The sequence below is a fragment of the Chanodichthys erythropterus genome, chromosome 11 (genome assembly GCF_024489055.1).
Source record: "Chanodichthys erythropterus isolate Z2021 chromosome 11, ASM2448905v1, whole genome shotgun sequence".
NCBI classification, from domain to species: Eukaryota; Metazoa; Chordata; class Actinopteri; order Cypriniformes; family Xenocyprididae; genus Chanodichthys; species Chanodichthys erythropterus.
The window spans coordinates 53,699,271-53,950,096 of NC_090231.1; the positions used below are offsets into that span (position 1 = coordinate 53,699,271).

At 38.7% G+C, this 250,826-nt stretch overlaps 1 protein-coding gene across 1 annotated transcript; it reads left to right on the top strand.

Annotated features, from left to right (window-relative positions):
* Nucleotides 1–21,531: 21,531 nt before the first annotated feature.
* On the top strand, nt 21,532–238,389 carry LOC137030786 (polyamine-modulated factor 1-binding protein 1). The gene is made up of 26 exons (XM_067401220.1): nt 21,532–21,708; nt 56,817–56,963; nt 61,044–61,127; nt 118,771–118,842; nt 145,339–145,467; nt 146,814–146,903; nt 156,847–156,903; nt 160,427–160,657; nt 167,315–167,482; nt 177,058–177,225; nt 184,796–185,026; nt 189,656–189,886; nt 194,987–195,109; nt 196,335–196,431; nt 196,502–196,647; nt 196,731–196,977; nt 203,681–203,870; nt 211,518–211,671; nt 213,945–214,112; nt 216,018–216,185; nt 216,272–216,439; nt 222,773–222,940; nt 223,015–223,187; nt 223,787–223,861; nt 224,032–224,113; nt 237,922–238,389. The coding sequence occupies exons 1-26, from the start codon at nt 21,532–21,534 to the stop codon at nt 237,922–237,924; spliced, it is 3,747 nt and encodes a 1,248-aa protein (XP_067257321.1). The 3' UTR covers nt 237,925–238,389.
* Nucleotides 238,390–250,826: the final 12,437 nt, after the last annotated feature.

Genomic DNA, 250,826 nt, shown 5'->3' on the forward strand with positions numbered 1-250,826 from the left:
TGGGTTTGTACTGGCAGGATCCACTAACATTTTTTTGTTTTGTTTATACTAATATCAGTTTTTAACATTTTAAATTTGCTAATAATCCATGCTAACATTTTTTTTTTTTTTCCTCTTCTATTTGGGTGAACGATTTTCCTGGTTGCAGTTTGGTTTTTCAATTCAATTTATATTCAAGTGTTTTAAATGTGGAATGTTGTCTTTCTTTGTCTGACTGCGTCGTTCTTTCTTAAAGCACCTGAAGCCGAGCATCCACCAAACAAAGCGCCCATTTTTATTTGTCTTTATTCAGAGACAACATTTCAGCCACCGTCACGGTTACCTACTCGTAACAGACCCACATTATGATTAAGCACAATTTTATTCCCTACCGAGCTCAGAATAAAGTGCTCGCTCATGTTAAATGGCCAGTCTGGAATAACAAGCGCTTCCTAATATGCAGCGGAATCAACATGTTCAGGAAAACAACCATACACAGGAAGCAGATCATAGCGAGGGCGGTCAAGGAGAAGGATGGTGGGGTACTAGAGGAAACCACATTGTGTTCTAATTATTTTCAGAAATGTCATCATCACTATTCTTTTATTTCTCTCCATGTTGGCGGCGAATGGCATAGGGAGATGGTTATCTCAGGGAGCCATTTTAGTGAAGGAATACTCCTTCAGCCCCTTCCCCTCCCTCAGTGGTCCATTTTTAAATGTGAGTGGCTGGCTGGCTATGTGGTAGGCTTGGTAATTTTGCTGGCTTTTCATGTGTTGGAGGGTGATGAGTCCTCCTCCATTAGGTAGCGTCGGCCTGTGATGTATGATGTATGCGCGGCAAGGCATTCTGATGTTTATTCATGATTTTCAAGGCAATGTCTCAGTGAAACCCTCTGATTTCCTTTTAAGGAACAAACTTTGTGAGATTGAGATTTCAGTTTAAAGGCGCAGAGCTCTATATCCTGCAGCGATTCAGCCCTGCTTTTTTTCCTCCCTCTCTCTTTTTAATCTTCGTCTCTCCTCTGATATTACCTCTGTCAGCTTTCATTTACTTGACCACCCCAAGTAAAAAGATCACATAGAGTTATAATTCTGCAAGCTAGTTTTCCTTCCATGCCCTCTCCTCTCTGAAGGACTTTGTTAAACATTTTAAATGTAACATGTTCATATCTAAAATTTTCACACAAGCTACTGCACTTTTTATATTTATGAGCTTTAATGTTATTTTGTATTTATTGTAAAAGACAGCAGAGATTAGACCAGAAAGTGGAAGGAGGTGTAACATGGTGTGACTGGGTTCAAACCATTCTTATCACGAGCGTACAGCTTTTATGTCATGAACATGTTTACTATTACTCTATGCTTACAGCTGAACAGCTGTTTCTGTTTTGAAAGTCTTATATTATAAGATAATTTTAATAATACCATTAAGAATTAATAGCCTTTTTGTTAGTGTGTCAAAGGAATGCTTGGCATTTAGTACAAGTTTTTTTTTTTTTTCTCAACAGCATCTGCCATGTTGTTATTTACCACAAAAACAACACATATAGTCATTAAGCACCTTGGGAATGCAACATTTCTCGATTCTTGATGTATATCACTGAAAGACTTACAGTTTATTAAGTTAGTCAGATGTTGATTCTGTAATCATTCTGATGGATTCAGTTCGTTCAATAAGGGCTGACTCAAAGCGATTAGCTTGTGAGTTCATTAATCCTTTCAAAACATTTATTAACCATGTAAAGCTAATAAACCTGGTAACCTCGACTTGATACAAGGTTGCCAGAATTTAATTTTTTGCAAATTGAGGAGGGAGTTTAAATTATTAACAATTGCAATTGACAGCATGTCACTCAATAGACCATAATTTGTATTAAACATGGAGCATTCTTGTAACCTGGTGCCAATCATAAGTCAAGAGCCAACATAAACTTGCTTGTTTACAGAGAGGCAAACCAGAATCCACTTTAGCAACTGTAATGTGCAAAGCTAGTCCCTATTTGTCTTGTAAATGACTTTTTAATGATAATTAAGCCACATCCATCCATCACGTAGTACATGACTCCTCCTATATGAAAAAAGGGACATATTTTCCAATAACCGACCAGCAACGCAACAAATGTGTCATAATGTAGCAACACAGGGCAAGAGAAACATTAAAGATCTACACAGAGCTAGACAAAGCCAGACATTGTTGCATTGTTCAATGTGAATAAAAGTGGCGAGGCTACAGCGCCACCTGTCTCCAGAAAAAGCCTGTAATAAGGTTCCACACAGAGTGGGAGAGCCTCATTGTCCACATATACACGCTCTCACTCACACACACGTGCATGACAAATGGCCTCGTGCCGCCAAGCCACTTCATGCTAATGCCTGTTTGGTGTGTGTGTGTTTGGCCGAGTGCCTCTATTTGCATACGCCGAGCAGCGAGTGTCCCGGCACCTCGCTGCGTCCTCCTCTCTACCCTCCCTGCTATGTTTGGTGTCAGAGCCTCTGGGATATTAATAAGAGCCCTGTTTTATTTTCAGGGACTGAAAGCGGTGCAGTGGAGCGTTAGTAAAGGGAATCCGTCTCCTTGTGCTTAACATATGTAATGCCACACTAATCAGCGTCAGCTCTGCCGCACAGTGGCCCCATATTCACACTGATATGATAAATAATGCAAATGTGGCCAACCACCGCAAATGCCAGAGTGAGCCAGGGAGCAGAGAAAGCGTGCCGAAGACCGAGAGCCGGCGGAACAGAATGATTGTTGTGCTGTCAAATTGATTTGCATGATAAAGGGCAGCCTAATTGCAACACTTAGCTGTGGCGTCCTGATAATACGCTACAGGATTATTAAAGGACGTGTGGCGGCTCTCCTTTGACTTGACTGATATACCCTGGACTTTTTGGGAGGCGCCGACTTGAAGCTGTTTGCTGCCACCACTCCCAGTGTAAAGCCTAGTAGTTGCCATACACCATACACTTGCATTCCCACTTAAATGCACACGTTTCTCGTTCATTTCCTGTCACATGGGTGGGATCGCATAGAGTGGACTTTATTTTTATCTTTCCTACACTCAAAAAAGTGCAAAAAGTTTACCTTTACAATAGCTTATCACTAGGGCAGTACCCTCAAAGGGACATCTTTGTGCCTTATTTATCCCTAAAGGCCAATTCACACCGCACAGATGTAACAGAGGCCTCACTCCGATGTAACCTCACTCCTCTGATCTCAAGAGAAGCTCTAGCGACGGACGCTAGGGGTTGCAGCCTTTAGCCTCCTTGTTAGAGCATCTGACTCCCACGCCGGAGACCCAGGTTCGAGGCCCTACTCGGGGTGAGTAGGACCTGGGTAGAGGGGTTACATTGGTGCCGTGAGGTTTAGGGGGCTGAGTGTAATGGAGGCCAGCTAGTAGTCGCTGTGCAAGTAAAGCCGCGCACACACTTAACGATTGTAAGGCCGATTATGAATGTAAATTGATACTTATGTCTGATCGCGCTCAAACGCGTCCAGTCAGAGCCAGTTGCGTTCAGTCTGCGATTACAGTCGGTGTTCAAATTCCATGTGTAAGTATTTAAATCTGCTTCAGTCGCAGGAAACAATCGCTGTGTGTTGAGCACAGTCTTAGAATGTTTTAGCTAGTCGTTAAACGTGTGCTTGGCTTAAACCTCACTCTTCTGATCTGAAGAGATGCTCTAGCGACTCATGCTAGGGGTTGCAGCCTTTAGCCTCCTTGTTAGAGCATCCGACTCCCACGCCGGAGACCCAGGTTCGAGGCCCTACTCAGGGCGAGTAGGACCTGGGTAGAGGGGTTACATTGGTGCCGTGAGGTTTAGGGGGCTGAGTGTAATGAGGCCAGCTAGTAGTCGCTGTGTGAGTAAACCTCACTCCTGGGTAGAGGGGTCAAACAGACAAACGCCAACAAACAAGTTGGCCGTTGAATTTAGAATTTTATGAAAAATAACTGACTGAACATATTCACTCGGGTGAAAACAAACCCTGACCAATGCCAACAGATGCCGACAAGGGTTACACACTGATCCATCAAAACCCAACAAACATGTTTGTTGGCATTTGTCTGTGCGGTGTGAATTGGCCTTACAAGGTTCATAGTAGTAACTTAAGCGTACATACTGTAAGTTACTAATATGCACCTTTAAGGGGTAGATAAGGTACAAAGTTATCTTTTAAGGGTACTGCCCCACTGACAAGCTGTTGTACATAAAGAAATAAATGAAGGATATTTCCTTCTTTCCTTCCTTTTTACTTTTCTTCCTTTCTTTAATAATAAATGATGGATGTTTCAAATTAGAAAACACTGTAGAAAATCCAATTTGGTCTCAAGTATTGGAGGAAAGAAAAAAAGAAGTGGAGTTCTGTATCACTGAGCCAATCTTTAGCTTTAATGCTCACAAAGGGGCCAGCACTCTATGATTTAATGTGGCTTGTGAAAATGGCCGCCATTATGTACACTATTAACAAATCAAGTGCTGTGCTATCCCAGAGTGAATCTGTGGCACTTATGCCTCCCGCTTATGATTTATGGACCCTTTATAATCAAAGCGATTGTAGAACACTGGAAGTTAGAGATTAGTATTCCAGTTTCAGCTATTTTTAATCAAAGAAAGAACCAAACATTTGGTCCAAGGTGGTCTGCTAGTCAGTCTCAGCTCCACCATCTGGTAGAGTCTAGCTGATCAACCATCTAGACCAGCAAATGACATTAATGACCAACTTGGATCAGCAAGTGTCTATGCAGCACTAGCAGGGACTCTTTGAAGACATAGTCTTCCCACTTATCCCTTATGTGCACTGTCTTCTTCCTTGTTCTGATATTCCAGCTCTAATTCCTGCTCTCTCACTCTGCTGGAATCCTAATGAAGCCAGCATGACCAGCAAGCTTCAGCCAGGAGGAAGTCTGGCTTTTCACTCTTGCTACAGATTGGTTAATATCCCTGTGCACCACATTAAAAAAATAAAAGGAAAAAATGGGCATTCCTATTTAATGAACCATTTCCTCAGAACAGGGACACAAAAGCCAAACCATAAAATTGTAGAGAGAGCAAGGAATAAAAGCAGTGTACGCTATAAAAGACACATTTCCTCTTTTTGTTCTCGCTGTGATAGCAGTAATGCTCGGCGATCACATTGAAAACACTGTTAATTCTTTTGGCCTAAGTGCAGAAGGAAAAGTTTGCTCAACTCCCAAATGTGCTCAGCAATGTCCATATGTCCATAATCTTGAAAGCCTTAAAATACTTATTTTTTTCAACCCTACTTTTATGCCTCCCGAAGGAACTTCAACAGAGTCTGGATTTAAGGCAGAATTATCTGCTTCTATTACATATCCACTACAAAATTTTGAGCCAAGGTAAGAAACACAGATCTAACAAAGCACTAGTACATATCAATACTCATAAAAAAAGCATGTACTGACATAGTCCTCAGCATCAGGTGACATATTAACACTCTGACAAACGTCTCCTCCTGAGAAGCAAAGCGTAAAGCCCTCTGTAGGTCTGACACCCACAGTCAACAAACACTCACACTCTCAGCTCACACATAAACAGGTACAGCTGCTCTAAAACAACAACCAGCCTTTCATACACTTCATCATAGCATGCAGATGTTTTTCTAAGTCTTTTCACACGTTAGAAATGGCTTCTACATCCAAGGCCACAGCTGTGTGGATCTAATGTCTTTTTCCCTCCCTCCTCTGCTTTAGTGAATGACTCTCAATTGTGAACTATGTCAGCTCTATAAAGATTTGGCTTGGAAAGGGGACAGCTCTGCAGAGTACATGTTAGTTTTATTTACATTGAGGTTTTACTCGCGATTTGAGCTGGGCTTAAGTGGGTCTCCTGCGTATTGTATTTAAGCAGCTACAGATGCTGTCCCGTACGTCTCGGGGTTCCCATGTTGAAATTGGCTACCACATTTGAGAGGTACCTCTGACAGGAATCCCCAAAGTTGCCAAAAAAGCTGCAAGATGCATTTTCTCTGATCCAATTAAGTCTGTCATTGCCCTTTAAGTGAACATGTGGACATAGCAGAAACATTTTTGCAGCAGTCAGAGGTCATATACCAGAGCCTCCACTCATCTGTTTGGAAAGAGTCATCTTGGCCTTTCTCTTGTCAGGCGTGCAGCCCGATCTAATTTGGTGGGGTCCGAGACTTGGATGCCGATCTCCTGACAGAACACGTAATTTGGAGGCGTGACAGGCGCTGGGCTAGGACTGAGTGATTCAGCAGGACACTTCGGCTTTATTAGATCAGTCCGGCGATTACCCATCACCCCATGTGCACTGGCTGTGTTCATGGGAGCCTGGACGCAGGTGTAAAGGTAAAAACGCATAAGTCAAATGCGATAGAGGAGGCAAAGCGTATTCCAGGCTGAGAGTTTTTTGGCAGTTGTAGCTGTATGAAAGATTAGCCTGCTTATTTTCATGTTGTGTCTGTAAAATGGAACTGAGATGACACAAGCTATGTTCCAAACCTAATTGGGCAGTTGCTTCTAAGCGAGCAACCTATTTGAAATTCTCTGTATAAATGTACACACCACACAAATAGCACTGTGCACAGGAGACTGAACTCACAATTGAACTCACAAAAACTTTAACAGAGTTTTACTACGACAGCACACTCAAATTTCTATGAATGGGAGATTCTCAATATGGCGGAATATGTTCCGCCTTCTAAATAAAGAAAGTCATTGATTCACTGAAGCTAGTGTTAGAAGCTCCGGTTGCCATAAAATATGTCAGTGTCCAGAGACGTGCGCCTAGGACTGTGGATGTGCATTGGCTATTTCAGCCTGAAACAACATTTATGGGACAGTTCATGCCAGATTTTGTTGTTAATTTTAAATATTTATATTTAAATGTGCGTATGTCAAGCAGATCTGCTAAAAAATCCAGCATTGCTGGTCACCGGCATAAGTTATGTTTGTGACCTGCTCAGTTTTACTTGAGAACAGCATGACTTTAGACCAGCACTTTACTAGCTCTAACCAACATAAACCAGCCTGGTGCAACATAGAATTCTAGAGTTTATGCTGGTTTTTATGGTTTATTCTGGATTTTTCAACAAGGGGTTTTTAGATTTCAGGATTTAAATAGACTCGGTTTGGATGCCCGAAATAGCTTCCCGGAGGTGTTGCAAATATGGTCTCTGAGTAAACAGACTTTCCATGAAAGGGACTTTGGTTTGATGTAAGCATATTGCTAAGCTAAAAGTCAAACAAATATTAGGTAAGATAGATTTTTTATTTTTATTTTGATATAGTTTAATACTATCCAATATGTGTATAAGTTTCATGTTAGCTTAGCAACATGCTAACATCAAACTGTAAATGTTTTATATTTTTATATATATATTTTTTCAATATTCATTGAAAAAGGTGCAATTTGACTTGCCCCCCCTCCACCAACCCCTTTTTTAAAGTCATATGCGTTGCTGCTTTATATAGTGAAAATAAGGCATCTTTATGTTACCTATCTTAAGAAACAGGCAGCTCACTAGGTTTTGGAACAGAGCTACAGGTAAATACAACACTGTGTAGTGTAGAGCTCAGAGGTAGCAGGAGTTTGCGTGTTCAAGATTGCACCCTGGACCAGATTATATTCTGATAAGTGCTGTTCTTTGCCTTCTCTGCAGCAAAGTGAAGACACTATGTTCAGCAGGTTGAGTCCTTTGATTTACTCACAGGTTATGGTGACTAGAGTCTACTGTGAACCAAGCCAGGCTACCCAATCATACCACATGTCCCATGGAAAAGAAAGGATTTGAGCTTTGTTTGGGGAAAAGGAAGATGTCTGCCAGCATGAGGAGTAGGGCCCCGGTGGAGAGAGATAGAGAGAGAGTGTGGACTACAGGCATCCTCCTGCTGTAATGAGAGCATGAGCTGTCAGAGGTGCGTATGTAATGACTCCCCTGCCAGCTGCTCAGTTCAGGCCCTGCGGGACGACATGCAAACCTGCAGATGCGAAGACATACACTCTGACATACACGCTACACCCACACATGCACATTACAGACAAACTTCTGCCCTCCCCTCTTCTTGATGAGAGTCACAGCTTGATGTTTCTGCACACACACTTACACAGTTCTACTCAGACTTTTTACATAGTTTACATATGTTTAACTTTTGTTTGAAATAAGATCATAAATTGCATTGTTTTTTATAGTGACTTACAGTGAACAAGACTCAGTGATCACAAAAGGCTGCAAGTATTCAGCCAACATACAATAGTACAAACCAAACGGTTTATAAAATGTTAAACAGATTATTTTGTGTTTAAGTTAAGTTAATATCAGGACAGTAGGCTACTGAATATATATATAATATATATATATATATATATATGAAGAGTTTGGTTCCAAAACGCGATAAACGCCATTTTCAAAAAATTTGAGTTTCCGCCAAAATCAGTATTGTATCTGGTCGGTATTGAAAAGTCATTTATTAATTTTGCGCAAAATGCGATATCCGTTGTGTTATTCTGTCATGTTTTCTCCCTTTCTTTCCAAAACGCGACAAACGCCAGTCTCCCTTCTCTGCAGAACGCGATATATCCGCTCAACCAATCACAGCGCACCATTCCATGCACTGTAAACAGTAATGGCGGCGCTCTGAATACACCCCGCATCCTTTATCTACTTTGTACTTTGTGATCAACAAAAACAGAAAAATGAATAATTTCGATGAACATTGCTGAACCTGTGGTGCTTTCTGCGGTGGGGAAGAAACGCAAGCCATCGAAATCATTTACGTGAGGAGATTAAGAAGGCGAGGCACTCGAGTCGGGAGGAGGAAAAATGCCGGCTGTTGCTTGTTTCACGACAGCATCAAACTTCTATCACGCTCCCTAAACTGAACTGTTTATTTTAACCATGCGGTGACGCCAGATACGCCTTGATCGGTAATGACAAACAGAGACATAATTCATTTATAAGATTAACAAGATGACTCGTTGAATTCATTTTGGGAGCGACGAATGAATGTATTTTTAGTCAAATGCATGTACATACGATTAGTATTGACAAAGTTCAGAGGCTGTCATATATGTGAATTAACTTACTTTCAATATGAAAACTTTTAACTTTTATATTGATGGATTAAGTGCATTTTGAAAAAAAAAAAATCAAAACAAAAAAACGTGTCATGCATTTATTGCATTTTGGGGAAAAAATAATAAATTTTTATAATAAACCTTTGAAAATCAAAATCTAGATTTGAATTTTTAATGTTTTTATAACCAAAAGATGCTATGTGAAAGTTTGAAACAGAAAAGAGTGGTTTTCATTTTGCCAATTTCTTGGTAAAGAAAACACCTTTTTACTCAAATTAATCAAAATGGATTTATAGCGTTTTGGAACCAAACTCTTCATATATATATATATATATATATATATATATATATATATATATATATATATATATATATGAGCTGGTTAATCTACTTGAAGACACTGGCACACCATCATCCAAAATACAACATATAGGGGTCTTTTATTGGATTTTGGATCTAGTCTGAGTGGAGCTGGCCATTGCATGAGGCTATGGTGGCGTGTTTTCAATCTTAATGCACCTGTGACAGCTCTGCCAAGCCTCAGCCAAAAAACTCCTAACAGCACCTGCTTAGTAATGTCAATTTGACTAATTCATCAAGACACTTCTCACATACCAAAATGAATGTCAAAGGCACTGAATATTCAGGCTTTAGAATGAACAGCCTGCTCATGTGGGAGCTGCAATTTTATAGATAATGCTGCACAGATGACTTATTTTCCTGACTTACGTTTTAGCATTCTTACAGTCTTCATATTTAAATTCCACAGCTGGGTTCCTAAACCTAATAAGCAGCCTTTCTAGATAGCATTTTAAGGTATGCTGTAACATTATGCTGCCTTCTATGATGCCTCATTTTGGCTAAACTGTAAGACTGCATATGACAGACTAGGCTATATCTGAATCCATTACAGTGGGCTCAGTGAAAAGAATAAGTACAAAATGGCAGAGAGAAGCAAAAGGTAAACTATACAGTATACAGTAATTACCGATTATACAGTAATTTATACCCATTTTTGGTAACACTTTACAATAACTTTCATTACTAAATCATTAACTAACGTTATATATTAATAATTAACAGATGATTAGTTAATATTCACATAGCTAGAAATATGAGTTAATAAATAATGCGTTAACATGAATAGTATGTAAAGTGCTTAAAATGACTAATTAAACTAATTTGTCATTTGTAAATGTAAAAAAGTGCATTAGGTAATATATGAACTGAAGTTGAATGACATTTTTTAGCATTCAGATGTACATTAACAAATAAGCTTTAAATCATTGTATAATATAACATTGTTAAAATCATTTATAGATTAAGAAGCGCATGATCACATTATTTCATGTTCCTATCTATTTGAATGTATATTAATTAATGATCAGTTAAGCATTATATATGTATATATGTTTGTTAATGATTTATTAATGAAAGTTATAGTGTTACCCTTATTTTTCATTTAAAACCAAAAGTATCACTAAGAATAGTTCTTTCATACTGAAATGAAAGCAGTATTTGTGTGTGCTATGCATTTGTTGAGTTTTGCATTGTCATTTTTGCAACATTCTAACATTAGTGATTAGAGCCAGTGTTCTACAGGGTGTTTCAAAAAGATGGACCCAAATGCAAACATATATAATATATTAAACTCTACGTCCCGCCCTTTCAGCTGGTGAGAGTTTCATTCATGGGTGGTTCGAGATGTAGCGATTTCAAATCATGTCTGTCTTTTTGAAACATGCTGTATTTAAGCTACTGCATATTTAAAGTGCTCCAAATCAGTCACTTACAAGGATGTATTTTTGTTAACATGTTGCCTTAGAAAGTAACTACCTATGTAGGCATAGTTCTCATCAATCCTCTAAACCAGTTCTACGACTGCCAATAACATCCCTTGGTCTTATTATCATATAAGGCCTATTATCATATTGTGTGGAATGATTGACAGTTAACATTCACACGAGTTCATGCTGTACAGTTAGTGCAGGTGACCTCTGCGGCTTTAGCAATGGTGTATTAATACTAATCTGATAGAATTACAAGGAACCAATTAATGCGCAGGCTGGTGCCTGGGCGGCAGTTAAAGAGATAAATGTTACTGCACTGCTGGTGCTGCAGAAGGTCTGCGGATTTCAGCGGCAGGAAGTGCCATCCCTGCAGCCTCCGTCTGGAAATGTGAGAGGCCAGGAGGTGAAAGCATCAGCATCCAGGAAGCTTGTAGTTTGGCTTACAGTGTCCCTGCTTGGTCTGACTCAGACCTCCCCACTCAGCTCCCTCATTAACTGTGTTGAGCAGAAGGGGGAGAGGACGTTGAAAAGGGCAGTGTTTTAAGGTCACTTAAGAAAAATACATCCACAGTTATGTGGCGAGAGGAAAGCATTGATCAAACTGCACATGCTTTACACTAGTTCTTTTTTCTTCAGATCATTTTAGGAGAAAAGCCACTCCTCTTTAATGCAACTGGCTGCCAGTATTTTTAGGCTGCTCGATGATGCTGTTCATTATGGCATTTTAACATTAACACAGGCTGTGTGTGCTCTCTTAATAGTGTCAGCGCGCAGAGGTTGGCGACACAAAACTATTGATTGGCTGTATTTTTGGACAGCAGCATTTAAGTGGATTTGGGTCCTGGATTTAGCAGAAGTGCCTCTGAATGTAACAATATATCTAGCCAAAGTCATGGATGTGTGTGCCTGCCTACTTATATCACGTGACCAGACAACCTCCACCACTTTTGATATCTTCATTAATCCTTAAAAGAATGTTCTGGGTCAACAACAACGCAAGCTTTGTGGTCAAGAACATGTTGGCAGTCGCATGCTTAAAATGGAAGTGTATAGAGCAAATTAAGTTGAATAAAGTCGTTATTTTGTTTTTTTGGCACACAAAAATTATTCTCTTCGCTTCATAAAATTAAGGTTGAACCACTGTAGTCACGTGGATTTTAAATATGTCTTTGCTAACTTTCTGGGCCTTCAAAGTGTTAATTAAATCGCTGTCAATTGAGGCCTCACTGAGCCATCGGATTTTATCAGAAATATCTTATTTTGGGTTCCGAAGATGAACAAAGGTCTTACGGGTGTGGAACGACATGGGAGAGTAATTCATTTTTGGGTGAACTAACCCTTTAACAATCATGTCACCCGCATTCCTTCAGTTCTCAGCCTCACCCCACTCATCGTAATGTTAAATACATACAGTTCATTTATATAAACGTCACATTCAGGTCTTGGACAAATGTTAGATAGCAAAACCAAATGCTATTATAACTATCAAAGAGACTGTCATTATATACTTGCATGTATATAATCAAACAACATGCAGGATATGTGGTCCATTTTCCATTCCCATTCTCAACCTAACCACATGCTCTACTTTTCACCACAATGGTAACCCTACAAAACTAACATAACAGAACCACCTGTAAATCCCAACGTAACACAACATTAAACACTAACTTGTCCCTATATTAATCTTCTTCAAAAACACACAAAATAACCCTTAATTTTAACATTTATTTTCTCTGTACAGTCTGACGCAAAACATGCTTGGAATTAGAAATCTGCTACAACTCAATCATATTAAGTTCAGCTTACTACAAACAAATTGACTTTTTTCTATTAAGTACAATGAACTTTCATTATTATTTGAGATAAACGAACTAATTTAATTCAATTAATTTCACTGTTTGGTTAGAATAGACACTGGAACCAATGTCCCTTCTCTTATTATGATAACAATCCCAGGCAGATACAAGTTCAGCTCCTACTTGATTGGTGAAAGAGAGAAATCTCCAACACTATCTGTCAAAATTAAGTTAAGTTCAGCAATGAAATTTGACTAACTCAAACCACACTGAAAATTATTTTCTTCCAGGCTGGTTAATGGATGTGTGAAATGATGAAGAAATCATAATGAATCGCATTCTAGGGTAAGCGAACAGCAATCCCTCAATGAAAAAGGAAAGTGGCTCTTTTAACTGAAAGAACTTCCAGTACTGCCATATTGAGCGTTAAGATCTCTCCCATTCATATTTCTACAGGTTGTCCGTCTCTTCAACTTTCCTGTTTGTGAGAGCAATGTCCGTATGTAGAAAAAAAAAAATCAATCTTAAAAATCCATCCATTAAAAGTACAATGTAATACCCTAACAGCAAGCAAACACCATGACAGAGATGATTTCAGAGGACTTTTGAGTTCACGCTTGACTGATGCAACATGTTGCTTACGATGGTGTTTCTAACACAACAAGTAGTTGATTCCAAACCCCTTTGAAATCAGAAATGTCTAGAATTTTATATATTAATCTGTTTTAACCTCACAGGGAATGATAAATGGTCTCTTGCTGAGAGATCTGCCAGCTCTGTAGATAAGGAGAACATAGAATTACTGTCCCTGACAAGGTCAGAGCTTCCGAAAGGGTAGAGTGAGCCAGAGGCAGGATTGCTGGGAGCACGTAACTGAGTTTTGCCATTGGTTGGTGGAAAAACCCAGTTACCTGCTCCCAGCAATCCTGTCTCTGGCTCACTCTGCCATTTCAGAAGCTCTTGAGTTAGTTAGTTAGTATGGCCCTTTAGTGTCGGTTCAGACTCAAAAGGATGGGAATCTGACCATGGCCTGTGTTACTGATGGGCACGACCCAAATATATGATCATAGTGAGCACTGGACTTTGCAAAATGGCATTTTTTCCCCAGGCAGTTTTATTGCCAGATTTTTTGCCAAATGGCAGTTTTATTGCCAGATTTTTGCCAAATGGCAGTTTTATTGCCACTGTCCCAAGAATCTTCTACAAAGATTTTCCTCTAATGTGATGTTATTTTTCAGGATCTACATCTAAAACTGATATGACACTGCTTGAGATTGTTGGTGTGCCTCTTTTGCTAACTGTCATAATATAGTGCCACTTTGAATCGGAGACGTCTGGTGCATAAACAGTCAATCATCTGTCTGCTTGTACTTGAATTTCTTGTGTTTTCTTTTTTTATCAGAGCAGCATATAATTAAATATTTTGAAAGTGGTTAGTGAGGGAAAAAAAATGGGAGTCTGTTTGCTCTGAGAAAGATAACGTTCAGCTACTGTAACAAGAGCATAGCTGCAGCTCCAAACAATATTGCTTTAGTGCAGGTCTGCATAATAAAGAGGCTGCTTATGCATATTAATGAGGGCACTTTGCATAATGTCTGCTCCATGTGACATGCACAGCAGAATACAGACACTCTGTCAGTTGTACTTTACTTAGGCGGTACATGAATAATGATATTTTCATCCACATTGCTCCATACAAAGATCTCTAGTTTAACTTCCCCCTCACCCCATCTTAACTTCACTTGCCCCCACGGCAATGCCTATACCCCAATTCCGACACACAAGCGCGTCTCTAAAAACATATGGTACAGGGGTGTGTGTGATTCCAAACGAGGTCCTCGTTACACCACCCCCCCACCCCCCTTCGTTCGTGCGAGCTTTTGGAAGAACTACAGCGACATCTGCATGTATCATGGCTCAAAAGCGCCAGGCAAATACCCGCTGCGAGCGGGCTCTTTCTGCCAGGCTGCCGCCCCTTTGCCCTACAGCTCTCATTACAGCCTTCATAAACATGGCTAATTGCGCCATTCTGCGTCCTCTTCGCATTTGCATATGCTAAGAACCACCCAAGGGCACTTAGCAGGTGAGACGTGGGCAGGACGGACGCTTTTTTGCCGTTTGCGATTACATAAGCTAGTTTAGCGAAGAACTGAATGTAATGTAATATAAATATGGATGTAAATATTTTTTAATATATATTTTTTTTGTATCCTGCACCATTTGTGCCACATGAAAATATATTTTGTATATTTTAGTTAAAAACATTTTTTATAGTTATGGCTTCTGCTTGGCTCTGTATTTCTCAAAATTTAAAAATGTATTTACTCTTTATATTTTTTTTCTTTTGGATAAAGTGCATACAAAGGTTTAGAAACCATGCCGAATCAGGCATTTGTTTTCTTGCATTGTCAGGCTCTTCCTCTTAATCAAGTGTGTATACGTTTGTTTACATTCACGTGTTTGTGTAAATGTGCATATGTGTAAAGCAGCTCTTTTATCTCTTCCGTGCCAGACATAATGACAGCGAGCACATTTAACCAGAAACAAAGGATCAATTTTGCCAAGTGATTTAATACAGGCAATCATGGTCTCGGCAAGCATACTAATTATGCGCATAGTTTGTTTGATGGGTGGTTGGCAGAGGGGGCAGATGTGAGCAAGTGTTGGATTTGTTTCATACAAGGCAAAAGCTTGTGACAGAATGCCCCCAGCAATTCCCACGCTTTCCTTCCAACCCCGAGTTGCCAGTCCTCCGCCTCCTGATCTCGTTGGCACCCGGTGCCAACTTCTCACATCCCCACTTCTGTATCAAGCATATTTAATGTTTCACAATAGCAACAAAATGCCCCAGGGCTCCTTAATAAACATGATATTTAAAAGTGTGCCTTTAAAAAGCAATGTACAAGATAACAATACACATGAGAAGTGTACAAATATACATTTCCTTTCTGTGTAAAAGTGGTCAATGTTTTGGCCTTCTTTCGTAAAAAGAAATATAATTCCGGTGATTACGAACAGACGTATCCGCATTCACCCAGCACATAAACAGTACTCTTGTTCCTTGGAAGACGCTCAATTAATCCGCATATGACAGGCTGAGCGAGCCCCTCCTTCTTTTTTTTTTTTAATTAACGTTGAATTAAAATGAATTGGCAGGATGCCGGAAAGCAGGCACACAGCTTTGAAGATTGCCATCGCATAATGAGTCGCTTTCTTTTTTTTTTTTTAACACTTTGTGCTCCTCATTTCCCCACTCCCTGTTCTCCGCTGCCAGTTGCCAGTGTGCCTTAGCGATTTAATGATATGCAAATGAAATATGCATAAAACCATTCTGCTGTACGATGATTAAGCGCTGAGGACATTAGCAGGTGCCCTGCCATAGGCTCTCTTGTTGTCTCCTCTCCATTTCGCTTCGCCCGCAAACGCCACCTCTATAACAAAGCTCAACACTAATAACAGCAGAAAACTAACCATTTTAATAATGACGGTAATATCCAATCGGCAGAAATTTAATCCCGTGTAGCGTTTGTCTCGCCCATGTTTTGTAATATCCACATCCAGGGAAAGCAGAGGTCCTTGGCATTTGAAGGATTTGGCTGCAGTGAGCAGGGAGAGAGGAGAGACATGCTGGGTTTTCCTGGGGAGGACTTGGGAGAGACTAGCATAGCCAAGCATTGCAGTTGCTTTTCTCTGCTTGTTTGCATGTGGTATTATGTGTATGTTGGCTCACAAAGAAGGAAAATATTCTCCCTTTCTTTTCCTTCTGCCTCTCCCTCTCCCCCCTCTCCCTCCTTGTTTCTGCCAGCCAGTTTTTTCCTCCTTTTTTTGTAATCCATTTGTATAATGAGGACGAGACGCAATTAACTTCCCCTGTGGAATTAAAATAAAAGACAGATCATCCAAACCTCATTAGCTCCAAACGATTATATCCACACGTGTTCCGCGGCGACAATTAAAAAAAAAACACACACACACACACAACAAGAATTATGAATTAAAACACTAATCGCATGTGCGACAAATACTTAATCGATCGCGCTGACGATGCCCCAAAAGATGCCACCATTGCCCAGCCTATCCTTCCTGGTGGCAGCCTTGATTCTGTCATCTTGGTGGTTATGCCAAGGCAGTGTAGGAAGCACAAAGATCTTATAATCCCTCCCTTTGGATGACTTCTTCAATTATTCATATTCCACAACCGTGCCCCTTTGTCCAACAAAAATCGAGAGCCATGAGAACTGGAAGTAAAAGTTTGGAGTATCCACTCGTAATTAGCGCGCGCTGATGAGCCTCCTTCCCCCGCACTAATTGCCGATTTAATTTTCGCCGTGCATTTTAATCAGTGAAAACGAACTTAGGCAAATCATCCGTTCTCGCTGGTTGCACCGCCGCCCGTAGTTGGCTGTGTGCCCGATGCCCATCGTCTTTGCGGAACCAGGGCGACGTTTCTCCTCTGAACCCTGCAGGTACCAGCTCTCAGAAAGGGCTACTACTTCTGTGGTCTATTATATATCTAAAACATAAACAAAACGAACGGGAGGAGTTTGCCCATTTCTTGATTGGGTGGCAAATAGGGGGCATGCAAAAAAAAGTGGGGGCTGCTGAAAACGTTCCCACAGCCCCCCTGCCCCATTTGGCAGAGTTACAGGCGGGCTGGTCTGGAGGTTACCGCCTCCCCAAAGAGTCTGATAGTGTGATTCTGTGCCCCCTCCATCAGGTTCCTGCTTGGCTGTTGTGGGTGGCACCCCCCTTGTCTCTTGTCTCCCATACGGGTTGATGGCGTAAAGAATCTACAGTCTTAGCCATTCATCTCCCTGGTGATTGCTGTGAATGTAGATAAATCGCAAATGCCTGCCTCCTCCTTCCCTCTCTGGCATAGCCTTGCTTGCTGCTGAAGTGGAGTTTCATACTTCTTGTATTTCCTCTTCTTATTTTGCTTTTTAAAAAGTCGATCTCGAGCCACTCCTGAAAAAGTCCACAAAGCGGGAAAAAAAATGTGTTTCTTCATTGAACGAATTAAAACGATTAGTGCGTCATTAAGAGAAAATGCATTAATTAAACCCCATCTGGTTAGTTGATTATAATTTTATGTGCTGGCTCATTAGTATGCATCCTCATGTTTGCTGATTCTCTTTCTTGCCCCTTTTTTTGTGTTTAGCTTTTCTAAACAGCTGCTGTTCTGCCATTGGCACTGTCCCCCAGGTCCTCTCGTGTTGAAAGGCGATTGGCAGATTGGCAGCATCTGACGCCGTAATGCCCGTCCTAGAAATTCTTCACTGCATTAGTTGGCAGGCGGTTGACAAGAAGTGGTGGTTTATATAGAGCAAAATTAAATAGTAAAGGGGGGAACGGGGCTGGCTCAAAAACAAAAACACCTCCCCTTTTCGTATAACAGCTTGCTGCTTTAGTTTTGTTTTGTCTTGTTTTTCTTGCGCCAATTTGTTTTCATTTACAGCGTCCTCGTTGCCTTATTGAATCCGTCACGCTAATTAGCTGAGCAAACTTTTCTGTTTAATTAGTCAACAAAAGCACCACCGTTGTCTTTGTTTGTTCTTGATTCCAGTTATCTTTGCCAACCGAGCCGCGTCGGGTACGTACATGTTCACCTTGTCCATCTTTCCACAACAGATGCCACTGCAACGATCCTGGCATCGTGTTCAACAAAAACGCCTTGGCATCCCCAGGAAACACATCGCCGCGGTTCTGTAATTGTTGAAAGGTGCCACATGTATCCACCCGGTGTCTGCAGTATGGTTGCCAGCAAGGAAGTTGGCATGGCATATGCTGCCTGGCTGGCAGACTGCCTGCTTGGCACAGGGAGATGCGCAGTAGGAGAGAAGAAAGCGAGGAAGAGAGAGGGAGGCGCTTCCTCTTGCCCCGCCTCCAATGCCTTTCGGGTGGACAGCGCCACCATTGCCATTTTGTCCTTAAAAGTGTGGATACACTTTGTACCTTTCCCGTGGGGTAGTGCGGTTTTACTCGACTGCCATTGGTGTCCATTGTGATGGCATGCAAGGACTTTACGCTGCTTGGGTTTTCTGTCCCGTTCCGATGCCAGGCAGGCATTGTCGACTTCTTTCCATTTTTAAATTCCACTCTGAACGACACCAATGTTCCGTAATCACGAGCAGCAGATGGTATTCCCCTCCTTTTCCTGTTCGCATTGAGTTGAGGTTTAGCCTCGTACTCAAGAACCCCCACCAGCAATTCTACTTTTAATATCAGTTGTATACACGCCGCTTAAAAATGACCGTTCTCTCTTGCCAAAATGAACCAAATGGCATGGGTCTTCATGTATTTTTCTTGTGTCTACCCGCCTCCCCCCCACAGCAAGCGCCAGTCCGCCTTGGTGCTGCCACTGAGTGGATGGCACCGTGCCAGCTTTTCACTGCCACAATCCGCATTCGCAGCTTGTTTCTCGCACTCGCCCATCCCCTATCCTCTTCTTGTCTTTTCGCACCCTCCCCTCCATCGCTTTCAGCTCTGCCAGCACATCCCCCCCCCCCCCAACTTTTTTCCATAAGCCTGACATTAATTAACATACGGGTTAATTGATTCTAAGAGCTGATGAATTGCTCGTAACATCTGTCGTAGGCTGGCTACCCCGCTGCCCGCCCCACTGCACCATTACCCTGGCATCGCCCGCTTGTCTACTTTGCCCTTCCCTCCATGGAGGTGCTCAAAGCCCTGCAGCCCAGCATCTGAGGTGAGCAGTTCCCCTGCTCCTCTGTACGCTGGAAAAGATGCTCCTTATTGGACTATAGCTGATCGCAGTTGACGTTTGCCATCTGATCCCTGCGCAGAATGTTGCATGGCATTTTGTTATAAATAATCAAAGTCCTCCTCGTAACCACCTCCCACCTTTTTTTTCCCCCTCTCAATCATGCTTCTATACTCTCTTTTCCTGATCCACTCAAGTTTCCAGGGAGACAGGAAAGATTTTAGTTTTTTTCTGGGTCTTAATTTTGTTCTAACTCAAGCTATTTTCCTAACCATCTGATCAATAACAACACAAGACGAGTGTGCCATTTATTTTAATTGCCGTTCTGAACTTTTCATCTGCACTTAATTATCTTCTATCTTATGTAAGCGCCACTGGAAACGTTTCTGCAATTTACCACTGAATTAACAGTGTTGTCATATTTGATTAATCAATTATCAGAAGCGTAATTATCAAATATTATCGCACGACTTACATCTCCTTTTGCTTTTTGGTGTAGCTCTATTTGGAGCTGACGATGCTAAAAACACAAGGCTGTTTTGAATTATTTAATCATGTGATTTCCCCGTCAGCTCAGTCTCCCCTCTGTAATTAATTAGTCTATGGCATTATACTTGCATGCTTGATATCACTTACTCATTAAGATGGATGCATGCATGTTAGCGCATTATCTTGTCTTATTTTTGCAAATAATACTTGTTAGTTTTCTCAACCACACTATTTAATCAGAAAATGTAACTGTAGAAGATCTAGTTTTGAATTGCCTTTATCTGTCGGTATTCCATGGCAAGTATTGCCCTGAATTTTCCTGGGAATCAGTATGTGTTTTGGGGCACTGGCACACACGACTTGATGCAACATACTTCCCACTTTCTCGTCTTTTAGCTTTTTTTCATTATTAAATAAAAAGGAGCACAAGGCTTCTGAGGCAACAAGAGGAATCCATTATGCAAATTGACTGTTATTTGCATAATGTCTTATGCCAGGAATATGCAAATGAAGCATATAATTTATGAGTGCCTGCATCTGTCTCGGAGTGTTCCCATAAGTTACAAAGAGAAGATTTATTTTTATTTTTTATTTTTCTTTCTCTCTGTTCTTTTTCCCAAACTGGCAAAGATGACAAGCATGGAAAACAAGAACAAGGTACATTCTCACAGGATGTGTGCCGTCAAAGAGTGAGAAAACTTGGCAGCTGGTGGCTAGGAGACAGGGGAGGGGACGTGGGGATGGCAGATATGGGGAAACTGGCACATTAAATCGCTTTTCAAAAGGGCGGTAGCAGAAGGCACTTTTCTAAAACAATTGATCGCGTTAGCGCGACAGAAAAAGAAAGGGAAATGCAAATGTCAACAAGCCTCATTTAGGGGGAAGTTGGAAGTTCCCTGCTGTCCCCCCACACTATTGGGTGCCGTCCTGCCCACTTGGCTGGGCGTGTGCCCCTCTGAGGAGCTGCCAGCTTTGCTTCTTTCCCCACAGGAGTGTCTGCGGAGTCATTCGTGATGTTGGCTGCGTAGTGCAGCTTAGCTAGAGAGAGGGAGAGAGAGAGGGACGTAGAGAGAAGCTTCACGAGGAAATGTAAATGCATGAGTACGTAAGTACGTGAGAGCACGGGCTCCTACAGCACCCAGGAATGCCAATGCTGCCTTGGCCAGCACTGCGATGCCGAGAGCGGGACCATCACCGGTTGTTGTCGTCGGGCATTCCCTGCTGTCTGCAATCTCGCTAATTCCATTCATTCTTACCTTTTGTGTTTGGCTCCTCGTAATCACTGGCCTGTTTTGCATACTTGATCGTGACACACTGTTGTAGAAAGCAGAGGGCAGGTGTGTGGTAGGAGAAAAATTTTTCTATTTTTTTGTTTTTGGTACAGTTGACTGGAAAAGTGATAATTGTTTTCTATATTGTTCATCGCAAGGCCTCCTTTCAAAGTGAACAAACTTCGGACGTTATTTCTCACCTACTGTCAAGTCGGAATTCTTCAGGACAACTTCAGGATTTTGCCCGTTTGTTGTTTCTGGAACTATTTCCTTTGGATTGGGATGAAGTTGGCATGATGCTGTGCTCACTTACCTGGATTACTCTTTCCCCCTTTTGTAATATTCAACCCCTTTTGTAATATTCCCACAGAATTATACAGCCAAGTGTGTACTTAACTGCTTTCAGAGCCCATTGTACCCTACATGACTGCTAAGACTGATGATCCAGAGGTCGTGTGGCAACTGTCTGGCAACTGCTCGGAGCAGTGTGTGGGCATCTGGATGGGTATGAGAGGATTCTCGGAGCCTGAGTGTTCGGGGCTGGAACTCTTGTCCTTGGTTTCAGAGCGATCTGATGGCTGTGGCGCTCTGTCTCGGCAGGTCTCCTACTCTGAGATTCTGAGAGCCATTGTTAATTAAAGCGACGAGATCATTATCCGCATTAATTTCATTCGCCTGGAAATTTTTGCTTTAAGATATGAGTTCGTTTGGGTCATGAATATTAGCGTGATGTAATTGTGAGAGTTTTTTTTTTTTGGTAATAGCAATTCCTTTTCTTTACATTGCCGTTAAGCTTTCATCTTAATTATGCAGAGCAGACGTTTCATTATTCGCTTGCATACTGATGAGATTCGTGGAGAAAATTATTTTTTTTTCACAGCCGTTTCTTGAATTAATGGTTTAAGAGATGATGTGTATTTCTTTTACTTTTTCCATTTTTCCATTTTTTTTTCTTCAAACACTATTTGTTAAAAAACAAAACAAAAAAAACATGAATGGCATTTTAATGAATACGGGACATTTCTAAACTGTAAAGTGGAATTTATATGGAACAAAAATAGTGTGACTATTACTTCCACACAATTATCAAGCTTTCTTTGTTTTTAAATGTTTTATTTATTGTCACATGATGCTTCTGTAAGCATAAACTGTATGTATCTTCATTTACTATTCCTTCATTTGTTAAACCAAAGAAAGACAAGTTTTAATGTAGTTTGGCTAAGAAAGGAGATTAAAGAATTGAAATACCTCAAATGATATTTGTTCTTTTTCCTTAAAAATACAGTGACAAGTCAAGAGAAAGACACACAATTTGTATGAATAAAAATGCTTGCTCATTTAACTCTGACATGAGTCAGCAGTTCACCAGGATACTAAAATCTAAACTTAAGATGGCAACCAACAGGAGAGACATTGGAATAAGAATTTGAAGTGAAATGTAACATTGTCTGTCAATAGTTAAATGATTTGTTCTCTTTATGTGCTTGAGAAATACTGTAAGAGCTGTAATGCTGAATTTGTGGAATTAGCTAATATATTTTACAAAAAATATGTATTGTTTAACAAATATTTTGTAAAGTAAAATAATTTAGTTTTAATTTTTAAAACTATTTTATCGCATAAAATAATTTTTAAATAGAAAAAATAATTAGAAAATAAATACTAATTTTGCTAGTGTAAACATTCATAATTTATACAATAAAATGTAAACATTATAGATCATGATAGTGTACCATTTGAAGTAATTCGTATGCACTGGTGTGCAACATAATCCTTAAACTGGACTATATGAGAACAATACACTCGCATACACAACAAAAAAATGTTCCTATGTGCAAGTGAAAATTAGCACTATTGCTGGGAAGGCTCTATAATTGTTCAGTAATTAAAATTCTTCTTCTTTTTTTTTTTACATTGCCGTTAAGCCATTGTCTTAATTTTGCAAAGCAGACAGTTCATTAATTGCTTGCATACTAATGAAACCATTCAATCAAACCTCTTCTAGCAGAAAGATTAACATGCTTTCTAAAATGGCCGCACAGTAATAATTTTTATCAAATATTTTTAGATTAGAGTTTCATAGAAATTGTTGTCCTCTAAATAAATAAACTAGTACATAAATAACTAAACAATTGTGTGCTTTTTTTTATTTAATTTTTTATTTTAAGTGACTCATTATGTTAAGATGAACTCACTTTTGGTGAGCCAATTTTAATGTGCACTGTACTCTCTAACACACTTTCAGATTCATTCGTCTTTTAACGGAGCAGTCGAGTGTGTAGCCTTGATTGTCTTTATGTGCAAAAAGCATCTCTAATCCTTGCTTCTTTGTAGCTTGTGTACTTGACTGCTTATGAAGGACACTAATGAAGATGTATACACAGTGTTTGGTAAGAAAAGAGGAGCCATGCCAGTGCCGCTCTGTTTAATTGTGTGTTGTGCAGTTTATTATCAGTATTTTATTTTCATTTCATGTAAAGCACTGTATGACTTTGGCCATGATTTGACCGTCTTGAGACAAAATTTTGAGAATCCTAAAAGATTCCGCTGATCTTGGGCCAAAATCTGAAGTCTTTGATCACTAGTTTGAGATGTTCGCCCACAGCTGACCATTGCGATCAAATTTTACCTTAGACGAAATTCTGGCAGTGTCAGAAATTTTGAGGCACAGTCTTGCATTGTGACTTCTCCTATGACAACGGTCAATTCAAAAACCAATAGGAGCGCAGAACCTGATAACGCAATTAGTGAAACAACAAACCATGCTAGAGAGGGTAACAATTAATCAGCGATTGATTAATTGTCGATAATAATTTAATTGATAAAACTTAATGATGATCGATTAAGCAAAGTCATCATTAGAGTATGTTGTTTAGTTACGCTTTATTTTACAGTGCCGTAGTTACATTGTAATTAATCAAATAAGTACTGAGTAATATTAATTAACTACTTGTACTTACTATAGAGTTACAGTTATGGTTAGGGTTTGGTTTAGGGTTAGTTACTTGTAATTATGTATAGTTTACTGTTATTACTAGAGTAAGTACATGTAGTAATGTGTAACTACAGCACTGTAAAATAAAGTGTTACTCGTTGTTTTGAGGTCCGCAAAACACCTGCAGTAGACACACGATGAAAAATGAAGCTAGCGCGCTGTAGTTACATATTTTAAGTGTATCGATGTCTTCAAGCCATGCAATGGATTAGGTAGGCTAGCTGTTTATTTTGAAACATAATTAACCAAGGGTCCGAAAAGCCCTCCAAACAAGTGATTTTACTTAACATAAGAACTACTTACTTGTGTAAATACCACAATAAAAGTATATGAATAAACAACAAGATCCTGGTTGATGAGTGATTATCTTCCAGCTGTGCGCTCCTATGGTGCATGATAAATCAAGACCTGTCAATCTTAGCGATCAATCCAATCCAAGCATGGCCCAGCTGTTAAACAGTGCCTGATTGGTCTCTACACATCGTCCCTACCCACTAGAACATGGGTGTTCTGACGCAATATGGCTGTCGTCGCATCATCCAGGTGGATGCTGCACGTTGGAAGTGGTTGAGGAGATTCCCCCTTCCATATGTAAAAGCGCTTTGAGTACCCAGAAAAGTGTTATATATACATGTAACGAATTATTATTATTATTATGTTATATTTTATTCTTTTTATATTTTTGTTAAGTGTTGGCCATATGGTCATATCTAAGCCTTTATGCTTTAAAATTTGTCCTCTGCATTTAACCTATAAGTTAGCTCACAACCATTAGGGGCAGTGAGTAGTGAACACACACACATACACTGGAAACTGTGAACACACACACCCGGAGCAGTGGGCAGCCATTTGCTGCAGAGCGATTGGGGTTAGGTGCCTTGCTCAAGGGCACCTCAGTCGTGGGTATTGAGGGTGGAAGAGAGTGCTGTTCATTCACTCCCCCACCTACATTTTCTTTCCACTATTGAGAATTGAACCCATGACCTTCGTCCGACTCTCTAATATCCCAAGTGTAAGTGCAGCTCACAGTCACCAAATGTGTCACAGATTAATGATTTAAAACTCTGGATGAGTCTTCTAGCCTGCGTTTTTAACATGTCTTGACTGCCGTGCAGTCTGCCATTAATGACACCTCGTGTTGTTTCAAACCCATAAGACCTTTGTACATCTTCGGGACACAAATTAAGATTTTTTTTTTTGATGAAATCCGAGAGCTTCCTGTCCTCTTCGACTGTCTTTGTCTATAACTCCAAAAAATTCTAATTGAAAATATCTAAAAAAAAACTGCAACATATCAGTGCCTCAGCATAACACTGTTGGCATTAAGCAAAAGTTTTAATGACTAGTTTGCTACTCTGGTTTGTGAAAATCAAATTTTATTCTTCTTTTGCTGTCTTCCATCAAGTTTTTCTCAGGTGTGTTTTTTATTTATTTATTTTTTATATAAATTAATGCTTCATACAATGTCTTTTCCTTTATTTCAGTTTTAGTAATTTTAGTACTTCAACTTATTTTATTTCAGTTAGTTTCTAATTAAAGTTCTTTTAAGTTTAAGTTTTTCATCTATTTCTTTTTTTATTTCAGCTTTATTTCAGTTAACAAAAACAATTTTTAAAAATTGTTTTATTTAACAGTAACAACGGCAAAAGCTTTCTTTTTTTTAAAATAAAGAATAAAGAATGATTAAAGTGAAATGTTGCTGAACCTTAGGTATAAGCCTGTTTAGGATTTGATTGTTTTTTTTTTTTTTATTCTAGCCATAAAGGGATATTATATATATATATATATATAGATAGATATATATATATATATATATATATATATATATATATATATATATTATATATATATATATATATAGATAGATATTTAATTTCTGTAACACTTTACAATAAAGTTTAATTTGTTAACATCAGTTAAAGGGGACCTATTTTGCAAAATTCACTTTGGACAATAAATGTGTGCTGGCAGTGTGTGTACACAACCACCCTATAGAGATAAAAATCCACCCTTTCCTTTTTTTTAATCCCCATAAATCATAAGCAGTGTCTCAGAACAAGCCGTTTGCAGGTTCCTGGCAGTGTGGCGTCACATTAACCACAGGCCCCACGCACGAATGTTGAGAGACACTGCCATTTTATGAAAAATATGACTGCACACTCACTTGCAAACAGTTTATTCACCAGTTTATTAGACACTGCCGTTTTAACATAGAACCGCCCTGAGCGAGTTCACAGCGAGTTGTACACAGTCCACCATTGCTGCATTGACGAGAATGTCTCCAAAACGTTTTAGGTGTTCTGTAGCTGGATGGATTAATCCACATAGCTCTATCCATTTACTCCCTGAATCTGAGCTGCTGAAGACGAGGTGGATTAATTTTGTTTCGAAATTCTTTTATGTCTGCGCGAATCATTTCACACCAGACTTTGTGAACGAATGTCAATACAAAGGGACAATACAAAACAGATGTTGGGCTAAAAAGTTGTTACTCAAGAGTGGATCAGTACAAACTGTTTGTGATCCATCTTACAGTCTCCAGAGTGATACTGGATATGGCAGTAATAAAGGTGAGAGCACTTTATTACAGTTCATCGGAGTTGATTTACGGATATAAACTTTACCAGTTTATTAAGCACCACCCTAAAAGGCATTGAATCTGTTGCGAAAGTTTTGTGTTGATTGCTATAGTTCTGCAGCAGTTCAGAGATTAAATGCCTGATGTGGCTCTGGTGAGTCTTTGATATCTTTTAGCGTGACTCGCGTTTCACAGGACTCGTACCCAAGCGCAAAGGTTTACTGTTAGCTGTAATGAGTGTTTCTCTGTACTTCGCTATGTATGTTGATGAAAATGCAAGGGAGAAAGAGATAATATGGATAATATTTTAATGCACTCTTGCACTGTGTTTTATTAAGCTCTTACAGAGATTTTCTAGGGTGAAAATGGATGCTTCATATTTTGTGTGAAGTACAAAAAACATCATAAAACTCATCGGTAAAGTTTTGTCCATCATTCAGACGGGGTCCGGTAGAACAGGCTTGTACTAATATAGTGGGTAAAAACAAGAAGACAATATAAGTTGTAACCATAATTTGTTTATTGAGATGTAACAAATGATGCCAATATATTACAGCAATATTATACAATAAAACCGTTAGATCTCTTTTAACATAATAACAGTAAACTAAACGACAATAAAGGGGAAAAAATAAAATACAAAATACAAAAAGAGGAAAAAAAAGGCAGTTCAGATACAGACAAAGAAGAGTTGAAAATAGTCATACAAGAAGCAGGTCATTATATAAAAAGGGGTAATTTAGGAAAAACAGTAAATGGTTAAATGACTAATGGTTTGGTAGTAATAAAATGTGGATGGAAATACGTTTGAGAATCAAGATATTTTACCTCTTTCAACCTCACTCATTATATTACTAAAATCTGAGTTTGAGATAAAGGATATAAAGGGTTTCCAAATATTCTCAAATAGGGACAATTTACCTTTTAAAATATATGTAATCTTTTCCTTTGACAAACAAAAAGACATTATTAATCCACTGTACAACAGATGGCCTTTCCACTTTTTTCCAATACATAGCTATTAGACGCTTTGCTTGAAATATAAAAATATGTCAACAAGTTTACGAATGCTACTACAGTGTACAATATTTTCTGGAAAAAAAAAAAAAAAAAATCTGGATTCATTGGAAGATTAACAGATACCATCTGAAAAATAAGTAAGACTACCTCTTTCCAAAACTCGTGCACCATGGGACAACCCCACATGCAATGCAAAAGTGTGCCTTTATCAGATGTGCATTTAATGCATGTGTCTGGATTGTTCTGACAAATTTTGTTTAACCTAACTGGAGTAAAATACGTTCTCATAATCCAGTTGTACTGTATTAATTTAAGATTACTGTTAATAGTTGGTGCTTGAGCTTTTATACATATATTTTTTTCTCAAATATCTAAGGAAATGTTCATTGTTAAATCTTCTCTCCAAGAGATCAATTTGGATTCTGAAGATTCTTTAGAGTATGACTCTAATAATTTATAAAACATTGATATTAAACCTTTAGATTGGGGTGACTTCGATAGTAAAATTTCAAGAGGAGTCTTACTGGGTTTTGTAAGCTTTGTACCTTGGTGAGAAGAAACATAGCCCCTAAATTGAAGGAATTTAAATAAATGTTTTTTTTTTTGGGAATATCAAACTGTGCCACAATCTCTGCAAAGGTAATTTCCTACATAGTCTGATCTAGCTGGTTTAAACTCTCATTTCCCCATATTGGGGTAAAACATGAGAAAGTATTGGTCCGACCTAAATAATTATGCACATCACACCAGACTTTAATTGTATTAATGAGAATAGGATTAAGAGATACAATATCTTTGCCTTTACGAAGAGTTTTGAAATCTGTTGAATAAAGATAAAGATTAAAGGGTAATTTTGACTTTATAAAGAAAGATTCAATGTCCAACCAAGATGGGCGGGGTTCAGAAGAAAAAGAGTATAAAATAAATCTCAATGGCACTTAGGGCTGCACGATTAATCGTAATTAAATCGAAATCGCGATTTGGCTTAGTGCGATTATGACATTGCAAAGGTTGCGATTTTTAATGATATAAATATGTACACAGCGTGTTAGTGAAGAGCTGCTCTGTGATCAGTTGTAAATGACGCTCCATCTGAGAGCACAGCATTAGAAAAAGCAACACGCGTCAAATATACAAACTTTTCAAACATGAGAAGCCTTTATGAACTTCTTTTCTAACAAAAGACAACATTTAATGTGTTTTTACTCCAAACTCACTTCATAACGTCAGTTGAGTGTTTGAAATAGCATTTTTATTAGCATTGGATTATAAATATACTTTATTATTACAGAAATACCTGAGAAGGCTTGAAGAAAACATGTATTGTTGCAGTCGTCTGTTTATTTTATTCATGTTTAATCAATCAAAGCATTTCTACCTTCTTTTTATTCAGTCACAGCGATAGCATGATGCCCACTGGGGAACAGCGTTTGTTATATCGCGTATATTTGGATTATTTGGAGTATCTGCTCAAGGGCGCCCTCCGGCGTCCAGTATGAAACAGACATGTTTATCGCCAAGTAATTTCACTCAATCCTATTCAGGGTAAAAATAGGAAAAATAATTCCTCTCTCTAAAGAACTTTGAGGGAAACACATAATTAATATGTTTTCTCCAGCGTACATAAGTGTACAGGGTTTTTTTCCCCCCACAGTGGATGCATTAGAGGCACGTAGTTCATATTAAATAAATTTTTATCCTGATAATATTTGATAAATCCTTAGACCTTTCTAATGATTTATAGACATACTGCTTGCATATTAACAGGTAACCCCACATTTTGTCATACAAGGTTTAAACATTATTTTCTAATTATTATAGTTATATTTATAATTAAATACTAATGCTGAATACTTTGATAATAAAAGTTATTACAACAGTAATATTTCTAATTTGGTTTAATATTTTTATTTAGCAATAATGATAATAATAATGATAATAATAAAAATAATTAGTCAAAATAATATATTAGCACAACATTTCGGGCCAAATTATGCAGCCCTACAAACAAGCAAAACAAGCCTGGTATATATATATATATATATATATATTTTATATATATATATATATTTTTTTATTTTTATTTTTTTTCATTTGTTATATAAAATCGCATTTTAAATTGCAAATCGCAATTTTAACCAGAAAAATCGCAATTAGATTTTTTTCTCCAAATTGTGCAGCCCTAATTGCGCTGCCCAATAATACCACTGTAAATTAGGAAATTGGAGACCACCCCTATTGTGTGGTAAGTATAATAATGGCAAGCGAATGCAAGCTCTTTTATTATTCCATATAAAATCATTGAATAGTTTCTGAAGTGACATAAAAAAGGAGGGTGGAGGACACAGAGGAATATTTTGAAAGAACTACAGTATTTTAGGTAATATGCTCATTTTTATTGCATTTATACGTCCAATTAGCGATATGGGTAGACTTTTCCATCTGTCAAAGAATTTCTGAGGACATATAATCTACACTGGCTGTGATTCTAATTCCTAAATAAGTAAAGGAGTCTACTATATCAAATTGAGTAACAACTGGTAGTTGACTATCCTCCTTATTCAATAAAAGAATACATGATTTAGACTGATTAACTTTATAACCAGAGAAGTTACCAAAATTTGAAAGAAGTTGTATTAGGGAAGGAATGGAGTGGGCCAAACTTGTTAGGTATCAAATGACATCATCTGCATACAAAGAAATACATATATCTGTTGTGTTTAATCTGATGCCTAGTATATTACAGTGAGACCTTATTGCTATAGCAAGAGGCTCAATTACTAAAACAAAAAGAAGTGGTGATAGGGGGCATCCTTGACGAGTGCCCCTTTGGATATTAAAAGCCCTAGAGGTTATACTGTTAGTAAGTATTTCAGCCATGGGATGCGTGTAAGGTATCTTAATCCATTTACGGAGAATTTCTCCGAACCCAAATCTTTTCAAGACCTCAAATAAATAGGGCCATTCCACCCTGTTGAAAGCCTTCTCAGCATCCAGGGACAGAATGGCCATATCAGAAGCTCCCTTTTTAAGATATAAAATGTTAAGCAGAGTTCTAACATTATGGAGACCTTGCCTGCCTTTAATAAATCCATTTTGATCTCGATGTATTATATTGGGTAAAAGTACCTCCAGCCTCCTTGCCAGAATTTTACTCAGTATCTTAACATCTGTGTTAAGTAATGAAATTGGCCGAAATGATTCACATTTAGTATTTATTTTATTAGGCTTAGGAAGTAATGTAATTAGAGCATTTCTGAAAGAGTCTGGGAGAACACCATTTTCAAAAGATTCTTTAAACATTTCTAAAATTGGTGGGACAAGTTTTCTTTTAAATTTCTTGTAAAAGTCTATGTTAAGACCGTCTGGTCCCGGTGTTCGACCCGCTGTTAAACTATCAATAGCCTCTTCTTCTGTTAAATCTATGTCCAGGGAAAATTTTGCCTCTTCAGAAAGACTAGGTATGGAAAGACTATCTAAAAAGGTTGTTTGTGCACCATTGTTTGAATATTCAGAGGTGTATAAAGTCTCGAAAAAAGCATTTAAAAATATTGTTTATTTTAGCCAGGTCACTTGTGATATTCCTCTTATTATCTTCAATAGAATTTATTGTTCTTTCAGATCGTTTTTGTTTAATTCTCCAAGCAGTTTCCCCGCTTTTTCACCTTGATAATAATAATTTTGCCTTAACATCATAAGACTGGCAGCTGCTTTTTTGGCAGATACTTCATTGTATTTAGTTCTAAGAGTTAACCATTCTTGATGAATGGTTAAATCATCTTTATCTAAGTTTTTTTCAATAAGTTTAATTTTTGTATCGAGTGTAGTGAAAACTTTAAAAGCTTCCCATCTGATACAGGCTGAGGTTTATGTTGTGTTAATATCAAAATACATTTCTATCTGTTGTGTGATATTTTCACAAAATGTTTAGTCTAGGAGCCATTTAGGGTGAAATCTCCATATTGGAGGATTACCTAATAACGTAGGGTCTTTATAAGTAAATAATATAGGGGCATGATCTGAAATTACTATTGTATCATAAAGGCAATCAGTTATACATGACATAATTGTTGCTGAAATAAGACAATAATCAATTCTGGAATAAGACGGGTGTGTTCTAGAAAAGCAAGAGTACTGAATATCTTTAGGATGTAATTGTCTCCATATTTCTAATAGGATTAAGTCCTTTATAAAATAATGAAATGATCTTTCTGGTCTGTCTATGTGACTGATCAATGCCAGAAGAACGATCTCTAATTGGGTCCAGTGTACAATTGAAATCCCCACCAATTACATTAAACCCAGAAAGGCTGGATAAAGTTAGAAAGAGGTTACTATAGAATTTTGGGATGTCCTCCATGGGGCCATAAATATTGACAAGAATCAATGATTTAGATAATAAAGTCCCTTGAACAATTAAATATCTTCCTGATGGATCCTGTATTATCTTAGCTACTTGAAATGGAATTGATTTATTGACCATTGTAATAACCCCTCATGCTTGAGAACTAAATTAAGCTGAAAAAACTTGACTATTACATATTCTGCAAATGTCTTTAGACATTAAATGTGTTTCCTGGAGAAAACAATTTTAGACTGTAGCTGCCTTATCCTTGTCATTACTTGTTTAATTTTAGTAAAAGTATGCAGCCCCCTACAGTTCCAAGAAATAAACTTAACCCCAATAATCCATGCCATATCTTATTGCACTAGATTGCAATATTCTCCTTTGTTTTAAAACAGAAAATCACCTTTACCTTGTGACAGTAAAAAGTAAAACTAAAAAACATAATTAAAAACACTAACCAATAGAAACATTTAAACACTACAACTGTGAGTGGCTGAGAAACACCAGCAAATCCACACACTACTTTACTTCTAACTTCCCCCATCTAAATAGTTTGATAAATAACATCCCACCTGAGCTCCGCTGAAATTGCCTTATCCCCTTATAAAGAATATGTCTTATTGATAATCGTCCGTTATTCACATATTCCTGAGCATGAACAAATGGTTAAAATAATGTCTCAAAATTACATATTCGTTAGAAAGACGTCAACTTTGGACTTCGCGATCATCACTCTTGGCGTTGTATTCCTGTCCGTATCAGATCTTCGCATACTGCCAATCCTGTGTGCCCTCTCTATGGCCAGGGGTTTTCGTAGTGCCTCAGGTAACCAGCTTTCTAAGAAAGCACATGCGTCACTGCCCTCGGATTTTTCTGGTAAACCTACGAGTCTCAGGTTGGAGCGTTGACTACGATTCTCAAGGTCATCTATTTTCCAAGTGAGTGCTGCAACTTTCTTTTCAAGTGCGCTGGTTGTCGACTGAAGTGTCCTCCATCTGCGCCAATCTTCCAAAACACTCCGCAAATTGATTTTTAACATCTTGTACAGCTGAAAGGACGGATTCAAATTGAGAAGCCATGTCAATTCTCACTGAATCTATTACTCCATAACTCGGTGATGAGTTTTCTATGCCATATGCAAGCTGCGACCCTTCTTCCAGGCCCTCGGAGTCCGACACAATATCGGTTGCTTTTTTCGCTTTCTGTTATGCTGGTTTGGGCTACATCGCAGACAACATTCACTTTGAAAACAAACCGTGGACGAATTTTAAAGGAAACGGGTAAAATTCAAGAAAACTTGACAGCGGAACCTGCATCTCGTCAACAGGTCGCCATAACCGGAAGTCCAAAACTATACTTGTTCTATCTCCATTCAGCATATATTCGCAGTTTCTTACATTATAGTGCGTCCTGACTGAATCCTGACACCCTGTTAGGTCGAGCGCAGCAGCTCATTTGCATTTTGAGCTAAATCTTGAGGTCCCCTTTAATTACATTAGTAACTAATCTTAAGCATTTATAATTCTTTGTTAATGTTGATCACATTTAAGATCAAAAGTTAACTAACATGAACATGTTTTTTAAATAACATTAACAAAGGTTAATAAATGCTGTAAAAATATAACGCTCATTGATAGTTCATGTCAGTTGATTGATTAACTAACCATATTTGATACAAACCATATTTTCTATCCCCCTACACTACCCCTACCCCTTAACTTACCCATCACAGGAAACTGCACATTTTTACTTTCTCACATAAACTCATTCTGTATGGAAGCCCGTTTCCGCCACTAAAAAAAAAAAAAAAAAAAAAACCACTTAAAAAAAAAAAAAAAAAAGCCACTAAAAAAAAAAAAAAAAAAGATTAATTGCGACTTTTTATCTCAGAATTGCGAGTTATAAAGTCAGAATTCTGAGATATAAAGTCGCAATTGCGTGATATAAAGTCAGAATTCTGAGATATAAAGTCGCAATTGCGTGATAAAAAGTCAGAATTCTGAGATATAAAGTCGCAATTGCGTGATATAAAGTCAGAATTCTGAGATATAAAGTCGCAATTGCGTGATAAAAAGTCAGAATTCTGAGATATAAAGTCGCAATTGCGTGATATAAAGTCAGAATTCTGAGATATAAAGTCGCAATTGCGTGATATAAAGTCAGAATTCTGAGATATAAAGTCGCAATTGCGTGATATAAAGTCAGAATTCTGAGATATAAAGTCGCAATTGCGTGATATAAAGTCAGAATTCTGAGATATAAAGTCGCAATTGCGTGATAAAGTCAGAATTCTGAGATATAAAGTCGCAATTGCGAGTTATAAAGTCAGAATTCTGAGATATAAAGTCGCAATTGCGAGTTATAAAGTCAGAATTCTGAGATATAAAGTCGCAATTGCGAGTTATAAAGTCAGAATTCTGAGATAAAAAGTCGCAATTGCGTGATAAAGTCAGAATTCTGAGATATAAAGTCGCAATTGCGTGATATAAAGTCAGAATTCTGAGATATAAAGTCGCAATTGCATGATAAAGTCAGAATTCTGAGATATAAAGTCGCAATTGCGAGTTATAAAGTCAGAATTCTGAGATATAAAGTCGCAATTGCGTGATATAAAGTCAGAATTCTGACTTTATTTCTCGCAATTGCGACTTTATATCTCAGAATTCTGACTTTTTCTCACTACTGTGAAACGTTATTTCTCACAGTTCTTACTTTGCTTGCGTTTCCTTTCATTGCGACTGACCATCAGGATTACTGCTTTGTTATTATTATACATTAAATAGAGGACATCATAAAGGATTATTTCTAGCGCCGATTTACCAATAAAGAAATATTGAATTTACTGGAGGAGACACATATAGATTAGTCTCCGGACATATGCATTACGCAGGAATATGCATATAGAATGTTTCTACGGTAACCTTGTACACAGCGTTTCAAGGAGAAAAAACAGCTTTTACTTCCATCTAGTGGGCTTAATACTAAAACAACCAATACCTATCATGTTTCATTAACTTTGCAACTCAAGGGTAGAAATAGAATCATGCAATTCTGCAAATTACAGTCGAGGTATTTGGACAATAAAAGTTGTTTTTAACAGAATGGATACACTAATGAATTTTACACGATAATAACAATATCATAATAATCATAAGAAGAAGAAGAATCAGCTGTGGCGGAGGCGCAATAAATCAGACAAAGCTGAAGTGGCACATTTTAATACATCCAACAGCTTCAGACTTCACGGCAGCACGTCTATCGTTGGATGCGCTGTTACAGACAGAGATACTGACCATCAGTTAATTGCAAGAAAAAAAGTCAGAATTCTGACTTTTTATCACGCAATTGCGACTTTATATCTCAGAATTCTGACTTTTTATCACGCAATTGCGACTTTATATCTCAGAATTCTGACTTTTTATCACGCAATTGCGACTTTATATCTCAGAATTCTGACTTTATAACTCGCAATTGCGACTTTATATCTCAGAATTCTGACTTTATAACTCGCAATTGCGACTTTATATCTCAGAATTCTGACTTTTTATCACGCAATTGCGACTTTATATCTCAGAATTCTGACTTTTTATCACGCAATTGAGACTTTATATCTCAGAATTCTGACTTTTTATCACGCAATTGCGACTTTATATCTCAGAATTCTGACTTTTTATCACGCAATTGCGACTTTATATCTCAGAATTCTGACTTTATAACTCGCAATTGCGACTTTATATCTCAGAATTCTGACTTTATAACTCGCAATTGCGACTTTATATCTCAGAATTCTGACTTTATAACTCGCAATTGCGACTTTATATCTCAGAATTCTGACTTTTTATCACGCAATTGCGACTTTATATCTCAGAATTCTGACTTTATAACTCGCAATTCTGAGATAAAAAGTCGCAATTAATCTTTTTTTTTTTTTTTTTTAGTGGCTTTTTTTTTTTTTTAGTGGCGGAAACGGGCTTCCATAATTCTGTATTATTTATAAGCCTTTTGAAAAATGGGGACATGGGGTAATGTCCTCATAAGTCACCCTCTCCTTGTAATACCTATGTCATACCCATGTCATTATACAAATTTGTGTCTTGATATGTCGCACACACACACACACACACACACACACACACACACACACACACACACACAAAAGTAAAAAAAAAAAAAAAAAACTCTTTTCTTTTAATGAAAGTAATGAATGGTGTCCCTGGTCTTTATCCACTTTTATTTTATGTGGAAAAAAGAAAAACCTTAATGTTAATGCATCAAACTACAAAATTAAATAAATCTTTGAACCACCATGACACATAATGGCGTGTCCTTTTTGTTTCTGTTTTTTTTCTGTTCTCATTTTTATTTGAATTCAATCAGGAATGAGTTTTATGAAAACCATTCAGGGTCATTTTTACACAATTTCTTTAAAGTCATATTTGACCAGGTCTGAACTTTTATAATGTGTTCTATTCATTACAGTTTGGCTGGGCACTTGAGATGTGCTCTATTATACCACTCAAGAGTGAATAAGACATGGTACTTGATTACAGCCCAATCCATGCGCGCTCCTTCACATTTGCTGTGCACCTTGACCCCGCGCTGTATGTCACTTGGCTAGCATTTATTTCACAAGATGTGCTCTCCCATAAAACTGGCAATCTAGCTTCAGCTCTGTGAAGGTTTTAGCATGCTGAGTAACAGCTTCACAGAGCACAAAGACACAAATAAGCCCAGGCTATGAATAATTGAGGTGGCCCTTGGAAAAGATGTAGATTGGCTCTCTCTGAAAGGACGTAGACTGCTCTCTGTTATGGTAATCACATAAGTGACTCAAAACACTTGAAGTAAACAATCATCCATTCACTGGTAGATAAAGAGGTGCAGCTTGCTTTGTTTGATGTTTGACGTTCAGTGTGCTCTTCATGTGTAGGGATGGACACAACTACATATTTTCAAAATCAACTTTGTGGGTTGCGCACTAGTTTCCATCTGCATGTGTATGACTGTTGCGGCAGTGCTTTAAAGAAGATAAACTTAAGGATGCTACTTAACAGAGATACTAAACACGCTACTAAAATATAATCGACAAACTAATCGATGATTCAGCTTTTGCATGACTAGAGTTATCGGATGAGCACTGAGACCTTGACTGTCTCTTGCAAAGCCTTTATACTAATTGCATGTGATTGATTTGTTTCAACCTAGGCTCGTTGGAAACACGTGCCTCTACCTACATTTCTGTAAATGTCCAAAAATTAATTCACTGCAGATTCCAGCTGAAATGAACACTATGGACCCTATCATACACCTGGCACAATGCGAAGCCAGGCTCCATGCAAGTGTTATTTGCTAGTTTCAGTCCGATACAGTTATCATTTTCATGTCCAGTGCCCCACGTTGTTTAAATGGCAACTGCACTCACACCCATCTGTTTGCCCATGGGCGTGCTGGTCTGAAATCGAGGTGTGTTCAGGCGCATTGGTGGCGTGTTGCTATTATGAGGCAACTGAAAACTACTTTTTTTTTTGTTCTGGTTATTTAAAGGATTTAAACTTAAGGATGCTACTATTAGTAATAAAGATTAGTAATATGCGCCTATAGGTGGGTACATGCATGTACACTCTGCTTGTTACACACACAGGGACGTGAAGCAGAACACAAACATGCCAAATATTAAAAATAAAAGGATTACAATTTTGAGGGTGTACAGGTTGAGGGTGTCTATATTCCGCCATGTAAATAGCAATCAGCCATGGTGCAAGTGCACCTGGCTTTTAAAGGGAATGGAAGATGACACTGGTTTATTGCACGTTACGTCTAAAACACACCCATGACTCATTAAGAGACTAGGTACAACCCTTTTTCACCATGCGCCTTGCATGCCGACCATTTTTCCCATTGTTAAACTAGCAAAAGTGGATACTCCCTAAGTGCACCTGCGCCATGCACTTCAGACCATTCGCTTAGATCGTTAAAATAGGGCCCTAAAGATAGTAAAACTCCAACAACTGTTATTCCTTTTCACAAATTATGAGCACATGATCAGATCATGTATTAAAAATGCTTATTTTCACGCCTTATGAAATCAAAACCCTTTTATCATAGCAAATGATTTGTAAACTAATATATATATTAGCGTTTACCAGAGATGGAAACTTGAAACTGCGACTTGGACTTGAGTCGCACTTAAGTCGCAAGATTCGTGAACAGCTGACTCGAGACTTGACTCGACACTTGACTTTGACTTGAAGACAGAAACTTGTGAAAAATACAAGTCTTTGGCGTGGTTCCCAGTTGCATTTTCTATTTACTACCTCACATGATGACACGAAACACCACATTTTACCATTCATCCATTCCCAAATATGTGCTGCAGGAGCGAATCACAAATTATCTCTAAATACACCAAGCCAGCGAGCATGTGATGCATCTGAAGGCACACACTTTTATCATCCATTAGAAAACTTCTGTTAAATAAATTACCAACAAATAATAAAAATATAGCCAAGCATTACCTTGCGATAAACTCATTTAATTTCATAAAGTCATTTAATTTGAAAAGCAATCAATTAATCTGAAGAGAAGCTGCGGTGATGCACAGCTGCAGAGGCTTGCAGTCCATTTTCAAGAAGTATGTCCTTTTTTCATGTTTTTCCCCCCAAGTATTTGCTAATATGCATATAATATCCAGATTTACCAAGTTAATTTGCATCTAGATTGGACAAACACTTCCATACGCATTTTATGACCCTGTTCGACTCATTTCCACAGATCGGTTTGTTGAGTCAGAATGCATTATTATATCGCCTTATCACAAATGAGACACGCAGATGGAAATGTTGTTTGTTGTGATGTTTACTGTAATGCTTGTCTAAACATAAGTTTTGTTACTGGCACTCACTGGAAGACTACATTATCCAGCATTGCTTGAGAGCTACAGCAAACTACGGCAACTCAAATAGCTCAAAATACACAGCACTTTTGTTCCTTGCGGTTGTTCTAAATGGTATAATTTTGTATAAACTTGCAAAGTAATAGTAATGATTTAAAGCTGCAGTCCGTAACTTTTTTTGGTTAAAAATGATCCAAAATCAATTTTTGAGCAAGTACATAACCAGCCAGTGTTCAAAACTATCTCATTATCTTGTCTCGATTCACAACGGTAAGCTTGTAATAATGTTTTATAATAAGAGCGACATGGTGGATTTCCACGGGAAATTCAAGCATGCTGCAGTTCGTCTGTGCGTCATTACGTCACATCCGTAAACCGAAAGGAAGGAGTCCAGGCTAGTCGGTTTTATCACATGAGGATGCTGCTGGTTGAGGATCATTTATAGCCTTTTCTCACAGCAGCTGAAATAATTAAACTTATCATTTTGATGGCGGGTTGTAATTCAGAAAGGTCCAGATGACAATCACCAGCGACAACTGGAGATTCATCCGTAGTAAAAAAGCAAAAGACTTTGGACTGTGGAGTGGCTTCAGAAATTGAAATCTACAGGTAACGCTAATATACACTAAATACACAAGTCACGCAATGCTGATGTTGTTAACATTAACAATTTGAGAACAATATAACAGTAATAATAATTTGCACGGTTTGGCATGATCCGAGCTAAGCAATCGTTAGATTTAATCATCATTGGCAGCGCAATTTATTGTAGGCCTAATGCTTTTTTCCTCAGTTGGTCAGAACAAAAGTGGCAGACATGTTACTTACTTGTTCAGATGATAATTTCCAGTGAAAATTCTTATATTGGTCATACTTTCAAGTCATAGAATCAGTATCCACACCAGTGTAGTGATTGACAGCAAGCATTAGATTCATCCGCGCTGACGAGCTGTGCCGAGTCACAACCCACGTACAGATAACTGTTCTGCATATGACTGCAATTGCAGGTTTCAAACAGAGATGGCGACAAAAAGGAAAGCTTTAAGTAGTATTTTGTGTGCTTTATTAGGCAATTTTAAAGTAAAAGTAATCTGTTTTGATATTTCAATACACTGTTAATTACAATAACAAATAGCTGAAAAAATATTGCTAAAAATAGAACAAAGACTTCACTTGAGACTTGACTTGACCTCAAAGACTTGAGACTTGACATGGACTTGGACCAGAAGGACTTGTGATCATGTCTGGCATTTACATCACATAACCAGGTCCATATGTATGACTTTTCTAACATAGTAAACATGCTTGGTAGTTCACCTGGTACAGCACTGCACTTACAATGCAGAGCGCTTGGGTATGAGTCCTGTGAAACACGAGTCACGCTAAAAGATATTAAAGACTTACCACGATAAGTATAGCAATCAACACAAAACTTTGACAGTCATGTTCATTAGTTTCAGTGACGTTGTTTGCACGAATGAAGCCATAGGCACATTTTTCCACTTAGACTGGGTTGAGTTTTTGCTGACATGTGTTATTGCTGACATGTATTCATTTTCATTTAGCTAAACCTGAACATTGATGTGGCATCTTTCTGTTTCCCTCTCCCCACTACTAGTTGTCTGAGTTATGATGGAAGCCAGTCAGGATGTTGCACAGGAGCAGCCTGAGGAGTCTCTGTCAGATCAAAGCACAAACGCTAAAGTAAGTATCAAATATTGAATTTCCATGAAGAGTGAATCAGCTTTCTCTGTTGTGACAATCACTGTGTTTCAAACCTCACTGAGCTGCCTCACTGTGTACTGTTTTACAACTTGGCATGTTTTTAAATAGTTGAATCCAGAATAGCATGTAGCTTAGTTGCTAAGGTGCTTGCCGTTTTTTGCTATATAATTATGGTAGAAATAAGAATATAAGAAATGCACACACTTGGTGAAAATTTGCCTCTATCTACATTTTTGGCAACATTTTACTCTCTGAATGTAATTCACTGCAGTTTCCAGTGGAAATTAACAATGACATTAAAACAGGCACTACTTTTATTTTTAATTAATTATTTCACTGTTGCCGGGGTAGATTTTTGATTAATACTAGACTTATTTGTGTACAGTTCCTTGCACAATACTATGTTATGACCTTAAAACATTTTTACCAGCTTTTAAACATTTTGATGTTTGCATTACTTAACCTTCTCCATATGTATGGCTTTTCTGATTCATCAGTTTTCAAGCATTTTTGCATATTTGAACTCTTTCCAGCAGTGACTGTAGGATTTTGAGATCTTTGTTTTTATACTGAGGATAACTGAGGGACTCAAACTCAACTATTAAAAAAGGTTCAAACTTTCACTGATGCTCCAGAAGGAAACACGATGCATTAAGAGCCAAGGGGTGAACACTTTTTAATTCAAATATCAAGGTAAATTGTACTTAATTTTTTTTTTTTCTGGGAAACATGCAAGTATCTTCTGTTGGTTCCGAAGGGCAGTACTAAGTAAAAAACAATGATCTTTAAACAAAATAAAAAAATTGTGACATCTTTATCCTGTTCAAAAGTTTTCACACCCCGACTCTTAATGCATTGTGTTTCCTCCTGGAGCATCAGTGAATGTTTGAACCTTTTTTAATAGTTGTGTTTGAGTCCATCAGTTATCCTCAGTGTGAAAACACAGATCTCAAAATCATACAGTCACTGCTGGAAAGAGTTCAAATATGCAAAAATGCTTGAAAACTGATGAATCTGCAGGAGCTGGAGGATTTTTCTGAAGAACAGAGCTCAGTTTAACTGTCAGGACAAACAAGAGACTCATGAACAACCATCACAAAACAAAAAACATTCGTAGATCATCAGGTAACCACACACATTATTGAGAATCAATGGTTCACATACTTATGAATGGGGTTATTTTAATAAATTCAGCTATTGTTTTGTCTTGTGAACTAAATGCAAATATCTTTTATGTAAATATCTTACTCAGGACAGTACTAAATAAAAAATAACATGCATTTTTTATTATCCCTCTTATTTTATTAAAATAATTCTAATTTTCACAGATTCTGCAAGGGGTTCACATACTTTTTCATGCCACTGTACATTTAGAATGGATATTTTTTCTTGATTCTGTCTACTGTCTTGGGATGAAAATGTTTAAAGGGATAGTTCACCCGAAAATGAAAATTTACTCACCCTCTGGTTGTTCCAAACCTGTATACATTTCTTTGTTCTGTTTAACACAAAGGAGGATATTTTGAAGAATGTGGGAACTGAACAGTTCTGGGGCACTATTGACATCCATAGTATTTTTTTCCTACTGTGGAAGTCAATGTTGCCCCAAAGTGGCCTGGTTACAAACTGGTTACAAAATATCTTCCTTTGTGTTCAGCAGAACAAAAAAATATTTATACAGGTTTGAAACAACCAGAGGCTGAATAAATGATGACAACATTTTCATTTTTAGGTAAACTATCCCTTTAAAGAGTTTGTCACAATGACTTCCTGGATTGCATTTTCCATGAGTGATACAAAACTAAAACAAGGTATCTTATAAGGCAACATAACGTTCCTAACTTCTTTTCAGTGTAGTTACAGGATTGTCAGTACAGGCAAATAGCTCACTAAGTATTACAACAGACCCAATATTTACATGACAACAGCCACTGACTGGATGCTACCGTGTGTTGTTGCATATGCAGCGCATGACCTCATTCCCTTTCCTCTGCTCTCCATCTGCTAAATGGAAAAACTCATGTGCTCCCATGTGTCTTTATTCAGCATATTGCACCTGCCTGAGCCTAAGGAGGACCTGAAACACATAGATACCCCTGAGGGTATCTGATGCTTGGTTAGGCAGTTATGTTAACTATAGCATGCCATAAACACCTACATAAGCAAAGGACTGAATAATTTACATTGCTTGGCAGATCTGTAATTAAGAGTATTTGGTGGGCTCCTCCATAATTCATTTATGCTGCCCATGTGTGGTTAACAGAGCTGGCACAAAATGAGGTGACATGATGCTTAGACCCAACATGTCCATGTTCCTTCATTTAGCCTGAAGGGACGTGAGGTCCTCATAAATACCATACATACATGTATATATGTATACATATATACATATTTATACATTTTTATTTTTTTTTTTGTGCGAAATTGAGTCATTTTAATAGGAATCCACACAATCTGGAAATTCACTTGAGCATGGACGATTTCCCTACGCATAAAACCAAGTCCCTATCCTACATTTTTTTCTTTTTTGATAATCTGTTACACTTAGATGTACAGTACATTACAATACTGAAGGAATGATCTGGTGTTACTTCAGTTTCATCTCAACTTTAAAAGCTGTTAGCTCATTGGACTTTTTAAAGTTTTAATCTGACCCGGATTATTTTATGATCCTATTCCCCTCCTTTCCCTCTATTTACTGACGTATCTGCTTTATCAAAATATAAGCTTCACATTGCTTCTTTACATTTTTTGTTGATTATATATTCAAAGAACAACAATGACATTTTCACATAAAATGTTAATTGATTTTTGAGATGTATAGCTTCATATCGGATGACGATCACAGTCTAAATTGATTATTCAATATGAAAAGTTGATGTTAATTTGAGTGAAAGTCTTAATTTCTTTGATAGATGGACCCTAAAATGTGGCTGGACTCCACGTTCGCAGACGATGGTGGGGATTTAGAGCTGCTATTGATTTGGCATATTTAAACAGCTCCAAACTAAGAGAAAGGCTTAAAAAGGGCACAACTAATTAGTCAGTTGTCAATAATTGACACTTAGATGTATGCAGTACGACTAGAACTGGCTTTGATTGAAAGGCCCGATTATCTTTTACAGATCTGAACGGGGATTTTTTTTCTTCTTCATTTTCTTTTCTCAAGCGTTCAGTGTAGAGGGAAGTGAATTAAAAGCAAACTCTGAGTATAAATCATTAACTTAAAGCAGACCATGTCTGTTTCATCAGACATTGAATACTTACTAATAGACTGTCAAATTGTTGCCTCTGGGTTATGCTGTGATAACCTTGGCCTCAGTCCATACATACACACATATGAGATGTGCTCTGGCAGGGAATAGAGTCATGTCAGCTGTCAGCCTTGGGGACTGTGATTCAGTTCAGTGTCTAGCTTCTCCCCTTGAAGTCTGCTAAACACAAAGTGATTCCCAGAGCTGTTTTCTGAACTCTGATTAGTAACGGTGAAAATTCTGTCCTGCACCGTTTATGTTATAGATGGTTATTATGTTATGTTATGTTATGTTATGTTATGTTATATATGAATGTTGCCTCAAATTGTGTAACTTGCTACTATTCCTTTTCTGAGCAATCAGATTTAAGCTTTCTACCTAGTGGGTGATGAAACAAGCAAAAAAATCTCAAATATTTACATTGAAATAGAGACCCAAGCAATATCTATGGACTACAATAGACCTTGGTCATATTTGACTTGGGTCAGAGAGCAACCAGGTAGGTCAAGTAAAAATAAGAGGTTCTTGGAAATTTGTAGTACTTTTTATATTCATGTTGGTTTCATATGGTTTGAAAAGACGTTTATACCACAAAAAAAAAAAAAAGGTATGGTCTAACCAACAAGTAAAAACATATTCTAAAAAACATATTTTACATGTATATGTACATATCTTAATCATAATTTTAAAAATGCTTTAAAAAAAAAAAAAAAAAAAAAAATATATATATATATATATATATATATATATATATATATATATATATATATATATGTATGTATATATGTATGTATGTATATATATATATATATATATATATATATATATATATATATATATATATATATATATATATATATATATATATATATATATATATATATATATATTCTAATTTTTACCTAATTTTTACCTTTTAATTTCTTGTTTCATGTTTTCCTTTTTTTCCTCTGCATGTTGTTCGCACCACATGACCTTGATTTAGCATTTTCAAATATTAATAAATAGTGAAAAAGTTTTGTTAAAATATTATTTTTCTAAGAAATAATATTCAAATCTTTTTTTTTTTTTTTTTTTTTTACTTTTCTCCCCAAGAATTGTATTCTTCTAATAATGTTTTTCTGCATTATATCAGGACAACTCGGATATTTCTGACTTTATGCCCCTGGAAGTATATATATATATATATATATATATATATATATATATATATATATATATATATATATATATATATATATATATATATATATATATAATAGAAATGTTTTCCTTAAATTAAAGAGAAGAGGTGTATTCATGCCATTGTATTTATCCATGTATGTTTTAAGCAAATTAACAGATCTGTCATTGACCCTCAGAGCACCCTAGCAACCACCCACGTTTTCTTTATAAAATGCAAAACTCTAGTTACAATACTGACAATATGAGTTTTTGCAATACTGATGTTTATTAAACTCATCAGTATGACAATGTTTGTCCTTGTGCCATGTCACACTAAGGGGCTGTACATGGGGTCATCGCTGACCTCTCCCTCTCTCTCTTTACCTCTAAATCTCATTTTCAGCGCCACGGCATTGTGTGCAGCGTGCTCTGGTGGCTAAAGGTGCTTGTTAAAAGCTATAACTTATCTCACGTTTGAAGCTAATGGGAAGAACACTGGCCACAGTGAAAAATAAATTACATTCCCCCCCTCTCCTTCACTGCCCTTCTAACCCATCGCGTAATATAGCAGTGGTGAGAGTATGCATTACATATCCGAGGCATTAGAATTTATCTGTACTGCACAACGCTGACTGATGCATTTGAAAATAATGTACTGCAGTCCCAACATTACAGGACCCTGTAACTAATGGACAGCTCTCGCCTGAGCTCGCCTCTGTATATCATTCAACTGCTGCACCTCATCAAGCCCAGAGTCCTTTACAGAGCAGCACCGAACATCCTTTACTTTCTCTCTTGCTCTTATGGTACGTGTCCACTGGATTGGAATAAATCTGCTCACTGCTGCTTTGGGTTTTGTCTCTAAAACATTCAGCAGTGTAGTTGTCATTCTGTGATTGCTTGAAATGGTCATCATATATGGGATTTTCTAGATTCTGGGCACTTTATTAAATCTAAGAAATGTCAACATTTAGTTTTGCCATACTTTTCAAATGGCTTTTATGTAAACATTTTGTTTTACCCTTTGTCCCAGAACCAGATTTTCAATCTTAACGTGATCTTTCAATCATCAAAATAGTAATTATTAAATTTTAAAACAAAAATAGTCTAAACAAAGATTAAAATAATCATAGAACATTTCAATGTTTATTGCGTGAAAAAAGTATTTCTTGAGTTGTGGTGGAAATGGCACTGTCATGTAAATGTTGTGAATTATTGAATTTGTTTAATTTCTACATCACCGTCAGCACCAAATATAATTCCAAACATTGTAAAATGCTCATTTATGGTCATTTATGGTCATTAAGATATGAGTAAGACATCATTCAAAACAGTAAAGGGTCTATTTTTTATTTGTGTACACTCAGAATAAAAACAAAACATTGTGTTTTTGTACAAAAAAAGAAAACAACCAGGATGCTGCTTTCTGCTATCCCAGTTTCTTTTCCGTGAAATTTGTGTAGCGCGTGTGTAGCATTCTGGGTGGTTGTAAATGTTCATACACTTCTAACTTTGCTTTTCTTGTACTGTATTTTAGTATGATCATTATTATTTTTCTCCATGATTAAAGGCCTTTTCACACCAAGAAATATACTATAAAGATTTTTTTTTTTTTATTGTAAGAGTTTGCTACAGTAGACCTTAGTAGATTTGAAAATAAATTACATTCATACATCTTCAGACTTACTATTGTCATGATAATAATATGAACCTGATAAACTTCTCGATTATTAATAAATTAAGTCTCAATTGGTTCTTTATGATTATATATCTTGTAAATGATGTTGAATCTCTCAACACTCTACCAAGGACATCTAGCATTTGCCCTCAGTGTATAACAGTAAAAAGGGCTGTTCTAACTTTTTTTTCCCCTAACCTTTTTTATTATTATTATTTAATAAAATATGTATTATGTGGACTTATTTAATAATTATTGTCAAGGTTAAGCCTTTTGGAAAGGAAACAAAAACATTCAAAACCTGCATACATATAAAGTAAACATGACCAAATCAGTCGCACATCCGCATTCAGAAGGTAATAAGCAGCTGATGAGTCTTCTTTGAAGCGCAGCTATATCCCAACTCTTTTATCCTCCATCCTCTTTCCACTGTCCATATTTCTTTAATAGTGTTTATCTGAAATAACCATGGCCAGCTGCCTGCTTAAGCCAAATCAGCCCAAAGAAGGAGAAGACGGAAAGGCCAAATGAATTCCATCCACACAGAGGTCAAAGAGACAGAAATGCAAAGCAATGCAGTTTGGTCAGCAGGCAGGAGAGAAGATGGGATGCTAATAAGATCACAGAGAGATGGGGAGCTCGGGCCCCTGGGAAAGGAATAAAAGTGTGGTCTGCGCATTACAAAAAAGGACTAGCTGAAAAATATAATGATGCCTGCCTTAAGGTTTATTAATAATCAGAGGCAGACTTATTTGTCCAGAGGATTGTTATGGTGTGGAACCAGCGCAAACCAAATCAGAGTAGATTTTAAGAAAGAAAGAAAGAAAGAAAAGAAGAGTTGCTTTGATATGATGCCTCTTCCTTCCAGTACTGTCTAGGTGTTTGCCTCAGCCGATGTGGACTCTCATTATCTGCACTCTCCTTTTACTCTTAATGGAATACTCAGAGGGTGCAGCAGCTCACGTTTGGCATGCTTTTCCTCCCAGACAATGCCCTTCCTCTAAGAAAGGTACACGGGAGCAGTTCTTTGTAAGAGTACCTGAACAGGGCCTGCTCATCCCCTGTGATAAAAGACCTGAAAGCTCTGTCTTGTTGCCCTCAGCCTAATTGGAAATTCATAGAATAGCTAATGAAATGAGAGACCTGGATGAAGCATGCAGTATTTTGTATCGCTCATCAGGAAAGGCTAGTGCTGTGCTGGCTTTATTATGCTGTGGATAACTTAAGTGGATCAGATCTCAGTTATGAAAGAGTAATGGGATTATAATGCAACAATGTGGAGTGCCGAATGCTGCGAGGAGAAGACAAATATGTTCTTAAGCCCTGTGGGTGTGTGAAAGCCATAAGTCAGCAGTACCTCTGTCTAACCAGATGCACATGCTTCACTTTGAAGCTCACTTTAAGGTGTGATGTCTACGGGTGCTTCTCATTTCTTATTTGTGCACCCTCGCTTCCTTTCCTCGCGTCATAGTTCTACCTCCTTAGGATGCGAGGGAAGGATGCATCTGTGTATCCTCGCACATGACTCCTCAGGAAGCTTCTTCACTCCTCGTTGCTTGAGGATTTAGAGAATTGAGGTGTCCTTCAAGATGGCAGAGTACGATCGGTTTATAGGACACCGGCTGGAGGACGTAGGAGCGAGGTATTGAGTATTGAGAAACACCCTACATGTTAACTTTCTTGGTTTGTCTGTTCACCTAGATATGTTGTTCCCAACCCTGTTCTTGAGCTGATGAGTTGAATGAATTGTGATTAGGGAATCCTCCAAAACGTGCCTCCATGAATAGGGCTGGAAACCACTGACTTAGATGATCATTTTGCCAAGTACGACTTGTTTCTGGATCTCCTGTTGGTACTAGAACAATGGGTCAAAGCAAACAAGAGTCCTAACATTCTTCCTAACCCCACCACTAAAGCCAGAAGAATGCTTCATAGTTTAGTTGTTACATCTCATTGACTGTCTGAATGATGACAATTTCTTTACCACCAGGGTCCGCACAGACTGTCCGTGTAAATCTTTTTAAACACTATTAAATAAATATGAACAGTGGAAAGAGGATCGTCTTTGCATTAGGGATACCATGGTAAAGAAATTTTTTCCACCAAACATGGAAAAATTCAATTCAAGAATGAGCAAAGTGGAGTCGATGAGTTTTAAATTTTGTGTTTGAAAAAAAAAGAGCAAATGGAAAGAGAAAGGGCGAACTATAGCTCTCTATATGAAGCATATAGATTTCATTCAAGCTACTAAAACAAACATTTTACTGAAAAATACACAATCTATCAGCCAAAGGTGAAATCAACAATTCTGGGACACATGTAATGGAAAACTGTGGGTGGCATTCTGTGGTGTGGCAGGATTTTGAACTGCCTAAAGCTGGGCACTGTGGACAGATGCCGAGTGGCGCTACCTGTGGTTGTGGTGGGCAAGTAATGTAACCGGTGTATGGCTGAACACCTAACACCTACTACTGCGGCAAGCCTACTTCGCATGTGCTTTTGTCTGCACCACTTGGAAACTCACAGTTGAACTTTTCTGAACTTTTCTTCTTCTTCCAGAAACATTAGGTAAAATGGCATGTCTTTCTTTTTTGTTCTTCTTTGTAATTCAATGCAGAGGACCTGTAGAGGATACAACTGGAGATACAAGGATACAAACGGGCACACCATCAATTAATTGTACTTAGAAAAGTTAGAATGTCAGATTTTGCACAATTATGTCTAAAAACTATGCTCTAGGCAAGGGGTGTCCAGTCCTGCACCTGGAGGGCCACTTTCCCGCAGAGTTTAACTCCAATCTGCTCCAACACAACTGTTTGAAATTTACTAGTAATCCTGAAGACTAGAGCTGGTTCAGGTGTGTTTAATTAGGGTCTGAACTCTACAGGAAAATGTCCCTGCAGAACCAGGATTGGGCACCCCTGCTCTTGGCTTATACATCAATTACACCTAATGATAGATTGATGAGAACGTTTCACAAGTCTCAACCTCAAGCCTTTGCCCAACAGTAACCTCAATTCTAAACCTAAACCTAAAATCTGATTTTCTGTTTATAGCAGAGGTAGCCAGCCCTGCTCCTGGAGGCCTACCATCCTGCAAAGTTCAGCTCCATTCCTAATCAAACACACTTTATCCAGCTGATCAAGGTGTTCAGGGTTGCTTGAAAAATACCAGACAGGTATGTTGGAGCAGGGTTGGAAATGAAGTCTACAGGAGGGTAGCTCTCCAGGAGCAGGGTTAGCTACCACAGGTTTACAGGAATATTTTTTGAAAAACCAACAAGTCTTACCCAGTGAGTTCTCATATCTTATCGGTCTCAGTGGTTGAGCTTTATAAGGTCTATTATTGTAAATATTTTGTTTGGCTTTATCCAGGTTCATAAAATTCGACTGGTATCCACTGTCCTCTTAAATGAGCTTGCTTCAGATGAATGACATGGCGAATCAGACGCAAGATATTTGGTAATTGGCCTATGTGGAAAACTTTGCTGGAAATGCTTTTAAAGCACTGAAATGCATTCTGGGTGGTTATCGGTTAGTGATGCAGCATTAAAAGGTTGACCGCACCTGATGCAAAATGGAGCCAGGAAACGACTGTCCCAATTTTCGCAAATCCCTGCTGCTTCATTGTCTCCTGAAGTGGCCTTGCACTGCTCATATTTATTAATGGTCCACTAGAGGATTTATTTGATTATTGGCTTTATTTCTTTTTCTGCATGTTTTCTGTCTGGCTATCATTTATAATTTCCCAAACTGCGTCCATTGCATCAGCTTGATTTAGATGGATCTGATGGAGTCAGAGTGTTTTTTTCATGGTAAATAGCTCATGTTTCAATGTCAAGGCATTAACGGTAAAATTGTGCCTGGCATATTTTCATTTGCTGACTATAACAGCCCCAGAACATAGTCATTGTGTCCTACCCCACCCCCACCCCATATGTCCCTCTCTCTATAGCTTTGATGTGTGCTATCAGTAAGCCACATTGCTAACAACCCTCTGCACCCCAAACCACTCCATGTCAGCACCTTTTGATGTAGCCTATGTGCACATCCAAATAGAATTTTTAACAAGCCGCCATTATCATTTTGATTTCTGCCTGAATGAAAAGAGTGACCTCTGGCATTTGTGCGGAGAGTGAGGTGGAGGAGGCAGTGCAGCAAATATGGCTCATTGACATAAAGCCCAATGTTGTGTGTGCCGTTTCTGAGATTGTTGCATAGGAGTGAAAAGGGATGACAGACTCACAGATAATACCTCTATAGTTCTGTGTTTACTCAGAGGGGCTAAGCTGACATGTGAGGAGTTTCTGTATGGTTTAGCTGAGGAGGAGATTTTATGTAGATGAATTTATTTAGAAATTGTTGGTCTTAGAACAACACTCCTATCAATCAGTCAGAGGGATTGGTCAGGGTTGAGTTTAGCGCTGGGGATGATGCATCAAAATTTTATATCTATATTTCACTCCTGATTTTAGAGGTAGTTTATGGTTAAGATTTAAAGTTTTGGGTTCAACAAAATATTTTGATCCTGAAAAAATCTTAAGTAAAATAACAGTCACCCTAGAAGGTGTGTGTGTGTTAGCTGGACTAATGTGAAAAATGCATTTGGCTTGACTCTAGCTAAAGAGCCAGCTATATGCCAATGATTTTCATTGGTTATTTGACACGTTATTGAAACAAATACAGTTTTGGAGATTTTAGTCTTTCCACATTCAAATAAGTAGCATTCTAAAAAATGGATGACGTTATCAAGAGTGCCACCAAGTGAACCTGCTGTACTTACAAAAGGACTTTTCAATTGTTTCTGTTGATATATTAACACAGTGTTTTGGTAACCACAGATGGCCTGCTGGTAGGCCACACTGTAAAAAACAATAAGTAATTAATTCTTCGTTTGTACGTTTTTGCACACATTTTTTTAAGTAAATTTCAGATATGCAATTAAGTATCTCTACTTAACTAAGTTAAGTAAAATGAACAAAGAAAATAAGTAATTTTAACTTGGCCAGTAAAAGGTTGAGTAATTTCTACTTAGTTGAAGTTTCATTTGCAATACATTTTACTCAAACAATATAACACTGAATTAAACCATGCTTTTTAAGTGCATGCTTTACTTAGAAACATCCAAGTAAATAATACAATCGATATTGTGTAGACACCATATCTACATATTAGAAGTAACATGACACCTGAACACAGAACCTCAATATTTGGTACACAATACACAATGACGGTAACATTCGATGGATCGTTTTTTGTGTGAATGTGGCATTTTGAGTAGAAAATTAACTCCAAATGTCACAAAATGGCAGGTTACTAAACATAACCACAAAAGCAATGATAAAACAATGTAAAAACAGCTGGAAAACAGTGAACAATCGACTTTCGAAGAGTTTTACTTAATTTTATAATTTTACTCTTTCATTTCTACAAGCTTAAATTGAGTACTAATATAGAATTTACTTATTTTTTTTTAATTCTTGCCTGAACTTTTTCATGTAAAAATTAAATTTGTTGTTTCTGTAGTATTTACTTCACCATAAAATCTTTTTTCTTTTTTTTTTTTTTTTAAGTGTACAGTATATTAGTGTATTACTCTATTAATATAATATTTTACTTTATTACAAAATCAGCAAAACAAATACAATAACTTTAACACAAGGCTTACCATAATCTCTAAACATAAATTTCATGATATAGATCACTTTACATTAGTCAGTGGTTGGAGTATCTTGCTGTGTCTTTTATTTATTGTGATTTGTCCAGACTCTCTCTACCTTGTTGGAGGTGAGATACTTAGGACACAAAGCAATTCTGATCAAAAAGGCTATTTGTAACAGCTGATTAAAAAGAAATCCCATGGCCATAGCTGGACAAAGTGCTTCCCTTCTTTTCTTTTCTCTCCCACTCTTTTTTCTTTTTTTTTTTTTTTTTTTTCTTTTCAGCTCTGCAGACAAAGTTGCAATTAGCATGCTAATGCCGAGATCTGAACCTCAAAAGCTATAGAGTCAGTAGGAGGCTTTTCTGGGTGTCTGGAGATAACAAAGGACCTTTTCCCAAAAAAAAAAATTGCTAGATGAAACACTGCCATTTATTCTGAAAGGCCTGATTTCCTCAAGATGCGGATGTTTGGCTCCTTTTAATCCCTTTTGCTCAATATGCTATTGAAGTTGTGTGTTTATGGCTTGTTGTGGTTAATTAAGTTGGATACATGTTACCGTTCTCCTTTGGGCAGAATACAGTGGATCATCCAGGGTTTTTTAATGCTGTTGGCTGTATTTTAGAGTCTGGAGTGGTTCATTTAGGAGTCCTACCTGGTTTGTCTTTTCAAAGAGTTGAAGGATCAAAGGATCTCCTAATGTAGAGGTGCTGGGCACCAGCTAAGACCTGTGGTTCAAAGATGGTCTTAGCGTTAGGTTAAAATAATGAAGAGTGCATAATAACCCTATTAATGGGACCTTGGAGTCCTGACCCCAGTGCCCATAGTACAAGAAACAAAGAAAAGTGTACAGTGCCTGTATTTGAGAAAAAAATAGACGTTCTCTTTGATTATGCAGTCAAAGGGAAACAAATGGTGTAAAAAATGGCCCCACTAGTATAAAATACAGTGGGCTCCTGTGATCAAAGCACTTAAGGCTTGGTCTTTCTTTGCTGAGCCCATTATTTTTTTTAATAATTCAACAGCCCGTCATCACTTATTACTCACGTATGTCATTCCAAACTTGTATGACTTACTTTCATCTGTGGAACACAAAAGAAGACATTTTGAAAAATGTCTTAATGTTTTTGGTCCATCCAGTGGTGTCAGTGTATGAGCAAAAACAGCTGAAATGGTCTTTAAAATATTGTGTTCCACAGAACAAAAAAAAGTCATATTCACTCACTGTAAAAGAAATATAAGTACAATGATATATCATCATTTTGAAGTAGTAGCAATAGCATTGTGCCATAAGCTACAGTGCAATTCTTTAAAATGTATGGTTAATTTTCAGTTTTCACTCATGTTTCAGTTAATATCTGTAACCTTTGCTTCATAAGCCATGGATCACAATCTTCTGTAGATTTCATACAGCAGTCTAAACACAATTAAATCTTGATTGGATCATTCAACAGTTTACATAACAGGCCTTCAGTTTATTGCTCTCAAATAAGTTCACTCGCTTAGCAACATCAGATGTTCAATCTGATGGAAGACAGTGCCTGGAGAAATTGATTTCCTAACCCTTCTGTATCACAATCTGATTTATCGGTGCACATTTTGAATGTTCATTAAAACATCTTTATGTGTTTGTCCAAGATTTTCCTCACTGATGTGCCCACTTATGCTCTCTAAGATATGAGATCGACCTCTTCAGTGCATAGACTCATTTAGACTTTGACCTTTTGATTTTTCTTTTTTTTTTAACAGGGTACTTAAAGTAGTTCACAGTGAGATGCTGTGCTTCCAAAGCAAATCCTATTGCGTCTTCTCACTCCTGCTGCATCTCTCATTGTATATCATATTGTGACCCGCAATTGCATAGGGCAATTTAGCAGTAGAAAACGGATTCATACAATCACATGGGTTCACTTATAAGAACCGCTATGACACTCTCTTCATGCCAAGCAATTCCACACGATTGATATGTACTGTAACATGTCACAGAATGGTGCTATATCTCTCAAACTGATATACTCACTTCATAAGTGGAGCTTTGTGAAGGTGTTGATGTTTTTAAAGTCGGAAAGATGAACTAGGTTTTTATATCTATTCTTCCATTGGTCCGTCTCTCTGTCATGTACACTATCAGTCAAAAGCTGGGAATAATTAAGATTTTTTTATGTTTTTGAAAGAAGTTCCTTAAGCTTACCAAAGGCTGCATTTATTTGATCAAAAATACAGTAAAAACAATAATATGGAGTGGTGCAGGAATTATGTCACTGGTTCCTTCGAGATTTTCCTGATGGGTTTTATATTGGAGTTTTCAATTTATAAGTAAAATATAGCATGTGATAAACATAACTTGATGATACTTTGACATTTTGTTCTTCAACATAAACTTCACAAACTCACACCCCAAACTGTCTTATCTCATTACTTATTAGAAACAAAAGTTTTTACAAATAAACTGCTTCAAAATTAGCGTTTTTGGTGTAGGTGTGTGTAATTTATATTGTAGAACAAAACATCAAAGTGTCATCAATTTATGCTTACCATAAGCTTTATTTTATTCATAAATTGAAAAAGGAACCAGCGGCAAATTAGTCTTAAAGGTTTTGACTTCATCCTGCACCATCATATTGTGAAATATTATTACAATTTAAAATAACTGCTTTTTGTTGTAGGATATTTTAAATGTAATTTATTCCTGATGTAAAGATGAATTTTCAGCATCATTATTACAGTCTTCAGTGTCACATGTTCCTTCAGAAATCATTCTAATATGCTGATTTGCTGCATGAAACATTTCTTATTATTATCAATGTTAAAAAAATTGTTTTTGTTGAATAGTATTTTTGTAGAAACCATGATACACTGGCATTCAAATGAAAATTAATGTTTATTCAGCAAGGATGCATTAAATTGATCAAAAGTGACACTAAAGACATTTATAATGATACAAAAGGTTTCCATTTCAAATAAATGCTGTTTTTTAATCCAAAACCTGTAAATTTAATGGTATTTTACTGTAAAATTACATTAAATGTACCGTTAGATCTATTAGTTATTCACCGTATATAGTACAGAAACTTTCTGTAAACCAGTTAACATTGTTTTTCACCGTAGCATTTTTACAGTCTTTTACCGTTAAAATCACTATCATTTTTTACAGTGACAGTATGCGAAAAACAGTATGCCAAAAGATTAGTAAGTACGAATACACAGTATTCAAAAAACAATGGGCAAAAAGTCCCCAGATGACCGAAATTCTGAAGTGCACATGATGGACACTTTACTATCCCATAAGGCCACGGGAGAGGATTTGTGAATGGCACTGATGCGGCGCAACTGACGCTGGTAGATCATGTAACAGTAACAATATGGGAAATATAGTATGTCCGAATTACGTTCATACTACCCATATTCATACTATTGACAGTAGAACGTATTTTGTAATGGACACAATCTAAATTCAAATGTAGTACCTACTCAAATTTTGGATGCAGTGCATGTGACACTGAATACTGGAGTATGCTGAAAATTCAGCTTTTCCATCACAGGAATAAATTACATTTTTAAAAATATTAAAACAGGAAACAGTTTTTTTAAAGTGTAATCATATTTCACAATATTACCCCCACCCCCAATTGCTGATCAAATAAATGCATTAAAAATATGAGACTTCTTTCAAATACAAAAATTTTTTTTTTAAAAATCAATCCTAATTATTTCAAACTTTTGACCGGCAGTGTCAGAGAACCCTTAATTACAAATTTTAATTATATGAGAAAAGCCCTCAAATTACCCATTCTTACGTTATTGTAGCAGATGTGTAAAATATTGAATTGCATTTTTTTAGCACATTATTTTGTGTATTTGTTTCTTCGGCTTGTATGTAGTGCATGTTAACAAAACATAAAGCTAATGGAGATGCAGGTTCAAATCTGGTCTGTGTCCATGATTCTCCTCTTCCATTTGCCTGTTTTTTACAGCCTTAAACTGTAAAATAAATAAATAAATAAATACTAAAAAAAAAAAAAAAAAAACTTTGGTCTTTAACATAGTTGATGTTGTGATGGGTAGTTTGGGTTAGGGTTATGACATCTGTCATTGTGAACACACAAAATCTGATTTAGCTGCACTAGCAAGATGGCATGACATGGATATTGTTTGGACATTTGTTGGTGATTTCTTCCCAACTCTCACACTTATCATGTATACATGCTTGTTAGGCTGAACGTGTCCCTGCAGCAGTCACTATATTGAAACCCAAACATCTGTGTGTGATCTTACAGTGGCCGAGTGTTTGTTTTGACATTCTTAATATTTAATGCCATCACAAATAGCCATCCAACTCCACACATAACTTTCATGGATAACAGTCTTTTGACATGGCAGCGGTCATGTGTTGTAGGTGGAGGAGCGAGAGGCTCTGATCCTGGAACTACAGGATGTCATCACTGAGCTACACCAGGAGATGTCTCTGAAAGAGCAGCATGAGCTCCTGCAGCTTCAGCAGCTGCTTCAGCTGGAGGCCAGAGTCAAAGAGCTTCAAGAGCAGGTATCAGACACACCACAGACTTTTACAGGCCTAGCTGGATGTGAATTTCTCATATTTTAATCCCATATACTTCATGTGAAATGTGCTTTCACTACTATTCAGAAGTTTGGGATTGCTAAGATTCTTGAAAGAAGTCTCGTATGCTCACCATTTATTTAAAACAGTAAAAATTAAAATAGTATTAGTTTAAAATAGCTGTTTTTTATTTTAAGATGTATAGGTTCTATATTCCTGTGATGACAAAGCTGAATTTTCAGCAGCCATTGTACAGTCTTCAGTATGATCCTTAGAAATAGTTTGAATATTAAGAATTATTGCTGCTCAAGAATCATGTCTTATTATCAATGTTGAAAACAGAACTACTTAATATTTTTGTGAAAATCGTGATACTTTTTTCCATGATCCTTTGATGAATAGAAAGTTCAAATGAAAAGCATTTATTTGAAATGGAAATCTTTTTTTTAACATTATCTTCTGTCTTTACTGTCATGTTTGGTCAAATGAATGTGTCCTTGCTGAACTGAAAAAAAAATAAATAAAAATTGACCCCTAACTTTTGAATAATAGTGTATGTATGAACTTACTGATGAATAATGAATTCTATGCAAGTATGTTCACGCACAGGTTTTGCACAAATACTGAATGAGACAGTTGGTGTGATGCGATATATTCCATTGTGAGGTAAATGAAAGGTAGAAGAGGTAAAAATAGAGAGGGAAAATGTGATGGAAAAGAGAAATGAGGTCATACAGTATGTACATTGCAGGCAGTTCAAACTCTACAACATCATTAAGTTGAAAATGGTTTTGATACATTTTTCTCAGAATTCTTTAATGAATAGAAAGTTCAAAATAACAGCATTTATTCAAAATGTATATTAAAAATGTGAAAGTCTTTAGTGTCTCTTTTTGACAATCAAATGCATCCTTGCTGAATAAAACTATTCATTTATTTTAGAATATAGAATGTATAGAATATAAATTTGTAATTGTCCATCATCCTTGCACATATTTTCACATCAACTTTTCTTAGCTTCATAAATGTTCTTCATATAGTCCTCTCCCCTTCCATGTGAGTGAGGGAGCAACGAATTTAGTGTGCTGAGCATCTCATTGACTTCTTAGAAAGTTCAGTGAGAGAACAGAAACACTGCAGGAATGAAGCTGTAGAGCAAACCATTCAATCAGCTCAATGTTCCCCTTCAGCCCAGATGACTGGATGAAAGATTGACATGTCAGGTTTTGATTGAAGAAGTCTTTCACAGGCATAATGCTACAGCAGGCATTCTCTAGTGTTCACAGCGATGTCCAAATAAACCTGTGAAGATGGGCAATCTAAAGCCTCTTTATGCAACCGTTCAGAAAGACACATGTATCAGTTTATAATGTTTATTTTGATGTGTTCAGTGTAGACAGCCTCAAACTGCTGTGGTGCCTCATGTCATAAAATGGCACCCAGTCCAGATAGGTTGAATGTGTTTATTATAGTGGTGGGCATAGATTAATTTTTATCTAGATTAATCTCACTGTAATCTTGGAATTAATCTAGATTAATCTAGATTAAAATGGCTCATTTGAATTCTGCCGAAGACATTCAGAATATGTGTGCTACCTAAATAATGACTAAAAGTAATCCGCCATTTTGTCTGATAAAGCAGGAGTATGGAGTTAAACATGAAAAACTGTGTATGTTTACATCTTTCCGCGTTTGAAACAACATTGATTCTCATGTTCATTCATGTTTATTTAATGCTATAAATGGACATAAAGAGATGATCGGTTTACGAGCCTCTTGAGCTGAGGCGCTACAGCAATCTGTCACGACCATGGTAATGACACATTAAAGAGCAACAAAATGTTTTTTATTGTTTGAATTTCTTAAAAACTACACAGTTTGAAAGCTGGGACTTTGTTTAATATCATAAGTAACCTGCTCTGTCTTGTCTGTCGACGTGTTGTCAGTGTCCTCTTTGCTCCGTGATGCATATATCACTGTGTGTGGCTTAACAGCGCCACGGCTTGTCGGACAAAGCAACAGTAACTAAGGGGGGCGGGTCTTTGCGAAGGGTCAATTAGACTAGGTATACATCCACGCTAAACTATCAAGGTGAAAGTCATCATAGCGTAGTATAGACCCAGCTCCCAACCCAACTTTGAGAATAGATTAACGGCAATATTTTTTTTATCGCCCGATAAGAGTCTCACGTTAATGCGGCACGTTAACGCTGATAATGGCCCACCACTAGTTTATTATAAATGATCCACTCGACTCAATTGCTTAGTCATGACATATAGCAGCCAGGGCTTGATATTAACTTTTTTGCTCACCAGCCATTGTGGCTAGTGGTTTTCCAAAGTAACTAGCCACTCAGCATTTTCACTGGCCACAATTTTGCTGTTGGGAAATTGCATTTTAAATGATTAAAGTTGACTTTGGCATGCTAAAATTACTTGATTTTGAGTCATTTTACTTGATTATCTAGATTTAAAACCCTTTCAAATGCAGATTGACCACCTAAATTAAGACTAGGCCTACATGGTCTGTCAGCTGGTATGTACTGGTGGGCAAGCGGTGGATAATATGAACATAGTATGAAAATGTTATAATTGTATAAGTTATTTTTGTTAGGCTATATATAAAAAGAACAAAGAAGCAAATAAGCAAATTACAAATACAATAGTAAATTAAATAGAGTTACACTTTATTTTACAGTGCCGTAGTTACATTGTAATTACTCAAATAAGTACTGAGTACTATTAATTAACTACATGTAATTACTATAGAGTTAGGGTTTGGTTTAGGGTTAGTTACTTGTAATTATGCATATTTTACTGTTATTACTATAATAATTACATGACGTAACATGTAACTACAGCACTGTAAAATAAAGTGTTACCTTAAATAGCCTAAAGTTTTTTTTTTTAGATACAGTAGGTTTATTTAACCAACCTGGTCTCATGACGAAAACGTACCTGTGGGCACGTTTTTGCGAGTCGCGAAATACGTACCAATAAGTACATATCGCTGCAGTTTTGCTTTGAAATGTCCACTGAGTGGCGCTAAAAGCGTTTTATGACGTTGCTTTTTAGACGAATCGCCGCGGTTCTTAATTAGACATTTGCGCTCCGTTGCGTTTTAAAATAACATCCCACCATCGCTACGCCTAAACCTACCTGATAGCGTTAACAAAAGCAAACATGACGTAAGAAGCGTCCGCGATCATATCGTTTTACAGCTCGTTTTACTGGCCTCTAGCATTCGTTTCTGTCGTAAACTGCAGCGAGACGTACACATCGGTACATCATTTTGTGTATTTAACATTTATTTAACATCTTCTGTTGTTTGATTAACATTAATAAGATATTTAATTGGGCTGCTGAATGCATGTATGTAATATACTGACACATATCCAGTTTTAACCAACCTGTTTACGTACACTTAAGCCATAACCGACTGTATTCACGCAAGATACTCCACACCATGGACATTTTGACATCTGTGTGTGCGAGTATTTGACTATTCAGGCGCAAGGAGAACAGATCGCGCGCGAGAGCACTTCTGTTGTGTGTCATTCAGCGCGATTCCGCCTTCACTACCTGCAAGTTAATCGATAACAAATTGTGATTGGATTGTAATTTTGGGCTATGACAAGCTTAGCTACCTTTCATTTGACTGCAGGCTGAAATTATATTTAACCCGCCAAAGTGGCTAGTGGGAGTGGCTGTCTTACCCGCCACAGCTGAAATCTACCGCATTTGGCAGGTTGGCGGGTGTTATGTCAAGCCCTGATAGCAACGCATCTAAAAAAAGTATTCCTAAGATGTTGGACCATTCATTTAAAATAGCCTACTTTTATCTGTTGAGACATGCCTTTACAAGCACCCATAAGAGCTGTATTTGTGATGTTTGAGTTGGGGCAGGCGCGTTGCAAGGTTGTTCGAAAATATGCTTTATCTTTGTAATTCCACTACATGCCACTAGTGTTGCAGAAACGACATACTTCATCTTTAAATTGCTCTAGGTTTGTCCTTTGTCCTTCAGAGGGACAAACTAAACAAAGTTTGTTTCTCTTCTGTTCAGGTACAGGGTTCAGAAGAGACTATAGCTCAGCTGAGACTAGAACTGGCTGAGAGAGCGCAGAGCAACAGCGGCATGCTCAGTGTTGTAAGTACCCTCAAAAGCAAGCGTTTGTTTACGAATGTGTGTTCACACCTCCTTCACTCTTAACCTTATGTGAGCATGGTTCTTATAACAAATCAAACGTGTTGAAAAAGGTGTTGGAGTTAAATTAATATTCTTATGGTTTTAATTATTTTAAATGCTAAACAAGATGATCTGTGTTCATACAGTATTAGTAATTTGCATTTTCAGCGAAGTCTTGATGGAGAGTTTATGTGAACCCAAGCTCCTGTGTGCTCTCATGTCAAATGATTGTGCAGTCATAAATAATACAAAACAAAACACAAATTTTACGCCAAGTAATGTAGTTCATTATCCTGTATGTTGTTTAGGGAGCATTGTAACAACCTTGTGCATTAAAATAGAAGTTAATGGTACATAGGATGTATGAACAGCTTCAAATGTGGTTCATCCAATCAGATTGAATCAAAACAGAGATCTGTTTTGTATAGTAAATTAATTAAAGTAAATTTACCATTGGATTATTAAGCTTTTGGTAAGAATAGCTATTATACAGTATGTTACGTGATGATCAGTGTTCATCTGAATTAGCTATTTCACTGCATTTTCATGATGAGGTGATGCTCTTATTGTCAACTGACTGTGCAATCATATATATTACAAGACAACATTGGATTGATCCATATGGGAGCTCTCAGATTCAATTAAATTCAATTCACATTTATTCATACATTATCAAAGAAGGCTATTTCAGAGTTTAGGAGCCAAATGTGAAAACGAAAAGACAAGTTGCTGTCTAATATAACACCCAGGTCTTTAACTGTAGAGGATAAAGTAACAGTACATCCTTCTAAATGCACATTGTATTCTAAGAGATTCTGTGTACAGGCTTTTGGTCCAATAAGTAATACCCCAGTCTGAAATTAACAGAAGAAAATTCATCCAATATTTTATATTTTTAACAAACTCTGCCAACTTGGATAATTTGGAAATTTTATATGGGCGTGTTAAAATATATAACAGAGTATCATTGGCATAACAGTGGAAACTAATTCCATGTTTTCTTATAATATTACCAAGTGGCAGCATATACATCCAAAACAACAAATTTACTGACATTATCTTAGATTTTTCCCCGTTTAAATAGACACAATGGTGATAGGTACAATCTAAACCAATACAGAGACCAGAGCAGCTCATCTGTCCTGGTTTCAAACACACATATATGAAAAACCCCGAACCCCATTGAGTGATTGGAGGAGCGGCGAGAGTCTGTGTTAAACAGTTCTGATGAGGCTCAAGCGCGAGCTGAATGGAACCACTGTCCCTCCTCCGTCTACTGACATCTTCATGCATCTGGCTGAAATCCCAGAGACACTTGGAGTCAGATAACTCTAATGAATTGTAATATTGTGCAATTTTAATCAGGCACTAATTTGGTATAATTATCTTATAAGTTCTGGATAGGATTAGATGGCAATTAAATCCATGACAGAGAAATGGGAAAGAGGTCAGATGTGGAGCGAATAGATAGACAGTGACGAAGTTCATTTTATTTTTGTCTAACATGAAAATTGTTCTAAGAGAAAAAAAAGGTGCTTTTTCCTCAGTCGGTTATTGGATTTGGTATGGTTGGATGCAGTGATTCAGGATGTAATTATGCATGTTGTTTCATGTTATTAGGTGACGTCTGGAGACGAGAGATTTTTTTTTTTTTTTGACCCTCAAGTAAAATCAAATATCAAGGGTCTTAAGGTGGTTTGAGACAGTGTAGGTGATTGATTTGGCTGTTTTTAAAAGCTTGAGAATGTCTCTTCCTGTCCATCATGGAATAGAGTGGTTTCAGGATTTGTTTGGCAGAGGTGAAATGTCAGGTGGCACACGTGTTAGAGTCGATGACAAACAAAAGTGTCCCTGATCAAGAAAAAAATTAAAACATGTGCCAATATCTTAGAAATGTACTTTTTGGATTCAGTTTGATTCCATGTGGTTTTGAAAAACTTATGTGATTTTCAAAAAAGTTTAAATGTAATGTCTCTAAAATGTCATGTGGTGTAACCATCAAATAAAAAGTAGTAACATATTTCCCTTACACCTTGAATATACATGTTTTTAAAATATATTTTTCTATGAAAAAAAAGTTATGTGATATTTTAAGAAACCAACACAGTCATGAGAGTTTGCATTGGTCCTGTCTGTGATATCATTTCCTGTTATATGTTTTTGTGATTTGGTGGACAAAAGTTTTTCAAATATTAATAAGTAATTTTACTAAAATATTATTTTATTTTTCTTAGAAATATTAATAAAAGATTAAGCCAAATTATTTAAGGATTTGTTTTCCCCCATTTTTGTCCTGACATTGTCCTTACTGCTCCCAAATATCTTTTAAGGGTTTATGAATGAATTTTATTTTAAATGAATTGCAGGCAAATTAATAGTTCTGGACAAAAGAAAAGAGAGCTTAAATATGGGTAGTTTTAACACACAAATCCATCATATGTCAAATCAAAACTTGGAATACACTGTAGCTCTCAAGTTGAATATGTTACTTCTGTGGTGCTTTAATTCATTACAAATACAGGATTTATAGAAAGTGTGTGAACTATTGCTATATTTAAAGAAACTGTGGCAGTTTGTAAAGGTTGCAGTTTTATTCCTGTGGTGCCCGATGGGCAGAGTAAGTAAAAGGGGAAGGTTATCTGTGTCAAACCACTTGCTCTTACTGCCCACTCTTTGGGTATTTCCCATCTGCCCCAGGGGCTGTCAGGATCCTTACCCTTGCCTTCTATCTCCCTACTTTGCTCTTCTCCTCTCTCCTCCCCATCATTCTTGCCCTCACTGTAGTGGAAACGCATTGCAAAGGAGAGCCAAAGTCACACAACATTAGTTTGGTAGTAGCAGCAGCAACAGAAAGCCATTACTCTTCCCTGACAGTATCAAAGAGAACACTGGAGCAGGGGTGCGGCCGGTCCCCCTCCCTCTCGCTTCCTCAGCTACACGCTGCTCGCAGGAAATTGCCTCATACTTCAGTGCGCAGGAGGTGACACACTGGTGACAACCACGCATGTGTCACTTTCAGGGCCTGGGTGGGAGCAGCCTCCCAATTCTGAGACAAGTGCTGCCCTGGGAGTCGCATGAGGCCAGCGCCTTGGAGGGCTGCATCCAGCAGACCCGCGGCTTATGCGGCAGTCTTGGGTTTGAAGCTTTTTAATGCTAGCAGGGCTCTGTTGCTGGATTCTATACGAAGGTCAACACAGAAACGAAGAGTCAAGATTGAAGTGAAGTGCTCCTGGACTTGTTGTGCGACACTCTCTGAAGCACTCTTCTAAAGGTGAAGCTAAAGAGATGCTAACAGGCATGCTTGCCCTGAGATGCGTGAGCTGAGCCACACACTCACCAGTGAAGAGCTGTTGTGCTTTTGACCCTGTCTTTTAAAGCGCAGGGGCACATTACATCCCGAGATAATGGTGTAGTAGACCCCTGAACGACCCTCAAATGCTTTCTGAAATATTCACGTCTACTTTGTCTGTTTACACCAGAGGCCACATTTCACATATTGCAATATATATTAGTACTATCAATCAATAATAATAAAAAAAAAAAAAAAAATTTCACACATTTTTCAGTAATTAATCTAGATTTTTTCCTCCATTTCTGGGTATGAAATAAGTAATTGCAGCCATTCAACATAGCCATCATTTTTAACATTTAATAATTTATTTGAACTTAAAACAATCTTCACATAAACCCATTATAATAAATGTCACATTTATTTGTACCTTTAATATAACAAAGCTCAACACCCATACTGGCCCACCATGTTGTTTACTTTAATAAATAAGGAAGAGGCTGTTCACTGCAGAGCCAGTGGGTGGCACTTAGCATCCAGCCCCCCTTTTCTGGACATAATGGGTGGAGCTTGAAGGTCTAGCCACACCCTAACCTTACTCCTAAACTTAATTAGGTCAAGCTCCACCCATTTGGTCCACTGGATGTAATGGGAGGAGCTTGGCCTAGTCTAGCCCCACCCATTGCATCCAGGGATGGAGAGGTGGATGTCATTTGGCTCTGCATTGAAGCACCACTTGAAATAAGGTTATGATATTTTACATACCAGTGAAATTTCACAATTCTCGATTACGCTTTTTATACCACAACAAAAACTATTAACCTAAAATAACACTGCATAGTCTTCACGGTATAAATTAAATGTAGATTAATCCCTATCAAAGCTACAAAAATTATTCAGTCAAGCAGTGATTTTCTCTTTTTCTTTTGTTCTTTGATTAACATTAATGACAAACTGCAGGAATATTAGGCCGCTGTCTCTTTAAGACCTGTCACACGTTACGCAAATCTGACACGCATCCAATTTTCTTTACATTCATTTAAGACTTTTTAACTCATTTAAAATGGGCATTTTGACATAATATTGTGTTTTGTCCGTTCAAGCGAGACAAGGCAAAAGAGAACTCAGTCTGGTACTGGAACTGTCTAATGGCGGGTTCAGACTACACTATATAGTTCCGTCGGTTACGATAGTCTCTGTGTCAGATTATACGATTTTGACTCCTAAAATCTTGTCGTGACATGGACAAGAAACATGTCAGACCACACATTGCTATCCGACCATTCATCGTTTGCCATTGTGAGGGACCCAGCAGTCAAAATAATACGGCATAGAAAAAAACGAGTTTCCCAAAAAATGTTCTTTAATGAATCAAAAAGCATTTACCAAAATAAAGAAAAATCAAAAAATAAATCAAACAACTAATTTAGGCCTAATAAAGAGGTCAACAGAACAAAACTGAAATCAAATAACTGAAGCCATGACAAACTGAACTGACCCAACTAATGAAACAATGAAGACACATTTATACAATTGGACTAGTCCACATTACACACAAGAGGGGAGACAAAAAACAAAACAAAACAAAAATCAAAGTACAACAACAAAATAAACAAACAAATTAAATGATTGAAAATAAAGATTAAATCTAAATCTTGTCAAGGAATCCAAACCAAAATAACATTAAGGAATGAAAAATGGAAAAGAAATGCAAACACCACAACCACCCCTATACACAAATCCGGCGAAACACGGAAGTAAAGCAGCGCCGCCATTACTGCGTGCCTTGCTGCTAAGATGGTATGCAGTATCCGGCCAATCCATCCGGAGCTCATGTAATTCTGACCTTCAATCAATGCCCTGTAGTTTAGGTTCTGAAGCTCATCGCATGCCAGATGATTAATAAAATAATCTTGAATACCTGTAAGAACATGTATTTTATTGCTACAACTGGTCGTGGCTAAGGCCATCCTTAAAAATATTTTGGTTTGCCGTAACAGCCAAAAAAAAAATAAAAAATGGTCGGTAGGTTGTAAAAAATTTAATTTTTTATATTTTTTTATTGCATCACAATAAGTGTATTGTGATTGTCAAAAAATTTTAGTAACTAAGCTGAATTTTATTAGGTTTAGTGACATGTTACAATGTTTACATGGTAGGCTACAATTTCTGGTAAGCTACACTTTTTTATTATTTTAATTCAATTATTCAATTATTATTATTTAATTATTATTGTGATTTGATTTAATATTGACTCATTTGGATAAATATTAGGTAGGCTACACAAGGTAGGCATTAATTTTTCTCAAGAAAAAAACAACTCACCTAACTTAATGCAGTAAACATACAGAGAGCCCTATCAGCTGGCAGTATTATTTAAAAATAACTATTTAAATATAATGCATTTTTTTATTATAATAACAACTTTATTTAATGATATAAGTAAAAATATAATAAAGATGTAATACAGTACACATATCAGCCATGTGTGAGGGGCTGCTAGCTGACAGCGTTCGGTCATTTCTGAGAGATTTACCTCAGACGAAGGTAAGTGTGAATACATAAATCCATTTTGAAAAACATGTATACAAGAACATAACATTATACGTTGTTTGATGTTGTAATATTTTTTTTAATCTGTATTTCTAGCATGTCACATTTACAAGCACCAAAACGGTATTTATTGTTTGAATTTCGTAATAAAATTGACAGGATCTGAGAGCTGAGATTTTTTTCTATCATAAGTAACCTGCTCTGTTTAGTCTATCGGTCTCTGTGTCCTCTTTACTTCGCGATTTTTCTGTGCTTGAGAAAATGGATGTGTGGCGTGAGAGCGTGTGAAAAGCGTCAATTGCGTGTGTCTCACATTTTATTGCATTTGTATTAGCGGTTTGAAGAGTAAAAAAAATCTGTGGGTCTTAACGCAATTACAATCGGCAAGTCGGTTGGACTAAAAGGGGAAAAAATAATTAATTGGGTCGGTACTAAATTAACAGAATCGGTCGGGTTATGGCAAACAAGAATATTTTTAAGGATAAATTACCTTTATCGGTAAGTTTTGGCCACTGCCTGACATCATCTACCCATTGTTCCCTTTCACCAGACATTTTCTTTAATGAGCAGGATGTGCTTTCATTGAAATGTCATTAGAGGGCACCGGCAAGTGTCACACCGTCACACTTCGCAGGCACGCAGTAATGGCGGCAGGCAAGATGGCGGTGCCCATAGAGTTCGCGGCGGATTTGTGTATAAGTCATCAGTCCATTGGTACCGGCCAGCAGAACCAAAAAGTGGCAGATGCAGCACGTTGGTCCTTTAGAAAGACGGACCCCACGACCGGAGTTCGGAAATCTCCGCTATTCACACCGTCACACTTCACAGGCACGCAGTAATGGCGGCAGGCAAGATGGCGGCGGCCATAGAGTTCGCGGTGGATTTGTGTATAAGTCATCAGTCCATTGGTACCGGCCAGCGGAACCAAAAAGCGGCAGAAGCAGCACGTCAGTCCTTTAGAAAGACGGACCCCACGACCGGAGTTCGGAAATCTCCGCTATTCTCCACGCAGCCCACAATTTTGTAAAATTCCACCTATAAGGAATGATACCATTGTCTCTCTTTCGCTTCAGCATGTTTGAAAGCATGCAGGAACGCGCTTCTGTGCTCCTATTGGCCACTGTCACACATGTGACGGATCTAGTCATGGACGACCAAAATAAAATTAAACATGCTAGTCTTTCTGTCGTGATGTTGTGAAGCATCGCAGATGTGGCATCGGTTGTCGTCCACACGAGCTGAAACGATGGAATCTTGTGTTTCGATGTCCATTGTCGTTTATGAATCCCCACGACACCCTACGTCATGCAGATTGTGGCAAAGTCGGGCTAAAATCTTGTAGTCTGATCTGGGCATAAGAAGCATTTTGTGTGTGTGCCGTCAAGTTATACTGTGCATCTTAGGAGAACCCTGTTAGAAATATGTTAGCATTTCCATTCATCTCAATGGAAGTTGTGACATCACTCTGGAGAAAATGAAAAGTCATGACAATGCTAATTGGTTATTGACATCATAAGAAAGTGCACAGTCCCAAACCCTTCACTATAGCGACTGTCATGAGCTGTGATGTCAAAGGCAGCAGACGGGGAAAACATAAGTTATCCTTTTAAAGGTATAGTCCACCTACAGTAGAAATTAAAATTCTGTGATAATTTACTAAATTTTATTTCATTCCAAAACTGTAAGAACTTTCTTTCTTCTGCAGAATGCAAAAAAAGAAGATATTTTGAAGAATGTTTGGAACCAAACAGCATTTAAGCCAATTGACTGCCATTGTACATGGACCAAAAAAACAACTAACACTGAGACATTTCTCAAAATATCTTCTTTTGTGTCTCACAGAAGAAAGAAAGTCATTCAGTTTCGGAGCGACATAAGGGTGAATAAATGATGACAGAATTGTCATTTTTGGGTGAACCTTCATTGAGTCAACTTCAGGGGGGTTTCTGTCAAATGTTTGTGGGCAAAAACGACTCGTGTTGTTTCTGCCCCCCAACTGGGCCCCACATATCCCTCCATTCTACCACTCAAAATTAAGCTTCAGACTTCTGGAGGAACAAGATGTTTATTACTATTCTGCAGCAAGCCTTTGTTACTATTGTCTGCGTTGTCCGTCCTCTTCTCCTTCCACCCCCCCAGTCCTTTAATTTGGCGCAGGGTTGGGGGGATTGCGGCAGGGGCCGGCGTGGTGGCCGCGGCTGTGTGATCAGAGCAAGAGTGCTTCTCAGCAGGACTCTCTATTTTATATTCATCAAAAGCGCTCGCTTTGATTTGCTCCTCCTTGACGTGTGGCGGCGCAGGCTGTCGCACCGCTGCTGAGGAAATCATGCGCTTACAATGTCCCAAACCCCTCCTCCTCGTCCCCCAATTCCCTTTCTTAGCCAACCCCCTCAAATCCCCCTCCCACCTAAAAGACTCCTCTGTCCAGCCCTCAGGCTGCCCTGCCATCTTATTAATTTCTCTATTATTACTAATATCGCCTTTTTCCCTCAGATGGGCCGACTTTCTCCAAGGTCACTCTGGAAGATTTGCTGAGCTGAAACTTAAAATACTCCCCTGCTACTCTCAAGCCCACATATATTGGCTTGAATTTAGATCTTTGGCGTAGTTCATTTCATGGTAAAGGTGATGTTTTTTTGACTTTCTTTGTCTGTGTCACAGACACATTTTAAGAGAATGCATTCACATTTAAGAGAATGTATTCATCTTGCTGTTTCTGTTACATTCAGAAATTATTTCTATTAGTCTTGTCATTTTTAAAACATGTTTTGTAATCATATTTTTCAGCTTTTGAGAGATATTCAATAAGTAGGAAAGGACATGGTAAAAGAGGGAGAATGGGATCAAGAATTGTCACAAGCAAGGTTCAATGTATGTATTAGGCTCAGAGCATGTATGTTCACCACTTTGCCCTAGCTCCAACTAAATTTAGCAATTTATTCAAACCCTAGAGTTTTGTGACATTTTGTTTACAGTGCAGTTTTTGGCATTTGCACTTTTTTATTGCCAGGGGACTGTTTAAGGGTAGACAGGTAACACTTGGGAGAAAAGGGCAAAGTGGGACTGGAAAATGACCTCATATTCAAAATTCAAACGCATGTCGGAGCAAGTGCATTACCCACCAGGTCTCATCCTGAGAGCAGTCATTCATAGGGCTGTTAATAAATTAAAGTTTGATTGAGTTAATTATATAATAGGCTGATTAATTAATTGGATTAATTGCAATTAAATATTGTTGATTAAAAAAAGAAAATATATAAAGATATTGTATTGTGGAAGACAAGTAAGTCACTGAAGACATTAAAGGTGCCCTAGAATCAAAAATTGAATTTACCTTGAATTTACAGTAGTTGAATAACAAGAGTTCAGTACACGGAAATGACATACAGTGAGTTTCAAACTCCATTGTTTCCTCCTTCTTATATAAATCTTATTTGTTTAAAAGACCTCCGGAAAACAGGCGAATCTCAACATAACACCGACTGTTACGTAACAGTCGGGATCATTAATATGTACGCCCCAAATATTTGCAAATGCCAGCCCATGTTCAAGGCCAGTATTAACATCTGGAGCTGTACAGCTGAATCATCAGACTAGGTAAGTTAAGCAAGCAAAGACAATAGCGAAAAATGGCAGATGGAGCAATAATAACTGACATGATCCATGATTACAAGATTTAAAGGGGCTGCAGCATGAATCAGTGCATAGTTAATGATGCCCCAAAATAGGCAGTTAAAAAAATTATTTTAAAAAATCTATGCAGTATTTTGAGCTGAAACTTCACAGACACAATCAAGGGACACATTAGACTTATATTTTGAAAAGATGTTGTACGGCACCTTTAAAGGGATAGTTCACCCAAAAATAACTAGCTTCCGGCAGACGACCTGATGCACAATTTAATGACGAACGCAGAGGTGCAGAGTATAGAGCAAAACAAATCACCGGTCATGTATTTTAAGTCTAAAACAATAATTGTTAAAGAGAAATTTCTGAGGATTTCGATTCCGCATTCTGCATATGGTTGTCTTCCGGAAGCTAGTTATTTGAATTTATAAAGTTTTAAACATGGTTATTTTTCTTACAAAAACAAATCGCTTCACTTCAGAAGGTCTTTATTAACCCCCTGGAGTCATATGGATTACTTTTTCTTTTTTTTTTATGGATGGATGCATTATTTTTGACTTCAAAATGATTTATATTAATATAATAATAAGAACCTCAAAGTATTTTTATTCTTTTCAGATCTTTCAAATAATACACAAATCTTTAGAAGTTCAAGCTATAGGTTAAACTATATGCCATTTCTCATTCCCAAATGGACATGTGTATTATCAGGAAGAATAAATTAATGCTGCTAACTCAACATTTAATTTACTTTCAGTTCAGGTCATTGTAGTGTTGCTAGTAACTCAAGACATTAAACAGGAGCATAAATGTACCTATACAATACAATTCTCCAGCTGATATTTACACTAGTGGCAGTAAAACACCAACAACTTTTATTCCTTTTCATACAAATTATGATTTTACAGGGGCAGATAATTGATTTTGCACTGTTCCTTAGACCTCATGACCTCAAAATACTTTTACTCAGCACGTAATTAATACATTTTGGTATTTGCATCACATCATTTGTATGGCTATAAAATGTATGGCTTTTCTGGCATGGTAAATTTGCTTGATAGCCCAGCACTTGTGATGCGGAGCACTCAGGGACGAGTTCCATGAAACAAGTCACGATAAAAGCTGTAGCAAGCTATCCCCCCACCCCCCCAATAACCAAAACAAGTAAATACAACCCCCTAATATTTAAACCATGGTTAATGGAAATCTATTAATTAATTATATACTTCACGTGTTGGGAGCTTTTATAAGCACTACGTTCCTGTACGAACTGAGTGCCTGTGAAAGGACCATCAGCACAATATGACTGCATGAGAGGTGTGCGAATTACTGGCGTTCACCAGCTCGCTCTCAAAGTGTGATAAGATTTGCGTGAGCCGTTCCTATCATGACGCTGAAGATAAAATGTGCAACCCATTTGAATTCAATTGAGACTGTACCACTTTAAAAGCTTATGGAGAAAGTTAAACATGATCTAAAACAGTCACATAAACTAAAAACACAGATGAAAAGAGGGGAAAAGATCATCCTGTACCAACATATATTAGAAAGGTTTTTAAGCTATTCATGACCACCTTTACTAGAGTTTATCACATTCTATTGAATTTATTGTGGTACATTTTGACTAACTTGTAGAATTTATAATAGATAAACTGTTAAAGGGTTAGTTCACCCAAAAATGAAAATGCTGTCATTAATTGCTCACCCTCATATCGTTCCACACCTGTAAGACCTTCGTTCATCTTCGGAACACAAAATAAGATATTTTTGATAAAATCCGATGGCTCAATGAGCCCTGCATTGCCAGCAAGATAATTAACACTTTCAGATGCCCAGAAAGCTACTGAAGAGATATTTAAAACAGTTCATGTGACTACAGTGGTTCAACCTTAATGTTATGAAGTGACACAGATATTTTTTTGTGCACCAAAAAAACTAAATAATGACTTTATTCAACAATATCTAGTAATGAGCGATTTCAAAACACTGCTTCATGAAGTTTCGAAGCTTTACGAATCTTTTGTTTCGAATCAGTGGTTCAGAGTGTGAAAGTCACGTGATATTAGTAAACAAGGCTTTGTTACATCAAAAGTGTTTCAAAATTTCAATGGTTCACTGGGGGGCGTGACTTTGGCAGTTTGATACACACTCCCAACCACTGAATCGAAACAAAAGATTCGTAAAGCTGCTAAAATGGTTCACACTTCAACCCCCCCCCATCAAAGCATTAAAGCATTAACCTTTTTGCGCCACTCCCCAGACATTTAATTTTCGAAGTGCCATGATACATACAACAACCAACATAATAAAGTATTGCCAAATTCACACTCATCGGTTTCAAATTAAACTGAACACACTTTAAAAGTGTTGCAAATCGTGGTTGCAACATAATTTCAATTAGCAGAAATTTTTTCCAATGAGCCTGGGTTTGCTAAAATGATAGCCCTGTTCTTTTCTCATAACATTTTTAGCATTATCTTCAAAAATAGGGCTTACCAGAATACTGAAAATACTGGCTCTCCTGCAGTTAAGCACTTTGAGGCTATACAAGTCGCCAATGAGGATCAGTGGTTAATGCTGAACCTGTAGGCATTCCTCACTCGAGTGTTATGTTGTGACATGCAATTTGTAGCGTTATTTTACCTCTTACATGATAGTTACTGATATCGGATGGAATAGGTTGGTTTTATCCCACACTTAATGAGCTTCCAGTCTCATCCCATCCGCAAGCGTTTACATTGGAATCTCATTACCTAGAGCAGCCATACAGTCAATACAGCAGAGTCTGTGAAGCCTCCAGCTAAACTCACACACACTCATTTCTCTCTCCATACAGCTCATTCACCACACAGCTCGGGGGATTTCTTGTCACACGTGTTCGTGTTTGAACTGCGCTGGTCTGAGAATGTCCAGGAAATTAACTTTGTAAATTATTTAAGCCATTTCCAACTCAGCAAACATTGTCAGAGAAAACACAGCAACCATAAGAATGCACGAGTGTGCATGGATGTAAGTGTGCAGACACGTGTGTGTGTGTGTTCAAGCTCCATGGGGAGGGATGGACCAACAGAGGCCGTTTGCTTGGTCCAGAAGTGGACGACTAACAAGGTCACACCAACCTCAAGGTCAGGAGGGAACAAACGCCTTGCAATATTTCACAAGTGTCTCAGTAGACACTCAAACAAATGTACGCACACAACACACATCCCTTCAGTAAGTGAAAATTGTCATGAAGTGTGCTATTTGCATTCAAGGAGAGCAGCAGCAAAATGAAGTGCAGGATTGTGTGTTCAGGCCGTGCATTTCATTTCTCACTTTCAGCAGCCTGTGCCGCATCTAATTCAGCCTCCAGTGCCCCCCACATCATGTAATGTACTATATGCAGGTGAGGATGTGAAGGCTTCTTTGTCAAATTCAAATAAATGTGCGCTACAGTCGTGGCTGAGTCCCCTACCGGCCACTTTGTGAACTAGTTCTAGCGCGGATAGGAATGGAAACTCATCTACATTATTTTGGATTTTCTCCCTTGAGCTCGCAAAGTCTCTTTTAGAATAAACACCTGGTCCTACTGTTTGAGCTCTCTACCAAAAAGGAATATCCACCAAAAGGTACCATCACTATTAACCCGGATAAGTTGGCAAAACTCAAAAAAAAAAAAAAATCCAATTTTTAAATTTTAGAAATTAAATGTTTATATAAGCAGAACTAGCTGATTTTGTACTCATACACTTTAATTGCTTAACTTGAAATATAGAACATTTAACATACCTGTTCTCAAACCAATCTCATGCTCCACTTGTCACCATGAAAAAGCCCACATAACTGAATCTCTTCTAAATTAGTATAGCTAAACATTAAACACTACTAAATCTCCCACTTAACATTAATGTTGCACAAAAAAAAAAAAACAATATATAACACTTAATTTTAGCATTTACTCTCCCTTTCGAGTGTCATGGCAAAGTATGCTGGGAAATAGAAATCCCAGCCCAGTTTCAGTTAAATTTAAGTTTGTCTAAATTAAAAGAATTTAGGGCTGCCATTTTGCTGTGGTGCCCGGAGAGCGATTGGGGGTTAGGTGCCTTGCTCAAGGGCACCTCAGTCATTTCCTGCCAATATTGAGAATCGAACCCACAACCTTTGGTTTACCAGTCTGACTCTGTCTAACCATTAGGCCATGACTGCCCCTAAAAAAGCTAGTTTTATCAAAACAATGTATATGAATAGTCTGTGCACATGTTCCTGTTGTGCTACATACAGTTTGAGGTTGAAATAATCACATGCTCTAAATGTGGTGCTTATCTGGGAATTGCAGATAAGCACCACATTGCAATCAATCAATCAATCAATCAATCAATCAATCAATCAATCAATCAATCAATCAATCAATCAATCAATCAATCAATCAATATTTTATTTATATAGCACAATAAGTACAACAGTTGTTGGCCATTGTGTTGTACAAGAGGATAAATAAACAAATAAATATAATAATGCAATAATAAAGGGAGTTTACATCGGAAAATATGAAATCTTTAAAAATCAATGTTAAAAATCAAACACAGTTGTAGGCCTGAGAGAAAAAGTAGGTTTTTAACTTAGATTGAAATTCAGACTCTGTAGATACTCTGTGGATGAAAAAAGAAATTAGTTAAGAATTAATTAACTGTAATTTATGCTGCAGATTATTTATTTAAGCCATAATTGTAAGTATTTTCAAACAGGACAGGTTCTTAATTTTAAGTTTTTTTTTTGTTTGTTTTTTTTTTTTTTTAGAAGACTATTAATTAAATAATAATAATAAAAAAAAGATCATGTAACCAAATTTTAAATCTTAATTCATTTAAATTTAAAACAATTTGTCTGGCCTGTAATATTTATTGCATTCTTTTTTATTGCATTATTTTCTAATAAGTAATTACACTAACATTTTAAATTGGCACCCAATGCTTAATACATTGTTTAATATAAAGAGTTTATTGTCTCACTTTTCTATTCATTCATATTTCTAAACTCATTCCTCAGGTGCCTTCAGCTTATGTCTCTTATTCTTCACTCTCTCTGTTTGACTTGTGCAGGTTCTTAGAGCTTCAGCATCTCTGACAGCCTTCTCAGGATCAGTGCAAACATCGCAATTCAAATTACACCAGGAATCACTGACGAGCTTTGTGCTGTTTGTTTCTGCTTATTTTGACACGTGTAATGTTTTTATTTGTAGGCTGTGTGTATGATTAAGAAAAGGGTTTGTGAATCACACCAGCATCATTTGGTTTATCTGCATGAGCTCCTCAGTATCATCCTCTCATCCGTCTCTCCTTTCACCCTGTGAAGTCAGAGAGTTTGATTGTGCTGTTGACGAAGTCAGCTCTTGGCAGCCGATCCTTTTGTTCTCCATCGGCTTAAAGTGCCTGAGGTGTTTCAAAAGCAATAAAGAGTCAAGCCATTTCAAAAGATAGAAGTTCTCTCATCAGATGAAGGAAAGTACTTAAAGGCAAAGCTAGACAATCTGATGGTTGTAGAAATGTAACTTTAGGGTTGGCGTTGCAACCAATATCAGCTTGGACACTTCATCTTACACTGATCTTTCGATAACAGGTTTCTCATAGAGGGTTCATATCATACATATCTTTTTTTCGTTTCCCTGAAGTCAACTTATAGTGTTTGTAAAGGTCTTCATTTAATTTTGTTCACAACCATTTTCCACTCTCTCTCTCTCTCTGACCCTTTGAATTAAGTGAGCCATTTTTAGCTGCCTTGCTTTTAATGAGGCAGTCACACTAGACACATGCGAATAAGCAGGCAAAATTTCTTTGGACACTGCAATGATTGTGATATGTCATCACACTGAAGTCTTTAAAAAAAAAAAACAGAAAACATGAATTCAGCATTTAACAAGTAATAATAAATCCAAAATATCAAATTACTGCAATGCTGCAAACCTGCAACTTTAAAGTTTGCATTCTTTTGATTCAGCGAAGAGGTCACGCCATTCTACTTGTCACACGTCTTCACAAATTCACAGGTCCTCTAACTTGATCTCTGGGATGCAGCGAAATTGGCACAAGCATTCATTTCCACTTCAATCAATGTAACGAAAAGTGTAGTGTGACTGCCCCTTTATGTCATGATAGCAACAGATCATTTCTTCTGTACTGTGATGTACATCCAAATCTAACCAATAATTAAAAAAAAAAAAAAAATGTGGGTTCTACTTTGGTTGTTGATTGGATTTTGAGATGTAGGCGTTGTACTCAAAAGTGGAGGCAGATGAACCTGAGCCTGAGCCTCCAGTGCCGGGGTTTAACCAAATTAAATGATTGAAGTCCTGCATACTTCATCGGAAGGTCTGTTTGACATTTTGAAGGTAAAAAAAATGCATTTTTAAAAATGAAACATATTCAGAGATGAATGATTTACAATGAGATCTATAACATGCATTTAGAATATAGATAGGGTGAATTTCCATTTCATGCTGCCTTTAAGACTTCTATATAATTCACCACATTCACTTTTCTGTACTGACTCATGACTGCTGGACCACGTTTAAAATCAGCTTCAGCCACTCTTTCCTATATCAGGATTTTTCAGAAGGATATGCACAATGATTTTTAGACTGTTAACAAATAATAGTATTTTTGTGTGCCTTTCTGAATTGAGAGTGGATTAGAGTTAAAAACAACTGGGATTCATGAGAATGTAAGGAACAGATTTAAAATGAATTCAAATTCTGTCAGATGGATTGATGGATGGATGGGATGGGATGAGACAGACAGACAGACAGACAGACAGACAGACAGACAGACAGACAGACAGACAGACAGACAGACAGATAGATAGATAGATAGATAGATAGATAGATAGATAGATAGATAGATAGATAGATAGATAGATAGATAGATAGATAGATAGATGGATGGATGGATGGATGGATGGATGGATGGATAGATACATACATACACCTGTGCGTGCGTTCACACACATCCCATAAAGATCCTGTAAAGACACGTGACATTGATGTGATGTATAATGTCTCCACAGCGTCTTTAAGTTTGCTTATGATGTGTGATTTCTCTCTCTCATTTTTTTCTTCTGATTCGATTGTAAACTAATGCATCATGTACCGTTCCATAATCGGGCAAACAATCTCAGCTTCAGCAGCTTTTGTTCACGCAGTGCATGTTCCGGGACTGACCCCGGCAATGTTTCTAGGTCCCCTTCCTGAAATCCATCCCGGGATTTGTTTACGTTCACACAAAAGGCACTCTGGCAATTGTATGGCAATTTTCTGGAATTAACGAGCTCAGACAAACAGACAGACAGACAGACAGACAGACAGACAGACAGACAGACAGACAGACTGATTGATTGATTGATTGATTGATTGATTGATTGATTGATTGATTGATTGATTGATTGATTGATTGATTGATTGATTGATTGATTGATTGATTGATTGATTGATAGATTGATTGATAGATAGATAGATAGATAGATAGATAGATAGATAGATAGATAGATAGATAGATAGATAGATAGATAGATAGATAGATAGATAGATAGATAGATAGATAGATAGATAGATTGATTGATTGATTGATTGATTGATTGATTGATTGATTGATTGATTGATTGATTGATTGATTGATTGATTGATTGATTGATTGATTGATTGATTGATTGATTGATTGATTGATTGATTGATTGATAGATTGATAGATAGATAGATAGATAGATAGATAGATAGATAGATAACATTGCATTTATTTGAATTGCTGACATTACAATTCAAATTCCAATTCAAATTCACACTCATGAATTTAAATTTTGAATTTTGTCCAGCCCTGATCTAAGTCCAAGTTAATGACAAAAAAATAAAATAAAAAAATAATTCACCCAGACTCCCAGACTGAAACACCTGGCTTTGAGTGAGCCGAGCGGAGGCCATTGCAGGCTCCCAGCCGGTGGATCAGATATGGGCTGGATTTATGCCGTGGAAGTGCTGACCATGACTGTTGCCAGCACACTTGGTCAGCTGAGGCCCTTTCTGGACCTGTAGGGCTTCATTAGAGCAACTCTACAGCTGTAGTTTTGTTGGTTCCTTGCAGACTTTGTAATGTTAGATATAGGTAATCATTACATCTGTCAGCAAGTGGTATGGGTCATTACAGCATTGAATCTGATATTATTTCTCAGAATTGGTTCGTTTAGTGAGGTAGGTTAAATGAGGCTTAGATTTTTATTTGGTGCGTTGTGTGTATATAAAGGTGAGCGACCAAATTGTGAGTCTGTGTTCTGGCTGAGGACGTGATTGTGTTTTGATGAGGTCTCTGTGCCGCGTCCTGCTCTTCCCTTGTTGAGATGCTCGGCACCATGCGTCCCCTTCACTTTCCCAATTTGTCCGCTGATGGGATCTTATATGGAATGTTGGAGAGCTTGAATTGCCCGCAATATACATAATGACCTCATTTCTCTTTTCTATCCATTTCTCCTCACCTCACTTTCCCTCTGTTTTTACCTCTTCTGCCTTTCATTGGAATACAAAATCTCACTCCCAAACAATTGATGTGTGTGTTTTTAATAGAAAAATTAGGGTCTCGTTCAATATTTGTGCATTCAGTCTGTGTGTGAACATGTTTGCAAAGAATTCCTGATTCATTAGTTCATACATACATTACCATTTAAAAGTTAGAGGTTAGAAATTAGGCTAGTGTTTCAATTCAGCAAGAACACATTAATTTAATCAAATATGACAGTAAAGACAAAAGATAAAGTTACAAAAGATTTCTGTTTTAAATAAATGATGTTCTTTTAAACTGTCTATTCTTCAAAGAATCCTGGAAAAAAATGTATGATGATTTCCACAAAAATATTAAACATAACTGTTTTCAACATTAGTAATAATACAAAATGTTTTTGAGCACTAAATCGCCCAATGATTTTTGAATGATCATGTGACACTGAAGACTGGAGTAATGATGCTGAAAATTCAGCTTTGTATCACAGGAATAAATTACATTTTAAACATATTGGAATAGAAAACAGTTCTTTTAAATTTTAATAATATTTCACAATATTACTGAATATTACTAACTTTAGCTAGGAACCCAACAAGCAAATGTTTGCAAAGCAAAGCTGTCTCGAGCCTAAGACAAATGATGTTCTACTTGCAGATAATATAATACTGATGAAATAAAAGGCCACGTAAGTGTCCTAAAGTAAGTACAATTTCATGACTGTTTCTGGTTTCTCATACTCGTTGATCCCGTTCACTGCCATTATAATGTAAATATTTATTAATATATATATATATATATATATATATATATATATATATATATATATATATATATATATATATATATATATATATATATATATATATATATATATATACTTTAAAGCATGACAAAGTATTATTAAAACACAATGATTAAAAATGTACTTTTAAGTACACTTATTTTGATGTGTTGACTAATACTCTAAAGCACATGTTAAGTACTTAATTATAATTTGAACTGTAGTGTGTCATTCAAAATGATAAAGTTCATATATTTTAAATGTACTAAATAGCAACTTCATTGCAAATGTGTTTTATAAAGACATTCAAGTTTCAATAGAAATGCCATTAAAGTATATTTTAGTTTACCATAAATGCTTGTCAGCACATTCAGCAGTATACTTCAACCAAATTTGACAATAGAAATAATTATGAAACTACATGTAATTACTTATGTGGGTTGAAAAAAAAGACTTTCAAAGTTCAGCTAATTGCAGTTGCATAAATGTAAGCTTTATACATTTGACATTTATACATGTCAGTTAACAAGAAATGTATGACTGAAAACATTACTTTTGAAGTATATTATTTCCATAATAAGGACTCTTTTTAAGAGAATACTTCTTTTTCCACAGAGGTAGGCTTGACAACTACATTAAAAATGTTGGTTCTATGTTATGCATTCCTTCAGATCATCTTCCTTCTATCTAGTGGAGAATTATTTGAAAATATAACATTAAAATCAATATGCTAAAGTCTATGATATAATGGTAGTGGAGCAGAAGGTACACATTTCATATGTTTTTTGGTTCTTGCTGTGGGATGAATCTGACACATGGGCCTGCGGGCACCGGCCATACTTTCTGCTCCATAGCTCATCACATCCAGAGCCAGAGTAGGGAATATTCATACACATCTACATCTATACATCATCTTCAGCAGCTCTCTTTAAATTTGTATTTACCCCACTCTATTTTTTATGAGATTTGTCCACGGACACTGACTATTTATGGCATTACCACAGTCTATTGTTCCCTTAACACAAACGTATTCAGCATTTGCCTCTGTGTATTTGGATAAACTGCTTTTTTTTGCCCCCTCTCCCTCTGAGCAAACCAATCCTGTTTTATTATTCATCAAGCAGACACTGTTCCAAATCTCCCTGCAGCAAAATGGAGGTGCGGTCGTGGCAGAGGAGGAAGGCATGAGACGGATAGTCACATGGACACAGCCACTCCTCCAATTCCCATGTGAGTTGATGCTGGGTGACAATGGAATTCATTTCCTAAGAGCTGCCACGTTTGTGTGTGTATGCGCATCAGACAAAGCTGTTGTAATGAGCTCTGGCAGCAGCCTGCTTTAGTATTAAAGGCACACATGCACTTTTTTTTCACTGTCTTCTCCACCTTTAGTAGGCTTCAGTGAACTGTTTACAGCTAGCAAAGGAGAGGCTGCAGTCTTGCCGAATTTAGCCATGCAGATTACTGCTTCCTTCCTCTTCATAGACCTTAGTCAGGATAAACCACTGAGTTCTGTGATACCTGAGACAGCTATCCATTACCATTCCCATTCATCTTGCTTGGCTGGCCATTGCCATTTTCTAATATTGTATTTTCTTTATGTTAATACATGTTACATTAATACATTTATATTTTTTTGTTAGGGCTGCACAGCCTGCACAATTGGGGAGGGTGAAATTGAAAACTGTCCTTATTATTATTATTATTATTATCAGGGACTATTATTATTATCGCCAATAGAACTACTTGTGGGAAAGTTTTGAAATTTGGCACACTGATAGAGGACAGTGTGAACTGACACCATAGCAAATTTGAACTCAATCCCTCTAGAAACACCAACTTATATTTATGCTAATAACTTTTGAACTGTAAGGGCAGGAGACAAAATTCATGGCTCAAGACAATTATATTCCCTATGACATCATTTTCCATCACAACAATTTTGAATTTTCCGAAATAGTGTGTTTCGGTGCAGCACCACTTACTGGTCTGGAGATAATGGCTATTTTTGCTTATAACTTCTGAAAGGTTTGTCCAAAAATCATGGTATCATTAGATTCGGGGCATCATGCCAAGTCGAATGATATCCAATTTTCCCATATCAGCCATTTTGGATGTTGGCCATTTTGAATTTTGTTGTAAAATGCTGTATTTTATGAACGCATAAACGTATCATTACGAAACTCGGTATGGGTCATCAGCAGGATGCCCTGAAGGTTATAAGCATGTAAAAATTATTACATGCTTATAACTTTGGATGTGGTTGAATTTTACGGGAGTCATCTCCTTGGATTCCTGAATCCTTGCTGAGTCCAACAATACCAAACATGCTAGGTTTTGCCTTATGGTTAGCATACATAAATATCTTAGAAACCGTTAGTCTGATCAAGATCACCGTAGGAAAATCGGAACATAGGTCATTGACTATAGGCTAATGTTGATAGTAAGTGGCAAAAAATGCAATCAAAGTCAGGTGTGGGTAATTTTTTTATGTGTTCATACATATAAATGTATATAACTCTTAAACTAAATGAAATATTTTCACCAAATTTGATGCGCTTATGTATTGGGGCACTCTGAGGACACACTATAAAAGCAGTGGAACTAAGCCACTTGGTGGTATGCAGTGCATTCCTGTATTTATTTCATTGAATTCTAGCCTTTGCGATTTGTTAAATGCACTGAACCATATCACAATTTTGGTTTTATTTCATACATTTTAGTTAGTATATTTAGTATATTTTGAAAATTTTGTGTCAGCTACTAAACATTCAACACCAATGTACCTCATAGTCTTGTTTTCATTTGTCCAAAACTAAGTATGGAGTCAAAGCCTATAACAGCTCACTTCTGACCATCAGTCCCCTACTTTAGGGTCACATCCCCAAGGACTCTCTCTGTGCTAATAATCATGAAATGATGTTAAACATGGTCCATTATTCATAATGATGTGCCAGGACCCATAAATGGGGCGGCCAAGGATTTGGTCCACTTGTCCAGTCCAGAAGAGGGCTGTAAATGGGGCTCGCCATGGGCAGGAGGTGTGACCGCATGTCAGAGTGAAACTGTAAGGGCTGATGGAAGCTTCCTGAAAGTCATTGGTGGGACGGGGAGGTCAGTAGGAGCAAGGAGGTGTGAAAGTGGAATAATGAAGTCGTGCTGTGCTGAGTTAGAGGGTCACAGTTCAGCATAAATCACCTCGGTGGCTAAATTGGATTTATTTGCCATTCAAAGGGCCACATAATCTTTCACACAAATGATCCACTTTTTGGATAGATGGAAGTTTGTGCCATCAGAGTGTGAAAGGAGTTTTCGACAGGCTGTTTTCTCTTCCTCATGCCAGGGGTAATCAGCGTGTGAGAATGGTCTTGTGGTGGAGATTCCCTGTGTCATTATGGGGTAGTAGTGGCTGCCTGTTTATCCTAAGCCACCACAGCTGCTCTGCGCTGATTTCACATGCATTCTGTGGGGAACTGCTATTGCACACAATCATCACATTGGATTAAAAGTTGTAAGTACTCAACTCCTTTGCCAAAATCAATAGAGTAAGTCAATAGCTAACCGTACTCTTGCCACTATGCGGTTTTGCTTAGCGTGGCCAACTCACTTTACTACAGCACCTGAGCTACAGTTGTGTGTCAGACTAATCCTGGAAAACTCAAACATCGCTGTTTAGTCTCAAATCTGTCTTTATCCATTCAAGGTCTTTCCATTTTGATTATCCATAGGCAGACCTACCACGCAAAAGCCTGAAACATGCAGGTATATGCTAACTCTTCTACAGCACATGCTAATGTTCCATTCTTGAATGTGCCTGCAATTGCTGTAAGAACAGCTATAATGGACAAACTGTATTTTATGGTTTTCCCTTTTTACTCAACAGTTGAAGAGAATCTGGCAAAGCAAGTTAAAGTAGCTGTGGACATGCTGGCAGCTTTGAGGTAGAAGTACTTAAGAAAGTGCTTTCATCTGGATCACTGAGCAATGTGTTGACCGAGCCTTCACGTCAAATTATTGTCAAATATAGTTTACTTATTATTATTGTATTATATATATACATATATACAGCTTCTGCCCCGTCCTAGACTTACGTAGGTCATCTGACATTTCATACAGTTGATGGTGACACACATGAAGCAGGGCAACAACTCACTGCGTGATGGAGCCTATAGAATGCAGTTAGAAATGCCCCTAAAATTCAAGATATTGCCCCTGTATGGGTTTTTCTCTCATATTTAGGCTATATCATATGATATAGTTAAGCAATATCACACAAGTGGTGTTTTGGTCCAAATAGCATGAGTACAAATGTGATACTGATTTTATACAACAATCCAATAATTAAGAAGTTAAAGGGTTAGTTCACCCAAAAATGATAATTCTGTCATTAATTACTGACCATCATGTCGTTCCACACCCGTAAGACCTTTGTTCATTATCGGAACACAAATTAAGATATTTTTGATAAAATCCAATGGCTCAGTTGAGGCCTGCATTGCCAGCAATAACACTCCCTTTTTCAATGCCCATAAAGCTACTAAAAACATATTTAAATCATGTGACTTCAGTGGTTTAACCTTAATATTATAAAGCGACGAGAATACTTTTTGTGCTCCAAAAATAAGAAAATAGCGACTTTATTCCACAATATCTAGTGATGGACGATTTCAAAACACTGCTTCATGAAGCTTCGAAGCTTTACGAATCATTTGTTTCGAATTAGTGGTTCAGAGTGCCAAAATCCCATGATTTCAGTAAACGAGGCTTCGTTACCTCATTAGTGTTTGAAACTTCAATAGTACACTTGACTATGGCAGTTTGATATGCACTCTAAACCACTGATTCATGGTGGTCACACCAGATACTGACTCAGAGATTGTATATTATAGGGAGATAAGAGGGTCTGTATCTCTTACCATTGGAGAAAGTGTAACGGCTAACTTAAAGGATTAGTTCACTTTCAAATGAAAATTTCCTGATATTTTACTCACCCCCATGTCATCCAAGATGTTCATGTCTTTCTTTCTTCAGTCGAAAAGAAATTAAGGTTTTTGATGAAAACATTCCAAGATTTTTCTCCATATAGTGGACTTCAGTGGCCTCCAAACAGTTGAAGGTCAACATTACAGTTTCATTGCACACTCAAACCGTTCTACGTGATCCCAGACGAGAAATAAGGGTCTTATCTAGAGAAACCGTCACTCATTTTCTAAAAAATAAATAAATAAATAAATCCTTTTTTTTTTTTACATTTTAACCATAAATGCTCATCTTAAACTAGCTCTCTTCTTCTCTATTAGAATTCCAGCAGTGTAGACACTGCTAAGTGTATTACTGCCCTCTTCAGGTCAAAGTTTGAACTAAATTGTTATATACAATATGCTGGTGCAGGTATATAACAATTAGTTCAAACTTTGACCTGTGGAGGGCAGTAATACACTTAGCAGTGTCTACACTGCCGGAATTCTAATAGAGAAGACGAAGAAGAGAGCTAGTTCAAGATGAGCATTTATGGTTAAAACGTACAAAATTTTATTTATTTTTTTATTTTTTTAGAAAATGAGTGACGGTTTCTCTAGATAAGACCCTTATTTCTTGTCTGGGATCATGTAGAACGCTTTTGAAGCTGCACTGAAACTGTAATTTTGACCTTCAACCATTTGGAGGCCTTTGAAGTCCACTATATGGAGAAAAATCTTGGAATGTTTTCATCAAAAACCTTAATTTCTTTTCAACTGGAGAGAGAAGGACATGGACATCTTGGATGACATGGGGGTGAGTAAATTATCAAAAAATTTTAATTTGAAAGTGAACTAATTCTTTAATCACGTGCAGCACCTCTCAGCCTATCGTGCAATCACAGTGACATCAGTAGCAACATTCCCTAGTCTGCCTTCTCTTGAAAAAATACTAGTTATTATCAAGCTAAAATCTACATATAGTTCCCAACGAAAGTATTATTTAGTGTAAAACATGCTGAAGATTAGCAAACAGGCTGTCAATTAATTAAATGATTAGCTATTTCCCCACAAAAGCTGTTCAGCATAGTGAAGCCTCTCATCCATTGACATCCATTCAAAAAACAGCCTCTGGTCTCCTTCCTTGCGTACCGCCAGAGGCGGAGCGTTAGCATTAGCCGCTACGTTTTGGTATTTTTTGGCTAAAGGTTGCAGGCTTGCCTTCCAGTGGCTTTGACTGACTGGTTTTCGGACCCCCCCAATACAGTAAAACTGCACATTTTAGAGTGTCCTTTTATTGTGGCCAGCCTAAGGCACACCTGTGCAATAATCATGCTGTCTAATCAGCATCTTGATATGCCACACCTGTGAGGTGGATGGATTATCTCGGCAAAGGAGAAGTGCTCACTAACACAGGTTTAGACAGATTTGTGAACAATATTTGAGAGAAATAAGTCTTTTGTGTACATAGAAAAAAGTCTTAGATCTTTGAGTTCAGCTTATGAAAAATGGGGGCAAAAACAAAAGTGTTGCATTTATAATTTTGCTCAGTGTATATTATAGACATCTTTACACAGACTTCCGATTCTAGATGCAAGCAGACTTAATTTTTTCTTTGTGAAACAGAAATGGGCTGAGTGCTGATGTTAATTGAGCAGCGCTAATAGCGAAGTGTCAAGGATGCACAAACATTCTCAGCTGAAGCCAGTCTACCAATGGGCTCTTGAGAATTATTTTTAGCTCATTCGATAGACAGATGCAACTTTTTCTCTCGTTTGTGTAGGTGGCGGCGATAAAATGAATGTTTGGCCCAATGTCAGGAGTGAGAATAACCATGCAATGTGATACTCAGCAAACAGAGTTAATGGTGAGTGCTCAGTGGAGCGAGCAGAGCGAGTGGGTGGCAGGTTTACAGAGGACAGAATGGAAAACTGATTAGATGACTTTCGCTTGCATTTGTGAAGGTGAATGCCTGAAGAAATGGGCAAAGTCTCCAACTTCTGTCAAATTCTGGTGCCAGAGTAGAGGAAAGGTGGACCTATTTAAGGTTGCGGCTTTGAAAATGCTGGTCGTGTTCTGTCTGTCTTATTCTCTCTCTCTTTTTCTCTGTTACTGTCTCAGCTGTTCACACACACACATAGATACGCCCATGTCGAGGGATGAAATAAGCTGCTGTGTGCTGTAAGACAGGTGTCAGCGTGTCCTCTTCGGCAGCCATAAAAGTTAATTAAAGAAGAGGAAGGTTTATTGTGCTCCAGCACAGACGCAGGACCGCTGCTTAATAACAGCCTGTCCTGGATCTGCTGTCAAGACGACCAGCCCAGCTGAATAATACACCTTTCTCTGTTATTTGCTGCTCTTCAAAAAAAGAAAAAAAAAAAAAAAAAGAAACGTATAACGTGAGATCTTATTATTTATTAAATAACCTGTGTCGGATATTTGTGAATAAAGTGAATTTATGTATGTATTTACTTCTTTATCTTAATTTTTTAATACTTTTTTTTATTTACTGGGACATTGAGAGGAGTCAGATGTCATTTGAAATCAAGTCGCTATGACTCAACAGCTGTATTCCAAAAACTAGTGAGCTGACTTGCTTTTTTCAGCCTACATAGGCAGCTGTCTTCTAAGGCACCCTAACTAAAATAGACATTATGTGGTTATTGATAAACTTTTTATAGACAGCAACTCTGCATGGTGCACAAAATGCACAGGATACATGAGTCAAAATTGATTCTCAAAACAGTTTGAAGTTAATGTTGCAAAGCCAACACAACAATATTTTACTAAGGATAATTTGTATATTTATTATTGACATTTCTTTACAACTCATTACACCTCATTACAATCTTGGATGATTTTTTTTGTTCTTCTTTGTGCTTGTTACCGTTAATTCTGGGATTGCCTACCCTGCTGAAAAATCCAACTTAAACCAGCGTGAATTCCATGTTGGTTCAGGCTACTTTATTCTGGTTAGATCTGGCATATAGTGCCCAGCGGTCACCGTGATTTAGTCATAACCCTGCAGGGGTGTGCCTCATACATCCTGAAAAGTGAAGCTGCAGGCTCTTTGATCGCCCCTTGGTTGCTGGATGCAGTACAGGTCTGTAACACAGTTCGTAGATAAGGGAAGAAGGAGGCGGGAACTGGCGAACATTAAAACAATAATCTTTAATAAAATAAACAAAGAACAAAACGGAAGTAATAAAACAAACATAATAAAACATAAAATAAAGTCCAGGCCTTGTCCTCTCTCGTCCTTCACTGTCGTCGCTCTTCCTTTTATGCTCCCGGAGCTCCTCTGTGCGAGACTCAAGGCCTGTGCGCCTCCCAGGTGGAGCTCGTTAACTCTCGCGCCGCTCCCTCACGGCTCTCGCCCGCACTGGTCACCACATACCCCCATCGCCCCTCGCAGACTGGGGGGTACTCCCACGACTGCGCTCTACTCCCCCCCCCGGGGGCTTGTCTTGGCGGCCGCAGCACCTGGGGGTAAGGACAGACGAGATGAGAGAAAGGAGACGGAAGCAAGGGGAGTGACAGAACGAGAGAGGGGAGAGAGGAAAAAGAGAGAAAAAAAATTCTGGGTCCGGCTCCCGGACACACTAACGCTCGGTCCTCAGCCTGCCGAGAAGCTCTTCCTCGCGGTGCCATGCGATGGCACTGGACGCTAGGTGGACGGCCCAATCCTCGATCGCCTCCTGGAGGCCGGCAATGGCTCCTCTGGTTGAGGGCAGCCGGCAGCAAGTCCGCCGTCCCCTGCTCCTCCCCTTCATGGCGGACGGTAGCAGGCTCCGGCCAATGGCGGACGACGGCACTTCTCTGCTCCCCCCAGGACGGCAGCCACCCCATCTCGTCCCAGGAGCACGGCATCCGGGTCTCCGTCCCACCTTTCACAAGGGTCCAGTACCATCGCCTCGGGCAGCCTCTCGCAGTCTTCACTCCCGCACTGCCTGAACTCCACAGCACCGCGATCCCCCTCAGCAGCAAGGGCTCTCCGACAGCATGTCCCTCCTTCCTCCCGGTTTCAGCACCAATGTAACGTAGTTCGTATGTACGGGAAGAAGGAGGTGGGAACCGGCGAATGTTTAACAAAACTTTAATTCCAAAATAAATGAAGAACAAAACGAAAGTAATGCTGGCAGACCCTCGCGGACGTCTGCCGGCCACACAAACATAATACAACATAAAATAATATCCAGGCCTGGTCCTCTCTCATCCTTCACTGTCGTCGCTCCTTCTTTTATGCTCCTGGAGCTCCTCTGTGAGAGACTCAAGGCCGGTGCGCCTCCCAGGTGGAGCTCATTAACTCTCGCGCCACTGACCTCGCGCCGTTCTCTCAAGGCTCTCGTTTGCCCTGGTCGCCACAAGGTCATAAACCCCGCTCTCCCCATGTGAACAAATGGCACTTGAGTCAAAATAAAAAAAAAAATCCACTTCCAATGAAATCCAAGAGATGGTTTTGGTCATTTAAGATAGTTGTTATCATGCTGATATATTTTCAATTGCTCATTTTTGTGATAAGTTTGATTTTAGCTAGCAATTTGATGCTATAGAAACAGGGCGTGTCCTTATGATTGACAGTTGTGATTGACAGCTTCTCTGAGGACTGTCGGTGCTTCGAGGGAAGCATGAAGATATTGAAGATATAACTAACTATTAATTTTCGATTTCTGTGTTATTTCACGCCAACCCAATGAGTTGTTTCGCAGTAAACTGTACTCACTGACCTACAGGATCTAAAGGATCACTGAGCTTTTTTCTGTAACGTTAAATGTGGGCTTTATAAGATTTATAAGATAACACGCCTAACGTTTGCCATGTCGGGAAAAAGCAGGTGATCATTATCTGGCAGTTACTTTTTATTTTTATGGGTATAAAATAATAGCAGGACAAAACTAATGAAAGCCTACTCTAATTAATTATAGAGCACTGTCTACAGCAGTCGATCTCATGTAACGTTGGTTCAACTTGATTGAAAATGGCAGGGCCGTTTCTGACATTTTAGAGTTGTTTCTAGTGGCATATTATATTGAGTTTATCTACTGAATTTGCTGTTTCAAAAATATTATTGCTCTAGAAACTGAATATTATTTTACAGGTAGAATTTTAAATTGCGTATAATTTATATATTTAAAATACATTTACGTTATGATGTTTTGACCTATCCCGATGTATTGTAGTTATAACTAGTAATTTATTTAAAAACAAACAATTTACATTAATAAACATTCAAATAAATGTAAATTCCTCTTTGCCAGATGTAATTAAATCATCGCTTAATTCATCATTTAAAAACCATCGTGTCCGTGCTCCACTGACGATTCCTTCTGCGGATGCCCAGGCTCCAAACTGACGTTTTTCCATAACATGTCAACGCCCATCGTTTTACGTTCAGTTCATTACAATGGAATGAAGCGACATTGCGTCGTCCATCTTTTCTTTTTTTTTTACAGTCTGTGGTCTCTACCCCTAAACCTAACCCTAACCAGCTTTCCTGTTTACCAGCAAACCAGTAACCTTTCTGGGTCAACTAGTCTCACCAGAAAGACTATAACTGAGTTTTACTGGTTCAAAGTTTTGTGACAGTTACAGTTTACGTTGTTCAGTTTCTTTTGGATTAGCATGCTGGTCTTGTGAATAAATGTTGTATTTGGTGTTATATCACTAGTAAACGTACAGTAGGACTGCATTGTTTGTGAGCTGAAAAAAAAAAAAAAAGAGCGCAAATATCTCTATTAGCTGCAAAGTTCACTGCAGGGTGCACATTTAAGAGTACACTAAAAACTTAATTGTAATTTAATACATATTTTACTCATTGATTATATGTATTGTTTTATACAGCAGATTCATAAATCATTACAACACACGACTAACCTGGCAACGATATAGTGTTTTTATATCAATAATTTTTTATTTTCATTAAACAACATACAATATAACACAATAATTAAATTATTAATTTTCTCTTTATTAACATAAAATGCATTAAATCAATGTCATGTGCATACATGCAGTTATAATAGTCATTACCATTCAGGTCTTATCATAACTGGTAAAACCTGAAAGCCAAAGAAAGAAAACATCGGTATTTTGTACTTTGGACAATATACATCAGGGGTCAGCAATTAAATTTGGCATCGGGCCAAAAAAAAAAAAATGCCACTAGATGTCCGGGTCCGGGTTTTACACTGGATAAATTAATAAAGCAGAGTAGTGACACGTAACCTGGCAAGTATCTTCATTCACCAAATTGCAACACATACCGCCTTGCTAAAACACATATATGTGAGACATGCAGAATGGATAAAAATGACAAAAAAATAAAAATAAAAGAGGATTCGAATAAGCCCATTAATGGCATGTTTGAGTCATGCTCATAACGAACTATGTTTTATTTCCTCTTTCCATATTGTGAATAATAAATGAGTATCATTTTAATTTGCTTGTTACACAATGGAGCCTAACTTAATGTAATAATTATTTGACATAGCCTTCTTTTACACTCAGAATTATTCCTTGGCATCCTCATGCACTAAACTGCATTTTTTTTTTTTATTGTTGGCATGCTGGAGGTACGCTATTACGTCATGTGCAGAGTGATGTTAACATTTAATCTAGCTGGTGAGAGAAATTGGTACATTATGACATTGTTGGTCTGCTGGTAGCTTCCTTGTTTGCTTCTGTTGTGCTTGGTCTCTTAATTGCTGCTTGCAGCTATATTTATTATTATTATAATTCACTAATAATAATATTACGATTATTATTATCATCCCTAAGACCGCAATAAATTACTACTGTAATACAACTGCACTTTACACTATAGTAAAATACTAGTGTCTTAATTTCTCTTGCAAGAGTTAAACTCACAAGCTTTTATTTCAGCAAAAAACAGTTTGCAAACTGTTTACAAACTCGACTAAGTGAAATGCTGCAATCATCTGTCCACAAACAATTATGCGAATGTGAAAATATAGTAACTGGCACATATTGCGTTCCCAGATGCAGCACAACAGACTGTATACTTATTTCATTAAATCACAGCCTTTTGCAATTTGAAAAGCGCACTAAGCCATATCACAATTTCAGTTTTAGTTTTATTGACATACTTTGCCAAAGCAATGACACAAAATGTTAGATCTTTTATGTTACTATGAGATGTGTAAAAATATTTCCGGTTCATTGTGAAGCTGTGACAGGAGAGATTAGACTGTGGTGGGTTGCCAGAGTCTAGGTAATAAATGGTTAACACTGGACTGGATCTACCACTAACTACAACAAAAGATAATACTTAAAAGTAACAAACAGTTACATTTTTACTGACAGATAAGTGGAGATATATTTCTCAGCAAATGTTTAGAGATCTCACAAAGTCTCTGATTTATGTAAGAGTAATCTGAATTCATTGCAGATTTTTAGGGGGTCTGAGATGAAAGAGGGGGGTGGGGGGTGTTCTATGGAGGCGAATAACCCACTAAATAGGTCTATCAGCGCCTATGCATGAAATGGTGGATGTCATCACATTTTGCTTTATGTCCAGATTCAGTTTTAATTAGCAGGGCTCAGCTGCAGTGTGCTGCAATGGATGTGAGCGAGAGAAACAAAGAAAAGAGAAAGCAAGTGAGTGAGAGAGAAGGAGGGAGGGAGGCAGAGGGTAACAGTCCAGCAGTAAAGGATGCATTAAGCAATTAAAGTTAGGGAGCGCAAGAATGAAGTGAAGCGATGATTTCTTTTTCAGTAATTGCCTGGTGATCACAAGGGAGTCAGGCATAGGAAAGAAGGCAGCAATATACTGTGCATCAGCATTTTATATTGACAGTCTTTAATAGACACGCACACACACACACACACACACACACAAATACAATCCTTTTTTCTCCTAGTCACACATAAACAGCCTTTCTTTCTGTGTGCCTCCATATACTCTTATACTAATAAGTCTTATACATCAACCTACGTGAATGAACACACAAACATACCATATGCATGCATTTGACATTGTCTAATTATGTATGCATAAATATTTGATGAAGAACACAGGCATTCTCAGTTTACTGTATTAGTCAGTGTGAATGGTGGGATTATATGATCAGCGCTCAGACTGGCTCATCTATGATTTATCTGGTGGCTGTGGCAGAGCTCGGCTTGCTTTCCTGCCGCTTTCAAAGCATTTGTCTCGCCTGTCTGCACCAGATAAGATAGAGGAAATTCTCCAGTCAGGATGCAACAAGAAGAGAGCGGAAGAATAGGAGAGATGGAGAGAAAGGGGCCAGAGGAGAAGTGTAACCTTTTGTTTGTCACTGGTATGAATAGTGCAGCAGGGCGCAAGGCTGTGATTAATGCTAATGTATGCGGTTCGGTGCGGGCAAGGCCTCTTGGCCACTGATTACCTATAGTGGAAGTGTTGAGGGGGTGGGGGTTAGAGGGAGGGTGGCCTGGCTGGCCATCTTATTTCGGTTAATACGTCGCAGCATGCAACACACAAAGAGTTGAAGAGGCAGGAGATAATCAAGAGCCCAGCCCATGGGGACATGCCAGATATTGGACTGCACAAGGAGCGAAGGCAAACCAAAGCCAGATGGAACACGATTTATTCCTTTTTTTATTATTCATCCCAACTGAAGTATTGAGGAAAAACATCAATTATGGATTAAATAAGTCTTTTTTATCCACTTTTACACCGAAAGAAATATACAGTTATGTTTAAAATGTTTAGATCACATAACCAACAAAATGCAATTTTCAATTCAATTTTATTTTGGTTTTTCTCAATTTTCTCAGATACTTCTGCCTATGGAATAAGTATATTAAATGTGAGGGGCAAACAAGATGCAGAATTTGTAAAACTGCTTGTTATATATATATATATATATATATATATTATATATATATATATATATATATATATATATATATATATATATATTATTTTAGACAAATTAATTTTACATTTTTTTATTCAAATAAGGGTGCTTATAGCACTATTTCTAACGACTTATGTCTTATGTTACCACTATTTCCATCAAGGGAGACAGTAACACTGACAAATTAGCAACTTAGCATGGAATTACTGCCATGATAGTTCAGGGACATTTTACGACTTTTAGCAAGCTTTAGGAACATGAATAAGAATGAACTCACCATGCACCCTCTGATCAACCATCAACTGTAATGACCTTTACACACAAAAAAGTAGTCCAAATATAATTCTCCCTTTTCTTAAAGGGACAACTTATTTAACACCACAGACTTAAGACACTGCTGAGAGCAGCGCTTAGATGCGTGTTTTCCTCTCCGTAACATAATAAACACAACAAAATTGAGAAAACAGCAAGCGTTTTTTTTTTATATCGAAAGCATAAGAAAAGCATTTGATCATAACAACGTGTGTTAGCATGAGCTCTGCAAATTAGCACTCCATTAAAGTCATGTCACAGAGCAAGTATCTTTACAGTATCAAACATGAAAAACAGTGTCAGTGCCTCAACAGATGAAATGAATCAGAGAAGAGTTCTATGTGAAAGAAGGCGGAGCCTCAGCACACACCTATTATGCTATTGTCAGGGACCAATGGTAGTACAAAGGTGTTTTGCAGCTGGAGCAAACTTTTCTTGAGAGTTCTCTTTGGCAAGCCGTTTCAAAACATCTTTTTGGCCTGATTTTGTTCGAATTACATCACATCAGTTCATTCTTCAGTTTCGTTTGAAGCATATTGGGGACTTGAAAGTTTGGAGACACAACTTTTCCTTTAAATAAATAAATTGTAATATATATATATATATATATATATATATATATATATATATATATATATATATATATATATATATATATATATATATATATACTGTATATATATATATACTGTATATATATATATACTGTATATATATATACTGTATATAAGCAGTACATGTTAAATATTGTTCACAATATATAACCACTTAATTTGTGTTGAAATGTTGCAATCCAAGATACCTCTTTGATGTATGGCAGTAACATGCATATGCAAATTGTTTTGCCCTACATAATACAAATATTCAAACTTTTTGTGATTTTTTTTATTTTTTATTTTATTTATTTATTTTTTTTGTTTATGGTATTTCAAGTTTATTTCAAAGTAGAGGAAGAGTAACCCATATAACTGAAAGCTCACTTGCTTTTGCGTAATACTACCTCCACGCCAAAGGGTGTCACTATAAAGTCCAAGAGACTTGAAGCCACTTATTTATGAATTCAAATTAGAGTTAGTGAAACAACACAATCATAAAAATAAACCACCAACAGCATGTTAAGATTTAAGATTTTAAAGCCAACCCTTGGTGCATATTGCAACTTGGTCAGTTCACAGCCGTTAATGTGAGCACCACAACATGTCATTTTTTTCCTGTGTTTAAAACAAACAAATGCAGCTTTATTCAGTTACACTGAAGGACATGGAGTCTTTACTGATGATTATCATTTCATGAAATGATGCTAAGAATTAGCATTGCTTAGGTTAATTTGATTTATTACTGTTCTGAGAAATGCCAGACCACTCTGACAGTTTGAGATGCTTGTCGGGGGTCAAATGCAGCCATGAGCTGGATTAAACTGCTCATCTGAAAAGTTCAGTTTGGCTGAGTAAGTGGGTTAAATGTACAGTGGTAAGGTTGGTCCAGAGCAGAAGACCTTTAGATATATGCAAAGAATGAGATCAATATGCAAGGAAACTGCCATATTTCTTACTGCACAGGAAGACATTTTAAAGTGCTTAAAATGGAGTAAAAAGCCTAAAAATTCAGATCTTTGAGTGAACATCTGCCCTGAACCTTTATATAAATATTTCACTTTGTTTAAAGAATTTTTTTTTTTTTTTTTTTTTTTTTTCACGTTTAGGACTCTAAATACAGTATAAGGCTGGATATGCTGGGCTGTTTTATTCAAATAATTAGATAAGTGCTAATTTTAAGTAACTTAAAATTATTAGCCTACTCAAACTTTGACTTATAGGCCATTCACACAGAAGGCATTTTTTTGCATTGAAAAACATGAGACATGAGCAATTTAAGGTTTATGCATTTTAATTGCATATAACATTCCCATCCATTTGAATAAACAGTTTTAACATAAACTAATAAATTTAATGCAATGCATATTTGTTCGTCGTACTGTGCGTAAATGAAACGTGTAAGATTTCAGTGGTACAGTAGTACTAATAAACTAAATGTGTTTTAAATACACAATAACCATGTTTGTATATTTATCATTAATAAATCAAATTTGCTTCAGTCTCATACATTTCTGTCAGGATCACTATCGTCAAAGATGACTGGCAGTTAGTATACCGTTTGGATTGGCGGTATGGTTCTGTTCTTGGCAAAAACAGCGAAAACAGAGAAAAAAACAGAGCGCAGCGATAACCTCCCTAAGGGTAAACAGAACAGAACCAAGTATTGCAATATCATTAACTTTCTCAATGACAATAATTAATGTAACATAACTGAAGAAATGAGTTTGATCATAAGAAATATCAGAAGGTCAAGTCCTGACTTGACGAAGGAGGAGCTGGGGATGGAGGAGGGTAATTAGCTCATGAGCATAAAGCTGCTGATAATACTGAATGGACCATATATATACGAATGTGGTGATAGGCACCGTATTCCTATAGGTCAGTGTGAATCAGCTGAGTGTCAGCTGATGCGAGCTTGACTAACGTGACCTGCCAGAACTAACGCTATATGCTTGATTTTGATAAATATGCATGATATGCTCCTAAATATGCATGAAATACTGCTGTAAGACATAAGATGCAATTAAAACGGTCAACAGTGTTCATCTATCTCATGCTTATGTAGAAACACAATGGAAAAGTAGTGCAGTGGAATGCAAAAACTCCTTAGATTTGTTTTTGTTCTTGCATTAAAATTTGTGTGAAAGTGTCTAAATATATTAATATAATAACTTGTTCTTATTAGGTAGAAGTGATAAACTTACTCTTACAAATCAAGCTCAGGGAGTTTCAGAATCTGTTGATGTGAATAAAAAATTGGTTGGAGGATAAATGGGAAACTTTAGTGTGTCCAGGGCTTATTTTAGAGAAGAGAATGAAAGGCTGGAGTTTTTATAAAGATAGGCCATATTTTGCCATGTTTTTGGCCACATTGTGCCAATAAGGACAGAATTTACACTGAACATGAGTTGTGCATTCCCATCTACAGGGAAATACTAGAGGTCAGGTCATAGAAAAAAAACATGCTCATGCTGTTTGGAGAAATCCTAAGCTCTCTTTGCCATCAGCCTCTGTGACCTTTCCCCTCTACAGAAGAGCTCTCAGGGTCACATTAATGCATTCATTAATGCATTTCCATGAACTTATTGCAAACCAATTGCTGAATGTTGAGCCAACTGGAGACCCACACAACCCCAGAGAAAAGGGGAAAGGGAAAGAGAGTGACAGAGATAGATTGTGCTCCCCTCCCCATTTGTGAGATGGAGCAGTAAAGTGTTGTCTGGCAGACGAAGAGCTCGTTTGGTGGAGTGTGCCACTAGGGAGCGTGAGGCTGGGGCTATGAACTTAATGAAGTTTGACTAAAGTCATCAGCGTCTGAGTATCAGGATCTCAGAGACAGAGAAAACAGATGCGGAGGGGGGAAAAAAGCAGAAATTTCCAAAGGAAGCGGCTCACTTAGAGGTCATTACTGTTCTACAGGAAGTCCCATGCGAATGGAGAGGGGGTAACAGAAAGAGTAGGGTTGTGGGGTTGCAACCCACCTGCTTGATCCTCCTTCCCTTTTTATGTTTTTTCTTCTTTAGTGAGGAGAAATGTACAGAGCTCCGCAAATGACATGCGGGAAATAAATATGTATATCGTGGCCACAAATTAACAGTTCACATGATTTATTAATACATCAGCATGTTTTACTAATCCGTTCTCTCATTTGATGGAGTGCATGATGTAATAATTTGTTCCCTCGATTTATTAAATCTCGACCACATTGTAATGATTTGTTCTTTGTTTTAGTTAAAGGGGGGGTATAATGCTATTTCATGTATTCTGACTTATTTACACTTTTAAAGAGTTGGATTCAAATGCTAAGCATGGCCAAAGTTTCAAAACACAAGTTGGACGAATGACAGAGTACTTCTGTGCCAAAAATTCTCTTCCAAATCCTTACAGGATTCGGAGTCATTTTTTCAAATATGGGCCTGAGTGACATAAATGGTTGCGGAATTCCTTGTACAGGCACTTCTCCCGGAAAGGCGAGCGCACACACGTCAACTAGAGCGAGAGCGCAAGAGCACGCCCATCAATGCATGTTCAGGTTTACGGAAGTCGTCGGAAGCGCTGCACAGGTCACAGGACTTCACGAAATCAACAATGTCAACAAAGAAGTGTGTTTTTGGTTGTGAGGGAAAGATAACCTTGCTTCCCAAAGAAGCCAGTGTTCAGTGGAGCTAAGAGTTTTGTGCTCTCGCATTACATTGATGCGCTCTCGACATTTGTTATTAAAATAACCCCAGAAACTGATAGTTGCAATCATTTTTATTGGTTAAAATGAACAGAGAATATCTCATGTTTTTCCGAGGCTGCTCGAGCCCTCAGGAAAGGCGCTTATGTTTTCATAAACGAGGCCCAGTTCAACGCTGGATTTACAGATTGTTTGAAACTGAAAGATGGAGCAGCCACAGAAGTAATGATCCCTGTTAAGAGTCGGAACCACAGGTGGTGAGTAAAACTGCTTCAAATGTCTGTTTTGTTGGCAATAGGCGCCTAAGTGCATATAATGTAAACAACACAAACGTAGTGAATTCACTATTCATCATTTCCTATATGCTATACTCATTATAGTGATTCAAAAGTTATCCATGGATAATGCGATGGTGTTTTGTGTGTGTGTTTAAATACAGTTGTTTAGCTGACCATTGATAGCTTGTAGCTGATCTTTACGCAAAAGCTGCACGTGCACGTGACAGCTCGTCACTCTATCTCCGCTCACAACGACACGCCTCCGGGCACTCGGCTGTTTTCGGAAATACTCAGTACAGCATATGGATCTTTTATAAATATGATAAAACTAAAGACTTTTTTAAAGATTTGAAGGATGCACTATAACTCTTTAGGTACTCAAGATTAACATGAGATTGGCATAAACTATGTGATACCCCCATTTAAAGCAAAACTGGTGAACAAATTAGTTCAATGTGGCCATAATTTACTAAAACAAGGGAACAAATTAATATATTTTAAGAAGAACTTTTGTAAGTCATGGCCACGATTGAACCAAAACGAGTGAACAATTTAGTAAATCGAGGCCATTACTTACTAAAAGGATAGAATGAATTCTTAATCGGTGGCCACAATATGTCAACACCTTGTGTGCGGGGCTCCATAGAAAAGAAATCCAAAACTGACTAGACTTTAAAAAAATGCAGGGATTTAATGTACTAATGGTATTATGGTGGTTCTATGTAATGCTTAAAACTTTTTCTTAAAATAAAATGTTTTTTTCTTAAAATAAAGCAGTATGTTAAATATTGCCTCTTTGATGTATTGCAGTAACGTGCAGATGCAAATGGTTTTGCCCTACAGAATACAATAATGTAAACATTTTGTAATTTTATTGGTATTTCAAGTATATTTTATCTGTTGCAAAATAGAGGGACACCACTTGTTGCCACAATGAAGAATGGCCCATATACACTCTACAAAATGCTGGGTTAAAAACAACCCAAGTTGGGTTAAATATGGACTAACCCAGCAGGTTGGGTTAAAGGGCACTCTTTGTCATATTGCAGCCATTTGCTAAAATCATTTAAGTTCATTTTTTTCCTCATTAATGTACACACAGCACCCCATATTGACAGAAAAACACAGAATTGTTGACATTTTTGGAGATTTATTAAAAAAGAAAACTGAAATATCACATGGTCCTAAGTATTCAGACCCTTTGCTGTGACACTCATATATTTAACTCAGGTGCTGTCCATTTCTTCTGATCATCCTTGAGATGGTTCTACACCTTCATTTGAGTCCAGCTGTGTTTGATTATACTGATTCGGACTTGATTAGGAAAGCCACACACCTGTCTATATAAGACCTTACAGCTCACAGTGCATGTCAGAGCAAATGAGAATCATGAGGTCAAAGGAACTGCCTGAAGAGCTCAGAGACAGAATTGTGGCAAGGCACAGATCTGGCCAAGGTTACAAAAAAAATTCTGCTGCACTTAAGGTTCCTAAGAGCACAGTGGCCTCCATAATCCTTAAATGGAAGACGTTTGGGACGACCAGAACCCTTCCTAGAGCTGGCCGTCCGGCCAAACTGAGCTATCGGGGGAGAAGAGCCTTGGTGAGAGAGGTAAAGAAGAACCCAAAGATCACTGTGGCTGAGCTCCAGAGATGCAGTCGGGAGATGGGAGAAAGTTGTAGAAAGTCAACCATCACAGCAGCCCTCCACCAGTCAGGGCTTTATGGCAGACTGGAAGCCTACGGGAGCCTCTCCTCAGTGCAAGACACATGAAAGCCCGCATGGAGTTTGCCAAGGTGGTGAGAAATAAGATTCTGGTCTGATGAGACCAAGATTGAACTTTTTGGCCTTAATTCTAAGCGGTATGTGTAGAGAAAACCAGGCACTGCTCATCACCTGTCCAATACAGTCCCAACAGTGAAGCATGGTGGTGGCAGCATCATGCTATGAAGGTGTTTTTCAGCTGCAGGGACAGAACGATTGGTTGCAATCGAGGGAAAGATGAATGCGGCCAAGTACAGGGATATCCTAGACGAAAACCTTCTCCAGAGTGCTCAGGACCTCAGACTGGGCCGAAGGTTTACCTTCCAACAAGACAATGACCCAGAACACACAGCTAAAATAACAAAGGAGAGGCTTCACAACAACTCCGTGGCTGTTCTTGAATGGCCCAGTCAGAGCCCTGACTTAAACCCAATTGAACATCTCTGGAGAGACCTAAAAATGGCAGTCCAATGTTTACCATCCAACCTGACAGAACTGGAGAGGATCTGCAAGGAGGAATGGCAGAGGATCCCCAAATCCAGGTGTGAAAAACTTGTTGCATCTTTCCCAAAAAGAGTCATGGCTGTATTAGATCAAAAGGGTGCTTCTACTAAATACTGAGCAAAGGGTCTGCATACTTAGGACCATGTGATATTTCAGTTTTTATTTTTTAATAAATCCACAGTTTTTTTCTGTCAATTTGGGGTGCTGTGTGTACATAATTGAGGGAAAAAATGAACTTAAATGATTTTAGCAAATGACCGCAATATAACAAAGAGTGAAAAATTTAAGGGGGTCTGAATACTTTCCGTACCCACTGTAAGTCTCTGGTCTGGTCAAGTTTCAGCTTAAAATACCCCACCAATTTGCCCCTATTTGGGGGTGAGGAAAAACATGCCTTTTACTATATTACTATATTGCTGGCTAAAAAAATAAATCCAAATTTGGTTGAAAAAAATGGCTGGGTGAAAACAACCCAATCTTTGGTTTTGTCCATATTTAACCCAGCATTTTGTAGAGTGTAACAGAAAGCTCACTTGCTTTTGCTTGATTCTTCCTCCACGCCAAAGGTTGTCAGTATAAAGTCCAAGATCACTGTGGAGCCAATTATTTATGAAGACAAATTAGAGCTAGTGAAACAACACATTCATAACAATAAACCACCAACAGCATGTTTAATACGATTTAAAAGCCGAACTTTGGAGCATCTTGGTCAGTTCACAGCCATTAATGTGAGAACCACAACATGTCATTTTGTTCCTGTGTTTAAAAAAAATAAATAAAAAAATGCAGCTTTATTCAATTAAGCTGAAGGACATGGGGTCTTTACTGCTGATTATCATTTCATGAAATGATGCTAAGAATTAGCATTGCTTAGGCTAATTTGATTTATTACTGCCCTGAGAAATGCCAGACCGCTCTGACAGTTTAAGATGCTTCTCGGGGGTCAAATGCAGCCATGAGCCGGATTTAAACTGCTCATCTGAAAAGTTCAGTTTGGCTGTGTTCAGTGGATTGAATGTACTGTGGTAAGGTTGGTCCAGAGCTGAAAGCCTTTAGATATACCCACAAAATGAGATCAATAATCAAGGAAACTGCCAAATATCTTACTGCACAGGAGGCCATTTTAAAGTGCTTAAAATGGAGTAAAAAGCCTAAAATTGCTTTTTCAGGTGATTCATACATGTCATGTTGAAATGACCACAATGCCAAATCGACGACTGTGGGATTTGTCTTTTAGAAATTTTATAGGGCTCTTAAAAACATTCTTCATTGAAATGTCACTCAGAAAAAATCTACAAGCGGCATTAAAGGAATAGTTCACCCAAAAATGAAAATTCTGTCATCATTTACTATAACTTCCTAATGCGCGGTGAGGAGGAGAGTTTGAGTGGCCAAAGACTCTCTGAGGATCACAGCTGGAGAACTGCAGAAATTAGTTGAGTCTTGGGGTCAGAAAGCCTAAAGAAAATTACCAAACAGCACTTACATCACCAAAAGTTGTTTGGGAGGGTTTCAAGAAAAATCCTCCTCACTCATCCAAAAACAAACTCCAGCATATTCAGTTGTCAGACACGACTGGAACTTCAAAAGGGACTTGGTTCTATGGTCAGATGAAACAAAAAAAAGAGCTTTTTGGCAGCAAACCCACCAGATGGGTTTGGTGCAAACAGGGATAAAAAGTACCCCGTGCCCACGGTTAAATATACTGCCGAATATTTAATGCTGTGGGCCTATTTGTTTTGCTGGAGGTCTTGGACATCTTGTTCAGATCAAATGCTAACAGATAAAAATCAAAACCTGACTGCTTCTGCTAGAAATCTTATAATGGGCCGTGCTTGGATTTTCCATCAGGGCAATGATCCCAAACCAATATCAAAACCAACACAAAAATGTGTCACTGAGCACAAAATGAAGCTTCTGCCATGGTCGTCCCAGTCCCCCGACCTCTGAACCCTAAAGAAAATGAGTGGAGTGAACTGAAGAGAAGAAGCACCAACATGGAGCTGGGATGAGATTCTGAATGAAGGAATGGTCTCTGATGTCTTGTCAGGTGTTCTCCAAATTCATCAGGCATTATAGACGAAGACTTAGAGCTGTTATCTTGGGAAGAGGACGTTGCAATAATTGGGTGCCAATAATTGTGACCAGCGTGAACTAGAGAAAAAAAACATTTATTTCATAATGAGCTTTCCCCCCATTTTAAATTGTTTTACTTTGATGAAAGGTTAGAATTTTGTGAATTTTTTGAATGAAAAAGATCAAAAGGATAAGCAATGCAGATTTATTTTCACAGCCGCCTTTTCTCATATTTACTAAGGGTGCCAATATTTGTGGAGGGCACTGTAATATAAGCAGAAGAAAAAAAAAATGTTAAAAAAGCATACACATTCTTAACATAGCTGAGCTAGAAGCACATACTTAGGACCATCTAGGGCCATTAAAACACGATTCACAATTCTACTCACGCAAAAGTTTGTCCTTGTGGTGGGCTGAAAAAGTGTAATTTAATATTTCAAAACCAGCTTTAATATACCTGTCAGTTTAACTTGCATTCACTATAGCACTTCAACAAAACCAAGTGGTAATTTGGTTAAAAGTCAACATTCTTACATTTTTAACAGATTTCAGGTCTTATTGTAAATGGAGATTGTTCCAAACATTTGTAAAATGTATTACTAAAACTTGCTACAAAAAAACCTTGAGCATTTTATTATAAGAGTCACAAGATGTGCACAATGCTTAGTAGGCTAGTATAAGCTGGTTTAGAACACAATAGGAACTATAAGAAGGGAAACAACTTTCTTTTCTGCTGATGTCACTTAGGCTGCATGGGCTATTTGATGTTGACCAATAGAGTGGTGCAGGTATGAGGTCTGTGGTGAACAGAAGCTCAAGATATTTTCAAATTTTATTCTATGACATAAAGTACATCAGTAATACCCTCTTGTGAATTTTATTTATTTATTTTTTTTAAAAGCTTTTACTTGTCTTGTAAAATGCGGTTACTAACAAGTGGTTAAATGGGACTACAGAGGTTGTCGGAGACATTAAACGTCATCAGCCAAATGGATAAACTCCTCTACTCACTAGTCTACTTTCACAGCATCGTTGTCTTTATAGTAACGCTCTTGCAAACTAATATAACTCAAACTTTCAAGGAAATTGTTCTTAAACAAAGAGTTATCAGAAGCTTAGTGATTGTTACGTTGAAGTCATGTGACCGTGGTGTTCTTTTATAGCCTACGTTTAGCTTTTCACTTCTTATTTACACTTCAGAATTCATAAAGGTTCTGTTCATCTGTGAAGATTATCGCTATGAACAAAATGTGCACGAATCATAACCCAGCAAACATTCAGACGTTTAATGACCTTTGAAAAGATGTCCCTCCGACACGTCCCGTCATGGTTGAAAAATAGTTTGAAATTTGAATGGATGTCTTTGACATTATCTTATTAATCAGTCAAATAATTAATTATTATATATTGAACTACACATAGCTAAAAGTCAAAGAAAGAGTTATGCAACCCCAGAGAATTGTAGACAAATGTATCTGAATGCATTTTTAGGAAATGATCTGTGTTTTTACCGATTTATCCCATCCTGCCGCAACTATTTTTGGCCAGGGACACAACGTTGCCGTCGGACCAATGTTTGCTGGGAAGCTTTTGTTGGGCACAGACCTTACACTCTAAAAAACACTGGGTTAAAAACAACCCAATCTGGATTGTTTTCATCCCAGGAGCTGGGTAAATATACGACACAACACATGTTGGGTTAATTTTACCCAGCAAATTGGGTTATCTAACCCAGTATAATGAGTTGATTTAACCCAGCAATGGGTTGATACATTTTTACTATAATACTAGCTTATTTTTTCTTTTACTTCATACATGAATTAATGTTCACGGATTCATTTAAATTCTCTAAACGTTTTTTAAAATACTCCACACAACCACTGGTTTGCATGATAATTCCTTTATTATCATATTTTATAGTATAGCATAATTTATATCATTTTTAACGGATATTGCCTACATTTAAGCTTGTTTAACAAATATTAGAAGTAAAAATGAAACATTTAGAAGAAATTCAAGAGTAATCGACCAGTCTCTGTTGTCTTGTTTCCACCGTAACGGAGCTGGATCTCGTAGTGGAGATGGCTCACGTTCGGCAGGGAAACTGCTAACTTCAGACCGCCGTTAAATTCTGTAACTAGCTCCTTAACCTGTCCAAAAGTAATCAGTGTACAATTCTGAGAACATATTCTGACATCCTAAGTATTTATATTCTGTATCTTTTTGAATATAATTATAACATTTTATGCGAGGCATCAGGCATTTCCATCACACGAAAAGACCAATGCAACACTTTTTAGGTGACTCACATTGCGCCCCTATATGTTGCTTTGCATAAAATTAAACAATATACAGAACAATAACAAATTTTTACACAAACCAGTATTTTACTGAAGACATGCACCAATTTGACAGAGCTACGCTGCTCTCTCTTGAAGAGGTCTGTGGTAAATAATTCAAGCCCTGGATTGTTATGTCTGACCCAGGATCTGGGTAAAACAAAAACTACCCAAACACTGGAAAAATAACCCCCCATAAGTGCTCAACAGGCTCAACCCAGGACTTCGGTAGAAAAAATAAACCAAGATTTTTTAGAGTATATTTTCTGCAGTAATTCAAAAGCCTTTGGAAAATCCTATTGGGTTTTTCTCACATTTGGTCCGGCTCCATTTTGGTATGGAATTCCTACTTTTCACACAAGATGTACATCACATTATGGAAGTAAAATGGGTTTGAATGACATTTCTCATTTAATTAACCGATATTATTGGTGTTATTGCTAAAATAGAGTTCTTTATAGTTCAGAAAACTTCCAGTAAAGATTTATGGTTAATAATTAAGCCAAAGAATACAAATAATACTAATAATAAATATCTATAAATAATTATGACAGACAGGCTGTAGATATATGAGTTATGGTTAAGAATTCATCTGGCAAAGCAGTGGCTTTTCAAACAGGGTAGTTCAGTATACATCACATCCCTTGCATACAGAAATAGTTAACATGTTGCACATGAGAATTTTTATTTTTGCCGATTTTCCCTCCTCAGTGTTTCGTTCAGCCTCACCCAATGGTGCGTTCGCTTATATGGCTGTTTTGTTTATGCTATTGATATGAATGAAGTCTTCCTGACTTGTTTTTCTCCTTTCGCCTTTCATGCTTTTATTCCGTGATGCTGTTTTTCTCTGTCTGTCGTCCTGCTCGCACCCTCCCTCCCCTCTTCCATCTCTGGTGGCAGGGGGGAACTTACAATGCATTTCACGTCCAAGAGGAAGTGTGTTGCTATGGTGGTTGCTAGGGATTTAGTCTGGAGTGACGTGAAAAGTCCGAATATTTAAGGTGTCCTTCTAACACAGGGATGTTTGAAGCCGCTCGGAATGAGCAATCACCTCTGAGGGTTGCATTTTCGCGCCTCTCTCTTTCATTATCATGTCTGCCTCTATGGAAATATCACCATTGATTTTCAAAAACACACTGACGGAAAAACTCGGAGAGACATCAAGCTATGCAAAAGAGCGTGGCTTTCTAGTAAATACCTGAACGTCGCTATTCTACAATATCTCTGTGTGAATCTGTGGTAGGAGTAAACATCATTTTGACGATGGGATCAGAATGTCGCAATACAAAAAAATAAAAATAAAAACAACAACACAAGGCAGCATCGCAAGGCAGCATTTTTGTTTTTTCTATCTTTCTTTGCCCGGCAATGAGAAAAGCAGGTTCCTATAATGTCCTTTCCTCACCTTCCTAATGGAGTGTTTCTGTGGTGCAGATTGTGTGCTTTAAGGATGTTCTTGGCCATGGGTAGTGAGGAAATAATTGATTGTGTTGAAGTGGAGTTGGCCGAGGCCACACTAGTCATTGTGAACAGGATTGTAGACAATCAGTGTTAACTAACTGTTCCCCAGAGACATTATTGAGGAAAAGGCTCAATACAAGCGTGGAAGGAAGGATCAGGTGTTGTCATTATTTCTTCTCACCACCAACTTTTGACTTCTTTCTTGTAAAACTTTCTTGTAAATTTTCTGCCTTCACAACAAAGCATATCTCATGAAAGACGTGTTCTTCAATTACACACGCTCTGGAAGAATAGATGTTTTTTCCTGTCTTTCATCTCTGTATCTTTAGATGTGTTTATGGATCGTCTCTTTAGTGTTATTCTAATCAACTCTATCACTGATGTTTCTCCTAAAACTTCTTTGGAGAAATAGAAAAAGGACCAAATGTTGTTGCTATAGAGTAGGAAAATAAAGCTGTAAAATGAATGTTGGTAGCAGCTCAGATAATTTGGTCTTTGATGAATTTGATGAGAAAAAATTCATAAATTAAAATGCCTGACTTTACTATTTGGTATTTTAATATATAAAATGTTTATCTGCATGTATGTATACTGTATGTAATGTATGTACAGTGCAATTGATTTATAATATAAGAGTCTCCGCAATAAAAAAAACACTGGTTTTGAAAAACTAGTCTAAAAATGACTCTAAAAATGTCATGTGGTGTAACCATCAAGTTAAAAGTATTAATATCTTGAATACATGTGTACATAATTTAAAAATAAATAAATATTCAAGGTAAGAAATATATTTTACAAACATCATGAATTAATGATTGTTTTAGGGAATTGTACAACATGACTTTTTCAACGTGAACTAAGATTACCTTCTCATAAAACTGTCAAACTATCTAACATTTTTATGACCTGTCCTGTTTAATGATTGTCTCAATTTACTCTCCATTTAATCACTAATACAGAGACAGTACTGGTGATTTTTCTTTTATAGTCTCATCGGATGCATTGTCTTACTCTTTAGGCTTCCACTGATCTCACAGCCCTCAGAGGAACACAGCTGTTGAAGACTGAGGTATGGCCACAATGCATTCACAGAGTTTTTGACGCTCATTGCTCTTAATAGTCTGTCCTTAGACCTTTTATTAGCAGTGCACAAATTATTCTTATAATTCACATAAAATCCTCCTCAAAATCCAATCGCAAGTGTAAAGTCTTTTCAATGGGTGCTGTTGTTTTTGGTGTTGATCGTTTAGCCGTTGAAGCTTTTCGAATACGCCTTCCCAAATCGGGGGACCTGACATGGAAATTACACGTGAACCTACAAGAATAGTTCACCCAAAAACGAAAAAAAAAGTCCTCACCCATATGTTGTATTGTAAGACTTTCTTTTTTCAATGGAACACAAAATGTCTTTTTTTTTGTCCATACAACCAAAATCAATGGGGACCCCACTGACATTCAACCAATCTTCAAAATACCTTATTTTGTGTTACACAGAATAAAGAACATCATGCAGTTTTGAGTAAATGATGACAGAATTTCCATTTTTTGTGTGAACTATCCCTTAAAGTCTCTACAGCCAATTGAAAAGACTCAACTTCTATCTCTTACAACCTTGTTTTAATTAATCTCAAATTAAATATGGTGTCTACCCTCAAGCACATCCATAAAGCAACGCTGAAGTCTGCAATCTGTTTGGTAACCCATGATGCGCACTCAGGGTTGTATCTTCCCAAGAACCCTGATGTCTGCAAAACATGGGACTTTTTCCTCAGCGGTCTTGGAGACACATGTATTGACAGTTGTGTGGTCTACATTAAGTGCATACATTGAAAATGCACGTCTGTTTAGGGAGGGGGGTTGTTTAGGAGGAAGATCAATATAAGGTTAAATGACCAGGCCCTCTTCGGCACCACAGGCCCAGCAAGAGCTAGAGGGAGTAGCCCTTCCAAAGTCTCCCCCTCCTTCTCTTTTTCCCTACTGCTTCTGCAGCCATCACACATAGCTTAGTTAGCCTGGGAAAAAGAGCCCCAAACCCTAATCAATAACTTTGGTCTTGTCTGCCTAATTGCTCATTGGCTGACATTGGCACCCGACTATATGTAAGTGCATGTTCCTGGAGTGATTCACTCTTCCCTTCCCTCTCTCTCCACCTCCCTCTCTTTACTCTCAAAAACACCTTACGCCCTCCGTTCCTTCCTCACCGCCACGTTTGGATGGGAAACCCGAAGCGCAGTTGTCACGTCGGGACGTGAGCATCCAAAGACTCCGGCAAGACCTGCTCCTCTCTCATCAGGCCCGTGATGCCCAGAGCGTTCAGGTAAATAAGCTCCGCTAATGACCATTAGGCAGATAAGACTCGCTCTCTCGTGCGCCTGTTATGCAGATCTGCGACAGGAAATTACCTTTTTTTTCTTCTTTCTGCTCCCACACCCCCCCTGCGTAGATGATTACTGTCCCTTCAAGTCTTAAGTGTGGAGTGTTTGCATAGCGCTCTGATTATTCTTACAGCACCCTGCATGAATAAACAAATGGATGACGGCGCATATCATGGCACCGCCAATGCGTATGGCTACATGTTCGTGTATGGAAATATCATTAGGCTTTGTTTCAGCGGGACGTGACGATAACGTCTGAAATACGTGTTGATTACGGCAGAGCTATTTGCATTTCATTTAACGTCGAGAGCTAAAGTGACATTCCCCCTCTCTTTAGATTCAAATGCGATATTGATCAGTCAGTCTCGGGAGCTCAAAACAAAACAATGATATTGGTCCTGAGCGTCACATGCATTTTAACTTTTGATATTGCATATAAACAAACAATTATGGTCACTATTCGAATGTATGATCCATTTTCCAACACTCCATTTGCCACAAGAAGCGTTTTGCTATTCCTTTCAGCTTTTTTCCAGTTGTAGTGTGCTAATGTCATGATTTAAATGAAGTATTGATCAGTTTAGGAGGGGAGAATGGAGAGAGAGCGCAATTGTAAGGCAAAGAAAGAGCAGGGTTATCGGCTTGCATCACACACCGAAAAGCAGAGCAAAAGGATGAGCTGGGTTTTTAGGATTAAAGGGAAACGATTCTCATTCTTCCCTCATCGTTTTACTCCACAATCTGGCTGGAATTCGAGCGTTTGCTATGCCAACAAACGGATGGGAAGACGAGACAAGGTTTGAAGTGCTTGTCACCAGACCACAATCAATGGGTAAGGCGAGGGGCGACTGTTTGATTTAGGTGACTTAGGCGAATTTGTGGATTACTCTTGGGCCTCTAATGAGGACGGCTGATTAATTGATTGTTGCGGGGAGTCCCCGGGCCTCCATTTTGGATATGCAGCTGTCATTGTGTGACAATTTGAAATGCAGATGAGGATGCTTGATAATGTCGGACTGGACCGGAACCAGGGGTTTGCCAAACCTCCTCCTCCTCTCTCTTTTTCTTGACTCCCATCTTCCCCTCCTCTCGGTTCTCTTTAGCAGGTGACCATATTGTGGTAATTACAATAATAATTATTTATTTTTGATATGATGTGGTGGGCCTTGCTTTAATGATTTGAAAAATAACAGACCATTAATGAATACTTTTTGTTGCAAAAAGTGGATAATGGATTGACGTGTCGCAATGGTACAGCAAACTGCGTGTGTATGTAACTGAAAATCGTAAAGATTTGTCTGTAGAAGTATTGCTTGTTCTCTTGCTCTTCCTGTCGAACAATGAGCTGCGATTTCGCATTTGTTTAAGAAGCATTGATTTTTGTTTCTGCATTCAGTGCAGGGCTGCCCTAGCCTGTCTAGAGTGTCAGGGTGTATGTGAAGGGTAGAGCCGCTCAAGGTGGATGTTGGGGCTGTGATGAGGGCCAGATGGACACCAGTTCCTCTTTGCCGGAGCTCTAGTCATGGCGGGTTCTGCAAAACGGGGAGTATGAGAAGGAGACTCTTTGTAGTGGATTGATTTTCTCTTCCTCTGCGCCCTGCCCTCTATTGTGGTTGGATAGCTGGACGTCCAAGAGCAGAGGCTGTGGGATCTGCAGAGAGAGCTGCAAGAAAGCCAGCAGGAGCTCAAGAGGGGACACGACTACAACCAGCAGCTGTACGGACAGCTACAAGATGCCAGGAAGCAAGATCAGGAGCTAAAAGCTCAGGTAACAGCTTCACGGCCAGGCCCAGGCTGCTCAGGCCCACTCTCTCTCTGTCTCTCTCTCTTTCTCTCTCTCTCTCTCTCAATCTCCATGCTTTTTTTAGGGCTCTTCTTTGTGAGATACTTTGATCTCAGAGTAATTTGCAGTAATTTATATATTTTTCTCTTCTTCTTATGGGAAAGCAGCTCAGCTTTCTTAGAAGAATAGCTATAATTATAAAGAATTGGCTTGTGCTGTTACGCACAAAGTTTACAAAGAGGAAATGTTCAGATGGGGATGATTTTAAAAATGCTTTGAGAGAAAAAACAAAACAAAACAAAACAAAAAAAAAAAAACATAAAATGATCCCAATCAAAGCTACCTTATTTAGCGGAAAACTTCTGTTGTTTTTATACATTACAATGTGGTACTTGCTGTAATGGCAGCGGCTTTTAAGCTGCAGTTGTTACTTTGACATGTGGACAAATGTTTTGATTTGCACAAGATGGTGAAATACTTAAAATGCAGTTTTTGGGGGTCTGAAATCTGTTGTTTTTATGTATCAAGTAAACTCTTTGTTTGCTTAGGTAACTCTGCTAAATTTGTTATATTTCATGTTTGCTATAGACCGTGCAGTACATGTGTTGAGCAGCTGGCTGCTCGACTGAGGTGAGAGTTTACTTTGAGACAGGTGTTTGCCCCTCCCCTGTTGAGGTGAGGAGGGTCCCAGATTTTTTTTTTTTCTTGCCAGATGCCAGGGAGCATGATCCCTGAGAAGTCAATTTACTCTGGAAGGAAAAATGTAGATAGATACTTTAAACGTCACAAAACCCTACTAAATTTGCACTTTCAAAGCTCAGGAGACTTAATGGGGATCTAATTTGTTTCTTTTTTGTATCAACCTTGTCTAAGACGTTTCTCAAATTCCTCAGGAGAAATAAAAACGAGACAGTATTTATAAGTGTGTGATCTTGTGAGAATCTGATGAGAGTTCAGATTGAAGTCTGTAAGTGTAATACATGCATAATTTAAATGCATATAAAACAGTTTGTTGTATTAGACATGTTGCTACAAGCTAGTGTTTGCTGCAGTGAGACTCTCAGCCCTCCCCTCCTGGATTGGACTGCTGACCAATCAGAGCTCAGGCCAGTGCTGTCCGTCACCAGTGGCTGTGTCACCTGTCGCTAGGCATCATGGCAGACTTATTAAGGGAGCTCTACACTGATTGCTCAGAGAACAACCTCACAGTGCCTTTGTTTACTCACAGTTAAGTTCACGGCCTTTTTATGCTCCAGTCGTAGTTTGTTTGTTATTGTGTGAGGCACCTTTATTATGTCTGTGTTCACAGCTTCAAATGCTTTTAAATCAGATTCATTACTTTATGATACTGAATTTCATGTACAATATTTTCAGTTTCAAAGACTTGAGCAAGAATAGAACAAAAACTATTGAGATTTTTTAGATTTAATTTAGGTACACTAAGTATTTTTTTTTTTCTTCATGATTCGCTGATTGATACATTAGTTCTGTTGCACTTTATATTTGCACTTGGTATGGATCACATTTTTGGTTACCAATGCCTTTTAAATAAATATCGTATTCAAAGGCATAACTGATTAATTTATTCTGCAATAAATGGGCTGGGGAGAGCTATCTGGATGTTTAGTTCTGTATTGGTTGATCCAATCACTAGTGATCATCCGAGAAACATTGATGTTTACATCTGGTAGTAACATGCATGTAACCATGTCTTGAACGTTGGAGCGACAAAACCAAATTGGTGGGATAGTCTTTTTTATTTAAATTAATTAAATAATTAAAGGATTTAGGAATTAAAGGGAATAAAGAAAAATGAAGTTTTTGTAAAGTAATCCATTTGAATAATTTGCAAATAATGCATTTATTTTAAAATATGCACACATTCACTCTTAATCATTTGTCTAATATAGCAAATATTTTTCTTTTTATTATGTTTTTATTAATTGCATGAATCACATACACGATAGCCGATGTTTACAAACTGAGAAATCTGACAAAAAAAAAAAAAGTCTAGTAGTTTGTATCACTAGATATTACTGTTGTTCGCTTAACATTAAAACAGTTTACAAATATTAAATGTTTAGATATACTTACATCTTACCTCACACTCATTCTTTCACCGAAACCGAACTGAAGCATCACACTGGAATTCATATTCAGTGTCTGTAAACGGTAAATTATTATAGGTTGGCTTGTCACGCTATTTGTCAGTAGTGGTTATGGTCCTGGTTTACAGTGCATTGTGGTCATGTGCATTTTTGTCCACTTTAGAATGTGGTTGAAGTAAACTAATCTCAAAACATTTAGACCCCAATTTCTATTTCTATTTAGCCTTGTACCATTTCAAAGTGAGATCACCTGAACAGGATGTTAATATCAGGTCTAAATGAAGCCAAAGGATGTAGTGCTCTAATCATGCTATCCACTCTATGAAGAATAAAACAGCTATTTTTGGCCACTTGTCTTCATTTCATGTGAGTGTACATGATCTGTCAGTAGCATTTATTGCTTTAGTTTTTTTTTTTTTTTTTTTTAAATTGAATGCTAGATGAGAGCTATATGAAATGTGATTGCTCTCTTGTAGCTCTCGGAGGTGAAAGGGAATCTGGTGAAGGTGCAGGTGGAGAATGAAGCTCTTCTGGAAATTAAACGGCACCAGGTCACTGAGGTACCATTTTTTATATCAAATATTCACTAAAAAATTAGTATTTTTCATAATATCATATTTTATTGGAGCTTTGAAATATGGTATTGGCATGTAAGCTCAGGCAACAATTTTGTAGATTTTGGTCTGCCATAATTCAAGAATTTAGGAGCTATACTTGCATGACTAGAAAATAAGTGCTTGAGATGTTACTTGAAGGCCGCCTTGCTTTATAATGACTTTTGTACCAAGTTGTTTCTTTTATTAAGTTTGATACCATGAGAATCTGTTTCTGATTCTGAATGGTGCAACAATTTTTTTTGAAAGTTAAATATTTTGATATTAGGTGCAACTTACATATCCCATACCTTTCATAAAGTCCGAGATCTTTCTAGCTTGTTTGTGCAGCGGTGTGCTTGTGCTCTCTCTCCCTAATTAACCTGTATGGCCGTGGATCTGAGCTCTAGCAGATGTCTCTCTCTAGGGGGCTGGGTTTTTTATTGGAGTTATACATAGCCATGGCTGAGGGGCTGCTGAGAAAAGGTCAGGCCTTAGTGAGCGAGTCTGATTATAGCTGGGAAATAAGTGCTCCACGGGGCTGATTGCAAGGAGGTCACCTCCACCAAGGGTCAGATTGAAAGAGTGTGTCTGTGTGTGCCCTTGGAAAGAAGATTCTATTGCATTATGTTTCTCATGTATGGCGCCGCCCTGGAGGTGGACGGTCCACAGTGTTGCAAAAGTGCAAAGAGGCCCAAGAAGCTAGGAAGAAATGCCACGAACTGGAGGATGAGCTGATTGTTGTCCGAGCCTACCTGAGCCGGTGCCAGGAAGGGAAGCAGGATGCCAAAAATAGGGTGCGATTGGATAATTCACAATTTACAAATATAATCACACTGATGGTGACTACTGTATATGCACTTGAGTAGATGTACTAGGATTGGAAATGTACTTAAAGAAGTACTGTGGTGATACCATACAGGATTATTGTTGTTAACTAAAACTAAAACCATTAAAAAATAAATAAATAAATAAATAAACCATTAAAACTAAATAAACTAAAACAAATAAATAAAAAACTAATATAAGCATTAAAAAAAACTAAAAAAAATTAATTCATTTGAATAAAAATAAGCAAAGCAAATATAAAAATATAATAAAAAAGTATAATAGTATATCAGTGATAGTAAAATAACACTGCTACCATGGTGCAGTGATGCTATCAGCTGGTGATACCATAGTACAGAATGATAAATATCCATACACCATAGTATCTACATGGTATTCCAGGGTATTTCAGTGAATACCATTTATTACCATGGGATATGGCCAAAAAACCATGGTAATACTGTAGTACTTGTTTGTATGCCATTACAGTTTATGTCATTCATAAACCATCTGCTGCTTGTTCATAGTCTCTGACCTCTCTATAATGTCACATGGTCTGGGAGTCATTACTGCAGTTAATGCTATTCTGTTCATCCAGTTGACCTCTACTCATTTTACTGAGCTGTCTTAAGCAATTCTACAGACTTTTGAGAATAAATTTTCAGAATAGTTTGTTTTTACCCTGAGCACGCATTATACTGACAGATGTTTACAATAGAGAAAATTGTTAAAGAAAAAAACCCTAGAAATATCATGGCTGAGCAGACGGGGGGGGAATTGTTACGCTTACCAGTGTACTGTCTTTTATGTTCTTGCAGATGTTAGCAAACTGCATTTTATTTAATTTTATCCATGCTAGTGTAACAGCTCCGGTTCTACCTCTTCAAAAAGGCATTTCCGGCAAGACCGCAGCCTTTAGTGTGCTTCTTGAGGCCAGAGGATCACTCGCACAGCTCTTACTAGCTGGCCTAAACCTTACTCCCTGGCCTAAACCTTACTCCCATCCAGGTCACGGCACCAGTGTAACCCCTCCAGTTCTACTCAGCTTCAAGCAGGATTTGAACTGGCGTTTCCAGCATGGGAAAAACCGCAGCCTCTAGTGTCAGTCGCTAGCCACCTCTTGAGGTCAATGGAGTGAGGTTTACTCGCACAGCTGCAGTTCTTACTAGCAGGCCTAAACCTCACTCCCCTCCGAGTCACGGCACCAATGTAACCCCTCCAGTTGTACTCGTCCCGCGCCAAGCGGAATTTGACCTGGTGTTTCCAGCATGGGAAAGACCGCAGCCTCTAGTGTCAGTCGCTAGCCGCCTCTTGAGGCCAAAGGAGTGAGGTTTACTGGCACAGCTGCAGCTCTTACTAGCTGGCCTAAACTTCACTCCCATCCAGTTCACAGCACCAATGTAACCCCCTGCAGTTCTACTCATCCTGCTCCAAGTGGGATTTGATCTGGTGTTTCCAGCATGGGAAAGACCGCAGCCTCTAGCGTCAGTTGCTAGCCACCTCTTGAGGCCAAAGGAGTGAGGTTTACTCGCACAGCTGCAGCTCTTACTAGCTGGCCTCCATTAAACTCACCCCACAAACCTCACTCCCATCCAGGTCAAGGCACCAATGTAACCCCTCAGGTTCTACTCGCCCCGCTCCGAGCAGGATTTGAACTGGCGTTTCCGGCATTGGAGGCGAGTCGCTAAAGACCACAGCCTCTGGCATCAGTTGCTGGCTGCCTCTTGAGGCCAAGGGAGTGAGGTTTACTCGCACAGGTGTTGCTCTTTCAAGCTGGCCTCCATTAAACTCATCCCCGCAAACCTTACTCCCATCCGGGTCACGGCACTAATGTAACTCCTCAGGTTCTACTCACCCTGCTCCGAGCAGGATTTGAACTGCGGCATGGGAGGCCACGGCTCCTCTCGAGGCCAAGGGGTTTACTCGCACAGATCTTAAGGCCCCGATATACTCACGGTGAAGTTCTTTATTGTTCTTCGAAGTACGTGAACAGCAGTAACAGTTAGCAAACATCCTGACGCCGCCCACGCTACTGAGAGCAGCATTTAGATGAACATGTAAATATGTGCTGCACGTTTTCCTTTTAATAAAATAAACAACAAAAATGACAGCAATGAGAAAATTGTAAAGAAAGCATCTGATCATAGCGATGTGGATGTTTGAACCAACTTTGCAATTCGGCACTCCAGTCAAGTCCAAATCACATTTATTTATATAGCACTTAATAGATTGTTTTAAAGCAAGCAGCTTTACTGTCTTAAACATGAACAGTGTCAGTGTGTCTTTCAATTAGAATTTCAAATAAATTTTCTGCTATAAAACGGCTTTCCAGTCTCTTCATGTTCTACTCGCGGAAGTCCGACCTCAAGGGACTGAACAGAAGAAATGAACTGGAGAAGATTTCCACGTCAAAGAAGGTGGAGCCTCTGGGCACACCTACCTATTACATAATCACCACTGACCAATGGTAGTTCGAAGGTGTTTACCAGCCAGAGCTAACTTTTAGGAAAAATTCACTTTGGCAAGCTGTTTCAAACTCACAAAACGAACTTCGTTTTTGCCTGATTTTGTTGATGTTAGACCAGTTCATTCTTCGATTTTGCTTGAAGTACACTGGGGTCTTTACAAGCGGGTCTCCGTTATGCTAATTTGACAGTACAATAAAATGACCTTTTTTTGTGTTCATTATTATTGTAATGTTATGTGCTTTTGAAACATGAGGTGGTTTAACGCCCTCTCTTGTGACGCTTTTGTTCGCTACTTGCTATATGAGTTCATATGTTTTGAAGGAGGCGTGGCTTTGTAGATGCTCTGATTTATTGTTAGCCTCTCCAAAAATGACCTACCCTACCTTTAATATTTACAGGCCAATAGTTAAAATATAAATTTAGTTTTATTGTTCTTTATTTTGTTCTGAATTACCTCTAGTTTCTTTCTCTCGGTTTTCAGATTTTCTTCAGGTCCAAGAAAGGCTGAATTTTGTATTAAATGGAATTGTGCATGGCAGAAAGTTTTAGATCTCCTTGTCAGAATATCAATGAAAGCTCATGTCTGCTATGTTCTTATTCTCTGTGACTATTAGCTTTTGTTCATGATCTGGTACTTTAATAAAAATTTCCTGTATTGAGAAGCATAGTATTTTTCAGCATTTCCTGAAAAGAATCAGACCTAAAATTTATACATTTATACTATGAAATCGTACCGTGATTTTTAGATTGTCAAGCTCAAAAAATGTCTGAAAGGCACCATAAAGGTACCATAGAAGTGGTCTGTAAGTCCTTTACTCTATATTCCAAATCTTCTGAAGCCATATAATAGCTTGATGTGAGGGACAGATCAAAATTCCTAGTCTATCATCTTAATAAAAATCCCATACTTCAAACTATTTTAATGTATATTTTCTCAAAAAAAGATAATGGATTTTGATCTATTCTTCACTCAGTGATAACATGGACTACTTCACAGAGCATTTTGTCCTTTTTTTTTTTTGAAAAGAAAGAAATAGCGTTTAGAAATACATTAGTGTAAGTAAATAAGATAATTAGGTTACACTTTATTTTAAGGTGTCCTTTTTGCTGTGTAATTACACATTTAAGTATGGAGTAATTTTAATTAACTATGTACTTATTATAGGGTTGGGATTAGGGTATAGTTTAGGGTTAGTTGAATGTAATTATGCATCATTCACTGTTATTACCATAGCAAGTACATGTAGCATGTAACAAAGACACTGTAAAATAAAGTGTTACTGAGAATTTACATTTTTGGATGATCTATCCCTTTTAAAATCATTATTTCACCAATGCACAGCTGCATGGACAGTTTTCCTTTGTGAAAGAGCTTCACATCTGAGGTTAAAATAAGCCCCTGGCACAAGCCTCTCTTCCCACAGATCACACACTTTTACACTCTGAACGGCCATGATTTTCACATAGAAATGAAGCTGCATTTGTGATTGAAACTGTGGCCGCATTATTACTCACCGGTGGCTCTGTGAGTGTGTACGTGTCTTTCTTGTGTGTTTTAATGACGCATACATCCTTTATCTGCAGCCTGCACTTAATCCCAGCACTGCTGGCTCAGGAACAGATTACTGACAGCAGATGTGATGAGAGCAGAGCAGGGGAACATGACACACACACACACACACACACACCTCCGCTTCTCATTATGACAGAACAGTGCAGCCATTTTCTCACTGCTTTGTTTGTTTTGAGCTACCATCTTTGCTCTGGTTATTGTCTCCTTCTCAAAACATTTCTGTGTTTGATGGTAAACATTTGTGATGTGAATTTCATGATCTTTGTGCATGTGTGTTCACAGGCTGAGCTGATACAGTGGCTGGAGGATGAAGTGTCTAGGCTGAAATCTCAGCATAGTTCAGTCTGTCAGCAGGTAAATGTCTTTACTATCACACATTCTTATTTCTGCCTTACGGCTTGTCCCACACCTCCCAGTGTTACCATGTCAACATACTGTAACTGCCACATCTCCACTATAATATTGAAAGGCAATCAAAGGTTGTATGGTATTGAGTCAAGTCTTATGGTTTCGGAAATGCCCTCAAGCAGCTATTTATTATCTAGACAAGTTAGCTAAACTTATATTTCAATAATAGTAATACAGTTTAATCAAATGTAAGCAAAAGTGTGACATTGATCTTGATCACTGATCACTCTTGCTTTCATAGAAGCACAAAATGCTTTTTGGATCAAATCATGCTAGACAACATGATCTGAGTTTAGGCAGCTTGTGTGGTGCTGCCATTAAAGAAAAGGGGCTAGTGCCAGGGTTAGTTAAAGTTAACTGAAACTAAAAACATAAAAAAAAAAAATATATATATATATATATATATATATAATATATGCCATGTGATGATTAACCAACATCAGCGAACCGTAAACATTGGAATGTGTTGTTAAATGATTCAAATATTAACATAAAACCTCAGGATGCAGTTCATGTAAATATTTCAGAACGAAAAAAAAAAAACAACAAAAAGGCAAAAGATGGCTGCTTTTATGAATGAAGTGACTGGCTCTTTTAACTCTTTTCCATATTGAGCATTGCAGTTTCTATCCAAGGGTTAAGGGTTAGCCTTGCCCAACCATCTGGTCCCAAAAAGCATATTAACCCATCTATGGCTATTTAGCTGTGTATTCTTAAAACAAACAAACAAAACATTTAAACATTAAAGGGGTCATGAACTGTGTTGTTTTATTGTTTTATGTGTTCTGGGGAGCACTTATAATGTTAGTATTCTTTTTACATAAGAAATTGTCATAATTTTTGATGTCATAAAGTTTTCATACCTTTTTTCATTTTGAACCCTCCGTTTTAAGGGGCGTGTCTGCTGTGAGACTTCAGTGTAAACACCCACTGCTGTGATTGGCTAACATCTCTCAAGGTTAACTAATCGTGAAAAGTGCTGCATTACATTCAGATCTATGGCATTATATTTAGATCATGGCATGAAAGGTTGTAGTGATGAACACTATAGCAGATCACGAACATGTTGTTAAGCGCATAAAAGCAGTGATCTCGTCACTGCAACTCAATTTCATCGTCACTAACAGTGCTAACACAATATAACTAAGAAATTCATTGAATAAAACGGGAGTTTAGGCGTGTGTCCAGAACTCAGTCACTGATAATCTTGTGCTATTTGATTGACAGCTCCAGCGATTGTAAAGGGAGCGTTCTTTGAACGCTTACTTTTTATAATTTAATCACCATTTAAATAACAGATTAATTTCATCCTACTAAGAGAAAGTACGTGAAATTGAGTGTTTAGTCACTGGTTTGATTTACTGACACATAGACAAAGAACATCTGACTGTACATGAATCATTCCATATCAGATCAGGCATTAGAATGAACTCAGTTACTTACATGTTGTTGCATTACTGTCGAGTCCATATCGTAAAAGTCTGTTAGTAAAGCCTGCGCCAAAATGCGATTGATTTACCAAAGAATCCACAGTGAAATACCGAAAAGAAATAAAGCTCAACTGAGACATTCACATTGTTGACAATAAATACCCATATTCCTAGCATAACGATCCTTTCATTTTTGTACTGTTTTATCGCTCTTCTCTCCTCCTCATCTCACTAACACGCTAACTTTGCAGTGGCTTTGATTTCTTCTGTGGAGGCGGCGTTTCACCTATCTATGACAGACAGGCACATTCCGGGAAGAGTCGTTCGCTGGGCCTGGTGTCAATAAAAGCTTTTATTGGACTAACAAGGAAGTTTTCAGTTCTGAAACTTACAGGATATTCTTATAGTATGATGACCTATTATATATCAAAAACTCTAGTAAAAGTTGATTTCTCAATTCATGACCCCTTTAATTCAGCACTCAGTTCTTTTTGGAGGCTCTTAAAAGTGCTTATATCTTAAAATGGACTTATGTTATTCCTTGTCTTCGGCCTTTCTCGTCACAGCTCAGGATATTCGCTAGTGAAGTGTTTGGGACAGTGCACATTCTTGTGGTGTCAATAGACATTAGTGAAGTTATGACATCCATTGCTTCATCCCAAAGTGTGTCCCAAATCATAGTATGTTGAAATTAGTATCCTAAAGGTATGTGGGTGGACTACTGTTTCTGATGAAAATTTGAAGCGCAGATCCATACACACTTTAACGGCTAATATTGCCCACAACTGATCGTGCATTTGGTTCAAATACAAGCACGCATAAAAGGTGTTTAAAAAATAAATTAATTAATTAAATTAAATAAAAAATAAAAAAAACATGGCAAATGTGCAAGACTGACAGTTAAGTAGAGAGGTTTAGATAAAGGAGTTTGAATGATCATTAATCGGATGTTTATTTTGATGGTCCACTTTAGACATTCTACTAACTTTGCAACTACATGTAAACTAAAGGTGATGTTACACAGGGCAACTTTTTGAGCAATGTTGCCGGGCAATGTTGCTTGGGCACTTTCCTATTGAGAATGGGCAACACATTTCGATCTAAAGTATCCAAATAGAAATTTGTTGCCCATTCTCAATGGAAAAAGTGCCCAAGCAACATCGCAATACTCATCAATACTCTAATGATAGTAAGTTGACTTGTAGTTGCAACATTACTAGTTAGTAGAATGTGAAAGTGGACCATTGAAATAAAGTGTTACTATAATCGCTGCAAGATATAAAGATGCGTTTGGCCATCAACTTTTAATGCAACTTCTTGATGCATCATGCAAAAACATGAGGAGAGTTCTCCACAGAGGAGAGTTCTCGACTGGCAGATCAACACGCTGCTGCTTTTGTTTCCAAGGTCAGGCCAGTTTACATATGCGGTCCGTTATAGCCACAATTATGATGTGGTAGTATGTTGCAAAATAGACCTGCTCTTCTACTACACACTCAAAGGTATGTACTTTTTCTTCACAAAAAGGCTGCATACTTTTAGGACATAATTTAAGTAGGCGAATTGGGATGCAGCACAATTTAGATTTCAGAGCTCAGGTGATTGACATTTAGAGCTCAGGTGATTGACTAAAAATGTTCCAAATGTAGCAGATTTCAAATCATATACTTCAGGGTGCAAGTATTGCCAGAATTGAACCTGCATGTCCCACATGAGCACTATAGCCATGGTTCAAACTGCCTTACATCTCCCCTAAATTCTGTTTCTTTCTTCTTATTCTTCTCTCTGTTCTTTGCGTCTCTCTGGTTGTGTCTCTGTAACCCTCCGTCCTCTTGGGGAAGCTGTAGGGACGGCTGGCCGCTTGAGCCCTCATGGAGGTTAATGGTGACTCTGGCTCCAGGTGGGAGTAATCAGCTGTGTGCAGTCCAGCATCTGTAGGCAGCTGGGGAAGCGGGGGTCAGCGGGTATCAGCACACCATCCTGAAACCCCTCTCGCTCCCTCCCTCGCCCCCCTCCTTCCTCCGGCAGAGGAGTGTTAGGGCCCGGAGAGTGCCGAATGATTGCTAATAAAACATTTGATTGAGAGGAGAGCGGAGTGCCAACCATAAACAGGCTGGATTCTGCCCTTTAATTTCAGCATCTCCAGAGAATTGCTTTTGCTGTGCCGCAGAGTGAGGCTTATACACAAACAGTTAGTTGTCTAGCCTAGAACTGAAGATCTAATTTTGCACGCGCAAGCGTGTGTGCGTGCGCATGTTCGGGTGTTTGTCTATTTTGTGTTCCTGGGGACAAAAACTAAGGGCTTTTCATTTTAAATTCTCACTGCTGTAGATGCTGCCTCGACGCTGATAAGAAAAAAAAAAAAAAACAATCATTTCATACTGCTGAGAAAATTGGCCGTAGTGCAGCTAAGATGGCAACAGCCTTGTGCAGAACACGCCGGATTCTAATTTGCTTTTTCTGTCAGGTTGAATCGTGTTCCTGATGTGTGTGCGCGTGCATCTACGTGACTGCATCCAGACGGCGACGGTATATTAATGTAACGTATGATTTACTAAATGCCTTTTTGCTGCACTTCCAGTATATAATCACCATGTTCCACTATAACATTCACAACAACACAGAATTTCAGTGCATTTCTGCATAAAACACATGCCTGTGTGTGTGTGTGTGTGTTGGGCTCAGATGAAAGGTTAACGCAGGAGCATATATCAGACACTAGCGTGCAGTAATAAAGGGCCGGCTATAGAGCCGCTTCTCTCCTTCTGGGAACTGTGCGCATTTTTATAACCTCACTGACAGCAAGATAAAGTGCTCGTCCAATTAGAAAAATATTTGGGCGCATACCTTCCTGCAAAAGTCCCTGGATTTTTTTATTCTCAAACCCATTTTATGTGGTATTTTCGTTGTTTGTTTTTCCTCCATGAATGCGACACGTGTGTTTTTGCCCTCGCAGCATGTTGCCGCACGCCTCGTTTCTCGATTTAGAGGAGAATGATCACATGCATCCAGTTTTTGTAAGGGTTACAGTTGCAGACATTGCAATGCCTGCACTTCACAGCCTCATGCACGCTCCCTGATTAATTCTTAACCCTTGTCCGTATTCTTTCCTCCTCCTTTTAAGAATAGATGTATTTTGGGGGGCTTTTCTTACAGAGTGCATTAAAATTAAATTCTCTCTTGTTGTTGTGAAAGAGCCTCACGTTAAAAATAATTGGATGAGGGAGAGAACAAAGGGCTGCCTCTCCCTTGTGCGGCTGCATGGCCCAGCGAGGCGTTAATGCCGCGCCCGCCGCATTGTTCGGCTGTCTGCAGCCATCTCCCCAGCCAGACACTCAGCGCTGCTCAAGTCACTTTTAATGTCTGATAATCAAGGTGAATTTTCAAAAAGCTGCCATTTTCAAATGATGGTGTATATATTATGTGGAGATGGGGTTTTTGAGGGAGGGAGGGGGCTGGCAGTGGGCGGGAGACAGGATGAGGGCCATGCACAGTGAAAGAGAGACACCTACTGGTCGCGGGCAGAACTGCTGGGACGCTGTGCAGGGGGTTTGATGGTTACATGACATGTGTGATTGGCTTGCGTGTAAGCTGTGTAGCTTACGTGGTTGCGACAGTGGAACTTGGCACTCCCGGAACCATATTTTTTCTTTTTTTATCAACTATACTGTTCACGGTACAGCACAGTAAAAGTCGCCAGACTGTATGAAAATGAATAAAACTAGGGGGTGACCATGTACTTTGTAAAAAAAGGAAACTGAAATGTTAGCATTATTTCATACGTTTTTTCATGCATTAGCAATCATTAAACTAGTCATAAATATACTATTAGTGTGACTAAAAATTTATTGGTATATGCATAAATTAATATGAATTTCTATTTATATGTTTATATAAAAAAGTATATTTTATTGTTAGTTCATACCTACACTGCAAAAAAAAAAAAAAAAAATCATGATTTATCACATTTTTCTTTTGTCAAATCAACTTCAATAATTAATGTGGTTCAGATGACATAATATTTTGAGTTTCTGTTGATTAAACCAATCGCCTTAATTGTATTAACTCAAACTTTTAGTTTCAATTAACTCAAAATTTTGAGGCACTTACTTTAAGTTAAATCAACAATTATGTTTTATAGTGTAATGAATTAACTAATGTTAACAAGTGTTTAATTTTGCTCACAAACCTGGCTAATGTTTTGTGTTTTTCTGGAATTGTTTTGTATCTTTTGTATTTTTCTTTCTTTCTTTCGTTCTTTTTCTTTAATTCTTGTGTAATTTTTTCATGGATTTTTGTTTGGGCAGTGTAGATGGAGACAGCCATTCGCTACTCTACCTGAACCTTTGTCGCACTTTTTACAACGGTTTCACACATAGAGTGTGAGTGAGGCGTTTTCATTTCAGTGAATTGGTCAAATTTTAGGACACGACAGTGTGAATGCTTTAATGTTAATACGGTCGTATTTGCTGATTGAAAAGTTGTTTGTCCAATAGCGTACAGGCATTGTACCTAATCAACCAATTGTAATGTGCAAGAAGGCAACAGTTAAAGCAAAGCAAATATGTGTACACAGAATGTCAGGATTCTAGAGAGCACATCAATATCTAAACAAACCTCAATCGCGGACATTTTTTTAAGGTCTGAAAAGAAGTAAATTCCCGGAAAAAGAAGATGTGTGATCACTCTAATAAAACCAATACTGTTTTTTTTTTATATATATATGTATGTCTGTAGTTGCTCATTACCATGGTAAAGTCTCACTTCATTGCTAGTGTGTAGAAACCAAGCTCTGTCTCACTATACATGCTTTCTTTCTTTCTGCAGTGCTTCTGCATTCTCATTTTTCACCCCAGCATGCACCACACCGAATGCTGCAATACATTATGGAGGTGAATGTATGCAGCACGTAGAATGTAATAAGTGTGTATTTATTTCCACCAGACTGATTTACTCTCTCCTGTCTTGGAGGAGGGAGAGGAGAACAACCATCTGGATTGGAGTCTGGAGAAATGAGCTTGATGTATCGAATCGTGCTGTTTTTTTGAAGTACGATCCTTTTTATCACTACATTGTGACTGTTTTTGTAAGTTGTTGGCTTGTATGTGTGTTTGTACACCCCTATTAAGCAAAACAAAGTCTCTGTGGTGCAGGAATAAGGGGACTAAATACAAAAATGGGATGGAAGCCTGAAATTGCAGCTGATCTTTGTGAGGGCTGTGCGACATGGTCCAAATGCATTATCCTCGTCATAAGGCCTCGACCAATGATAAAGATGGAGAAAAAATACTTTTTGGTGTTCTTAGAAGAAAATGTGCAAGTAAAAAGCCTTTGGTCCGATGCGTCTGTTTTTGTCATTGATTACGAGAGTGGTGGGGTTTGTTTTAAGATGCCTGTCTTCAGTGGACTGACTTAATGCACCGGCAGAGCGGGGGAATGTGAACGAGGAGGACAGGAGCCTGTGTCTTCACTTCTCTTTCATGAAGAGGCCTCTGCGGACGTGTCGTGCTTCCTGAGAAGGATCCTTTACTTTTTGCATGTTTATGGCAGCGAACGAGGACGAAAGTATCTTTGAGGCACACAAACATTCATAAACAGAGAGGGGGGCTTTTAATGAGTCACAACACAGGGTTGTCAAGGGTATGTGTGGCTTCAGTAGTAGTGGATGTGACTCTGACCTGTTGATGGACTGTGCTGTCCAGAATCATCACAACCGGAAGTTGGTGCTCATGTCATGCACTAACCAGATGCAACAGGATAGGTTTCCAGCTGCAAGTTTTCCTCACTGAAAGCAAAAAATGCTAATCATAGCCAATCAGAATGTATTTAGTGTTTAATATTCAGATGTGGAGAGGGATTATGGATCAATTCAATTTCAAAATGGGTGGAGCTACCCATTCTGCATAAATGTAAATCAAGCGACTGACAAAACAAAATAGCTTTTATTGATTGTTACTAGTGTTGCACTGGTAAAATTTTTTATTAGTTTTAGTAGTTTTGTCATTAGTTTTTATATAGTTTTTATTAACAGAGACCTATTATACTCTTTACACAAGGTGTAATATAAGTCTGGTGTCCTCAGAATGTGTCTGTGAAGTTTCAGCTCAAAATACCCCACAGATCATTTATTATAGCTTGTCAAATTTGCCCGTTTGGGTGTGAGCAAAAACACGCCATTTTTGTGTGTGTCCCTTTAAATGAAAATCAGTTGCTGCTCCCAGCCCCCTTTCCAGAAGAGGGCGGAGCTTTAACAGCTCACGCTTCAGTTGCTCATCAACAACAAAGCTGGAGAATCTCACACAGCCAAAATGAGGATTGTCAGTAACAGTGTTCAGACTTACATTGTTCAAACCGGAGTCGACACTGATGGAGAGACTCAGGAAGAAGTTACAACTTTTAGAATGAAACTGGACGTTTCTGAACTTTTAGTGGATAAATTTATGTAGTTGCTGTGGAATTGATTCAACTGGCATGTGCCGTCATGTTAATCTTTTGTGCAAATCCAGCGTTGATTTTACCCTTGTTTGTGAAGCAGTCCGGCATAAAATGACGGCATGGCAACAACACTCTACTACAACAACTCTTCCTCTTCTCTAAAGCAGCCCAACATGACCTCACTTCCTTTGTTGTGCGTTCTCGGGGGCGGGGTTTATGTACATTTTGGAGCTTGTGATGTCACCAACCTGGGAAGAAGCTTGTTGTCCCTACCAGCTGTTTGTTGTAGTCCTTAAAGTAATTTCTGCAAAATAAAATATCTCCCTTTGCATTGAACTTGAGCATTGTAACTTTGAAGATGTTGTTTATGCTCAAACAGCAACATTACACACTAACTAAAGTTAAAAAAATTGAAATCATAATCAAGGACAACTTTAATTTTTATTTCAGTTTTAGTTATTTTAGTACATCAAGTGAAACTAAAGTTGCCTTGGCATCTAGCTGAAGAAAGTTTTTAGTTTTAGTTACCTATCATAACTTATGTCACATCTGGTTTTATTCCCATGATGCCTCATATTTGACCTCACGAACAACATATATGTTTATTTGACTGTTTTCCACACTGTTTGTAAGTAGCCCATTCTGTTGTGTTATTAGTTTTGATCCATTGATGTCTACCAAATCTAGCCATATGATAAGTTTTGATTATGTGTATGTGTTCTGAGTAAGATCTGGCTCTGTGGTTTCTTCTGGTCTTCAGGATACAATATATTAAAATATAACAGAGCTTAGCATTGTCACTGTGCAGCAAGGATGATGAAAGAAGTGTTGAGTAGAGGATCTTTTCTGCAGTTTTAATAAATAAAGACAATTCAATTCAGGCAAATTAAATCAAAATGCAGTATAACAGCATTGCTTAAAGACAATAACTGACAACGCAAGATAGAAACACATGGCAATATATTCTAGGGCAAACAAGACACAGGTGAAGAACATAATCAGAATCAATCAGTAACTAAGGAAACTCAGGGAAACTGAACACATGCAGAACAAAGAGTCCATGGAAACCAAAATGTAACAAGCATACTACTTACACTTTTATTATAGCTGAAAGCCGGATATAAATTAGCCAAATACTACTTTTTTTTACTGCACCACCATGACGGACTATCGTCATCAAACATAATTGCAAGAATAATGATTTCTTTTTAAACACTCCCTCCAATATGCCATTGGATTAGCCAATGTTGCTGTGTTGGACTGCAAATATGCAAGCGTTATTATATGATCACATTAGCGAAATTTCTGTGAAATATTGTGTGCAATAAAAGCATGCATTATCTATTGTCAATAGTATGAAGTACTTTCAAACCAAGCAGCTTTCTGTTGATCAGCCTGGTGTATTCACATCTTAAACATGAGTGAAATCTGCTCTGGGAACTTTTGCAATTCTCAGAATGATTTCGCCAGTGAAAATTTGCTGAACAATGGTAAATGTGACCACACCTTTAAGGTTAAGGTTAAGTTTAGGGGTTTGTATCTTGTAGTCAACTGCAGGTAATTAAATATGCCATTTTTTTGGTGAGATTATCACACTAGCATTTTATAACACAACAATTACAGAACGTGTGTATCTCTATTGTGTAACTACAAACTATGCAGAGTGGTTGTGTGGCACACAGAGCCCAGTTTGATGCCAATACGGGCGGGGTGCCCACGAGGAGGCAGTGTCTGGCCTGAGTCCAGATTCACACGCACATGTTTGACCTGCCAGTTATCGGTAGAAAAGTCAGAGTTCTATGTGTGTGTATATATATATATATATAGTTCATGCAATTATTTTGCTAGTATCTTTTTGAAAAACTAAAAATGTGTTTCTTTGCGGAGTGCAGAGAAATATTTTCCCCATCCCCCTTTTCTCTTTCTCATTCCTCTTCTCTGCTCTCCTCTTTGTATCCTTAAAATATTCCGCACATCTCGCTGCAGTTCCGCATGACAGACACCCCTAATATAATCTGTGTGTCTGAATTCTAATTTATACCGTCAGGATAAAATAAATAGTCTGCAGTTAATTATAGGGAGCCAGCGCCTGCCTTTGCCCGGGTGATTTATGAAGTGCGTGCAGGCATTCTCCAACGCATTTTTCTTAATTTATTTTTAATCTGTCTTTCTATTAATTCTGCAGCAAACGTCTTAATGATGTGCGAGGTGTGCGTTAATGAGAGCAGGTGGAAGGAGAGGAGCTGGGGGTGGGGATGGGGTTCAGGGGGGTCTGGACCTACCAAGACCACTCTTAGACCCCCCTTTACTCTAACCCCCAAAAGCTTTCCTTGCCTCTCTCTCTCTCTCTCTCTCTCTCTCTCTCTCTCTCTCTCTCTCTCTCTCTCTCTCTCTCTCTTCATGTGTTTGCTTTGTTCCAGCTGCTGTGGGCTCTGAGGATCTGTGTGTAGTGTTGTAGTATCCAAAATGCCAGTACAAAAAAATGGTGGTACCAAATACATGGTATTACCATATCATGGTGCAATGGTATGTGACAGGCTAATATATCAGCTGAAGCAATTGCCAAATGCTTTAAACTTTGTGCTCTGTCTTACACAAAACCTCAAATGGAAAGTTCCAAACCTGCATGACTTTCTTTCTTCAGTGGAAAACACGAAAGCAGATATTTTGAAGATTGTTGGTAACCAAACTCAAAATAAGCTCAAATAACTTCTTTTATGCCCCACAATAGAAAGAAAGTAAAACGGTTTTGAAATTACATGAGTAAATGATGACAGAATTTTCATTTTTGAAATAATGTTGCAAACACAGCCCTGAAAATCGATTAACTTTAGAAAAATCGTATTAAGTTTCTGCTGTATATGCCTCCCGCCATCTTTAATATCAATACCTCCGAATCGCTTCCAGCGTCATTTTAGAATATTAAAAATTCAGAGTTTCCAACTGGTAGATATGACGTGCACATAATGAAGGCCACATAACTACTGTTGTAAAGACTAGTGTTACTTGCGATTATAAAAACGAATAAATATCTATATTAAAAGACTGCAACTTTTGTCAATAATAGCCGTGATTCAGCCCCTGATAGAATTAAATAAACTTTATGATGCTTGAGCTGGTGTAGTATCATGAATATAATTAAGATATCATGGCAACCCCATTGTATACCTTTTTTAGGGCAGAAATCTTTAAGGATGTTGATGAAGACATGACATTTTCTCTGTTTAGCATGCTCATGTTGATCTTTTAGATGCATGCAGATGTGTCCTCTCTAAATTAAATGGGATACAAGTGCGTCGCTCTGTTCCAAAGCCTATCTTGCTACTTGTGAGTCTCCCATGCACTTTATGTACAACATGTGGTTTCGCTGCCTATTTAGACCATCAGTCAGTTACTTATGAAGTTCCGTTTGAGTTAGAATGCTGCCTTAGAGGGAAGCTGCCTATGTCAGCTCACTAGGTTTGGTAACAGAGCTTACCGATAAGTGCGTCTGTCTCAACACTATCTCCTCAACTCCTGTCTCACATCCTTACCATTTTCTCCCCATCTGCCTTCCTTTCATTTCCTCCTCCCAAACAGATCCTCGGTGAAGCAGCTAAGCATAGGCGGCTGCAGTGCAGCTCCTGCAGGAACAGAGGGATAATTTAATTTATCTTCCTTTTTGTCTCTCCAGTCTGCTCATTTTATTCACACACAGATCATTACACACCAAGACCCCATTTTCATTTCCTACTGTGTACAGACGCATACACACATACACAGGGCTTTAACTAGGCTGGCAGGCCCAGGCCTGGTGCTGCTGTCGATCGATACCCGCGCTCGGATAGGAGAGATCCACACTGCCTTAATAGGTCCTGCAGGTCCTACCATAAAACACCTCTACAGACCTGAGGACCAGAGGCTTCATAAATTTCTCTTTCTCTCTCTCTCTGTCTCTGCAAGATGGAGTGGGACTGAATGCAGCCGCATGGGGTTGGGGCTGAAACAGAGTCATGCTGGGCGGCACAAGGGCTCGTCTGAACAGGTTCGAGCGTGCAGCTTGAAAGGAAAGGATTGGCAATGTTTTTTGAAGTGGACTGGTATAAAAAGACTTGTTTTAAATATGTTTCCTTCTCTAGCATTGGATACTTGTTTACCCACCTGCCATCATACACTTAACCAGCAAGACAAGTTCCATTTTTATATCAATACTGTAACCGAATGAATTTCATGACCTTTGGTTCCGTGAGTTGTTCTTGAACGTTCATTCGTCCGACAATGTATACAATGTACTAAAAAACTCTGAAAGTATTCCCTACATTAGCATACAGTGCAGAACATACAATGTGACTATAGTGACACCTGATCCTCAAACAAATTACTCTTATGAGCTGGCTCTTGTTAGCGAATCATACAGCATGACCAGTTATTTCTGATTTATCAAGCTTTGTCTTTTTAGTGAATAAGAAACACACATGAATCAGTTGGAGCAGTTAGTCTGACACACTCACTGAACTGCAAGTCAGTCATTTGTTAGGGCTGTACGATTAATCAAAATAAATCCCAAATTGTGATATTGCTTAGTGTGATTATCAAATCGCAAAGGCTGTGACTTAAAGGGGCTATATAGAATTCAGAAACCCTTGTTATTAGTGAATTGCAGCCAGCAATTTAGCACTCAGCACATGTGCCACTGGTTTCGCTCCGTTCCCATGGCTCTTGGCCCCACCCTGCTTGCCACATACCCCCACCACTCCTCGCAGGTCGGGGGTACCCATGAGACTGCGCTCTAGTCCCGTCATGGTGGCCGCAGCACCTGGGGGTAAGGACAGACGAGGCGAAAGAAAAGGAGTCGGAAGGATGAGGAGAGACAAGAGAGGGGAAACAGGAAAAAAATTCTTGGTCCGGTTCTAAAACGCACTGCCATCTGCATTGAACCGCTCAGCAATGCCTAGTGGTGGCGCTAGAGTTCTAGCTCCTCTGACACCTCCGTGTTCTGGTAGCCAGCAGCTCTTTAGAACTTGCGCTACCGGCCTTGCTCCGTTCCCACAGCACTCGGCCCCGCCCTGCTTGCCACAGATTATAAAGTGTATTTGAGACTATATATATCTGGCTATGTGAGACTATAGTTTAAATTAATCTCTTTTCTTTGCATGACACTTTGACATTACAGTACAGAAAAGCTCTTTTCGTCACTATCCATTGAACATTGCATTCGTTTCATATGTCACCGAAGGGAAGAGAGGCTCTTGGGAGCATGTGTAAAAGTCTCATCCTTTTGATTTTTTTCTGGGAAAAATGTCCCGGGTCCTACACATAACAATCAATCTACAGGATTTCATAGAAAACCTAGGAAGTCAGGGAAGGTCTCATTTTTTAAGTTTCATTACAAGCTGTTCATACCTTGTCAATTAAAAAAGCTATTAATTCAGGAAAATTCTTACATACAGCCCCTTTAATTTAATTAAATGCCTTGCCTTTCTGCGTGCAGTGTTGCACTGTGTACTTTTACACGCAAGCAGCTCATAATCATTTTCAGAGTGGCTCGATTTGCAGTAAATGCTTATTATTTTTATTATTATTTTATAGTCATATTGATATATAATCACACGATTTTAGACCAAATTTTGCAACCTTGCAAACAAGCACACAAACTCACAGTTTCTATCAGGGAAATAGCAATTAAATATCCCCCCAAATGAAGCAACCCTAAATTTTGTCTTTTTTTTTGTTCTTCTTCCTCACATTGAAAAGAATCATTAATGGGATAATTAAGGAACTTGAATTACTAAGAGTAATCGTTAAAGTCAACACGAAATCAAAATGGATAAATCTTCATTTTATGGAATATATTTTATCCAACAATCCAGTCTGACAAAATCATGTCCCATCCTACATTTTTTTTTTCTTGTTCGAGAAGCTGTTTCACTCAGACATACGTCACAATAAGGAAGAGAAAACTATCACCCCTTCCGTTTCATACCAACTTACGATTCCTATACTTTGTTGCCGGTAGTTGCCAGGACGTCACTATATGGTTGCTTAGTCATTGCTGAGTTTTCTGTGGGATTTAAATGAATAATAGGGTTATTTATTGGTTAGGTCTATTTTTCTTGTACATGAATGTTGCTCTTGGACCAACAAAAGATGTTGATCACATCCTACTTGGTGAAATAACAGTCGCTAAAATTCATGCCGTCTAAGCTGATCTTTTCAGCGGGGAAAGCTTGACTCTTGATGAGATGTTTGTAAGACGAAAAGCATTTGTAGCTGAAGAGGTTCTCCAAGTCCCAGTGTGAATCATTACGAGTGATTTTCAAGACGCTTCGCAGTAAGAACACACAGTCGTGATTTGGCGCGTGAAACACAGTGGGTTGAAATGAGGCGCGCCACTCTCTAGCGCGAGAGATTGGATTAAGAGTTACATTGGCAGTAAAAGGAGATGGCTGCCCAGCATCTGTTCTCCCTCTTTCCTCCTGGCCCTCAGGCAGCGTACGAGCGTTATACAATGTGTGTGCGCCTGCATTAGCCAAACAGATAGCTACCAACTTTAATTGCCTCTGCATCCACTTACTCACCCCTAACGCCCTTCAACCTCATCCACCCATCCCGCTTTCCTCGCCCGCGCAAATGAAAGAGCGAGAGGCGGGGAGATGGAGGGAGAGAGAAGGCAAGCATAATTACTTATTTTAGTGGACTGCTGTAGAATGCCTCTCGCCAAATGACTCTAATTCCAAATGGTTAACAAGAGCCGAATAGAGCCGAATCCGTGTGACAGCAAATTGCTTTCCCATTTGCAGCCTTAATGGCTTTTCATACTTTGCACTTCCAATAAGCAGTAAACTCGGAAATTAATATTGCACGCTGTGTTATGATGCAAATGGGAGGGAGATAGGAGAGCCGTACCTTCATGCAGAAAGCTCTGATTAGATCTGTAATTGCTTCACTCTGATTTTTTTCCCTCTCTCGCCCTCCGTCTTTCTCGTTCGTAACTTTCCGACGTATTTATTGAGCTATTTTGAGATTTGCCATTTCACTTATGCATCAACATTGACTGCACTTTTGATTTGTGTCACGCTGTGGTTTTTGTTTTCAAATCAATGCTAATCAGCGGTAATTTGCCAGTGGCGCGGAGACGCTCGTCCTGGGGGTTTAATGTCTTTGCTGTCACCTTTAAGGTGTTTGTCACACATTCTAGTCAGAACAGGTTTTTAAAATGAAACAGAATAAAAACAGGAGGCTTGTAAACGAGACACGAGCATTTTCAAGGTGTCTTATTGAAATGCACGCCGCTTGCACGTATACAAACGTTTCAGGGTGAACAGACAATCGCGCAGGTTTAAAGATGTTTGCAAAACACTCAGAGGTGACGTGTTAATAGCGGTGCTAATGAAAGCCTGAACTCTAACGGCTCGCTCTTCTGCCTGATTAGCACATGCGTCTCACATTTAGCTGTGCTTGATTAAATGTAGATTGCTCTAGATGAAATGAAATTAAATCTTGATTAAATAACATCAGGGCTTGAATGAAGCATGTAAATGTGTAGATAATGTAAATAGGAAGATTTTCCTCTCTGCTGGGTAAAAGAGACATCCGACCATCAAACTTCAAGATTTGCTAAATCAAGCATCACTACTGTTGCGCATTCTCAGGGTTGAAGATTTGAACGTACCCTTAACCCTATGTTTTATAATTTGGCAGGTAACTTGTCCAGTACCGCTAGTGCGACAGACAAGAATGATAGGGCTAGGTAAAAATATTTATATTTTATTTTATTTTATTTATTTTTTTTTGAGTTATTCGGTGTAGTCCATTTCACAAACAAATGACTCCTATGACCTGGTTCTTTTTAGTAAATCAGAAACATGCAGCATAGCCAGCTTTGACAAAATGAACATAATTGAGAGTGTGAGAATGTGAATTGGAATCAAATCTGGAAACACCAAAATATATATATACACACACACAAACACACAGTATATTAGGGCTGTCAAGCAATTAAAAATTGTATCTAATTAATTACACAATTTGGTGATTAATTAATCGAATTAATCGCAAATTAATCGCACATCAAATTTGGCTGAGAAATTACCCCCAAAAGATAATTTAAAGTCATTATTGTGTTAAATGACAAAAGCGTCAAATAAACATTACAAAAAATTTGCTTTAGAAAAAAATTTAAAAAATAAAATAAATAAATAAATATTTGATTCTACATATCATTTATAACACATAATCTTTTAGGCTTCAATGGTCATGAGTAAATGATGACAGAATTATCATTTTATTATTATCATTACTATGATCATTTTATTATCACATTATCATTAATTATTACCTTTAATGTTTTTTTTTTATTAATATGGAAATATGAAATAATTTTTAATTAAATTACTGTATACTCTAAATAAGAAACTAAAACTGCCAGTAGGTGGTAGTAAATGTCTAAATTAGTAAGTCATTAGGCCCCATCATACACTCTCCGAAATGCGACACCAGGTGTGACGCAAGTGTTTTTTGCTAGTTTCAGCCCAGCGCAGTTATCATTTTCATGTCCAGCGTCCACGTTGTTTAAATAGCAAATGCACTCACGCCCATCTGTTCGCTCATGAGCGTGCTGGTCTGAAAACAAAGTGTGTTCAGGCGCATTGTTGGCGTGTTGCTATTTTTGAAAATGAAAATGATTGAACTGAAAATGATTGCACCAATGACCAACAAAAACCTTGTCTAAAGTCAATGGCGCAGTATTTTTTATTTTTTTATTTAAAGGGCATGTTAGTAATATGCGCCTATAGGCAGGTGCACATCGCACGTACACTCTGCATGTTACACACACAGGAATGCGCAGCAGAACATAAACAAACATTAACTATTTTTTTCCATTGGTAAACTAGCAAAAGTGGATTCTGACATGCTTAGATCGTCAAAATAGGGCCTATTGAGTCATTCGTTCATTCGATTTGCTCAAACGGCTGATTCATTCAGGAATTAAGTAAATGGCTCTCTTTATGAATGGGCCATTGAATCATTGGTTCACCTGATTGATTCACTCAAAATGTGGATTCATTCAGAAAGAAAACACCACTGTGTGTTGCTCGGAGATGCACAACAGTTCTGCTCTCGCTTTATAGGTAACATTTTTGTTAGCAGACAATATTGTGTCTAAAATATAACACAATATTAACTTCTTATTTATTGAACTGTTGTATAAAATCAATATCACATTTGCACTCATGCTATTCCGGACATTATTTTGTGCTATTGTGTGGCAGTTAATAATTTGAACACATATTTTTTTCCTATAACTAATTGATTAAGTTAACGCGTTAAATCGTCAGCCCTAAAATATATATTTTACGTATATGCAGACAGAGTGCAAGATAATATGGTTTTACTGCCTTGCAAATGCCATCAGTTTTGTCCCTTGCTTTAGGTGGAAAGTGTACTGTGTGTTTCACAGCCCCAGATGCACACAACCATCTGACCTTTGGACAAAAATAGCAATTACATTCAGCCTGATTGGCTGACGATTGTAAGCAGTGATTGAGGTTAAGTGCCCTTTGGTCTGTCGTGTGCTGCCAGGCCGCTGTATGCAGTAAGGCTGGAGGTTCACCTGACCACTGCGCATGTAATCTGATCCCCTTGCATGGTTTCCATGGCAACCCTCTCTTTCTAGTGCTTCTTGTTCCCATTTCACTTGTCACTTCAGTAATTGCCTCAGAATTTCCCTGTCGCTTAGAGTGTTGGGAAAAAAATGATGATGATGATAAGAATGATAAGACAATATTTATGAACTGTGCATTAGTGGACAGTGGATAGAGAGGCAAAATTCAAAGGGAGACGATGCTGGAAAACAAATGCTGATGGTTAATGGTTTTACATGGTGGTCCAAGCTGAACATTTATGGTGACTGGTGTAGATGACTGACCAGCTGAACAGAAGAGACCGCATTCAGCTAGATCAGGGGTGGCGAACCTCGGTCCTGGAGAGCCACAGTCCTGCAGAGTTTTGCTTCAACCCTAATCAAACACACCTGAACAAGCTAATCAAAGTCTGAAGGGTTACTAGGAAGCTACAGGGAAGTGAGATTTTATCAGGGTTGGAGCTAAACTCTGCAGGACTGTGGCTCTCCAGGACCGGAGTTCGCCACCCCTGAGCTAGATCAACAGCATTGCCATACTGGAAAGGTTAACATCACAATCTGGCCTACAGTGATTACAATGAAGGAAATGATAATGATTCAGACTATTTACTAAAGAGTGTGAGTTGCAAACAGACTTGAGTGAAATGGAGTAACTCCTTATAATAACATCCCATTAGTTAATATTAGTTAATGCAGTAACTAACAACGAGCAATACATGTAGGTATGATGTTTGTTGCAGAGTCTACAACTTCATTCTCATCTCCGAGTCTCAGTCAGCTGACAGTGAGAGAAAAATATCAAACATAAAAGCAAAGGAACAAGGTACTTTCCATAATAACTAAATTATGTTCATTTTAATAATAATATTGTATCTTTTACCTTAGACCAACAAACCAGTAAGCAAACTCCATCACCTTAAAGGGATAGTTCACCCAATAATGAAAGTTATCCTAGACTTTCTTCTTTTAGACGAACACAATTGTAGTTTTATTATAAAATATCCTGGCTATTCCAAGCTTTACAATGGTGCTGAATTGTGCTCACGAATTTCAAGTCCAAAAAAGTGCATCCATCCATCATAAAAGTAGTCTCTACGACTCCAGGGGGTTAATAAAGGCATTCTAAAGTGAAGCGATGGGTTTTTGTAATAAAAATATCCATATTTAAAACTTTAAAATAACAAAAAAAAAAAAACTAAAATAACAAGTTCCGGCAGACTTCCAACACAAGTCGAATCCATTCACTGCCATTATAAAGCTTGGAAGAGCCAGGATATTTTTTTGTGTTCGTCTGAAAGAAGATAGTCAAATACACCTAGAATATCTTGAGGGTGAGTAAATCATGGGTTATTTTCCTTTTTGGGTGAACTTTCCCTTTAAGCTTACACTACTGTTCAAAACAATATATTCATTTTATTTATTTATTTATTTATTTATTTATTTTTATTTTTTTGAAAGAAATTGATACTTTTATTCAGCAAGGATGCATTAAATTGAACAAAAGTCACAGTAAATACATTAACAATGTTCAATAGCAGGTTACAATAAGATCCCATTAGTTAATGTAATGTTATCTAACTTTAACAGTGAGCAATATATTGTTACAGTATTTATTAATCTTAAGTTACACATTACATTAATCTTAGTTTATTTAACTACAACTGTTCTTTGTAAGTTCATGCTAGCTCAGGTCCAATAACAAAGGCGCGTTAGAATATTTTCATTGTTTGTTCATGTTAACTAATGTTAAAAAATGTTAATAAATTTGTTGTAAAGTATTATAAACCAAGATTTCTTTTTCAAATAATCTGTGTTCTTTTGAACTTTCTATTCGTCAAAGAATCCTGAAAAAAAATCATAGTTTCCACAAAAATATTAAGCAGCATGATTGTTTTCAACATTGATAATAATAATAAATGCCTCTTGTGTAGCAAATTAGCATATATGAATGATTTCTGAAGGATCATGTGACACTGAAGACTGGAGTAATGATGCTGAAAATTCAGCTTTGATCACAGGAATAAATTACATTTTGACACATATTAAAATATTAAACATTTCTTTTAAATTGTAAAAATATGTCACAATATTAGTATTATTTTATTGTATTTATGATCAAATAAATGCAGCCTTGATAAGCATAGGGGCTTCTTTCAAAAAGACCCAAATCTTTTGAACGGTAGTGTATGACCTGAGCTAATGACGTCAAAACATTGAGTTTAGGTGGCGCCGATAGCCTTGTGGGCAGCACGCCGACATATAATGCCATTGCGCTTCGAGTCCCAGCTCGTGGACCTTTCCCGATCCCATCCCCCCTCTCTCTCCCACCTTGCTTCCTGTCCACTCTATACTATCCCATCACAATAAAGGCAAAAATCTCCAATAAAAAATTCTAGTGATTTCTGTACTCCTGTCACTGTTATTGTCATCTCTCAGTATTTTCAGGCAGACTCCCCTGATTCCCTACTACAGCTATTAGCACTAGCGCTCAGAGTCTGAGGTATGTTTTACCCTTGAAGCAGTGCTGCATAAGTCTCCAGGGATTGATAGGCCAGGCTGATGCTTCTATCCATCATTATGTGCAGAATATCAACAGCAAGAGAATAGAGCACCTTATGCTTTCTGATAACAGAGAGATTCAGCTAGAGCTACTTGTCTTTCTCCTGCTCTCCTGTAACCTTTTAAGAGAACGTTCTCAAGAAAAACAAATGTGCTAGCCAGTGGAATATTTCATAAATTAGGACATAAAAGTAAGAAATGGCTCACACATTCTCCCCTTCTTCCTAAAACAAAAACACAAAAGTTGCAGCCTCGTGGAATTTATATTGTGTGCTTTCGGGGGGAATGTCAGTGGAATTAATTGATTTGCCCGTATTTGTCAGGAAAGAGCAAGTGCCTGACTCCAGCCTGTGTTATTAAAGCTAATACCTCAGTGCTTTACCGCCGTGAATCAAGCTCTGACGTGTCCTTATGATGTATGGATTTATTATTCAAACTGTTGTGTGGGGCCGAGAGACCCACTCATCCTGGCCCCCGGAGACCACCTGTGTTTTCAAAGTAAAGAGCACTTAGAGAATGGCCCGGGGCGGCTGCATGTACCGCAATGCCTCTGGACACAAGCTACTGTCCAGACCCATGGAAACATCTGCAGACGGACCTCACAGTGAGGACTGTTTGGATGAAATCACTGTCTCCAATGTGTTTCTGTATTTCAAAAGTGTCTGATAGACCATACAAATCTGTCATGCATTTACATAACATTACCTTTTATGATTTTATCCAACCAAAAGCGACAATAAAGCGCACAGGGTGTTTCAGAAGACGCTTACCAAAGCAAACAGCACAAAGCATGTTATTTACACTTTTTTTTTTTTTTTTTTTTTTATTATAGAAAAGATCATGCAATATTGACTAAGCTAGACTTCAAAACAGGTTTGTTATTGTTAACTAACCCACAGTTTCACAGACAAGGCCTAAGCTAGTCCCAGACTAAAATGCATGTTTGAGCTGTTTTAAATGAAAGTAACTTTCACTGAAATATCTTTAAATATGTCAGTGCTATTGTTTTGTCTTAAGATGCACACCAGTAATGTTTTTTTTTTCTAGGGTACGTTTATAAAAGCTACTTAAATGGGCCTAATCAGTGACTAAGTCCTGTCTATGAAATCGGGCCTAAAACTATAAAAAAAAAAAAAAAAAAAAAAAAAAAAAGAAAGAAAATTGCTTAACTTAAATTAACAAAAACATTTAAATAAACTGAAATAAATGTATATGTTGAAATAAATAAAATCATTTAAAGCTAAATAGAAATATAAAAAACTAATAACAATTAAGCAAATGAAAGCACATAACAAAATTACTTTAAAAACTTACACTAAAATGAAAACAAAAAATAAAAAGCTAGATATTCATAAATACCATAATAGTTTACATAATAGTATTATAATGTTGTTTCTTATCATTTGTATTAGTATTAATATGTCTATATATTTGTATTACATTTTGTTTATTTAGTTTTAGTTGTTTTAGTACTTCAATTTAAACTAAATAAAAATGAGAGACAAATTGTATTTCAGTTAAGGTTTATTTTATTTCAAGTAATGAAAATGTTTTTTAATATTTTAGTTTTAGCGATAATAACCCTGAAAATTATTAATGTCCGTAGCACAAATGATGTAGGAAAGTTACACAATTTATTATAAATTTATTACAATTTATTTATTTAAATTTTATTAACAGTTTTTTTTTATTATTAACAGTTTATTTTGTAAGAAATAATGTACCATCAGCTGGTAAATATCACAGAATAAACCCTGACAGAGAGATCAACGTCAAGCAGAGAGGCCTCCTATCATCCTTTTAAGGTTTATTTTGCGACAGTGACCGTTTAACTGAATAATTTTTATGCAAAATAAATAAATGGACATGTAATATTGATTGAAGAAATTAGTTTAATATGTGGCAATAAAGAGACCACAGCCACAACTACAGAATGTAGGAAACTGGTTGCCATGAGCAGCGTTAAATATACTGTACAATCAAAAAATATGAAACCACAGAATTCCATGATGGACGAATCAGAATTAAATATTCCAGTGAGCCTTGTAATATTTAGCAAGAGCTAATAGTAGTGTTTGATTTAGCAATGAAGTCAACTAATATATATCTTGAACATGTACCCGCATGAGTTGAGGCAGTGAACATTGGATGTTGTTTTCCAAATGAGTTTTAGTTCAACTGTCATTTTTTTTTACAAAAAAAGTTAAACTTTCCTTGTTTGTTAAGCCAGACTTTGAAAGGGTACTATTTAACACCTCTCTCCAATCAAGGAATCTGGGTCAAAGAGTGTCCTTTTTGACTCATTTCTTTCTCTCTCCCTCTGCTAGGGTGTGAGGAATGGTATCATTAAGGTAATGTTCTTGAGAGGACATTTAGCTGAACTGTGATGTCCCTCTGCTCCTCCAGCAGCTGCAGTCACAGCCCAATCTACAGTGACCTTTGCAGCAGAATATATCAGCAGTGAATATGCAAACGCATCCTAAACCAAATGACTCTTCACAAAGTCAAAAAAGACCTGTTTATAAGCACAGCCTTTTTCTATATTCTATTCATTAACAGTTTTTTTTTTTCTTTGCATTTCTGCATACATTACAGCTGGGAAAGTTGAATTTTTCATAAAAAAAAGGGATTGGTGCAGACAAAAAGTGGAATTTGGAAAATCTGGATTGCGTTAGGGCAGTATGATGTTGTCCCATCGGCCAATGAAAAAATATTGGTACAGTAAAATGTGCTTAAAAATCAGTACACCCTTTATTAAGCCCCCTTGTCAGATTTAATGCATCCTTACAGGTGGCGAAAAAAAAAAATACTGAATTTCTTCATTCAAAACAGAGCATATTGCAAGCAGCGCCATAGATGCAGAGGACTTTATGAACCACACGAAACCACTGAAACGATGTAGTCCACATGCCAGACCATTATGTGGCACTGTAATCCTGCCACACTGATACACTTAAAGCAGCGAATAAGACTTGGATCATGCGCATAAACCTTGCACGCTGTTTACAAACTATAGTAAAGCTTAGAAATAACACTTTATTTTGGCTCAGTAGCTTCTGCAGCACGGACATAAGCATCAACATTTTTTGTTGGTGCCGTTTTGTGCTGTTAGCGGCGTCTGACTAGGGTCGACACGTGTGGTGATGACATCATCGTTTCAGAAAATATATACGGATTGGCTGTCGACACAAAAATGCAAAGACGGCGTTGTCAGATTTATCCACTTTGGAACCTGGTTTCAAAAAATAGTTGTTTCACCTTTCGAAAACACCTTTCACAAAAACGCGTCTCCGTGTGGACGGGGCCTAAGTAGCTGGATTCAAAGTCATACTAGACAAACTCCTCTAACGGAATCCAAATTTTGAGCACTTTTTATTGTGCCAGTCTTTGTTTATGAACCTTTGAACTTACACTGTAGGACAATGCACACTGAGCCACTGCGTCAGCAGCATTTCGCAGTGCGTTTTCTTGGCCGCCACAGAGTTAAATGAGTTAAAGCGGACATAAGGCCTTGAAATTAGAAGTACTGCTCTAATGAGAGACACATTTTTAGCACTTTTTACTGTACAGACCCTTGAAGTTAACAAATAGGACAGCGTACACAGCCGCATTGCGCCATCAGCCCATTTCGCGTTGCGTTTTCTTGGCCGCCACAGAGTTAAATTAGTTAAACTGGACATAAGACCTTGAAATTAGAAGTACTGCTCTAATGAGAGCCAAATTTTGAGCACTTTTTACTGTATACGGACCCTTGAACTTGGCAAATAGGACAGTGCACATAGCCGTATTGTGCCATCAGCCCATTGCACAGTGCGGTCTCTCAGACGCCACCGAGTTAAATTCGTTAAAGCGGGCAAAAGGCCACAAAATTAGAAGTACTGCTCTAATGAGACACAAATTTTCAGCACTTTTTACTGTACCAGTATTGCTTAAGGACCCTTGAACTTGGTAGATAGAACAATGTACACAGCTGTATTGTGCCATCAGCCCATTTCACAGCACGTTTTCTCGGCAGGCACAGAGTTAAATTCGTTAAACGGACAAAAGGCCTCAAAATTAGAAGTATTGTTCTAATGGAAGCCAAATTTTGAGCACTTTTTATTGTATGGACCTTTGAACTTGGCAAATAGGACAGTGCACATAGCCGTATTGCACCATCAACCCATTTCACAGCGCAGTTTTTCTGCCGCCACAAAGGATGCTTTAAAGCAGACATAAGGCTCTTGATATTAGAGGTACTGCCCTAACCAAATTAGGGCCAAATTTTGAGCAAAAAGATCCCTATTAATCTCTGTTAATTTATGTGCATGCAATGTTTTCTCGTGAGCACACAAAAAGTATCTTGTGTGCAGACGAAAGTTTGTATATTTTTTTCTTTTTGCAAAGGTCCCTTTAGGGGCTCCGTACCCAACAGTGAACAAACATGTTTTTATTTTTTGTTTTGTTTTCATGTTTCAGACATTCTCTCTCATTCTCTTTGTGAAATGGACTGATCATGACACTGTAGAAGAAGGCCTCGTCTTAAGCCATGTAACACTCATTTTATGTTTCAGACATTCTCACTCATTCTCTTTGTGGAATAGTCTGATCATGACACTTAAGACGACCTCATCTTAATCCATGTAACCTGACCAAACATGGGCAAGTCAGTGAGTCCATCCTCAGTCCTGCTGGGAGGGTCAATAGCACAGTTCATACTTTTATTTCAACATTTCTCTCCGTTTTATTGATTAATGTTTTCTTTCGGAGCGAGACGGTACTTTTATTGCTTTGGCTTTTGTGATATGTTTTTGTTTTGGCTGAGGAGTGCGGAGCACGCTCATATATCATGCACTTCTGCACAGTTTGCCTTCGCTAGCCCGTGGTGTTCGTCAGTAATTAGACCAAAGTCACAGAGGTGGCCAAGTTCAACCTCTTCATTAAGGTTCCTCTCCTCACGGCAACAGCTGTAAATGGAGAGAGAACTATCATTCAGAGGCACTGTGTGGAAATTTTAAATAAATGTACAGTGGGAACCAAAAGTCTGATACCACACTGAAATTCTAGGATTCGGAATCTAATTTAGAGCTGGAAATAAATATTATGAGATGAATCGATTTGAATGAAAAACATTCTGAAATGTATGAACATTTGTTCAACTTTTCACTAATATTCTTATGCTGATATTAGATTAATGAACCAGTTTGAATTGGATTTTCATTAGTGATGTAACACTGGTTGCAGTAGGGTGTTTTTAACTGTGCCCACTGTTTTTTTCACACTTTCAATAACTAACTAACTCCCCACTAACACTGCCCAAAAGTGGACATATATGCACAGGATTTTATTTTATTTTATTTTATTTTATTTTATTTTATTTTATTTTATTTTATTTTATTTTATTAATAAAATAATCTTTATTTATTTAATTTAGTTTCTTATGTGTTGTGTTTAATGGCATCCTGGTAAGGAAATGACTGTTGGAAATGACATTTAAAATTTTTTTTTTTTTTTGTTTATTTTATTTAATAACATTTGTTTATTTATTCATTTTCAAATTGACACTACATTGTAATTATGTAGGGAAGAACTATACATAAGGTCAAGGCCATTGAAAAATAGCAAGAATAAATGTTGACGGCATGATCAAATGCTTTCGAGTCCATTTTAATGTGATCAGTCCATTTGGCGTGTTAGTTTTAATCAAAGTGGCAAAAGTTAAAGAAACACACAATACGTGTTTTGTTCGAATCACCACAGCGCATGATTAATATAATATTTGGCCAGAGGAATATGGTGATGTCACGTTCCTTTCTGTGTCAGTTCAGCACGTTCAACCAGGTTAAGTGCAGGTGTGGGTGAGACAGCTTCGGCACGGTGGCCGTCTCTCCCCCCTCTCAGGGACCCGAGCAGAGCTTTCCCAATAGATCTTTATTTACAGCACAGGAGTCGGAAACGGCTGGTCAATCCATTTAGCCTAAGGCCACTGATTTGTTCGTATTTACTGCAACACCCAAAGAAAAGCCGAGGTATTTTTCCCTCTCTCCTTCCTATTGATTCGGCTCTTAGAAAATCTGCTCTGCTGTCTAAACACTATTGATCCCCCTGCTCTCCTCGCCAGCTCTTGCACCAGTGTATAAAGGGACTGGATGAATTGAAATTTCATTTCCGACAACTTGTTCCTTTTATTTTTTACTTTTTTTTTGACCGAGAAGCAAGAGCGTCGCTCAGCGTGGGTCAATAGCCCCATGAAGGCTGAAGGTAGAGGTCAGTAGAAGTGAACTGCGCTACTGAGGGTCTTTACTGTATGTGGAGCACTGCCATGAGGTGTGCATTTGATCAAAACGAGGTGTCATCTATTTTTTGTGCACTAAAACATCTGTGTGACCCATAATGTGTTTGTGTGTCTAACTACAGGAATCATGTGGGCTCCAGAGGGCACGAGAGGAGCTGACAGCAAGAGAGAAGGAGTGGAGGAAAGAAAGATCTGCCCTTCAGGAGCAGCTCAACAGCATCAGAAAGGAGCTCCACAGCGCCACCATCAGGGTACTGCCACCAAATCTTTCTTCCCATTAGCCTGAGATACAATCGATCCTTTTCACAACTATTATAGTCGTTAATAAGTTGTCATAGTTGGGTGAACTTCTATTGTGGTGAAGGGAAACTACAAAAAATATCATTTTTGTATTCCCATTTGCTGCATGAGATTCTCCAGCTTTGTTGTTGTTGAGCAACAGTTAAAGCTCCGCCCTCTTCTGGAAAGCTCATTTTCATTTAAAGGGACACACACAAAAATGGCTTGTTTTTGCTCACACCCAAATAGGGGCAAATTTGACAAGCTATAATAAATGATCTGCGGGGTATTTTGAGCTGAAACTTCACAGACACATTCTGGGGACACCAGAGACTTATTTTACATCTTGTGAAAAGGGGCATTATAGGTCCCCTTTAATGCCAAGATAAGGAAACACAAATTATAGAGTAATAAATGTACATTTTTAAAAAATGAAAATATACAAAAAATGTTGCTAGATTTACAATGTTAAAAACCGTGGAAACGCGTCATCATAAAAGTCAGTGAAAAGGGTTCATGCTGCTCAAAAGGGGCAGGCCTTGTTTTAATTATCATAAATATTCATATAACGACCATGAGAACATCCCACATTCCATTCCCAGCTCTTAATGTTGATGCATATTTTAATAGATTATCATTACCGCCATCGTAACTCTTATTACGGTAGACGTAATTACCAGATTTACGGCAGAATATTATTTTCTTCCCCTGCAGCCGTTTTGCCTAGCAAACCTAATTTTTCCTCCGTCGTAAACAGGCTGCTTCTTAGTCTGCGACCCCCTCCCAAAACGTAGAGCCGTTGATAATGATAAACACACAAACAGGCCACGGCAGCTGCGTCCGTGCCTGTACGATACTCCATCTGAATTGCATATCCGCCCTGCCGCTGAGATTGTCATAAGCCGTATTAAGAAAAATGGTCACGCGGTTTGACACAAATTGGAAAATGACATTTGGAAAGCGCCGCTGTGGTGGAAATTAGAGATATTAAAATTATAAATCAATGTCTGGGTAGAAGGAACGGATGGGGGGCGGGGGTTAAAGGTCCCCTCATGACTAGGGCTAATCTAAATCCACCGGGCTTTGATTGTTCATCCACTGTCCACTCGTGAAGAAAGGAAAGGAGGATATTGTGTCTTTTATATGGAGTCAAGTCAGCTTATTTAGCAGCTCCCACACCACAACCTGCTAATGGATCATCTCAAAGGTGTGATATGCATTATGCAAAGGCATCCACTTGACACTTTTAACGAAGTCTTTCCTCCCTGTGCGTCTCACCTTCAGTTGCCTTTGTTCGTGTGTGTGTGTGTGTGTGTAGGAAGAGGAGCATCGGCTAAAAGTGCTGCAGATTGATGAACTCCAAAGAGAGGTTGACAAGACGCTGGCACTGCTTGAAAAGGAGAGAGAGGTCAGCAAACCCTTCTTAATAGCCTCCTGTGCGCTCACGTGAACTTTTACGCATTCCGTGCGAAAACGTAAGGATGTACCTCCGGTCACCGTGCACTTGCAGTACATACTTCTTTCTTTTTTTGTATTTTTTATGTCAGTTTCACAGTAAAAGGGTCCCAGAAGGTTGTGCCTGCTGGGATTCTGAAATCCTTGACACGTCCTTATTCGACTCAAGGCTCTTGCTGTGCCCTCGTACCCTTGATAGTGCTCAAAGCTCAGCGTGTTGTGCACATTGAGATAAAATAGAACAGTTTGCCACATTGACACGTCACTTTATTATTTGCGTTTTCTTCCTCAGCTCTCCTGAGTTCTGAACATCTGCTGCTTGGTTGCATTGGTATTGTCAATACACTGGTTGAGAAGAGGCTCAGGGATTCTGAAATCCTTGACACGTCCTTATTCGACTCGAGACTCTTGCTGCGCCCTCGTACCCTTGATAGTGCTCAAAGCTCAGCGTGTTGTGCACGTTGAGATAAAATAGAACAGTTTGACACATTGACACGTCGCTTTATTAGTTGCGTTTTCTTCTTCAGCTCTCCTGAGCTCTGAACATCTGCTGCTTGCATTGGTTGCATTGGTATTGTCAATACACTGGTTGAGAGGAGGCTCAGGGATCATACTTTGTTGTCTGATTTCACAGTTTGACCTTCAGGCTGAAGATTGACTGTTTCTATGCTACAGGTATTCTGAGCACAGGAAAGCAATGTCATTTCAAGCACCTGTTGAGAGCTTTCACTCTCCATTTGCTTTCAGTAACGTCTAGAATCCAAAGAAGACTATCTCAGGTCTGAAGTTGTCTTTCTCTCATAGTCAAATTATATTGAACGGAAAGATCAAATTTAGTAATGATGTAAATGAGATGTAAATATTTAATTTGATTATGATCCTTTGCACAATGATGTAATGCATCGTTTATTATTTATAGAGTTAAGATTTAATTTGATCCATTTGTATTTATATTTATATCGTTTTATTTATATAATAACCATTTATTTATCTATTATTATTATTAATTAATTAGAATTATTCTACTTTATACCATATTCTGCAGACACAGATGTAACTGTAGGGACAATTTACATTTGTAAATTGGAATATTGACAACAAGGTAAAGGTAAAACTTTATTTTAGGCTCTTTTAACTAGTTGTTTATTAGCATGCATATTACTAGTATATTGGCTATTTATTAGTACTTATTAAGCACATATTAATGCCTTATTCTACATGACCTTATTCTACATTCTTAATCCTACCAATACCTAAACTTAACAACTACCTTACTAACTATTAATAAGCAGTAAATTAGGAGTTTATTCAGGCAAAAGTAATAGTTAATAGTGAATATGTGTTCCCTATACTAAAGTGTTATCCCCCCAAAAAAACAGATTTTACATTTACAGTTGTGGTCAGAATTATTGGCACCCTTGGTAAATATGATCAAAGATGACTGTAAAAATAAATCTGCATTGTTTATTCTTTTGATCTTTCATTAAAAAAATCACAAAATTCTAACCTTTCATTGAAGGAAAACAGTTGAAAGTGGGGGGAAACTCACATTATGAAATAAACGTTTTTCTCCAAAACATGTTGGCCACAATTACTGGCACCCCTAGAATGTTTTACGAGTAAAATTTAACTGAAGTATATTCCCATTCATAATTACATTTTTTACCACACCAGGGTGATCATGAACATGAAATTGTCCAACTATGACTTCCTGTTCCACAGGTGAATAAACATGAGGAAACACAGAGGCCAAATTTCCTTAATCATTCATCACAATGAGTAAAACCAAAGAATATAGTTCTGATGTGCAGCAAAAGATTGTTGAGCTTCACAAAATAGAAAGTTGCTGTAAGAAAATGGCATTGAAAATCCCCATTTCCACTATCAGGGCAATAATTAAGAAGTTCCAATCAACTAAAATGTTACAAATCTGCCTTGAAGAGGACGCGTGTCTAAATCTTTCTAATGCGTGGTGAGGAGTGGCCAAAGATTCTTCAAGGATCACAGCTGGAGAACTGCAGAGATTAGTTGAGTCTTGAGTCTCAGAAAGCCTAAACAAATATCAAAAAGCACCTACAGCTATGGAAAAAATTAAGAGACCACTCCAAGTTCAGAAATCAATGTTAAGTGGTCTCTTAATTTTTTCCATAGCTGTATATCACCAAAAGTTGTTTAGGAGGATTTCAAGAAAAATCCTCTGCTCTCATCCAAAAACAATCTCCAGTATATTCAGTTGTCAGACAAGACTGAAACTTCAAACGGGACCGGCTTCTATGGTCAGATGAAACTAAAAAACAAGCTTTTTGGCAGCAAACCAATTAGATGGGTTTTGTTGCTGCACACATGGATAAAAAGTATCCCATGCCCACGGTTAAATATAGTTCTGCCCATCTGTTGTGGGCCTATTTTTCTGCTGGAGGTCCTGGACATCTTGTTCAGATACATGGTATCATGGATTCTATCAAATACCAACAGATAAAAAATCAAAACCTGACCGCTTCTGCTAGAAATCCAATAATGGGCTGTGGTTGGATCTTCCATCAGGACAATGATCCAAAACAAACATCAAAACCAACACAAAAAAATGTGTCACTGAGCACAAAATGAAGCTTCTGCCATGACCATCCCAGTCCCCTGACCTCTCAACCGTAAAGAAAATGAGTGGAGTGAACTGAAGAGAAGAAGCACCAACATGGAGCTGGGAATCTGAAGGATCTGGAGAGATTCTGCATGAAGGAATGATCTCTGATCTCTCCTCAGGTGTTCTCCAAACTCATCAGGCATTATAGGTGAAGACTCAGAGCTGTTATCTTGGGAAATGGAGGTTGCAAAAAGTTTTGAATAAAAGGGGTGCCAATAATTGTGGCCAACGTGTTTTGGAGAAAAAAACATTTATTTCATAATGTGAGTTTCCCCCCACTTTCAACTCTTTTCCTTCAATGAAAGGTTAGATTTTTGCTAATTTTATGAATTAAAGATTCAGATTTATTTTTACAGTCATCTTTGATCATATTAACCAATGGTGACAATAATTCTGACCATAACTGTACAACCACAACAAATGTATTTTTGTTAAGAATGCATAATACATTAAAGAATTATAATCAATTATCTGATTAATTATTAGCTGATACATCTTTACCTAAACCTAATTAATTGACAAAATGAATGATTAGTATTTTTTACTAAAACAAATTAAAATTGTGTGTTTCAATGCTTGTTTTCTATTTTGTTTTCAGCCTGTCTGCTATGGTTAACAGTTAGTCATCTCCTGGTAACATTACCTTTCTAGTATGTTGTGTTTTGTTTTAGTTCAGTTTGTTGTATAACCTATAATGATGGCCTTTCATTTTGTTACATTTTATTGCTTCATTGTGTATCTTAGTTTTCATGTTGTATCCTTAGTTCCCTTTCAGTCGGTCACGTTCGACGTACGTCAGTAGTGACCGACGAATTGGGATATCGCTTAGAGAGCCCTATCATCTTCGTGTAAACTAAAACAAGCCAATGGAATTGGCGTGCGATATTTGCATAATGCGCACCGCCCCCGACAGGTGTATATAAATAGGAAGCAGATGCAATCGCACTCTGTCTTTCGCTTCGGAGCCATTCACTGGTGTCCTATTTAGAAGACTCCTTTCTTCGTGTGTTTTTCTTACTAAAACACTGCCTCAGAAGAGGATCTGCAGCGAGCTTTGGTGCTGGTGAAGAGGGCACGTGCAGCGAGGTCGCGAGTGTCTGAGGAGCCGAGCTATAAGCTCTAAACTGCTGTTTTCACAGCAACACAAAAAAGAGTGTGTGTGAGGCAGCGATTTGGGCCGGTTCCTCGGTGTGTCAGGGAGTGGTGTACCTGACACATCGCGTCGCTCCCTGGGTGCTTCAGCACGAGTGAGTTGACTTCCCCTTCTAAAAGAGCTTTACAGACGAACCCTGACAGTATGTCATTTCGTCTGTGCGTTAATGGGTGCGGTCGTTCCCTGGTCCCTGCTGATGGGCACAATCGTTGCATCTCGTGTTTGGGCATTCTGCACGCTGAAGCAGCTTTTGTGGATGGTTCATGTTCCCATTGCGGGAACATGACTATCGCGATGCTGAGGTCGAGACTCTCCTTCCTGAAGTCTCAGGAAGCGGGGGTCCCCTCTCCTATGCCGCGTACGACCGTTTTTTCCGGCCCCGGGAACCGGAATGACGGTACGGCGCTGTATAGGAAGGGTGACCGGAGGATTACGGTCAGGGCTTCCCCGCCGAGCGGAAACGCTCCTCGGGCCCCTGCCGCCTCATCAGCACCGCAACCCATCGTGCCACCGTTGGTTTCCGCTGGGCCCTCTACGGACTGTCCAGCCGTTACCTTTGGTGTGCCGGCGGCGGATCAGATGTCGATCGCTGCATCGGAAGGTGAGCCTGAGTCCTCGGGGGAGGATTCGGACGCGCTGCCGCCCGGGACGGTAGCGTTGCCCGAGTCGGATCCCGAGCTTACGGCTGTGCTCTCCCGGGCCGCCTTGTGCGTCGGGCTTGAGTGGAACCCTCCACCCTGTCCCGGCCCATCTCGGTTGGACGATTGGTACTTGGCGGGGGGTCACGCTGGTCAAATCCAGCGTCCCCCCCCCAATGCCTTTCTTCCCGGAAGTACACGATGAGGTGACCAGGTCTTGGCAAGCTCCGCTTGGGGCTCGTACAGGGCCTGGTCCCTCGTCCGCCTTCACCTCCCTGGACGGCGGGCTAGCCAGGGGGTACGCGAAGATCCCGCCAGTCGAGCGGTCTGTTGCGACGCAGTTGTGTCCAACGGCCGCTGGCTGGTGCGGTGAGCCGCGTCTCCCGTCCCAGGCCTGTGAATTCTCAGCCGGTCTGACTGAGAAAGCTTACAGTGCCTGTGGGCAGGCTGCCTCTGCCCTGCACGCGGTGGCCCTTTTGCAGGTCTATCAGGCAAAAGCGCTGTCGCAGATGCCCCAGGAAGGTCCTGACCAACAGCTGCTTGGGGAGCTGCGCGCTGCCACTGACCTTGCCCTCCGGGCAACGAAAGTGACAGCGCGTTCTGTTGGCCAGGCGATGTCTACTCTGGTAGCCCAGCAACGCCACCTCTGGCTGACCTTGGCAGACATGAGGGAGACCGACAAACATCGGTTCCTGGATTCCCCCGTGTCTCCGGTCGGCCTTTTCGGCGACGCGGTGGAGAGCTGTGCCCAACAGTCCTCCGCTGCACAGAAGCAGGCTGAGGCTATCAGACATGTCATGCCACGGCGGTCCGCTGCTGCCTCCACCCAGCCGCCCGTGGCTCAGCCTCAGCCCGCTCGTCGCCGAGGGCGCCCGCCTGCGTCTTCCTCCGCCCCTGCTAAGTTGGCAAAGCAGCAGCCTACACCAGCCAAACAGCAGGGTGCCGGGCGCGGACGTGGTGCCCAGCCCGTCTCTGCCAGCCAGGTGGCAAGCGGTCGGGGAAAACTCGGCCCTGAGACGGGCGACCTGGAGCGGAAGGTTCCTGCCCTTTGGGAGAGTATTCCATCTGCTCTCCCACCCCCGGAGGAGGGCCGCGGGGGATTTTGTGGCGGCTGTCCATCTACCGCCGCTGGCTCTCCGGAGTCCAGCGGTACCCACTTTGCCACAAAAGGAGCAGTTTCCTCAAACTCCAGGTCACAACAGGGGGTGTCTGCCAGTGTGCCAGGCTCCGCCTCGCTGCTGTCAGCTCCCTCCCCATTCGCCAGCAGGTGGCAGTGTGATGGTGCAGACCGCGTCCCGTGCGCCGTCTCCCATGCACACTGCTGCCTCGCAGAGTCTGACCCCACTCCGGGCCGCCCCCAAGCTGTCCGGGTCGGGTCCCTCTCTGCCTTGCTGCCCCACCCCCGGTGCGTCTGTGGTGCCTTTGGTCCTGCTGGCTCAGTGTCTGGAAGCATGGAGCACGCTCCCCAGCCTGTCCAGTTGGCTCATTCGTACTATCAGACTCGGCTATGCGATTCAGTTCGCCCGGCGTCCCCCGGTCTTCAGGGCTGTCCACTTCACTCCGGTGTCGTTGGACAGTGCTCCTGTTCTCCGGGTGGAGATTGCTGTCCTCCTGGCGAAGGGTACAATCAAGCCGGTCCCTCCAGCCGATATGAAGTCGGGGTTTCACAGCCCCTACTTCATTGTACCATAAGAGGGCGGTGGGCTACGGCCAATCCTGGACCGTCCCCAGGATTGGTTTGCAGCAATAGACCTGAAGGACGCATACTTTCATGTCTCGATTCTGCCTCGACGCAGACCCTTCCTAGGTTGGTCTGCGTTCGAGGGTCGGGCATGTCAGTACAAAGTCCTACCCGACATGGTTGTAGCTCCCAACCGGTTGGGTCTTCAGGTCAACTGGGACAAGAGCAAACTCGCCCCCGGGTAGAGGATCTCTTGTTTCGGTCTCGAGCTAGACTCGGTCGCACGGACTGCGCGTCTCACCGAGGTGCGCGTCCAGTCGGTGTTGAACTGCCTGAGCTCGCTCAAGTGCAGGACAGCGGCTCCACTGAAAGATTTTCAGAGGCTCCTGGGGCATATGGCATCTGCAGCCGCGGTAACGCCGCTCGGATTGCTTCATATGAGACCGCTTCAACACTGGCTCCGCGGCCGGGTCCCGAGATGGGCGTGGCAGTGCGGCACGCTCCGTGTCCCCGTGACACCGAGCTGCCGTCGCACCCTTATCCGGTGGTTGGACCCTTCGTTTCTGTGGGCCGGAGTACCCCTCAAACGAGTGTCCAGGCACGCTGTGGTCTCCACAGATGTCTCTGCCACGGGATGGGGGGCCACGTACAACGGGCATGCAGTGACAGGTCTTTGGACGGGGCCTCAGCTGCATTGGCATACCAATTGCCTCGAGTTGCTAGCGGTTCGTCTTGCGCTGGCCCGCTTCAAGGAGCTGTTGTCAGGCAAGCACGTTCTAGTCCGCTCACTAAGCATTGCGGCCGTTGCGTACACCTACCGTCAAGGTGGTCTACGCTTCCGTCGCATGTTGCAACTCGCCCGCCATCTCTTGTTGTGGAGTCAGAAGGATCTGAGGTCCCTTCGGGCCACTCGTGTCTCAGGTGTGCTCAACCGTGCAGCCGACGAGCTGTCACGGCAGCATCTACTTGCGGGCGAGTGGCGGCTCCACCCCCAGGCGGTCCAGCTGATTTGGCAGCGGTTCGGCGAGGCCCAGGTAGTCCTGTTTGCCTCCCCGGAAACTGCCCTCCGCCAGTGGTTTTATTCCCTGACCGGCGGCACGCTCGGCACGGATGCCCTGGCACACAGCTGGCCCCCGGGTCTGCGCAAACATGCGCTTCCCCCAGTGAGCCTTCTCGCACTATTCATGTGCAAGGTCAGGGAGGACGGGGAGCAGGTTCTGTTAGTGGCTCCGTACTGGCCCACTCGGACCTGATTCTCAGACCTCATTCTCCTCGTGACAGCACCTCCCTGGCCGATTCCTCTGAGGAAGGACACCCTGACTCAGAGACGGGGCACCCTGTGGCACCCGCCTCCCGATCTGTGGAACCTCCACGTGTGGTCCCTGGACGGGATGCGGAGGTTCTGAGTGATCTCCCGCAAGCGGTCGTAGACACCATCACTTCCGCTAGAGCTCCTTCTACTAGGAATCTCTACGCGCTGAAGTGGAACCTGTTCGTCGAATGGTGCGCCTCTCGCCGAGAGGACCCCCGATCATGTTCGGTCGGATCCGTGCTTTCCTTTCTGCAAGATGGGTTGGAGCGAAGGCTGTCTCCCTCCACCCTCAAGGTGTATGTTGCCGCCATTGCCGCACATCACCATGCAGTTGAGGGTAAGTCCCTGGGGAAACACGATCTGATCGTCAGATTCCTGAGGGGGGCCAGGAGACTGAATCCTCCTCGCCCTTCCTCCGTACCCTCTTGGGATTTGACCCTGGTTCTCACAGCTCTCCGGGGTCATCCCTTCGAACCTTTGCAATCAGTCGACCTGAAACTAATGTCTCTTAAGACGGTTCTTCTGGTTGCATTGGCTTCCCTGAAGAGGGTAGGGGATCTGCATGCATTTTCGGTCGACGAAACGTGCCTAGAATTCGGGCCCGGTGCTTCTCACGTCATCCTGAGACCCCGGCCTGGATACGTGCCCAAGGTTCCTACCACTCCCTTCAGAGATCAGGTAGTGAACCTGCAAGCGCTGCCCTCGGAGGAGGCAGACCCAGCCCTAGCTTTGCTCTGTCCCGTCCGCGCTCTGCGCGTTTACGTGGACAGAACGCGAAGCTTTAGGACCTCAGATCAGCTCTTCATCTGTTACGGAGGCCAGCAGAAGGGAAAGGCTGTCTCCAAGCAGAGGATGGCCCACTGGATAGTGGATGCCATCGCCTTGGCGTACGAATCCCAGGGCGTGCCTTGCCCGCTCGGGTTGAGAGCCCACTCCACCAGAGGGGTGGCCTCTTCCTGGGCGCTGGCTCATGGCGCCTCGCTGACAGATATCTGTAGAGCTGCGGGCTGGGCGACACCTAACACGTTCGCTAGGTTTTATAGCCTACGTGTAGAGCCGGTATCCTCGCGTGTACTCGCATCCACTAGTCGGTAGACGTGTTGTACCCACTCTAAGTGTCGGCTTGCAATGCCATTCCCGCCTCTGGCCGGATACGTGCATACTTTCACTCCAGTCGCGTTCCCCGCTTGGCGAACCCTGTCGAGTTCCTCCGCCTCCCCCTTCGGCTCGGACATTGCGGAGTGTCTGATGCCAGGCCTACATCCGTCGCTGACGCTGTCTGTTGGCTGGGGCCCATATGTCGTGACCCCTCTACGTGAGCGGTCCCATATGTGTATTTTCCACGGTTTAAAACTCCCTACGGGCCGAGTCCGTGTCTTTCCCTTAGCAGAGCCAGCTCTGCTGTCACCTGTCAGATGAGTCTCCCCCTAACCAGGTGGAGCCATCCCAGGGACTCCATATGCGTACTACCCCTCCGGGCCAGTCCATATGTGCATTCCCACGTAAACTCCTCCCCCATTGGGTAGGTAGTGGTTTCCGCAGCGTCCCTTACGGGTTCGCTTCCCCAGTGTGTCTAGTTTACTTAGTGGGTAGTGGTTAGACAGCAGTAGACTCTCTCGGTGTAAGCTCGCCCCCTTCACCGCCAGCCGGTGCTATGGGCGGCTGAGCTTGCGCTGGGCACTGGAAGGGGTTTCGTAACTGTGGCGCTTTAGTTGGGATCCCAATTCGTCGGTCACTACTGACGTACGTCGAACGTGACCGACTGAAAGGGAACGTCTCGGTTACGTATGTAACCCTCGTTCCCTGAAGGAGGGAACGGAGACGTACGTCCCGTCGCCACAGTTTCTGTACCCTCGCTGTAGTGCGGACACCAGTTGTCTCCTCAGCGAAAAACAGAGTGCGATTGCATCTGCTTCCTATTTATATACACCTGTCGGGGGCGGTGCGCATTATGCAAATATCGCACGCCAATTCCATTGGCTTGTTTTAGTTTACACGAAGATGATAGGGCTCTCTAAGCGATATCCCAATTCGTCGGTCACTACTGACGTACGTCTCCGTTCCCTCCTTCAGGGAACGAGGGTTACATACGTAACCGAGACGTTATCTGCTAAAGTAATCATCAAAACACAAGATATGCACTTCTAAGTTGTATTTTTAAAAAAGCCAGACATTAAATGTGAATTGATTGTTTCATCACTTGTTTAACACTCACACCTTGCATGAGACCTTGCGTGTGTTTTCCCTACAAAAGAACGATAGAGGATATCAATCGCTGCACGCAATACAACAAAAAACCATTGTTACATTCTCCTGTAGTTTACCTATGCAGTAGAGATCAGATAGATCATCTTCTCTAGGACGCACTCTGAAGGACTGTGCATTTCTTGACTTTCTTTTCCTGTTGTTCTTATGCATTCATCCCTCAGCACCTCTCCGTTCTCTTCATCTCTCCCTCTCTCTTGATGCAGGATTGTGTAAAGGCCGAGGAGCTGGAACGACTGAGAGAAGATCAACTCAAGGACAAGGTCTCTGAACAATCCACTGCCTATTAGCTTCTAAGCAATGTCTTCCTCACCGCAGTTAAGTGCCAGTCATAACCTTGCCATAATTTGAATTAGAGCTGCAACAGCACGTGTTTTTAACACCGAGACCCCACTCGCTCGCCTACACAATCGCCAGTGATGGCTCTGCTCAAAACAACATCTAATATTATGACTGGCCCTAAAATAAGATCTAATATTAATGTGCTGCAGAGGCCAGATCTCAGCATCAGGAGGTACAGTTGACGCCAGTCACGCTCAACAGGCCACTATTGAAAAGCTACTCTGAAAAAACTGACGTGCAAAAGACATACTTTCTAAGTTAACTAGTCCAGAGGTTTTCAAACTTGTTGATGACCCTTAACCCAAACATAATGATGAATGAGGAACCCCCTTCCTAAAATATCAAGGAAACTATATATTTTAATGTATACTTATACTATATATAATAATTATGTAAGTATAAATGAAAATATTAGTGTAATTATACTATTGTGATATAAGTAAAAATAATTTGTAACACTTCATATTCCAGTGTTCATGTAACGTTACATGTAGTTATTATAAATTTATAACAGTAAACCAAACCAAATGATTACACTGTAACAAAGACACGATGTGGCGATTAATTAATCTAATTAATCGCAATTTAATTGCACAACAAATTTGGCAGAGAAATTACCCCCAAAAGATCAGAGACATTACAAAAAGTAGCTTTAGAAAAAAATATTTTATTTGAATCAACATGAGGGTGAGTAAATGATGATGGAATTTTCATTTTTGAGTAAACTATCAATTTAATGCTTTTTTTGTTTGTTTGATTGTTTTTTAAATTATTATTATTAATATGGAAATGTGATTATTTATTTATTTATTCATTTTTTTTTTATGAAATGATCCTCTAAAAAAGAATCTAAAACTGCCAGTAGGTGGTGGTAAATGTTTTAATGAGTGAGTCATTGAGTCATTCATTCATTCGATTCATTCAAAGGGCTGATTCATTCAGGAATGAAGTAAATGGAGCTCATTATCAATGGGCCATTGAATCATTGATTCACCCGATCGATTCGCTCAAAACGCGGATTCATTCAGAAAGGAAACACCGCTGTGTGCTGCTCGGAGACGCACAACCGTTCTGCTCTGGCTTTAATATTTTCATTGGCAAAATTGAGCAAAAGCAGACATATGTCTATGTCTAAAATATAACACAATATTAACTTCTGATTTATTGAACTGTTGTATAAAATCAATATCACATTTGCACACATTTGACAAAAACAGTACTTGTGTGATATTGCGCTCGTTAATGGTGTAGATTGCTTAACTGTATCATATGGCATAAATATAAGACGACAACTCATACAGGGGCATTTTTGACCAGATATCTTGAATTTTAGGATCATTCTAACTGCATTCTATAGGCTCCGCCACGCACAGTTGTTGCCCTGCTTCCTATTCGTCATCAATCAACTGTATGAAATGTCAGATGACCTACGGAGGTCGGGCGGGGCAGGTGCATTAATTTCGTTAATAATTTTAACGCATTATTTTTCACCGTAACTAATTAATCTAATAAATGCATTAAAGGTACAATTTGTGATGTTTTTTTCCGCTAGAGAGGTCGCTAGAAGCCTATTCAAAACAGAGGCATAGTTTGATGACGCCAAGTTTTAGAGCGGAATCTTGGGACATGTGGTCTCCATCTCAACGGACGGTGCAAAAGAATAGGGATTGGAGTCTGGAAGAACTCATGTTCGTGGATGTGATTATTAACGTTACTGTAGTATGAAGCAGAGCAGGACTGAGTGTTGTGGGAGCTGAACGAGGAGCTGGAGCGATTGATCAACACACGCCTCACGAGCAGTGGGACTTTTATTATGACACAGTCGTCGGCGCCGCTTCCGCTTTTCCGGTCATGAGTTTACAGGAGCTTTCCTTGTCGACAGAACCAGCGGCAGATGGTAAACAGTAATTATGTTCCATAAATAATTAACACAATCCACCATAAAACGTGCAAGAAGTAAATAAGGAACTGCTTGAAGCAAGCTAGTGGTTTGCTGGACGCTAGACTCTACTTCCGCATTTGTCCACGGCACTGTTGTCATGTGGTTTCTACGTCAGTAAAGGCGGTAACAAAGGTAACTGACGTCATTGACAGGCGACTGCACTGCCCCGTGTCACTGTTTAGAATGGGAATTTTCTCATGATTTACAAGTAGTTGAAAACATTAGAGAAATTGTTAGTAATCAGCTGGACAAAATATATAACACTAGCCTAGTGGTTTTTGGATATTTTACTGAAAATTTTTTACATATTGTACCTTTAAATCGACAGCCCTAATATATATATATATAATATATATATATATATATATATATATATATATATATATATATATATATATATATATATATATATATATATATATATGGTGAAGTACACAGAGGAAGTGTTAAGACCCAGGAAGGATTTTCTTTCCACCTTCCGCTCCGTCTCGTGCACAGTTGTGAGCGCACAAGCCTTTGACCTTGACCTTTGATCACTGACCTTGAGCGCAGATGGACGCATTTGGTCCATCTAATAGACCTTTCTTTTCAAGTGCTCAGTTACTTGCACAGGTGTGCTGTTTTCCAAGTCCATACAGACACAAAAATTGGACTGCATATGGATAGTGTTCATCAGTGCCGATGGTGAAAAGTACATCATGCTGAGACAAGGACAAGGGAAGCATACTTTTGGCTTTAGGTAGGCTGGACCAGTATAAGTGTGAGGAGGGTAACCTGAGGGCGAGCGCTCAGCCGCTCTTGTTTTTACGGTTTGGCCTCCATGCGCTTTGGGACCTTAGTAAACCAGCTGCTTCAAGTGTGACCAACCAACACTTACTGCTGTGCTTTTCTTGTTCCTCGGACAAGATTACTTTCCAAACAGTGCACAGACAGCTTGATTAATAGAGGGGTCCGCTGAGGTGCCCGCCACAGTATATTTTTACACTTACTTACGCTCATTTCGTTCGCATAGACTTTCATGCCCTGATCCCTCCCCGCAGGAGGCCGCCGGTTCATAAAAAACATACGGCTCTTTGAGACGATGTCTGCAAAAACTCATTAAAGATTCTAGATGTGTTTGAGAGCTGATGGACAAGGTCACTTCTAGACTAACTCGCTTTCATGTGTGTGTGGACGTCAGTCACGTAGTGATGCAACATTCATTAAAAGATTTATGTAAATGATATAGAACGATCTTACTGAGGATTCTGTGTATTTGTAGCTGAAGCTGTGATGTACATGCTCTATATGGTCTCAGCTGTCTTAAACTCTTCAGCTCAGTGCATTGACCTTTTTGCTACTTTTATTTGTATGCATAGTGAGAGATAGGACAGGAAATTATGGCAAATTATGGATATTTTTGTGTCTAGTCCAATGACTTTCATGCATTTTGCTACATTTTCCAAATACGATTTGTGCCACTGTGCATCCATGTAAAAAGCTTCCTATACATGTGTGTGTAGGTCAGGCATCAGGAAGAGCTGACAGCGGAGCTGCAGAGAGGATTTGACCAGAAGGAGAAAGAGCTGAAGGAATGGAAAGAGCGATGGTACTCCATCTCAGAGAGCCTTCGGCATGCACAAACGCAGCTCCAGCAGGCCCAGGACAGCCGAGACCGGGCCGTCAGCAGCCTGAAACTACAGCAGGAGAAGAACTGCAGCCTGCAGGATGATGTGGACAAACTACACATAGCGGTGAGGGCAGGGATACGAAACACTAGGGAAAAAGCAGAGAGTAGAATTAAAGAATCAAAGTCAAAGGTCAAAATTCACACCTTCACAGTCAGTCGATTCACATATTTAATGGAAGGACTTTAGTATGTGTGTGTGAATAGTGTGATCAGTTTGAAACAAATCATACAAACAGAATGAAGCAGTTATAAAGTCAACAAATGCATTAACTCTTTCCCTGACAGCGTTTTTGAAAAAAGTTCCTAGCCAGCTCCAGCATTTTTTATCATTTTCACAAAACGTTCATTTTAAATAAGGCATTAAACATTTAATTAAAATGCATGCTTTAACCTGTTAACTCTTTACAGTCTACTTAAAATAGAAAATGTATATAGGAAAATGTAGAAGAGGAGTGAGATTATAAATGTAAAGCTAAGGATGGGGATGTTGAAGAGCTGTGATAGAGACCAGAGAAAAGACTGAAGGAAATAAATGAGGAAGAACAGTGGCGAGTGGATGGCTAGAGGTCAACAGGTCGCCTGACTGTGGCCCCATGACCTCTCCTCATTCACACATCAGCACACAGGGGACCAATTAAGCTCAGCTTCACATCAGTGTCCAATCAGCAGAGCAGCAAAGGAAATGAGCTTTTTCAGCTCCTTTTTTTTTCATAATTTTTAATCAAAATGTCATAATTGGATCTTCCAGTTAAATGACGGACTTCTATCTGCATCAAAAGTACCGACTTCGGTACCAACTGAAATTTAAAAAATGTGACAATACCAGCATTTCCCATAGCATTTTGTGCACTGTTGAGCGGATTCGTAAACACCTCTGATTGGCCAGTGTGTTCACGAGCTCAACAGAAATGTCTGTGATTGGCTTCAATGATCAACGCTTCAAAAATGGACATCTTTGATGCTCTTCACCGAGCGCTTACACAGATACACACAGGAGTGTTTGAAAGCAGGCGTCAATCAGCAGATATGTTAGGGATCCGCTGATTGACACCTGCTTTCAAACGCTCCTGTGTGTATCTGTGTAAGCACTCAGTGAAGAGCATCAAAGATGTCTTTTTACAACATGATTTTGAAGTGTTGATCAATAGCACTCAAAATGCAATGAGGGAAATGCTGGTATCTATATTATAAATGTAAAAAATGTGACGATAATGCAATGACTTTTGACAACACTACTGCTGACATATTCCAGACTTATCCAATCATCAAGTCAGCTTAAACCCCGCCCCTTTCTTACAATTGGCAGCATGTTCGCATTCAGATCTGCCTCCATCCAATCAAAAACTGATGAATAGAACTACCTTTGTTTGTTTTTTCCGATAATCTGTTTCACTCAGATGTATGAAAGAAAGGATCTGTTGCTGCTTCTCTTACATCATGACTTTAAGCATTCTGCTGTCCTTATGCAATAGTTAAACTTGAGGAATTCACCTATTACTCAAGCTTATAACCTTCACATGACCCCAAATACCAACCCTTACAACTGACTCACCACAAATCCTTACAAAATGTTCAGAGAACCCCTGCTGCTTGAATTTGTGTTGTGTCTTCCTTTATGATTACCGTAGGCAATATGATTAGACGACCTATCCTCTGCTTTATATCCTGCATCCACTCACAGAAATGCACTAAAATCATATTTTATTTGAAGTTGGATCATTCCGTTTGGAATAAAGGGGGGAATTGTACTTTAGCAGATAATTATGTGTAATCCACAATCATTTCCAATAATAACAGACAAAGTGATTTGAGCCCAATTTGCCATTTAATGTGAGAAAAGCTGTTGCTCGCTCCCTAAAAATTGGACCATTTCCTTAAATCGTCAATTTGCCCTGCATCCAGAATGCATGGAGGACAGAAAGAATGGAACATCATATTTCAGTACTGTCCTCATATAGAAACGGAAGATGATTTTTTTTTTTTTTTTCTTCTTTGTTTTGTTTGTTTTGAACCCTGCTGTTTTTAATTGATGCCTGTTCAGGGTCTTTTAGCCTGGTCAGCATGAAGACAAACTGGAAGCTTTGAACCAGGAAGCAGAATTTTTAAAGGGATAGTTCACCCAAAAAATAAAAGTTATCCCATGATTTACTTACCATTTTGGTGAATTTTCATGATCAAATTTTGAAGACAAAAAAAAGATGCACCCATCTATAAAAAAATTAATCCATACAACTTCAGGGGGGTATTAAAGGCCTTCTGAAGTGAATCGATGCGTTTGTGTAAGACAAAAAAAGTAACTCCCTAAAAAATTAACTAATTGCATTCCATTACTTTTGCATTACTTTTTATCCTGCATTACTTTTGCTTGCTTGTTTGTTTTTTAATAACATAAATAAGTTCTATTTTTTGCAAATATAAAGGCCCTTTCACACCAAAAGTGAAATGAATAAGCCTCAGGCTGAAGGGAATGCAAATTCACACCTGTACAGTAGAGGGCGCAGCTCAAACTTTATGCCATTCTGGATTAAAGAAGAATTGGACACAGGAGAAGAAAGTTCAACACTCTTACTTCAGCAATAAAAACTAACAAAAAAAAAAGAACAAAAAAAAACAAATACAAATGTAATGTTTAAAGGGTTAGTTCACCCAAAAACAAAAATTCTGTCATTAATTAATCACTCTCATATCGTTCCAAACCTGTAAGATCTTTGTTTATCTTCGGAACACAAATTAAGATATTTTTGATGAAATCCGAGAGCTTTCTGAGCTCTCATTGACTGCAAAGTTATTACCACATTTAAGGCCCAGAAAGGTAGTAAAGCCATTAAAATAGTCCATGTGACTAAAGTGGTTCAACCTTAAAGTTATGAAGTGATGAGAATACTTTTGTGCACAAAAAACAAACAATTATACCAGGGGTCTCAAACTCAAATTGGCGGGGGGCCGTTTCTGTGATTGACACCTCATAGGAGGGCCATATTAACATTCAAGCGCAAGAAAGCACAACATTTCAGAAAGTTTACTTTCCTTTGCATTATTTCTCACTTTACTTCAAATTTCATTAGGCCTACTAATACATTTTATACCTATAGTATAAATATTTTATTTACCATACTAAATGTAAACAGCAGTGTTTCTCTCATTGTTACAGAGAGTAATATAATGATATAATACTATTACTAATATAATACTACTAATATACTAATATAATACTAGGCCTACTAGTATAATACTATTAATTGCAATAGTCTGGTGCAACTTCTCACATCCAACAAGGTGCATGGAATAAAAAAACAAACAAATGTAATTTAGGAACAAAATCAGCAACACTTGTGGCGTGGAGGGGTCAGAAATGAACAAAAAACTGGAGCTATATCAACTTTATTTTGACAAAAAAAAAAAAAATCTCTCATTGTTACATACATTATTAGTTTTTAACATTTACACAGCTGAGACACATTTCTCCAAGATGCCGTTTGAGCATCGGTAATGTTTACTGGTAGCATTGGGCGCATTTCGGTGGTTTAAATCAACACTCATGACTTAAAGTTGAGTGATTTTACTATAATTTAGGCGAGCGCGCTCATAATAGAAGCGACGCGGTTGAGAGCGCGGCTCATGGTTGCGTAGCAACGACAGACGCCACTGGAGCGAAAGCAAAAAGGAGAATGCGGCGCGGCCGCTTATGTGACGCGATATGTGAATGCCCCCTTTGAACGGCGACTTTTTCTTTGCATATCAGACAGGTAGCAACTAGAGAATAATAATAATAATAAATATAGCTGCAAGCAGCAATTACGGGGCCAAGCACAAAAATGGCACAAGAAGCAAGCCAACATGGCTGGGAGCATCAGACCAGCAGTAGTGAGCAATTAGAAAAAAAGTTATTAGCATTTTTGTCAATTTTGTTATATCTTTTGACCACAAGCTGGCGCTGGTCCGAAACTTCTCAGGCTCCTTCAGTGCATTGTCCTGATGACCCATACCAAATTTATGAATTTTGGTCAAACCCATCAGAAGTTATAAGCAAAAATGGCATTTTTAATATCTCCACTCCAGTAGGTGGCGCTGCGCCGAAACAGAGTATGCTGCCTCAGGTCATGCTTGTGAAGACACATACCAAGTTTGGTCTGAATATGTCAAAGCACTGAAGAGATACAGCTTCAAGAGTCGTTTTTGCATCATGCCTCAAATTCTTTGCTCTGGTATACGAAAACGGTTTGACATATCGACTTGAAATCCATAACTTTTTGTCGGCATGGTCTGACGATGACACGGTTCAATTTTGGTGAAAATCGGAGCAACGGTCTAGGAGGAATTCGAAAAAGTAGGTTTTTAAAGAAAAACAATATGGCGGACAGGAAGTTTAGCTGACTATAGCAAATGTGATATCTATGTTCTCAGCATGACCCAAGGAATCTACTGAGACCAGTTTCATTACAATTGGTGAATACAGTCAAAAGTTATTAGCATTTTTGTAAATTATGTTATAACTTTTGACCACGAGGTGGCGCTGGTCTGAAACTTCTCAGGCTCCTTCAGGGCATTGTCCTGATGACCCATACCAAATTTATGAATTTTGGTCCAACTCATCAGAAGTTATGAGCAAAATAACAATTTTTCATATCTCCACTCCAGTAGGTGGCGCTGCACCGAAACACTGTATAATGCCTCAGGTCATGCTTGTGATGACATGTACCAAGTTTGGTCTAAATATGTCAAAGCATTGTAGAGATACAGCTTCAAGGGTAATTTTTGCATCACATCTCAAATTCTTTGCTCCGGTATACGAAAACGGTTTGACTTATCGACTTGAAATCCATAACTTTTTGTCGGCATGGTCTGAAGATGACACGGTTCAATTTTGGTGAAAATTGGAGCAACGGTCTAGGAGGAGTTCGAAAAAGTAGGTTTTTGAAGAAAAACAATATGGCGGACAGGAAGTTTAGCTGACTATAGCAAATGTGATATCTATGTTCTCAGCATGACCCAAGGAATCTACTGAGACCAGTTTCATTACAATTGGTGAATACAGTCAAAAGTTATTAGCATTTTTGTAAATTTTGTTATAACTTTTGACCACAAGGTGGCGCTGTGCCGAAACTTCTCAGGCTCCTTCAGGGCATTGTGCTGATGACCCATACCAAGTTTTGTAAAGATACGTTAATGCGTTCGTAAAATACAGCATTTTAGCACAAAATTCAAAATGGCCGACGGCCAAAATGGCCGATATGGGAAAATTGGATATCATTCGACTCGGCATGATTCCCCGAATCCAACGAGACCAAATTTATGATTTTTGGACAAACCCATCAGAAGTTATAAGCAAAAATACCCATTTTTCATATCTCCGCACCAGTAGGTGGCGCTGCACCGAAACACTGCATGGTACCTCAGGTCATGCTTGTGATGACATGTTCCAAGTTTGGTCTGAATACAATAAAGCGTTGCGGAGATACAGCCTTACTTCTGTTTTCGCAAGCACTACGTACAATTCGTTCGTTAGTTTTTTGAAAACGGTTTGAGGAATCAACTTGAATTCCATAACTTTTTGTCAGCATGGTCTGAAGATGATCTGATTCAATTTTCATGAAAATCGGAGTAACGGCCTAGGAGGAGTTCGAAAAAGTAAGTTTTTCAGAAAATTCAAAATGGCGGAAAAATTTTCATGACGGAAAATGACGTCATATGGTGCGTTCGATTCGTCTTGAGGCAAGGAATAAGAGGAAAAAAGAATTGTGTTTCTAGCCCTTATGGTTCAAAAGTTATTAACATAAATATAAGTGCAAATTTGGACAGCTGGTGGCGCTAGAGGGATTGAGTTAGAGACTCCAAATTTGCTATGGACAAAGGTCAGACTGTCCTCTGACTGTGTGCCAAATTTCACAACTTTCCCGCAAGCGGTTCTATGGGCTGCCATAGACTTCAAGAGCGGAAGAAGAAGAAGAAGAAGAATAATAAGCGTACGGAACGCCAACAATAACAATAGGTGCCTAAGCACCTTCGGTGCTTGGCCCCTAATAATAATAAATTAGCGGGCCGGATTATGTTTTATTTTTGAGATCAGTTGCGGGCCGGGTAGAGGGGGAGGGCAGGCCGTAAATGGCCCGCGGGCCGGCAGTTTGAGACCACTGCCTTAAACCTTACCCTTAAACCTACCCATACCACCAAAGCTTTCCCTAACCGTACCCGTACCCGTACCCCACCTCAATAGCAGCAAAAGTGTTTTGCAATTCAATATGGACCCAATAAGTACATTGTACTTATTTTTTGATGTAAATACAGAGTAGTTAAGGCCACTTAATATGAAGTGGGTCCTTCTAATTACATAACTTGTGTTAATGTGTTACCACCAACATCGGATGTGACGTCTGAGGCAGGACTGTTTTCTAAAAGAGAAGGTGCTTAGAAGTTATTTAGAAAAACTTCAGTGTCTTTTTTACTTGTTTTACTTTGCACTAGTTTTATTGACTGTTTATCCAATAGTCTGCTGCTCAATTGGAATAAACAAGTGCCGTATAATGTGTTGTGTAAATAAAGCCGCGAGCAGGTCTAGATCAGAGAGAGATCAGAGAGAGCTTAAGACTGATGAGCATCAATACACTACCTGCTACACCCTCTCCAGCCTCCATGATCTGCACATAAACACATCCACTGAGCGGTATGATGCAACCTGACCGACAATAAGATATCTTGCATCTCTATTCCTATGCACAAACAGCTGGTTGAACAGGAGTCCACGATCTCTAGGCTGCAGTGCGAGCTACATGAAGCAGAGCAGCAGAGGAATCTTCTGGCATCCAGAATATCTGAGCTGAACTGTGACATCCAACATCAGGAGAAAGAATACAAGCAGCTCACAGAGCAACAAAGAGCAGAGCAGGACGAGGTACAAAGCACCACATACTTTGGTAAAACAGTGTCTTGTAAGGCTCCTGTAGAATAAAACCTGTCTGTGTGGTAGGTGTCCAACAGAGATGAGACGATTCTGAGACTGACAGCAGACCTGCGGGCTGCTCAGGAGAGTCTGACTGCTACACAAGAGGAGGTGAGAAAAACCTGTCAATCATTTGGTCCGCTCACTTTTTCTCTGTTTTTTAAAGGTATCTTTTATATACGCACATTAAAAATACAGTCACCTACACTATTATACAAGAGTTTGGGGTCAGTATGACTTTTTAGTGTTTTTGAAAGTTTCGGCCCCACTTTATATTAGGTGGCCTTATCTACTATACTTACATGAAAAAATAAATACAATGCACTTATTGTGTATTGCGAACCCATTTGCTACTATTGAAGTGGGATACGGGTAAAGTTAGCGACAGGTTTGGTGGTATGGCTAGGTTTAAGGGTGGGTTAAGGTGTAAGGGATGGGTCAACGGTGTAATTATAAATGTAATTACAGATGTAATTACATGCAGGTTTTTTTAAAAATATAAGTACAATGTTAAAACATGCATGTACTTAATAAGTGCATTGTATCAAATGATCAATTTAAATATAAGTACATGGTAGTTAAGGCCACCTGCATTTATAAACAGTAAAATACAGTGAAAACTTTTAAATATTATTACCATTTAAAAGAACTGTTTTCTATTTTAATATATTTTAAATGGAATTGATGGTAAAGCTGATCAATACCCCAGTCTTCAGTGTCACATGATCCTTCTGAAATCATTCTAATATGCTGATTTGCTGCTCAAGATACATGTTTGTTAAAAAAAAATCTGACTGACGCCATTTACTTTAATGTTTACTTTCATGTTTGAGCGTTTTTAGCATCCATTGGAATGAATTAAAAACGCTCGCTCTGCTCCACGCCATTGGACACGCACCTCAACATTGTGAAGTCTGTCAGGCATCGTCTATCAGCCCAACCCTAATTCACACATTGATCACACTGAGCATGTGTTTATATGTATATCACTTTTTAAAAAATGGTGTACTTTACTTTGAAACTATTTTTACTCAGAAATTGCTAGTACATTTCAAATGGCAAGTAATACATTGAATTAAATGACTATAAGACTGAAATAGTTTTTTCTTGTAAAAAGTCCTCCAGTAATCTTTGTTTTATTTACAACTTTGAAAAAATAATTTTTACATTAAGTAAACGTGGTCAGTCACACTGAATTTTAAGGATATTGCACTGTAAAACCCAATAAGTTACGGTAACTCAAACAATTTGAGGAAACCAATTGCCGTAAACCATTTAGGTTTTAAAACCAATAAGTATGAGTACTGTAAACTCATATATATTGAGTTAAATTCATTTATATTTTAGTGTTGGTTTAGTTCACTTTCAAATAACATTTTCCTGATAATTTACTCACCCCCATGTCATCCAAGATGTTCATGTCTTTCTTTCTTCAGTCGAAAAGAAATTAAGGTTTTTGATGAAAACATTCCAGGACTATTCTCCTTATAGTCGACTTCAATGGCCAGTTTCAGTGCAGCTTCAGAGGGCTTTAAACGATACCAGACGAGGAATAAGGGTCATTTTCAAAAAAAAAAAATGTAAATGTATATGCTTTATATAAACAAATGATCGCCTTCCATGTGCCTCCGTCAAAACCACATTTTCGTATTCTTCAAAAAGCTTACAAAAAAAAATGGAACTGGCACTGCGTTCATTCTGTAAGTTTGTTTATATAAAGCATATACATTTACATTTTTTACAAAAATGACCGATCGTTTCACTAGATAAGACCCTTATTCCTCGTCTGGTATCGTTTAAAGCCCTTTGAAGCTGCACGGAAACTGTAATTTTGACCTTCAACCGTTTGGGCTCCATTAAAGACCATTATAAGGAGAATAATCATGGAATGTTTTCTTCAAAAACCTTAATTTCTTTTTGACTGAAGAAAGAAAGACATGTACATCTTGGATGACATGGGGGTGAGTAAATTATCAGGAAAATTTTATTTGAAAGTGAACTAATCCTTCAAGTTTATTTTATTTCTTCAGTTGGAATTCAGGTAAAAAATCGAACTACTGTTAGGCCGCATTTACATTACCTGGTTCACGTGACCCAATACAATTTTTTTCCTCCCATGTTGCACAGATGGTATATGACCCACAAAGCACATGGATTATGTACCACTTAATTATTTCTTATTTCTATTACGTACGTCATAGAAAAAGCAACAGTGGCGATTGATGTCAACAGAGGTGGACACCGTGGTCACATGACTCTTTTTCAATGGCGCAATGGGGGACAAAGGCTCAACACAATATTTTCTGACCCTTAAACATGGTATTATCTGTCTGAGTCCATTGCAAATCATGCCGTTTTTACAGTTTTTCTGGGTTATTACATCTACCTTGGGTTGTTTTGCCAAGTGTTAGTGTAAAGGCAGATATTGGATATGGGTCACTTTTAAAAGAAGATGCAAGCTAGTTGTCAAAAAAATCAGGGCCGGGTTTCCCCAAAACGTTGTCTCTTAGCGCGTTACCAAGACTATAAAGGTAGACCTTAACTGAATATGTACCATTTGTAGGCGTGTTCCCCGAACTATACCTTATGAGGTTGCTTAAGGTATATCTTCTTAAGTGCGACGTTACCAAGTGCTGTCCATGACGGCGGTGCTGAATTGGTTGATATCGATGGCTCGAGAATTTATAATTCACTCTATACAGGGGCTGCTTCACTGCATTATTTGAGAATTCAGTGTTCTTAATAAAAAGAAGCACTTCAGAAATAGAAATTGCATTTATCAGGACTCATGGGATGTTATAAAAGTAATCCTAATTGCAAACTAAATCTATATTGTAATTTATCTATATTCTGGGGGCGCAGAGCCCTCATCAGCGTGAGTTTAACACTAGAAGTCCCAGAGATTTGTAACCCTCCTTTAGCCAAGTGGATGCTAACTGGCTAGTCTTTTGGCTATCATTAGCATCAATTCATGTGTAAATATGGTCATTACCTGAGCAATCTGCAGGGGGGTTGGGGGTGTGTGTGTGAATGGTTGCTGGTGGCTTGTTTGTATGTGTGGGGGAGGGAGGGCTGCTAAAAGCAGAGAACTTGATTGACCATGGGCCGGTTTCAGAAAGGAGGTTTAGTGAAAACTCTGAGTATGTTAACCCTGAAATGAGGGAGTGCAAGTGATGTTTAAAAAGTTAACTCACTCATTCACACTGCAAAAATGCTTTTCATACTAAGTATTTTTTTTTATCCTATTTTAAGTAAATTAAAAAAAAAAATCTTAAATCAAGATGGATTTTCTATATGAGAAAATTATATATGATATTTAGTCTTGTTTCCTGGGGGGATCTAAATTAAGTGCATTTTACTTAAGTAAAATGATCTGCCAGTGTGGTAATAAAAATAATCTTAATGCAAACGGAAAGTGTTGGAGTGTCTACCCAGGTGAAAAAAAAAGTGCCGTAAAATACACTTTATTTTAGTACACTTTTACACTTCCATAATATCCAGTGCTCTATTTCTGTGCACTTATTTTGTACTTAATATACTAAAAGCTCTTCTTTAGTACTTCTTAAGATAATCTTAAGAACATCTAAGTGTACTCAACTAAGCTATTTTGAGACACCATGAATTTGAACTAAAATGTGCTTTTAACATACTATCTCTGTATAGAAAAATGTTTTAAGTTACCACTTGTAGTACACTTGAAACCATCTTTCAAACACTTTTAAAAATGGACTTATGATGTATTTCAAATATAAGATTAATATATAATGAATATATACAAAATGTATTTATAATATATTGCCAGGCAGTGCCAGGATTGTGAGTGATTGCTGGAATGTACTCACTCACTTTTTAATATTATTTGTAAATATGTGTACAAATGGTTGGTTTCTTTATTTTATTGTGTACTATTTTTATCAATAGATCTCAGCAACAAAGTAAAAAAAACATGTGTGTTGATTTCTCCCTAAGATGGCAAAGTGAAACACAAGTTTCCTTGAAGTGGCTCAGCATGGCCCCACATTGTTTACATAACAAAAGCAACTGTTCACAGCTGATTAAGGATATTAGCCTAAAGACATCCAGCCCATCGGCTGTCCTGCGGGTTTTATAGGTAGAAAAGCCAAATGGCTGCTCTCTGGGACTTCTAGTGTTAAGGCGACCGTTATTTAGAACAAAGTTTTAATTCCTTGGAGACGCGCCATGCAGCTGACAGACATGTAGGTATTGCGTTTATATTGTTTTTTTAAATATTCACAAACTTGTTAATTATATCATGAATTTCATGATATTTTCCGATTGTAAAATATGCAGAATGTGTTTTGGGGCGCGATGAATTTTCACAGCAGTTAGAGCTGTTGTATATACGAATTCTTCCACGAAATACATAAAAGTATGTGGCCGGTGAACTGGGAGAAGAATAGAGTAAACTTTATTGTTTCATAAACAATATGATTCTGATATGAATAAAACACTTTGTCAAATTATAATTGAAAGGGTTATTGTTGCAGCTTCCGTAGACATCAGTGTATGCAATAACAAACTATACATGTCTTTTTTATGCAGTAGCCTACTTAATTCAAATGTGTATTTAAATTTCTGAAACCTAAAATAAAGCGCGATGAGGTTAAAAACACAGAATAGTTATGATTCTGGATCAGTGCTAAAGCACATTTGAATTTTTTGGATTTTATTCTTTGCCATAATCCTAATCGAACACTGGGTGTATTATAGCTTTAGAATTATATTCGTATTGACTGTCAACAGTGATAAGGTAGAGCTAAGAGTGCTCCAGACCAACCTTACGAAAGTATGACTTACAGAAGGTATTCTTAACTAAGAATGTTTGAGGAAACACGTATTAGCGTTAAGGTACAGCTTAAGGTATAATTTAAGAACGACGTAGAGTTAAAGGAACACTCCACTTTTTTTGAAAATAGGCTCATTTTCCAACTCCCCTAGAGTTAAACAGAGTTTTACCGTTTTCGAATCCATTCAGCCGATCTCCGGTTCTGGCGGTACCACTTTTAGCATAGCTTAGCATAGTTCATTGAATCTGATTAGACCGTTAGCATCACACTTAAAAATGACCAAAGAGTTTTGATATTTTTCCTATTTAAAACTTGACTCTTCTGTAGTTAAATCGTGTACTAAGACCGACAGAAAATGAAAAGTTGTGATTTTCTAGGCTGATATGGCTAGGAACTATACTCTCATTCAGGCGTAATAATCAAGGAACTTTGCTGCCGTATCATGGCTGCAGCAGTGCAATGATATTACGCAGCGCCCGTGAGCCTCTGCTTGCACAGGGAACGTGCCCTGCAACCATGGAGACGTTTGTGAGAGACGCTGCGTAATATCATTGGCCTGCTGCAGCCATGGTACGGCAGCAAAGTTCCTTGATTATTACGCCGGAATGAGAGTATAGTTCCTAGCCATATCAGCCTAGAAAATCGCAACTTTTCATTTTCTGTCGGTCTTAGTACACGATTTAACTACAGAAGAGTCAAGTTTTAAATAGGAAAAATATCAAAACTCTTTGGTCATTTTTAAGCGCGATGCTAACGGTCTAATCAGATTCAATGAACTATGCTAAGCTATGCTAAAAGTAGTACCATCAGACTCAGAGATCGGCTGCATGGATTCGAAAACGGTAAAACTCAACTGTTTAACTCTAGGGGAGTTGGAAAATGAGCCTATTTTCAAAAAAAGTGGAGTGTTCCTTTAAGACGGTTTCGGGAAACCCAGCCCTGATATAGTCAACAAAGTGGAACTGGGCTTTAAGACCAGCCATGGAAATGTGGCCTTATATTAGACGTCTGCATGTGAAGGCCTCTGTGGGCCGAATGCGGGTAGGATCAAGGACACGGGCCGTCCGGTCCATCCACTCTCACTCACACACTAAAGATGGACCTGACGCCCGCTCGTCTCCCGTTTCCCTGTGCACTCTGAGCCAAACTTTTGCATAACCTGTCAATTGAAGTAGAAGCCTGTGCTGGTTTATTTATACATCTCAGACTGGTCAGTTATTTGTTTGGCAGAGTGTCCTTGTACGTTATAAATGGGACAAACCTGTCACTTCAGTGCTGACTGGATGTTTTGAGTTCTTTGAGAGATTTTCTTTTTCATATTTATTAATTTATTTTGACTTTTTTCAGAGCGAGCGAGCAGTGAATAATGCATTGGATTCTGCTCCATGTACTGTTTTTATCATTAGCATTCAGCCCCAGTTATCTTCCGAACTTATGAGTGCCTGTGAAATGTTTGTGATGTTATTTATTTATGTTGCCCTCTCAATTATTCATTTGTTTATTTATTCATGGCAGAACTAACTGCAATTGGAAAATTCATTTTTGCTGAAGGGCACATCCAACCCCCCCACCACACCTCAATCCGCTCCCCCTCTTCTAGCATGAAGGTTTGTTAGTAACTGCTTCATGTGGCATTTCCTAAGACTCAAGGGGAGATGTCATTTTAATCCAAGCAGACGGCTGAAGAGACAGACATAGAGAGAAAGAGAAAGAGAGTACTCCTTCAAAAAAAAAAAAAACTTCGTACTATAGGGGTGATGGTGCAGGATTATAGAGAGGCATGTAATGAAAGAGGGATGAATTTGAGAGGCCGTATATATCCACGGCTCTACGTGTCTCTGTGCCACAGCCGTGCTTCATGCTGAATTCCCTCAGGCTCCTGTGCTCTTCCTGCTTTTTTTTTTTTTTTTTTTTTTGTACATATTTGTTTATTTAAAAAAAATATGGCTTTATTATACTTATATCAGCTCCCAGTTGCATAAACATAGCCAATATGTTAAGACTGTGTCTTAAGTACTAGTATGACCAACTAGTGATTAGTCATTGGCAATCTGTTACTTTTTGGTTTCAAATTATTCCATTCTACGTTTTTATGTACTTGACATAAAACATTTATGAACAGTCTTAAAGAAAAGAAATGTGATGACTAACTTGTAAGACTGGTCTTAGCAGTTTATGCAACCGGCCCCAGCAGATGTCAATAAAGGTAATCTCAGCTTAATTTAACCCAGTTTACCTTGCTTAGATCTTTTCCACTGAATAATATATACTAAATATTGTATACTACTATTATATACTATGTATATTACAGTTTTTTTCAGTTGCTAAAAAGCATTGTTCAATACCGAAACCACTTTTTCAAAACTCTTCACACAGTCTGCATTACCAGCATGAATGTTGGCCAAATCTCACCTACAAAACTCACTCAGACCAACATAACACTGGCAACAATTCTCATTCAGAAAACACACATTTCATTCACAACACACTGGCCTAAAAAACACTAACAACATAATTGATGAACTTTTCTTTTTTAAAGTTTCAGTGATTTTCCACATAAATCAGTTCTTCATATAGAATATTGTAACACAATTTCACTTTATTGAAAGCATTTGTAACATGAATGAATCAGAAATTAATCAAAATTTCATTTTTTTTTTTTTTTTTTATATATGAATATAGTACTTGAAATTATAAGCAAAAGGTGAAAAAAGAGGGGGGGGGAAAAACTCAAGGGCTGCAATGATAATAAAAAAAATAATAAATAAAATACATTTTACACATTACTGTAACAACATGTGTAGTTGTTCATTATAGTACATTACAGTGATTATTCTAGTCTGATCTCTCTCTTGCATTGGAGTGGGTGGAATTTCAGCTAAAATTGCAATTAGCTTGTAATGATTTTTTTTTTTTTTTTTTTTTGGCTAGAAAATTGAGAATATTTTTAAATAATTACTGCATAAATGCTTGGAATTTGCCATCATTCTGTTTTGAATGTTTTTTTAATCATTTTGAATGCAGTGTGTTGGCATTAGAAAAATTTGCTAAAAATACTTAGTATTTTGCATGTTGTGGAGTACGAATGGGAAAAGAGTTCCTGAATTTTGAAAAGTCTGGTCACTGAATGCATTTTGTCTGAAAGCAATGAAAAATGGTTCACAGTTTGGATTGACTTTTGTTTTGCTGACTGTGTGAAGAGTTCTGAAAATGTGGTTTCAGTATTGAACAATGCTTGTTAGCAACTGAAAAAAACTGTAACTACCAGTCAAAACTAAGTATGTACTCTTTTTTTTTTTTTTTTTTTTTTTTTTACATTTTTGAAAGAAGTATCTTATGCTCACGAAGGCAGGGTTTATTTGATCAAAAATACAGTAAAAAATACTGTATTAAATTACTGTATTAGTTAAAAAAAAAAAAAAAAAAAAAGTTTTTTATTTAATATATTTTAAAACATAATTTATTCCTGAGATGATAATGCTGAATTTTCAACATCATTATTCCAGGCTTCAGTGTCACATGATCCTTCAGAAATCATTCTAATGTGCTGATTTGCTGCTGTTATAAATTGTTATTGGTGCTCAATTGTTAATAATGGTTCTTATTATTATGAATGCTGGAAACTGTGATACAAGCATATATATATATATATATATATATATATATATATATATATATATATATATATATATATATATATATATATATATATATATATATATATATATATATATATATATATTTATATATATATATATATATATTTATATATATATATATATATATATTTATTTATATATATTTATATATATATATTTATATTTATATATTTATATTTATTTATTTATATATATTTATATATATATATATATATATATATATATATATATATATATATATATATATATTATATTTATTTATATATATATATATATATATATATATATATATATATATATATATATATATATATATATATATATATATATATATATATATATATATATATATATATATATATATATATATATATATATATATATATATATATATATATATATATATATATATATATATATATATATATATATATATATATATATATATATATTTATATATTTATTTATTTATTTATTTTAAACTTACCCAAACATATAGAAGCTAGAATGATTTCTGAAGGATAAAAGTAAAAGTCAGCTTTTATCACAGGAATAAATTACATTTTGTAATATACTAAGATAGAAAATGGTTATTTTAAATTGTATGAATATTTCACTGCATTTTACTGTATTTTTAATCAAATTAATGCAGCCTTAGTGATCATAAGAGACTTCTTTAAAAAAAAAAGTTTAATTATTCCAAAGTTTTGTGTGTGTGTGTGTGCGTGTGTGTACGCATTATGGTTACATTATGGATTTGCTATACTTTATTATCTGCTACCAATAATCATAATACCAATGAATCTCAGCTAAATTTAACACAGTTTACCATGTACTTCTATATTTATTATTTAGTAATATTTATTTACAGATTTATGTTTACAGATTTTTTTTCCCCAATACCATGACCGAAAATGCATAAAGCAGAATCCAAAGATTCCAGCTAGGTTAAGATGAGATCCTGCTCTCTAGACACTGGCACTGGCTTTAAAAAACCCATATTACTTGACCATCAACATACATTTAATATTGTCATTGTGTGGCTGTGGCGTGTGTTTAGCTCACAGAGCAGATGCAGGAGGTCACGTCCAGGAGAGAGGAGGTTGTGGCCCTGCAGAAGGAGTTGAACAGTGTTCAGGAGATCCTGAAACAGAGAGAGGAGGTGATAGAGAAGAACAAACACAACACGACACAGCTCCAGCGAGAGACAGACTCTCTTTACAAACAGGTAAACACTAAAAATCACAAATTGGCCATTCTGGGTATTGAGACCTGAAATAAAATGTGGAGTAAGCATGAGTTTGGTCGTGTTGTTTCTGTGTGTTTAGCTGAAGGGTGTTTGTGAGGTCTCCGGTGAGCGCTCTCACGTGTAATATTTCCTGTCTGCTGCATCGACAAACCACACATAGGCATGGAATTCCAATTAACTCCCTTTAATTAGGCCCTCACTTGCTCATGGCACAGTTCCTTCATTTATTTTAATCTTGTTTATGCACCTTGATTGTTTCACAATATAGATTTTTTTAATTAGGGAAGATTGATTAAATTGCATTGATTCTCTGTCCTTATTAAAATGAACCCCCACCCCCCACTCTACTCTCACCCACCAGTGTTATTTTTCATAATTAGTGGCTGTGCCTTCAGCTTGGCTTTAAGTGTCTGTGTGTGTTATGAAAATAATGTTTATCATACTTTATTACAGCATCTGAAAGACTGTTGTATTGGCAACCACTTTATGAGCTAGTGGAGGTTTTATTAGAAGGTTGTGTGCTTTTTATTAGTCGCAGTTTCCTACAGAATTGTTCCTAACTACATCAATAATTCTGTATTTGTTTTGTTTTGTTCGTTTCGTAACTTTTATTACATGTTCTGTGATGTTGTTTAGTGGTCACATGACATGCAAGTAAATAGGTATGATATTTAATCTTTTATTAGTAAGTCTATTATTTCGGATTTGACATACATTTTTTTAATTTATATATTTATTATTTTATTATTTTTTAACTCTAATTATAAAAATAAAGTCAGAAATATATTACTGTTATAAATTATAATTAATAATTATAATTATGTATGATTAATTATAATGAATGTTTAATAATAATATAATAATTTTGATTTACACTACAAGTTACAATATTAATATTTATGTTTTAAATTCTTCGTTCAAACCCTTGAGCTTTAAATATTTCAGATCCTCAAACTACAACAGCCCGTTCACATCAAGAACGATAACTATATAGATGACTACAGCAATAACTGTAGCATCTACACCAACGCTCACTAAAGTTCTGTTTATTATAAGCACGCACTGCAGATGTTGTCTGTCACCAGTGTTGGAGGTAACGCGTTACAAGTAATGCGAGTTACGTAATCAGATTACTTTTTCAAGTAGCTAGTAAAGTAGAGCTTAGATTCTCTGCCCGAGCCCGGACTCAACGTATATTTCCCGTATTTTTAGTTTCGAGTTTAAGTTTTGTTTTGAAGAAAGATTTTCTTTAAAGTGAATTTCGTTTAGTATAAATTGTATCTTAATTTTAATACATTTATCAACCAATTGCCTGGATTTAATACATAAAAAGCAATATAGCAGATAATATAATAATGACATGGAGGCGCCGGAGCGCCGCGGTCACACTTACACCATCTGAAACTCGTAACACGCTGTCACCGAATTTACAAATGCACATCTTGCTTGTTGCTCACACACATATTATGTTGAAATAACAATATGTTGAAGTAACATTATTAATAATAATTAATCTTTAAGAATATTTGATTGAATGCTGAATGTTGTGCTTGTTCAATTTAATAAAATTAAAACTTTATCATAATTAAAATAATTGAATATTTAATATTGATCGGCCAATTTTTGCTCATTTATTAATAGTATTTATATAATATATAACTGCGCAGTAGTCCCCCCTGTAGCCTAAATGATCTAGCACAGCAGCACCTGGGTAAAAAAAAAAAAATCTGGCGCCGCCCCTGGTTATAACGGCCCACATATTAAAAATGGTCGGGTTTAAATCGGGCTCGGGCTCATAATTACAGTGAACATGTCGGGCCGGGCCGGGCTTGGACACAACGTGCTCGGGCTCGGGTTGGGTCGGGTTTGATTTGTTGGGCCCGATCTAAGCTCTATAGTAAAGTAACGATTTACTATTACATTTGGTGGGGGAAAACAAGTGACACGTGAAAGCCAAGTATGGTAACCCATACTCTGAATTTGTCCCCTGCATTTAATCCATCCAGTTAGTGCACACACATTAGGAGTAGTGAGTAGTGAACACACACACACACTGCAGATTGTGGACACACACGCCGGAGCAGCAGGCAGCCATTTTTGCTGTGGCACCCGGAGAGCAATTGAGGGTTGGGTGCCTTGCTCAAGGGCATCTCAGTCATTTCCTTCCAGTATTGAGAATCAAACTCGCAATCTTCGGGTTACCAGTCTGACTCTCTAACCATTTGCCCACAACTGCCCCTTTTTTACACAAAGTTGCTGCATTACTTTTTCAAATAAGTAACACAAGTTACTTTGTTTTCACTTTTGTTGTAAAAGATTTGTATTAAAAAAAAACAATAAAGCACGTCCAGCATAAATAACATAATATTGCTTTTCATAAAAAGTAACTAAGTAATACAATCAGTTACGTTTAAAAGTAACTTTCCCCAACACGGTTTAAATGCTTGTGCTCTTTAAAGCTGGGTGGATTACTGTTGGCTGGAAAAGTCATTATGAAAGTAATTCCAACAAAGTAGTTTGTCTGTGTCATTATCGTTATAGTTGGGGTTGGACAACTCTCGCAGATTTAGAACGATTATAAAAACTTTATAGTTGTCATTATAGTTATCATCCTTGATGTGAATGGGGGTTTAATGTCTTTAATGTCAAATTTTGCACTGGCAATCAACACTGATTTTCTTTACAAAATGTCTAAATGTATTTTCTTTCATGGTGGCATTAGATTATATTAGTAGATTGTTGTAACAGCAAACACTGACTGTGTAACACTTGAAGTCCTCAAGAAGATTCAGTGCAGCCACAGCGAGCATCTCAACCTCTGCTGTCTGCTTCACCTGATAAACACTTGATGCTGATCTGTAGAATTTTTAATCATGAAGCTCAGCTCAGCTCTTTTAATTTTGATCGATGACTCCGTTTATCCTTTACATAACACATTCCCATCTCTGTTCTACCCCTCCACCTCTTTCAGCACCCCTCCGCCTGGTATGAAAATGATATTAGAAACTAAATGAGATTTGAAATTGTGTGTTTGACAAGTGACTTGATGACAGGGTTTTATTGCAGGGCCTGATCCATGGAAATTTTATGCTAATAACACTGCTGGCCAACTGATGTAGTACGAAATTAATCAGTGGCGGAAAAGAGCGAGAGAGCTCCATAAAAAGTGTGTCTCCCCTCCCTCTCTGTCTGTCTGTTGGAGTCTCATCTGAAATAGCCATGGGCTGTTGTCTGTGTGATGAGTTTGCGACTGAAATAGGGACTTAGAAAATTACACTGAGTTTAGCACTGATTCATGCTGTAATGCCGCCATGCAGCACACTGCTGTCAACTCCCTCCAAGGACTCAACAAGGTGCACTCAGTAATTTTTTGTTTATGTTGCCTTGGCCCATATGTCATCTTGGGCTTATACTGACACCTAGAGGTGTGGATGCAGTGTCACGCAAAAGCTTTTAGTTAAAAATGCCATTATTGTAGAAATGCACTATTCTTAGCCAGCCATGATTCTTTTATTCTGCGAGAGAACATGTCCAAAACTAGGGGTTAGAGAGATAAAGTGAGTAGATTTGGGGTTAGATAGCTGGTCATGTGAACATGTCGGCCCACAACCTACTCCATGTAAAACAAAACATTTTATTGGGCTACTGATATACTGTAACTGGAGCTCATTTTTCAAAAGTCCTATTATATGAGCCAACTTGCATTTACTTCACCGAAAGCATCATTCGGCTGTCTCAAAACATTTCAATAATATAGTGATACAGAAATCTGTAGTCCAGAATATTGTCTACTTTTCATTATTACTATTATTAATAATTAATACTAGTAAGAATTGTATTAAAATATTTATTTATTTATTGTTGTCTTTTTGTTCATTTTGCGGTAAAAAAAAAAAAACTAAAAATAAAAACACCAATAATCATGATATACTTATGTAATTGGCATTAAGAGTACAAATAAATGTTATTAATAATAATATAATAATAATAATTCTATTTTTTTATACAATTTTCCCCCTTATTTATTCAGTATTGCATGGGTTTGCAAGGCTGACTGGTTAAACCCTCTATATTTCATTAAATGCAACTGAATGAACATTTTTGTGAAGTTCCATTGTCTCATGTTAGTTTATACTTTATATGTAGACTTTATATTTGGAATTACATTCAAAATGTACATTATAAGCTAACCAATCTGAACCATGGAATTATAATAATAGTAATAATAAATATAGCTGCAAGCAGCAATTATCGGGGTTCAAGTGCTTTAAAGTCTTTAAACACGTGCATAAAAAGGTATAATGTTTTAATTAGCAAGCCTGTAACCATCTTGATCATAGATGGAAAAGACCATTTACAGCCAATACAGGAAATATATGGTTTATAAAGCTTTTTAAAAGTTATCAAGGTTAAGCCAAAAACCTAGGACTAGTTCAGCAAAGTTGTTCTTTGAAATAATCTTCAATATTTAATGAGCAATTCAATGGACAGAGGCGGTCCTAGAGGCAAAGTTGCTCAGAATGAGGATATATATGGGCGTGTCATGGGCGTGTGCAAAAAATTGCGCAATACACAATCTTTTATGCACGTGAAAAACGTGAAGATTTGTTCCGGTCCGCCTCAGTTAACCTCGTCTGATAACTACTTGAACTTCATTGGCCGACGGCGCACATGTTTTTTGAGATATATCAATGTCCTCATAGATAAGCATGGCATTTTGGACAAATCAAAATTTCAACTTTTTTGATAATTATTGACAATCAGACTCCAGTGAATCTTGCTGCACCGGTTTGTTTCCAATCAGGCCAAAAACCTAAGACTAGATCGCAAAAGTAGGTTTTTCAAAAAATCCAAAATACTTGAAAATTTGATTTTGTTAATTTTGTTCATCTTGATTCAGGGATTCTAACCATATAAGACATTTGAGCCTACACCTAACGGTTTATGAGTTATGAGTGATTTCATTCTTTTGACTGCTGTAACGCCCCCGTCAGGCCAATCAGGGCGAGCCTTGGTGACGTTGTAGACGGTACTACCAGCCCTCAAAGTTTCAAGTCTCTACGACTTACGGTTTGGTCTGCCTGATCACTTTTAGTGAACAATTACAATAGGGTTTCTGCGCTACACGCTTGAACCCCTAATAATTGAGAAACCATACTTTTTCCTGTTTATATGCATTTATATGTCATATATGTGCCTCATTTTAAAAGTCTGTGTGAATGCACCTTTTCTGTGCCACATCTGCAGTCAATTTAGTTGGCCAATCAGGCATCCTCAAAGGTTCAACTGTCCACATTTTTCTTGTGGTTGTCGAGCCTTTTCTCAACTTTACCACCTTTTTCTAGCTTTCAACAACTTAAGAAACATTCATATTCTCTCCTTTCCTCTGCTTTCTTGCTTCATTTATCCCATTCATCTGTCAGCAGTTTTCCCACGTGCATGTCCGTGCGCCTCCTCCCGGCTCGACTCCAAGGAAACAGAAGCGTAGGTGAATCACTAATGGACTCATTATCAGGTTCCACTCGTTTAAAACAACACAATTAGTGCTGTATTCTTAATGATGCTTGCAAAGGGAAGTTCAGTGCACTGAGGAGACTCCATCCAGGGCCTTCACCAGCCTAATAAATCACGCAAGTTAACTCACAAAACTAATATACTGCATGTGTGTGCACACGGTAGTCTGTGTGATTTATTATTTTCACCCTGCGAGACATCTGTTACAGTGCTCCTTATTTTTGTAATGCATCATCAGCCAGGGGAAAAAATAATATTATCCAATCTGGGATTGGCTCTCTCTGGAGTCTAATAATCTAATGTAGAGCTGCTATCAGTGAGCCACCACAGACACGCTTCAGGGAGCAAACAGGCTTCGGTGATTTCTGTCTGAGAATCTCTAGCGTTCATTATATATGCCAGCGTGTGACTGTAGAAGTGAGTCTGTAAATATAGAGTTATAACAGGATGCTTCTGACTCTAAATTATGTTCAATGAGCTGCATTTGAGGTGTACTAATACTAATTAAGGAATATCACACTCAAGAGTTGTACTAAATAAAAGAACAGGTAATAGTTGTGAGTGTGATGTTGCTTTTATACAACAGTTCTGTGCAGAGGCGTTGTATGAGCTGTCTAAACATGATGCTTATTGTAGTTCTAGACTAAATGTGAACATGCATTTACTCATCTCACTTGCAGAAAAACAGATGCAGTATTCCTCAAAATGAATAAAAACTGTGAAGTGCAAACTCAGAAAATTACGCAAATCTGCAATAATTAAAAATGTTAAAAAATACAAATATACTTTATGTAATTAATCTCACTTTATTAGCCAATGTCTTTGTTGCTGATCTTTGATGATTCAATTAAACCGTATGAATTAGCAAAAATGCCTTTAGATAAACATCACATATTATTTCACAATATTTTAGGTTTTGTGTTTTATTTGTTATTAGTGTTCAGTTGTTTATACATAATCATACAGAACTTTAATACTTCATTTTCATTTTAGTTAGAGCTTAATTATTTTGTTGTGTTTTTGTCATTTTATTTGTTTTTTTGTTTTTTTGTCTATAAAATTTTTATGAATTTCAGTTTTAGTTAAAGGTGTTAGAGAGGATTTTTTCGTCGACTGAGAAACCAAAGACTGTTACTGAGTTTTTCAAATGAGCGCATGCGTAAGAACAACCCCCTTCCTTCACAGCTCACTTGAAAGGAACGCCTCCCAAAACTTGTGCACGAGTATTGGAACACGAGTGTTTACCACCGGCATTCGCTGAGTCGTGTTCGTGGATTCATTATGTCGGACTCACCGCAGGTAACTCATAATCTGCAGTTGTTACTCCTGTCTCCTGACAAAAACATTGCATGCAGCGCCTGTGGAGTGTGGAAAGTTACTGGAGCGCGCAGCCGCGCTCGTCTCTCACAAGGAACGTCATGGCAGTGATTGACAAGCCAGAGGGCCAATCGTTTACGCGATGATCACGTAAACGATTGGCTGATGTTTTTAAGGCCCTACCTCGTGCACAGATGATGTATATTAATATTATTACTTTCAGTGCACCTAATAAATAGTCTTTTATCAGTTAGTAAAGACAGTTTCAAGTAATATTGCAAAATTGTATAAAACAAAACATCCTCTTTAGCACCTTTAACTTTAATGACTGGCTGTTCGATTGATTTGAACACACTTATAGTGTCAAAAAATTCGATCTAGTTAGGCGGCTCACTCAGTTTGATTTTGTTGTTGGTTCTGTGTCAGTGTGAAGGCCAGAATGAAGAGCTGCGTGATCTGCGTGAGGAGATGCGGCGGTGGAAGCAGGAGGCCCAGGAACAGAAGGAGAGACAGGTGAAGGAGGTGCAGGACCTTAAGAGAGAGCTGCAAAGCACACAAAGTCGCCTGCAGCTGCACAGAGATAACCTGGAGAGTCTGCACCGAGAGCTGGCCCACAGACAGCAGAGAGACACAGAGGATGAGGTGAGACAGCACAGCCGACTTCACTTTCACTATATCACAACTTTTCTTTCTAAAAATAAGTGTTTCTGTGTGTCAGGCCTCCTGCAGGGAAGCAGCTCTCCACAGTCAGGATGCAGAGTTGATTCAGCTGAAGGCAGGTCTGCTGGAGGCTGAGAAACTTGCCACAGATGCAGAGGCCCGACTACAACCTCTTAGTGAATCCCTTGAGCTCTGCAAACACAAGTACCAGGCCTGCCTCAGCAAGATCGCCCAACTTGAGAATGCTCTGCATAGTCGAGAGCAGGACCTGAAAGAGGCCCACCATCAGGTTAGTAGTCTTAGTTTCTTTTACAAAGTCTATTCATCTATTTATATAAAGTATATTGATATTGACTCATAATATTGATTCATATTCTTTCCAGAATGAAAAGAATATCCTTTTTTTTCTTGAAGGTTTATTTTGTACTGTACAATAAAACATTGTCTGTCTTTTTAATAATCAGCCATTACATGAAAGTAATTATTTGGCAGGGATTTCTCAATGCAGTGCTATGTAGTTTTAGTTCTACTTGTTAAATGCTTAAATCTGAATCATTACTATCCAACATAAATGTAACGAGGTTAGTAGATATGGGAAGAAGGAGGCGGGAACCGGCGAACATTCAACCAAACTTTAATATAAAATAAACAAACAAAACGAAAGTAATGCCGGCAGACCCTCGCGGACGTCTGCCGGCCACACAAACATAACAAAACATAAAATAAAGTCCAGGCCTGGTCCTCTCTCGTCTTTCATTGTAGTCGCTCCTCCTTTTATGCCTCCGGAGCTCCTCCGTGAGAGACTCGAGGCCGGCACGCCTCGCAGGTGACGCTCATTATCACTCGCGTCACCGGCCTCGCGCCGTTCCCTCACGGCTCTCGCCCGCCCTGCTCATCACATACCCCCAACGCCCCTCGCAGGCCGGGGGGTACCTCCGAGACTGCGCTCTATTCCCCCCCGGGGCCTGTCTCGGCGGCCGCAGCACCTGGGGGTAAGGACAGACGAGACGAGAGAAAGGAGACGGAAGCAAGGGGAGTGACAGGACGAGAGAGGGGAGAGAGGAAAAAGAAAAAAAAAATTCTTGGTCCGGTTCCCCGACACACTGCCGCTTGGTCCTCAGCCTGCCGAGAGGCTCTTCTTCGCGGTGCCATGCGGTGGCACTGGACGCTCGGTGGACGGCCCGATCCTCGACCGCCTCCTGGCGGCCGGCGATGGCTCCTCCGACTGAGGGCAGCCGGCAGCGAGTCCCCCGTTCCCTGCTCCTCCCCTTTATGGCGGACGGCAGCAGGCTCCGGCCCACGGCGAACGGCGGCGACTCCTCCGCTCCCTCTTGGACGGCAGCCACCCCACCTCGTCCCAGGGGCACGGCCTCGAGCTCTCCGTCCCACCTTTCACTAGGCTCCAGTACCACCGCTTCGGGCAGGCTCTCGCGGTCTTCACTCCCGCGCTGCCCGAACTCCGCAGCACCGCGATCCCCTTCAGCAGCGAGGGCTCTCCGACAGCATGTCTCTCCTTCCTCCCGGGTTTCGGCACCAATGTAACGAGGTTAGTAGATATGGGAAGAAGGAGGCGGGAACCGGCGAACATTCAACCAAACTTTAATATAAAATAAACAAACAAAACGAAAGTAATGCCGGCAGACCCTCGCGGACGTCTGCCGGCCACACAAACATAACAAAACATAAAATAAAGTCCAGGCCTGGTCCTCTCTCGTCTTTCATTGTAGTCGCTCCTCCTTTTATGCCTCCGGAGCTCCTCCGTGAGAGACTCGAGGCCGGCACGCCTCGCAGGTGACGCTCATTATCACTCGCGTCACCGGCCTCGCGCCGTTCCCTCACGGCTCTCGCCCGCCCTGCTCGTCACAATAAACTTCTGTTCAAAAGTTTGAGGTCAGTTCGATATATACACTGATCAGGCATAACATTATGACCACCTTCCTAATCTTGTGTTGGTCCTCCTTTTACTGCTAAAACAGCCCTGACCCGTCGAGGCATGGACTCCACTAGACCCCTGAAGGTGTGCTGTGGTATCTGACACCAAGATGTTTGCAGCAGATCCTTTAAGTCCTGTAAGTTGTGAGGTGGAGCCTCCATGGATCAGACTTGTTTGTTCAGCACTTCCCACAGATGCTCGATTGGATTGAGATCTGGGGAATTTGGAGGCCAAGTCGACACTTCAAACTCGTTGTTGTGCTCCTCAAACCATTCCTGAACCATTTTTGCTTTGTGGCAGGAGCATTATCCTGCTGAAAGAGGCCAGAGCCACCAGGGAATACCATTTCCATGAAAGGGTGTACATGGTCTGCAACAATGCTTAGGTAGGTGGCACGTGTCAAAGTAACATCCACATGGAAAGCTTGCCTTCTTCCCATAGTGCATCCTGGTGCCATGTGTTCCCCAGGTAAGCAATGCACATGCACCCGGCCATCCACGTGATGTAAAAGAAAACGTGATTCATCGGATCAGGCCACCTTCTTCCATTGCTCCGTGGTCCAGTGCCTATGTGTCCACTGTTGGTGCTTTCGGCGGTGGACAGGGGTCAGCATGGGCACCCTGACTGATCTGCAGCTATACAGCTCCATACGCAACAAACTGTGATGCACTGTGTATTCTGACACCTTTCTATCAGAACCAGCATTAACTTCTTGAGCAGTTTGAGCTACAGTAGCTCGTCTGTTGGACCACACAGGCCAGCCTTCACTCTCCACGTGCATCAATGAGCCTTGGCCGCCCATGACCTCATCGCTGGTTCACCACTGTTCCTTCCTTGGAGCACTTTTGATAGATACTGACCACTGCAGACCAGGAACACCCCACAAGAGCTGCAGTTTTGGAGATGCTCTGACCCAGTCGTCTAGCCATCACAGTTTGGCCCCTGTCAATCCTTACGCTACATACACATATATATATATATATATATATATATATATATATATATATATATATATAAATATATATATATATATATATATATATATACAGCTATGGAAAAAAATAAGAGACCACTCCAAGTTCACAAATCAATGTTAAGTGGTCTCTTAATTTTTTCCATAGCTGTATATATATGCTCTGCATAGTCGAGAGCAGGACATGAAAGAGGCCCACAGGAATAAATTACTTTGTAAAATATATTAAAATAGAAAACAGTTATTTTAAATTGTAATAATGTTTCACAATATTACTGTTTTTACTGTATTTTTAATTAAATAAATGCAGCCTTGGTGAGCAGACGAAACTTCTTTTAAAAACATGAAAAATCTTAACGATCCCAAACTTTTCAACGGTAGTTGAAACGGTATATATATATACACACACTAATCAGGCATTACATTATGACCACTGACAGGTGAAGTGAATAAGACTGATTATCTCTTCATCATGGCACCTGTTAGTGGGTGGGATATATTCGGCAGCAAGTGAAGCAGGAAAAATGGATTTGAGCGAGTTTGACAAGGGCCAAATTGTGATGGCTAGACGACTGGGTCAGAGCATCTCCAAAACTGCAGCCTGTTCTGATGAATCACGTTTCCTTTTACATCACGTTGATGGCCGGGTGTGTGTGCGTTGCTTACCTGGGGAACACATGGTACCAGGATGCACTATGGGAAGAAGGCAAGCTGGCGGAGGCAGTGTGTTGCTTTGGGCAATGTTCTGCTGGGAAACCTTGGGTCCTGCCATCCATTTGGAAGTTACTTTGACACGTACCACCTACCTAAGCAATGTTGCAGACCATGTACACCCTTTCATGGAAACGGTATTCCTTGGTGTCTGTGGCCTCTTTCAGCAGGATAATGCTCCTGCCACAAAGCAAAAATGGTTCAGGAATGGTTTGAGGAGCACAATGATGAGTTTGAGGTGTTGACTTGGCCTCCAAATTCCCCAGATCTCAATCCAATCGAGCATCTGTGGGATGTGCTGAACAAACAAGTCAGATCCATGTATGAGCCACCTCACAATTTACAGGACTTAAAGGATCTGCTGCTAACATCTTGATGTCAGATACCACAGCACACTTTCAGGGGTCTGTGGTCAAGGCTGTTTTGGCAGCAAAAGGGGGACCAACACAATATTAGGAAGGTGGTCATAATGTTATGCCTGATCAGTGTATATATATATATATATATATATATATATATATATATATATATATATATATATATATATATACAGTCAAATCAAAATTTATTCAGAGACCTTGAATATTTCTTTCATTAATACAATTTATTCACTATAGTTTAAAAAACTGTAATAAAATATGACAAGATCTCAGAGTTAAACTGACAGAAAAAAAATGTTTTCTTAATTATTTCAAATAACACATGATCAGGTCAAAGTGTCTGAATAATTTTCAGTTCCAAATTTTATAAATTTTACTGGTAGTCCACTGTATGAAGAATTTTGGGGTATAATATGTAAGAGTTTACTTTATTTTGCTCTCTTCACTTACATAAATGAACTATAGTGTCCTGCACCCACTAGTAAAAATATATCAAAAATGTTAATTTTTGGTTTGATTACATTACAGTTATTTCAATAAACAGTTATTTGAAATAGAAATATAATAATAGTGCATATTATTTCTATTTCTACTGTATCTTTGATCAAATAAATGTCGTTTTGTTGAGCAAAAACATTTAAAAACATTTTAAATTCTTACCGACCCCAAACTTTAAAATTTTAGTACATAACCACACAAAGACTCCTGCTGTACTTGAAAATATCATTATTATTTATAAATACATACAGGTATCATATTGGTGTCACCAAAGACAAAAAGTCACGCACTTGATTTATAAAAATGTTTCCCTAATAATTTGTGCAACATTTTGAGCTACCCTGTAACTAGAGGCTGTATATGAAATTACTGAGAGCAGACATTAGTGGTGATACTGATATATGACTGATTTTGTCTCCTCAGGTGGCACAGAGGGAAGACCAGGTCCTCCGTCTGAGAGCTCAGGTTGTAGCTCTGCAGGGGGATCTGCAGCTACAATGCACCCAGCTGGAGAGTGGAGACGATGCCCTTGCCGCACTGAGCCAGCAGCTCCGAGACACACTGGAAGAGCTGGAGCACAGCCGTAATCACGCACAAGAGTGTGAGCTGCTCATCAACACACTCAGAGACACCGCTGCAAGCCTTCGTCACCAGGTAGCCCAACCAGAAACGCCATTAACTAGCCCATAGCTAAGAAGTTTGTCTCTTCGCAGTGACCATGATTTTTCCAAGTAAGGTCAAACATCTTGGTCATTCCTGTCAAACAAATGTAGTCCTAACCCTATCTCTAAACATTAAAGGGTTAGTTCACCAAAAAATGAAAATTCTGTCATTAATTACTCACCCTCATGTCATTCCACACCGTTAGACTTTCATTCATCTCCAGAACACAAATGAAGATATTTTTAATTAAATCGGAGAGCTTTTTATAAAAGTTCATAAAGAGATTGTAAAACAAATTCATATGAATTGAGCATTTTAATCCAAGTTTTCTGGAGACTCAATCGCTTTTTACGATGAACAGATTTAATTTAGGCATTTATTCACATAAAAACATTGATCAGCGAACATAAGCAGAAGCTCAACCGAACCTGCTTGACACATGAGAACCTCTTGCCAAAGCTCAAACATGTTGTGTAACATGAGAACGAACCTCATTGGTCCTCACACGTCAAGTGAACATGCTTGAGCTTCAGTTTACCACAACTGATGTGTGCGTTGATGAATGTTTATGTGTGAATAAAAGCCTAAATTTAATCATATAAAGTGTCTCTTCAGAAAATTTTGACTAAACCACTCAATTCATATGGATTAGTTTTACGTTCTCTTCATGAACTTTTTGAAGCGTCAAAGTGTCAGTTGCGTAGAGGGACAGAAAGCTGTCAAATTTCATCAAAAATATCTTCATATAAAAATAATGTAATAATGTATTACTCACCCTCGTGTCGTTCTACGCCCGTAAGACCTTTTGTTAATCTTCGGAACACACAAATTAAGATATTTTTGATGAAATCTGATGATTCAGTGTGGCCTCCATTGAGAACAAAGCCACTGAACCTCTCAAGATCCAGAAAGGTACTCAAAACATATTTAAAACAGTTCATGTGAGTTCTACCTTAATGTTATAGAGCAATGAGCAAAACGTTTTTCTCTTATTCTGTGGATTTTACCCTTTTTTTGTTACTGCTTTTTTTCTGCCACCACTATGTGTGCACAGCTGCAAGTGACATAACTGTGACGACTGCTCCAAATTGGTCTATAGAAGTGTAGTATTTAAGACATTATATGTATGAATGAATAACATTTTTAATGTATTTTTGAAAGAATTATTAGATCCACACAAAACTATTAGCATCATTTCATTGACCTAGGAATGCTGATCCAAGAAATGTGTCCTACTTTGGCTTAATCACTGTATTTTTACACCCGAGAGCTATTAAATTGAGTATTGTGTGTCCCAGAGAGATGCTGCAGATTTGCACTATGAATGCCCCATAATGCAACAGACTAAACACTCATCTCCTCCCTAGAGTTGAATTGTGTTGGGCTTAGATTGCATATCAAGCCAAATGAAACCTAGTTACCACATGTACAGGTGGAAAGTGGCTTGTTAGTGCAGCTTGAGGTGTGAACACAATGGGGAAGCGTATCTACGCCACTCTACTGGTGCAAAAGCCAATCTGAGCTTCAGATACCTTTGAGTGTTCTGACTGGATTGTATCGATCCAGGTCAGAACCCTCACGCTTCACGCTATGTGTGGAGAGAGCATTTTCAGGTGTTTCATTTCCCACAGTGTCAGCGAGAGAGCTGTGATAGGCTCTCTTGAGGAATTCTGGGAGATGAAGTTGTTATTGATTTGTAGTTGTTGGATAAAGATTGCATGTGTGGCGCTTTCAGACAGCGCGACTGGTGTTTAAATGGACCTGAAGTTGTTTTGATTTGCGTGTACATTCACCGGGAGGTCCGGTTGGGTGGCGTAAAGTGGAAAAGCCTGCTGGGTCTGTGGTGTCTGGTTGAAATAATGGGCATTGCTCTCAGCGGTAGAGGGACAGGCCTTGTCTACAGCCCAGCGGTGCACTCACCTTTGTCGGATACGGTGCACACTAGGTGTGAGGACCTTCCTGCCATACCTTCCTGCTCCTTCCTGTGCCTTTTTCTCCTCTAGCACCTCCGGCTTCTCCTCTCAGATGTATATGATGCCCGGTGTCCCATTAGCAATCCCTAAACATCACACTCATTCACGCTATATTGATCCATTCTCAGTCAGGACCTCAGAACCCACACGTCCTTCAGCCGTTTGCCCATGTCTCCTTCCCATATGTGTAAGCTTCACTTAATTGCTTCCGCTCACTCAGAACCTGCTGTGCTGTCTGTGCCCCGGCATTACAGCACATATCCTTCAACAGAGTGAGAAGGAAAGTTTTCTTTATCCTTGATTGTGATGTAAAACCTCACTTTTTTCATGCTCAGTGGGAGCTGTTGGCAGTAATATACTCTTAAGGCCACAAACAAAATCAAAGAATAAATTGGTGGGATGTCATTCCAAACAAAATTAGGCCAAAACAAAGGCCCTGTTTATACCTGGTATTAAGATGCATTTTGGTCGATTGGATCACAAGTGGACGACGGTAAATGGAGTCTAAAACGTTTTGAGCTTGTCCAATTTCGACCACTTCCAGAGGAATTCAAAAACGCATTTGACCGGATTACTTTCATACTGTAAATACTCATGTGGTCAAATGTGTTCAGACCTCCAAAAAAGACCACCTACTCTCCGCCTACTCACCTAACGTGTAAACATTATGGGAAGCGCAATAGCTAGATGAGCTTTGAACTTTGTTGGCTGTCGAGTTTGGTTTGAAGACAAAAAAATGTACTAGGCACAATGTTCTCTCACTATTCCTGATTTCTAACATGCACTCACTTTGTTTGGCGTGATCTTGAGGCTTTCAGAGCAGAAATGAAAGCTTCTGCTCTCCGTGTGTTTTTCCATCGTCTTCGTTATTTCATCCATTAGATCAAAAGATCTGAAAGAGTCCATACATTTACCTGCCCATAGACCCTCCCCTCGAAGAAATCAGGACAGATGTGGTTGAAAGTTGAGGCACACAGGTGTAACGGGCATATATCTCCCTCGTCTACTTGTGATCCGATTGACCAAAATGCATCTTAATACCAGGTGTAATCAGGGCCTAAGTTCGTTTCAGGAGTGCGAAACATTTTACCAGTCCGAAGTTTCCAGAAAAGTTCTCTCCGGTTGCTAAACACCTTTGAAATACCATTGGTCCATGATGATTATGTAATAGGTAGGTGTGGCTCTGCGGCTCTGCCTTCTTTGATCTGGAAATTTTCTCTGGTTCCTTTCTTCTGTTCAGACCATTGAAGTCAGATGTGAAACACTTAGTTAGCTGCTTAGTTATAAGCAATGCATTGTATAAAGTACTATAATACTAATATCATAAGCGTTAGTTCACCCAAACATGAAAATTCTCTCATTTACTCATCCTCATGTTGTATCAAACCGGTATTACTTTATTTTCTGCAGAACACAATGCACAATGTTGCTCTTTACATAGAATTATAAAATAGGGATTGAAGCTTTCAAGTTTTAAGAACGTTGCAAAAACATTGAACATTTGATTCAAAAACTGGACTTCACTCCTTTTCTCATGTTACTTCTTTCTTTTGCAGAACACAAAAGAATATATTTTGTAGAATGTTGGTAATCAAACCATTTTTGTGACCACTTCCATTATATGAACAAACAAGGAAAAATTTGGGGGGGAAAATGTGAGCAAAATTACAGTATTTTTTTTTTTTTTTTTTTTATTATTATTATTATTATTATTATTTTTAGATGAATTAGCACTTTAAGCATTTACTCTTGGTTTTGTTTTACTTCATGTCATTATTTGTATTTTAAGTGATTTTATTTAATTTATTTTATTTCTTTTTGTTTGTTTTTATCTCCTTCTAATTAATTTAAGATTTTTTTATTTTTTTTTAAATTTTGTCTATATTTTATGCCTATTTATTTCTTGTTCGTATTGTTCATGTGTTAAGGCACTTTGAATTGATACGTTCAATATAACCTTTCTTGATTTTGTCTTTCTCAGAACAACAGCAACAGGCAGTGTGACATAATGAAATATTATCTTTGTTAAGCCTGAGCCCATTTGGAACTCTTTTATATTCAGTCTTCAGTTCTGACAGCAACGTGATGGACTCATTTATCTTTCTCAGAAGGAAGAACTTAACAAGCATTAGGTCCTGTTATCAGACCATACTCTGACTGAAGAAAATGAAGACTGAGCTGCTTACAGTTTTATATGCTGTTTTACAGTTCAGAATAATGACTACCCAGTCTTTGAGTCCAGATTACTGCTTATTTCCCTATTTTATAACACACAATAAACTGCGTGATTATGGCTCCTGAATAATAATTAGACGACAGATCATTTGTCACCTAATTGATATATTTAGTAGTCTTAAAGGGGTCCTTGGTTATTATTTCACCATTTTAACTTTAGTTAGTGTGTAATCTGCAAAGTTACAACGCTCAAAGGTCAATGCAAAGGGAGATATTTTCTTTTACAAAAATATCTTTTTATGGGCTAAAAAAAGTGGCTGGTAGGAACTTCAAAGAGCTTCTTCCTGGCTTTACATAAACCCCGCCCCCAAGAACATACAACAAAGGGGGCGTGGCCATGTTTAGCTGCTGTAGAGAAGAGGAAGAGTTGCTGTGGTAGAGTGTTGTTGCCATGCCATCATTTTATGCCGGACTGCTTCACAAACGAGGGTCAATTCAACGCTGGATTTGCACAAAAGATTAACATGATGGCACATGCTAGTCGATGAGATGAATCAACTCCACAGCAACTTCATAAATCTATCCACTAACCATTCAGAAACATCCAGTTTCATTCTAAAAGTTGTAACTTCTTCCTGAGTCTCTCCATCAGTGTCATCTCCAGTTTGAACAATGTAAGGCCTATTTAACTAAAAGGCACAAGTGGCCTTTCGGGTTATTCAAGATATATTATTTTTAGTATATATGTTCCCTAGGAATGAAACCCTTTACCAAGGTGTTTCTAGCACCATGTTTTACCCATAGTTACAAAAAGACAATTCTCATGTTTATCAACACCCAAACTTGAATGTGTGATTTGCCTGTTGCTGTAACAGCAGGAACATAAATCTACAGAACTTGTGAGAGCTGAGTGTGACAGATTGTGTGTGTGTGTACCTTCTAGGTTGAAGAGCAAGAAGAGACGCTAGTGAAGACACAGGCTGATTTTTCCATCTACCGGGCCACTCACGTTCACACCGACTCAGACTACGAATCCCAGCTGTCCCGCGTCCAGGAACTAGAGCACGTGAGTTAAGCACTATCAGTGTTTGTCTTTGTAGTTGAGAAGAACGCCACATGCTACACTCGCATCTGCATGGATCCATCACTGTAATCTCTGCCTGTTACAAAAATGGGCTTTAAATGGACCCACCTGCTCCCCGTGTCATACGTTACTGTGTACATTGACACTGCAACTCAGAGACTATTTATCAGTCATGAGCTGAGGCTTTGATTGGATCCAGAGAGGCTTTGTGCAAGTTCATGGGCACCTTTGTGACTAATTGTTTGTTATGTCAGTGTGGCAGCCAGCCATCTAACTTTAATGGAGTGTAGTGGAGCGATCCATCAGGCTGTCAGAGAGCTCGCACGTCAGCCGAAGTGTCAGCGGTTCGTCGCACTCTACGCAAACGGCGACGTGATTTAGTGCCCTCCTCGCGCCACTGCCCACCCGCTTCCCATTCTCAGATTGATTACCCTCCGGTCCCGCTGACAGTGCCCGCCATCTTCTGGCAACCTTTTAGCAGCGTTTTATAGATGATTCCAGCACCTCGTTTGGCTATTTATACATCTGTAAGTGGCCATGAAATATAGATTTGTCTTGACACATGTTCACGTCGGAGTGGCGAGTCCCAGCACCTCGTGACACCTCGTTATTTTAATGGTGCCAAACGAAGGGCCCCCAACCTTGCCCGTGTTTGCAGATTATGCCTCTACTTTATTAGTTTCGCAATCAGAACTCCCTAAAACCTGTCCCGTTTGCATTCAGCAGACGAGAGCATGGTACGTGTTACCTGAACCATTGTGACACAACGCTTCACCTGTCAGGATGACGTGCGCACACAACCCAGTTGCCAGGGTAATTAAGCGATGGCACCCACATACAGAGCATCCCAGAGACTTAATTGAATGGTTAGCGTGTCAAAAGCGCAAGCTGCCGGATTGGAGGCGACACCTGTCAGGGACAAACCTTATGTCGCAACCTCGTATGTGTACGTGCCGCAGTCAGGATACTAAATGAAGGCCAGATGGAGGTGGAATGGAGTCGAAGAGGCGAGCGGAAGCAGTGGGCGTAGCGATGGCCTTAGGGATGGAGACAGCTTGGGGGAAGAGGGGAGATTCTTATCCGCTTTAGGTTGGCCCCTCCAGCGCCCCGGGCATCAACACGACTCCCCCAAGGCAAAATCACTGAAGTTTGACAGCTATGTGACGACTTCGCGTGTTAGTGGAGGTGTGTGTGTGTTTGTCCTTAGGCGCTGTTCCAGTCACTGGAGCGCTGCGGTCAGAGCGCCCAGGAGCTGCGGGTCTGCCAGCTGGAGTTGGCGCGTCACCGGGATTGCAGTCCGGCAGGTGAGTGAACTCGCTACTCACTTTCTCACTCCATTCTACCACTGATTCCAATCAGCTGTGTGTGCTGCAGAGGTGCAGAGACTGCAGGAGCAGGTGAGGAAGCTCCAGGCAGATGCAGCAGATGAGGCCCGGAGACGAGCACAAGTTGATACTCTGGAGCAGAAGGTAGCCAATCTGGAAGGAGAACTACAGGCAGCTCAAAGGCATTGTGACCAGGTAAACAAGTACACATACACACTCACAGGCGCGGATCAGAAACGCTTTGCCCGTGGCAGATTCTCACAGCCGCTCTCTCTCAGGCTATCCAGAAGAGAGACGCCCTACTGAGACAGTCCGAGGCTGATCTTCTGCAGGCACGGGAGAAGATCCGAAGCAGGGCGGCAGAGGCAGAAAAGCAGGCTATCTCTGCTCGAGGGCTGGAAGCTGATCTGCAGAGAGCCAAGAAAGAGAGAAGGCAGAGGGAGAAGGAGTGTGCCTCACTCAAAACGCAGCTGCTTCAGCTCAGAGAACAACTGAAGGAGGCTCACAACACCTGCAGAGACACGGGTAACACAGAGTGCATCACCTGTTGAGCTTACGTGGTGGATTGCCATGATGTGAATAATTGTCAATGGATACTTTATTAATCTCTTAGAAGATTCTTACCTGAAACTGCAAATTCAGCAGCCCCAAGAAGCATTTAGACACCTAAGCCACACTTAAAATGCATGCCATTGCTTTAGATAACAAATATCAATCAAGTGACAAATATTTTAATGAAAAGTAGCACACTTTTCATGCAAAACATTTCACAAAAAAAGTGTTTTCGCTTAATTGTGACTTTTTTTCTCAGAATTGCGAGATATAAACTCACAATTGTGTCTCATAAAGTCAGAATTGCGAGATACAAACTTACAATTCTGACTTTTGAAGCGAGTCATAAAGTCAGAATTGCGAGTTATAAAGTCAGAATTGCATGATATAAACTTATTTTTTCCCTCTTTCCACATTATAACACGCAATTGCAACTTTGTCTCATAAATCTGACTGTATAACTCGCATTTCTGACTTTATATCATGCAATTCTGACTTTATAACTATCATTTCTGACTTTATAACTCGCAATTGTGAGATAGAAACTCGCAATTGCGAGAAAAAAAGTCAGAATGGGGAGTTAAAAAGTCGCAATTACCTTTTTTATTTTTTATTTCATGGCGTTAACAAGCTTCCATATCGTGTTCCGATCATGTTCATAGTTTATGTCATGAGCTACACACGTGGTTACTCTGCTAGGACACAAGCACTAAAAACCACCTTGAGACCAGTTGATTAAAATAACTCAGAGATGTGATGTTGGTACTAAGAAAGCTTGTTTGTTTGCAGGTGCACTTGGTTTTAAATTGTGTATGTAATGAAATAAAAAACGGATAACGGATAGTAACGGATAACGGATACTTAAACGGATAGTACTCAAAAATGAAAATTCTGTCATTATTTACTCTCTCTCTCATGTCATTCCAAACCCATAAGATTCTTGTTCATCTTCGAAACACAAACTAAGATATTTTTAATGAAACCTGAGAGATTTCTGTTCCTCCATTGAAAAAGATAATAAAGAGAATAAGAGTAATCCATATGAAACGAGTGCTTTAATCCAAGTCTTCTGAAGAGACGTGATCGCTTTATATAACAAACAGATTTAATTCACATGTAAACATTAATCAATGTACATACAAATAGCACAACAAATATTGTAAACAGAAGCTCGGATTGAAGTGCTTGCTTTGACGACCATGAACATTCATGCTGGTCCGATTTGGTCATTTCAGCTGGGCAATGATTTTCTCTTGATTTTGCAAGAGAAAAGCAATTGCATTTAAATCTGTGTGATAGTGGGTTTTTCAGAGTATGTGTGTTCACCTGTTTGTGTTCTCCAGCAGTCTGAGTGTCCCGTCTGAAATGAAACAGGCCATCAATTCAGAGCCTCCAGCCATCAGATACATACACATTTTAACACATGCCACTGTGGGAATGATGCTCATTAGAAACAATATCCTCATCCCAGTAAACAGAGGCAGATGTGACCATTGTATACCCTGGAAAGGGATTAGCATATATATATATATATATATGTAAGATATATCATACATGTATCTTACTGACACCAAACTTTTGAATGGTATATATGTACACACACTACAGGTCAAGGTTTAGAATAATAAAAATTGTTTTTGTTTTTGAAATAAGTCTCTTATGCTCACCAAGGCTGCATTTATTTGATGAAAAATACAGTAAAAACAGTAATAATGTGAATATATTTCAATATATTTTAAAATGGAAATTATTAAATTATTGAACTATTATTGATTACTGAAAAAAAAAATGTATCACGTTTCACAAAAATAGAGTTTTCAAAAAAACACTTTTCAACATTGATAATAAAAAGAACGTAATAATTGAGCACCAATACTAAGTTATCAAAAATAATGATGCTGAAAATTCAGCTTTGCCATGAAAGGAAAAAATCATATTTTAAAACATTAAAATAGAAAACTATGGAAGCTTGTTTCCAACACTGAATAAAAAATAAAAAAGGTAATTGTGACTTTTTATCTCACAATTCAGATTTGTTTTTGTTTTTTTCTGAGAACTGAAGATAAAACCTCAGTCTTTTTTCCCTCAAAAGACAATTCTGACTTTAAATCACACAATTCTGACTTTATAACTCATAATTCTGACTTTAAATCACACAATTCTGACTTTATATCTCACAATTCTGACTTTAAATCACACAATTCTGACTTTATAACTCACAATTCTGACTTTATATCAGACAATTCTGACTTTAAATCACACAATTCTGACTTTATAAGAGACCATTCTGGCTTTATATCTCGCAATTCTGACTTTATATCTCACAATTCTGACTTTATAACAGACCATTCTGGCTTTATAACTCGTAATTCTGACTTTATATCTCACAATTCTAACTTTATATCTCACAATTCTGACTTTATAACAGACCATTCTGGCTTTATAACTCGTAATTCTGACTTTAAATCACACAATTCTGACTTTATATCAGACAATTCTGACTTTATATCTCACAATTCTGACTTTATATCTCACAGTTCTGACTTTATATCTCACAATTCTGACTTTATATCAGACAATTCTGACTTTATATCTCACAATTCTGACTTTATATCTCACAATTCTGACTTTAAATCACACAATTCTGACTTTATATCTCACAATTCTGACTTTATATCTCACAGTTCTGACTTTATATCTCACAATTCTGACTTTAAATCACACAATTCTGACTTTATATCAGACAATTCTGACTTTATATCTCACAATTCTGACTTTATATCTCACAATTCTGACTATATCTCACAGTTCTGACTTTATATCTCATAATTCTGACTTTATATCTCACAATTCTGACTTTATATCTCACAATTCTGACTTTTAAAACTCACAATTCTGACTTTATATCTCACAATTCTGACTTTATAAGAGACCATTCTGGCTTTATATCTCGCAATTCTGACTTTATATCTCACAATTCTGACTTTATATCTCACAATTCTGACTTTATAACAGACCATTCTGGCTTTATAATTCGTAATTCTGACTTTATATCTCACAATTCTGACTTTATAACAGACCATTCTGGCTTTATAACTCGTAATTCTGACTTTAAATCACACAATTCTGACTTTATAACTCATAATTCTGACTTTAAATCACACAATTCTGACTTTATATCAGACAATTCTGACTTTATATCTCACAATTCTGACTTTATATCTCACAATTCTGACTTTATATCTCACAGTTCTGACTTTATATCTCACAGTTCTGACTTTATATCTCACAATTCTGACTTTATATCAGACAATTCTGACTTTATATCTCATAATTCTGACTTTATATCTCACAATTCTGACTTTATATCTCACAATTCTGACTTTATATCAGACAATTCTGACTTTATAACTCACAATTCTGACTTTATATCTCACAATTCTGACTTTATATCTCACAATTCTGACTTTATATCTCACAATTCTGACTTTATAACTCACAATTCTGACTTTATAACTCACAATTCTGACTTTATATCTCACAATTCTGACTTTATAACTCACAATTCTGACTTTATAACTCACAATTCTGACTTTATAACTCACAATTCTGGCTTAATATCAGACAATTCTGACTTTATATCTCACAATTCTGACTTTATATCAGACAATTCTGACTTTATAACTCACAATTCTGACTTTATAACTCACAATTCTGACTTTATATCTCACAATTCTGACTTTATAACTCACAATTCTGACTTTATATCTCACAATTCTGACTTTATAACTCACAATTCTGACTTTATAACTCACATTTCTGACTTTATATCTCACAATTCTGACTTTATAACTCACAATTCTGACTTTATATCTCACAATTCTGACTTTATAACTCACAATTCTGACTTTATAACTCACAATTCTGACTTTATAACTCACAATTCTGGCTTAATATCAGACAATTCTGACTTTATATCTCACAATTCTGACTTTATATCAGACAATTCTGACTTTATAACTCACAATTCTGACTTTATAACTCACAATTCTGACTTTATAACTCACAATTCTGACTTTATATCACACAATTCTGACTTTATATCTCACAATTCTGACTTTATATCTCACAATTCTGACTTTATATCTCACAATTCTGACTTTTAAAACTCACAATTCTGACTATATCTCACAATTCTGACTTTATATCTCACATTTCTGACTTTATATCTCACAATTCTGACTTTATAACTCACAATTCTGACTTTATAACTCACAATTCTGACTTTATAACTCACAATTCTGGCTTAATATCAGACAATTCTGACTTTATATCTCACAATTCTGACTTTATATCAGACAATTCTGACTTTATAACTCACAATTCTGACTTTATAACTCACAATTCTGACTTAATATCAGACAATTCTGAATTTATATCTCACAATTCTGACTTTATATCTCACAATTCTGACTTTATATCTCACAATTCTGACTTTTAAAACTCACAATTCTGACTTTATATCAGACGATTCTGACTTCAAATCACACAATTCTGACTTTATAAGAGACCATTCTGGCTTTATAACTCGTAATTCTGACTTTATATCTCACAATTCTGACTTTATAACAGACCATTCTGGCTTTATAACTCGTAATTCTGACTTTAAATCACACAATTCTGACTTTATAACTCATAATTCTGACTTTATATCTCACAATTCTGACTTTATAAGAGACCATTCTGGCTTTATATCTCGCAATTCTGACTTTATATCTCACAATTCTGACTTTATATCTCACAATTCTGACTTTATAACAGACCATTCTGGCTTTATAATTCGTAATTCTGACTTTATATCTCACAATTCTGACTTTATAACAGACCATTCTGGCTTTATAACTCGTAATTCTGACTTTAAATCACACAATTCTGACTTTATAACTCATAATTCTGACTTTAAATCACACAATTCTGACTTTATATCAGACAATTCTGACTTTATATCTCACAATTCTGACTTTATATCTCACAATTCTGACTTTATATCAGACAATTCTGACTTTATATCTCATAATTCTGACTTTATATCTCACAATTCTGACTTTATATCTCACAATTCTGACTTTATATCAGACAATTCTGACTTTATAACTCACAATTCTGACTTTATAACTCACATTTCTGACTTTATATCTCACAATTCTGACTTTATAACTCACAATTCTGACTTTATATCTCACAATTCTGACTTTATATCTCACAATTCTGACTTTATATCAGACAATTCTGACTTTATATCTCATAATTCTGACTTTATATCTCACAATTCTGACTTTATATCTCACAATTCTGACTTTATATCAGACAATTCTGACTTTATAACTCACAATTCTGACTTTATAACTCACATTTCTGACTTTATATCTCACAATTCTGACTTTATAACTCACAATTCTGACTTTATATCTCACAATTCTGACTTTATAACTCACAATTCTGACTTTATAACTCACAATTCTGACTTTATAACTCACAATTCTGGCTTAATATCAGACAATTCTGACTTTATATCTCACAATTCTGACTTTATATCAGACAATTCTGACTTTATAACTCACAATTCTGACTTTATAACTCACAATTCTGACTTTATAACTCACAATTCTGACTTTATATCACACAATTCTGACTTTATATCTCACAATTCTGACTTTATATCTCACAATTCTGACTTTTAAAACTCACAATTCTGACTAGATCTCACAATTCTGACTTTATATCTCACATTTCTGACTTTATATCTCACAATTCTGACTTTATAACTCACAATTCTGACTTTATAACTCACAATTCTGGCTTAATATCAGACAATTCTGACTTTATATCTCACAATTCTGACTTTATATCAGACAATTCTGACTTTATAACTCACAATTCTGACTTTATAACTCACAATTCTGACTTAATATCAGACAATTCTGAATTTATATCTCACAATTCTGACTTTATATCTCACAATTCTGACTTTATATCTCACAATTCTGACTTTTAAAACTCACAATTCTGACTTTATATCAGACGATTCTGACTTCAAATCACACAATTCTGACTTTATAAGAGACCATTCTGGCTTTATAACTCGTAATTCTGACTTTATATCTCACAATTCTGACTTTATAACAGACCATTCTGGCTTTATAACTCGTAATTCTGACTTTAAATCACACAATTCTGACTTTATAACTCATAATTCTGACTTTATATCTCACAATTCTGACTTTATATCTCACAGTTCTGACTTTATATCTCTCAATTCTGACTTTATATCAGACAATTCTGACTTTATATCAGACAATTCTGACTTTATATCTCACAATTCTGACTTTATGTCTCGCAATTCTGAGAAAAATGTCAGAAACAAGCTTCCATAGAAAACATTTATTTCATATGGTAATAATATATCTCAGTATTACTATTACTGTTTTTACTGTATTTTTGATCAAATAAATGCAGCCTTGAGGAGCTTAAGAAACTTAAAAAAAAAAAAAATTCTAAATATTTTACGAACCCCAAACTTTTGAATAGTTGTACATATATATTTTTATACAAATCCAAAACTCTGACACTCTCTTGAGGTGAGGTCTTCACAGATTTATATGTGCGTGTGTTTTAGCCCAGGAGCTGACGCGGCAGCAGGAGAAGGTGCAGCTGTTTGAGGGAGGTCAGCGCCTGGCTCAGGAGCAGCTCTCTGAGCGTGTGGTGGAGGTGGTGCGGGCAGAGAAAGCCCAAAGGAGACTGCAGGCAGAGCTCAAGAGAATAACAGACAGTCTGGAAAACAGCCAGCAGGAGCTGCAGGACTCACGGTAAGCTCAAACCAGGGGGTCTTTTTGGTTCGGTTAGCCCCTGCTCGTTGATACCATATCTACACCATTATATGGGGAAAAAAAACATTGTAGCCATTCAAAAGTAACCGTGTATTCTTGCATGTTACTCAAATTGTTTTAAAAATGGTTCAGTGTTCAGAATTGAACACCTGTGAGCAAAGATCAGCATGGCCTGTTTTTCCAGTGTGCTCAAATGCAGTTTGAGTGATTATTTGGACTGCATAGTACAGCAGACAGCTTTCCAAACTCTGATGACACTCTCATATCACACTCATATTAAGGCTGCTAGCGAAGCTATGAGCCGATTAAATTTCTCAGCTTTATACTGCCTTCAAGTCATGTCTGAATGATCGTATTTACCAGATGAGCGCACATGAACGCCACCACAATGCCAGTATTACCAGTGGGGAACTCTGGATTTTCTTTGAGCCCTGAATTTCCAAGTTTGGGGCAGGTCTATTGTAGAAATATTTCAGGTTAAATGCAAGCTAATCTTTAAGGATTAATCTTTATGGGTCTTTATAGAAAATAAGTTAGTCATTTAAAATGAACTTAAGAATTTGAAACTACATTTCCCATGATGCTCTATGGAAGAATGAGAATAGAGAGAATAGTCGAAAACACATTTCGAACAGCCAGAAAAGACCCCCTACTGATCTAACGCGTAAACATTATGGGAATTGTGCTAGCCAGATGGGATTTAAAGTTTGTAGGCTGGAGACCAAAGTTGGTTTGAAGACAAAAACGTACCAAACACAATGGTGCATGCAGCATCAGCAGTGATGGGAATAACGGTGTTATAAATAAACAGCGTTACTAACAGCGTTACTTTTTTCAGCAACGAGTAATCAAACAAATTACTCTTTCTCCCGTTACAACGCCTTTACCGTTACTGACAAAAAAAATGCGCCGTTATTATAATTGACCTCACTGAAGCGGTTTTCATCCAAGTAGGCTCTCTCTCAGCCATAGGACTTGCAAAGTTTTTTTCTCTGGTGTGTGTTGGGGTTAGTCATACACAAATATAATTTTAAACTTTTAATAATGTACGATGCTCTGTGTGTGTGTGTGTGTGTGTGTGTGTGTGTGTGTGTGTGTGTGTGTGTGTGTGTGTGTGTGTGTGTGTGTGTGTGTGTGTGTGTGTGTGTGTGTGTGTGTGTGTGTGTGTGTGTGTGTGTGTGTGTGTGTGTGTGTGTGTGTGTGTGTGTGTGTGTGTGTGTGTGTGTGTCTCTGTCTCAAACCAGAATACCCTTTGTGACATGCTGGATCGAAAATATGTGAAATAGTTTTTTTTCTAGTCGACTAGTAGTTGTTCATTTAAGCCACTAGTTGACTAAGCACATTTTTATTAATTTAATTTCTTAAATACTGGAGAGAATAAACCATAATGACAAGCGTTTACGTAATATAGGCTATATAGCACTCAAGCGCATGCATAAAGCTTGCCATAAAGAACTGGCAAAAGTAATGATTATGAATGTGACGAAAACAGCAAGGATACATTTGAATTGTTTATTAATAAAGAAATGTTTCTGAATCAGTGTCGGGTGCAAAGATGAAGTTGACATTGCTGACTCTCATCATCTCTGCATAGGCAACTAAGAATGCATATTTCATTCAGATTACATAATCAGAGTAACCTATTTCTTTTAGTTTTTAATTATTTTGTTTTAAAGTAGATATTTCAAATTTTCTATAGATATTTCTCTCATGTCTGTGAGGCAAGCAGCCTATATGCTGAGTTTTGGTTCATTTAGCCTTTAAGACGCGCTCCAGTTCACGCGCCAGTGATCGCGCCGGCGCCTCCATGTCATGATTACATTGTCTGTTATATTTACCTCTTATTTATTAAATCCAGGCAATTGGTTGATGAAACATTGAATAAAATTAAGATACAATTTTTACAAAATGAAATTCACTTTAAAGAAAGGCTTTCTACAAAACAAAACTTAATGAAGTGGTCAAAATCATGTCTGACCCACTCCTCCCGATATATTGCGCATCTTATGATGCATCTGTTCAATTTTCATAATCAAATAGATGAATTTAAAACATAACATAGGACTATTTAAACATAAATATGAAACTACATTTTCTTTAATACAACACATATAGTATAGTAGAGAAATTTCATGTCATGAGCAAGAGCAGATCATAAATCAGGAGTCGGATCAAGAATAATTTATTTTTAGACTTATATTTAATATTAGGGGCATCCAAGTTATTTGACATATTTTATTTTATTTTTTTAAGTAACGCAATAGTTACTTTTCCTGGTAATTAGTTACTTTTATAATGATGTAACTCAGTTACTATTTGTGAGAAGTAACCAGTAACTATAACTAATTACTTTTTTAAAGTAACATGCCCAACACTGAGCATCAGTTAGGGGGAGATAGGATAAAACTGGGATTGAGACTTAAAGGGTTAGCTCACCTAAAATTGAAAATTATCCCATGATTTACTCACCCTCAAGCCATCCTAGGTGTATTTGACTATCTTCTTTCAGACAAACACAATCAGAGCTTTGCTTCAGAAGGTCTTTAATAACCCCCTGGAGCTGTATGGATTATATTTATGATGGAAGGATGCATTTTTGCGGGGCTTCAAAACACGCCCCCCATTCACTACCATTATAAAGCTTGGAAGAGCCAGGATATTTTTAAATATATCTCCAATTGTGTTTGTCTGAAAGAAGATAGTCACATACACCTAGGATGGTTTGTGGGTGAGTAAATCATGGGATAATTTTCATTTTTGGGTGAACAATCTCTTTAAATCATGTTCACAATGAGCCAACAGCTCTTACATGTCCTGAGTATGAGCACAGTCCACTCCGTCACTGTCTCTGACACTAATTGAGTGTTATTAAGCGAAGCTGCAATTCTCAGGACGGTTCAGAGTGTGTTTTTGCTACTTTTACCTCCCGCGCTGCCCTCCTATGAGAAGGTGTGCCGCTCAATGGAGGAATCACCGTGGGTCTGGATCCATGTTTGAAATCAGATGTTTAACTGGCTGGAAGAAGACGAGCAAGCGCATCTTAACTAGCACCTTGCCAAAGGTCTCTTGTTCAGTCAGCCATCCGCTGGTGCGTAGCACAACTTCCCATCTGCCAATACACATTACAGAGGATTTAGTAATTAAGTGGTAAGTTGAGGACTAAATTGGGTGTTTGTGGGCCACAGATCTACCCCGAGGTCCCTGCAGCCATGCAGATAGGGGATTCTAATTGCTAGGGATATTGATCATTCCCGGCGAGGGCGTGCTGGGGGATTTCGCGAGCGATCGATTAGCTGTTACCGTGGTCGCTTCGCCAATGGCAGAGAAAGAGGTAAGAGAGCCACGTGGGGCTTTTGCGGAATCTCCCCATGCTCTTCACCTCCTGAAAAAGTGACACATCACCTAGTCAACAGCCTGCTTCAGTGCCCAGACACCCTCTTTAGGACTGTCTTTCACTTGGGTTTCTTCTGAAGGTTTGGGTTGGTCAATACCTCTCATTTCTGCTGCCATAAGTTTTTCTCTTGGATTTCCAGTGTTTTGGGAGTGATTTGAGACGCTGTGGTGGGTCTGATTTGTTGTAGTTGGGTGTGATTTGTTGATCCATGCTGAAACGGTGCATGAGCTCATCGTCGCCCTGCTCTCGTAATTAGTTTCACCCCCGCTCATTAAATATTCATGCTTGCCTTCTCTAATTAAATCGAACCTCTCTCTCGTGCTTACCATTCCTACATGTTATCATGCCTCAATTAAGATGTGTTCTGGTCTGTTTGACTGACTAGTCAAGGTGAAGATGTTTTCCTGTGGACCGAAGTGTCTCATTCTCTCATGCCCATACACAATTTTTTCTGTAAATAAAAATCCTGCACTCCATGCCCTGCTAAAAAGACCAACTAGACTTGGCTTCAGACAGCCCACTAATCATCTGATGTATATTGCACACAAGAATGGTTGGCTGTTAAACAACCCCTTGTGAAAAAGGACACTTTTGCATACTTTTAAGAATTATATATCATAATTCTTTTGTCTTTGAAGTATGGTTGAATTGTACTGCTGAATGTAGTAGCAAATATATATGAACTGAAATATTTTTTTACTGTCATTTTGGTAACACTTTATTTTACATTGTCCTTGTTACATATTACATGTAGTTTACTATAGGACTACTATACTATAGTACTAGACTACTGTGCTTATCTAATCATAATCCTAACCCTATAATAAGTACATGTAGTTAATTAATATTACTTAAATGTATAATTACATTTTAACAGGGACACCTTAAAATAAAGCGTTACTGTCATTTCTATTAAAATTTGTATACCGTATTTAAATACAAACCTGATTCCAAAAAAGTTGGGACACTGTATGAGAATGCACAGAATGCAATGATGTGGAAGTTTCAAATTTCAATATTTTATTCAGAATACAACATAGATGACATATCAAATGTTTAAACGGAGAAAATGTATCATTTTAAGAGAAAAATGAGTTGATTTTAAATTTCATCGCATCAACACATCTCATAAAAGTTGGGACAAGGCCATGTTTACCACTGTGTGGCATCCCCTCTTCTTTTTATAACAGTCTGCAAACGTCTGGGGACTGAGGAGACAAGTTGCTCAAGTTTAGGAATAGGAATGTTGTCCCATTCTTGTCTAATACAGGCTTCTAGTTGCTCAACTGTCTTAGGTCTTCTTTGTCGCATCTTCCTCTTTATGATGCGCCAAATGTTTTCTATGGGTGAAACATCTGGACTGCAGGCTAGCCATTTCAGTACATGGATCCTTCTTATACACAGCCATGATGTTGTAATTGATGAGGTATGTGGCATTGTCATGTTGGAAAATGCAAGGTTTTCCCTGAAAGAGACGACGTCTGTATGGGAGCATATGTTGTTCTAGAACTTGGATATACCTTTCAGCATTGATGGTGCCTTTGACGATGTGTAAGCTGCCCATGCCACATGCACTCATGCAACCCCATACCATCAGAGATGCAGGCTTCTGAACTGAGCGCTGATAACAACTTGGGTTGTCCTTGTTCTCTTTAGTCCAGATAACATGGCGTCTCAGTTTTCCAAAAATAACTTTAAATTTTGATACGTCTGACCACAGAACAGTTTTCCACTTTGCCACAGTCCATTTTAAATGAGCCTTGGCCCAGAGAAAACGCCTGCGCTTCTGGATCATGTTTAGATATGGCTTTGTTTTTGACCTATAGAGTTTTAGCCGGCAACGGCGAATGGCACAGAGATTGTTCCAGATTCTCTTAATCTTTGGATGATATTATGCACTGTAGATGATGATAACTTTGCAATTTTTGATAATGCTCCACTATTTTTCACCACAGCATTGGGGGAATTGGTGATCCTCTGCCCATCTTGACTTCTGAGAGACACTGCCACTCTGAGAGGCTCTTTTTATACCCAATCCCACATCCAACCTAATAAGTTGCAAATTGGTCCTCCAGCTGTTCCTTATATGTACATTTAACTTTACCGGCCTCTTATTGCTACCTGTTACAACTTTTTTGGAATGTGTAGCTCTCATGAAATCCAAAATGAGCCAATATTTGGCATGACATTTCAAAATGTCTCACTTTCAACATTTGATATGTTATCTATATTCTATTGTGAAAAAAATATAAGTTTATGAGATTTGTAAATTATTGCATTCCTTTTTTATTCACAATTTGTACAGTGTCCCAACTTTTTTGGAATCGGGTTTGTATATTTGCAATTACACATTGTAATGATGGAATTGCAATTTAGCACATTTAAAATATATTAACCTTAAATGTATTATCAAATAACATACTACAGTTAAAATTATTATAAAATACTTGTGCTTTAGTATTAGTCAACATATCAAATTAAGCATACTTATTTAAAGCATGACAGGATTATTAAAACATAATGATTTCCTTATGTTTTGACATTATTACAAAGTGCACTTTTTAAAACTGTACATAAGTGTGTTAAAAACAGTCATGAAAGTCGACTCTAAGTACACTTAATTAACTTATTTATTAGTTTATTTATATTATTTGCAAGTAGTTTCTTTTTTTTAACACTTTTAAAATTTAAAGTACACTACAGGTGCACATTCAATTCAAATGTGTGCACTTCTTTTTCACAATGGACTTTACACATTTGGCAGTCACTCTTACCCAAAGAAGCTTACATTGCATATTATCTGTTCACACATTCTCTGAGAATCAAGCCCATGATTCCACCAAGCTGTTTTGGCAACAGGAACAAGACAAGAAACAAATACAAGGTTTATACAATAAGAATTTTTGACGGAGAACTAATCGCTGGATTTGTAAATATTTGCAAGTAGCATCTAATTTTTAAAATTACTTGCAAATATTTTTGTTGGATTTTGTTGGTAGCAAGTGGATTGGATATCCACAGGCAAAACTGTATTTTTCTGTAGGCCTATCTGTAAAATAATGACTTGCTAACTAATAGGTTCGAAATTATAATAACAGAGTAATTTATTTGCCCATTTTTGCAGTTGTTTGTTGTTGTGTAATTATTTGATTACTTTTTTTTTTATTGTGGCATCAACTGTTTTAGCTTTATCTGCCTAATGGCCTCGAAAAACATCATAAACGGTGACTGATTGCTTTAAATGGCAGTCAGACAGACTTTTCCACTGTAATTAGAAGCTCTTGGCCAGAATAAGATTGAAAGTGTACCAGACTTTATACTGGCTGGCTACACGAGACTAAGCTTAAAGGCTTAGTTCACCCAAAAATTGAAAATTCTTTTATCATTTACTCACCCTGATGTTGTTTCATATCCATAAAACTTTTTTTTTTTTTTCTTCAATTTTGAAACCCTTGTATAAATTCCAGTCTGATTTAAGCCCTGTGTATACTTAGTTTTTTTCGCATGTACGCTAGTGTACATGCACAGTCGAACTCACAGCCTTGCAAAGTATACTTCATTTGACTTGTAGACATACACTGGTGTGTTTTAAGCACAGTTTTAAGCAATCTCTCACCACGAGATACAACCCATGTAAACATCTTTGTATTCTTTCATGCTAGAGTTGTACAAATGAGGGTACTTTCTAACCTCTTCACACAATCTCTTGTCTAAGTAGGCCTCCATTGTCGCTGTAGCTTGCATGTGTTCCGGTCGGTTCTGTTGATGCAGGTTTTCTTCGACTACCTTGTGAATCGACGCCCCCAGGGCAAGGTTGCCACCTTGTGGATAAACTAATTACTGCAAAAAAAAAATTAAATGCGCATGCGCGACCTGTGCATACAAGTATGTGCGGATACAAAATCCTGTGGTGCGCGTACAGTAGGCGCGTACTCTTCTGATGATGAAATTCGCGTCACGTGCACTATACGCTGATTTTCGCATACGTGTTAAAAGTGAAGTATACTTTTTGGCTTTATACTGGTTAGTGCTGGTTTGGTATGATCCTACTTCCTTTGGTCTTCCCTAGTGACCTACATTAAAAAACACACCATAAAGTGGTGACCAGCATATTTCCAGCAGGATGGTACGGTGATTACTTCCTCATATCTGTTGTTCCTTTATAGTGCACTCATGTCAGGACTGATGGAGAAGGGAGTTTGGTAAAATAAAACACATGTTCTTCTCTGCAGGAGGCAGGTAGAGCGCTTGAGAGCAGAGGCCAGCAGCAGCAGACAGGATGCGCTCAACTCTCAACAGGAAGCTGTAAGACTCCAGCAGGAGAAACGACAGATCCAGGAAGAGCTGGACGTCAGCAGAGAGACTCTCTCAGCCCTGCAGACTAAGGTGAGAGCCATTTCACACTCATCCTGCACTGATTCAGGGCTTTAAACGGCAGGATTATTAAACAAAAGTGCTTCACAAAGCCCTCTGTAAGGTCATGATCCCCTGTATTGATCTGTATTGATGACTGTGTGCCTGAGGAACAGAGCAAGCTTGTATGCGTGTATGCGGTGGATGCATTCTCATGTGTGTATGTGGCTTTGAGGAAGAGCACGAGCTTCACACATTTGTGTAAAACCTGATGATTGTGATGTCCAGCATGATTTGAGAATAATCCATCTTGTAGAGGCAAGAACATCTGACGGTCAGGTGTTCATATGTTCATCAATGTCACACATTTGCTAAATTTGCTGAATATTAAACATTTCTTTATTTTAGTGTTTATTTGTTTTAAATCCCTTAAATTCTAAAACTTAATTTGTTATGTTTAAAGTGTCCTTGATTATGATTTCACTTTTTTTTTAACTCTAGTTAGTGTGTAATGTTGCTGTTTCAGCATAAACAACATCTGCAAAGTTACAACGCTCAAAGTTCAATGCAAAGGGAGATATTTTCTTATACAGAAATTGCTTTTTAAGGACTATAACAAACAGCTGGTAGGAACTACACTGAGCTTCTTCCTGGGTTGGTGACATCACAAACCCCAAAATTAACATAAACCCTGCCCTTGAGAACACACAACAAAGGAAGTGAGGCCATTTTGGGCTGCTTTAGAGAAGAGGAAGAGTTGTTGTAGTAGAGTGTTGTTGCCATGTAGTCATTTTACTTCAGACTGCTTCACAAACGAGGGTCAATTCAACGCTGGATTTGCACAAAAGATGAACATGACGGCACATGCTAGTGGATGAGTTGAATCAACTCCACAGCAACTACATGAATTTATCCACTAACCATTCAGAAACGTCCAGTTTCATTCTAAAAGTTGTAACTTCTTCCTGAGTTTCTCCATCAGTGTCGACTCCGGTTTGAACAATGTAAGGCTGAACACCGCTACTGACAATCCTCATTTTGGCTGTGTGAGATTCTCCAGCTTTGTTGTTCTTGAGCAACCGAAGCGTGAGCTGTTAAAGCTCCGCCCTCTTCTGGAAAGGGGGTCGGGAGCAGCAGCTCAATTTCATTTAAAGGGACACACACAACAACGGCGTGTTTTCGCTCACACCCAAATTGGAGAAAATTTGACAAGCTATAATAAATGATCTGTGGGGTATTTTGAGCTGAAACTTCAGACATATTCTGGGGACACCAGAGACTTATATTACATCTTGTGAAAAGGGGCATTATAGGGCCCTTTTAAATTCTAAAACTTAATTTGTTAGGTTTAAATTAGACTTTTTTTTTTTTTTTTTTTAGGTTTAAATTAGACACTGAATCCCTAATTGAATCCTTGTCATCTGGTTGTAAATTTACTTTTCTATCTTTAGAAACTTTCATAGATCTGATGCAAAAAGTCTCTTGCTCAGTAACAGTTTTAAATTAATCTCCCTAATCCCAGTTTAATATCTGTCATGCAGGAGTATATCTCTAATTTAGCCAGCCACCTGAGTGAAATATGTCAGCCGTGGAGCTCCTTTCCAGTTTATCTGTGATGCTCTGCACTGTTAGGGGTTATATCAGGAAGATTAAAATTTGCCTTGATCTTTTGAAAATTAAAAAGTGTTTTATGCATTAGCGTAGCCACAATGGGGCCTGTGGAGGGGCCTTGGCCCCCTCATTTACATGTCTGCCCCCCATATTTCTGATTGTTTAAAATAAAAAAATAATGTTTGATTGACCAATCAAAATGCTTTGTGATAAAATGCAATGGCTGTTTTCAAAATGGTATTATTTTTGTCACTTGTTGAGCGCTGTAACGAGCTGGTCCGTAAGGATAACGAAGAGAAAGGTTTAGAGTAAATAGTAACATTAGCTTTTAATTCAACAATATAGGGAAAGAAACAAATGTGTGGAGAACTGAAGGACTTAAACACACAGGCAAACGAACTTAATACAAAACAGGTGTGCTTTAATTAGTAACATAATGAGTAACCATGACAACTAATTCATTAATTAACACATGGTGACAGAGGGTGCAAGATAATGATAACACTGCCTGTGACTGAAAGACTTTTCTCAAGAGTCAAATCAGCTTTGAGATCATCCATGACATCCAGGAAAAATGTTTCTTGTTTTTGTTGTTGTCTCACAAAATGCAAGATTTTTTCACAATAGCTATAAAATAATAAATATATGAATATCATTAAAGAATGTGATTGTCATCTGTCCTTCTGTTTGTGTAGCTGTGTGAACAGGAGAAGCTTATAAACACACACCAGGATCATGTTTCTGAGCTGGAGCTCATCACACACAGACTGCAGGAGGAAGGACTGAACTGCCAGACTCAGCTGCAGCTGTGCAGGAGACAACTGGAGACCAGAGATGACCAAGAGCAAAAACACCACCAAGAGGTATTATGGGAATGCCACATATTAATAAGCAAGCTTAAACTGATTCTGATTGTACAATGTTTCTAACCCGTCCGAAGCCGGTACAAACTGGTGGTTGATCATTGTACTGAGTTAGTTGGGAAAAAAGAAAAAGATTGAAAATTACATCTTGTAACATTTTATGATGGTGTAAACTAACATTAAAAGTTAAAAGATTTCTTAAAATAAGTCTCTTCTGCTCACCAAGGCTGCATTTATGTAACCAAAAATATAGTAAAAACAGTAATAATGTGAAATATTATAATTTAAAATAACAGTTTTCTATTTGATTATATTTTGATATGTAATTGTGGGCAGAAATCATTCTAATATGTTGATTTACTGCTCAAGAAACAATTATTATTATTATCATCATTTGAAAACAGTGTTGCCGTTTAATATTTTTGTGGAAACCATGATACAGTTTTCTTTACTTTGCAATACATTTCCAGTTGTTAACATTAATTAACTACATTAATTAACATGAACAGTGAAAAATACTTTTAAAGCATTTATTAATCTTAGTTCATGTTAATTTCAACATTTACTAACACATTATTAAAATCAAAAGTTGTATCTGTTAGTATTATTTTTTTGGACCTGAGCGAACAGTTGTTAGTTAACTAACATTAACTTAACGTTTAACTTAATAATTACTGTAAGTGCTATCGAAATCTTTTTCTAGCTGCATTATTATCAATGTTGAAAACACTTGGGTTGTTTAAAGGTGCCCTAGAACTTCTTTTTAAAAGATGTAATATAAGTCTAAGGTGTCCCCTGAATGTGTCTGTGAAGTTTCAGCTCAAAGTACCCCATAGATTTTTTTTTTTATTCATTTTTTGAACTACCTATTTTGGGGCATCATTAACTATGCACCGATATATAGGCTGAGGCCCCTTTAATTCTCGTGCTCCCCACCCCCGGAGCTCACGCTTGCCTTGAACAGCATAAACACAGTTCACACAGCTAATATAACCCTCAAAATGGATCTTTACAAGATGTCATGCATGCATACATCGGATCATGTGAGTATAGTATTTATTTGGATGTTTACATTTGATTCTGAATGAGTTTGATGGTGCTCCGTGGCTAAAGCTAACATTACACACTGTTGGAGAGATTTATAAAGAATGAAGTTGTGTTTATGAATTATACAGACTGCAAGTGTTTAAAAATGAAAATAGCGACGGCTCTTGTCTCCATGAATACAGTAATAAACGATGGTAACTTTAACCACATTTAACAGTACATTAGCAACAAGCTAACGAAACATTTATAAAGACAATTTACAAATATCACTAAAAATATCATGATATCATGGATCATGTCAGTTATTACTGCTCCATCTGCCATTTTTCGCTATTGTTCTTGCTTGCTTACCTAGTCTGATGATTCAGCTGTGCAGATCCAGACGTTAATACTGCCTGCCCTTGTCTAATGCTTGAACATGGGCTGGCATATGCAAATATTGGGCGTACATATTAATGATCCCGACTGTTACATAACAGTCAGTGTTATGATGAGATTTGACTGTTCTTCAGAGGTCTTTTAAACAAATGAGATTTATATAAGAAGGAGGAAACAATGGAGTTTGAGACTCACTGTATGTCATTTCCATGTACTGAACTCTTGTTATTTGACTATGCCAAGATAAATTCAATTTTTAATTCTAGGGCACCTTTAATATTTTTGTGGAAACTGTAATATTTTTCTTCAGGATTCTCTGATGAATAGAAAGCTCAAAAGAACAGGATTTATTTGAAATAGAAGTGATAAATGTCTTTACTGTCACTTTTGATTCATTAATTGCATCATTACTGTATAAAAATTATTCTTTTGAACGGTAGTGTATGATAAATGTTGCATTATTGCTGCTCTATGGCTCAGATGAGCAGTCTGCAGGCTACAGTGTCCAGGCTGAAGCTGGATCTGGAGCAGGAGCGGGAGAAGTGGCGGCAGGGGGTACGAGAGGCAGCCAAGGCCGATCAGAGAGGGAGAGAGCTGAGACAGGAGCTCAGCACAACACAGGCCTCTCATAAAGAGTATATGGAGCTGGTACGCTCTCTTCCACTGACACAGTCAATGTGAATCGTGCCTATCACAATGGAGACAAAAATACACATCCGTTCTGTGTGTTCTAGCTGGCCGAGTACAGTCGAGAGGTGGCGGCTCAGAGGAGTGAGCAGGCCCATCTGCAGCAGTGCCTGATCCAGCTGACAGAGGAGAGGGCGGCTCAGGAGGAGCGAGTCAGACAGATGAGTGCAGATCTACAGAGAGCGCACAGTGAGAGCAGGTGCTCTCAGGAGGAGGTGAGACTGATGCAGAGCGCAGCCTGTCTGCCATTTAATTACGTGTTACATTATGCATTTAGCTATGGAAGCTTGTTTCCACCATGAAATAAAAAATAAAAAAGGTAATTGTGACTTTTTATCTCACAATTCTGACTTTTTTTCTCAGAATTGAGAGAAATAAAGTCAGAAATGCAAGTTATAAAGTCAGTATTGCGAGTTATATAGTCAAAGTTTATTTCTCACAATTCTGACTTTATAAGACACAATTGTTTATATTTCACAATTCTGACTTATAACTGGCAATTGTGAGTTAATATATAAAAAAAAAAAAACAGGTAATTGCGACTTTTTATCTCACAATTCTGACTTTATTTCTCAGAATTGTGAGATAAAAAGTTGCAATTACCGGTTTTATTTTTTTTAATTTAGTGGCAGAGACAAGCTTCCATACTTAGCAGATGTTTTCATCCAAAGACATTTACACTGGATTCAATTCTGTCAGGACCACTATCGTCAAATATGATAGATAATGCATAGAGTTTGTATTGGCGGTATGGTTCTGTTCTGGGCAAGAGCTCCCTGCGCATCCATGCAGCCTAGCACGGATAAGAGCAGGGAGAGCAGCAATAATCCCCCTAGGGTAAACAGAACAGGACCAACATGCAGATATCATTAAATGTTATGATTTAACATACACATATTTCGAGAATTAGTCTGATTCAGGGGAAATAATAAGGCCAATCCTGACTGAAGAGAGGAGGAGCTGGGGATGGAGGAGGGTATTTTGCTCCTGAGAAATGCAATAGCTGCTGATAATACTGAGAAGCTTATATATATATATATATATATATATTTTTTTTTTTTTTTTTTTTTTAATATTTTTAATATTTGGCATGTTTGTGTGCTGCTGTGCATCCCTGTGTGTGTAATAAGGCACATATTACTAACGCACTCTTTAAATAACAAAAAAAAATGTACAAAAAATACTACATCTTTGACTTTAGACCAGGTTTCAGTTGGTCAATGGCGCTGTCGTTTTCAGTTGCCTCAGAATAGCAATACGCCAACAATGCACCTGAACATACCTCATTTTCAGACCAGCACGCCTGTGGGCACACAAATGGGCGTAAATGCATTTGCTATTTAAACAACGTGGCTAAGGACGTGAAAATGCATCGGGCTGAAACTAGCAAAAAACACTTGCGTCGCACCTGGCGCCGCATTGCGCCCGTTGTATGATAGGGCCCTATGACGTTAAAGGGATAATTCACCCAAAACTGATCATTCTTTCATCATTTACTCATGTCATTCCAAACCCATAAGACTTTAATCATTTTCATCTTCTAAACACAAATGAAGAGATTTCTGTTCCTCCATTGAAGGCCTGCACAATTGAAACTTTTAAGCTTCAAACGTTCATAAAGACATAAAATAATCCATGAGTCAAATACAAGACTTCAGAAGAATCACGATTGCTTTATATGATGAACAGATTTAATTAAGACTTTTATCCACAGATAAACACACATTCATAGAGCGCATTGCATATGAAAACATGGACGTTTGTGTGTGTGTCACATGCCAGAACAAACCTCATTAGTTCTTGCACACCACGCATGTTTCACAAATGAACTTTCACTGTTGTTCACTCAAACCATCCTCATTCACATTACTTAAAAACTCCTGTAATTTAAGTTGTTTCTACTAAAAATGAGTATTGTCAGCTTTACTTAAGTGTTCAGTCAGCTTAAGCAAATTAATGTTGACATAACTAACTGGGCAGTGGATCCATAGTTCCCAGCATGCTTTGCAAGGGACTGCATTAGGAGAGTAAATTTAGAGATTAAAGTGTTATTTTATGTTTTTTTTGTTTTTTTGTTTTTTTTTTTGAAAAAAAGAGTTTCTGTAATGTTTTTGAATTGTGTGGTTACCATTATGCAGAGGAGTGACGCCTATATGTTTAGGATGTGAGCACTCATATATGTATGTTTATAGGATGGAATTCCTGCTCTCAATTCAGTTGAGTTTGTTCAATGAGTTTTTTTAAGTGCATTTCATATAGCAAATAAGGTAAAGTCAACAAATGTACTCACCTTACGTAATAAAGTTTTAAAAATTCAACATAACATTATTAAGTAAACAAATTAAGTAACACATTCAAATGATTTGTTATTTTGTCAACATCACTTGAATTTCTTTTGTTCATACAAATAAATTGTTATTTTTACAAATGACTATAGTTGCATGGAACCACTTGACACTGCTTTTTTAAGTAAATCCAACAAATCATTTATTTATTTTTATTTATTTATTTATTTACTGAGTGTGTGATCTGGGGGGTATTCCAGAAAGCAGGGTTAACTTACTGTCACATATACCCTGAACTCTTGGTTGATTAACCCAAACCTTGCTTACTCGAGGTATGCTGGTTCCAAAAATGCATCCGAGAGTAAGTTCAGCCAACCCAGAGTATGTTCCCGGTTAACACACAAGACATTCTCAACAGAGCGACGAATCGATGATTCACCATGGAAACAGACGCTAAGAAAATGCGCGCCATTCTACTTTATTCTTCTTCTTTTGTTTAATGGCGATTTACATAACCTACTTGGTGCACATCACCACCTATTGGTTGGTTGTGCAATCATTTTTTAATCTTAATATTGTTTGTTTGATGCTAATTATTTAATATATATCACATATATGATATGTATTTTATTATAGAAATTATAGCATAGAAAATGTCCTGTTATAAAGGATAAAAAGCAGATCCATGTGTGAGATGACAATAAAATAAATTAATATATTAGAATTGAATAAACATTTATATATTGTATAATATAACATTGTGTATATAACTGTAACTATATAACAAATTTAGATACATTAATATAACCATATTGATCATATAACATGCATCTGATATCCTCTTAAGCTAACTAACCCTTGAACATAACCTGCTCCGGAGCAGGTTATGTTCAGAGAGCAAGTTGCTATGGCTACTTATATACCCTAAAAGTTACCTCCGTTTTTGGAACCGAAAGTTGAGGTTATCCGCTTACTTACTCTTAAACATACCCAGGTATGTCACATAACCTGCTTTCTGGAATACCCCCCTGACCTGTTTATTTGTGTCAATCATTGTTTATATGTAAAAAAAAAAAAAAAAAAAAAAGAGAGAGATCGTATCTCTTCACAAGATTTGGATTAAACCACTAGTTTCATATGGATTCTTTTTACAACGCCTTTATGACCTTTTTGGATCTTCTAAGTTTTGTGTCAAATTCCAATCGGAAGTGAGCATCCCAATGCCCTACTCACTCCGAAGAGCAGAACATGACTATAAATGATTAAATTACTTCCTTGAAGTGACCTTCGACTGTTCCCTTCGCTAACAGACCTGTGGAAGGGCCCTTCGTGAAGGGATTCAGTTGTTCACTTTCGTATGGAATGCTCCTACAAAGGTGCAATAACACTGTGTGGAACTTGCCTTTGGTTACTGGACTTTCAAAAGTGGTAGAGAAACCTCTCAGGTCTTGATTTGGGTTTCGAAAATGAACCAAAGTCTTTTGAGATTGAAACACCTTGAGCATGAATAAATGATGACAGAATTTTCATTTTGGGGTGAACTAACCCTTTAAGTACCTCTTAAATTCAGAGGGAAATGGTTGGCTAATAATAATGTTATTAAAGCCACAAACCCAAATCTAATCCTAAAATCTGATCGGTTGATAAGAATGCGATGATGTTTGTAAATAGGGAGTTCTCTGACTTTGGCAAACCCCTCCGTGACACCTTGTCCTGAAGTACCTGAAATATGTGCAGAACTGCAGTGCTCCTTTAGACAGTAGGGCCAGTGTAGTAATTTAAACCACTCGCTCTCATTGTGTAAGTGCTGTCAGTGTTGTAGGGTAACTCTAATTGGTTTTGGATAACCATCCTCGTCATTTTATGGTCAGCAAACTCTGCAGGATAACAATAAAACAGAAAAATAAAAAATAAAGTGTCTCCACACTGTCCAGGCCCTAATGTATACATGCACACACAAACATACACACACTGCGCCACCGGTCGGACTGCAGAAATAATGATTATGCGTGTGTTGTGCATCGGTTGTCTGTTTTCAGCTCTGGCTTTTAAAAATAATTGCTGTTGGTGCTGCAGCCGTATCAGAGGAAGGCCAGTAATGATTCCCGCCAGTCGTGTGGAACGCAGCATGCAGAGAAGCGGGGGGAGACAGACGCGAGAATAAAGGCGGCTATCATTTCTGTGTGTGTTTGTCTGCCTGGCACATAATTATGGTTGCATAAGGTTGTGTATTCATATAGTGTATGTGTTGGTAGAAGTGCTATGATTACAGTGAGGTGTGTGTGTGTGTGTGTGTTTGCAAATATACTTCAGCCCCCATCTATAAATCAGGTGTGAATTGAAGAAACTGATGAGTCGAGAATCTCATTTGAGTGTGTGTGTGGGATCACAGAGGGATTAGAGTTGGATATAAAGCTGCACAGGTGACTACATCATAGCCCGCTTACACACACACACACACCCCCGCACACAGCATTTTAATTGTCTTTCTCCTATTCTTTACCGGCTTTTATTGGCTCTCCTCTGCAGTGTGTGCGCTCTGGGTAAAGGTCACTGCGCTCCACCATCTTGCACGCTGACAGCGTTACTGGCAATGAAACTAGTCTGCCTTTTAATTTAAGCTGAATTCTCATATGCTGAAAACCTGAGATCTCATATGAAGTAAAATTGTGTGAGCTGCTATAGATTTGCCACATCATATGAGTGTAATAATGATTTGTTCAGGGATAGAGATTTTAGCAGCTGAAGATTGTCAACGCTTATATATTGTATCCTTTGCTTTCAGAGGAATATTATCAGCATATTATATACCCCAAACGCGCGCGTTTATGTTGTTTTTATGTTTTTAAATGAAATCTCACAGGCTGCATTTAACATATAATGAAAATGGTAAAAACATGACATATTTAATTATTATTTATTTATTTATATATATATATATATATATATATATATATATATATATATTAGTTCCTGTCCTTGATTCTGATTGGTCAGTAGCTGTGTTTAATTCACGATAAAACATGGCAATGACCACTTCACCCAACGGTTCTATGTATCATTGCACAACACCCTTAGCAACCATTTTTAGCAACATAAACTGTTTGTTCTCAATTGATATTGTTCACTGAAGCTTACAATACTCTTCTAGTTCTACATAATACAGTGAGAAAGAGATCGATGGAGCGAGTTTATTACCTGTCCTGCATTCAGATTTAGCATTTTCCTTCAGGTCAGTCCTATGTTCATAATAAAAAAATCTTTTTAAATGTCCGATGTATTATCTTGTCCTTTTAACAGTTAAGAGGTTTTCCCGTGACTGACAGCGCTAGTCAAAGCATTTGTCTTTTCAATGTAAAAGTCTTCGCTACTGACTGACACACTCATAAAGACAGTCTTTGCCGCCATCTAATGGCGTAATAATGTAACTTCTGTTGCTGTTCATGGTCAAGGACTATTTTTTCTGGTGAAAGGCTATTAGTGAAAGTTTACTTCATGAAAGTTGCATTGATACATATTTCTGGCTTTAATATTTGTATTGTGCGGTAACCGTTTTATAAAAGCAATAAGGTACTCGAGGCTAGTGCTGTATCATGAATAAGTCATGAGTAAAGGGGTTGCACAACAATGCCCTACAGCCGTGACTAATTCACGATACAGCAAAGCCTCTCATACCTTATTGCTTACATATATATATATGGCTGTTTATTTGATAAAAAAATTTAATATTGTGAAATATTATTGCAATTTAAAAACAACTGCCTTGTATCCGAATATATTTTAAAATATAATTTATTCCTGTGATGCAAAGCTGAATTTTCAGCATTATTACTCATCTTCAGTGTCACATGATACTTCAGAAATCATTCTAATATGCTGATTTGCAGCTCAAAACACATTTCTTATTATTATCAATGTTGAAAACAATTGTGCTGCTTAGTATTTTGTGAAAATCATGATACATTTTTTTTCAGGATTATTTGATGAATAGAAAGTTCAAAAGAACAGCATTTATTTAAAATAGAAATATTTTAACATTGTGAATGTTTTGATTGTCACTTTTGATCAATTTAATGCATCCTTGATGAATAGAAGTATAAAAAAAAAAAAACTAAAAAAAACTAAAACAAAAAAAGCAGTGTTTTGAAACTAACACAGCTATGCTGATTGGGAAAGTCAACAAATAAATGCCTAATTTTAACATCAGAATGACACACTTTACCTTTAACTAGGTCCAATTTCTCTCTCCGTCTGTCCCTTCAGGCCAGGGCGTGTGAGGGGCGACTGGCGGAGCTGCACACCCAGCTCTCACGCTCACAGCAGTGGGCACAGCAGCACATGACAGCCTTGCAGGCCAGAGAGGAGGAAGTGCTGCTGCTAAAGATGGAGATGGCCGCTCTCAGAGAGAACTACAATGCTAAAGTATCTCAGGTCAGACACTATATCCTAACACCATTTCTAATATTCTGCTATGTTTTTGTGTTAATTCATCTCTTCACATGCAGGTTGAGGCTTTGCACTCACAGATGGACACTGCTGATCAGAAATATAACGCAGCCGTGTGTGAGGTGGATGTTTTGCGGCAGTGCTTAGGAGACGCACGGAGCGACAGCTCTCGACTTCACAGGGAAAGTGAACTAGTCGTGACCAATGTGAATCAATGGGTGAAGGAGCAAAAGTAAGACATGCAATCATTTAGTATCATGATATTACCATCTAAAGTTACCACAGTACTTTTTGAAAGTCGAAAAGGCTAAACACACAGCTGTTCTGATTGGTCGATTACTCTACAGTTATTGTACAAGCAAATATTTTTGCATAATGTCCACTAAAATGTACAATTGATCATCCCAGGCAGTGTTGTTATTGCTAACTACCTAAATATATTATGTGTTTTGTAAGGAGCCGTGTATTAACGGTATGTCAGACAGTCATTATTGCAAAATAAACCCCATCATACCTGCCTGATCACCCTTTTGGTGTTCATTTTGCAATAATGACCTAGCTGTGTGTTTTCCTCTACATAACATCAAATGTGGCTTCTTACTGCATTACATGTCACAGATTGTATCACATGTTACATGTATGGTTTTGTTGGAACCAGTATATAAATTTATGGAGTATAGAAAGTGTCTGTGGCGCATCAGAACTTTTGCATCTAGAGAGAAGCTGTGTTATAATGGCTGTATCATTATCATTCAGCATCATGGTTCATTGTGACAGCAGCTCGCAGCTTCCTCACTGCAGCCCATTATCTCTGCCCCTGCTCCACTCCAGGCACACTAATGAGAAACTGGCACTCAAGATCAAAGACCAGAGCAGGAAGATCATCTACCTGACAGCCGAGAGAGAGTAAGCCCCGCTCACCCTGTCCAAAGCTGTTTCCGCTCCTCTCAGCTTGGAGTGTGTACAAACATGGATTTTAGGTCCAAGTAGCAGGGAATGTGCATGCAAACATATGGAGAGAGGGTGCACTTGTGTGAAATGGGATTAGGCTGTAATGTTTGTCCTTCTTCATGCAGTCACCTTCAGGAGAATGTGAAGGGTTTACAGGGGGAAATCAGGAAGCTGAAAGCAGAGAGAATGGAAGCAGAGCAACTGAAGGTAACACATACTCCAGCACAAAGCCCTAAACACTCCAGTGCACATATCCATAGATTTTTTTTTTATTTTTTTTTATCAGCATTAATTTTTAAGCTGAAGCCGACATGTAAGGGAAGTTGTGACTTATCTTACTACTGTAAAGTGACGCATTTCCATTGTGAACATGATGGTTATTGTAGTTCTAGACTAAATATGAGCATACATTTACTCATCTCTTTTGCACAAAACATTCAGTATTCCTCAAAATGAATAAAAACAGTGAAATGCAAACTCAGAATTTTACGTAAACCTGTAATAATTAACTATATTAAATTACACAAATATACTTTATGCTTTTAATCTCACTTTATTAACCAATGTCTTTGCTGCTGACCTTCAGTGATCTAATTCAACCATACTAATAAGCAAAAATGACTTTAGATTTAGAAAAAAGAGTGTTGAACTTCCTTCTCCTGTATCCTGTCTTCTTTAATCCAGAATGGATTTTTTTTCTACTGTACAGACGTAAATGTGCATTTCCTTCAGCCTGAGGCTTATTAATTTCACTTTTGCTGTGAAAGGGCCTTAACATTTGCCAAAAATAGACCTTTTTTTTTTTTTGTCGTTATTAAAAATAAACAAGCAAGCCCAGCCCAGGTGAGAAAAGTAACGCAAAAGAAACACATTTCTTTTCATAAAAAAGAAATGAGGTAATGCAATTAGTTACTTTTTTTAGGGAGTAACTTTTAAAAGTAACACTGCTTAATATATTTTAAATTGTAATAATATTGCAATATTACCATTTTCACTCTATTTTTATTGATTAAATGCAGCCTTACCAGAAATCTTACCGATTTTACCAACCCCAAACTTTTGAATGGTGTTATATAAATGCACAGTAAAACTAAAAGTGTGTTTGAATACATAGCATCAAATTAGATTTTATGCCAACTTTAAATTTTATATTAATATGTAAGGAAAATGTACGTCTCAGATCCATAACATTTTTAGTCACATTCTTGCATTTTAATTTTAAATAGTCATACTTTGTGTTTGGTGTGATGAATATGGAAAAGTACAAATGTGGTCTTCCAATCAAAATGATGTCATAAAAGCTGCAAGCACAATTATATTTTAATTAACAAATAAAATTTGCAAAATACTTAATGTCAACTACCCATTCATATTTCTCTGTATTTTTTTATCTTTATTTTTAAGGGTTAGTTCACACAAAAATGAAAATGATCTAATGATTTACTTACTCTCAAGCCATCCTAGTTGTATATGACTTGTATATATCTTCTTTCAGACAAACTCAATTGGAGATTGGAGTCAATTGGAGTACTCCAAGGTTTATGATGGTTGTGAATGGGGGGCCGTGTTTTGAAGTAAAAAATAATGCATCCATCCATTAAAAAAAAGTAATCCATATGACTCCAGGGGGTTAATGAAGTGAAGCTATGCATTTTTGTAAGAAAAATATCCATATTTAAAACTTTATAAATTCAAATAACTAGCTTCCACGGACAACCATACGCAGAATGCACAAGTCGACAACAAATGAGTAACCCCCTGACGTGATGTATGTAGGAGTATTGTAAGCTTAGATGCCTCTCACGGTTCAAACAAATAGGCCTGTGCAACAAACTGAAGCTCCTCTTCTCTTATATCAAAATCCTTCTAAATTTCTCTTTAAAAATAATAGTTTTGTACTTATAATCCTTCACCGGTAATTTGTTTGGCTCTATCCTTTGCGCCTGCGCGTTCGTCATTATGTTGCGTGTCAGGTCAAAGGTCGTCCACCGGAAGGTAGTTATTTGAATTTATAAAGTTTAAAATATGGATATTTTTTTCTTTATGGGAGTACTAAGGATATTTTTAAATATATCTCTGATTGTGTTCGTCTGAAAGAAGAAAGTCGTAGGATGGCTTGAGGATTAGTAAACCATGAGATCATTTCCCTTTAATAATATTCGTATCGTTTTATTTGTAATGATCAAGTGTATTTCATGGTAACTGCAGCACCTCGTAGTTACAGTCGTCATTGAGTGAATATTAACATTGACCTTTGTGGCTAACAGGCCGTACCACATTCTGCCCCCAATCTTCCATATAAACAGGTCTTATATGCAGGTTTTGCCTCAGATCGCCTGTCCAGTTTGATCTTTCTTCTCCTTCTCTTATAATTCCTGAATGACCCAATGCTGGCCATTTCCTATTACACCTCTCCCTGTCTCTACCTTTCATTATTTTTTTCTCTCTTCCTCTATTCTCTGTTATCCTGTACTCATGCATAGCATCAGCAAGACCGTCTTTGTTGTGATTAGGTTGGTATTTCTATCAGATGCAGAGAAAAGGTGTCCTATAACCACAGTTGAAGGCCCGTGTCACCATTAGCCATCTCATTCTGGAGTGCCTGTCCTCTCGCTGCTGAATGATCCGGCTCTGTAGGTACAGGCTTATCCTCTGTAATAGGGTCTGATCTGATTCACACTTTTGAAATTGGAAAGGAAAAGTTTAGAGATGATTGGAGAACTTTTGGCATAGTAGAAGCCGAGGGCTGGAGCTGCCGCTCTGAACCCAATCATTCAGGCATTGTTGACTGTGCTGATGAGCCCGTCCTGCAGGGTTGAATCCATTCTGCTCCCTGTTTGTTCTGAAGGTCCAGAACCTGCTCCACATGCCACCTTATTCCATTATTGATGATAGAGAGAGCAAGAGAGTCAGAGAGCTGCTCAGGGCCTACAGAGTTATACTACTTCAGAAGAGCCAGTGAAGCATCTGGTATTGCATAGGTTACATGTTTTCCCATATAGAAACAGTTCACCCATATTCATATTTTTTTTCTCATGTTGTTCCAAATTCTATGACTTTATTTCTTCCTATAGGAACACAAAAGGCTTGTGATGTCAGGTTTCATGTCTGTGATATTTGGTCATGAGACACTTGAGAATGAGATAAGTTTGGCATTAACTCAAATGCCACCAACGCACCTTTTTTAGAGTGTGTATGTCTTATGTAATCCATTGGAGATCTTTGGTGGACATGAAGATTGTCAGTGAGTAACAGCTTAAATTTTAGTCTGTTCCTCAAATTTATCATATGGTTTCAGAAGACTTGGAATTTATCTCCATATATATTAACAAAACTGCTTAGTAAAACCATGTGGTCACGTGGTCCAACCAACAGGCAGATAAAAGTAGAACAGGAAATGATATCATAGGGCCCCTGCAAGCCCTCATGACTGTGTTGTCTCTCAAAATATCATGTAATTTGACCATTTTGTTTCAATTTCAAGGTTAGTCAAGTTAAAATGTCATGTGGTGTGACTCCCGAAAACTTACTTTCATGTGTATTTAAGGTGTAAGGAATATTGTTTTGTTTTATTCTTGTCACTTGATGGTCACACCACATGACATCAATACAAAATATATATTAACAAAACCGCTTCACTGCTTAATAATATTTTACAAACTTTTTGTCAAAAAAACTTTGGTCATGTGGTCTAACCAACATGCAGAATAGGACCCCGCAAGCCCTCATAACTGTGTTGTCTCTTAAAATATCAGATAATTTGACCATTTTGTTTCAGTTTCAGGGATAGTTCAGTTAAAATGTCATGTGGTGCGACTCCCGAAAACGACTTTTCGTGTGTATTTAAGGTGTAAGGAGTATAGTTTTATGTTTTATTCTTGTCACTTGATGGTCACACCACATGACATCAATACAAAATATATATTAACAAAACCGCTTCACTGCTTAGTAATATTTTAGAAACTTTTTGTCAAAAAACAATTGGTCATGTGGTCCAACCAACATGCAAAATAAAAAAAGAACAGGAAATGATATCAGAGGACCCCTGCAAGCCCTCATAACTGTGTTGTCTCTTAAAATATCAGATAATTCGACCATTTTCTTTCAGTTTCAGGGTTAGTTCAGTTAAAATGTCATGTGGTGCGACTCCCGAAAACTTCTTTTCATGTGTATTTAAGGTGTAAGGAATATGGTTTTATGTTTTCTTCTTTTCACTTGGTGGTCACACCACATGACATTAATACAAATTATTTTGTAACTGTTATTTTAGTATTATTTATATACTATTACAGTATATATTAATATTTTGAATTGGCATTTAAATTTTTTATATTTTAATACTTCTATTTAGCTTTAATTAATTTTATTTTGGTTTTAGTAATTTTAGTACTTCAGCTGAAACTGAATTTCAGTTAGTTATCAGGGCAACATTTCTCATTTTGGTTAAGTTTTTCATCTAATGTATTCATTTTTCATTTCAAATAACAACCAATGTTTTAGTTATCAATAATATCTTAGATTGTTTAAAAAAAAAAAAAATCCTTCTTTAATTATGGTGCTTGTTTTTTTTCCCACATTTATTCACATTAATTATATGGAAAAGGGAGGCAATGATATTCTTCAAAAAAAAAAAAAATGTTTTTGTGTTTCACAGGAAAAAAAGGATGATTTGGATAGGGTAAATAATGATAGAATTTACGGGTGAACTATTAAAGTGTGCATGTAACTATTTAAGTGTGCATGTACATTCTTAGATGTGAAACCACTAGAAAGGACCAATTGCTAAGTTTGGGTAGCAAAGTTCAACTTATGTTCTTCTAGGACACCCCAAGTACCTTCTGGACTCTAAGATAGACAGAGTAAATACAAATAAATAGATAGGAGAGGAAATGGCTTGTAGGCCTTGTGGTTTATTTATGACACTCCAGGCTCTTTCTGCATGCATGGATTACCAGCTTTCATTAAGTGTCATTACTAGAGCTCTTAGACCAGGTGTGACCTTACAAATCTGCTGAGACCTTACATACAGCCCGGTACAAGGCAACATGTATATGGATGGACTCTTCCAAGAAGGGAAGAGGGGCTTGATCCTTTGGATGAGCAGATTCAGCTGTTAGTAAATACAGAACAGTATCACTGCTTGATTTGTTGTGATAAATAACTTATAATAGCCTCAGTCGCTCCATCAGAAAGGGATGGCCGTGTTTATACCGCTGCGGAGGAGGGCATATATGGACGTGTTTAATGGCAGGCCTTGATCAAGATCATCGGGAGGGATGTTTATCACTGTGCTCTGAGCTTTTTTTTTTTTTTTACTAATGTATACATTTTTGAAGAGAACTAAAACAGACGCTTTTACAAGACATGCTCCCCCCCCACACACCAATCCTTGCTATTCATTAGCAATTTCCACTTTCCAGTTCACTTCTTACAGCGTCCCCTGATTGATGGAAAGCCTGCCATGTTTATTTGGATATCAGGGAATGAAATATTCATATTGTACGCTTTTCCAAGCAGAAGTTATCTGGGTGCAGCGTAAATGGTACTTGGGATTAGATTTTCACAGCAGATTGCAGTTATTAAAGAGCAAAAAAGGAGGGGGATACAGGGAAGCTGCCATCTTCTGGGGAGGCAATCTATTTCTTTTCACGCAGACTTGGAGCGGCTGCATAGCCTCTTAATGCACTGGAGCAAAAGTGCTTTGGTCCGCAACCTTTCACGCCTTCCTCTCCCTTTTATATGATTGAATACTTAATAACTTTGACTTTGCTTTGAAAGCCTGCGCCATGGGGCCTGTTGGGTTGCCTCGTGGTGAGGCTGGCATACCTGAGTGTTTGTTTACTTCTAACTGCCCTTATTACCGGCTGTCTGTCAGCCTTTTGCCCACAGCTCATCCGGCGTCATTTGTGTCTTCCGCACGTCATCTCCCACTCTTTATCTTTAAATCAGTCTGGCTTTTAGGCTGTTTTCACATTTAAGCTGCTTTTTGTTTCTTATGATTGTTGCTTGTCACATTGTACAATGTGACCCCAGTGAGATCTTGGGTAATAGGCAGACTGTGCAACATCAACGGTTTGCTTTTCAGACAAGTCTGATCACAACTGAAAGCGTTTATTTTGGTGATCAATCATGTTCTGACAACCTTATTGACATTAGGGGTGTAACAGTACACGTATTCGTACAGAACATTTGGGTATACCGGCGAAGCCACATAGGTTTATGGTTTAGTTTTAAGCGCAACATGGAGTTTGAAATTTCGTTCTGCACACAGAGAAGTTCCACATGTGCAGAGACTGTATTCGTTCGGTAAACTGCATACTGAACAGTATGGTCCCTCGGTTCAGTATGCATGTGTATCGTAATTTCAATGAACTTTGTAGGAGACTAAATTTCATTGCAATCAATCACTCATTGCTAAGCATGTTATACAAAAGCCCAAAGTATACTTCAGTTTTTACATGTACTCTTATTGTATGCGGACAGTCCATGTGTTGTAGATTTGTTTGCTCACCTTAATTTTTATTTATTTATTTATTTTGCACTAATTATTTGGACCACAAGGTGGCAACAGTCTTCTGTCACAGTCGTATGCTGTATGCCAGTGGTTTTCAAACTTTTTTCCCAGTGGGCCGCACAATGGTCCAAGTCTCACGGTCCGCATATAATTACATATGACGTCACCAATGCAAACCAATCAGATTTAATGTTATGGTATTAGCAGATAATACTATTATTATACCAAGATGTTGCACACAATAAATAACAAATAAAAACGTCTCGGTTACATATGTAACCCTCGTTCCCTGAAGGAGGGAACGGAGACGTACGTCAGTAGTGACCGACGAATTGGGATATCGCTTAGAGAGCCCTATCAGCTTCGTGTAAACTAAAACAAGCCAATGGAATTGGCGTGCGATATTTGCATAATGCGCACCGCCCCCGACAGGTGTATATAAATAGGAAGCAGATGCAATCGCACTCTGTTTTTCGCTGAGGATACAACTGGTGTTCGCGCTACAGTGAGGGTACAGAAACTGTGGCGACGGGACGTACGTCTCCGTTCCCTCCTTCAGGGAACGAGGGTTACATATGTAACCGAGACGTTCCCTTTCAGTCGGTCACGTTCGACGTACGTCAGTAGTGACCGACAAATTGGGATCCCAACTAAAGCGCCACAGTTACGAAACCCCTTCCAGTGCCCAGCGCAAGCTCAGCCGCCCATAGCACCGGCTGGCGGTGAAGGGGGCGAGCTTACACCGAGAGAGTCTACTGCTGTCTAACCAATACCCACTAAGTAAACTAGACACACTGGGGAAGCGAACCCGTAAGGGACGCTGCGGAGACCACTACCTACCCAATGGGGGAGGAGTTTACGTGGGAAATACACACATGGACTGGCCCGGGGGGCAGTACGCATATGGAGTCCCTGGAATGGCTCCGCTTGGTAGGGGGAGACTCATCTGACAGGTGACAGCAGAGCTGGCTCTGCTAAGGGAAAGACACGGACTCGGCCCGTAGGGAGTTTTAAACCGTGGAAAATACACATATGGGACCGCTCACGTAGAGGGGTCACGACATATGGGCCCCAGCCAACAGACAGCGTCAGCGACGGATGTAGGCCTGGCATCAGACACTCCGCAATGTCCGAGCCGAAGGGGGAGGCGGAGGAACTCGACAGGGTTCGCCAAGCGGGGAACACGACTGGAGTGAAAGTATGCATGTATCCGGCCAGTGGCGGGAATGGCATTGCAAGCCGACACTTAGAGTGGGTACAACACGTCTACCGACTAGTGGATGCGAGTACACGTGAGGATACCGGCTCTACACGTAGGCTATAAAACCTAGCGAACGTGTTTGGTGTCGCCCAGCCCGCAGCTCTACAGATATCTGTCAGCGAGGCGCCATGAGCCAGCGCCCAGGAAGAGGCCACCCCTCTGGTGGAGTGGGCTCTCAACCCGAGCGGGCAAGGCACGCCCTGGGATTCATACGCCAAGGCGATGGCATCCACTACTTTCCCTTCTGCTGGCCTCCGTAACAGATGAAGAGCTGATCTGAGGTCCTGAAGCTTCGCGTTCTATCCACGTAAACGTGCAGAGTGCGGACGGGACAGAGCAAAGCTAGGGCTTTATTTTTGTCTTTTTCTTTCTTCTTCATTAGTTTCAGGTCGACTGATTGCAAAGGTTCAAAGGGATGACCCCGGAGAGCTGTGAGAACCAGGGTCAGATCCCAAGAGGGTACGGAGGAAGGGCGAGGAGGATTCAGTCTCCTGGCCCCCCTCAGGAATCTGACGATCAGATCGTGTTTCCCCAGGGACTTACCCTCAACTGCGTGGTGATGTGCGGCAATAGCGGCAACATACACCTTGAGGGTGGAGGGAGACAGCCTTCGCTCCAACCCATCTTGCAGAAAGGAAAGCACGGATCCGACCGAACATGATCGGGGGTCCTCTCGGCGAGAGGCGCACCATTCGACGAACAGGTTCCACTTCAACGCATAGAGACTCCTAGTGGAAGGAGCTCTAGCGGAAGTGATGGTGTCTACGACCGCTTGCGGGAGATCACTCAGAACCTCCGCATCCCGTCCAGGGACCAGACGTGGAGGTTCCATAGATCGGGACGCGGGTGCCACAGGGTGCCCCGTCTCTGAGTCAGGGGGTCCTTCCTCAGAGGAATCGGCCAGGGAGGGGCTGTCGCGAGGAGAATGAGGTCTGAGAACCAGGTCCGAGTGGGCCAGTACGGAGCCACTAACAGAACCTGCTCCCCGTCCTCCCTGACCTTGCACAGGAGTTGTGCGAGAAGGCTCACTGGGGAAAACGCATATTTGCGCAGGGAATAAAACCACTGGCAGTGGGCAGTTTCCGGGGAGGCAAACAGGTCTACCTGGGCCTCGCCGAAATGCTGCCAAATCAGCTGGACCGCCTGGGGGTGGAGCCGCCACTCGCCCGCAAGTGGAGGCTGCCGTGACAGCTCGTCGGCTGCACGGTTGAGCACACCTGAGACACGAGTGGCCCGAAGGGACCTCAGATCCTTCTGACTCCACAACAAGAGATGGCGGGCGAGTTGCGGCATGCGACGGAAGCGTAGACCACCTTGACGGTTGATGTACGCAACGGCCGCAGTGCTGTGTGAGCGGACTAGAACGTGCTTGCCTGACAACAGCTTCTTGAAGCGGGCCAGCGCAAGACGAACCGCTAGCAACTCGAGGCAATTGATATGCCAATGCAGCTGAGGCCCCGTCCAAAGACCTGTCACTGCATGCCCGTTGTACGTGGCCCCCTATCCCGTGGCAGAGGCATCTGTGGAGACCACAGCGTGCCTGGACACTCGTTCGAGGGGTACTCCGGCCCGCAGGAACGAAGGGTCCGACCACCGGACAAGGGTGGGACGGCAGCTCGGTGTCACGGGGACACGGAGCGTGCCGCACTGCCACGCCCATCTCGGGACCCGGCCGCGGAGCCAGTGTTGAAGCGGTCTCATAAGAAGCAATCCGAGCGGCGTTACCGCGGCTGCAGATGCCATATGCCCCAGGAGCCTCTGAAAATCTTTCAGTGGAGCCGCTGTCCTGCACTTGAGCGAGCTCAGGCAGTTCAACACCGACTGGACGCGCGCCTCGGTGAGACGCGCAGTCCGTGCGACCGAGTCTAGCTCGAGACCGAGACAAGAGATCCTCTGCCCGGGGGCGAGTTTGCTCTTGTCCCAGTTGACCTGAAGACCCAACCGGCTGGGAGCTAAAACCATGTCGGGTAGGACTTTGTACTGACATGCCCGACCCTTGAACGCAGACCGGAGGAAGGGTCTGTGTCGAGGCAGAATCGAGACATGAAAGTACGTGTCCTTCAGGTCTATTGCTGCAAACCAATCCTGGGGACGGTCCAGGATTGGCCGTAGCCCACCGCCCTTTTTCGGTACAATGAAGTAGGGGCTGTAGAACCCCGACTTCATATCGGCTGGAGGGACCGGCTCGATTGTATCCTTCGCCAGGAGGACAGCAATCTCTGCCCGGAGAACAGGTGCAATGTCCAACGACACCTGAGTGAAGTGGACAGCCCTGAAGACCGGGGGACGCCGGGCGAACTGAATCGCATAGCCGAGTCTGATAGTACGAATGAGCCAACTGGACAGGCTGGGGAGCGCTATCCACGCTTCCAGACACTGAGCCAGCGGGACCAAAGGCACCACAGACGCACCGGGGGTGGGGCAGCAAGGCAGAGAGGGACCCGACTCGGACGGCTTGGGAGCGGCCCGGAGTGGGGTCGGACTCTGCGAGGCAGCAGTGTGCATGGGAGACGGCGCACGGGACGCGGTCTGCGCCATCACACTACCGCCTGCTGGCAAATGGGGAGGGAGCTGCCAGCGGCGAGGCGGGGCCTGGCACACTGGCAGACACACCTAGTTGTGACCTGGAGTTTGAGGAAACTGCTCTTTTTGTGGCAAAGTGGGTACCGCTGGACTCCGGAGAGCCAGCGGCGGTAGATGGACAGCCGCCACAAAATCCCCCCGGGGGTGGGAGAGCAGATGGAATACTCTCCCAAAGGGCAGGAACCTTCCGCTCCAGGTCGCCCGTCTCAGGGCCGAGTTTTCCCCAACCGCTTGCCACCTGGGTTGGCAGAGACGGGCTGGGCACCACGTCCGCGACCGGCACCCTGCTGTTTGGCTGGTGTAGGCTGCTGCTTTGCCGTCTTAGCAGGGGCGGAGGAAGACGCAGGCGGGCGCCCTCGGCGACGAGCGGGCTGAGGCTGATCCACGGGCGGCTGGGTGGAGGCAGCAGCGGACCGCTGTGGCATGACATGTCTGATAGCCTCAGCCTGCTTCTGTGCAGCGGAGAACTGTTGGGCACAGCTCTCCACCAAGTCGCCGAAAAGGCCGACCGGAGACACAGGGGAATCCAGGAACCGATGTTTGTCGGTCTCCCTCATGTCTGCCAAGGTCAGCCAGAGGTGGCGTTGCTGGACTACCAGAGTAGACATCGCCTGGCCAACAGAACGCGCTGTCACCTTCGTTGCCCGGAGGGCAAGGTCAGTGGCAGCGCGCAGCTCCCCAAGCAGCTGTTGGTCAGGACCTTCCTGGGGCATCTGTGACAGCGCTTTTGCCTGATAGACCTGCAAAAGGGCCATCGCTTGCAGGGCAGAGGCAGCCTGCCCACAGGCACTGTAAGCTTTCTGTCAGACCGGCTGAGAATTCACGGCCAGCGGCCGTTGGACACAACTGCATCGCAACAGACCGCTCGACTGGGGGGATCCTCGCGTATCCCCTGGCTTCCCCGCCGTCCAGGGAGGTGAAGGCGGACGAGGGACCAGGCCCTGTACGAGCCCCATACGGAGCTTGCCAAGACCTGGTCACCTCATCGTGTACTTCCGGGAAGAAAGGCATTGGGGCGGGACGCTGGATTTGGGATCCGGGATCCGACTCGGGCAACGCTACCGTCCCGGGCGGCAGCGCGTCCGAATCTTCCCCCCCCGAGGACTCAGGCTCACCTTCCGATGCAGTGATCGACATCCGATCCGCCGCCGGCACACCAAAGGTAACGGCTGGACAGTCCGTAGAGGGCACAGCGGAAACCAACGGTGGCACGATGGGTTGCGGTGCTGATGAGGCGGCAGGGGCCCGAGGAGTGTTTCCGCTCGGCGGGGAAGCCCTGACCGTAATCCTCAGGTCACCCTTCCTATACAGCGCTGTACCGTCATTCCGGTTCCCGGGGCCGGAAAAAACGGTCGTACGCGGCATAGGAGAGGGGACCCCCGCTTCCTGAGACTTCAGGAAGGAGAGTCTCGACCTCAGCACCGCGATAGTCATGTTCCCGCAATGGGAACATGAGCCATCCACAAAAGCTGCTTCAGCGTGCAGAATGCCCAAACACGAGATGCAACGATTGTGCCCATCAGCAGGGACCAGGGAACGACCGCACCCATTAACGCACAGACGAAATGACATACTGTCAGGGTTTGTCTGTAAAGCTCTTTTAGAAGGGGAAAACAGTCAACTCGCTCGTGCCGAAGCACACAGGTAGTGACGCGATGTGCCAGTCCCACTCCCTGGACACACCGAGGAACCGGCCCAAATCGCAACACACACACTTTCACTCTAGGCGTGTGCTGTGAAAACAGCAGTTGAGAGCTATAGCTCGGATCCTCGGGAGCTCGCGACCTCGCTGTAGCACCGTTACACCGGCACACACGGCTTGCTGTGAATCCTCTTCGAGTCAGTTTAGTTCACACAAACAGTCTTCTTAAACAGGATACCACTGAATGGCTCCGAAGCGAAAGACAGAGTGCGATTGCATCTGCTTCCTATTTATATACACCTGTCGGGGGCGGTGCGCATTATGCAAATATCGCACGCCAATTCCATTGGCTTGTTTTAGTTTACACGAAGCTGATAGGGCTCTCTAAGCGATATCCCAATTCGTCGGTCACTAGTGACGTATGTCGAACGTGACCGACTGAAAGGGAACTAACTTACTGACATTAGCTTTACAATCATAATCAGTAAAGCTCAATGAACACACAAACTGTATATACATCACTTTAAGTTGCTATTTAAGTCTGTATGACTGTATGACTCTCTTCAACCATTTTTCGCTATTTCGCTAGTTTGTCTCAAGCACACCAAATGTGGCCAAAATTGCACCCCACTATGTTGCCGTCGTCAACAAGAATAGCACTGCAAGAACTAGAGCCTGCGTTTTACCACTGTAACATTTTTCCATATTTATTCATGTTTTTGTCACTTTGGATTCATCACAGCACTTGCATTAGTACTTCACTTCTGTGACTTGGGACAGACTGTTCCTACCAACTGTGAACTGTACCTCAGTTCAAATAAATTGCATCTAAGGCCACCTTTTGAAGAGAACTCAGTTGCTCTTTATAACCAAAAAACACCTGAACTCTTGACGTCAAATCGACTTCGGTTTGCACCAAAAGCTATGGTGTGAAAGTGTCCTTAATGAAGTGCTATCTATACCGCAGTAAGTGCTCTGGTTGTAGGCTCTTTATTCAGGCGGTAACTGTCTTTCTCTCTCTGTCTCTCTCTCTCTCCATCCCCCTTTCCCTGACACGCACAGAGCTCATTAGCACATGGAGTGCTTGCAGCCCTCGCTGAATGTGACCCTGCCTAATTGTGCAGCAGGTTCATTTGCTCGCCCTGCGTGATGCAGTGATTGCTTATTTGTTCTCCTCAGGGCTTCTCTCGCACATTAAAATGATTGACTCATTTCATTCAGGGTACATTTACCGAGCTTTATTTGATAAGCTCATGCCCAAGGTACTCACATCCATCTTATTCTCATGCTCAAAAGTTATAATGTCTACCACTGTGGATTATTATTCACACAGCTGATTGTTTCCCCGGTTAATTATCTGTGTTTGAATAATTTTGCATGCGCAAGCCTGTTTATCCTTCTGGAATTAAACAGCACAAAAGGTCTCGCATTAACCATGCCGCTGAAGTCGCCGACTAGCCCATCGTATATGCTAAGCTGTCCGCTGGAGACAGCGAAGAGTTCGGGGAATACGTGGAACGGTGATTTTCTCCTTAAATAAAGGGTGAAATTTACATGTAGCCACAGAAAAAGAGACGCATATTTGGCTAATAAGCTGGATTTGTTTTCCACAGAGAGCATAAGGCTCGACTAAAAACTTTGATGAGCTGTTCGAGAATGAGAGTGCTCATTATATTTAAGGGAACATGGCATAGATATCATCAGTAGCCTTTGACCTTTTGTCTTCCATGCAATAGTGTTCAGACTCTCAGTGCTCTCTGAAATGAAAAGCAGAGGTAGGAAGAAACCAAAGCCAGCCAGAGCAGAAAGACCAAGAGAGAGAGAGAGGCTGTTTGAATAGAATATAAACCTGAAAGCTCGTTTGCGTGAAAATGTATTTGCCGATGTCATGTGCACAAGTGTAATTATGATAGGCATAATGGTTGTTTAGTTAATTGGAGAAGCCCATTGAATCAGTAATGACCTTGTTTATGAGGTGGCTGTAAATAAAATTGCATGTTGTTTGCTTCTTACAGTGAATAAAGAGGCAGAGGAAGAAGAAAGCACTTCCTTACCACCTGCAGCGCCAGTGCCTGAGTCTGGATCCACTTGGATGGCTACACAACTGTTGTCTGCAAAAAGACTGTCTCTTGGATCCTTTCTTTATCACTGACTCAATGAGTTCTGGGAAAACATTATTTTCAAATGATGACTGACAACTGACCTTGTGACAGATAAATGACTGATAGCTTAAATAGCCAATCAAAAGGCTGTGCTGACTTTTGTTCTTCAAACTTAACTGTCTGACACACGAACCTCCTTTTTTGGCAAATTCCCAACATTATGGTAAAAAGGTGCATGTAATTCAGATACTAGGTATCCAGAGAGTCTTCTGAATGGAGTTTAATTAGTTCTGTTCAGAAACCAAAATCCAAGCGTTGGATCAGACTAGACTGTAGGCCACATGAACTACTAAACTTGCAAATTTAAACTAAACTCTCTACATTTGCACAAAGGAAAGCAATGGTAGAATACAGTATGGTAGATGTTTTTAGAAAGCGGAATAATTTATTTCAATTTGACCTGCAACAATACTGAGGTGCGTTTCCCAAAAGCGTCGTTAGCCGACTAACGTCACGTTCCGTCGTTACTAATGTCATTTACATATTTTAGTTTGGCAAGATAATTAAGCGGCGTTTTTGAAGAGTGCGCATGTGCATAAGAACGAGCCTAAGATTGAATCTGGAAATAAAGCAAAATAACAGAAAAATGAGAATTAGTCCTTAGATTCCACAAATTTATAGTAAAAAATCTAGCATTAATTGAGTCTCAAACGGATTCATTTAAAGAAGTTATTACTTCACCACCTGCATGACATCATTCACCAACATGGTTGAACTACAGGTTTGCGACAATAGGCTTTCGGGAAACAATCGTGACTAGCTAGCTGATTTGTTCAACGATGCATCGTACTATAGTAGTGAAGCAGCGGGTTACGTTGTTGTACGGGAAACGCACCCCTGGTTGGTTAACCTTTCTCATTTAGGGTCATTAGCATGCCTGCAACTCTGTTTCGAAACTCTGAGGTGTTGGGAAACATGCATATAAACGTTCTATTACCATTGTGATGTTAGTGGGTCAATTTGACCTGCAAATTTCATGGTTAATGGTAGAGCTGCATGTTTATCCGTTAAAACATCGCTATCTCAATTCAAACACCAATGCCATTCCATTCCTAAATAACAACGATTTGCCTGAGTCTATTAAACCTTTGACAAAATCACAATAGAACATTCAGATCTGCGTTTACGCTGCTGCTGACCTAGAGAAAGCAGTTCACAGCTTCACAAACAGTCTTTTCAACCACACAGTATCGTTATTTCTGTGTTACAACAATTCAGATTGTCACAAAAGTACTGGGATAAAAGTTTATAGTTTGGATATAAACACTGATGTCTATGGAAGCAATCAAAATAGAATAAATCACCTTTTGAAAATAACTTGGTGCTTCAAATAAAAATTGTATTGATTACATCGTTACACCACCAGGTGGCGACAAGTGACCATTAAAAATGTATTGGTCATTGAATCATTCATTCAAGAGATTAGATGCTAATTCATCCAGTAATGAAACAAGTTAAATCTTTATTGAGTGAGTCATTGAATCATTCATTCAAACCAATTTGTAAAAAAAAAAAAAAAATTAATTCAGATTAATTAAACATTTTAAATTAGACTGCAGCATTTTATTACCTACATGTTATTTTGGTTAGTTGTCTGTCCAGAATCGTGGGAGAATCATAATCTGTTTGAAACACACAAAAAAAATGTATCCAGAATCGTGCAGCTCTAGTTAATGACATTGACTGTCGTTCATTTCATTCACTTTAGACTTCAATGATTTGTTTTCTCCATTAAATACAAAGACTACATACATGCAGCCAAAGTTACTTTTATTTTAAGAAAAACACTTTATTTACATCTGCTGATTACACACTTTTCCTTTTTCCTTTGTTGATGTCGTTATTTCATGTCGACTGTCCACTTCTTCACACTTGGGTAGGTTTCCCCATGTCATTTCACAAATTTCTCATCTTCTACCTTTAGTGTTTCAGTATAACCTGATAAAATAGCTTGTGCTTATTGTTGTTGGTTCTCCTGTTGTTTGCGCAATGATCAACTGTATTCAAGGTAATTTATTCCAATCAGGTACATCAGCATCTGAGCCGACCCAGAGTATACTCACCCTAGAAAAGGGGTGAGCGAGGTTAAGTAACCACTGTCGTAGGGTCAGTTTGGTCACTATACCTTGCTGACACCAATCTTTAGGTGGTTTGCTGGTCTAAGCTGGTTTAGGATGAACTCTCAGCCTAACCAAGCTGGTCTTCTGCTGATCTCTTCCAGCCTGACCAGTCTAAAAATACCTAAAACCACACTGGAAGACCAGTTAAGACCAGCAAACCATCTTGCACTGCTTTAAGCTTTTTTCCTAGTCGCTTAACTGCCTTAACCAGCAAGACTTTCTTGGTCAATCAGCTTCACCAGCAACACAAACAAACCTGGACCATCATGGGAGTCCATGAACTCATCTTCGACTTCATCTATGTTGATAAAACTTGATTCATTTCTGAATAGCTCTGCACTAAGAATCTGATTCCTCTTGTGTTCATTTATATACTGACATAAGCTGCTGATTTATTTTTGCCTTTCAAATGAAATTTGACACACAATACTTCATATTTAATGAACATTCTACTGTGAAGTTTCTTCCTAATTACATTTATAGTTTACAGAGATGAACGAGAGTGTAAATTCTAATGGCAGGTAAAGTTTCAATGCTGCTTCTGTCATAGATTGTGGTTTAGAAAAGTTAAAGGTAATACTCGTATTTGTACATTAATCAATCATATAATAATGCCTTATATGAATGATGCCGTAATATATAATCTTTTAATGGACTTTATGTTTAAGAGGCAATGAAAAGATTTCGGGGATGTGTCTTATCAGTCATCCAGCGACATTAATAGCATTTTTAAATGATTAAATAATGTCATGCCTTATTCGCTAAGTCATCATGCATTTCCTATAAACACAAATCAGTCAATAAAAGTGATACATGTTTTATTTGGCTGCTTTTTTAACTAGTAAGGATTAAATGAAAGCATTTCAGCAGATGACTGGAAGACAGATGCAAAAGATCTATTTTCCTTACATGTCAAGCACATGCTTTCATTTTCTATTTCAGATCATGATGCTATTTAGAATAATATCCTCCTGCTTGAGTTGTACTGATACTAGTGTGAAGAGCGTGTCAGTGAAAGAGGGCTTGTTTGAAGTATTCTGAGTCAATGGAAGTTCAACCCCAAGTGACAAGCAGCGAAATCAATAGGCAACAGTCAATATCCAACACTAAAGGTGCCTGTAGTAACTAACGGACACCAATAATTGTTATTAATACTCTGAATTTCCCTGTGAACTGTGTTTAAGGCTAATTCTAGTGAAACAGACTTCACAAACACAATGGTGCCCTGAAGCTACACAACCATAATCACATGCAAAACAAGGTTGTGATTATGTCGTAAATAATGAGGAAGGACTGTGAACAGCAGTGAACAATAGCGTAAATAATATGTGGGTCATCTGTATTTGTTTAGCACTGTTGATCTTCGCACATCTCATTTTCAAGCTCATCTATGAGTGGGTTGTGTTCCAAAAAAAGGAAATAATGTGACTTTATTCTTGCAGCATTATAGACGAATCATCTATGATGAATTAGGTAACAAATGACATATTTACTTACTTAAACTTATTAATAATATCAGTCAACAGCACTGGGACTTTTCAGTTTGTATCACTTTGCTTGTACGTACACTAAAAAAAAAATATATATATATATAATATATATATATATATATATATATATATATATATATATATATATATATATATATATATATAATTTGGAAGCGGTAAACAAAGATTATTGGAGTATGTTTTACAAGAAATTGCTATTTTGGGCTTAGTGTGTTATTTTTCATTTCTTTGTAATTATTTCTGAAATTTACTATCAATTTCTGAGTGAAAATTGTTTTAAAGGTGCCCTAGATTGTTTTTTTACAAGATGTAATATAAGTCCTAGGTGTCCCCTGAATGTGTCTGTGAAGTTTCAGCTCAAAATACCCCATAGATTTTTTTAAATTAATTTTTTTAACTGCCTATTTTGGGGGATCATTAACTATGCACTGATTTTTTTCAGCACGGCCCCTTTAAGAGATGCGTTTCCTCTGCCCCACGAGCTCTCGACTATACATTGCATTTACAAAGTTCACACAGCTAATATAACCCTCAAATGGATCTTTACAAGATGTTCTTCATGCATGCTGTATGCATGCTTCGAATTATGTGAGTATAGTATTTATTTAGATGGTTACGTTTGATTCTGTGTGAGTTTGAGGCTATGCTCTGTGGCTAAAGCTAACATTACACACTGTTGGAGAGATTTATTAAGAATGAAGTTGTGTTTATGAATTATACAGACTGCACGTGTTTAAAAATGAAAATAGCAACGACTCCGTGAATACAGTAAGAAACGATGGTAACTTTAACCACATTTAGTGTATTAGCAACATGCTAATGAAACATTTAGAAAGACAATTTACAAATATCACTAAAAATATCATGATATCATGGATCATGTCAGTTATTACTGCTCCATCTGCCATTTTTCGCTGTTGTTCTTGCTTGCTTACCTTGTCTGTGCACAGATCCAGACGTTAATAGAGTGCCCCAGGGATGATGCATTTTTGTAGGCAAAACCCGGAAGCGAGTTAGCATTTTAGGACTTCCGGTTCCAACGCTGTAAAGTCTGGGTTTTTTGAATGGGTTTTTGGTAAATCGCCTGTAATAAGGACTGTGGTTAACAAAGCCTCTAAATACTTTCACGTTTTGATCTATGACATAAAACACACCAGTTATAACCCACTTGTGATTTTTTTAAACTTTAGACGTCATCATTAAAAACGGGACATTTGGACAGCATTTCTCATGAAAAAGTGGATAAGTATTCATACACAGCGCAGCTCATAATCAGTGAGCATGTTTTTAAATAGAGTTGTTTTCTAAATAAAGTTTGAGGAAGTTTGGTGGTGACGACGTTGATCCGCGACCATGGTGTGCTGTAGTTCGTTTATAGCCTACTGTTAGCTTTTTATATCTTAGACTTTATTTAGGCTTCAAAATCTATAAATGTTAATTTGTAAAGATTATCTTGATAGACAAAACATGTAAGTGTCATAACCCTTTGTTAAACACAGAGCTTATTTTCTGCGATTTTCCAAAAGTCTGTGGGAAAAATGAATAGGCTTTCAGACGAAGGAACCCGTGCGACGCTAACTTCCGGGTTGGCCTACAAAAACGCGTCATCCCTGGGGCACTCTATACTGCCTTTCCTTGTCTAATGCGTCGAATGGGCTGACATTATGCAAATATTGGGGGCGTACATATTAATGATCCCGACTGTTACGTAACAGTCGGTGTTATGTTGAGATCCGAGTGTTTTCCGGAAGTCTTTTAAACAAATGAGATTAACATAAGGAGGAGGAAACAATGGGGTTTGAAACTCAATGTATGTCTTTTCCATGTACTGAACTCTTGTTATTCAACTATGCCAAGGTAAATTCAAATTCTGATTCTAGGGCACCTGTAAAATAGGCCCTAAATCCTATGTCAGGTGATTTTTTTTTTTTTTTTTTTTTTCATTGTAGGGGAGAGTGGGGTAAAGTGAGACACTTTTTACATTTGCTCCCCTCTAAGTGAGCTAAAATGATATATCAGTAAAATTTACACATTTCCCATTAATTCAGGATGTTTCCTATAGCCATAGAAATTATCAGAATGTATTCAGGACGAAGGTCAGTGAAAATATGATTGTTTTTAAAAAAGTCATCTTGTGTCTCACTTTACCCCAGCTTAGGGGTAAACTGAGACAGACCAGAGAAATCAAGGGGGTAAACTGATCCACTTACTTTTTACACTCTGAAACTACCATAACAACACATGCTGTAACAGTTTGAATCCTGACAGCTAGCTTGACAACCACACATTCCAGAACTAATGTCGGACTATTAACAGAATCATGGGGATTAGTCAATTAAGCACATTTTTTTCCTAAACACTTGAAAGTAACTCTGAACAAAATCAAATACAACATAATATAATTCAAAACATTTTAATTAACATTCAAATGACAGATATAACCAGTTAGATTAGAACACAGGACCCTTAGGGTGCGTTCACACTTGTCATGTTTGGTTCAATTAAAACGTACCCTGGTGCGATTGCTCACTTAGTGCGGTTTATTTGAATATATGTGAACGCTGCCCTAAAAAGAGACCCTAAAAAGGACAGAATCCTCACGCATGTCGGTTTTTCTTGTCATAGTTGTGAGTTTGCCCATCACAGGCATCAGACGCACATCTCGTTTGTGTGTCTGACGGATGGATTCTTGCCGCTGTTTTGACAACTTTACACATGTTATAAGCTCTTCACAAGTTCCTGGCCAAAATACCATCACACGCAGGTTACCGTTGCTATGCACACACAACGAGCGCATTTACCTCAGCACACAGCATTGTTTGGGATTTTTGTTAAGTTCCATCTCAAAATAGGCAATACGTCATAAAATCTGACCAATCACATTGTGAATGTATCCCTATGCCTCAAGGTTCGGTGTCTCTGGGTTCGGTTATAAAATTGCCAATCTGAACGCTAATCAGACCAGGACTAAATCTTCTTTGGTCCGGACCAAATTAACCAAACGAACTGAACTACAAGTGTGAACGCACACTTAGAGCCAGCTAGTGTCTGGAGGTCAGAGCAAAGCACAATCAGAACCAGCTAGAACAGCCTGTGACTCAGAACACAGGACTAGATCCACCTGTATTAGAACATCAACCTACTGTCTTACTCTACAACTAGGCCTACTCTACATTCCAGCCCTGAAGGTTACAGGGAAAGATGAGGAGCTGCTCTCTCCATCTCTCCAGGCCTTTTAGATTGAGGCAGCTTCTTTACCACAACGTGCCACATCATTCTCCTCGAGGGTTTTTTTTTTTGCCCCAGGTTGTCTTCCCTGGTGTTTTACCTTGGCATGATTGCTTTTCTACAATGTTTATGACATTAAAAATAAAACAAATGTAATGTAATATTACATTAAAATATTTTTAAGACTAAATTTAACTTGTGCCTCATGTCTCACCTCCTCAACCTGTTTCCCTTAGTGTTTTTACATGTTGGAAAGGCGAAAATTGTATTACGCCATCCAGTTTTTTCCCTGAATGATGATGTGAGTTCTTATCGCAATTCTCGATTTAGCATGAATGACCTACAATACCGACATTTTTCACAATCATGACAAAAAATCTAAATAATGCCCAAAACTCACTAACAGAAAGGCAGCTTCACATTCTCTAAATCGACTGCCTCGATGGCAGTCAAGTCTTTAAATTCAGTAGAAAAATCGCTCCTCTTCATAACATAAGGATCACATCCATATGTGGTGAATTTTTGTTTATATCTATCTTTTGAAATAGTGTCTAAACCGCTACAATACAGACCGTCCTCTATGTCTTCCATTCTGTTTATTTACTTCCTGCCCTCCAGCTGAATTCCGCGCATCAGAACCACGTGATTGCGAACAAGCTATTGCTTTTCTCTTTGTTGACAAATGCATGACATGATCCTTCACTCTTCAGTCACCCTAAATCACAGAGCAGAGTGGAGGGAATCTGGTCTAAACCCCTTTGTAAAATGAACAGGCTTCAAGACCCAAAGCATCTAGGGATCCCAGAGCTCATCTGTGAGGTAAGGTTTTACACTTAAGCCACTGGCTCCTATTCACACTGACACCAAGGCCATTATAATTCACTCCATCATCACAAAGACCTTCAGCGGAAATCTCTTGTAAAGATGACTGCTGGCACTGCCATTCAGGAAGAGGATTTTAAAATGTCAGCCAATATCAGAGATTTGCCTCATTAAAGAGGGTGAGGGGAGCTTCTCCCGAAGACCATTACGAGAGGGAAGAGTTCAGGGGAAATATAGTGTATAGTGGTCTGTCTATTAGCTTGCACCAAAATACCACAAATGGGGTACAAATTTTAACTAACTTCCTCAGTTTATTATATATTTTATTATTATATTTAATTTTACATTCAAAATGCACTAAAAATACCAAAACGCATCTCAGTCATTCTTCCATAACACTAGCAAAGGTTTTCCCTTAACAACACACTTTGTCTCCCATAAAACAATGACCTAAAACACAAACAACAGGTAGCATTGAACAATGTTTTTTGTAAAATCTTTACAAAACAAGAAAAAACATGCCAAAGCAAACTTTATAATCTAGACCACATAATCGGTTAACATCTTGTAACCTGTTATACCCCTCTTGTGTTGTTCATGACAATTGCCATGCAAAATGAATAAAACACAAACACTCTGAATCGAAGGACATTTTTTCACACAGGGTCATCAATCATAATAATAATCAGAGTGTATTACCTCACCTCTGCCTGATGGACGTCTGATTAAATGTCCCCTGGCTGTGGTGAATAATTGAATTCTGGGATGTCTGTCTGGTGAGATCACACTAATAGTGTTACAGAGTTGATCTTTCAGCTTCTCTTTGAGCTCACCAGGTGTTTTAATGCACTCTGGAATATCAGCTGTAATTGGAAAGGGGAAAAAACACCAATTAACGGGAAGATAACACCTAAAATGAATTCTTGATCAAAGGATAGCAGCAAATCTTATGAAACCCTGTTTATGAGGTTACAGAGAGCTCTGTTAAGTGGAGAATGAGCGCAGTTCAGCCCACTGCTGTTTCCAGATCAGCCCTGCAGATGTCAGTGTTTTCACTGACCAAAGTGAGTGTAGCCTAAAGACAGCTTGACCGCACTGGGAGAGTCATGAACTGCTCCTTCCTACTCAATTTATTCTGCAGCAAAGATCATCTGCAGGTAATAAAAGGGAATCTGAACAATGAGCAAACAATCTGAGGGTTATTGTTGTTTATCAATGACCTTACATCCTAAATTAAAAGGATGTCATCAGTGCCTAACCATAACTGTAACAATATGAACTGACTGTATGAATGAAATCAAATTAATAATGAATTATACAACTAGTATATACATATACATCAGGCATTACATTATGAGCACTGACAGATGAAGATGAATAACACTGATTATCTCTTCATCACGGCACCTGTCAGTGGGTGGGATATATTACATTTTCTCCTCAAAGTTGATGTGTTAGAAGCAGGAAAAATGGGGAAGCGTAAGGATTTGAGTGAGTTTGACAAGGCACAAACTGTGATGGCTAGACGACTGGGTCAGAGCATCTCCAAAACTGCAGCTCTTGTGGGGTGTTCCTGGTCTGCAGTGGTCAGTATCTATCAAAAGTGATCCAAGGAAGGAACAGTGGAGAACCAGCGATGAGGTCATGGGCCCATTGATGCACGTGGGGAGCGAAGGCTGGCCTGTGTGGTCCGATCCAACAGACGAGCTGCTGTAGCTCAAACTGCTCAAGAAGTTAATGCTGGTTCGGATAGAAATCTGTCAGAATACACAGTGCTTCAGTTTGTTGCGTATGGAGCTGCATAGCTGCAGACCAGTCAGGGTGCCCATGCTGACCCCTGTCCACCGCCGAAAGAGCCAACAGTGGGCACATAGGCACTGGACCACGGAGCAATGGAAGAAGGTGGCCTGATCTGATGAATCACGTTTTCTTTTACATCACGTGGATGGCCGGGTGTGTGTGCGTCGCTTACCTGGGGAACACATGGCACCAGGATGCACTATGGGAAGAAGGCAAGCTGGCGGAGGCAGTGTGATGCTTTGGTCAATGTTCTGCTGGGAAACCTTGGGTCCTGCCATCCATGTGGAAGTTACTTTGACATGTACCACCTACCTAAGCATTGTTGCAGACCATGTACACCCTTTCATGGAAACGGTATTCCCTGGTGTCTGTGGCCTCTTTCAGCAGGATCATGCTCCTGCCACAAAGCAAAAATGGTTCAGGAATGGTTTGAGGAGCACAACAATGAGTTTGAGGAGTTGACTTGGCCTCCAAATTCCCCAGATCTCAATCCAATCGAGCATCTGTGGGAAGTGCTGAACAAACAAGTCCAATCCATGGAGGCTCCACCTCTCAACTTACAGGATCTGCTGCTAACATCTTGGTGTCAGATACCACAGCACACCTTCAGGGGTCTAGTGGAGTCCATGTCTCGATGGGTCAGGGCTGTTTTTTTTGGCAGAAAAAGGGGTCCAACACAATATTAGGAAGGTGGTCATAATGTTATGCCTGATCGGTGTATATACGTTAAAGTCGGCATGAAACGTTGTGCGTTATAGTCCATCCTTACTCAGATACATGCAGTACACTCACATTAAGCGCTGTGCACTATATATAAAAAAATCATTGAAAAAACATATTATCACCTAGCGATATATTAAATATTTTGATTAAGGCAGTGTCCACCAGAGTGTTTTTAGCCAGCTGTAAATGCAAGGCGCTATACAAAATATCTGCGGAATTGTTACTATTATCTGATTTTGCAGATTCTTTTACACTCCACTGTGATTGGACGGCTGGGTAAATAGTGACAGCGGGCAGAGTAATGGTGTGGTGAGAAATCAAGTCCCCCCAGAAATCAGGTCTCCTTTAAGACCCCGGCCCGTATGATCCCATTGGTTCAACAGACTTTTAATGGGTATTTTTAGCACCTGATAAAATTTGGTTATGATTTAATGGTTTAATTTAACATGCTTTAAGAAAAAAGAAAAAGTGAGGGTACTCTACAGATTAAAATATAGAAGTGCTGGTTTTGCGCAGAATGTTAACTCCCTGCCAAATTATTGCCCCCCTCACTAAGGCCGCTACCTGGTTGCCTAATCCAAACTCCAACACCACACCTAATCCTCCTATACTGGGATTGGGGACTCAGGGGGGTAATAATCTGCTGGGGGTCAAAATTCACCAAAAACACCCACTTCGAGCACTAGTAATAACTCAGTAGTTCTGTCTTGGTCCTGAAGTTTGCCAACATTGCTCATTTTGGATTATGTGACATCCGGTTAAGGCCCTTCATTCAGCAGGAGTGTCAAAACCTGCTTCTGTAAAGTCATGTCTGCAGAGTTTAACTCAACGCACCTGCCTGTAATTGAAGTAACCCTGGCGACCTTCACCTGAAATCTCGTCTGTTTAATTAGGGTTGAAGCTCAAGTCTGCAGAAATGTGCAAGATGAAGGATTGACACCCCTGTCTTTCGGTTCCTATGAAGCTGATGATATGGATCATGTGCTTTAAATCAGGGAACCATCCAAAATGTGCCATGCTGGGCTAATTTAGGCTTCTCACTGATAACTGCTGTACTGACTGGTTTGTTCATTGGTTGCTGGTTGTCATTATATTTCCATAGTGAAAACTTTTCGATCCCTACTTGTCTATTTCCACCTTTGAAATTAGACATTTTCAGTATTACCAAATAACAGTGTTCACATACTTTGTGAACAATAAATTAGCATGATTTTTTTATTTTTTTTCATGAATACTAATTGTTTGACAACTGGATTATTTTCTTATATAAATGATCATATAGAGACTGCAATGACAAAGAGTGAACTGAAGAGATAATTCAGAAATTAAAGTAACTGCAACAATTTAATTTTAGAGTTTTTAATATATGTTTTATACATTTTCAAGATTTTTCCAGATATAAATTTACTATTTTTAGGACTGTGGGCACACTTTTTTGCATTTACTCACTTTGGACTCAAAAAAAAAAAAAAAAAAAAAAAAAATTCAATTCCTGAACTGTTGACGTTTTAAAAGTTAAACTTGAGCGTCATGTTTTTTTCGCAGCAAAAGACATCCAACAAAGATGTCCATTTAGTGCATGTTTGCATTAACAATGCAAAAAAGGAATGCAAAATCACATTCTGTTTAAAGGGGCCCTATAATGCCCTTTTCACAAGATGTAATATACGTCTCTGGTGTCCCCACTGTGTCTGTGAAGTTTCAGTTCAAAATACCCCCATTAATCTGTACCAGAACAGCTTCAGGTCTTTTGTATGTGCTTCGTTAGATATAGAGCTGTTTTACTCAAGATGCCTTCCAAGGAACTACCAAAGAATCTAAAAGTTTTTATTTTTTTTCTCACTAACATTCAGATATTAAAATCAAATAAAACCCCAACAATAAAAAGAACTAGCTAAGTTAGCTGATTACCTTAAAGGTGCTAAAGAGGATCTTTTCGTCGACTGATAAACAAAAGACTGTTTTTGAAATGAGCGCATACGTAAGAACAACCCCCCTCCTTCACAGCTCATTTCGAGGGAACGCCTCCCAAAACTTGTGCACGAGTATTGGAACAGGAGTGTTTACCACCGGCATTCGCTGTGTCGTGTTAGTGGATTCATTATGTCGGACTCACCGCAGGTAACTCATAATCCGCAGTTGTTACTCCTGTCTCCTGACAAAAACACTGCATGCGGCGCCTGTGGAGCGTGGAAAGTTACTGGAGCGCGCAGCCGCAAGGAACAAGGCCAATCAGGCCCTACCTCGTGCACAGATGATGTATAATATTATTCCTTTCAGTGCACCTAATAAATAGTCTTTTATCAGTTAGTAAACAGTTTCAAATAATATTGCAAAAATGTATAAAACAAAACATCCTCTTTAGCACCTTAATTCTTTCCCTGCCAGGATTTTTTTTTTTTTTTAAGTTGCCTGCCACCACCAGTGTTTTCATAAAACTTGCATGGCCCCAGAATATTTTAATAAATAATAATAATAATAATAATAATAATAATTTGTTACATTATAGCACTTTTCTTGGCATTCAAAGTACATATGGAAGTGGAGAATCTCC

Coding starts and splice junctions, on each gene's coding strand:
- LOC137030786 (XM_067401220.1), top strand. CDS start 21,532: ATGACTGCTAAGACTGATGATCCAGAGGTCGTGTGGCAACTGTCTGGC. Junction 160,658..167,314: donor TGGACAAACTACACATAGCG/GTGAGGGCAGGG, acceptor ATGCACAAACAG/CTGGTTGAACAGGAGTCCAC. Junction 196,648..196,730: donor CTCAAAGGCATTGTGACCAG/GTAAACAAGTAC, acceptor GCTCTCTCTCAG/GCTATCCAGAAGAGAGACGC.